This window comes from Taudactylus pleione, unplaced genomic scaffold, assembly GCF_031769625.1.
Source record: "Taudactylus pleione unplaced genomic scaffold, aTauple2 ptg000360l, whole genome shotgun sequence".
NCBI lineage: Eukaryota > Metazoa > Chordata > Amphibia > Anura > Myobatrachidae > Taudactylus > Taudactylus pleione.
Genome location: NW_028284761.1, coordinates 5,345,255 through 5,633,612, shown reverse-complemented (window position 1 = coordinate 5,633,612; position 288,358 = coordinate 5,345,255). Strand labels below are relative to the sequence as shown.

General features: G+C 46.1%; 1 pseudogene; it reads left to right on the top strand.

The window, feature by feature from the left end:
- Nucleotides 1–77,548: 77,548 nt before the first annotated feature.
- Nucleotides 77,549–184,202, top strand: LOC148508551 (uncharacterized; annotated as a pseudogene).
- Nucleotides 184,203–288,358: the final 104,156 nt, after the last annotated feature.

Sequence of the window (288,358 nt, the reverse complement as noted above, 5' to 3'; positions counted from 1 at the left end):
TACCATCTTGTCTGTGTGCGATACAAGTGTCAACTCCTTGTGTAACACTGCTTATAGGTTCTGGTTTTGTTGTGGACCCAGGGTTGTAATAGGAGCAGACACTGGAGCAGTTTTAAAAGTAAACATGGAGTTTTTAATGAGTGGCTTAACAGACATGAATGTGGCAAAACAGAAAGTCTGGGTTTAGCACTAAAGTGCACTTAGGAACTGTAGTGATGCAATGGGAAAAAGTCCAGGTAGTGGTAACAGAAGGCAGTCCAGTATTCCAGATTTTGTGAGGCTGAAATGAATTGCAGGCTGAAGTGAAAATGTCCAGATGAAATGTAAGTGGAGGCAAGGTGCAGGGTAACAGCTGACACAGGTACTCAGGCAAGGGAGAGGCAATAGGAGAAGGCAGGGGATTCCAGCAGGGTATGGAGCAGGTCAGGTAAAGCAGGCTTAGGCAGAGATCCAACAGGCAGGTGGACAAGCTCAGGAACTCTCTCTCAGCATGTGCTGAGAAACACGTTGCACTGGCAATGAAAGGAAGCTCTGCACTCCCTTAAATACCCAGTGCCACACTGTGACAGGCTAGAGAGGGCATATGACACACCAGGATAGGGCAACTAGGTCACATGTCCGGAGGCAAGATGGCGGCGTCCATGCCAGAACGGAACAAAAGCACAACCAGATCTAACCAGACCAGAGTGACAGTATGTCTGCACAGGACTATGCGCAACCAATGCACCCCTCCAGACACCAGTGCCACCACCAGATGCCCCTCGTCATAGCATCCTCACAGGTATTACCCATCGTCCCCTATGCCGTGAAACCCTGGTCTTGACAAGTGCATCCTACTACCTTGCCTGTGTGCGATACAAGTGCCAACTCCTTGTGTAACAGTGCGTCCTACCACCTTGCCTGTGTGCGATACAAGTGCCAACTCCTTGTGTAACAGTGCATCCGACCACCTTGCCTGTATGCTACACAAGTGCCAACTCCTTGTGTAACAGTGCATTATACCACCTTGCCTGTGTGCGATACAAGTGCCAACTCCTTGTGTAACAGTGCGTCCTACCACCTTGCCTGTGTGCGATACAAGTGCCAACTCATTGTGTAACAGTGCATCCTACCACCTTGCCTGTATGCTATACAAGTGCCAACTCCTTGTGTAACAGTGCATCCTACCACCTTGCCTGTGTGCGATACAAGTGCCACCTCTTTGTGAAACAGTGCATCTGAACTTCTCGCCTGTGAGAGTTATACTACCACCTGCTGACGCAACAGTGCGTCATATACCATTCCTCCAGTGTAAAGCTGATAGTGCCACACCTTGGCCCAATAGTGCCTCAAGCACTTGCTTCCTTACCCATACGGGTACCAGTTGTCAGTACTTCTTGTAGAAGTATATCTCCAGGGCCACTGGTTATTTATCTCTATTCCCACAGTATCAGTCACCTGTCCAAATGGCCACAACCTGCCAGCTGGGTGTAGCTTAAACCCATATCCCGCTTGAAGGGGTCAGTGTTGAACACCTTACAGTTGGTTAGACTCCATGCGTTTGGACAGGTCTCGTCAACGTTTGATAATTGTGGATGGGAAGATCATATATCCAGGCCCCTCGCCTACGGCTCCTCTCTCATCCAAGGACCTCAGCTTCCATCCCCTCAGTAGGGGATTCCTCTAAGCAAAACGTGACACTGGGGCGCCTTTCCATAGGGAACGAATGGTATGCGACCCACGAGGGGGAGCAAACACCATCTGAAGATGGCAAATGCTCCGCAGTCAAGCTCCTTGACTGTATTTTCGGAGCTTGATGAATACTGATCCCAAACTAGTGTATAGGGACAGCGGGCCATTCCGCCAGAGGAAGGTAAGCAGGAGATATCTGTGATAATAGTGTATGGGGACAGCGGGCCATTCCAGGAGAGGAGGGTAAGCAGGAGATATCTGTGATACTAGTGTATGGGGACAGTGGGCCATTCCAGGAAAAGAAGGTAAGCAGGAGATATCTGTGATACTAGTGTATGGGGACAGCGGGCCATTCAGGGAGAGAAAGTTAAGTAGGAGATATCTGTGATACTAGTGTATGGGGATAGCAGGCCATTCTGCCAGAGGAAGGTAAGTAGGAGATACAGTATCTATGATACTAGTGTATGGGGACAGCAGGCCATTCCGCCAAAGGAAGGTAAGTAGGAGATATATGTGATACTAGTGTATGGGGACAGCGGGCCATTCAGAGAGAGAAAGTTAAGTAGGAGATATCTGTGATACTAGTGTATGGGGATAGCAGGCCATTCTGCCAGAGGAAGGTAAGTAGGAGATACAGTATCTATGATACTAGTGTATGGGGACAGCAGGCCATTCCGCCAAAGGAAGGTAAGTAGGAGATATATGTGATACTAGTGTATGGGGACAGCGGGCCATTCGGGGATAGAAAGGTAAGTAGGAGATATCTCTGATACTAGTGTATGGGGACAGCAGGCTATTCCGCCAAAGGAAGGTAAGTAGGAGATATCTGTGATACTAGTGTATGGGGACAGTGGGCTATTCCAGGAGATAAAGGTAAGTAGGAGATATATGTGATACTAGTATATGGGGACAGCGGGCCATTCCGGGAGAGAAAGGTAAGTAGGAGATATCTGTGATACTAGTGTATGGGGACAGTGGGCCATTGCGGGAGAGAAAGGTAAGTAGGAGATATGTGTGATATTAGTGTATGGGGACAGCGGGGAAATCCGGGATAGAAAGGTAAGTAGGAGATATCTGTGATACTAGTGTAAGGAGACAGCAGGCCATTCCGGGAGAGAAAGGTAAGTAGGAGATATCTGTGATATTAGGGTATGGGGACAGTGGGCCATTCCGGGAGAGAAAGCTGAGCAGGAGATATCTGTGATTCTAGTGTATGGGGATAGTGGGCCATTCTGCCAGAGGAAGGTAAGCAGGAGATATCTGTGATACTAGAGTATGGGGACAGCGGGCCATTCCATGAGAGGAATGTAAGTAGGAGATATTTGTGATACTAGTGTATGGGACAGCGGGCCATTCCATGAGAGAAAGGTAAGCAGGAGATATCTGTGATAATAGTGTATGGGGACAGCGGGCCATTCCGGGAGAGGAAGGTAAACAGGAGATATCTGTGATACTAGTGTATGGGGACAGTGGGCCATTCCATGAGAGAAAGGTAAGCAGGAGATATCTGATACTTGTGTATGGGGACAGCAGGCCATTCTGGGAGAGGAAGGTAAGTAGGAGATATCTGTGATACTAGTGTATGGGGACAGCGGGCCATTCCAGGAGAGGAAGGTAAGTAGGAGATATCTATGATACTAGTGTATGGGGACAGCGGGCCATTCCGGGAGAGTAAGGTAAGCAGGAGATATCTGTGATACTATTGTATGGGGACAGCAGGCCATTCCGGGAGAGTAAGGTAAGCAGGGGATATCTGTGATACTAGTGTATGGGGACAGCGGGCCATTCCAGGAGAGGAAGGTAAGCAGGAGATATCTGTGATAATAGTGTATGGGGACAGCGGGCCATTCCGGGAGAGGAAGGTAAACAGGAGATATCTGTGATACTAGTGTATGGGGACAGTGGGCCATTCCATGAGAGAAAGGTAAGCAGGAGATATCTGATACTTGTGTATGGGGACAGCAGGCCATTCTGGGAGAGGAAGGTAAGTAGGAGATATCTGTGATACTAGTGTATGGGGACAGCGGGCCATTCCAGGAGAGGAAGGTAAGTAGGAGATATCTATGATACTAGTGTATGGGGACAGCGGGCCATTCCGGGAGAGTAAGGTAAGCAGGAGATATCTGTGATACTATTGTATGGGGACAGCAGGCCATTCCGGGAGAGTAAGGTAAGCAGGGGATATCTGTGATACTAGTGTATGGGGACAGCGGGCCATTCCAGGAGAGGAAGGTAAGTAGGAGATATCTGTGATACTAGTGTATGGGGACAGCGGGCCATTCCGGGAGAGAAAGGTAAGCAGGAGATATTTGTGATACTAGTGTATGAGGACAGCGGGCCATTCTTGGAGAGGAAGGTAAGTATGAGATATCTGTGATACTAGTGTATGGGGACAGCGGGCCATTCCGGGAGAGGAAGGTAAGTAGGAGATATCTGTTATACTACTGTAAGGGGGACAGCAGGCCATTCTGGGAGAGGAAGGTAAGTAGGAGATATCTGTGATACTAGTGTATGGGGACAGCGGGCCATTCCGGGAGAGGAAGGTAAGTAGGAGATATCTGTGATATCTCCTGCTTTACCTTTTTGATGAATTGGCCCAAAACTTAATGTATACAATTGCGGGAAAAAATATAAATTTTCACCTGCTTTTGTAGAGATTAAGTGATGTTGAATAGATGCCTAAATCACCATACTACCACTTGCTTGGAGACCTTCGAATGCAGGAAATTGTGTACTCTGACCCTAGTTAAAAGAGGATACCTAGTTAAATCATGTCAGCAGTTAGAATGTCGACAGAGGTTAATTCTGAGTAACACACAACGTCGTCCGGGCCATGTCTGCATTTGCTACAAGCCCTTCCATGGTGTACAGCCATTTGTGAATGTGCAAGGACTGAGACGCCCACTATGAGCCTCTTTAGACATTCAGCTACCGCTTGGTGAGTCTTTAGATGCAAACATCAGTCGAAATTTGCACTGGCTCCATGCTAGGTGCAGATTCTCCAATGTGAACGATGGTGCACCTGATTTCTCAATCACTACAGCGACATCCTATAACACACCAATAATATCTCCATCTACTTCCGTCCGCTTAGCCACTGATTTTGGAAGCATGAGCGATGTCTCTTAAATGCTTGGGCAAAGAAAAAAATCTCTCAACTGCATCCGACATCAGGATGGGGTCCAACGCAGATTCAACTACACAGCATGTTGACACCAGGACTGTAACTAGGGATATGCGAGCAGTGCCGGCCCACCGGGTCTTCCACAGTTTAATAATGTTGACATCATAACATTCGGCAATCTGGTGTGGAGCCTAATCAGTGTTGACATGGTGAATGCTGAGAAAGTATATGCGTACCTTTAAACTGCATTTTAAATTTGCTTAAATTATTAAAGCCAGTTTTTACCTTCATCATAATTTGTAATAAAATCCTCTCATTTTACTTTTACTCTTGTAAAATGGAAACTCCGACAACAATGGCATTATATTGCATAATTTGTATTATAGCATTATTTTGCATAGTTTGTATAATAGCATTATATTGCATAGTTTGTATTGTAGCATTATATTGCATAGTTTGTATTATAGCATTATTTTGCATAGTTTCTATAATAGCATTATATGGCATGGTTTGTATTATAGCACTATATTGCATAGTTTGTATAATAGTATTATATTGCATACTGTAGTTTGTATTATAGCATTATATTGCATAGTTTGTATTATAGTATTTTATTGCAGTTTGTATTATAACATTATAATGCATAGTTTGTATTATAACATTTTACTGCAGTTTGTATTATAGCATATCCGAGGGGGGGGGGGGGGGGTCCTAACCCTAACTTCTCCCCTAGTGGTGCAGTTTGTATTATAGCATTACAGTGAATTGCATAATTTCTATTATAGCATTATATTGCATAGTTTGTATTATAGCATTATATTGCATTGTTTGTATTATAGCATTATATTGCATCATTTGTATTATAGCATTATATTGCATCATTTGTATTATAGCATTATATTACATAATTTGTATTATAGAATTATATTGCATAATTTTTATTATAGCATTATATTGCATAGTTTATATTATAGCATTATATTGCATAGTTTGTATTATTGCATTATATTGCTTAGTTTGTATTATTGCATTATATAGCATAGTTTGTATTATAGCACTATATTGCATAGTTTGTATGATTGCATTATATTGCATAGTTTGTTTTGCTAGCTGTATTACAAAACAACATATAATATCAAAACAAAATCTATTAAAGCTAAATCGGAGCATATAGTGTTTTATATACTACTATCCCGGTTCCTTGTTTCATAGCTGTCCAACGCCATGGCTGCTATACACACACTCTGGCTTTATGCAGTGTCAGACAGGTGAATAAAGTGCCCACTGTGGGAATTCTCAGTCAATTTAATAACTCCTTTAGTGGAATAATAATAATAATAATAATAATAATAATAATAATAACAACAATAATGGCTCCATTTATTAGAATAGTGATAATATATATCCCCTTTAGAACAATAATAATCTGTGCTCCCATTTGTTGAATAATAATAATAATAGCTCAATTTCTTAGAATAGTAATAATATATATCCCCTTTAGATCAATAATAATCTATGATCCCATTTGTAGATTATTATTATTAATAATTATTGCTCAATTTATTATAATAATAATAATTTATATAGCTTTTAGAACAATAGTAATATGTGCTCCCATTTTTAAAATAATAATAATAATAATAATAATAATAATAATAATAATAATAATAATAATAATGCATGTGCTCTCTTTATAAGAAAAGTAATAATCGCATCTTTCAACAGTTTCTGAAACATTAGTCAGCTCAGTAATACACAGACTTTCTATTAATGCTGCAATTCACAAGTTAGTGATCTGCATGGCTTTACAGGAGTGATATTAATTCTTATCTAAGTCTGAGGTTAGCTATACTGAGACAGATTTATTTGCCACAGCTACTTTATCTGCAAACATCTTTGTAAATGTGTATCATTGCACCTCCTTACTATTTTCTGCTAATAATCGTGACCTTTACGTGTTGATTAGATTTTCTTTACCTTCTGGTTGTTTGTTTGATAGTGATTTAAAAAAAAAACAAAAAAAAAACCTTTAATGCACCATAATGATGTGTGGAAACTGAAGCTGTTAATCATTTTGCTATCAGAACTCTGAGCCAAAATTAAATTGAACTTTTATGTTGCCTTGGCATTGTCCTAAATAATGTCATTTTTTATTTACTCAATGAAAGCAAGTTCTATATGTTTTTTTTTATCAGGACAGACTCAACTTTTTTTATTTCTTAGCCTGACGAAATTAATTTAACCATCAAAAACACATATTGTACCACTTACATTATTTTGCAACTTCCAACATTTATTTGGGTTAAAAATATATGATACTCCATCCAAGTCTTAGGGCTAAATGCACTAGCATGCAATCTTCAGCCACTGCGTCGATTTATGTGAGTCTCCCTGTATTTTTAAAGCTGCCATCATTTTAAAGGCTAAACCAAGCTAGTTTAGCCTTTAAAATGATTGTCACTTTAAAAAATACGGGGACCGGTCTTCCATAAGAATGTACTGGAAAAATGGCATCTTCAGCCTCTGGGCCACAGGGTGGGCAGCACAGATCCCTCTTGACTATACTACCAACAACTAATTATAAATTACATGTTAATTTTATTTTATAGATACATTGCATTTAGTAATATTAATATATTTAATGTGTAGAAAACTATAAGTTAATTGAATTAAAAGACATTTTTATTTGAAAACTATTTATCTAGGTGCTGACTATCAAATATATGATCTAATTTACTAAGTGAATTGAACTTCCTCCTGTTTTCCAGGTTCGTGGTCACCTTGCCCAACTCATTAATCAGCCTAGTTAAACAAGATTGGACACTTGCAGGCACCAGGTATAGTTAGATGAAATATAGGCCATTGGTAATTAACTCAAATTGTAATATAAAATTACATTTAATTACAAAATTAAAATAAGAAGGGGCCCATTTATCAATGCGTTTTCATCATATGCAAAGAGTTTTAAAACTCGTTGCATTTGATAATGGAGGGCTGTCTGATGTCACAGGCGTTAAGGAGGGGACAGGCTCACTTAGCCGGAGGAGGACGCTCCTTAGCAGTGGCTCAAAGCGAGTGCTGCAGGGGGAAGTGCATTTTAAACTATAGCTACAACGCCATTATTATAGCATATTGGTATAACTAGACCCAAGTGGCGCTCTTAATCCTCTACTTGTTCTAATCGATGTGTCTGGACCTGTGGTTGGACTGCCGTAGTCTTCTTTGTTTGGTCACAGCGAGTAGAAGATCTTAGTTTCTTTCATTATGGTGGATGAGGAAGACGTGACTGTAAGATTATGTCAGAGATGTGTGATTGAATTTTGTGTTAAACTTGGAAAAAGCGGAAATGAAACTCATGAAATGTTATGGCAAGTTTACGCTAGAGAAACAATTAGCTGTTCTGCAGTATTTTGGTGGTGGAAGAACGTTAAAGAGGGTAATATGCAAGTGACTGGAGAAATGCTTTCTGGGAGACCATCCACCACAAAATGACAGAAGGGTAACTTTTCGCAGACTTTCAGCTTCACTTGGAATCTCATTCGAACGGGTTCAGCATATTGTGACAAAGGAACTGAAAATGCATCGCGTGTGTGCCAGGTGGAAAATCTTGCAGAAGAGCAGATGCGACGACGAGTTGAATCAAACAAGAACACCGTTTGAATGTCGGAGAGGATACCTGATTTCCTGACGTTGATTTTGACGTGTGACAAATCATGGATTCGTCATTATGATCCGGAATCCAAACACCACTCCTGTGTATGGAAACACACGAATTTGCCTCCATCCAAAAACATCTGTGTGATTCCTTTGGCGTGTAAAGTCATGCTTTCGCTATTCTCTGATGTGCATGGTATGATCCTATAGCCAGGAACGTAGAGAGTATGGCCGGGCCCGAGTAAAGGAGGGGGCGTGGCCTAATCGCGGGAGGTGTGGCCATGCCCCTTAAAAATTATATATAACTTTTGCAACGTCTGCGTGCCGGGGAGGGGGGCGCTGTAAGCCACGCAGCGCTAAGCAGGGGGGTGCGATCGGTGTGATCGCTCCCCCCAACAGCCATAGGAGACTGCCCAGGCTGCTGCAAGCTGTGTGCTGAGCTGCTGTGAGGGAGGGGGGGGTTGACGGCGGTCCTGGGCCCTTCTGGGCCCCTCTAGCAAGCTGGAGCCTGGGTAAACTGTACCCGCACCCCCCCCTCTAGGCACCCATGCCTATAGCACTGGGTTCCCCATGGGCAGACCATTAATGATGACTACTATGCAAATGTCCTGAAAACCCATTTACACTGAGCCATGAGTAAGGAAAGACCACATTCGCTGGAGACACAGTGGTTTTTGCTCCAAGACTATGCCTGTCCACATGTCGCTGCTGTTGCATTGGCAGCACTTATTGAAATTAATGGGACAGCACTGGAACACCCTCCATATATCCCGGACTTAGCACCCTGTGGTTTCTGGGCATTCCAAACCTAGATAAAACAACTAAACAGAAAAGTTCTCAACAGATGATTAAGTGAAAAATGCCACAGCTGCAACACTAAAAGTGATTTCACAAAACAGTCTACTGCACGTCTTTGAATCATTGTTGGAACGCTGCAAAAAATGTATTGAATGTGAAGATACGCTACTTTGAAGAAGAAAAATGTTCAGATCCTGTGGAGTCATCTGATTCTGAATAAAAATCAGTCTCATTACTTTACAATCAGCCCTCATAACTAAAATAACAGTAAGCAGAAATGTAACTGGAATAACAGTAAGCAGAAATGTAACTGTAATAGCAGTAAGCAGAAATGTAACTGTAATAGCAGTAAGCAGAAATGAAACTGAAACAACAATGGGTGGAAATGTAACTGAAATAACAGTAGGCGGAAATGCAGCTCGAATAAAACTAAGCGGAAAGTAACTGAAATAACAGTAAGCAGAAATGTAACTAGAATAACAGTAAGTGGAAATGTAACAGAAATAACAGTAAGTGGAAATGTAACTGAAATAACAGTAAGCAGAAATGTAACTAGAATAACAGTAAGTGGAAATGTAACTGAAATAATAGTAAGCAGAAATGTAACTAGAATAACAGTAAGTGGAAATGTAACGGAAATAACAGTAAGTGGAAATGTAACGGAAATAACAGTAAGCAGAAATGTAACTAGAATAACAGTAAGTGGAAATGTAACTGAAATAACAGTAAGCAGAAATGTAACTAGAATAACAGTAAGTGGAAATGTAACGGAAATAACAGTAAGTGGAAATGCAACGGAAATAACAGTAAGCAGAAATGTAACTAGAATAACAGTAAGTGGAAATGTAACTGAAATAACAGTAAGCAGAAATGTAACTAGAATAACAGTAAGTGGAAATGTAACGGAAATAACAGTAAGCAGAAATGTAACGGAAATAACAGTAAGCAGAAATGGAACTGAAATAACAGTAAGCGGAAATGTAACTAGAATAACAGTAAGCTGAAAAGTAACTGAAATAACAGTAAGCAGAAATGTAACTAGAATAACAGTAAGCGGAAATGTAACTGAAATAACAGTAAGCAGAAATGTAACTGAAATAACAGTAAGCAGAAATGTAACTAGAATAACAATAAGCGGAAATGTAACTGAAATAACAGTAAGCAGAAATGTAACTAGAATAACAGTAAGCGGAAATGTAACTGAAAAAACAGTAAGCAGAAATGTAAATACAATAACAGTAAGTGGAAATGTAACGGAAATAACAGTAAGCAGAAATGTAACTAGAACAACAGTAAGTGGAAATGTAACTGAAATAACAGTAAGCAGAAATGTAAGGGAAATAACAGTAAGCGGAAAAGTAGCTGTAATAACAGTAAGCAGAAATGGAACTGAAATAACAGTAAGCAGAAATGGAACTGAAATAACAGTAAGCAGAAATGGAACTGAAATAACAGTAAGCAGAAATGGAACTGAAATAACAGTAAGCAGAAATGTAACTGAAATAACAGTAAGCTGAAAAGTAAATGAAATAACAGTAAGCAGAAATGTAACTGAAATAACAGTAAGCAGAAATGTAACTGAAATAACAGTAAGCAGAAAAGTAACTAGAATAACAGTAAGCAGAAATGGAACTGAAATAACAGTAAGCAGAAATGTAACTGAAATAACAGTAAGCAGAAAAGTAACTAGAATAACAGTAAGCAGAAATGTAACTAGAATAACAGTAAGCAGAAATGTAACTAGAATAACAGTAAGCAGAAATGTAACTAGAATAACAGTAAGCAGAAATGTAACTGAAATAACAGTAAGCAGAAATGTAACTAGAATAACAGTAAGCAGAAATGTAACTGAAATAACAGTAAGCAGAAATGTAACTGAAATAACAGTAAGCAGAAATGTAACTAGAATAACAGTAAGCAGAAATGTAACTGAAATAACAGTAAGCAGAAATGTAACTAGAATAACAGTAAGCTGAAATGTAACTAGAATAACAGTAATCTGAAAAGTAACTGAAATAACAGTAAGCAGAAATGTAACTGAAATAACAGTAAGCAGAAATGTAACTAGAATAACAGTAAGCTGAAATGTAACTAGTATAACAGTAATCTGAAAAGTAACTGAAATAACAGTAAGCAGAAATGTAACTGAAATAACAGTAAGCAGAAATGTAAGTAGAATAACAGTAAGCTGAAATGTAACTGAAATAACAGTAAGCAGAAAAGTAGCTGTAATAACAGTAAGCGGAAATGTAACTGTAATAACAGTAATTGGAAATGTAACGGAAATAACAGTAAGCAGAAATGGAACTGAAATAACAGTAAGCGGAAATGTAACTGAAATAACAGTAAGCAGAAATGTAACTGAAATAACAGTAAGCGGAAATGTAACTAGAATAACAGTAAGCTGAAAAGTAACTGAAATAACAGTAAGCGGAAATGGAACTGAAATAACAGTAAGCAGAAATGTAACTGAAATAACAGTAAGCTGAAATGTAACTGAAATAACATTAAGCAGAAATGTAACTAGAATAACAGTAAGCTGAAATGTAACTGAAATAACAGTAAGCTGAAATGTAACTAGAATAACAGTAAGCTGAAATGTAACGGAAATAACAGTAAGCAGAAATGTAACTAGAATAACAGTAAGCTGAAATGTAACTGAAATAACAGTAAGTGGAAATGGAACTGAAGTAACAGTAAGCGGAAATGTAACTGAAATAACAGTAAGTGGAAATGGAACTGAAATAACAGTAAGCTGAAAAGTAACTGAAATAACAGTAAGCGGAAATGTAACTGAAATAACAGTAATCAGAAATGTAACTGAAATAACAGTAAGCAGAAATGTAACTGAGATAACAGTAAGCTGAAATGTAACTGAAATAACAGTAAGCTGAAATGTAACTGAAATAACAGTAAGCTGAAATGTAACTGAAATAACAGTAAGCAGAAATGTAACTAGAATAACAGTAAGCTGAAATGTAACTGAAATAACAGTAAGCTGAAATGTAACTGAAATAACAGTAAGCAGAAATGTAATTAGAATAACAGTAAGCTGAAAAGTAACTGAAATAACAGTAAGCAGAAATGTAACTGAAATAACAGTAAGCTGAAATGTAACTGAAATAACAGTAAGCAGAAATGTAACTAGAATAACAGTAAGCTGAAATGTAACTGAAACAACAGTAAGCAGAAATGTAACTAGAATAACAGTAAGCAGAAATGTAACGGAAATAACAGTAAGCAGAAATGTAACTAGAATAACAGTAAGCTGAAATGTAACTGAAATAACAGTAAGCAGAAATGTAACGGAAATAACAGTAAGCAGAAAAGTAGCTGTAATAACAGTAAGCGGAAATGTAACTGTAATAACAGTAATTGGAAATGTAACGGAAATAACAGTAAGCAGAAATGGAGCTGAAATGACAGTAAGTGGAAATGGAATTGAATAACAGTAAGTGGAAATGGAACTGAAGTAACAGTAAGCAGAAATGGAACTGAAATAACAGTAAGTGGAAATGGAACTGAAATAACAGTAAGCTGAAAAGTAACTGAAATAACAGTAAGCAGAAATGTAACTGAAATAACAGTAAGCAGAAATGTAACTAGAATAACAGTAAGCTGAAAAGTAACTGAAATAACAGTAAGCAGAAATGTAACTGAAATAACAGTAAGCTGAAAAGTAACTGAAATAACAGTAAGCAGAAATGTAACTGAAATAACAGTAAGCTGAAAAGTAACTGAAATAACAGTAAGCAGAAATGTAACTGAAATAACAGTAAGCAGAAAAGTAACTAGAATAACAGTAAGCGGAAATGTAACTGAAATAACAGTAAGCAGAAATGTAACTGAAATAACAGTAAGCTGAAAAGTAACTGAAATAACAGTAAGCAGAAATGTAACTGAAATAACAGTAAGCAGAAAAGTAACTAGAATAACAGTAAGCAGAAATGTAACTAGAATAACAGTAAGCTGAAATGTAACTGAAATAACAGTAAGCAGAAAAGTAGCTGTAATAACAGTAAGCGGAAATGTAACTGTAATAACAGTAATTGGAAATGTAACGGAAATAACAATAAGTGGAAATGGAACTGAAATAACAGTAAGCGGAAATGTAACTGAAATAACAGTAAGTGGAAATGGAACTGAAATAACAGTAAGCGGAAATGGAACTGAAGTAACAGTAAGCGGAAATGGAACTGAAATAACAGTAAGCAGAAATGGAACTGAAGTAACAGTAAGCAGAAATGTAACTGAAATAACAGTAAGCGGAAATGGAACTGAAGTAACAGTAAGCGGAAATGGAACTGAAATAACAGTAAGAGGAAATGGAACTGAATTAACAGTAAGCGGAAATGTAACTGAAATAACAATAAGCGGAAATGGAACTGAAGTAACAGTAAGCGGAAATGGAACTGAAGTAACAGTAAGCGGGAATGGTACTGAAGTAACAGTAGGCCTGATTCAGAGTAAGAATCTCTTTGAGAGCGCTAGCTCTGAATCAAGGCGAGAAAGGGCGAAAACAGTCAGCGATCCTCTGCGAGTATTCAACTCCCCAAAATACATGTACACTCACAAATTCAGTTAGCATAGGTATAATATGGAAAGCCATTACACTCCTTGCCCTCTAGGAGGCAGTAGCAAGTATAGACATCAGGAAGGCTCCACATCTCAGCACTGTCCTTACACATTTCAGTGTGTCTGTACAGCACTCTCAAGCTGCATACACACACAACGATTTTATTACTAACGAGTTTGTGAACGATTTTCTGTCAGATTATCTGTCAGATTTTTTAAAGTGTAATGAACGGTTTTTTGAACTACAAACGATTTTTGCATATTAACTTAATGAAAATCGTTGAGATGACCAGCCTGACTGAACTACAAACTACAAACTACAAACATGAAGGCGCATGAACGATAATCATTCATCGTTTGACTCTGAAAGTGAACGATTTTTTCAAACGATTATCGTTAAACGATATCGTTTAACGATAATCGTTCAAAAAATCGTTGTGTGTGTATGCAGCTTTACTGATGTCTCAAATGCACAGAAAGAATGCTGAGACCAATATAGCAACCTGCAATTGTTTACCATTAGTGTATTATAGAATAAAAACCCATTAAAGTTCATACTCCCAAACCTGCTATTCATGATCATACAGCATATAGCTGCAAAATGCACATTTAATAAATATTTCCATTCCTGTATTGATTGTGCCCACAGTCAAACAACAGAACCCGAAGCTGATTCATATGTACAAGGTTACTACTAAGTGACATAACATCAGCTGAGACATATTATTATCAGTGCCATTAGAGGCCAGTGTTGTTCCACAATCTTAAAGTCTTAATAAATTTCATTACAATAAATATCACAACAGGGGCTTGGAATCGGCTAGCAGGGTAGATTTCTGATGTGAGGAAGAAAGGCAATTAATGAAATCCAGAGGCAGGCAGCTAAATAAACTCCCAAATAATCTCATAATAGCCAAAAGAAATATAATAAATCACTCTTTGCTGATTGCTGTGTAAATGTGAATTGGTAACTGTATTAGCTTTGCAAAGATACATGTGATTATAATGTCACAAAGAGACAGAAATACCTTCATATGTAATGTTGCATTGTTTTCAGAATTCAGATGTAGCAGATGGACCTAATGGTGCGTGCACACGGTACGATTAAAATGTACGATATGAATGATAACGATATCAATCATATCGTTATCATTCATATCGTGCATTTTACGGTGCCTCCAACCCACCAATGACCTGCGATGCACGGGCACGTATATGGACGATTATGTTATCGCCCATCGCCCGTGCATGAGGCCAACCTGGTCGATATCGAACTCGTTGGCCATTGTTGGTGGGTTGGTGGTGTGCTGGATGATCGATATTGATCATCCAGAACACCCAGGAGATCAGCACAAGGGACCTTATTCAGAGGCGGCCGTACGGTCTACGACCGCACGGCCGCCTCGATGTTTGTCAAGTGCGCATGCGCACGAGGGAGCCAGCTCCTTCGTGCACATGCGTGAGACCCGCTACAACCGACAGCGCCGGTCATAGCGGGTCTCTTTCCAAAGGGGGCGAGCTGTCGATGTTGATTGACAGCTCGCCCCGTTTGGAAGGCGGGCTAGGGGGGTGGCAGCCCAAACGGAGGCGTTCCCATGGGAACGCCTACCGTTTGGGGGAGGCCCCACTGACATCACTAGTGATGTCAGTGGAGAGCTTCCGGCTCAGACAGAGCCAGAAGCTCTCCGGGGCTTTCGACAAGTGAGACCCTACCCTAGGGTCTCGTCGTAAGCCCCGATGGTCGCTATGGTCTCTGACCATCGCGACCATCACCCGAGCGGTCGTTAGAGCTGTGGGTGTAAACCCACAGCCTAACGACCGAAACAGAGGCGGGCAGTCAGGATGCAAGTGGCCGTCCAGTTTCTGAGCGACCGCTTGCATCCTCCGACCGCCTCTGAATGAGGGCCAAAGTGTGTATGCACCATAACTCATCATTCAGCACAAAGTGAAGCACTCATTGCGCCTTGTTCAGAGGTGGAGTAGTTTCGATTAGTTTGCAAATGGCCACTGGCTAGTCTATTGTGCATGAGTCTGAGCCACAGTGCGCAAGTGACGTGATGATCTTGTGTCGCAGTGTGGATTAGGATGCAGGAGGATTGATAGACTGCGACCGTTTGGTGGAGGTTAACGAGAGAGTGGTGACGAAAACGCAGATGTGTCACAACCCTTTTGGGGGGGTGTCACAGCCATCAACTGCGTGTTTGGATGCAGTGTCACTGGCTTACCATAGAGTCGCTCAGATGTCAGATGGCACAACCGATGTTCGTCTGATGCTGTGTCTTTTTTTCACCCAAACGGTGGATCTGAGAAGCCAGCGGTGGACGTTTCTAAATAAAAGATGGTGACTGCTATATCTGCATAACTGGGGACTGCAGCAGAAATGGCCATTGCATCCTCTGAATCAGGCTCATTTTCACACTGTTGTTAAAATTTCTACCAGTGCCTCAGAATATATTTTAAGGTCTGCTATATATATATATATATATATATATATATATATATATATATATTGTGACACAGTCAGATTAGGGGTTCCCTCTCCTGGGTAGAAGGACTCCTTTCTTACACACACCCACAGCAGCAGGGAAGCAGCACACCAGTCTGGATGCAAGTACAAGCTGATCGGCGCCAGTCTTTATTGTACAATGTCAGAAATAACATAAAGAAAACATAAACATAAATCCTAGCCCTGTCGGGGCACTAACTTCACAGGTAGTTCCCTCACTACCAGAACCTGGCAGGGCCTAATGCCCTCACCAGCAACAAAGGCACAGCACAACACTCACAGTTAGGTTTCCAAGTGTCTCTGAGCAAACTCCCTGCCTGCTCTCCCAGGTGAGGCAATCAGCCCTCAACACACTAGGCTTATATTGGCCACTCTCAGGTGGAAACCCTAACAAGCCTGTTACCAGGCTGCGAGAACCAAAACCTGGAGTGGCCATGGGTGGAGCCCTCCCTCTCCTCTCACCCACAACCCCCAGGTCCCAAACCAGCTTTTCAAAAAGCCGAGACTCAAGCCTGCTACACTGCAGATTTTCTCCTGGGGATTTAAAACACATGAGACAGGAATCTGGGATAAATGTCCCTGTCACAGACCACTTTACCAGTGATCCTATCACATATCCCCCCCCCTTTGTTTCGACCTATGGGGCGGAACAACTGAAGCCCCCAAACAATGAACGCGTGACAACACGTCTGCATTAAACAACAGGCCCCCTGGCCTGTGTTCCACTGAAAATTTTAAAGTTTGTAACGCCAAGAACCATCTCGTAATTCTCGCACTACTGTCCTTATTTTCGGACATCCACTTCAAAGGGCATGGTCAGTGATCAATTTGAACTTTCTTCCAACCAAGTAGTACCTGAGAGCCTCTAACGCCCACTTTATGGCCAATGCCTCCTTCTCCACTGTGGCACCGGGTAGGCATCGAATTTTGAAACACTGTTCAACTTTCAGAAGTCATTGCAGAAACGCACACTCCCGTCGGGCTTTGGAATCAACACAATGGGACTTGACCATTCACTATGTGATACTTCAATAACCCCTAACTCTAGCATATTTTGAATTTCTTTCGACACCGATGCTCTTGGTGCTTCTGGTAACCTATAGGGCTTTAGATTAACTTTAACCCCTGGGTCAGTGATGATGTCATGTGTAACGTCTGAGGTTTTCCCAGGTACATCAGAGAACAGCACCCTATTTCTGACCAGAAACTCCTTGACCTCTCGTTGTTGAATTGCCGACAGGGTTTTTGCCACTGTCACTTCGGGAACTAAGGGCCCTGGATTTACTGGAGGGGCTTGGACGGCCGACAGTACCATTCTATCTTTCCAGGGCTTTAACAGATTTATATGGTATATCTGTTCCGGCTTTCTTTTCCCCGTCTGGTAAACTTTGTAATTGACCTGTCCCACTCTTTCTAAGATTTCAAAGGGCCCTTGCCATTTAGCCAAAGTTTATTTTCCACAGTGGGAACCAACACTAACACTCTGTCCCCAGGAGCAAAGCTGCGTAACCGAGCATTGCGGTTGTATACCCTCTGCCGTGCCTGTTGAGCCGGTTCCAGGTGCTCTCTTACTATCGGCACCTCTATAATAGGCACTGGAACTAGTGGACCCTTAAAATGTGGCCTGGGACCATGATGCTGACACTCAGGGCAGGATGCGCAAAAGTCAGACACCTCTTTATGAAGCCCGGGCCAGAAAAACCTCTGCATTATTCGCACAGTGGTTTTCTCTACCCCTAGATGGCCTGCCGTTATATGACCATGGGCCAGATCCAACACTGTTCTTCTGTAGGCTTTGGGAACTATTAGTTGTTCCACAATATCTTCCCCCTTCTTAGTCACCTGATATAACAAATCCTGACACATTGCCATGTGGGGATAGGACAAAGGACTATCAGGGTCTACGGGTTTACCATCAACTACTTTTACATTCTCCCTGGCTTTTACCAAAGTAGGGTCATTCAACTGCTCCACGGCAAAGACCTCTCTTCTGACCTCTAAATCAGGCAGATGATCACCTGGCCCAACAACACTTCCCACCTCAATGGGAGGCACATCAGTTGGCGGGCCACCGTCACGCTCCGCATTCTTTAGTTCGCCAATCATAGTAGAAAAAGGGAATAACTCTGCCTCAGAAGAAACTTCCTCCTCCACTACATCGACAACCTTCTCAAATGGGTCGGGGTTGTTCACTTCTGGAACAAAACGGCTTTCCCACAACTTCCAGAAGTGAGCAAAGTCTCTCCCCAATATTGCATCGTACATCAGACCATGCACCAAACCCACAGAAACTATAGCAGAACCACATGGTGTCTCGATGTTCACCTCGGCAGTAACATAATATCGAGTATCCCCATGTAAGCAGGTCACACCAACAGTTTTCCCTGTACGCCTCAAGGGGTTCACCCAGGGCTGTCTTAACAGCAGTGCAGGCCCCTGGGCAAAGCAATGCACTGGGGCCCCCATTAAACAATCCTCTGCTGGGGATGAGATGCTATCGGTTTCACCCGCTGAAGGATGACACGAAGATACAGGCTCCCCCTCAGTGACTGGAGCCAGGTGCTGCACTGTAGCAGTAAGTGCAGCACTCGGCTCCCGTCACAGTGAGGAAGCCTGCACTGCCCGCACCTCCAGCATCTCCGGCATCCCCAAGCACACATTGATAATCTAGGGCCGGGGACCGGGTTCGGGCAACGAGGCCATGCCCCTTCCCTGAGGCCACACCCCTTCCCCGAGACCATGCCACTTTTTGGCGGTGAGCGCGGCTGCTCTGTGCACAAAGCATCTCTCCCCGCACCAGGTGTCACCACGGGGAGGAACGCCACTGATATAGAGCACCGGCCCCCCTCTCCCACCGCCGCTCACAGAACTCTCCTGCCCAGCCTGGACATACATATGCAAGAAGGCACAGCATGTTCGGCCAGAGCCAGCAGAGGGAGCCCTCCTGTGACATGGCATGAAGATTGGTGCGTGCGGGCAGTCTCCCAGAACACGGTGATGGGAAACCTTGCAGCTTCTCTCTCCCTGCAACTTTCACACCCTATGCTGTGTGTTACCCTGCAGCCGGTACCTACCTCTGCCTCCTCCCCATGCAGGACTATCAGCAGTGGCAGCTATGTGATGAGGGGTAGGGGTGCTATCGGCCATGGGCCCTTGGAATCCTGGGGCCCTTGGGCAACTGCCCATTTAGCCTATAGGTAGAGATGGCCCTGGGTTCACCAGCTCAGCTTTCATAAGTGTCACCAAGCTACCAGAGTCTAACAGTGCCTCTACTCGGTTGCCATCTACAGTGAGTACTCACATGTGCTTATCAGTCTCAGCCTGCCGGTCAGTCGTACAGGCTGTCTGTGCAATGAAAGACCCCCTGCGGTAGACATGAGCAGTATCACATTGCATAGGTTCAGTTGTAAGTGAACAATTAGCGGAAATATGGCCAAAGTCACCACACCGGAAACACTGAATCATATTAATGTCTAGTCGTTTACGGGGCAAGAACCTTCCTGGCCCGGCAGGCCTGTCTCCAGGTTCTACACCCTCAGTCTTAGGTACATTCCGCCGCCCAGCACCCTTCTCCCCTGGAACAGTCTTACCAGTGTCTGTGAGAGTTCGGCGGTGCGCCATCGGGGCTCGGTGGGGCATACTCATCAGCTCCTCAGCCGCCACGTACCTCTCCACCAGCTCGACCAACTGGTCCGTGGACTTAGGGTCTGCATGGCTCACCCACTTGCGCAGAGTCGCAGGTAACGATCGCAGGTACTGCTCCATCACGACCCTTTCCACGATCTGTGGTCCCGTCAGCGTCTCGGGCTGTAGCCATTTTGAGGACAGATGGACGAGGTCATGCATCTGTGAACGTGGAGGCTTGTCCATATGGAACTCCCAGCGGTGGACCCGTTGGGCACGAACAAAGGAGGTGACTCCCAAGCGAGTTAGGATCTCCTGTTTTAGTTTTTTATAGTCCTTGGCATCAGCCAGGCATAAGTCGAAATAGGCCTTTTGTGGCTCCCCAGACAAAAAAGGTGCCACCAGACTTGCCCACTGCTCCTTGGGCTAACTCTCCCTTTCGGCCGTTCTTTCAAATGCGGCGAGATAGGCCTCCACATCATTGCCCAAAGTCATCTTTTGGAGGAAGTGACTGGCTCGTACGGAGTGAGTGGGGGTGGGAGGACCAGCAGTAACCTCTCTGGGCCGGGCGACCAGGTGCTGTACCACCTCTCTTATGGCCTGGCTGTTTTCCGCTAAGGCCTGGCGGGTTTCCTCAATGGCGACCTGTTGAAGTCTGTTAGTCTCCTGCTGAGCTCTGGTAGATTCCTGCTGAAGTTTGTTTGTCTCCTGCTGAGCTGCTGTAGCTTGGAGCAAGGCCTTAATAATGTCCTCCATTTTGTCTTGGGGTGTAGGTTGGAAGCTGAACCTTGCCTCTCTGAGCATTGGCTGACGCCTCCTCTATGACTCCAAGGACACAGTGTTATTTCCACACTCACCAATTGGGTGTCTGTCCCTTTAATTTTTAAACGGAAAGTTTTCCTCTTGCTGCAACTTCAGTGTGTGTGGGTGCCCGCATTCTCCACCATATTGTGACACAGTCAGTTTAGGGGTTCCCTCTCCTGGGTAGAAGTACTCCTTTCTTACACACACCCACAGCAGCAGGGAAGCAGCACACCAGTCTGGATGCAAGTACAAGCTGTTCGGCACCAGTCTTTATTGTACAATGTCAGAAATAACATAAAGAAAACATAAACATAAATCCTAGCCCTGTCGGGGCACTAACTTCACAGGTAGTTCCCTCACTACCAGAACCTGGCAGGGCCTAATGCCCTCACCAGCAACAAAGGCATAGCACAACACTCACAGTTAGGTTTCCAAGTGTCTCTGAGCAAACTCCCTGCCTGCTCTCCCAGGTGAGACAATCAGCCCTCAACACACTAGGCTTATATTGGCCACTCTCAGGTGGAAACCCTAACAAGCCTGTTACCAGGCTGCGAGAACCAAAACCTGGAGTGGCCGTGGGTGGAGCCCTCCCTCTCCTCTCACCCACAACCCCCAGGTCCCAAACCGGCTTTTCAAAAAGCTGAGACTCAAGCCTGCTACACTGCAGACTTTCTCCTGGGGATTTAAAACACATGAGACAGGAATCTGGGATAAATGTCCCTGTCATAGACCACTTTACCAGTGATCTTATCACAATATATATACATATATATATATATATATATATATATATATATATGTGTATATGTATAAAGAGCACAGGACCGGCACTCATCACAAATGTTCATAACTTTTGCCGGGTGCCCCCACAATGTAGAGAAATACAGACTAGGAGGTGCGGCACTCGCGGACCAATATGGAAATATACAGAGGTGAGGCAAGCCGAATAACGTTTCAGTTCTTTATAACTGTCTTCAGAAAATGCACAACATACAAAAAACATACCTTAAATATTCCATCACCAATCACCGGGTGTCCAATCCGCGCCGCTAACAAGGCGTGGCTGGCGTCACCATTCCCGCTGAATCGAGGTGCTGAAGATGACGTCACACCGCTCGGCGCGCACCACGTGACTCCCCCGCCAAGCGTTCCTAAGCAACAGGATAACAACCTGCATATAGTCACAGCGTGTATACAATATGCGTGCTACATGGCATAATCATTCACAATAATGCTATACATACAAGACAGTGATCTTGGCTGACCAGTAAATTTGTTAAAAAATGTAATCCCATAACTAGATTGAAAAAAGGCATTATTTACAAATCGATAGGGACATAATTAATAAGAAAACAGGCTCTAGACCAATCAACTCATTCTACATCAGCAAACATTTGTTTGCATTAATTCCATATGCTTATTCTATTGACATTCTTAAAGCTCATCACTGTACCAAAAATGATCAGATCATATGACTACACTACCCTTTTTATAGAAAATGGAGTACGCATATTCACCAATTCGATCAAGTAAGACCGATACTCATTCACACAACAATGAACTGTCACCACTAATGTAGCCAAGGGAAACTTTAGTCTGACCTGTAATGATAGTAATACCCCGAAATTTAACTGAAACCAACAAGGGAGATATTATCATTTAAACCTCTAGGATGTAATACATCAAGTCTCAGAATCCACTCTGCCTCTTTCCTTAACAATAATTTCCCACGATCCCCTCCTCGCATAAGGGGTGGGACATGGTCAATCATCCAATATCTCAGTGAAGTTAAGGTGTGTTTAAACTCCTGAAAATGTCTCGCTACGGGCTGGTCACTTGCACCATTGGCAATGGCTTCTTTAATCGCAGACCGATGACCCGCCATCCGTTCCTTACATTTTCGCTGTGTTTTCCCTATATAAGAGAGACCACAGGGACAGATGATTTGATATATCACAAACATGCTGTTGCATGTAAGGTGATGTTTTATGGAAAATTTCTTACCAGTATGTGGATGGTAAAATATGCTGCCCTGAATAAGGAATTTGCAGGTAGTGCGTGAGTATCTAAAGCATCCATGATATATCTGGCCCTCTTCATTTCCTTGGTACCAAACAGCATGGATGCTTTAGATCAGGGGTCTTCAAACTTGGCCCTCCAGCTGCTGTGGAACTACACATCCCAGCATGCACTGCACATAGTTTTAGCATGCTGTTATATCAAAAAGGTGGCAGTGCATGCTGGGATGTGTAGTTCCACAGCAGCTGGAGGGCCAAGTTTGAAGACCCCTGCTTTAGATACTCACGCACTACCTGTAAATTCCTTATTCAGGGCAGCATATTTTACCATCCACATACTGGTAAGAAATTTTCCATACAACATCACCTTACATGCAACAGCATGTTTGTGATATATCAAATCATCTGTCCCTGTGGTCTCTCTTATATAGGGAAAACACAGCGAAAATTTAAGGAACGGATGGCGGGTCATCGGTCTGCGATTAAAGCAGCCATTGCCAATGGTACAAGGGACCAGCCCGTAGCGAGACATTTTCAGGAGTTTAAACACACCTTAACTTCACTGAGATATTGGATGATTGACCATGTCCCACCCCTTATGCGAGGAGGGGATCATGGGAAATTATTGTTAAAGAAAGAGGCAGAGTGGATTCTGAGACTTGATGTATTACATCCTAGAGGTTTAAATGATAATATCTCCCTTGTCGGCTTCAGTTAAATTTCGGGGTATTACTATCATTTAGGGGTGAGCGGGTTCGGATTTCTGAAATCCGAACCCCCCCGAGCCCCCCCGATCCGAGTCCGATCCGAGTCAGGCTCGACTTTTCCCGCCTGACTCGGATCTGAAATCGAGGCAAAACGTCATCATCCCGCCTTCCGAGTCTCGTGGGTTTTGGATCCTATATAAGGTACCCGCGTCGGCGCCATTTTCTCACTCGGCTGTGGACAGTGAAGAGGGAGGGTGGGAGTTAGGGCTGTGTAGTGTAGTGTAGTGTAGTGTAGTGTAGTGCTGCTGTTGTCCACTACTTCAAAGTCCATAGGGGCTGGCTGTGTTGTGCTTTGCTGCTGTTGTTAATAGGGGCTGTGTCCACTACTTCAAAGTCCATAGGGGCTGGCTGGACTGTGTTGTGCAGTCAGTTCTCCATAGGGGCTGTGTCCACTCCAAAGTCCTGTGCAGTGTCCCAGTCCTAAAGGGGTGCTGTAGTGTTGTCCAGGGGGTGATCTGTCCATCAGGGGTGCTCCCCCCAAGTGCTAAAAAAATAGTATATTTTCTGTGTTTGTGAATTGTGTGCGCAGTAGCCGCACGTGCATCAACAAAGTAGTGCCAAGCGTGCGCCTGTGTCATAAGTAAAGGGCCGGCTGGCTTGACCGTTAAAGGGTGCTGTAACCCCCAAAGTACACTCCAGTCCAAACAAAAAAAAAAATTATTTTCTGTGTTTGTGAATTGTGTGCGCAGTAGTCGCACGTGCATCAACAAAGTAGTGCCAAGCGTGCGCCTGTGTCATAAGTAAAGGGCCGGCTGGCTTGACCGTTAAGGGTGCTGTAACCCCCGAAAGTACACTCCAGTCCAAACCAAAAAAAAAATAATTTTCTGTGTTTGTGAATTGTGTGCGCAGTAGCCGCATGTGCATCAACAAAGTAGTGCCAAGCGTGCGCCTGTGTCATAAGTAAAGGGCCGGCTGGCTTGACCGTTAAGGGTGCTGTAACCCCCGAAAGTACACTCCAGTCCAAACCAAAAAAAAAAAAAATTTCTGTGTTTGTGAATTGTGTGCGCAGTAGCGGCACGTGCATCAACAAAGTAGTGCCAAGCGTGCGCCTGTGTCATAAGTAAAGGGTCGGCTGGCTTGACCGTTAAGGGTGCTGTAGCCCCCGAAAGTACACTCCAGTCCAAACCAAAAAAAAAATAATTTTCTGTGTTTGTGAATTGTGTGCGCAGTAGCCGCATGTGCATCAACAAAGTAGTGCCAAGCGTGCGCCTGTGTCATAAGTAAAAGGCCGGCTGGCTTGACCGTTAAGGGTGCTGTAACCCCCGAAAGTACACTCCAGTCCAAACCAAAAAAAAAATTATTTTCTGTGTTTGTGAATTGTGTGCGCAGTAGACGCACGTGCATCAACAAAGTAGTGCCAAGCGTGCGCCTGTGTCATAAGTAAAGGGTCAGCTGGCTTGACCGTTAAGGGTGCTGTAACCCCCGAAAGTACACTCCAGTCCAAACCAAAAAAAAAATTATTTTCTGTGTTTGTGAATTGTGTGCGCAGTAGTCGCACGTGCATCAACAAAGTAGTGCCAAGCGTGCGCCTGTGTCATAAGTAAAGGGCCGGCTGGCTTGACCGTTAAGGGTGCTGTAACCCCCGAAAGTACACTCCAGTCCAAACCCCCCAAAAAATTATTTTCTGTGTTTGTGAATTGTGTGCGCAGTAGACGCACGTGCATCAACAAAGTAGTGCCAAGCGTGCGCCTGTGTCATAAGTAAAGGGCCGGCTGGCTTGACCGTTAAGGGTGCTGTAACCCCCGAAAGTACACTCCAGTCCAAACAAAAAAAAAATTATTTTCTGTGTTTGTGAATTGTGTGCGCAGTAGCCGCACGTGCATCAACAAAGTAGTGCCAAGCGTGCTCCTGTGTCATAAGTAAAGGGCCGGCTGGCTTGACCGTTAAAGGGTTCTGTAACCCCCAAAGTACACTCCAAACCAAAAAAAATTATATTTTCTGTGTTTGTGACTTGTGTGCACTGTGGCTGCACGTGCATCAACAAAGGAGCAGCGCCAAGCGTGCGCCTGTGTCCCATAAGTAAAGAGCCGGCTGGCTCATTTATTAAAGGGTGGTGTAACCCACAAAGTGCACTACTCTCCAGCAAAAATAAAAAAATATTTTCTGTGTTTGTGTGCGCTTTAGCCGCACGTATATATCAATATAACATAAATGGAGGACCAAACTTTCTCCGATAAACATAAAATAGGGAAAGATCAAGAACCACTTCCTCCTAGTGCTGTTGCTGCTGCTGGGAGTTGTTCATCATCCCAGAGAGGAAGTAGGAACATCACTACTTTTACTAAACAATTGACCCTCCAACAGTCCCTAGCGATGAGGATGAAGTACGACAGCAGTCATCCTGAAGCAAAACGTATAACTGAGGCCTTGACTGCTATGTTGGTGTTAGACGTGCGTCTGGTATCCGCCATTAGTGCAGTGGGATTTAGATAATTGATGGAGGTAGTGTGTCCTCGGTTCCAAATCCCGTCTAGATTCCACCTGCATCCTCAAAGCAGCAGCGACAAGCGTGCGTCTGTCTGTTAAAGGGTGGTGACACCCTCAAAGTGTGCTACACAATCAATTAAAATATTGTTCTTTTTTTTTCTGTCTTTGTGAATTGTGTGGGCTGTAGCCGCACTTGCATCCTCAAAGCAGCAGCGACAAGCGTGCGTCTGTCTGTTAAAGGGTGTTGTAACTCTCAAAGTGCTCCAAAAAATAAAAACATTTTTTTAATGTGTTTGTGACTTGTGTGCGATGTAGCCGCACTTGCATCCTCAAAGCAGCAGCGACAAGCGTGCGTCTGTCTGTTAAAGGGTGGTGATACCCTCAAAGTGTGCTACACAAACAATAAAAATATTCTTCTTCTTTTTCTGTCTTTGTGAATTGTGTGGGCTGTAGCCGCACCTGCATCCTTAAAGCAGCAGCGACAAGCGTGCGTCTGTCTGTTAAAGGGTGGTGTAACTCTCAAAGTGCTCCAAAAAATAAAAAACTATTTTTTTAATGTGTTTGTGACTTGTGTGCGATGTAGCCACACTTGCATCCTCAAAGCAGCAGCGACAAGCGTGCGTCTGTCTGTTAAAGGGTGGTGACACCCTCAAAGTGCGCTCCACAAACAATAAAAATATTCTTTTTTTTTTTCTGTCTTTGTGAATTGTGTGGGCTGTAGCCGCACTTGCATCCTCAAAGCAGCAGCAACAAGCGTGCGTCTGTCTGTTAAAGGATTACATCGGTGACAGCATCCAAGTAGGCATGTCAGACAGTCCGTACCTGTACTGGCAGGAAAAAGAAGCAATTTGGAGGTCCCTGTACAAACTGGCTCTATTTTACCTGAGTTGCCCCTCTCCAGTCTGTACTCTGAAAGAGTGTTTAGTGCAGCCGGGAACCTTGTCAGCGAAAGGCGTAGGAGGTTGCTTCCACAGAATGTGGAGAAGATGATGTTCATAAAATGAATTATCAACTCTTCCAGGGAGACCAGCCTCCAGAACGTATAGAGGGACCTGTGGTTCCAGCAGGGACGAATTAATACTCTGTGAGGATGAGGATGTACACACTGAAGAGGGTGAGGAATCGGTGGATGAGGAGGATGAGGATGACATCTTGCCTCCGTAGAGCCAGTTTGTGCAGGGACAGATTCATTGCCAGCTTGTTTTGTGGGGGCCCAAACGAACCAATCATTTCAGCCACAGTTGTGTGGCAGACCCTGGTGCTGAAATGATTGGTTTGTTAAAGTGTGCATGTCCTGTTCATACAACATAAGGGTGGGTGGGAGGGCCCAAGGACAATTCCATCTTGCACCTCTTTTTTTTCTTTGCATTATGTACAGTTTGGGGCCTAGTTTTTCAAACTGCCATCCTGTCTGCCACTGCAGTTTCACGCCTAGATGGGTCACGTGTTTGTGCCGCCCACTCGTGTCGCTTAGCATAGTCATCCAGCTACCTCGGTGCAACCTTTTGGACATAAAAACACTATTGTGAGGTGTGAGGTGTTCAGAATAGACTGGAAATGAGTGGAAATTAAGGTTATTGAGGTTAATAATAGCATAGGAGCAGAAAAACCTACAAATTCTGTGATTTTAGCTGTTTTTATGCTTTTTTTCAAAAAAATACAGATCCAAAACACAAAACCCAGAACCCAAAACACGGAAGGGTGGTTTTGGCAAAACCAATCCAGATCCAAAACACGAAGAAAGATCCAGATCCAAAACACAAAACACGAAAAGTGGCCGGTGCACACCCCTACTATCATTACAGGTCAGACTAAAGTTTCCCTTGGCTATATTTGTGGTGACAGTTCATTGTTGTGTGAATGAGTATCGATCTTACTTGATCGAATTGGTGAATATGCGTACTCCATTTTCTATAAAAAGGGTAGTGTAGTCATATGATCTGATCATTTTTAGTACAGTGATGAGCTTTAAGAATGTCAATAGAATAAGCATATGGAATTAATGCAAACAACTGTTTACTGATGTAGAATGAGTTGATTGGTCTAGAGCCTGTTTTCTTATTAATTATGTCCCTATCGATTTGTAAATAATGCCTTTTTTCAATCTAGTTATGGGATTACATTTTTTAACAAATTTACTGGTCAGCCAAGATCACTGTCTTGTATGTATAGCATTATTGTGAATGATTATGCCATGTAGCACGCATATTGTATACACGCTGTGACTATATGCAGGTTGTTATCCTGTTGCTTAGGAACGCTTGGTGGGGGAGTCACGTGGTGTGCGCCGAGCGGTGTGACGTCATCTTCAGTGTCTCAATTCAGCAGGAATGGTGACACCAGCCACGCCGTGTTAGCGGTGCGGATTGGACACCTGGTGATTGGTGATGGGATATTTAAGGTATGTTTTTTGTATGTTGTGCATTTTCTGAAGACAGTTATAAAGAACTGAAACGTTATTCGGCTTGCCTCACCTCTGTATATTTCCATATTGGTCCGTGAGTGCTGCACCTCCTGATCTGTATGTATATATATATATACAGTATTTACATATATATGTATATACAGTATATATATATATATATATATATATATATATATATAACAGTAAAAGTGGTCAAATCGCTTTTGTTTGGAGCAAACCTGCGTCGGTATTCAATGAAGGTCTTTGTACACTAGAAAGCAATGTTCTGAGTGGAAGTCCCCATTAGGCATGTGAATTATATGCCTAGGAGTGTCACATTCTGAGGGTGGCAGTTAGATGCTCGTTTTATAACTGTCAGTCTGAAATTTCCCAGTAGCTACAAAAAATCCAGTATACCATATGCCATCTTCAGTGCAGTGTGGACAGGTATGACGTGCACAGACTGCACATGTCCCACACCCACTCCACTCAAAATGAGGCGCAGTCATACTGAACTTGCCAACTTCTTGGCAGTGGTCTCCAAGAAGGCAAGGGTGATGAGGGGGGGAGCGCTTGGCTTGCTGGAGGGACCTGGTGGGGGCCTGGTTGCGGTGGCACCCCCTCCCTCTTTCTTCACAGCAGCCCAGCACACGCTGCTGTGTGCTGGGATGGAGTGGGAGACTACTCATGGCTGTTGAGCAGCAGCTGCAGCAGTCTCCTATGCCTGTGGGGGAGAGCGATCACACTGATTGCACCCCTCCCTGGCTTTGAACCAGGATGAGGGGCTCACAGAGTCCTCCTCCTCAGCGTGCAGCTCCGCTTCGCAGTGCAGCAACATTTTTAAATCCTAAGGGGGCATGGCCACGCCAACACAATTAGGCCACGTCCCCTTACCTCAGCCTGGCATGGCTTTCTGCACCCCAGGAAGAATGTCCAGGGAAGGGGGCTGCCATGGAGCTGGGAAAGGGGTGTGGTTATGATTATGTCATTGTATCTCCACCCCACTGTACAATGCTGAGATTCCCGGCTTGGTAAAGTAGTGGGCAGGGCCTCGATGATGCAATTAAGGGCTAGTCAGGTCATCAAGTGGGTTGTCAGCAGGTGCCAGCAGAAGATTCAGGAGACTTGTCTTATCTTCACAGAGTCAGCGAGAGCCATCCAAGTTTCGGGAGTTGGTAGGTAAGTATGTATAGGTTAAGGTACAGTGGAAACATTTTGTAGCCACTGGAAACTGGATGGACAAATCAGCATGCACCCTGGTCTGAGGAAGAGTACATAAGCAGATAAGCCTGGCAGTTGCCTGTCCAGATGTCAGCGCCATCTCTTTGGGTGGATTCAGTAGGATATGTGACCTGTCCACAATGCAGATGGTGCATGGTACGGTACCGTCTAAATGTTTTGTAGCTACTGGGAAAATATGGACTGGCAGACTTTCACCAGGGATCAGCTTGTTTTATTACTGTCAGTGACAAACTGTGCTCATTTCTGGCCATGAAGAGGATTAAGGACCTGATTCAGAGCAGCTTGCAAGTGGCCCGATGGTCTGTGAACGCGCATGCGCACGCTTTGTTCTGTGCATGCGTGAACTACTCTATGCGATCGCAGATTGCTCGCTCGCCCAGCAAAGACAGCCCAGTGTAATGAGTGACAGGAGAGGCCATTTGTGGGTGGACACAGGGGTAGGACACTAATAACGGGGGAGTGGAGGTGCGAACGCAGGTTTGACTGAGTGTTTCAATGCCGTTTCTAAGGCATGCATAATTAACAGGCAGAGTCTTTGTACATGTCAAATGCCTTTTTTTACACTGAAGTCCTCGCAGTGCTTGCGGTAGGGTAAGGCAACCACAATCGCTGCGTTAGCTTCCGATGGTCCTCGATGTACCACTGTTTTAATTAGGGGTGTGCACCAGCCACTTTTCGTGTTTTGTGTTTTGGTTTTGGATCTGGATCTTTCTTCGTGTTTTGGATCTGGATTGGTTTTGCCAAAACCACCCTTCCGTGTTTTGGGTTCTGGGTTTTGTGTTTTGGATCTGTATTTTTTTAAAAAAAAGCATAAAAACAGCTAAAATCACAGAATTTGTAGGTTTTTCTGCTCCTATGCTATTATTAACCTCAATAACCTTAATTTCCACTCATTTCCAGTCTATTCTGAACACCTCACACCTCACAATAGTGTTTTTATGTCCAAAACGTTGCACCGAGGTAGCTGGATGACTATGCTAAGCGACACGAGTGGGCGGCACAAACACGTGACCCATCTAGGCGTGAAACTGCAGTGGCAGACAGGATGGCAGTTTGAAAAACTAGGCCCCAAACTGTACATAATGCAAAGAAAAAAAAGAGGTGCAAGATGGAATTGTCCTTGGGCCCTCCCACCCACCCTTATGTTGTATAAACAGGACATGCACACTTTAACAAACCAATCATTTCAGCGCCAGGGTCTGCCACACAACTGTGGCTGAAATGATTGGTTCGTTTGGGCCCCCACAAAACAAGCTGGCAATTAATGTGTCCCTGCACAAACTGGCTCTATGGAGGCAAGATGTCATCCTCATCCTCCTCATCCACCGATTCCTCACCCTCTTCAGTGTGTACATCCTCATCCTCACAAAGTATTAACTCGTCCCCACTTGAATCCACCACCACAGGTCCCTCTGTACCTTCTGGAGGCTGGTCTCCCTGGAAGAGCTGATAATTCATTTTGATGAACATCATCTTCTCCACATTCTGTGGAAGCAACCTCCTACGCCTTTCGCTGACAAGGTTCCCGGCTGCACTAAACACTCTTTCGGAGTACACACTGGAGGGGGGGCAACTCAGGTAAAATAGAGCCAGTTTGTACAGGGGCCTCCAAATTGCCTCTTTTTCCTGCCAGTACAGGTATGGACTGTCTGCCATGCCTACTTGGATGCTGTCACCGATGTAATCCTCCACCATTCTGTCAATGGTGACAGTATCATATGCAGTGACCGTAGACATGTCAGAAATTGTTGCCAGGTCCTTCAGTCCGGACCAGATGTCCAAACTTGGTCCTGCCTGCCCTGCATCACCGCCAGCGGGTTGCTTAGGATACCTAAGTTTTTTCCTGGCAGCCCCAGTTGCAGGAGAAAATGAAGAAGGAGCCGTTGACGTGTCACGTTCCGCTTCAGCTGACAGTGTGTTCACCAGCAGGTCTTTGCACCTCTGCAGGCTTGTGTCGGCCGGAAAGAGAGACACCACATAGGCTTTAAACCTAGGATCGAGCACGGTGGCCAAAACGTAGTGGTCTGATTTCAACAGATTGACCACCCTGGAATCCTGGCAAAGCGAATGAAGGGCTTCATCCACAAGTCCCACATGCCGAGCGGAATCGCTCCGTCTTAGCTCCTCCTTCACTTTCTCCAGCTGCTTCTGCAAAAGCCTGATGAGGGGAATGACCTGACTCAAGCTGGCAGTGTCTGAACTGACTTCACGTGTGGCAAGTTCGAAGGGCTGGAGAACCTTGCACAACACGGAAATCATTCTCCACTGCGCTTGAGTCAGGTGCATACCCCCCTCCTTTGCCTATGTCATAGGTGGATGTATAGGCTTGTATGGCCTTTTGCTGCTCCTCCATCCTCTGAAGCATATAGAGGGTTGAGTTCCACCGCGTCACAACCTCTTGCTTCAGGTGATGGCGGGGCAGGTTCAAGAGTGTTTGCTGGCGCTCCAGTCTTCGGCACGCAGTCGCTGAATGGCGAAAGTGGCCAGAAATTTTTCGGGCCACCCAAAGCGTCTCCTGCATGCCCCTGTCGCTTTTCAGAAAATTCTGCACCACCAAGTTTATTGTGTGAGCAAAACATGGGACGTGCTGGAATTTGCCCAGATGTAATGCCCGCACAATATTGGTGGCGTTGTCAGATATCACAAATCCCCAGGAGAGTCTAAGTGGGGTAAGCCACTGGGCGATGATTTCCCTCAGTTTCTCTAAAAGGTTGTCGGCGGTGTGCCTCTTACTGAAACCGGTGATACACAGCGTAGCCTGCCTTGTAACGAGCTGGCATTTCTGAGATGCTGCTACTGGTGATGCTGCTGCTGTTGCTGCGTAAGGTGATACATCTACCCAGTGGGCTGTCACAGTCATATAGTCCTTAGTCTGCCCTGTTCCACTTGTCCACATGTCCGTGGTTAAGTGGACATTGTGTACAACGGCATTTTTCAGGACACTGAGGACACTTTTTCTGACGTTTCTGTACAGTCTCGGTATCGCCTGCCTAGTGAAGTGGAATCTAGACGGGATTTGGAACCGGGGACACACTACCTCCATCAATTGTCTAAATCCCACTGCACTAATGGCGGATACCGGACGCACGTCTAACACCAACATAGCAGTCAAGGCCTCAGTTATACGCTTTGCTTCAGGATGACTGCTGTCGTACTTCATCCTCCTCGCTAAGGACTGTTGGAGGGTCAATTGTTTAGTAAAAGTAGTGGTGTTCCTACTTCCTCTCTGGGATGATGAACGACTCCCAGCAGCAGCAACAGCAGCAGCGGCAGCAGTAGGCGTAGCAATGCAGGATCCTCCAGAGGAATCCCGGATAGGAGAGTCAGTCATGCCAGTGACATGGCCTGCAGGACTACTTCCGATACTGACTAAGGAGGAAATTGACGAGGAGGGAGTTGACGGTGTGGTTTGCAGGCGCTTGGATACAACAGGACAACGGGATTTAGGTGTCCCTGGACTGCTTACGGTCTTAGCCAAAGTTTCTGAACTTGACAGTAACTTTTTATGAACGCGCTGCAGGTGCCGTATAAGGGAGGATGTTCCTAGGTGGTTGACGTCCCTACCCCTACTTATTTCACCTTTACATATGGTACATATGGCAAGACAGTTGTTGTCCGGATTTGGATAGAAATATTGCCAGACCAAAGAGGTGGAATGTTTGGTCTTCTGCCCAGGCATGACCGTGATGGGCTTTTTCATCCCACGGACAACAACTGTCTCCCCCGGAGCCTGATTTAAACAAACCACATCACCATCAGAATCCTCCTCGCCAACTTCCTCCTCAGCGCCAGCTACACCAGTATCCTCATCCTGTTGTACTTCAACAGTGACATCTTCAATTTGCATATCAGCAAGTGGACTGTGGGTGCTCCTTTCAGCACTTGCAGGGGGCGTGCAAATGGTGGAAAGAGCCACCTCTTCCCGTCCAGTGCTGGGAAGGTCAGGCATCGCAACCACCACCACACTTGGACTCTCCTTGGGGATTTGTGATATCTTCTTAGAAAGCACAGTTCTTCGCTGTGCTTTTGCCAGCTTAACTCTTTTGATTTTTTTAGTGGGAGGAGGGCTTCCATCGTCATGTGAAGCTGAACCACTAGTCATGAACATACTAGGGATCGACCTTAGCCGTTCCTTGCCACTCCGTGTCGTAAATGGCATATTGGCAAGTTTACGTTTCTCTTCAGCTGATTTAAATGTATTTTTCAAGGTCATTTTCCTGAACTTTGCCATTTGGGATTGTATGTGCCCTCTACTATGACATTGGGCATCGGCCTTGGCAGACGACGTTGATGGCATGTTATCGTCTATGTCATGACTAGTGGCAGCAGCTTCAGCACTAGGAGGAAGTGGTTCTTGATCTTTCTCTATTTTATTTTTATCGGAGAAAGTTTGGTCCTCCATTTATGTTATATCGATTTGATATATACGTGCGGCTAAACACAGAAAATAATTTTTTTTTGGTTTGGACTGGAGTGTACTTTGTGGGTTACAGCACCCTTTAACGGTCAAGCCAGCCGGCCCTTTACTTATGACACAGGCGCACTCTTGGCACTACTTTGTTGATGCACGTGCGGCTACTGCGCACACAATTCACAAACACAGAAAATAATTTTTTTTTTGGTTTGGACTGGAGTGTACTTTCGGGGGTTACAGCACCCTTAACGGTCAAGCCAGCCGGCCCTATACTTATGACACAGGCGAACGCTTGACACTACTTTGTTGATGCACGTGCGGCTACTGCGCACACAATTCACAAACACAGAAAATAATTTTTTTTTGGTTTGGACTGGAGTGTACTTTCAGGGGTTACAGCACCCTTTAACGGTCAAGCCAGCCGGCCCTTTACTTATGACACAGGCGCACGCTTGGCACTACTTTGTTGATGCACGTGCCGCTACTGCGCACACAATTCACAAACACAGAAAATAATTTTTTTTTGGTTTGGACTGGAGTGTACTTTCGGGGGTTACAGCACCCTTTAACGGTCAAGCCAGCCGGCCCTTTACTTATGACACAGGGGCACTCTTGGCACTACTTTGTTGATGCACGTGCGGCTACTGCGCACACAATTCACAAACACAGAAAATAATTTTTTTTTAGGTTTGGACTGGAGTGTACTTTCGGGGGTTACAGCACCCTTAACGGTCAAGCCAGCCGGCCCTTTACTTATGACACAGGCGCACGCTTGGCACTACTTTGTTGATGCACGTGCGGCTACTGCGCACACAATTCACAAACACAGAAAATAATTTTTTTTTGGTTTGGACTGGAGTGTACTTTCGGGGGTTACAGCACCCTTTAACGGTCAAGCCAGCCGGCCCTTTACTTATGACACAGGCGCACGCTTGGCACTACTTTGTTGATGCACGTGCGGCTACTGCGCACACAATTCACAAACACAGAAAATAATTTTTTTTTAGGTTTGGACTGGAGTGTACTTTCGGGGGTTACAGCACCCTTAACGGTCAAGCCAGCCGGCCCTTTACTTATGACACAGGCGCACGCTTGGCACTACTTTGTTGATGCACGTGCGGCTACTGCGCACACAATTCACAAACACAGAAAATAATTTTTTTTTTGGTTTGGACTGGAGTGTACTTTCGGGGGTTACAGCACCCTTAACGGTCAAGCCAGCCGGCCCTTTACTTATGACACAGGCGCACGCTTGGCACTACTTTGTTGATGCACGTGCGGCTACTGCGCACACAATTCACAAACACAGAAAATAATTTTTTTTTTGGTTTGGACTGGAGTGTACTTTCGGGGGTTACAGCACCCTTAACGGTCAAGCCAGCCGGCCCTTTACTTATGACACAGGCGCACGCTTGGCACTACTTTGTTGATGCACGTGCGGCTACTGCGCACACAATTCACAAACACAGAAAATATATTATTTTTTTAGCACTTGGGGGGAGCACCCCTGATGGACAGAGCACCCCCTGGACAACACTACAGCACCCCTTTAGGACTGGGACACTGCACAGGACTTTGGAGTGGACACAGCCCCTATGGAGAACTGACTGCACAACACAGTCCAGCCAGCCCCTATGGACTTTGAAGTAGTGGACACAGCCCCTATTAACAACAGCAGCACAGCACAACACAGCCAGCCCCTATGGACTTTGAAGTAGTGGACAACAGCAGCACTACACTACACTACACTACACAGCACTAACTCCCACCCTCCCTCTTCACTGTCCACAGCCGAGTGAGAAAATGGCGCCGACGCGGGTACCTTATATAGGATCCAAAACCCGCGAGACTCGGAAGGCGGGATGATGACGTTTTGCCTCGATGTCAGATCCGAGTCAGGCGGGAAAAGTCGAGCCTGACTCGGATCGGACTCGGATCGGGGGGGCTCGGGGGGGTTCGGATTTCAGAAATCCGAACCCGCTCACCCCTAGTTTTAATACACTTCCTGGGGATGACGTTCGTTAGTGGGCGTCTCAACATACGCTGATGGGTGTCTGCATACACAGAGCGATCGCTCGCACAGCCAAAGTGGGTGTGCTTATGCCTTTCCGAGCAAGCGCCTGCAATGGTGTCACTTTGCCAAATTTGCATATGCTGGATGCGAGCGATCTCATCTAGCGAGCGGCTCTGAATGAGGTCCTAAGTCTTGCCTTCAAGTGCCCATGGGAGAAAAACATTTTAAGTCTTTATCATTGCTTATCATTAAAGCTAAATTATTAAGCCATTTTGATTATGAGTTTTGAAAGCAAAGAGGGAGCCCTGTAAGATGTTTTACTTAGTAAATACAGTATGTATAAGAGTTACCGGTCTGCCCCCAACTACTGGCTCCTCCTCAGTGACTGAAGTAGAGCACTACACAATAACATCATGGTGCAGTGCCCGATTCCTGGTTACTGAGAAGGAGCCATCATTTTGGTGTCACCCCTTTGGAGGGTGATGCCCAGTGCTACCCACACCCTCCTAGTGAAACCAATAACAATGTCATTGCTAATATAGTGTTTCCTTTTTATATATTATATATATTAAAATGTGTTGACACATAGTAAAATGGTTAAATGCTGCAATCTGTGTGTTGCAGTGACTGTGTGTTTTTTCACTAGCCACAATAACATCACATGTCTGTAGTGGATGACTTGTCACATGTCTGAGTCAGCGGACTATAGAGGTCAACCCAATTAGATTGCAGGTGCAAGATGTGTTTACTTTGCTCTATAAAATGGTCCGCATGTACCTAAGCCTGTCACTGTGACATTGGATCATTAAAGTGCTGTACGGCTAGAAAGATTACTACCTTATTGCATTAACTGCTGTTTATCTTCTATCACCTGCATCCTGTTATCTTCAATAAAACCTACTCTGGTTTAGAATCAATATGTTGACTAAGGCCTTCATTCAGACCGCACGGCCGCCTCGATGTTTGTCAAGTGCGCCTGCCAGCTCCTTCGTGCGCATGCGTGAGACCCACTATGACCAACAGCACCGGTCGTAGCGGGGCTCTTTCCAAAGGGGGCGAGCTGTTTAACATCGACAGCTCGCCCCCTTTGGAAAGAGACCCGCTACGACCAGTGCTGTCGTTCGGAAGGCGGGCCGGGGGGGTGGCAGCCCAAACGGAGGCGTTCCCGAGGGAATGCCTGCCGTTTGGGGGAGGCCCCACTGACATCACTAGGGGCTTAGGACAAGTGAGACCCTACCCTAGGGTCTCGTCATAAGCCCCGATCACCCTAGTGGTCGTTAGAGCTGTGGGTGTAAACCCACAGCCTAATGACCGAAACAGAGGCGGGCGGTCAGGATGGAAGCGGCCGCCCAGTTTCTGAGCGACCGCTTGCATCCCTTGACCGCCTCTGAATGAGGCCCTAACATCCTTGTTCACATCCGCTATGCACCTACCAACTTGTAGGCATCTGCCGATAAAATTAGGACTTATAACCTAAAAATGAAAACAATAAAACTTGGGGCAGCTTTTACTGTTGTGCCTAGGGGCAGTCTGACCCCTAAATCCAGCCATGGCAATGCACCTAAAGTATAAATATGTACATGCCCATAAACAGCACTGTAAGGCAGTGGCTACACTTGTGAATGTTGGGCCCAGGTGCAATAATATGCTTTGGTCCCATCCTTTGTCTTACCCCAAATCATAATATAATTGTAATGTAGTGCACCACTTTACCGAAAGGGAGAAGAAAGGCAGAGGGTGACAGTGGAAGACAGAGGCAGACAGGGGCAGACAAGTGGTGGCAGAGGGTGACAGTGGAAGACAGAGGCAGACAGGGGCAGACAAGTGGTGGCAGAGGGTGACAGAAAGATTCAGAGGGTGACAGGAAAGGCAGAGGGTGACATGAGGAGGCAGAGGGTGACAGGAGTAGTCAGAGGCTGACAGGTGCATAGGGTGACAGGGAAGGCAGTGAGTGACAGGGTAGGCAGAATGTGACAGATAGAGGCACAGGGTGACGGAAGATGCAGAGGATGACAGGGAGAGACAGAGGGTGACAGGGATAAGTAGTAAGTGACAATAGGAGCCATAATGTGACATGGAGAGACAGAAGGTAATGGTGAGGCAGAGAGTTATGGGGGAGGCAGAGGGTGACAGTGGATTCAGTCAACAGTAGGAGGCAGTGGATGACAGGAGGAGGCAGAGGGTAACAGGTGGAGGCAGAGGTTAACAAGGAGAGATAGTTGGTGATAGGAGGAGGCAGAGGGTGATGGGGAGGCAAATGGTTACAGGAAAGGCAGTTGGTGACATGAGGAGGCAGTTGGTGACAGGATTAGGCAGAGGGTTATAGGAAAGGCAGTTGGTGATAGGAGGAGACATAGGGTGGAATTCAATTGATTTCGCGGCCCGCATCTCCCGTCTAAAGTGACAGGAGATCGTGGGCCGCTATTCAATTGTGCCAGCGTTTCACGCTGATCGCACCCAAAGTGGTCGGGTTTAGCCGCGTAAAACGGCTAACCCCGACCAAAGTGCTGGGCACGATCGCGAAAAGTGATGTTTGGGCGCCCAAACATGTCACTTTTCGCACATTTCAGCTCTCATCCTCCAGGGGCTGCGAGCTGAAATGTAGCGCTTGGCAGCTGATCGCGCCCGACAGGAGCAAGAGAGAATAGCTCCGTCGGGCATGATAGGGGATGAAAAGAATTGAATTCCGCCCATAGAGTGACACGATGATACAGTTGATGACAGGTGGAAGCAGAGGGTGTTGGGTGAAGGCAGAAGGTGACTAAGGGAGGCAGAGGGTAACAGAGCAATGCAGTGGATGAATGGGGGAGGCAGAGGTGTTATGAGTAGGCAGAGAATGACAGGGGGAGAGATGCACAGTCCAGCCCTTACCATGGTGATCCTGCATGTGTACCTTGCACCCATTGAGGCAGCCCCACCAGACATGAAGCCACCATGGTCCCACAGTTTCCTCTGCCAGACACACAGCATGGATGCCTGAAGCACACACAGCATTCTGCTCTAGTACTATTCAATAGAGGCTTAGCATTGCACCATACAGTACGCATGTTTGTTATGTAGCTAAATGCATCAACAGCATTAAATTGTGCACATTGGAAAATAGAAGGCTATCAACATGGAAAACCATGATCAGATGACTGACGTCATCTGTGCACAAGTGGTCTGCTATGGCCACAGATATTTGCTGCTACAAACAGGGGTATTCAATATGAAACGTTTCATATCGGAGTTTTTTTCTGCGTTAAGGTGTGATGCGCGCTCCCGCTTATCCCCGTATTCAATATAAAGTTAACGAAAACGGGAAACTCCGATGTTGGATTTGCGTAAAGTTACGAATTTTTCCTTAAAATAATTGTAAGACCCCCCTAAAGTAGTAAAAACATGGGGGAACACTATGGGTACCCCCGTTTTAGCCTTTCATTGAAAGTCGGGGATTTAAATAGCCGCAGCAGGTGTTTTTTTCCGACATTGAAGAAGTGAAGCAGAAGAGCACTTAGGTTATTTTTTAAGTGGTCCTATCAAATTTGGGGTACATGAAAATGGGTACTAGCATATTTTGATGTCCCTAAAGTCAGTTTTTAAAAATTCTGCATTTGTGCACCTGCCACTATAATTCTATTCTAGAAAACACCTGCCGCATACTTGCAGAATAGCCCTGAACCTATTTCCCTATTGTTTAACAATTTTTCCCCATTTTTTTTTTTTTGCACCCCAAAATTTAAGAAAATTTTTTGGGGTGTCCCTATTTTTTTTTTGTAACTTTTTTTGACACAGTTCTATTTTACATGTCATTCTCAGGGGTGCAGGCTATTTTTTTTAAGCCTGCACCCCTAAACCCCAATTCTGCACTTTTTTTCGACACCTATTCAATGGTGAAAACTTATCACCGTTTTTTATCAAAGACTTGTCAAAACTGCGATAAGTCTTTGAAATTGAATAGGGTGTAAAAGTAAAACCTGCGATAATGACGTCATAATTGCGATATTAACGCAAAAACGATGTTATCGCACCCATATTGAATACCCATGAGTGAGTCAGTATTCAAAAACTGATCCTTCTGTATCAGCTACAGTATGTATTGAGTTAGTCTTTAGAAATAACAGTTCAAAGAAAAATAATCCCCTACAGACACAACAGCAGATGCTCCGTTCTCTCAATTTGGCAATGAATAGTGTTAGGAGGCATCTCAATGTCCATTCTATTGAAACTTCCTCCATGCTCCAGTGTCCATCCAGCATCCCAATGCATTTACCACACAGTAACAGCAGCTTCAATGTATCTGATCATGGCGATCTATGGGAACTGCCAGTCTGTACCCCATCATGCTTGTTTGTTGGACCATCATACTACAGGAAGCATTATGAATAAGTGGTAAGTAGGTACAGAGATTTCGGATTTCAGACCGGTCAATGGTATTTCTGATCATAATATTGAGGATGAATATTTAATGCATGGCACCAAATTGGAGCTGCTTTTACATTGCAAGTGGGTACATACTGTACCTCGGCCACATTCAAGATATAAAATCAGGAGCTGAACATATGTGAGAGCATTATATAACATACAGTACACATGTGTTACCATGTAACCAGCTCCTGATTTCTCTCACATGCTTGTACTAGTAGCACTTTTTTGTGATAGTATTCAGGGGTGCTGAGTAGTGAGTACCAACACCTTTTTTTACTCAGGCACATACTTACTGACTTGTGGGCAGGAGGGCCAGTAGAGGGGGCAGCCAGGTGGGCAGTATGGGGGCATGGTGCATACTACTGTGTCATCATGGCCAAGCCCCCGCTATGCGAAGTTGTGTTTTCCGGCTTGGTAATGTGAGGTGCGGAGCCACAACAACGGCATCAAGCTGCCCGAACTCTCCACTTTACTTGTGTGGAAAAGTGATCTCAGCATTGACCTGTCTCTCACTCTGGAACCATAATATGTTTTATACTTTGTCATTAAACACATTGGTAATGTACTCTAGCTGATCCTGGCTCACTTCATTCATCTATAATTGCAATAGCAGCAGCAACATATATTGTGTAATTATAAGCTGCAATATTTAGATAATTATTAGTATTTTGAGAAAATTAGATGCAGGGCCAACATAAAACACATATACAGTAGAATTGTATGAGAGACCTCAGAGTTAGTTCGTGAGTGCAAGAAATCTTCGTCGCCAGGTATAATTAAGAATTTTTTTTATTACCCATTGCTGTGAACATAAAAAGAAAATGTCTTTGTGCAGTATTTACAGGATCATAATAAAGTCATCAAAGAACTAAAATGTGTCCATTTGAAATATATCTTAATAAAAGGATGAACACAGTAAATGTAATTAAATATATAAAAAAAACCTTGCACAAATATACTGTAGACTAGAGAATATATTCCTTACTGATTCAGATGTGGATGCAAATGTCATCGCAGCTGCAATCTCTTACAGATGTGCAATTGCGAAAATAATGAGCTACTCGCCGTCCAGTGCTTAGAGAGGTCCACTGAAAGCTTCTCACATCCCATACCACACCGGAAACAAGGAACGTATATCAGACGGCCATCAATCTTCAGAGTAATACCGCTTTTAACTTACGTTATAAGTTCTGGTTCTTACCTGGAGGTTGGAACAGTGGGCATGATTCAGAGATGGACACTCTGAAAGAGCGCTCACTCTGAATCAGGGCGTTTTTTTTTTTTGGGAGCGGGCTCCTGGCTGCTCGCATAGCTGTGGGTTACCACCCACAGCTATAGCGAGCGGCCAGGTTGATGGTCACGATGGTAAAAGACCATTGCGACCATCGGGATTGCGACGAGACCCTTGTGATAGGGTCTCGTGGCCGCAAGCCCCAGAGAGCATCTGGCTCTAATAGAGCCGGGAGCTCTCCCACTGACATCAATGGTGATGTCAGTGGGGCCGCCCACAAACGGCAGGCGTTCGCTTGGGAATGCCTCCGTTTGTGAAGTTACCCCCCGGCCACGCCTACCAAACGGAGCGAGCTGTCAATCACCATCGACAGCTCACCACCTTTGGTGCGAGACCCGCAGCGACGGAGCACCTGTCGCAAGCCGGGTCTCGCGTATGCGCACGACGGAGCTCCATCATGCGCATGCACTGGGCAAACATTTGACCCGGTTGCGAGCGCTCAGTGAATCAGGCCCAGTGTTCCAATCCGGATCAGACCTGGAACTTCCCCGGCGCCAACGCAGGATATTCCCGAGTCAGCGGCGTTCACACCAAAGCCGGCACTTCTGGCGTTGAAGTGGACGCTTGAAGATGACGTTGTCTCCAAGCTCCACTGAAGCCGGCCAATCGGATCACACCATTTACACTGCAGGGTAGCACAGGAACGACCCATGGCCAACCCTGCAAAATACCCGAGTTGGTTCCCTGTATCCCTGGACCCAGGTGGATCCATTTACACCGACAAAAATCCTGGGTTGATGCGCATAAATCAGGGAATTTTAGCTCGGTGTGAAAGCGGTGTAAGTCTAAGCTGTTGCAGGCATAGTGGTTCTCCAAACACACAGAGGGCTCTCCTGCTGCGAGCAAGGACACCGTGTCTAATTTATACAATGTATAACGGTCAGGCACACCTGTGTTTTCTAAACTTCACCAAATGCTGACTACCTGCCATTAACTTTGCGAGTGGACCTCTGGTCGAGTGTAATTGCAATTCTGTCGCTGCAAGTGTGCAGTGCGACTTACATGCATGTGCAACAGTTAACAATCACTCAATCTGCCTAAATATCGTCAGTGCGCCCGTATAAGGACCAATGTTTGGGAAAGCTTAAACAAGTAATTAGACATAGAATGGTCAATTCAGAGACAGGTTTGATTTTGATTGTTTAGAAGGTGCCATAAAGGTCCACAAGTGAGGGATTGAACAATTGGCTAATGATAGTTGAAAGCATAAAATGTTTGATGATGGATCTAATCCAACTACTCTGGAAGTGTGAGGACACCTCGCCTAGTGGGCTGCTAATTAGACAGGCATCATATACTATAGAGCGAAGCAATCAGGATAAAATGTTCAGAGCTAAAAAAAAATGAACTGCAGGATTTGGAAGCTTGACAAAAACAAAAGCTGAAGGTCTTCGCGGATGGCAAAAAGTCTTCTTGCTGTGTTCTCACCTTACAAAAAATATATATACAGTATACAGTATAAGCTGGAATGAGAAAATGACATTCTTAGATGAAACAATATTAGACATTTAAAGATCATTTTTATAAAGAAATATTTATTTGACTCTGTTGCCAAGACTTTTTTTTAAATAATGTATATGTAAATACTGAAGTCGTTTATTAGCACTGACATGATTAAAGCTTTTCCTTTGCAGGAAAAGAAAAGACTTCACGTCGAGCATTTTAATTGTCATGCTAAGCAATAGGACTAGTATTTTAATTCTCCTGACATCTCTTGACACCTCAAAGTATTCTTTCAAAAACTGAGCTAATAATTTTCCACCAGTCAACAGATTCTGCCTTCCTGATACATTATCTCTATATTTATGGACGAGACGGAAATACACCCTCATGCCCAAGCTTGCTGCTTAGATGCCATTCCAAAACTGTACTTTACCCACATCCAACATGTAACCAAATCCTGTTACAAACAACTAAGACACATTCCCAGAATATGCAAATATATCACGCATGATACTTTAAATACCTTAATTGATGCACTTATTATATCACTGTCTATTGCAATACCCTTCTTACTAGTCTCCGCTAACCAGACTTTTTCTCCAACAATTCATTTTGAAGCAGCTGCTAGACTAATTTTCATTGCAAAATGTGCTACATTTCTCCGTTCCTATATAGATTGACTGTATTTTGCAGAATCCAATATAAAACACTTCTACTAATATAAAAGAGCAATTAATAACACCAAACCAATGTAATCTCTTTTCTTTGTCTCAAATTATCTCTCAACTTTTCGTTTCCACTCTGTTCAAGTTTTGTGCCTCTCACCCAAAATCATATCCTGCTCCCATTCCATCACTCGACTGTTTTTGGGATGCACCCACTCTCTGAAATTTCCTCCGTACAGTAAAACTTTCCCTTAGACCCAATTAATTTTCCTAATCCCCCTTATTTACCGCAATTGATTAATTTTCAGCAGAACTTATTTTTTTTTTCTACTTCCAATTATTATTATTGGACCCACTACAAACACTGCAGTGTGAATGGATAACATAGCCCCACTAAGCACTTTTTCTCATGCTATTTTGGGAACTTTCCATTTTTACATATTATTAATATTATTTTATGGAAGCTATGTATTTATGCTTCATACACCCAGAGGGTGTCTTCCCCAGAGCATTGTGCCTGCACCTACTGCTATCGGATTGGGATGACAACTGCAAACTAGAATGAGAGGCAAACAGCCTGAGGCCGGGGACTAGAAGACATCTTCAAAGCAGATCGAGCAGCAGATTATCAAGATTAACATCTTAAACCGTACATGTCAGCCCAGCAGTGTACTTTCCTCCACCTTTTCCAGACATGTGCTATATATATAAATATATATATATATATATATATATATATATGCACTCGCCATTCACAGATTTGGGGTGCAGACCTGCACGCCTTTCCCAGGCATGGGGTGCAAGTGGCATGTGACCACATTGCTTAATTAAATAAAAACAGAAAACTCAGCACTCACCATTGTTAAATCACTCACAGTAATATATAAATAAATAATGGGGTTTTGGTTCATGGATTGATCAATGCATTTGAGCCTGCAGCCTATATATTATTGTGAGTGATTTAACAATGGGTGAGTGCTGAGATTTCTATATATATATATATATATATATATATATATATATATATATATATATAGATATATATATTCTAACAAAATAGAAAACAAAGGAGCTCACAATGTCAAATTATATCAACTTTATATAATAAACGGTGTATACAATCACGTATATTCTAATTTAAAAAAATCTGCTTAAGTCAGTCTGTTTAGTCACAGTACAACGAACCTTGTCACTCTCACTACAAGATGATGGTATTTTCCGGAGGTACACTAGCTAGAAGCCGTACCGCGGGTGCTACTGGTTTCTCCTGGGACAAATCACCAACTGCTATAATAATATCAGGGACTGTTGCTTATCCACTCCATCACGCTAGTTCAGCGTGAGTTCCAAGCCTCGCACTGGTTGGCTACTCGGAATAAGCCGGTGTCCGGTATTGCCTTTTCAAAATCGTTTTGTTGCTATTGGACTTCGTCAGTGGGTATCATGCATGGCGCAATTTTCCACAGAAGCGGAAAAGATGGCCATGCTTGTTCAGGCTCCCTGTTTTTGCAGAGGTTTAAATGTCCCACCAAGCAGTGGGGACTGTGTGAATGGTACCTCTCATTGGGTGCTCCACTGTCAAGAAGCACCTGGTGACAACAACTTGACAGAAATGAGGCACTGTACTTTTTGAGGAGAGAAGAACAGTAAGACAGCCTGTTGTGCACCAGTCCTGTACACATCTATGGAACACTAAAGGGATACAAAAGGACTATCTGGAAACATACTACTACATGCTATAAACATAGTATTATCTGGTACGCAGTCCTTTTTCTATTGCCACAATACCTTTATAATAAGTGCTACACTATATTATCTCTTTCACTTATGGGCTTATGGGAGCTCCTCCGAGGTTATCCGGCCGATGAGATCCAGCTTCCTTTATTTTCAGTGGGAATCCTATACATTGGAATTCACATAAGCTTTAAAGTTCTTTTATTTGGTACGCACATTTGATTTGAGCACTGGTTGCCAATCTTGTAACAGTAATGCACAATCAGGCGCATGTTTTTTTAAACCTTTTTTCCAGAACTTTCCCATCTGTCTGCCATAGAGGATTCCAAAAACACTGTTGACGCCTCTCACTTGGAGACTTTTTGTTCTTTCGCTTCAGCTTCTTGCTGCACTTTTTTATACACCCACCCTTGTCATACAGTGTATAACATGTAACTGTCTGAGGGATAATTTTTGTTGTGCGCTGACCTTTACATATATATATATATATATATATATATATATATATTATATATATATATATATATATATATATATATATATATATGTATATATATATATATGTATATATTGTTTCATTATTTATGATTTCCCCCATTTATGCTAAACATGTTTCTACATCACAGTTTAGCCAATGCTCATTGAACTGGTACTAGTAGAAAAAACCCTGATCTTAAATTCAGCAAGCTACTACAGGTTAAGTCTCCCATATACAAATATTCTGAAATACAGATTTTTTTTGGCATGACTGAGATAATGAAACTTTTGATTTTTGATGGTTCAATGAACACAAACTTTGTTAAAGGCACAAATTTATTAATAATATTGTATAAAATTACCTTCAGGCTCTGTGTATAAGGTGCATATGGAACATAAATGAATTTCATGTACAGTATGTACATAAACTTTGTTTGAGCCACAAACTTATTGAAATATTGTATAAAATTACCTGCAGGCTGTTTGTATAAGGTGTATATAACACATAAATGCTTTATGTGTTTCTATTTGGGTCCCATTCCCAAGATATTTCATTATGGTATGCAATTATTCCAAAATACAGAATATCCCATTATCCAAAGTAACCCAAGCATTTTGGATATGGGAGACTCAACCTGTACAAGGAACCAAACTTTCCACTTGACTGTCATACTTCTATTACTATTGTATGCTATAATGGCATACAGTATATTATATTTGCATCACTTCTGTACACTGTGTGTATGTATGTATGTATAAATATATATATATATATATATATATATATATATATATGTAAACAAATTCAAACAAATGCCTTTATCGTGCGCTAGATTAATAATGCTGCACCTTAAGCAGAACCCCTGTTAGTAGGAACCGAAATAACATATAATAAACAAATAGCATTTAGAGGACACATATAAATAAAAAGTCCTTGATTATTACGCTGATTTAACACAGATGTATGACGATGTATGAATGTCCCAGTGAAGCTTCAATGCTGGAACTTGATATACAGTAATTCTCCTTTCACTGTTGATTATTGTGAGCCTTCAAAGGAGTTGATGAATAATTAAAAATCCCAAAGTATTCTAGAAAAGACCTTCTCACCAAGAGACTCGCAGCCAAATGGCCCACCATTACAATCGGTAGAAATATTTCTTTATGTTAAAATTTAATTTGGCATAAAATTAGTGCACCATTAAAAATTGCTAACATTATAAGTTTCCCATATAGGAAAATGGTTCAAGAAATTGGTACCCTACACATTTCGTCCTTACGGACTTCGTCATGGGTCTAGAGTTTCCAGCTTATTAGATGTAAATAGTCCAAATACAGAGTTAATGCAGTTTGATCCTTAAACTGGATAGTGAGCAAGGTAATGTCCTTAGACCAAGATGGAGCTGGTATTGTGATCAAAGTTCCCTCCAGTGGTAAGCTGTGAACTGTACCCAGGGTAGAGGTCTGCCCTGGGAACAGTTCACAGCTTACCACTGGAGTGGTAAGGAGGAAACGCGTAGGGTACACATTTCTTGAACCATCTTCCTATATGCTCTGCCATCAGACAGTCATTGGAGGGCAAGAACAACGAACAGCCCGTTGCTAGGCATTTTCATGATCATAAACATATCCTAGCTACCCTTCATTATAAAATGATTTATTTTATACCTGAAGATCCCTGGGGAGGCGATAGGGATCATGCTTTACTTTAAGCCAAAGCATGCTGGATCTATAGGCTCAATAAGGTCCAACCCCATGGCCTTAATGAGGATCTATCTCTGCTATGCTTCTTATAATTACCTGCAACATCTCATTTAGCCTACTAATGATCTTGTTCTTGTTTATGAACAGTTATTGTTTATTATGTGACATTTTCTTATATATTGCTACAATATGTTGTTTCTCCTTTCCAGCTGTTTTGCAACCGCTAGCTCCCATGTATTTTTAAAGTTTGTATTGTTAACTTGGCGATGGTTTTTTGTTTACTTGTCACTACAGCAACAGGTCCCGCCGCCTGCGTCACCTTCACTATGACGTGCGTGTTGCTGACATCAGCCGTGTTCTGGGTCCTTCGAGCACAGACATTGTGGTGTTATGAAGTGTACTGTATACAGGTAAGATACATTTTGTACTCTGTATTCCTGACAAAAGTGGAAAAACTGAAATGTTGAATTCACAGACTGGGCTCTGGTCCCATTATTTATGAATCCATGAGTGTCGCCATTCAGACTGTTTTATATATATAATTTTAAATACCTGTCCATTTGTGGTCACTTTTGTAATTTTTCAGGAGTATGCACGATAATGTGAGCAGCACACGCCTGATGTCGTAAGCCAACAAAACAGTTTGAATTGTAATGAGAAAACTGACAGCTTGGCCAAAACATCGAGGCTCTCAAGAGAGATACAGTACACAACGGGAAATATAGAGGAGAAATAGTGAGACAGATATTAAAGGATGAGACAGTTTAACTAACAAAAAGAAAAAGAAAAACACCAGTTGATAGCTATAGAAATAATTTAAAAAAGAGTGTAGGTGATGGATGGTGAAAGAGAGTTGAGGACAAAATAAAATAAAAAAAGCACAGCCCAAGCAGAAGAAAGATACTTAAAAAAAAAAAAAAACAGAATAATAGAAATATAGAAAGCAGGGGAAGTGAGGGAGCAAAAGGGGAAGAGAGAAAAGAGGGGACAGAGAAAAAAAGAAGAGAAAAGAGTAATATAGACAAAAAAGAAGAGAAAAAATTAAGGTATAGGAAATGGGGGAGAGAGAGAGTCTGCGGGAGAGAGAGAGCAAGGACACAGGAAGAGGGGGAGAGGCATATAATTGGGGAGCGGAGAGAAAAAGGATGATGGAGAGAAAAATAGGAGAAATGAAAGTGAAAGATACAGAGAAAAGAGGTGAAGGGGATGAGGGAGAAGGGGTGAGACAAACATAAAAAGTGGAGTGAGAGAGAAATGGGGGGGTGGTGGTGTAATAAGGCTGATAGAGAGTGAGAGATATGGGGATAAGTGAAGACAGAAAATAAAAAAAAATATGTAGGAGGTACACAAACACTGCAGGACTCCCCTCTATGGTTCCCCCAGTCCTTCCTCATCAAGCCAAGTGCTGGTTAATGCAAACTTGGGGGATACCATGCTCTTTGTTTACTTGATTTTTCCATTACCAGCCTAGGAATGTTTGTACGTTTAGGGGGGACCCCACACTATTTATTTTTTTATTTTTGCGATTTTTCATATTTTTAAAATATAGAAGCCTGCAAAGATGCCTAGTTGTTAAAAATGTGTATTGGGACTTCTAGTAGGCAGGTCACCCAGTGTGGCCACATTTTACATTGGCTACAAACCTTGACTAATAAACCTGCCTAGAATCTTGGTCTTTTTCATGAGAATTGGCCTTTGCTGTTGGTTACATCAAAGTTGGTTACATTAAAGTTAATGCCTTTTTAGGGATGTTGATATTTGTACCAGGTCTGGAAACCTCTTCTCTGCACTGGAGTTGAGCCTGCGTAGTCACAGCATTCATTACTGTCCTTGGCAATCTGGAGAGACACTGTGGGGTTGGAGAGACATACGGAGACTGGAGCTGTATTGATACTGATGAGCTGGAGAGACAGAATGCAACTATTGCTGTAGTGACATTGAGAAGCTGGAGAGACACTGGGGCCTGAAGAGGCCCCAAAAGGGCTGGATTTGGCAAGACAGAGGCGGCTGGAGAGACACTGGTGAGCTGTAGTAATAGAAGGGGGCTGGAGAGAAGGAAGGAGACTAGAGAGACAGAAGGAGGCTGGAGAGTCACTGGGTAGCTGGAGAGACAGAAGGAAGCTAGAACTAGAGAGATCTAAAGAGGCTGGAGCTGGGGAGACACTTTAGGGCTGGAGAGACACAAGGAGGCTGGAGCTGGATTGACACAGGGGCTTGAGAGACAGTAGGGGGCTGGAGCTGGGGATATAAAGAGGAGCTGTAGAGACACAAGGAAACGGCACAGTGAGGAGCTGTAGAGACAGAAGGGCCAGTGTTGGTTTTAAACATAGCGGAAAAAGATGCATAGCGGTCCCCTATATTTAAAACCAACACCGGACCCAACTGACTAGGGTGTAATGCCTCAGCCAGGAGACCCTATCACCGGGTCTCCAGGGCCAAAGCATTAACACCCCAAGCTGGTCAGCCCAAGCCAGGGATCTCAGGGGAGTTGGAGAGCCCCCAAGAAGGTAAGAAGTCTATGGGAAAGTGCTGTTTGGCTGAAAGCCATGACAGATGTCTCTCTCATCCAATCAGTGGTAAGCCCATTGATTTAAATGGGACTTTTGAAACTGGCTCCCGGGGTAGGCACTGAGACCCAAGCTGTGTCTCAGAGATCCTGGTGGGCTCGGTCCTCTGAGAACCAAGCTCGCTCATCTCTAATACTGTGTATATATTGTCAAAGCCGGATAATTGGCTGAGACAGAATCTGTTAAAAGCTAAAATCTGCACAACGCCATTTGCGAATGGCCGCAAGACGCCATTTTGCGACTGCTGCCCAGCGCCATTTTAGCGAATCTCACACATTATAAGTACATACGGAAATGCTATTATTTAGCAGCGTGTGATTCCCACGCAACAGAACAATGTTAAAAGTCCCCATTATATAAAAGCATACATTAATATAAACATACAATATGATCAACCCTGCAACACACGTACCACTGTATACTTCACAAACACATAGACGCACTATGCTAATTAGCGTATTTGCTTAATATCCCAATACTTACACTCTGCACACTTACATAAAAAGGTTCCCTAGCATTAAGGTTAATATTTAAGGTTTTATTCATTATCAGTAATGTTGTGAAATACATGTTATTTGATATCTAAGGTTTAGTGCATGATAAGCAGACCGTGTTTGGTGTCATTCTAAACCACTGTGTCTTTGCAGATTTCCGGTTCCATCGGTGAAGAAATCGCAAGATGTGTCTCCAAATTATGGATCATAGAGAGTTAGGCATTAAAATGTACTATGTAATGCAGCCACTTTAGATTTGTTATGCAGCAGGAAAATGGACACAAAGAGCTATTGGAGGCTGGACTGTGACCATACGAACTGACCTATGAACTGTACTGTAACAGAAGAACCAGGAAGAAGAACCAATGGAATCATGCCAACCTGTTCTATTGTATTGCCTATCTCTGTAAGAGTATATATGTAGGCTCTCTGAAACTAAATGTTAGTCATCCTTTCTTTGCTGTTGACGAAGGTTTTATCTTTGATGCCGGGATCTGGATCCAGAGCGACTGCGTATGTAATGACTGTACCTTGTGACTGTATAATTTGTTTGCACTAATTGTATTTAGATCACAGCGTGTAACCATCTGCTTTTATGTTGGATAATAACTTTTTGTGCTTTGGAACCACAATCAAAACCTGAAAGCAATTATTTCTTGCGCGACTCATAACGCTAAATAGCGACAATTTTAGAGTGTATAGATAGGTAGGAATCGATAATATATATATATATATATATATATATATATATGTATATATATATATATATATATATATATATATATACAGTCAGGTGCATAAATATTGGGACATTGACAGAATTTTCATATTTTGGCCTCTATTCACCACCACAATGGCTTTGAAATGAAACAAACAAGATGTGCTTTAACTGCAGACTTTCAGATTGAATTTGAGGGTAATTACATCCAAATCAGGTGAACGGTGTGGGAATTACAATGGTTTCTATATGTGCCTCCCACTTTTTAAGGGGCCAAAAGTAATGGGACAAACTAAACAATCCTAAATCTAACTTTCACTTTTTAATACTTTGTTGCAAATCATTTGCAGGCAATTACAGCCTGAAGTCTGGAATGCATAGACATCACCAGATGCTGAGTTTCATCTCTGGTGATGCTCTGCCAGGCCTCTACTGCAAATGTCTTCAGTTCCTGCTTGTTCTTGGGGCATTTTCCCTTCAGTTTTGTCTTCATGAAGTGAAATGCATGCTCAATCGGATTCAGGTCAGGGGATTGACTTGGCCATTGCATAAATTCCACTTTTTAGCCTTAAAAAACTCTTTGGTTGCTTTTGCAGTATGCTTCGGGTCATTGTCCATCTGCACTGTGAAGCGCCATCCAATGAACTCTGAAGCATTTGACTGAATATGAGCATATAATATTGCCTGAAACACTTCAGAATTCATTCTGCTGCTTTTGTCAGCAGTCACATCATCAATAAATACAAGAGGACCAGTTCCATTGGCAGCCATACATGCCCACGCCATGACACTACCACCACCATGCTTCACTGATGAGGTGGTATGTTTTGGATCATGAGCAGTTCCTTTCCTTCTCCATACTCTTCTCTTCTCATCACTCTGGTACAAGTTGATCTTTGTCTCATCTGTCCATAGATGTTGTTCCAGAACTGTAATGGCTTTTTTAGATGTTGTTTGGCAAACTCTAATCTGGTCTTCCTGTTTTTGAGGCTCACCAATGGTTTACATCTTGTGGTGAACCCTCTATATTCACTCTTGTGAAGTCTACTCTTGATTTTTGACTTTGACACATATAAACCTACCTCCTGGAGAGTGTTCTTGATTTGGCCAACTGTTGTTAAGGGGTTTTTCTTCACCAGGGAAATAATTCTCTGTCATCCACCACAGTTGTTTTCCGTGGTCTTCTGGGTCTTTTGGTGTTGCTGAGCTCTCCGGTGCGTTCTTTCTTTTTAAGAATGTTCCAAACAGTTGATTTGGCCACACCTAATGTTTTTGCTATCTCTCTGATGGGGTTGTTTTGATTTTTCAGCCTAATGATGGCTTGCTTCACTGACAGTGACAGCTCTTCGGATCTCATATTGAGAGTTGACAGCAACTGATTCCAAATGCAAATGTCACACCTAGAATCAATTCCAGACCTTTTACCTGTTTAATTGATAATGAAATAACAAGGGAATAGCCCACACCTATCCATGAAATAGCTTTTGAGTTGATAGTCCCATTACTTTTGGCCCCTTAAAAAGTGGGAGGCACATACAGAAACCGTTGTATTTCCGACACCGTTCACCGGATTTGGATGTAATTACCCTCAAATTAAATCTGAAAGTCTGTAGTTAAAGCTCATCTTATACAAGAATGCCCTTAGTTTGCACTTATTAAGAATTTGCAATGTAACTAAAATGGAGAAGGAACTTACTATAACAGCTGCACCTCTCATTACACCCCCTGTTAGCCTGGTGTCCAAAAATTATGTAGAAACTAAGACAGGAGAGCACTTCAGATTACTGTTTTCAGAAGCAGTCTACTTATAAAACTCATTAGGTAATAATGCATACACTTAAACAAGCAATAGCTTAGTACTCAGTCCTTAAAGTGAACAATATTCTTGATAGTGGATCAGATCCAGATGGTTGATAAACAGTTGTTTTGTTCTCTTCTTATAAAACACTTTTCTGGAACTATCCCCGTGACTTCTCAATAGAAAGATGAATATCAATAGAACAATTCTCCAAATGACCAATCCTTCCTCATGGTTGTACTGGAATATAACCTCATACCAAGAAATCGTCCTGACAAAATGGGCCCAAAGGCCATAATTAATACTTTCAAGTATTTATTATGCATAAAAATAGTTAATAACCTATGACTAAAAGCTAGCTTACATCAAATGTTATCCAATCTGATATTATGTTGAAACCGTAATTGTGTTTGTTTTTGCATCCCCCGCTACACTTTATGGTGAAAGCTCGCTACGAACATTCAACCAACAATGTGACCCAACGTGTTTCGTCCTTACAAGGACATCATCGGGGGTATATCTTAAGAAAGATGGATGGGTAACCAATGGTGCGAGGTACAAATCATAATTCACACTCATCAACATCACAATTGAATAGTGGAATAAAATTAACAACAAAGATATATAGGTATGCATACCACAATTTGTTGTATAATCAGATACAATTCTAGTTCATAACTGGACAAAAGTTTTTTTTCCCAGCAGCAACCTACAAAAAAAAAAATCCTATCAGTAAAACAGGGCTGACTCAGCCATGCAAGGTACTTATACCACATACCATATCTAGACTCAATACAGTATATCAATCAAAAAAATCCCCATGATATAATATATATATAATACATATATGGGATGCGGCAAGTGGGAATACCAGCGCTGGAATCCCAATGCCTATCAGAATCCAGGCACCCGCAACCTGACGAGGGATGGTTAAGGTTACGGTTAGGGGTTAGGCACTAGAGGGAGCAGGTCAGGCTTAGGGTGTGAAGATGGAGGTTAGATTTAAGCACTAGGGTTATGGTTAGTGGTAAGGGTAGGAGAAGGGTCAGGATACCTACCTACCGATAGGATCCTGAGCACCGCCATCCCATACCCAGCCCATATATAACTTAAAAACTGGCATATCAAGCCTGATAGTAGAAAGCATGTCCAAAGGATATCGAAAGCTGGTTCCTGGTTTGAAAACAGAGCTACAGCGCTGTCTACTAAGGCTTGTTTGCCCCCGATAGGCCTGTTTAGTACTGGCAATAGAATAAAGTCACAGACGGACCCGCAGCAAAAGATGCTAGGAAGGCCATGACTACCTCCAACTCAAAATTAGGCCCTATGAGGAGGGAGTATCCCGTCCCCTCCACAGACCCTGCCCTCTTAACTGACCCGCCCTCATTAGAGATGCTTCCAAAAATTTCCAGGGCTTTTTTTTTCATCCCAATATGGCCTTGCATAATAATGGTCTAAACCAACCCTTCATTGGTAACTACATCTTGCTTTTATTCACTTTATCATAGTAAGTGACAGCTCAGAAGTGGAGGGCTGGTGTTGAGTGTTGACAGTGCCTCAGCTTGGGGTATTAAAGATTCATGCTCCTATTTACTTAAAGAGTTCACATAGGCTTAATGGTAGTTCTATGGAGTTATATACTTGCATAGTGGATGGGATGTATTAACCACAAAAATGCATCAAATCTCAAAAAAACTGTCAGTTTTAGAGGTTTTCTGCAATCGATATACTGTATGCATTAAAGGGGTCCTTCAGCAGATATCAGAGACATTATCATAGCATGACATGGCACTGGTCGGCATCCGGGCAGCGGGCGGAAGTCACCAGGGCCTATTGCTGAAGACCCCGGCTTCGCTGTGCTGCCGGCTGCAGATCCTCCTCGCGGCTGCTGCTCCCATAGGGCTGCGCACCCTGCTCAGGAACTTTTTTACAGGCAGAGGGGTGCCAATAGTGATGTCACTATGTGCAGCAAATTTGAAGTGGCCCTAAATAAGAGGAAGCCTGGCCACTTCTTCTTTGCCAGACTGTAGACTCTTAAACCTTCATCCCGAGTTCTTGTTTGTGATTCTACTGCTCGTTCCTGACCTTGGTTTTGTTCCTGACCCAACTTCGTCTGCTCCCTGGAACTGCACTTGGTATTCTGGCTTGATCATTGGCTATCCTCTGTGACCTGCATCGTCTGCTCCCTGGTACCGTATTGTCGGCTTGGTTTTGACCCGGCATGTTGACTACTGTACGCCTTCATCATACTTTGCTCCATCCAGAGCACACCAGCACCTGTATTAGGGAACCTAGTCTGAGGGATGCAACCTTCGTGTCGGACGCAGCTAAGTCCAAACCTCTTTGCGGGGGTCTTTGGTGAATACCGTCAACAAGTTACACTTTGCGCCTCAGTAATAGGTCTTGCCAATCCCAATATACAGGTTAGCCTCCACTACCCATGACAGATATCCACACCAGCACTGCAGTCCCAATAGAATTCTATTGGGCTACGTTGCGCAATATGCACCAAGATATGGAAAGCAAAACTTTCCGGAGCTTGTGCCCGATAGGCAAAGCCATCTGTAGAAGGAATTGCCTATAAAAGCCTATGGGCATATTCACTTATCAGAATTGCTGTCCTATGCATTTATATTCCGAATTACTCATGCATTTAGCATTATTAAAGGCCGCTATGCATACGATCAGTGCCAGGATATATTGCATGCAATAAGAGGTGCAAGATTCATCCCACACTCAGTGAGGTGACAAGTCCACCAACCATTAACTTAATAAGCAGGGATGCACTGCTAGTGTGAAGGCCAGGCCAGAGCAGTCAATGTCAATCTTCTTATTGGTGGAATTTATTATGTATGTACATCATGGCGTTAGCAGAGTGAAATTCATGATGAGTCATAGACATTTGCAGCTATTATCCATAACACGAAATACAAATGGATGGAGAAGTCGGTCATTGTTATCAGTGCAGGGCCTTGTCCACTAATTGCTTAAATTGAATCAGGACCTGTCATTCTGTGCTAGTTGATTCATTTCTCTTCAATGCCCTTCTGCTCCACGGGAGGTTTTTGTCCTCCCTGAGCTCGCCTTAGGACACCTGCGTTACGGTTTGACAGGTGTACCGCCCCAGTCAAACTCCCCACCTGCCACTGTATGTGCCTCACTGTTTACAGAAGGACTTGATTACTGGTTTTGACCTTGATCTGTTCCCAATGATCTGCTTGCTAACCCTGTGTCACAACCAGGGGGCTGTGTGTGTCCGGGGGCAAGCAAGCCTTACCTGGTCGGATGCTGTGGCGTGGTTCCTCTGGCGGGGGAGGCGGGCATCTGAAGGTCAGCGCTTCATACCTCAGGGTCACGCAGGCACAGAGTCCTGAATAGAGGTGGCAGTTTGGGTCACTTTAGGCAGCGCTGCAGCGCGACATGGGCGCCACCAACTTGGATTTCATCAGGTGACTAATTTCAGCCAATCCAGCGAGAGCATTATCAAGAATCCTAGCAACCATTATGCACTTCCTTTGGTATTTAAGGACTGCTGAGCAGTCCTTTCTTTGCCAGTGCAACATTTATCCTAGTGCAAGCTGGGTACTAGTTCTCTGTGCTCCCTTGCTGTTACCTGTTCCTAGCTGTTATCCTCAGTCCTTGCTTGCTCCAGGCTCCAGTCACCCTCGCCAGAGCACTGTGAGACAGCAGTGCTACTCCAGGCTACTACCACTAGGGGGACTCCTGCTAACATCCGAACAGTCTGTGCTTCTCCCCAGTCATCCGGTTACCAGTCGCCTGTACCCTGCGTACCTATCCGGAATACTTCCATCTGGATCACCACCTGTCAGCAGGCCAACTCATGAATAATACCCCTGTGAAGCCTGCATCCTTCCACTACCAGCAATCTGCCCTGAAAACCTCTCCTAGTTCCACTCCGGGTCCAAGTCCTCTTCCATCCATGACACCCTGTTTGTGGCATGCTAACAGCCTTCTTCTGCTTCTCCCTCTGCTGGATAATCTGTGTGCTGGACTTTTGGACTTGTGAACTGGACCTGACTGTCTATCCCTTGCCTGAGTGCTGTAACTCTAGTTGCACATCAGATCCTTGCCCTCAGGATCCACTCATACAGGTGAGTAATTCATTATCATTATCGTTCACTCTAAACCAGAGGCTCCTAAACTGGTTCGTCAAGGCTCCCCAACAGTTCAGGTTTTAGAGAGATCTGCACAAGCCCTGACCTTACTCAGAAATTTCTAACACCATGCACGCTATGAGACCTCAGACTGCGTAGGGCATCGCAGTGGATAATTTATAAATGCCCTTGCAACGGCATTGAAACGCACTGGCACGCCTGCATTCGCCTGACCACTCCCTCATCACTACCCACAAACGGCACTTCCTGTCAGTCATCTGCAATGGGTCTGCGTAGTCACTGCGATCGCAGTCCCAATCATAATAGCTAATTTGCGCACGTGCACTGCGCTGCATTCGCATGCGCAGAAAGCAACAATAGGCCGATTGCGGGCAGACTCGCAATTGTGTATGGTAGTGAATCAGGCCCACAGTCCTGTGCAAGAATTTCCTGAGCTTCTTACACATACAGGAGCAGGGGCGTATCTATAATGGGTGCAGTGTGCACGGGGAACACAGGCCCCCGGGTCAAGGGGGGCCCCGCACCGCCCACCCATATTATTTTAAACTTTCCTGTCCGTGGTCCCGCCTTGGGTGTTAGCGCTGCTCAGAACACCGGAAAATGGCTGCCGTGGCCATTTTTCCGGAGTCTCGCGCATGCGCAGTAGACTCCAGGCACACTCTAGTGCTCAGAGTCTACCGCGCATGCACAGAATGCCGGAAAATGACCGCCGCCATTCTAGTGCCCAGAGTCAACTAATGCTCCCGTGGCTGGCCAGCTGTGTCAATCGGCTGCCAGCCACCAGGGAAAGAGGAGGGGCCCCCGCACGGGGAGTGCACACATGGCCCCCTCCTCTCTTAAAACACCCCTGTACAGGAGTCCTGTTGATAGCGCTTCCTTTTTTCTGGTCGCTAATTTTAACCACAAGTGTCCTTTGGCGCAAGTCATACCATTGTTTCTATGTGAAATCTAAGCATGCTCTCCCTTGTTGCTAGAGATGTGCGCTGATCCCCGTGTTTTGGTTTTGGATCTGGCTTCACCTTCGTGTTTTGGTTTTGCAAAACCATCCTCAAGTCTTTTGCTTTGGTTTTGGATCTGGATTTTTTGTTTTAAATGAAATTGCTAAAAACTTTTTTCAAAACAGCTAAAATAAGGTACTATTTACAATACAAAACCTGTAATTCGGATTTAATATTCGAACTGCAACTCGGATCTGTCCGGATCTCCACAGGAGATTAGGAGCGCAACACAGATCTGCACGGAATCACGAAATTTGGGTGGATCCAGATATCTGTAGAACCGAACCGCACATCTTTACTTGTAGCATAGGGCCTGATTCAGACCCACTCGTGAGCGCTGAGCGCTCGCAAGCGGGTCGAAGTTGGCCCAGTGCGCATGCGCACGATGGAGGCGGCCCCGTCGTGCGCATGCTTGAGACCCGGATAGCGACGGGCAAGCCGTCACTCCGGGTCTCGTACCAAAGGGGGCGTGCTGTCGATGTTGAGTGACAGCACGCCCCCTTTGGTGGGCGGGCCGGGGGCATGGCTGCACAGACGGAGGCATTCCCATGGGAACGTCTACCGTCTGGGGCCGGCCCCACTGATATCACAGTTTGGGTGGACTTCTTGCTCTATAAGAGCAAGAAGTCCACTGGGACTTGTGGCAACGAGACCCTACCACAAGGGTCTTGTCGCAAGTCCGATGGTCGCGATGGTCTTGACCATCGCTACCATCATCCTGGCCGCTCGCACTAGCTGTGGGTGGTCATCCACAGCTATGCGAGTGGCCTGAAGGCTGCTCTAAAAATACAATAGGCGGGCACTGATTCAGAGCGAGCGCTCTGAAAGAGCGTCCGCCTCTGAATCAGGCCCTTGTTGTTCTTTTGAATTTGTGCCATGATAGGGTACAGGGTAGCGTAATGAGGTGGTGCAGGTTTTCTGTGAGCATTCTCACCCAGTAGTGCACGCAGGGGGGGTTTCTGAGTACCCAGAAACCCCACCTGACCAAACCAATTTTTTTTTTCAGAGACAGAGACAACCTTGTCTCTGTCTCTGCACTATCAGTGGGCCACCCTTGGAGCTGCCCAGCCGCTGCCTGGTAAGCTGTCAGCGCTTCTGAATCAGGTGGCTTTCATACTCCCTGATGCGGAAGCGCTGACAGCTAAACCTGCAGTTGCCGGGCAGCGCGCAGTGCCTGGACGGAGGCCAGTGCCAGGGCCTGGACGGAGGCCATCAGGGACTGACTGGAGGCCCAGACAGAGAGGGGGCCCACTCGCTCCGACGCTGCCGCTGCCGATCCCCGCGCCCGCTATGAAAGCACAAGCATCAGGTAAGTGTGGGGTTTGGGCTGGCTGTCTTGGGGTAGGCTGGCTATCGGGCTTGGGCTGGCTGTGTTGGGCAGGGGATGGCTATCTGGGGATGGCTGAGGCATGCTGGCTGGGGTGGCAACTGTATCCGGTGCAGGGGCTGCCTGGCTGGGGATAGCTGGCTGGGCCTGGACCTGGGACAGGCAGGCTGGCTGGGGTGGCTATCTGGTGCAGGGGCTGTGTGACTGGGGCAGGGTACTGTCTGGCTTGGGCAGGGTACTGTCTGGCTGGAACAGGGGCTGTCTGGGGCTGATTGTTTGGGGCTGGGGCTGACCGGGATATATGGAACCCCCCCCCTAAAAATCCTGCGTTTGCCCCTGTCACCAACATCTAAATAATCTGCACTCATGAAATATTGGTTTCCCTTGGCAATCACACTTTCTGCGGCTTATAGTATCTCATGCATATACTGTAGGTGCACTCTGGCATCAGGCCATTTTTTTCTTCTTTACATGATAATACAAGTTCATAAAAAAAAATACTATAATTATTAGGGATGTGCGCTGACCCCCGTGTTTTGGTTTTGGTTTTGTATCTGTATCTCCTTCAAGGTTTTGGATCTGGATTTGGTTTTGCAAACCACCCTCGAGTATTTTGGTTTTGGTTTTGGATCTGGATTTTCTAAATAAAAAATAGATAAAAAGTTTTAAAAACAGCTAAAATCATGTAATTTATGCAACCCGAAACCGGAAATTCGGATTTAAAATCCAAATTCCCAATCACAAAATTATCAGAACCGCGACCAGGATTTACCCGGATTCACGAAATTCTTGTGGATTCGGATTTCTGGAGAACCGAACCGCACATCTCTAATATTTATGAAAACTTGTCACATAAGCATTTATTATGTGTTTTTTAGCTGATGCACCAGATGGAGATTTTACTGTATGCTTAATAATATTCTGTTCAAGACAAATAGTTTTTTCTTTTGGTGCATAATGGAATAAATTAAACTACAGGGGATTCCCACTACAGGGGATCAGGAATGATTGTACGATTACGATGTCGTAATCGTACTGTCTTTCCTAATCACCAAGGACCTCATTCAGAGTCGGTCGTTGCGTCCACTCGGTCGTACGCAACCGATGTTCGCTAAACTGCGCATGCGTATAATTCGCAATACGCATGCGCAAACTAGCTATTACGATCAGAAATTGCTCTCTCCTTGAACACAGCCAGGTCGTTAGTTTGAGTGACAGGATGAGGCGTTTGTGGGTGGTAACAGGGGAAGGTGCTTGTGAACGGGGGAGTGGCGATCCGAACGCAGGCGTGCCTGACTATGCAAATGGTGTTTTATGGGAGTGCATAATTAACTAAGTAGTGTCATGGCACATGTGACATGGGAGGTTTTTACACTGACTAGATCGTAGTGCTTAAGAGAGGGTATGGTCAACCTTAAGCTCTACGAGCAGCTCCGATGGTTCCCGATGGTCTCGATTAATCCGTATATGCCCGCAGATGACGTGTAATGCGAACGAGAAGGGGGCGTATTTTTAGTCTTACGGCTGCATCCTCCCCTCGCTTGTCCAGCTAACGATCCCATCTTAACAACGCAACTTGCGAGTGCTTCATTTGCATATTCAGCCCCTTTTACCTTACGACCGTGCGGCCACAACGGCCGACTCTGAATGAAGTCCCAAGTGTGTACGCTTCTTAACAGTGCATGTTTCCCAGATCTCCTAGTTGGTACACAGGTGTATGTATTACTGACTGACACATGTTAAAAGATCCACAGGTGGTGCTAATTATTTCATTTGCGATACTAAGAAGAACATGCAGCAAATTCTATTTTATTACTATTTCTATTGTGGTCACGGTGTGGGCTGGGGAGGGGGCTTTCCAGGCAACCTGACCCCCCCTTGCATTTGCCTTTGCAATACATGAAGACAAACTATATTACATAAATAAAGTAAAGCAAAGGTTAATACTATACCATTTTATGTAAATATGAGACCAGAAAACAAGAGCAGAATTTTCAATCGTTAACCTTAAAGAGTTAGAGAAGAAAGATTGTTTTAAAAACAAAGATAAGAACATTGGAGCTCATTCAGACTAGTGATGAGCGGTTCGGATTCTGAGGAATCCGAACCGCTCCGAACAGGTGGAATCCGAGTCCACCCGAACGCAAGTTCGGGTGTTCCCGCCTGACTCGGATTCCACCTCGAGGCCGAACGTCACCCGTCCGGCGTCGGATTCTCGCGAGAGCCGAGTGACGTTCGGCCTCAATAAAAAGGCGCGGCGCCCGGCAGTCGGCGCCATTTCTCGCGTGACGCGTAGTTAGGTAGTTAGCTAGTGCGCTGTCTGTTCTAGTGTTAGATAGATTAGAGTAGGCAGTGCTCTGTGACTTTACTGGGCTTAAGCCCTTGTGTATGCTCCGTTACTGGGCATAATAAGCCCACTGTGTGTATGTGTACTCTACTACTCACTGTATTATACAAGCTCCGTGACAACTGACAGGGCATAGCCCACTGAGTGTATTATACAAGCTCCGTGACAGGGCATAGCCCACTGAGTATTATACAAGCTCCTTGACAGGGCATAGCCCACTGTGTCTATTATACAAGCTCTGTGACAGGGCATAGCCCACTGTGTCTATTATACAAGCTCCGTGACAGGGCATAAGCCCACTGAGTGTATTATACAAGCTCCGTGACAGGGCATAAGCCCACTGAGTATTATACAAGCTCCGTGACAGGGCATAGCCCACTGAGTGTATTATACAAGCTCCGTGACAGGGCATAGCTCACTGAGTATTATACAAGCTCCTTGACAGGGCATAGCCCACTGTGTCTATTATACAAGCTCTGTGACAGGGCATAGCCCACTGTGTCTATTATACAAGCTCCGTGACAGGGCATAGCCCACTGAGTGTATTATACAAGCTCCGTGACAGGGCATATGCCCACTGAGTATTATACAAGCTCCGTGACAGGGCATAGCCCACTGAGTGTATTATACAAGCTCCGTGACAGGGCATAGCCCACTGTGTCTATTATACAAGCTCCGTGACAGGGCATAAACCCACTGAGTATTATACAAGCTCCGTGACAGGGCATAGCCTACTGTGTATATTATACAAGCTCCGTGACAGGGCATAGCCCACTGAGTGTATTATACAAGCTCCGTGACAGGGCATAAGCCCACTGAGAATTATACAAGCTCCGTGACAGGGCATAAGCCCACTGAGTATTATACAAGCTCTGTGACAGGGCATAGCCCACTGTGTCTATTATACAAGCTCTGTGACAGGGCATAGCCCACTGAGTGTATTATACAAGCTCCGTGACAGGGCATAAGCCCACTGAGTATTATACAAGCTCCGTGACAGGGCATAAGCCCACTGTGTCTATTATACAAGCTCTGTGACAGGGCATAAGCCCACTGTGTCTATTATACAAGCTCCGTGACAGGGCATAGCCCACTGAGTCTATTATACAAGCTCCGTGACAGGGCATAAGCCCACTGAGTATTATACAAGCTTCGTGACAGGGCATAGCCCACTGAGTGTATTATACAAGCTCCGTGACAGGGCATAGCCCACTGTGTCTATTATACAAGCTCCGTGACAGGGCATAAGCCCACTGAGTATTATACAAGCTCCGTGACAGGGCATAGCCCACTGAGTGTATTATACAAGCTCCGTGACAGGGCATAGCCCACTGTGTCTATTATACAAGCTCCGTGACAGGGCATAAGCCCACTGAGTATTATACAAGCTCCGTGACAGGGCATAGCCCACTGTGTCTATTATACAAGCTCCGTGACAGGGCATAGCCCACTGTGTCTATTATACAAGCTCCGTGACAGGGCATAAGCCCACTGAGTATTATACAAGCTCCTTGACAGGGCATAAGCCCACTGTGTCTATTATACAAGCTCTGTGACAGGGCATAAGCCCACTGTGTCTATTATACAAGCTCCGTGACAGGGCATAGCCCACTGAGTCTATTATACAAGCTCCATGACAGGGCATAGCCCACTTAGTGTATTATACAAGCTCCGTGACAGGGCATAAGCCCACTGAGTATTATACAAGCTTCGTGACAGGGCATAGCCCACTGAGTGTATTATACAAGCTCCGTGACAGGGCATAGCCCACTGTGTCTATTATACAAGCTCCGTGACAGGGCATAAGCCCACTGAGTATTATACAAGCTCCGTGACAGGGCATAGCCCACTGAGTGTATTATACAAGCTCCGTGACAGGGCATAGCCCACTGTGTCTATTATACAAGCTCCGTGAAAGGGCATAGCCCACTGTGTGTATACAAGCTCTGTGACTCCAGTTCATAGTGATAAAGTAATATGGATCACGAGAATGAACTGAGAGGAGAGCAGAAACAACATGTAAATGCTAGCATTGCAGCGGCTGGAAGTCCATCACTTTTATCTAAAGCTGATGCTCAAGGGCGTAGAGGCTTTAAAACCTTAGGGAACCTGAAATCAAAAAATTTAGATTTTACAGGGGTAAAGACAAAAAAAAAACCTCTAAAGACTACTACTTTTGCAGAGAAACAGAAAATTGGCAACATACCATTCACCACACGTAGCGGCAAGGAAAGACTCAGGCTTTGCCCTTTATTTCTGAGTGGTGGTTCTGCAGCTGTCAGTGAGGCATCTTGTGCCTCTCGTGATGATAAAAGACCTTTTCAATCAGACTATAGAAGTGTGAAAAAATTTAAAACCAATAAGGCAGTCGAACAAACTGTGTTTTTTGAAACACAAAATGTCAGAAATCCCTGAGGAGAGTCTAAGTGGGTCCACAAGTGGCATTTCTATGTGTAAGCCTGACCTTTCAGGGAAGCCGCCCTCCACAGTTTCTTTTCCATCTGTAGTTGTGGGGATGAGCAGTATTGCCGAGGACATAGAAATTGAGGATGCCACCGTGGAATTGCAAGAGGATGAGAGGAATATATGTGCAGCTGATGCTGGCACTAATGAGGATGTTGAGGATGAGGATATTATTTGTATAAGTCAGGCACCAGTGGAAGCAGCTCTTGGCCAAGATAAGAAGGCCATTGCCATGCCTGGGCATAGAGCCAAGAAATCCACATCTTTTGTGTGGAATTACTTTTACCCAAACCCTGACAACGTTTGTCAAGCCATTTGTAGCCTCTGTGAGACCACAGTTAGTAGAGGTAGGGACGTTAAACATCTAGGAACCTCTACGCTATTACGTCATCTGCAGCGAGCTCATGACAGGTGTTTGATAACAGAAACTACTGAAAAAAAAATAACAACAAGCAGTCCAGCATTAGCTAGATGCCTTCTCTCTACTAAATCCCAGCACCTGCAATCTCCGCCGACAACACCTTCCTCCTCAATATCCTCAGGAATGATCAGTGGTAGTACAACATCCAATTTATTAGTGCTAAGTCACGGTGACTCCTCCAATTTCCAGGACACCTCAGAAGAAACTGAATCTTTGAGCGCTAGGCCTGCTGCTGCTGCTGCTGGTGGATCTTCATCCCAGAAGTGGACAAAGAAGACTACTAGTAGTATACCAAAAAAACAATTGACTGTTAAAGAATCTCTTGCAAGGGGAAGCAAGTATGACAGCTCTCACCCTGTCGCACAGCGGATCACTGACGCCATGACAGCTATGCTAATATTAGATCTGCGTCCAATATCCTCAATTAATGCAGTGGGATTTACACAGCTAGTTGAGGTCATGTGTCCCCGGTACCAAATTCCATCTCGGTTTCATTTTACCCGAAAAGCCATTCCTCGGCTGTACCAGGACGTTAAACAGAACCTAATTATTGGTCTGCAAAATGCTATTGTACCCACTGTCCACTTAACCACAGATATGTGGACAAGCGGTAGTGGACAAACTAAAGATTACATGACTGTGACAGCCCACTGGGTGGGTAAATCGCCTTCAGCAGCAGCAGTATCTAACAAACAACACCAGCTCATTCAGAGGCAGGCAACTCTGTGCATCACCGGATTCAATAAGAGGCATACCGCTGACAACCTCTTAGAAAAACTAAGAGATGTCATAGAAACATGGCTTACCCCACTTGGACTCTCCTCAGGATTTGTGATTTCTGACAATGCTACAAATATAGTGAAAGCATTACAGCTGGGTGAATTCCAACACATCCCCTGTTTTGCTCACACAATAAACTTAGTGGTGCAGGGTTTTTTAAAAAACGACAGGGGCGTTCAGGAGATGCTGTCTGTGGCCCGAAAAATTTCGGGACATTTTCGGCATTCAGCAACAGCGTGCAGGAGATTGCAGCACCTGCAAGAGCAGTTTAATTTGCCCTGCCATCAACTGAAGCAAGAAGTGGTAACGAGGTGGAACTCAACCCTGTATATGCTTCAGCGGATGGAGGAGCAGCAAAAAGCCATCCATAGCTATACGACAAGCCATGACATTGGGAGAGGAGGGGGAATGTACCTTACCCCAGCACAGTGGAGAGTACTTTCTGTCTTGTGCAAGGTGCTCAAACCATTTGAAGTTGCCACTTGTGAAGTGAGTGCTGACACTGCTAGCTTGAGTAAGGTGATTCCCCTGATTTCGCTTTTGGAAAAGCAGCTGGAGAAATTGAAGGATGATATTAAACAAAGTGATTCCGCAAAGTATGCTGGACTGATAGATCAAGTCCTTTGTTCGCTTCGCCAGGATCCACGGGTGGCCAAGATCTTGAAATCTGATCATTATATTTTAGCAACCATTCTTGATCCTAGGTTCAAGTCATATGCTGTGTCTTTCTTTACAACTGACCCAGATCTTAAAAGAACCAAAGCGCTCCTGGTGAGCAAGTTGGCAGCTGAAGTGACACATGGCACTACGATGACATCTCCTCCTTCGGTTTCTGCAGCAGCAGCCAGAAAAAAATGCACCTTTTCCAAAAGACCCAGTGGTGATGCAGATAAGTCAAGTCAACATTTTGACATCTGGTCGGGTCTAAAAGATTTGCCCAACACCAGTGACACCTCTACCGCAACTCCATCTAATACGATTACCATCCAAAGAATGGTGGAGGATTATTTTCAGGACACCATACACGTAGACATGTCACAGAGTCCCTTCGAATATTGGAAGAAAAAAAAGGCAATTTGGAGACCCTTGTATAAACTGGCTTTGCATTATTTAAGCTGCCCACCCTCCAGTGTGTACTCGGAGAGAGTTTTCAGTACAGCCGGGAACCTTGTGAGTGAACGACGAAGGAGGCTACTTCCACAAAATGTAGAAAAAATGATGTTCATTAAAGTGAACTGGAAATTTCACGAGGAAAACCTTTCCCACCAATCACGTCACAGTACAGATACTTCTGTAATGGTAGATTCCAGCGGGGATGAACTGATATTGTGTGAGGAATCGGATGATGTACACACTGATGAGGGTGAGGATGGCAATGATGGTGACATCATGCCACTGTAGACCTGTTGCCTTTAGTAGATTGGAAGATTTTTTTGTGGGGGCCCAAACAAACCAAGCACTTCAGCCACAAAGTGGCAGTACCTGTCGCTGAAATGCTTTGTTTGTTATAGTGTGCATGTCCTTTTTAAGATCCAACATAAAGGGTGGGTGGGAGGGCCCAAGGACAATTCCATCTAGCACTACCTTTCATTTCTGCCACTGCTGTGTGGCATAGTTTCATAGATGTGCTTTAAACTGTGGTGTCTGTGCCACTGCGCCGCTGCTCTGACGCTTGGTCACCAGTCAGCTCACTGCAACCTTTGGCCAATAATGGTGAAACCAATAATTTAAGCTGTGAGGTGGTCTAAATTGACTGTAAATGACTGGAAATTAATGTTATTGAGGTAAATAACACTCTAGGAAGAAAAAAAAGCCCAATTTATGTAATTTTAGCTTTTTTTGCCAATTTTGGCAAAAAATCCAAATCCAAATCCAAATCCAAATCCAAAGCCAGTCACCGCAGTTTGGCAAATCCAAATCCAAATCCAAAACCGGATGACGAATTAGAACCAAATCCAAATCCAAATCCGGCAAAAATGGTCCGGCGCACATCCCTAATTCAGACCCGCTCGCAAGATGTGATCGCTCGCTGGCAAAAAGAGGCCGGATATTTAAATTAAGCGCTCGCATTGCGTTGCTTATGAACACCCACTATGTTTTAGCGAGCTACGGCAAAGTGCGCTCGCAAGTGTCTAAAGATGCCCCCTTGCCACTTGCAACACACGTCATCTCTGGGAAATAAAGGATTAATCGGGACCACCGTGAGCCATCGGAGCTGCTCGCAGCCCTTGGAGTTGCCTAAACCTGCTGCAAGCACAGCGATCAGTGCACTGCTGGCTGAAATACATGTAGGTGACGTGTACAATGACGCCACTTTGCTAATTATACACGCCCTTTAAACAGCGTTTTGGCGGCCTGACACGCCTGCGTTCGCACATCCACTCCCGCATTCACAAGCACCTTCCCCTGTTCAGGGCCGCTATCGGGGGGGACTGCCGGGCCTGTAGTCCCGGGCCGGAGAGAGAGGGGGCCCGGATGTCGAAATTAATGTATTGGTCATTATTATATGGGAAGCCAGGGAGAAGACCTAGTGCTGCAGAGGCAGCATTCCAAATAAGTTGTCAGCCGCAAGCCAATTAAAGCTCATGGAACGGCAGCCAATCAGGAGCGGCCGCTCCTGATTGGCTGCTTGCAGAACGACATCCAATCAGGAGCGACTGCTCCTGATTGGTTGTCCTGCGAGCAGCCAATCAGCAGCGGCCGCTGCTGATTGGCTTCTAGTCCGCGAGCTGTGATTGGCTCGTGGTCAGTGCCATATTTGAAGTGCCACCGACACCAACGCTTTTTAGCTGGCTGCCGGTGCATAACTGCACTGCTGTGGCCCTGCAACCCGGGCCCCTGCTCTCTACGGACCAGCTGAAGTCAATGAATAGGTAAGTACATAAGTCCTCCTAATGCAGTAGCCTTTCACTGTGCGTCCGCCCCCCCAAGTCCAGACAGCTTCCCCTGCCAGAGTCTCCCTCTCCCCTACTCCTAACAGCTCTCCCTTCCCTGTGCCTCCCCCATACTTCAGCCTTTCCTACCCTGCCCCCCCCCAATAAGGTTCCGCATTCCCTGCCCTATGCTCTCCTTGGCCCTGTCTATTTTATTAGTACCGGGCCCCACAATTTCTGGTGGCTTCCCTACCCCTGTTACAGTACCTCCCACAAACGGCACTATCTATCACTCAAAGCAGCGACCTGATAGTGGCTTACGCGCAACCAAAATCAGAATGGCTTGCGCATGCGCACTGCAAATTATGCGCATGCGCAGATGGGCCAAAATCGCTCAGAGCGAGTGATCGCGCCTTAGCGAGCGGGTCTGAATCAGGTCCATTATGTACAGTGGTGTTTAAAGTTTCTTGTTTCTTTTTATATCACATTTTTTGTACTAGAAACATTTATTATTTTTTATTATTAATTTGTGCATACATTTTGAGTTGAGTTGTTTTTCTACTCAAAGACTTTGTACGGTTTTTATGCAAATGTATTTATGAAATAAGCTATTATTGCAAAATGACCATATGATGTTTTTAAATTTGAAAAACAAAGTCTGGAAACTAGTCTTGCATATAAATTAGAATCGGAGATGGAAGCTATTCTGCTTTGTAAAATACATTTTTAATTATGTCTTAGAAATAGGTTCGGAGGAACAGCAAAATGTTCTGTAGCTTGTTAAAGCGGTGGTTAGCTATCTCAGGGCCTGATTCAGAGATGTACGCAAACCCGCTGGTTTGCGTACATCTCTGATATTTTGGGATCTGTGCATGCGCAGAATGGGCCCCGCGATCTCGCTCGTAGATTCCCATGCTGCAATAAGATCTTAATGCTGTGGCATTTGGGAGGAAGAATGGGGGCACTGCTGGCTAGCAATCTTGGAAAGAGGGAGGAGACCAGGGTCTGTGTCGCTGGACGCAAATTTCCTGGTTTCGCAAGCTGCCAGGAACCATCCTGGCTGAGGAAGTCTCAGCTAACGCAGCCAGTCCAAAGGAGCAACCATCATGGCCGATGGTTGAGATGGTGATCCGAGGCTGCGTCTGCGGGCACTGCGCTTGGATCACAGATGCGGCAAGGAGGTGTTTGTTTCCTACAGACACCTCCTGCTGCATTTGCATTTGAGTTGGACAGTATTGCACAGCTACTTCCTTGTGGCTGTGCAATACCTTCCATCTCTGAATCAGGACCTCAGACACCAGAGTTGCTCAACCAAGGGCATAATGTTAAATAAACTGTAAAGCATGGGATGGGATACAAAGATAGTTGAATGGATAAGATCATGGCTGCAGGATAGGAAACAGAGAGTTGTAGTAAACGGAGCGCAGTCTCAAGAGGGAAATGTTACCAGTTGAGTACCTCAGGGATCTGTACTTGGAACAGTGCTTTTTAATATCTTTATTTGTGACTTTGCAAATGGTATTGAAGGGACACTATGCCTTTTTGCAGATGACACAAAGGTATGCAACAGGATAGACACACCAGGAGGGGTAAAACAAATGATAGATGATCTAGGTAGACTAGAGGAATGGTCAAGAACATGGCAACTACAGTTTAATGCCAAAAAATGCAAGATCATACACTTGGGTCTCAAAAAATCCAAAGGCTAAATATAGTATTAATGACACTATACTGGAAACTACTGAAGAGGAAAGGGATCTAGGAGTCACTATTTCAGGTGACTTAAAGGCAAGCAAACATTGTAACAAAGCAATGAGGAAGGTAAGTCAGATGCTTGGTTGCATAGGGAGAGGAATCAGTAACAGAAAGAAAGAAGTGATAATACCACTGTATAGGTCATTGGTACGTCCTCATCTCGAATACTGTGTTCAATTCTGGAGGCCATATCTCCAGAAGGATACTAATACATTACTAGTACAAAGAAGGGCAACTAAAATGGTGCAAGGTCCACATGACAAAATGTACTGGGCAAGACTAAAATATCTTAATATGTATAGTTTGGAACAGAGAAGGGATAGAGGGGACATGATAGAAACATTCAAATATATAAAGGGTTTTAACAAGGTAAAGGAGGGAGACATTCTTCAAAGAAAGAGAAGTATTAGAACAAGAGGACATGTTCTAAAACTGGAGGGTGGTAGGTTCAGGGGAAATTTGAGGAAAAATTACTTCACAGAAAGGGTAGTGGACAAGTGGAATAGCCTCCCATCAAAGGTGATAGAGGCTAAGACAGTAGAGTAATTTAAACATGCATGGGATAGACATAAGGATATCCTTCAGAAGAAGTAAGGATCATTAAGGGTTGAGGTAACAATATGTTTAAAAATGGGGCAGACTAGATGGGCCAAGTGGTTCTTATCTGCCGTCAAATTCTATGTTTCTATGTTTCATAACTACAGTAGTAGCAGGGGTGGTATCTTCTGGGCCACTTGTAGCAAATAAGTATTGTTGGTATAGGACTCTATGCTCTTCTGTTGTTTTAAAGAGCTTCCTGCAGTATAACTGCAGACACTGGCAGACATATGCAGACTCTATGCAGATACTTGGAGGGCAAACTGGCATTTTAGGGCTCCAACATTAACTTACACACTAAGGGGAATAAATTCTGTTGTCCTCTCCAAGCTGAAAGTGAAGTGCAAAGTGCCTGAGAGCAGAGCAAGAGAAGGTGGCCATTGGGTCATATAGTGATGGAGGTCGGGATATGTTACCTATAGGATATGGATACCTACTGACGCATTTGGTACGATTTACTGCCGGCAGCGGCAGCCCGACAGAGGAGGAAATCCCGATCATCCTAAAGGTAAGTATAAACTAACCTAATCTACACCCTAACCCTCCTTTAGGGTGCCTAACCCTAACCTCCCCCCCTGTGCCTAAACCTAACCCCCCGTTCCCCACAGCCTTAACCTAAGTCCTCCGGGGGGGTGCCTAACCCTAACCTCCCCCCGGAGGTTGCTAACCCTAACCACCCCTTCCCCTAGCCTGACCCTAACCTCCCAGGGGGGTGCCTAACTCTAAGTCCCCCCCTGGGAGCGCTAAACCTAACCCCCCCACACGGCTGTCCACATACGGCATTCCTTCGATCGGTAATTTGACAGGCGTCTAGATTTAGATGCCTGTCATTTAACCATTGCCGGGATTAAGTAGTCGGGAAGCCGGTGGTTGGCATTGCGTCCGCCGGCTTCCCGAACATATACCCTACTGACAGACATCTGTATCCTAACCTTGTTGGGATGCTGGTGTCAGGATTTTGATCACCAGGACCTGTACTGCACAACCCATCCCATTGAGGCCAGAAAGGTCCTCAAGCTTTGTTGTCACTACCAAGAATGCTTGAGGATACTTCATAGTTATCGCTATGGGACCACCAAAGTACTAGCTATGACACTATACTCAACCCAAAATAAAGCCACAAAATATTTCATTCAAATTCCCTGTCCACAGGCTGAGGAGACTGCTGCTGCTCTTCAGCAGCAAGCAGCCTCCCTTTGCAGCCCAGCACACAGCAGCGTGTGCTGGGCTGCTCAGCTGATAGGTAAGAGGGAGGGTCCCGCTCCCCTCCCTCTCTGCGTACCTGCAGATATTGGCTGAACAGAGCTTGGACAAGGAGTATTGCAGTATTTAGGAAGATAAGTTCTTCTAAACACCAGATGTTTTTGGTATGGAGCCCCCATGGTTGTCCTAGTTACAGGAATGATTATTAATTTAGTCACAAACAAAATGGCTGCCACCATTGTTTGGCTATGTAAGGTTTAATTTAAATTCACTCTGACAGCACCACGTTTGTTTATTTTTATTAATTGACAAAAAGCCTAAAGTAGTGCTTTCTACCTGTAGGGATTATCTAATAATGATTAGTGTGCCAGTATTAGTCTTTTAAGGTGTCCACACACAGGCCAGTGAAATACAAAATGGCTACCTATGATGTTTATAGATAAAATGCTTAATTTAAGTTCATCTTGACACTACCACATATTTATTTTATGGGCCTTTTAATAACAGATGCTACCTATCTCCAGAATTATTTAACTTTTTATATAACCCAACTTTCCTCACTTGTCACATACAACATAAAATATAGGGGGTATTTATCAAAGCTTGTAGAGAGATAATGTGGAGATATAAAGCACCAACCAATCAGCTCCTAACTGTCATATTTCAAACACAGCCTGTAAAATGACAGTTAAAAGCTGATTGGTGGGTACTTTATCTCTCTCTCCAAGCTTTGATAAATCGCGTGAATATTGTTATTTAGCCATTTAGCTCTGTGAACAGACAATTATTTACAACATACATCCATAAATCATATTTAACAATGGGTATTATAGTTTGTAACAAAATGCAAATGAGAAAATGTTCACTGACCATTGTAGCCAATCAGCTTTTATCTTGAATTAATTTAGTGCAAGTTACACAATTGAAGGAAAAGTTCTGAGGCATTGCTATGGGAACGACACATTTCTCGACTTTTTAAGTAAATAAGAAAATTATTAATCAATTTACATTTTTGCCTTCACAATCACCAAGAAGAAATGTATTTGAGCATGAAGATTTCGTTTAGCTCTTCTGTTGTTTTGTCCATTGTAGATGGATTTTTATCTCCAGCTCAGCAATGCTCCAATGGTCTCCTAGAATTATCTGCCTGATAAATAAAAATACACTAAGAAAAATGATTGGCTTCAGTATGTTTTGTTATTTTAGTTGTCAATGATGCCTTAAATTAAACATTAATGCACATTTTTACTAAGCTTGGAAATCTGCCATCGCTGCAAATGTTGGCTCTGTAAACCTAAGGCATATAAATTACATAAAAGGTGCCAGTATCTGCAATAGAGCTTATGGGAATCAGCTATAGAAATGGAAAAAAAAGGTTTTAGGTGACAATATTCAAATGTTTCTAGGTTGACTTAACGGCATGTTTGGAAGCCGATGGTCTAAATGCCGACCGCCGACTTCCAGACTTTCTAATCCCAGCATGGTACTAATGACAGGTGTAGAAAACTCGACGCCTGTCATTATCAATACGCCGGAAGACCGGCGGCCGGCATACCGAATGAAGGTAAGCCGGGCACGGGCAGCCACGGGGGTTAGGCACCTCCCCCCGGGAGGGTTAAGTTTAGGCTAGGGGAAGGGGGGGTTAGGGTTAGGCACCCCCGGGGGGAGGTTAGGGTTAGGCCCCCCCCAGGGGACTTAAGTTTAGGCGGCGGGGAAGGGGGGGTTAGGTTTAGGCACTTAGTGGGGGGATTAGGGTTAGGCACTTGGGGGGAAGCTAGGGTTAGGCACCCCTAAAAGAGGGTTAGGGTTATGGGGGGGAATTAGGTTAGCGGTACTTACCTTAGGGGCAATCAGGATTTTCACCCTTGCCTGGCTGCCACTGTCGGGATTTGAACTGCCGGCCATGCGTCTGGCAGTAATACCTACTACACCTACTACACCCGGCAGCCTGCAACTAACACTCTCTCCCGTTGTGGATGGGCATACTGATATGTTGACAGATGTGAATCATACATACAATAAGTACTGAAGTACACTGGCTGGCATTCTATTAGCATTATGGTTGGTATGCATCAAACATCGCATATATCCCACCACTGATCCCATGAATGCCAGCGTTTAGTAACGCCATATGAATGAAGACTTAAGCAAAGGACAGCTCTCCAAATAAGAGCCCTGGTGTGGGGACTTCCAAGTTTATGACATGGGAGCAGGGCCGGTCTAAGGTTTCTCGGCACCTTAGGCAAAACTACAGTCTACTGAGCCACCCCCCACCACCGCCACCAATACTCACTTTCCAACCCATCAGGTGAAATTGAGAAGGCTTCATCTTAGTTGCACAGCCGCCATCTGCATTTAGTACAACAATAATGTCTCTCTCAGACACAGCCTTAATATTGTGATGGGCGAACCCTGTGGCGCCCCCAGATCCTGGTGCCCCTAGGCAGCTGCCTAAAGCTGCCTAATGGTAGAGCCGGCCCTGCCTGGGAGTCCTTTGGAGTGTGCTCAGCCATCGATCAGTCCATGCACGAGCTGCTGGGGACCTTGGGAAGGATCCTATTGTATCTCTCTCAGGAAAAACTCTGATAAGAAGCTTATAGGCTTCTATTAGGCAACACGATATATACTGTAGATGGCGTTGCCTAATGGGAACAAGCTGTTGAGAACTTCACTTTCGCTTGGAGCATACGGTGATTGTGCTGCCTAAAACTGAGGACCTGTTTTTATTCTTATAGTATTATTAACACCAATAGCATTCATTTCCTGTGATTTCCAAATGACCTTATAGCACCTGAAATCATGAAGGAGGGACTTACAGTAAATGCAATTCAAAATATGTGAGATCTGTTTTTTATTGCAGATCTGAGTTATGAACTTGGGCGAGAAGACCTGAGTTGGGACTCCGTTGTACTCAGAACCCCAAAGTGATCTGAGATGGGACTCTGGGCCTGATTCAGAGCCGCTCGCTAGATTGGATCGCTCGCACAATGTGTATGAAATCGTGTAGGCAGTGCTCCTGCACACCAATGCATTAGCACGCCCAGTGTTTCTTCGAGAGCGATCACATAGTGTATGCATACACCCACCAGCCTGTCTTAACATGTCCACTTTTACATGTCATGTCCAGGAAGTGTATGCAACCATCGGTACATCGGATTCTATCGCAGCACTTGACAATACCCTGCCGCAAGCACTGCGAGCACTTCAGTGTAAAAACAAGCCAGGTGACGTGTACTATGATGCTGTCTTATAATTATGCACGCCTCTAAAACGCCATTGATATGCTTAGGCACGCCTGCGTTTGCACCTCCACTCCCCCGTTATTAATGGCCAGCCCCTGTTACCTCCTACAAACGGCTTCTCCTGTCACTCACTCTGCTGGGCTGTCTATGCGCAGCGAGCGAATGCATTGTGAACTTTTGCTAAGGTATGCGCACGTGCACAATGCATACACACTGCATACCGTCGGCAGCAGCGAGAGTATGCATCTTAGCGAGCGGGTCTGAATCAGGACCTCTGTTCAAACCTTACAGTTCGGTTGTGTTTGGTTTTCAGCAAAACTGCTCATCTATAGATAGAATCTATTTAAACCCCTTTAGAAAATCCTTAGATATCCACTGGCGGAGAGAAATCCCTTGACACAGCAGCCGTCTGTTAGAATATTATTTGCCCTTTCTGAAGCTGTGAAACATTATAATAGTAATAATGGTTGGGTTTTATTAATCGTGTTTTTTTTTTTTAAATTAATAAATCACTGGATGAATCTGACAAATACGTTGTGGTCTTAACAAGTCTTGTAAGCACCAAGCGACAAGGCATTTATTATTAAAGCTATATAATAAAGTGGACAGACTTGCCCATAAGCAAGGTTAACGGCTTTAAGGGAGGACGACTGTGATTGCTGTAGTGTAAATCTGTCAGATCAACAGAATGTGACTCAAGCAAATAATTTACTTTATGGTTTATCGCATGTCTATTTTACCTTCAGGGCAAAGAAACACTTATCCTCATGGAAAACTTTTTTTTTTTTAACAAAGAGAACAAGAGAATACAAACTGGTTTTCCCACTGCTATTGTGCAGATGTTTAAGATAAATAAAATATGGATTTCTTCTAAAAATGTTGGCTTGTTAATATAATTTATTCTGGCTTATTAATGACATTTAAAAATGAAATATTTTAGTCTCAAACTCTAACACACGCAGGGCCGAATTTTATTCGCCACAGTAAAATCTTGGTGTCATTTTGCTTACTGCTTGCATTTGTGTTCTTACTTAATTCACAATTCAATCGGCGAAGGCTTATTCCAGTGGCCGCGTAGTAATTCTGGCTGGTAATACCTGCGTTAGGGTGTGGGGAAAAAACAGGAAATCGGCCTGTACCCCAAAACAGTGATGACTAATATTAGATAACAGTATAGAAGTTTATTATACCCCTTTCACACCTAAACCCCAGGTCCAATTTGCGTTAATGAACACGGGGCCTGATTCAGAGCCGGACGGTCTTTCAGAGCGCTCGCTCTGAATCAGTGCCCGCCTATTGTTTTTTTAGAGCGGCCTCCTGGCCGCTCGCATAGCTCTGGGTGACCACCCACAGCTAGTGCGAGCGGCCAGGATGATGGTCGCGATGGTCAAGACCATCGCGACCATCGGACTTGCGACGAGACCCTTGTGGTAGGGTCTCGTTGCCGCAAGTCCCAGTGGACTTCTTGCTCTTACAGAGCAAGAAGTCCACCCACTGACATCACTTGTGATGTCAGTGGGGCCGGCCCCAGACGGTAGGCATTTCCATGGGAACGCCTCCGTCTGGGCAGCCACGCCCACCAAAGGGGGCGTGCTGTCACTCACCATCGACAGCACGCCCCCTTTGTTGCAAGACCCGGAGCGACGGCTTGCCCGTCGCTATCCGGGGTCTCGCGCATGCGCACGACGGAGCAGCCTCCGTCGTGCGCATGCGTACTTGCCCAACATCGACCCGCTTGCGAGCGCTCAGCGCTCGCGAGCAGGTCTGAATCAGGCCCATGGTTTCAAGCCATGTCACAGTTGCTCAAAACCCCTTTCACACCGCACATTGGGGACCCGGGTCGGGTTATTCCTGGGTTGTCCCCTTTCACACTGCACCAGTGTCAGACCTGCAAGCCTAATAGAATAATTAAAAGGGGACGTTACAGGCTCACACAATAAGTCATGAAAAGTTGGCACTTTCAATCCGCCAATGAGCTGCGTGTTAACATAACCCATGTAGAATAAACCGTGTCACCACTTTCTCACCATAGTGTATCCGAGTTGGCTCTGGGAACTACCCTGGGCATGATCAGGGTCGAGAACCTGGGATACACAACCTGGGTTGACACTTTCACACCAAGCCAGGACCCGGGTTGCCCCAGCAATATCCCAGGTCAGGGGCTCAGGGGTAAATTTACTAAGATGGGAGTTCCATTAAGAAGTGATGTTGCCATAGCAACCAATCAGAGTCAGGTATTATCTTCTAGAAGGTGCTAGATAAATGAGAAGTAGAATCTGATTGGTTGCTATGGGCAACATCAATTCTTAAATAGAACTCCCATTTCAGTAAATATACCCCTTAGTGTGAAAGGGGTAGTAGTGGCTGCAAGCAAATTATTTGGGGCTCTTAAAAGGTTATACTTTTTTTTCTAACAGCGAAAAAAATAGAAAACGCAAGTGTCTTACAGCAATTTAAAAAAGCTCTAAACAAATTGTGGTGCATTACAATGCCTGTAAGTAGATGTTTGTGTAATTTTAAGCCACTTCTAAAAATGTGTTAAGAAAACCTGTATCTCCCAACAGTAAGCCTAAAAACACCTGTCCCATCCATACATCACCCCCATACACCAGTCCCATCCATACATCACCCCCATATACCTGTACCATCCATACATCACCTCCATTAACCTGTACCATCCATACATCACCCCCATATACCTGTCCCATCCATACATCACCCCCATATACCTGTATCATTCATTCATCACCCCCATATACCTGTCCCATCCATACATCACCCCCATTAACCTGTATCATCCATACATTACCACCAAATACCAGTACCATCCATACATCACCCCCATATACCTGTACCATCCATACATCACCCCCATATACCTGTATCATCCATACATTACCCCCATATACCTGTACCATCCATACATCACCCCCATTAACCTGTACCATCCATACATTTCCACCATATACCTGTACCATCCATACATCACCCCCATATACCTGTACCATCCATACATTACCACCATATACCTGTACCATCCATACATTACCACCATATACCTGTACCATCCATGTATCACCCCCATACACCTGTACCATCCATACATCACCCCAATATACCTGTACCATCCATACATCACCCCCATATATCTGTACCATCCATACATTACCCCCATATACCTGTACCATCCATACAGCACCCTCATATACCTGTACCATCTATACATTGCACCCATATACCTGTACCATCCAATCATCACCACCAAATACCTGTACCATCCATACATCACCCACATATACCTGTACCATCCATTTATCACCCCAATATACCTGTACCATCCATACATCACCCCCATATACCTGTCCCATCCATACATCACCCCCATATACCTGTACCATCCATTCAACACCCCCATATACCTGTACCATCCATAAATCACCCCCATATACCTGTACCATCCATTCATCACCCCCATATACCTGACCTATCCATACATTAACCCAATATAATTGTACCATCCATACATCACCCCCATGAACCTGTCCCATCCATACATCACCCCCATAAACCTGTACCATCCATACATTACCACTATAAACATGTACCATCCATACATCACCCCCATATACCTGTACCATCCTCACATTACCCCCATATACCTGTACCATCCATACATCACCCACATATACCTGTACCATCCATACATCACCCCCATATACCTGTATCATCCATTCATCACCCCCATATACCTGTCCCATCCATACATAACCCCCATTAACCTGTACCATCCATACATTACCACCATACACCTGTACCATCCATACATCACCCCCATATACCTGTATCATCCATACATTACCCCCATATACCTGTACCATCCATACAGCACCCTCATATACCTGTACCATCTATACATTGCACCCATATACCTGTACCATCCAATCATCACCACCAAATACCTGTACCATCCATACATCACCCACATATACCTGTACCATCCATTTATCACCCCAATATACCTGTACCATCCATACATCACCCCCATATACCTGTCCCATCCATACATCACCCCCATATACCTGTACCATCCATTCAACACCCCCATATACCTGTACCATCCATACATCACCCCCATATACCTGTACCATCCATTCATCACCCCCATATACCTGACCTATCCATACATTAACCCAATATAATTGTACCATCCATACATCACCCCCATGAACCTGTCCCATCCATACATCACCCCCATAAACCTGTACCATCCATACATTACCACTATAAACATGTACCATCCATACATCACCCCCATATACCTGTACCATCCTCACATTACCCCCATATACCTGTACCATCCATACATCACCCACATATACCTGTACCATCCATACATCACCCCCATATACCTGTATCATCCATTCATCACCCCCATATACCTGTCCCATCCATACAGAACCCCCATTAACCTGTACCATCCATACATTACCACCATATACCTGTACCATCCATACATCACCCCCATATACCTGTATCATCCATACATTACCCCCATATACCTGTACCATCCATACAGCACCCTCATATACCTGTACCATCTATACATTGCACCCATATACCTGTACCATCCAATCATCACCACCAAATACCTGTACCATCCATACATCACCCACATATACCTGTACCATCCATTTATCACCCCAATATACCTGTACCATCCATACATCACCCCCATATACCTGTCCCATCCATACATCACCCCCATATACCTGTACCATCCATTCAACACCCCCATATACCTGTACCATCCATACATCACCCCCATATACCTGTACCATCCATTCATCACCCCCATATACCTGACCTATCCATACATTAACCCAATATAATTGTACCATCCATACATCACCCCCATGAACCTGTCCCATCCATACATCACCCCCATAAACCTGTACCATCCATACATTACCACTATAAACATGTACCATCCATACATCACCCCCATATACCTGTACCATCCTCACATTACCCCCATATACCTGTACCATCCATACATCACCCACATATACCTGTACCATCCATACATCACCCCCATATACCTGTATCATCCATTCATCACCCCCATATACCTGTCCCATCCATACAGAACCCCCATTAACCTGTACCATCCATACATTACCACCATATACCTGTACCATCCATACATCACCCCCATATACCTGTATCATCCATACATTACCCCCATATACCTGTCCCATCCATACATCACCCCCATATACCTGTATCATCCATACATTACCCCCATATACCTGTACCATCCATACCTCACCCCCATTAACCTGTACCATCCATACATTACCACCATATACCTGTACCATACATACATCACCCCCATATACCTGTACCATCCATACAGAACCCTCATATGCCTGCCCTATTCATACAGTACCCCTAAAAAACCTGCCCTATCCATAGAGCGCCCACATATACATGCCCTATCCTTACAGCACCCCCATATATTTGACCTGTCCATACAGCACCCCCATATACATGCCCTATCTATACAGCACCCCCATATACCTGTCCCATCCATACAGCACCCACATGTACCTGTCCTATCCATACAGCACTCCCATATACCTGTCCCATTTAGACAGCACCCACATATACCTGCCCTATCCATACAGCACCCCCATACACCTGTCCCATCCATACAGCACCAACGTGTACCTGTCCCATCCATATAGCACCCCGATATACCTGCCCTAACCATACAGCACCCCTATATACATGCCCTATCCATATAGCACCCCCATACACCTGTCCCATCCAGATAGCACCCACATGTGCATGCCCTATCCATACAGCACCCCAATATACCTGCCCCATCCATACAGCAACCCCATATACATGCCCTATCCATACAGCACCCCCATACACCTGTCCCATCCATACTGCACCCCATATACCTGTCCCATCCATACAGCACCCCCATATACCATCCATACATCACCCCCATATACCTGTCCCATCCATACATCACCCCCATATACCTGTCTCATCCATACATTACCGCCACATACCTGTACCATCCATACATCACCCCCATTAACCTGTACCATCCATACATTACCACCATATACCAGTACCATCCATACATCACCCCCATATACCTGTACCATCCATACATCACCCCTATAGACCTGTATCATCCATACATTACCCCCATATACCTGTACCATCCAAACATCACCCCCATTAACCTGTACCATCCATACTTTACCACCATATACCTGTACCATACATGCATCACCCCCATATACCTATACCATCCATACAGAACCCCCATAAGCCTGCCCTATTCATACAGCACCCCTGTATACCTGCCCTATCCATATAGCACCCACATATACTGGCCCTATCCTTACAGCACCTCCATATACCTGACCTATCCATACAGCACTCCCATATACATGCCCTATCCATACAGCACCCCCATATACATTCCCTATCTATACAGCACCCCCGTATACCTGTCCCATCCATACAGCACCCACATATACCTGTCCTATCCATACAGCACTCCCATATTCCTATCCCATCCAGACAGCACCCACATATACCTGCCCTATACATACAGCACCCCCATACACCTGTCCCATCCATACCTCACCCTCATACACCTGTCCCATCCATACAACACCCATGTGTACCTGTCCCATCCATATAGCACCCCCATATACCTGCCCTAGCCTTACAGCACCCCATATACATGCCCTATCCATACAGCACCCACATACACCTGTCTCATCCAGACAGCACCCACATGTGCCTGCCCTATCCATACAGCACCCCAATATACCTGTCCCATCCATACAGCACCCCCATATACCTGCCCAATCCATACAGCACCCCCATACACCTGTCCCATCCATACTGCACCCACGTGTACCTGTCCAATCCATACTGCACCCCCATATACCTGTCCCATCCATACATCACCTCCATACACCTGTCCCATCCATACAGCACCCCCATATACCAGCCCTATCCATTCAGCACCCCATATACCTGTCCGATCCATATATATATATATATATATATATATATTAGGGGTGTGCACCGGCCACTTTTCGTGTTTTGTGTTTTGGTTTTGGTTTTGGATCTAGATCTTTCTCCATGTTTTGGATCTGGATTGGTTTTGCCAAAACCACCCTTCCGTGTTTTGGGTTCTGGGTTTTGTGTTTTGGATCTGTATTATTTTGAAAAAAAGAATAAAAACAGCTAAAATCACAGAATGTGTTGGTTTTTCTGCTCCTATGCTATTATTAACCTCAATAGCCTTAATTTCCACTAATTTCCAGTCTATTCTGAACACCTCACACCTCACAATAGTGTTTTTATGTCCAAAAGGCTGCACCGAGGAAGCTGGATGACTATGCTAAGCGACACGAGTGGGCGGCACAAACACGTGACCCATCTAGGAGTAACACTGCAGTGACAGACAGGTTGGCAGTTTGAAAAACTAGGCCCCAAACTGTACATAATGCAAAGAAAAAAAAGAGGTGCAAGATGGAATTGTCCTTGGGCCCTCCCACCCACCCTTATGTTGTATAAACAGGACATGCACACTTTAACAAAGCAATCATTTCAGCGCCAGGGTCTGCCACACGACTGTGGCTGAAATGATTGGTTCGTTTGGGCTCCCACAAAACAAGCTGGCAAATAATCTGTCCCTGCACAAACTGGCTCTATGGAGGCAAGATGTCATCCTCATCCTCCTCATCCACTGATTCCTCACCCTCTTCAGTGTTGTGTACATCCTAATCCTCACAGAGTATTAACTCGTCCCCACTGGAATCCACCACCACAGGTCCCTCTGTACGTTCTGGAGGCTGGTCTCCCTGGAAGAGTTGATAATTCATTTTGATGAACATCATCTTCTCCACATTTTGTGGAAGCAACCTCCTACGCCTTTCGCTGACAAGGTTCCCGGCTGCACTAAACACTCTTTCGGAGTACACACTGGAGGGGGGGAAACTCAGGTAAAATAGAGCCAGTTTGTACAGGGGCCTCCAAATTGCCTCTTTTTCCAGCCAGTACAGGTATGCCTACTTGGATGCTGTCACCGATGTAATCCTCCACCATTCTGTCAATGGTGACAGTATCATATGTAGTGACAGTAGACATGTCAGAAATTGTTGCCAGGTCCTTCAGTCTGGACCAGATGTCCAAACTTGGTCCTGCCTACCCTGCATCACCGCCAGCGGGTTGCTTAGGATTCCTAAGTTTTTTCCTGGCAGCCACAGTTGCGGGAGAAAATGAAGAAGGAGCTGTTGACGTGTCACGTTCCGCTTCAGCTGACAGTGTGTTCACCAGCAGGTCTTTGCACCTCTGCAGGCTTGTGTCGGCCGGAAAGAGAGACACCACATAGGCTTTAAACCTAGGATCGAGCACGGTGGCCAAAATGTAGTGGTCTGATTTCAACAGATTGACCACCCTGGAATCCTGGCAAAGCAAATGAAGGGCTTCATCCACAAGTCCCACATGCCGAGCAGAATCGCTCCATCTTAGCTCCTCCTTCACTTTCTCCAGCTGCTTCTGCAAAAGCCTGAGGGGAATGACCTGACTCAAGCTGGCAGTGTCTGAACTGACTTCACGTGTGGCAAGTTCGAAGGGCTGGAGAACCTTGCACAACACTGAAATCATTCTCCACTGCGCTTGAGTCAGGTGCATACCCCCTCCTTTGCCTATATCATAGGTGGATGTATAGGCTTGTATGACCTTTTGCTGCTCCTCCATCCTCTGAAGCATATAGAGGGTTGAGTTCCACCGCGTCACAACCTCTTGCTTCAGGTGATGGCGGGGCAGGTTCAAGAGTGTTTGCTGGCGCTCCAGTCTTCGGCACGCAGTCACTGAATGGCGAAAGTGGCCAGAAATTTTTCGGGCCACCCAAAATGTCTCCTGCACGCCCCTGTCGCTTTTCAGAAAATACTGCACCACCAAGTTTATTGTGTGAGCAAAACATGGGACGTGCTGGAATTTGTCCAGATGTAATGCCCGCACAATATTGGTGGCGTTGTCAGATATCACAAATCCCCAGGAGAGTCTAAGTGGGGTAAGCCACTGGGCGATGATTTCCCTCAGTTTCTCTAAGAGGTTGTCGGCGGTGTGCCTCTTACTGAAACCGGTGATACACAGCGTAGCCTACCTTGGAACGAGCTGGCGTATCTGAGATGCTGCTACTGGTGACGCTGCTGCTGTTGCTGCGTAAGGTGATACATCTACCCAGTGGGCTGTCACAGTCATATAGTCCTTAGTCTGCCCTGTTCCACTTGTCCACATGTCCGTGGTTAAGTGGACATTGGGTACAACGGCATTTGTCAGGACACTGAGGACACTTTTTCAGACGTTTCTGTACAGTCTCGGTATCGCCTGCCTAGTGAAGTGGAATCTAGACTGGATTTGGAACCGGGGACACACTACCTCCATCAATTGTCTAAATCCCACTGCACTAATGGCGGATACCGGATGCACGTCTAACACCAACATAGCAGTCAAGGCCTCAGTTATACGTTTTGCTTCAGGATGACTGCTGTCGTACTTCATCCTCCTCGCTAAGGACTGTAGGAGGGTCAATTGTTTAGTAAAAGTAGTGGTGTTCCTACTTCCTCTCTGGGATGATGAACAACTCCCAGCAGCAGCAACAGCAGCAGCGGCAGCAGGAGGCGTAGCAATGCAGGATCCTCCGGAGGAATCCCAGATAGGAGAGTCAGTCATGCCAGTGACATGGCCTGCAGGACTACTTCCGATCCTGACTAAGGATACAACAGGACAACAGGATTTAGGTGTCCCTGGACTGCTTACGGTCTTAGCCAAAGTTTCTGAACTTGACAGTAACTTTTTATGAATGCGCTGCAGGTGCTGTATAAGGGAGGATGTTCCTAGGTGGATAACGTCCCTACCCCTACTTATTTCACCTTTACATATGGTACATATGGCAAGACAGTTGTTGTCCGGATGTGGATAGAAATATTGCCAGACCAAAGAGGTGGAATGTTTGGTCTTCTGCCCAGGCATGACTGTGATGGGCTTTTTCATCCCACGGACAACAACTGTCTCCCCCGGAGCCTGATTTAAACAAACCACATCACCATCAGAATCCTCCTCGCCAACTTCCTCCTAAGCGCCAGCTACACCAGTATTCTCATTCTGTTGTACTTCAACAGTGACATCTTCAATTTGCATATCAGCAAGTGGACTGTGGGTGCTCCTTTCCGCACTTGCAGGGGGCGTGCAAATGGTGGATAGAGCCACCTATTCCCATCCAGTGCTGGGAAGGTCAGGCATCGCAACCACCACCACACTTGGACTCTCCTTGGGGATTTGTGATATCTTCTTAGAACGCACAGTTCTTCGCTGTGCTTTTGCCAGCTTAACTCTTTTGATTTTTTTAGTGGGAGGAGGGCTTCCATCGTCATGTGAAGCTGAACCACTAGTCATGAACATAAGGAAAGACCTTAGCCATTCCTTGCCTCTCCGTGTCATAAATGGTATATTGGCAAGTTTACTTTTCTCTTCAGATGATTTAAATGTTTTTTTCAAGGTCATTTTCCTGAACTTTGTCATTTGGGATTGTATGTGCCCTCTACTATGACATTGGGCATCGGCCTTGGCAGACGACGTTGATGGCATGTTATCGTCTATGTCATGACTAGTGGCAGCAGCTTCAGCACTAGGAGGAAGTGTTTCTTGATCTTTCTCTATTTTATTTTTATCGGAGAAAGTTTGGTCCTCCATTTACGTTATATCGATTTGATATATACGTGCGGCTAAGGCGCACACAAACACAGAAAATATTTTTTTATTTTTGCTGGAGAGTAGTGCACTTTGTGGGTTACACCACCCTTTAAGAAATGAGCCAGCCGGCTCTTTAATTATGGGACACAGGCGCACGCTTGGCGCTGCTCCTTTGTTGATGCACGTGCGGCTACTGCGCACACAATTCACAAACACAGAAAATATTTTTTTATTTGGTTTGGAGTGTACTTTGGGGGTTACAGCACCCTTTAACGGTCAAGCCAGCCGGCCCTTTACTTATAACACAGGCGAACGCTTGGCACTACTTTGTTGATGCACGTGCGGCTACTGCGCACACAATTCACAAACACAGAAAATATTTTTTTATTTGGTTTGGACTGGAGTGTACTTTGGGGGTTACAGCACCCTTTAACGGTCAAGCCAGCCGGCCCTTTACTTATGACACAGGCGCACGCTTGGCACTACTTTGTTGATGCACGTGCGGCTACTGCGCACACAATTCACAAACACAGAAAATAATTTTTTTTTGGTTTGGACTGGAGTGTACTTTGGGGGTTACAGCACCCTTTAACAGTCAAGCCAGCCGGCTCTTTACTTATGACACAGGTGCACGCTTGGCACTACTTTGTTGATGCACGTGCGGCTACTGGGCACACAATTCACAAACACAGAAAGAATATTATTTTTTTAGCACTTGGGGGGAGCACCCCTGATGGACAGAGCACCCCCTGGACAACACTACAGCACCCCTTTAAGACTGGGACACTGCACAGGACTTTGGCGAACTGACTGCACAACACAGTCCAGCCAGCCCCTATGGACTTTGAAGTAGTGGACACAGCCCCTATTAACAACAGCAGCATAGCACAACACAGCCAGCCCCTATGGAGTTTGAAGTAGTGGACACAGCCCCTATGGGCAACAGCAGCACAGCGCAGCACAGCGCAGCACAGCACAGCACAACACTACTCTGCACTACACTACACTACACTACACAGCCCAGCCAGCCCTAACTCCCACCCTCCCTCTTCACTGTCCACAGCCGATGAGAAAATGCCACCGACGCGGGTACCTTATATAGGATTCAAAACCCGCGGGACCCGGAAGGCGGGATGACGACGTTTTGCCTCGATTTCAGATCCGAGTCAGGCGGTAAAAGTCGAGCCTGACTCGGATCTGCCTCGGATCTGGGGGGCTCGGGGGGTTCGTATTTCAGAAATCCGAACCCGCTCACCCCTAATATATATATATATGTGTGACACAGCATAAGAGAGGCGGCACTCACGGGTCTGGCAAATGAAAGAACAGTCTATCATCTTTGTCTGCCTTATTCAACGTTTCAGTCAACCATGACTTTTATCAAGAACACGGTTCACTGAAATGTTGAAAAGCAGACAAAGTTGTTAGACTGATTCTTTCATTTGCCAGACCCGTGAGTGCTACCTCTCTTATGCTGTGCCACATTTCTGGTTGTTCTGAAGAATACTTAGGAGGGCACTAAGGCAAGGGCAAGGATAGGATTTGATGCATCTTGGTGACTTTATTGAACTGAGTGCTGCCTTTTCTACATTTGTAGTTCGTGCTCATGGGTTGTACTTCTTACAGCTGGATTGCCACCCGATTGGACTCATATATATATTAGGGGTGTGCACCGGCCCCTTTTCGTGTTTTGTGTTTTGGTTTTGGATCTGGATCTTTCTTCGTGTTTTGGATCTGGATTGGTTTTGCCAAAACCACCCTTCCGTGTTTTGGGTTCTGGGTTTTGTGTTTTGGATCTGTATTTTTTTTAAAAAAAGCATAAAAACAGTTAAAATCACAGAATGTGTTGGTTTTTCTGCTCCTATGCTATTATTAACCTCAATAACCTTAATTTCCACTAATTTCCAGTCTATTCTGAACACCTCACACCTCACAATAGTGTTTTTATGTCCAAAAGGTTGCACCGAGGTAGCTGGATGACTATGCTAAGCGACACGAGTGGGATGCACAAACATGTGACCCATCTAGGAGTGACACTGCAGTGGCAGACAGGATGGCAGTTTGAAAAACTAGGCCCCAAACTGTAAATAATGCAAAGAAAAAAAAGAGGTGCAAGATGGAATTGTAATTGGGCCCTCCCAACTTTATGTTGTATAAACAGGACATGCACACTTTAACAAAGCAATCATTTCAGCGCCAGGGTCTGCCACACGACTGTGGCTGAAATGATTGGTTCGTTTGGGCCCCCACAAAACACAATTAATCTGTCCCTGCACAAACTGGCTCTACGGAGGCAAGATGTCGTCCTCATCCTCCTCATCCACCGATTCCTCACCCTCTTCAGTGTTGTGTACATCCTCATCCTCACAGAGTATTAACTCGTCCCCACTGGAATCCACCACCACAGGTCCCTCTGTACGTTCTGGAGGCTGGTCTCCCTGGAAGAGTTGATAATTCATTTTGATGAACATCATCTTCTCCACATTTTGTGGAAGCAACCTCCTACGCCTTTCGCTGACAAGGTTCCCGGCTGCACTAAACACTCTTTCGGAGTACACACTGGAGGGGGGGCAACTCAGGTAAAATAGAGCCAGTTTGTACAGGGGCCTCCAAATTGCCTCTTTTTCCTGCCAGTAAAGGTATGGACTGTCTGACATGCCTACTTGGATGCTGTCACTGATGTAATCCTCCACCATTCTGTCAATGGTGACAGTATTATATGTAGTGACAGTAGACATGTCAGAAATTGTTGCCAGGTCCTTCAGTCCGGACCAGATGTCCAAACTTGGTCCTGCCTGTCCTGCATCACCGCCAGCGGGTTGCTTAGAATACCTAAGTTTTTTCCTGGCAGCCCCAGTTGCGGGAGAAAATGAAGAAGGAGCTGTTGACGTGTCACGTTCCGCTTCAGCTGACAGTGTTTTCACCACCAGGTCTTTGCACCTCTGCAGGCTTGTGTCGGCCGGAAAGAGAGACACCACATAGGCTTTAAACCTAGGATTGAGCACGGTGGCCAAAATGTAGTGGTCTGATTTCAACAGATTGACCACACTGGAATCCTGGCAAAGTGAATGAAGGGCTTCATCCACAAGTCCACAAGTCCCACATGCCGAGCGGAATCGCTCTGTCTTAGCTCCTCCTTCACTTTCTCCAGCTGCTTCTGCAAAAGCCAGATGAGGGGAATGACCTGCCTCAAGCTGGCAGTGTCTGAACTGACTTCACGTGTGGCAAGTTCGAAGGGCTGGAGAACCTCCACTGCGCTTGAGTCAGGTGTATACCCCCTCCTTTGCCTATGTCAAAGGTGGATGTATAGGCTTGTATGACCTTTTGCTGCTCCTCCATCCTCTGAAGCATATAGAGGGTTGAGTTCCACTGCGTCACAACCTCTTGCTTAAGGTGATGGCAGGGCAGGTTCAAGAGTGTTTGCTGGCGCTCCAGTCTTCGGCACGCAGTCGCTGAATGGCGAAAGTGGCCAGAAATTTTTTGGGCCACCCAAAGTGTCTCCTGCACGCCCCTGTCGCTTTTCAGAAAATTCTGCACCACCAAGTTTATTGTGTGAGCAAAACATGGGACATGCTGGAATTTGCCCAGATGTAATGCCCGCACAATATTGGTGGCGTTGTCAGATATCACAAATCCCCAGCAGAGTCTAAGTGGTTTAAGCCACTGGGCGATGATTTCCCTCAGTTTCTCTAAGAGGTTGTGTGCCTCTTACTGAAACCGGTGATACACAGCGTCGCCTACCTTGGAACGAGCTGGCGTTTCAGAGATGCTGCTACTGGTGACGCTGCTGCTGTTGCTGCGTAAGGTGATACATCTACCCAGTGGGCTGTCACAGTCATATAGTCCTTAGTCTGCCCTGTTCCACTTGTCCACATGTCCGTGGTTAAGTGGACATTGGTTACAACGGCATTTTTCAGGACACTGAGGACACTTTTTCCGACGTTTCTGTACAGTCTCGGTATCGCCTGCCTAGTGAAGTGGAATCTAGACGGGATTTGGAACCGGGGACACACTACCTCCATCAATTGTCTAAATCCCACTGCACTAATGGCGGATACCAGATGCACGACTAACACCAACATAGCAGTCAAGGCCTCAGTTATACGTTTTGCTTCAGGATGACTGCTGTCGTACTTCATCCTCCTCGCTAAGGACAGTTGGATTGTCAATTGTTTAGTAAAAGTAGTGGTGTTCCTACTTCCTCTCTGGGATGATGAACGACTCCCAGCAGCAGCAACAGCAGCAGCGGCAGCAGGAGGTGTAGCAATGCAGGATCCTCCGGAGGAATCCCGGATAGGAGAGTCAGTCATGCCAGTGACATGGCCTGCAGTACTACTTCCGATCCTGACTAAGGAGGAAATTGACGAGGAGGGAGTTGACGGTGTGGTTTGCAGGCGCTTGGATACAACAGGACAACAGGATTTAGGTGTCCCTGGACTGCTTACGGTCTTAGCCAAAGTTTCTGAACTTGACAGTAACTTTTTATGAATGCGCTGCAGATGCTGTATAAGGGAGGATGTTCCTAGGTGGATAATGTCCCTACCCCTACTTATTTCACCTTTACATATGGTACATATGGCAAGACAGTTGTTGTCCGGATTTGGATAGATATATTGCCAGACCAAAGAGGTGGAATGTTTGGTCTTCTGCCCAGGCATGACCGTGATGGGCTTTTTCATCCCACGGACAACAACTGTCTCCCCCGGAGCCTGATTTAAACAAACCACATCACCATCAGAATCCTCCTCGCCAACTTCCTCCTCAGCGCCAGCTACACCAGTATCCTCATTCTGTTGTACTTCAACAGTGACATCTTCAATTTGCATATCAGCAAGTGGACTGTGGGTGCTCCTTTCAGCACTTGCAGGGGGCGTGCAAATGGTGGATAGAGCCACCTCTTCCCGTCCAGTGCTGGGAAGGTCAGGCATCGCAACCACCACCACACTTGGACTCTCCTTGGGGATTTGTGATATCTTCTTAGAACGCACAGTTCTTCGCTGTGCTTTTGCCAGCTTAACTCTTTTGATTTTTTTAGTGGGAGGAGGGCTTCCATCGTCATGTGAAGCTGAACCACTAGTCATGAACATAGGGAAAGACCTTAGCCATTCCTTGCCTCTCCGTGTCATAAATGGTATATTGGCAAGTTTACTTTTCTCTTCAGATGATTTAAATGTTTTTTTCAAGGTCATTTTCCTGAACTTTGCCATTTGGGATTGTATGTGCCCTCTACTATGACATTGGGCATCGGCCTTGGAAGACGACGTTGATGGCATGTTATCGTCTATGTCATGACTAGTGGCAGCAGCTTCAGCACTAGGAGGAAGTGGTTCTTGATCTTTCTCTATTTTATTTTTATCGGAGAAAGTTTGGTCCTCCATTTATGTTCTATCGATTTGATATATACGTGCGGCTAAGGCGCACACAAACACAGAAAATATTTTTTTATTTTTGCTGGAGAGTAGTGCACTTTGTGGGTTACACCACCCTTTAAGAAATGAGCCAGCCGGCTCTTTAATTATGGGACACAGGCGCACGCTTGGCGCTGCTCCTTTGTTGATGCACGTGTTGCTACTGCGCACACAATTCACAAACACAGAAAATATTTTTTTATTTGTTTTGGAGTGTACTTTGGGGGTTACAGCACCCTTTAACGGTCAAGCCAGCTGGCCCTTTACTTATGACACAGGCGCACGCTTGGCACTACTTTGTTGATGCACGTGCGGCTACTGCGCATACAATTCACAAACACAGAAAATATTTTTTTATTTGGTTTGGAGTGTACTTTGGGGGTTACAGCACCATTTAACGGTCAAGCCAGCCAGCCCTTTACTTATAACACAGGCGAACGCTTGGCACTACTTTGTTGATGCACGAGCGGTTACTGCGCACACAATTCACAAGCAGAAAAAATATTTTTTTTTTAGCACTTGGGGGGAGCACCCCTGACGGACAGAGCACCCCCTGGACATCACTACAGCACCCCTTTAGGACTGGGACACTGCACAGGACTTTGGAGTGGACACAGCCCCTATGGACAACTGACTGCACAACACAGTCCAGCCAGCCCCTATGGACTTTGAAGTAGTGGACACAGCCCCTATGGACAACAGCAGCACAGCGCAGCACAGCACAGCACAACACTACTCTGCACTACACTACACTACACAGCCCAGCCAGCCCTAACTCCCACCCTCCCTCTTCACTGTCCACAGCCGAGTGAGAAAATGGCGCCGACGCGGGTACCTTATATAGGATCCAAAACCTGCGAGACCCGGAAGGCGGGATGATGACGTTTTGCCTCGATTTCAGATCCGAGTCAGGCGGGAAAAGTCGAGCCTGACTCGGATCTGCCTCGGATCGGGGGGGGGCTCGGGGGGGTTCGGATTTCAGAAATCCGAACCCGCTCACCCCTAATATATATATATATATATATATACATATATATATATATTAGGGGTGAGCGGGTTCGGATTTCTGAAATCCGAACCCCCCCGAGCCCCCCCGATCCGAGTCCGATCCGAGTCAGGCTCGACTTTTCCCGCCTGACTCGGATCTGACATCGAGGCAAAACGTCATCATCCCGCCTTCCGAGTCTCGCGGGTTTTGGATCCTATATAAGGTACCCGCGTCGGCGCCATTTTCTCACTCGGCTGTGGACAGTGAAGAGGGAGGGTGGGAGTTAGTGCTGTGTAGTGTAGTGTAGTGTAGTGCTGCTGTTGTCCACTACTTCAAAGTCCATAGGGGCTGGCTGTGTTGTGCTGTGCTGCTGTTGTTAATAGGGGCTGTGTCCACTACTTCAAAGTCCATAGGGGCTGGCTGGACTGTGTTGTGCAGTCAGTTCTCCATAGGGGCTGTGTCCACTCCAAAGTCCTGTGCAGTGTCCCAGTCCTAAAGGGGTGCTGTAGTGTTGTCCAGGGGGTGCTCTGTCCATCAGGGGTGCTCCCCCCAAGTGCTAAAAAAATAATATATTTTCTGTGTTTGTGAATTGTGTGCGCAGTAGCCGCACGTGCATCAACAAAGTAGTGCCAAGCGTGCGCCTGTGTCATAAGTAAAGGGCCGGCTGGCTTGACCGTTAAAGGGTGCTGTAACCCCCGAAAGTACACTCCAGTCCAAACCAAAAAAAAATTATTTTCTGTGTTTGTGAATTGTGTGCGCAGTAGCCGCACGTGCATCAACAAAGTAGTGCCAAGCGTGCGCCTGTGTCATAAGTAAAGGGCCGGCTGGCTTGATCGTTAAGGGTGCTGTAACCCCCGAAAGTACACTCCAGTCCAAACCAAAAAAAAAATTATTTTCTGTGTTTGTGAATTGTGTGCGCAGTAGCCGCACGTGCATCAACAAAGTAGTGCCAAACGTGCGCCTGTGTCATAAGTAAAGGGCCGGCTGGCTTGACCGTTAAGGGTGCTGTAACCCCCGAAAGTACACTCCAGTCCAAACCAAAAAAAAAATTATTTTCTGTGTTTGTGAATTGTGTGCGCAGTAGCCGCACGTGCATCAACAAAGTAGTGCCAAACGTGCGCCTGTGTCATAAGTAAAGGGCCGGCTGGCTTGACCGTTAAGGGTGCTGTAACCCCCGAAAGTACACTCCAGTCCAAACCCCAAAAAAAATTATTTTCTGTGTTTGTGAATTGTGTGCGCAGTAGCCGCACGTGCATCAACAAAGTAGTGCCAAGCGTGCGCCTGTGTCATAAGTAAAGGGCCGGCTGGCTTGACCGTTAAGGGTGCTGTAACCCCCGAAAGTACACTCCAGTCCAAACCAAAAAAAAAATTATTTTCTGTGTTTGTGAATTGTGTGCGCAGTAGCCGCACGTGCATCAACAAAGTAGTGCCAAGCGTGCGCCTGTGTCATAAGTAAAGGGCCGGCTGGCTTGACCGTTAAGGGTGCTGTAACCCCCGAAAGTACACTCCAGTCCAAACCTAAAAAAAAATTATTTTCTGTGTTTGTGAATTGTGTGCGCAGTAGCCGCATGTGCATCAACAAAGTAGTGCCAAGCGTGCGCCTGTGTCATAAGTAAAGGGCCAGCTGGCTTGACCGTTAAAGGGTGCTGTAACCCCCGAAAGTACACTCCAGTCCAAACCAAAAAAAAATTATTTTCTGTGTTTGTGAATTGTGTGCGCAGTAGCCGCACGTGCATCAACAAAGTAGTGCCAAGCGTGCGCCTGTGTCATAAGTAAAGGGCCGGCTGGCTTGACCGTTAAGGGTGCTGTAACCCCTGAAAGTACACTCCAGTCCAAACCTAAAAAAAAATTATTTTCTGTGTTTGTGAATTGTGTGCGCAGTAGCCGCACGTGCATCAACAAAGTAGTGCCAAGCGTGCGCCTGTGTCATAAGTAAAGGGCCGGCTGGCTTGACCGTTAAGGGTGCTGTAACCCCCGAAAGTACACTCCAGTCCAAACCAAAAAAAAAATTATTTTCTGTGTTTGTGAATTGTGTGCGCAGTAGCCGCACGTGCATCAACAAAGTAGTGCCAAGCATGCGCCTGTGTCATAAGTAAAGGGCCGGCTGGCTTGACCGTTAAAGGGTGCTGTAACCCCCAAAGTACACTCCAGTCCAAACCAAAAAAAAAATTATTTTCTGTGTTTGTGAATTGTGTGCGCAGTAGCCGCACGTGCATCAACAAAGTAGTGCCAAGCGTGCGCCTGTGTCATAAGTAAAGGGATGGCTGGCTTGACCGTTAAAGGGTGCTGTAACCCCCAAAGTACACTCAAGTCCAAACCAAAAAAAATATTATTTTCTGTGTTTGTGAATTATGTGCGCAGTAGCCGCACGTGCATCAACAAAGAAGTGCCAAGCGTGCGCCTGTGTCATAAGTAAAGGGCCGGCTGGCTTGACCATCAAAGGGTGCTGTAACCCCCAAAGTACACCCCAGTCCAAACCAAAAAAATATATATTTTCTGTGTTTGTGAATTGTGTGCGCAGTAGCCGCACGTGCATCAACAAAGTAGTGCCAAGCGTGCGCCTGTGTCATAAGTAAAGGGACGGCTGGCTTGACCGTTAAAGGGTGCTGTAACCCCCAAAGTACACTCAAGTCCAAACCAAAAAAAATATTATTTTCTTTGTTTGTGAATTATGTGCGCAGTAGCCGCACGTGCATCAACAAAGTAGTGCCAAGCGTGCACCTGTGTCATAAGTAAAGGGCCGGCTGGCTTGACCATCAAAGGGTGCTGTAACCCCCAAAGTACACTCCAGTCCAAACCAAAAAAATATATATTTTCTGTGTTTGTGAATTGTGTGCGCAGTAGCCGCACGTGCATCAACAAAGTAGTGCCAAGCGTGCGCCTGTGTCATAAGTAAAGGGCCGGCTGGCTTGACCGTTAAAGGGTGCTGTAACCCCCAAAGTACACTCCAGTCCAAACCAAAAAAAATATTATTTTCTGTGTTTGTGAATTGTGTGCGCAGTAGCCGCACGTGCATCAACAAAGTAGTGCCAAGCGTGCGCCTGTGTCATAAGTAAAGGGCCGGCTGGCTTGACCGTTAAAGGGTGCTGTAACCCCCAAAGTGCACTCCAGTCCAAACCAAAAAAAAATATATTTTCTGTGTTTGTGAATTGTGTGCACAGTAGCCGCACGTGCATCAACAAAGTAGTGCCAAGCGTGCGCCTGTGTCATAAGTAAAGGGCCGGCTGGCTTGACCGTTAAAGGGTGCTGTAACCCCCAAAGTACACTAAAGTCCAAACCAAAAAAAAAATAACTTTCAGCATTTGTGAATTGTGTGCACTGTTGCTGCACATGCATCAACAAAGGAGCAGCGCCAAGCGTGCGTCTGTGTCCCATAAGTAAAGAGCCGGCTGGCTCATTTCTTAAAGGGTGGTGTAACCCACAAAGTGCACTACTCTCCAGCAAAAATAAAAAAATATTTTCTGTGTTTGTGTGCGCTTTAGCCACACGTATATATCAATATAACATAAATGGAGGACCAAACTTTCTCCGATAAAAATAAAATAGGGAAAGATCAAAAACCACTTCCTCCTTGTGCTGTTGCTGCTGCTGGGAGTTGTTCATCATCCCAGAGAGGAAGTAGGAACATCACTACTTTTACAAAACAATTGACCCTCCAACAGTCCCTAGCGATGAGGATGAAGTACGACAGCAGTCATCCTGAAGCAAAACGTATAACTGAGGCCTTGACTGCTATGTTGGTGTTAGACGTGCATCCGGTATCCGCCTTTATGGAGGTAGTGTGTCCCCGGTTCCAAATCCCGTCTAGATTGCACCTGCATCCTCAAAGCAGCAGCGACAAGTGTGCATCTGTCTGTTAAAGGGTGGTGACACCCTCAAAGTGTGCTACACAAACAATAAAAATATTCTTCTTTTTTTTCTGTCTTTGTGAATTGTGTGGGCTGTAGCTGCACTTGCATCCTCAAAGCAGCAGCGACAAGCGTGCGTCTGTCTGTTAAAGGGTGGTGACACCCTCAAAGTGTGCTACACAAACAATAAAAATATTCTTCTTCTTTTTTCTGTCTTTGTGAATTGTGTGGGCTGTAGCCGCACTTGCATCCTCAAAGCAGCAGCGACAAGCGTGCGTCTGTCTGTTAAAGGGTGGTGTAACTCTCAAAGTGCTCCAAAAAATAAAAAACTATTTTTTTAATGTGTTTGTGACTTGTGTGCGATGTAGCCGCACTTGCATCCTCAAAGCAGCAGCGACAAGCGTGCGTCTGTCTGTTAAAGGGTGGTGACACCCTCAAAGTGTGCTATACAAACAATAAAAATATTGTTCTTTTTTTTTCTGTCTTTGTGACTTGTGTGCGATGTAGCCGCACTTGCATCCTCAAAGCAGCAGCAACAAGCGTGCGTCTGTCTGTTAAAGGGTGGTGACACCCTCAAAGTGTGCTACACAAACAATAAAAATATTCTTCTTCTTTTTTCTATCTTTGTGAATTGTGTGGGCTGTAGCCCCACTTGCATCCTCAAAGCAGCAGCGTGTGGCAGACCCTGGCGCTGAAATGTTTGGTTTGTTAAAGTGTGCATGTCCTGTTTATACAACATAAGGGTGGGTGGGAGGGCCCAAGGACAATTCCATCTTGCACCTCTTTTTTTTCTTTGCATTATGTATAGTTTGGGGCCTAGTTTTTCAAACTGCCATCCTGTCTGCCACTGCAGTGCCACTCCTAGATGGACCACGTGTTTGTGCCGCTCACTCGTATCTCTTAGCATAGTCATCCAGCTACCTCGATGCAACCTTTTGGACATAAAAACACTATTGTGAGGTGTGAGGTGTTCAGAATAGACTGGAAATGAGTGGAAATTAAGGTTATTGAGGTTAATAATAGCATAGGAGCAGAAAAACCCACAAATTCTGTGATTTTAGCTGTTTTTATGCTTTTTTTCAAAAAAATACAGATCCAAAACACAAAACCCAGAACCCAAAACACGGAAGGGTGGTTTTGGCAAAACCAATCCAGATCCAAAACACGAAGAAAGATCCAGATCCAAAACCAAAACACAAAACACGAAAAGTGGCCGGTGCACACCCCTAATATATATATATATATATATATAGATGCAGAAAAACGGCAGCACTCCATGGTTAAATAATGATCACAGCACGCAGCTATTGATTGCCAATGTTTCAGATGTTTACTCCATCTTTTATTAAGGATAATAAAAGATGTAAAACATCTGAAACATTGGCAATCAATGCCGACTTTCTGCATCTGTGTTATGGGTCTGCTGAGGGCTTTTGGAAGTGCACCCTGGCTATATATCTATTATTTGGAGTGCCGGTCATCACATTGAACATATATATATATATATATATATATATATATATATTTTACCTTGTCCATGACACCTTATGTGTTTCTAGCTTTATTTATGTTGTTGTTTGTATTATATATTTAGCAATTGTTAGCTATTGTGCATACGCAAAAGTCACACTGTGCACATGCAGTAATTGAATTCCGATTACACTTGCGTAGATGATTCACATAGAGGATTCACTCGCAAAGTGAGTGACAGGTAGTCACTGTTCTGGGAAGGTAAAGGGGAGTGGTTAGAGAGACACAGGCATGTTGATAGCATTGAAATACTTTTCCGAGAGAGCGTAAATTAGCATCTGCATCCTTGCTCGCAGCAGCAGAGCCCTCTGTGTGTCTGGAGACCCGCTGTGTCTACGGCAGCTTACACTTACTCAGAAAGCAGATGGCCGCCTGATCTTTATTCAAAGATTTTGGTTTTGTGTGTGATTGCCGGTGGATGTGAGATGCTTTCAGTGGGCATCTCTATTCCCTCCGCGGCAAGTGAGTCATTAGCATATTTTCGCAATTGTGATCCATGAGCAATGGCATTTGTGTACGGATCTGAATCGGGCCCTAAGTACTTCATTTACGGCCCTAATTATTATGCTATTATATTCACTGCTACTTTTTTAGCACTGAAAGTTAGCACTGCCGAGTCTGACATCCAGCAGAAGAAGTCGGACAGGGGCTGAGGGATTTGAAAGGATCCCTCTTCCCAACCTGAGTCTCCTTCCCATAGTGAAGGAGCTGGGATAGTGTGAGCAAACGCCATCTGAAGATGGCGATTGCTCCCGCAGTCAAGCTCCAAAAGTATTGTATTTTCAGAGCTTGATGAATTTAGGTCCCCATACTAGTCAGTGGCGCCGACGGGGGGGGGGGGGGGAAGCTGGTTCTAATTACCCTGGCTTGCTCGGCTCTGGCACTGCCACCCTTTTCTTACCTTACAGCAGCCAAGCACATGCTACTGTGTTCTGGTCTGCGGTGGGAGAATTCTCGTGGCAGCTGAGCAGCAGCCGAGTAGTCTTCTATGCCTGTGGGGGGGAGTGATCACACTGATCATGCCCCCCTCATGGCTATGTACCGGGATGGGGGGGCTCACAGCGCCACCCTCCCCAGCATGGAGTGCCGCTATGTGGCGCTGCAAAAATCATTTATTTGTTTTATACTAAGGGACGTGGCCACGACTACCGTGATTAGGCCACGCCCCTTTCACCTAGCGCCGGTGTGGCTCTCAGCACCCCTGGTACCAATGTATAGGGACAGAGGGATAAATCGTGGCTGAAAAGTAAGCAGGAGATATCACTTTATAATGAATAGCTCTAATATTTAATTTCTACAAAAGTAGGTGAAAATTTAAATTTTCATCTGCTTTTGTAGATATGAAGTGATGATGAATACACCCCTTACCATATATTTATTCATGATGATAATTGATTATGTATCTTTGCTCTGGATGCATCTGTATACTCTAGAATTCAAGTTGTCCCCATCTTTGTCTATAAATACAGAGGTCTCATTAGTGTATTCTCTGAGGGGATTGTGAGCACTGCTATTCTGATAATAGGTGGTAACAGCTGGAGCCGCTATACTGCTCCTATGATGGCCGTAAAGCTCGTCACAGTGTGTTTAGAGCATAAAGCTCTATTATTTTTTACATACTTCAGAGTAAGATTATGTATAATGGGAAAAGGGAGAGGTATTTACAGTACACATACATATTATATTCTGCAGACATATCATAAATATATGTCATTAATGTTCACGGTACAGTATATACACCTGCTTAAAAACGCATTGTACACTGTGAATTAGAACATGATAAATGTGATGGATGTCTTGGACATAAATTCTCTGCATTAAAGTTAGATTCACATTTAAAGTTAATAAAAGGTCAACTTTTCTTTTCAGAATTGGGCTACATAATCCATGAGATAATAACGTTGTTCTTCTGTTCTGTGCATTTCTTTCATGTACTGGAAGATGAGGAGGACAGAAACCAGCACAGATTGTTAGCTTTGCTGGCTCACAGTGCAGGGGACATGTGTTCTATTCCAACAAGGGTTCAATCTGTACATAGGCCCTCATTCAGACCCGGACGCAAGTGACCGTTCGTACGTTTGGCGTACGTAAAAAAATATTTAAATTCCAGCACACGCTCGTATTTTCGCTCGCAGCCAAACATCCTCCCCAAACTCAAGCGACCCCTCCTTTAACTAACGAGCGTGCCAAATAGCGAGCGTACATCCCCGAAGTGGCTTGAAGGGAACGCACGCACTAGTACTACCCGGAAGTTGGACTGTCAGATTTCGATTAACTGCTCGTTTATTCTGCCTACCTCCCTCAATCGTAACATGCCAATCAATATATCAATTAGCTTAATTGTTTTTTTTTTTTTTTTTTACACAATGCAATAAACTTTATTCATGTCCGTGTTTGTGTTTACCCGCAGAATACGTACGGCTTAAACATTCGCTTTTAATTGTCAAAATACATGTTAGCCTCAATTAAATAATTGTTCTATTTGTTTTTCTACCCGCATATTTCCCGGAGTTCATTTCTTTATGTAAATTTACTTACGCATGTCACTGCATCAAGCCTATCATAAGTCTCCACAGATTTCTGGCCCTGTCGAACACATGACTCATACACTAACCAATAGAATTGCTCCTGTTAATTACCCAAATACATTAGCCAATCATAAAATTTGGGTGCACTTTATCTTAAATTATTTTTATGAAAAACACCATTGCCATCATGAGAGCCTCCGCATTCACCAGGCGCGAGCTGCTGGTGCTTACGGAGGTGATGGATCGGCGGATCACCAGCCAGCCTCCACCCATCACCAACCGCGAGAAGCGTTCCACATATGCGGAGGTACGGGCCCACCTGCGCTCCTTCGGCTCACGCCGCCATATCGGGCAGCTGGAGCGCAGGTGGTCGGACCTGCAACGGCAGACGCCCCACTTGCTGGCATGCTTTCGCATGCAGATCGCAGAAAGTAAGTTTTATGGATTTTGGTTTTCATGTTTGTCTTTGTGGCCCTAACTGCGTGTGCATGTTTTCCCTGTATTTCATATTTATTCATTCTCCTCATATCTGCATGGCCATGTTTTGACTGTATTTCATATTTATTCATTCTCCTCATATCTGCATGGCCATGCTTTCCCTGTATTTCATATTTATTCATTCTCCTCATATCTGCATGGCCATGTTTTCCCTGTATTTCATATTTATTCATTCTCCTCTTATCTGCATGGCCATGTTTTCCCTGTATTTCATATTTATTCATTCTCCTCATATCTGCATGGCCATGTTTTCCCTGTATTTCATATTTATTCATTCTCCTCATATCTGCATGGTCATGTTTTCCCTGTATTTCATATTTATTCATTCTCCTCATATCTGCATGGCCATGTTTTCCCTGTATTTCATATTTATTCATTCTCCTCATATCTGCATGGCCATGTTTTCCCTGTATTTCATATTTAGTCATTCTCCTCATATCTGCATGGCCATGTTTTCCCTGTATTTCATATTTATTCATTCTCCTCATATCTGGATGGTCATGTTTTCCCTGTATTTCATATTTATTCATTCTCCTCATATCTGCATTTTTGTTTTTTTTTGGGGTGGATTTGAAATTGTTTTGTGGCGCGGATTTGTGTTGAAACTAACCACAATTTGTTTCACATCTTTTAGGGGCCCAGCGAAGACTATGCCGTCAGCGTCCGGCCAGACGTCGCTCACGGCCACACTCCCCAACCCCCAGCCAACACTCCAACTCCAGTCATTCCCCTATTCCCCACTCCTCCCCAGCCTTCCTAGACCCTCAGCCTGAAATTTCGGGCCTCCTTCCCCTCAGTCCCAATTCCCCCTCTCCTCCAACCACCCCTCTTAGAATGACCCCCTCCCTGGAGTCGGTCATTTCCCCGCCCCGATCTTTGGGGAATGGAGCCACCGCCAAGGAGGACGATGGAGGGCCTTCCGTAGCTGGCGTAGGATCTTCCGGTATGTTTTTCTTTGCGGTTTTTTATCGACACAAACTGTTTGTATGTAATCATGTGTGGTTCTTTTTTGGGGGGTTTTTGGCTACACTTTTGGGGATTTTGGCGATTGCCTTTACCTGTTACTACTGTTTTCCACATACACATATCACACCTGTCGGAATTTGTACATAGGCCTTGTATTTTTGGCCTACCCCATTTTAGTTTGATGTGTTTTAATGTTGTTTTGTTTTGTTTTTTTTGGTCGAGTTTGGTTTTGGCTTTTTTTTTAATGTGGTTTCACTATTGTTGTATTAATCCCCACACTTTTCTCACCCACAGAGGAACAGAGGCGTCGGGCCGAATTATCCGCCTGTGTGGCCCAGATGCACTACAATATAATCGGGGTGCTGGTGGTCCTTGACCGTATGTCGGTCCTCCTTAGGGATTAGTTTTTTTTTTTTCCCATTATGTAAATAAATTGTTATTTTTGAAGTAACGTTCTGGCTCATTCGTTTTTTCTAAAGCACAGATTGTTTACCCTGACATAAGTAGACTGTTCCTGCAAGGATTTCCATTTTTTTACACTAAGAGTGTGTGTTGTATTTTTATGTCAAACAGCCACAAGAAACACCTAACAGTAACAATCTGATTTCCCTTTTTTGGTGTAGTCACAATTAGATATTTCTACATTTTACAGGTTCCTAGTTGGTGTGCAAGCTGCTTAGTCCAATCTTACGAAGCAAAATGATTGTACAGGCTTCCTTTTGGTGTTGGTTTGGACCCTGAAAAAAAATTACATTTTAGCTCAACTGGCGTCAGTACTGGATTACCCCTTAGTCAAATGTAACATGTGTGAACCTGGTTACACTTGCTGGTAACGTTCCAAAAAAGGTACAACATTTCACTCTCAAAACATTTATTATCAACATAACTGAAAAATCAAAGTGGTCACTCACAAACAAAACACACAGTGATAATCTCAAATACAACACATACCAAAAAAACCACATCACAAAACAAAAAATCAAGAACTGGTTGACGAAGGACTATGCCAACATGATTGCACAAATATGGCGTCGCAATAAGGGTTCCAGAATATATCCCCAAAATGTCCACATACAGGTTTTGTAATGGTAACAGGAAGTAGTCATCGTTGGAGTGCCAAAGATTATGTTAAAAAACAGAAGATGGAGAAAAAAATTAACACAAAATTAGATGTTCTCAAACAAACCCAACCACATTAGGTATCAACACTGTTTATTTTCCAATAATTACCTAAAAAATCTGGCCACCACATCATCGCGTATGGCCCCCCCACATACTGACCTCCGACCAACCTCGGGGGGGCCATCCTCAGGTAAGGCATCCTTTGGCTGCATTGGGACACCACTCCTTATGGCGATGTTGTGAAATATCCCACACAGGACCACAATTTTCGAAACCATATCCGGCAAATACATGAGCTCGCCACCAGAGCGGTGGAGGCATCTGAATCGGCCTTTTAAAAGGCCGATACAGCGCTCCACCACTTGCCTGGTGGCTGTAAGTGCGGAATTAAAATTACTTTGTGGCCCTGGTGTGGGAGCCAAATAAGGAGTGAGCAGCCAGGGCGTGCAAGGGTAGCCACTGTCTCCAGTGAAAAAGAAGTGACAACATCAGGATCACTGTGTATCAAGCTTAACATTGTTATGTACTAAAAGTCTCCACTTACCCAGAAGCCACGCATCACCAGTTTGTAGGTTGTTTAATTTGTGCCGATACAGCGCTCCACCACTTGCCTGGTGGCTGTAAGTGCGGAATTATACTCACTTTGTGGCCCTGGTGTGGGAGCCAAATAAGGAGAGAGCAGCCAGGGCGTGCAAGGGTAGCCACTGTCTCCTGTGAAAAAGAATAGTCAACATCAGGCTCACTCTGTATGAAGCTTAACATTGTTATGTACTAAAGGTCTCCACTTACCCAGAAACCACGCATCACCAGCTTGTAGGTTGGTTAATTTGTGCCATATCCCTGATTGCCGGATGACGAAGGAGTCATGTGCACTTCCTGGTAATTTTGCATTCAGGGACAGGATCTGGAGGGAGGCATCACACACCACCATTACATTGAGGGAGTGATAGTGTTTCCGGTTTCTAAATATTGCCTCCAGCCGTGCTGGAGGCTGAAGTGGTATGTGAGTACCATCCACAACCCCTATGATGTGTGGGAAGCCAGCTATTTGGTAAAAATTGGCCTTGGCCACACTAAGGGCACCCATATCCAAAGGCATTTGAATAAAATGATGGAGGTGCTTGAAAAGTGCCTCCATCACTGCCCTCAGGATCCGGGAAAAGGAGGATTGTGAGATGCCCGCCACTATTCCCACCGTTGTTTGGAACGATCCTGAGGCACAGAAATGTAACACCGCCATAAATTGCATAAGTGGTGGTATTGCTGTAGGACTGTCAATTTGCCGCTCAAGATCACTCTCTATTAATGAGAGAGTGTCTATGATGATTTTTGGAGGAAGACGGTATCATCTTAAAACCTCATCATCCGGCATTCCAAAAAGGGTGACACGTGTTCAAAATATTTGGGGCCTTGCACGCCTATGATGCCTACGCCTGGGACGAGATTGAGGTTGGTCGGCTTCCGGGAGCAGGGCCAGAACAATCCGACCCATGTCAACCTGAAATGGCAACATTGGAATGTCAGGCTTTTTACCCCACCCATTAAAAATAAATTTTACTTAACTTGAAAATACCATCCATTGATGCTTACATGCCAGGGTATTGTCATGATATGTTGAAACTGGAAATAATCACAACATAAATATACATCATTTTATGCTGGCCATGCCATTTTCAAAAATTTAAGCAAGAAAAAACATAAAAGGGGACACACACACATTTGGGCAAAGAGCAAAACGACGTTGCACACACTACGTCAAATTGAGGCCAAATGTAAGCAACCAATGCTCCCGAAAAAACACAAACAATTTTAAGGGATGAATAAACATTTCACAAAGCGCTAATTAGTTCGCAAATACAAGTCACAATAGTAAGTAGTAAAAATGCGCTAATTAGTTCGCAAATACAAGTCACAATAGTAAGTAGTAAAAATGCGCTAATTAGTTCGCAAATACAAGTCACAATAGTAAGTAGTAAAAATGCGCTAATTAGTTCGCAAATACAAGTCACAATAGTAAGTAGTAAAAATGCGCTAATTAGTTCGCAAATACAAATCACAATAGTAAGTAGTAAAAATGCGCTAATTAGTTCGCAAATACAAGTTACAACAACACCACGTAAATACAAAATAAAAATACACAGAGTTCGAATTTGCAGAAACAAACGTTACATGTGTAAGGCCAACCAAAGTTGCGTAAAGACAAACAAGAACATTTCCAAAACAGTTTAACAAATGAACTTACCAAGAGATAATATATAAGAATCCAGAACAAAATGTCTTTGGGGCAGAGCCAAAATAAAACCCAAGAGAGATGAAATGAAGGGAAAAACTTATTAGAAAAATCGACACCAGAATGAGAGACAAATTGACCCAAAGTTAGACTTCCCCAAACTTACCAAAACTGGAAACGACCAAAAAAATTAAAAGGGGAAAAAAACGAACGGAAATCAAAAAAAGAATAAATCCAAAAAAAAACTTCAAAAAACGCTAACTCCTACACCAGCCAACAATCAACTCCAACCAACGTAACCTCCAACATTCAATAAACGCCACCTCGATTCGAGACGCCCCAAGCCATAAATAGTGTTTCGTTTCCCGCACAAATTAAGGAGGGATCATAGGAACGCACAATCAATGATGCGGCCGCAAAATAAGGACGCAGGTATAAATACGTCACGAGACAAAAACACAATTCTGGTGTATTTCTTGTTTGAAGCTCACACATGGCTACAGACCAGGGAAACAATGGACACAGTCAGGCGGTAAGTATTTCATGCATTTTGACTCAATGATTAATTAGAAACATAATATTGTGCAAGTTGTGAAGTTGACAATTCTCCAAACTTACACAAATAGGTGAGGAGGATGACATGGAAGAGGCTGCTGTGCCCAGTATTCCGGGCAAAGCTGCCAAAAAGAAAAGGCAGCCACAATTCACAAGAAAGGAGATGGAGGTTTTGATTCAGAAATGTGTGGACATCCTGCCACAGGCAGACAGGAATATGAGTGCTAGCCAGGAGTGGAGAATGTGGGAAGAGGTAGCCGTGGATGTCAATAGGGTGGGTGATTATGTCCGTCTAGCCCGGGATGTCAAACGGCGGTAAGTAAACACTTGACCACCCTAAAACCAAAAACAAAATCAAATAAAAAGTAATGGTTCCAAATTCATCCCACAGATGGGCCGACTTCAAATATCGCCTGAAGCAAAAACTTGCGGACAGGGCTAGGCATGCAAGGGGGACAGGTGGGGGTCCCACCCCTGTGTCATTGGAGTTGACTGATTTAGAAGAGCTGGCACAGGGGTGTGTGCAGCCTGTGGAGGTGTTTGGTGTGTCCAACATGGATATGGACATGCCAGACTTTGCAGCTCCTCATGTTGTCCCAGGTAGATGTTGTGATGTCACCAACTCTGAAATGTTATTGTGCCAATATGTAGATTCTAATGTTAGTCTTTTCTCATTTTTCCAACAGAGACACAGGTGGATGAGTCTGCTCCAGAGGGGAGCCATGGCCGCAGAATTTCTGCTGGCTCTGCAGGGGAGAAACCAGCACATCCGGCTGAGGACCCTGCAGAAGCCAGTCCAGGGCAATCCCCCTCGCAGGCAGTGTCCCTCCTCACAGAACTCAATTTTAAATTGGATTTCCATACGGAGATTCTGCAGAGGATGGACGCCAGTCTGGTACGGGTGGCTGAGGCCCTGGAGCAAAAAGCTGCTGCCAACGTGACCATTGGTCAGGCCCTGGCGGAAAATACCAGGGCCAACATCCGCATCGCCACTGCCCTGGAGCAGCTCGTTCGCCAGCACATGGTGGAGCCGACCTCCCTTCCTGCCGGAACATCAGGATCCTCCACCTCTGGCACAACATCAGCCAATCCTCCAAATGTGCCTAGCCCTGTGCCTAGTCCAGAGGCAACAACATCTGCCTCTGGACAGGCCAGCCCGATGACATCCCGGACCCGGTCTGGCGCCCTCCCTCCCCCAGCCAAACGGGCGAAAAAACGGTGACACCATTGGCTACTTTTCCCACACTCCTTCTGTGCTTGCCTCATATTCCTTTCTGGCCAAAACTTCCCTCTCCTTTCTTGTGAATTGTTTTTAATTTTTGAATTTTCGTTTACCCAAAAATTATTGTTTGCACAATTATTAAATATTGTGGAATGAACACTGCCAAAAATGTTTGAGTTAAATATGTGTATTTATTTTTTGAGGGATACCAATAAATTTACCACAAATGTACGACTTTGTATTCTGACATTATTGTAAAAATGGGTTACATTTAATCCGGGCACACAAGCCAACAATGTTCAAACTAAAAAATTACACATTGAAAAAAAAGGGCTCGTTAAGGAACGATTAAAACATTACCTAAGGAGGAAAAATTACCTTGCAAACACAAAATGAGGGACCAAACCAAAACATGATGACATTATTGTTACAATAAAAGAACACATTGCGGCCAAAATACACCCCCACAAATGTACGCTAATTGATTGTGTAATCCAGACATTAGCAGCTATGATTTCCACCTGCGTTCGGTTTTGTGCTATCCAAAAAAAATGCTTTCCAAACACATACCAAGCCGGTTTTCAATCCAACACTAATTGAGTTTCTGACAAGCCGTGATTAATCGATGCTACATCGTGGAGTGCCGGGACGGAGGAGAAGGCCATCGCCACTGTGGTCGAGTTATCCAGCCCCTAAGCTGTGTGAGCATTTTGAAGGGAAAGAGGATCATCCAGTGATGTATGAGTTGGTACGAACACATTTGACGTTCGCATTTGGTAATGTATGTACGCCCAAAAAACGCCTCGCCACGCCTGCGTTTTTCAATCTCCTCCCCCGGCAACACCCCAAAACGCCCTGTTCTGTCAATCACATTTGACATGTCACTTCCTGTACGCTATTTGACAAACGAGACAAAAAAAACTCGCAATCTGACGTACGTACATGCGCAGTGTAACTCCGACGCATGCGCGGTTACTCAACATCGGAACGCAACGAGCATACTGCTGTTAACGAATGGCTCTGAATCAGGGCCATAGTTTGTATGTGCAAAAATTCACCCTGGTGTGTGTACATGTTATAGGGAATATAGATTGTAAGCTCCACTGGGGCAGGGACTGATGTGAGTGACTGAAATATTCTCTGCAAAGTGATATTTGTAATTATACCTATTTGGGGTGAGCGGGTTCGGATTTCTGAAATCCGAACCCCAACGAGCCCCCCCGATCCGAGGCCGATCCGAGTCAGGCTCGACTTTTCCCACCTGACTCGGATCTGAAATCGAGGCAAAACGTCTTCATCCCGCCTTCCGGGTCTCGCAGGTTTTGGATTCTATATAAGGTACCCGCCTCGGCGCCATTTTCTCACTCGGCTGTGGACAGTGAAGAGGATGGGTGGGAATTAGGGCTGGCTGGGCTGTGTAGTGTAGTGTAGTGCAGAGTAGTGTTTTGCTGTGCTGTGCTGCACTGTGCTGCTGTTTTCCATAGGGACTGTGTCCACTCCTCCAAAGTCCATAGGGGCTGGCTGTGTTGTGCTGTGCTGCTGTTGTCCATAGGGGCTGTGTCCAATCCTCCAAAGTCCATAGGGGCTGGCTGTGTTGTGCTGTGCTGCTGTTGTCCATAGGGGCTGTGTCCACTCCTCCAAAGTCCATAGGGGCTGGCTGTGTTGTGCTGTGCTGATGTTGTCCATAGGGGCTGTGTCCACTCCTCCAAAGTCCATAGGGGCTGGGTGGACTGTGTTGTGCAGTCAGTTGTCCATAGGGGCTGTGTCCACTCCAAAGTCCTGTGCAGTGTCCCAGTCCTAAAGGGGTGCTGTAGTGTTGTCCAGGGGGTGCTCTGTCCATCAGGGGTGCTCCCCCAAAGTGCACAACAAATAATATATATTTTTTTCCTGTGTTTGTGAATTGTGTGCGCAGTAGCCGCACGTGCATCAACAAAGTAGCACCAAGCGTGCGCCTGTGTCATAACTAAAGGGCCAGCTGGCTCATCTGTGAAAGGGTGCTGTAACCCCCAAAGTGCACTCCAAAAAATATAATTTTTTTTCTGTGTTTGTGAATTGTGTGCACTGTACGTGCATCCTCAAAGCAGCAGCGCCAAGTGTGCGTCTGTCTGTTAAAGGGTGGTGTAACCCCCAAACTGCGCTCCAACAAAAATAAAATAATCTTTTTTTCTGTGTTTGTGTGTGAAATGTATGCGCAGTGGCTGCACCTGCATCCTCAAAGCAGCAGCGCTAAGCGTGCGTCTGTATGTCAAAGGGTGGTGTAAATCCCAAAGTGCACTCCAAAAAAAAAAAACAATTCTTCTTTTTCTTCTGTCTTTGTGAATTGTGTGCACAGTAGCTGCACGTGCATCAACAAAGTAGCATCAAGCGTGTGCCCGTGTCATACGTAAAGGGCCGGCTGGCTTGACCGTTAAACGGTGCTGTAACCCGAAAAAGTGCACTCCAAACAAAATAAAAAATTTTTTTCTGTGTTTGTGAATTGTGTGCACTGTGGCTGAACGTGCATCAACAAAGGAGCAGCGCCAAGCGTGCGCCTGTGTCCCATAAGTCTGATAAAGGGTGGTGTAACCCCCAAAGTCCACTCCAACAAAAATAAAGCATTTTCTTCTGTGTTTGTGAATTGTCTGCACTGTACGTGCATCCTGAAAGCAGCAGCGCCAAGCGTGCGTCTGTCTGTTAAAGGGTGGTTAACCCCCAAAGTGCACTCCAACAAAAATAAAATATTTTCTTCTGTTTGTGAATTGTCTGCACTGTACGTGCATCCCCAAAGCAGCAGCGCCAAGCATGCGTCTGTCTGTTAAAGGGTGGTGTAACCCTCAAAGTGCGCTCCACAAAAAATAAAAAATTCTTCTTTTTTTTCTGTCTTTGTGAATTGTGTGCACTGTAGCTGCACGTGTATCAACAAAAGGAACAGCGCCAAGCATGCGCCTGTGTCCCGGCTGGCTCATTTCTTAAAGGGTGGTGTAGCCCACAAAGTGCACTAGTCTCCAACAATAATAAAAAATTATTTTCTGTGTTTGTGTGCGCCTTAGCCGCATGTATATATCAATATAACATAAAAGGAGGACCAAACTTTCTCCGATGAAAATAAAATAGGGAAATATCAAGAACCACTTCTTCCTAGTGCTGAAGCTGCTGCCACTAGTCATGACATAGACGATAACATGCCATCAACATCGTCTGCCAAGGCCGATGCCCAATGTCATAGTAGAGGGCATATACAATCCCAAATTACAAAGTTCAGGAAAATAACCTTAAAAAAACATTGAAATCATCTGAGGAGAAACGTAAATTTGCAAATATGTCATTTACGACACGGAGTGGCAAGTAACGGCTGAGGTCTTTCCCTATGTTCATGACTAGTGGTTCAGCTTCACATGGTGATGGAAGCCCTCATCCCGCTAAAAAAAATCAAACGAGATAAGCTGGCAAAAGCACAGCGAAGAACTGTGCGTTCTAAGAAGATATCACAAATCCCCAAGAGGGTCCAAGTGTGGTGGCGGTTGCGATGCCTGACCTTCCCAGCACAGGACGGGAAGAGGTGGCTCTTTCCACCATTTGCACGCCCTCTGCAAGTGCTGAAAGGAGCACCCACAGTCCACTTGCTGATATGCAAATTGAAGATGTCACTATTGAAGTACAACAGGATGTGGATACTGGTGTAGCTGGTGCTGAGGAGGAAGTTGGTGAGGAGGATTCTGATGGTGATGTGGTTTGTTTAAATCAGGCTCCGGGGGAGACAGTTGTTGTCCGTGGGATGAAAAAGCCCATCACAGTCATGCCTGGGCAGAAGACCAAACATTCCACCTCTTTGGTCTGGCAATATTTCTATCCAAATCCGGACAACAACTGTATTGCCATATGTACCATATATAAAGGTGAAATACTGTAAGTATGGGTAGGGACGTTAACCACCTAGGAACATCCTCCCTTATATGTCACCTGCAGCGCGTTCATAAAAGTTACTGTCAAGTTCAGAAACTTTGGCTAAGACCGTAAGCAGTCCAGGGACACCTAAATCCCTTTGTCCTGTTATATCTAAGCACCTGCAAACCACACAGTCAGCTCCCTCCTCGTCAATTTCCTCCTTAGTCAGGATCGGAAGTAGTCCTGCAGGCCATGTCACTGGCATGACTGACTCTCCTATCCAGGATTCCTCCGGAGGATCCTGCATTGCTACGCCTACTGCTGCCGCTGCTGCTGTTGATGCTGGAGTCGTTCATCATCCCAGAGAGGAAAGAGGAACACCACTACTTTTACTAAACAATTGACCCACCAACAGTCCTTAGCGAGGAGGATGAAGTACGACACTGTGATACTCAGTAGGACAAATACCCTACTCACATAAAGTGAGCTATATAAAACAGAGATGTCAAAACAGAGGATAAAAGTTGAAACAACAGTTTATTTATAATTGGAGTCAGGTGAATATACCTGGCTCTTAAATAGTTAGCAAGTTGTCATGGAGATAAGTGTACAAATATACATGTAAAAGTCTGGAGACTGAATTGAGGCCCAGTGGCCAGGATGAAATGAGGGACACTAGAGCGATAAAGGAAGGCTGACAGCAGCCGGGTACAGTACACAGAGAAGCAAATAGACAAAGCGTTTAGAGGACAAGCTGAGGTCGGTACATGAATAGTAGATAATAGAATACAGCAACCGGAACTAGATCACTGGCAGGAGCACCATAATCCGGCAAGAAAGACAGGAACAGGCAAAGCTTATATAGGAAGAGAAGGGGGTGGAGCTAGAAGATGCCTCAGCATCAGGAGAACAGTGACACTGAGCTAGAGCGCAGAGTAAAGGCAGGGAGCTGTCCAACAGCCAGGAAAACTCAACAGAGCAGCAGACACCAGAGGCAGAAGCTCGAAGTTCAAATGCTGACAACACATTTTCCTCACTACAGTATTTCAGACAACACATTGTATCTAAACAGCTATAAAGGAAACTTTAAACAATAACATGGAAATAAGATCACAGTATCGTATTGTATAAAATAAATGGCATGACATAAACATCAAAATCAAAAGTCTACTAGAATTTGATACGTGTTTCACATCCCCAGTTGTGAAGCAGTCGGGAAGCCAACGCACGGAATCCCAAACGTTGGCTTCCCAACTGTCTAATCCCGGAAAGGGTTAAATGACAGATGTCAAAATCCAGATGCCTGTCATTTTACCTACGCCGGGAGCCCGACGCCCAGAATCCTGATCGAAGATAAGCCAGGCGCCAGGTGTGGACAGCCACTGGGGGGGAGGGTTAGGTTAGGGGCTCCCGGGGGTGACTTAGGGTTAGGCAATCCCCCGGGAGGGCTAGGTTTAGGCTAGGGGAAGGGGGGGTTAGGGCTAGGCACTTAGAGGGGGGATTAGGGTTAGGCACTGGGGGGAAGGTTAGGGTTAGGCACCCCTAAGGGAGGGTTAGGGTTAGGGGGGGAAAGATTAGGCTTCCTTACCTTAATCGCCATTGAGGATTTTCACCCATGTCAGGCTGCCTCTGTCGGGATTTGAACCGACGGCCATACCGATCATACCGATCCCCCCCAGTCCCCCTCTTCAGGAAAGAGGTTAGTGAATAACAGAACTCTGTATTTTGCCTTTTTACCAAGATTAGTGACTGAGTTGCACACAGAGGTAAATGAAAGGCCAGTGTCAGTATTCAATGTACCCTGGCATTATAATATTTTGAGCAAAGATATATGTGGACGCAGGTAAAACAGCCATGTTACACCACTGCTCGTATTCCGCATGTTATATTGGCAAAGAATGTCTCACATGTAGCTAAGGGGTCTATTTACTAAGCCTTGGATGGAGATAAAGTGAACGGAGATAAAGTACCAGCCAATCAGCTCCTAACTGCCATGTCACAGGCTGTGTTTGAAAAATGACAGTTAATAGCTGGTTGGTTGGTACTTTATCTCTCTCCCCATTATCTCTCTCCAAGGCTTAGTAAGTAGATCCCTAAGATTCTGACTCTGAGGCAATATTTTAAAACATGTTTTATACGATGTCTCCATCCTGATCCATAAACCGGCAGCAACATTTACTGGGATCAAATGTGAATCTGCGCTGCAATGCGTCAAGAGCTACAGGAATAGAGAGACGATGTCCACATAAGTGACTATTAGGTCATTAGATAACGCAATAACGCTACATATTAGTATAAAATAACTGTTTATGCTGTATGTATCATTGTTTCCAGCACAAACAGTAGTCCCAGTACACAGAAGCCCACATGGGGGAAATATATACATTAGTTAATAGTTTTATATCAGTAATATTATCCAGTGTTTAGCATATTGATGTTTTGTTTGACACTTTAGTGATGCTCATGTTAAACAAAAGTTTTATAACATTCATTTATTGGATTGTAATCTATGCTACAGCTACTTTTAGTACTATTCATATACCAGCTAATGTAGAACATTTGGAGATAATTTTGGGCTGTAGTACAGTAGCATCCATCTGACCAGTCCGTTTAGCTCAGCCAGGAGTGATAATGCAAACAATGTTTACCAGTGCTGCACACAATTAACGGAAATCTTTATTTTTACACTTTCAACAATTTTGTTTCCTAGCAACCATCTCTAAATGAAGACGTCAATGAAACACATGCCTACTTTCAGCACAACATGGTATGGTCAGGTGTAAATACAGCAACACCCACTGGATTGGTTCCTAACTCTAATCATCCCCATTGTGTTACGCTTCAAAGAAAAAACACATTATACAGTAGCTAAGTGCAATGCAAAGTTTGTGATGATGTAGCCATACGGTGACAATTGTTTTCCGTGTTTGTTATACAGTAGTATTTTTAATTTTAAACCACTGTGGTGGATGGGCCAAGTATACTCCAACAGTAGTGTGTGACAATTATAATACCCCTTTGCGCTATATTTCGGAATGCAGAAATGCTAAGAGCCATGTCTATTGGGGGACAGCTTTTGTAGGAAGGCTCCTAACATACTGTAGACTGGAAAACGTTAGAGAATGAGGGATCAAGTTTTTTTTCTTGCAAAGTTGTTACTGTTTCAGGGATCCAAAATTGCCCAAAGTCCTATATTGCCAATATTGTACAGAATCAATTCACCCCTGGCTATATTTAATCATCTGTTCCAACAAGAGGCTAGAAAACAACATTTTTAATTGGATACAAATAAGCAGTCCCCCAGGCCCCTCATTCTCATCTTTATAATGGGATGCGGTTAAAATACAGACGGAGGGGATTCCGGCGGTCTGAATGCCGGCACTGGAATCCCGACTCCTGTCAAAATCCCGCCTCCGACATCCTGACCGCCGGAATCCCGAAGGCAAGTACCAGAGTTAGGGCGAGGGTTAGGGCTAGGCACTAGGGGGAGTGTTAGGGTTAGGCCACAAGGCAGGCGCATTTTAAGAGAGGAGGGGGCATGCGTGCAGCCTCCGTTTGAGCCCCCTCCTCTCTGATGGCAACTCAGCGGCACTGAGCGCTGTAGATTATGGCTTTATGCCAGAATCTATAGCGCATGCGCGATCTCTGGGAAAATGGTGCCCATGCCTATTTTCCCGGGGACAACTTTTCTGCACATGTGCAGATCACTTGGAAAATGTCCACCGCCATTTTCCTAGTGAGTTTTTTCTGCTCTACAGCGCCGGTCCGATGCTGCGGAGCAGCACTTCGGGAATCGGCGGAGAGGTAAGTATAATTACCTATGGGAGCAGGGTGTTCAGTGTGGGCCCTCCTGGACCCAGAGGCCCGTGTGCCCCACACACCCTGCACCCATTACAGATATGACCCTGCCCCAAGGGGGCAGTTTTATGTTTAAGGTGCTGGAAGGGGTAGGTTAGGTTTAGGTACTAGGGGGAGGGTTAAGGTTAGGCACTGGGGAGGGAGGGTTAGGATAGGGAGAGGGTTGGTATTCTAACCCTGTTGGGATGTCGGCATTGGCAGTCTGACCACCAGGATCCCGAATGCCAGCATCCCATACCCATCCCCTTTATAATCACCTAAATCCTTTGTGAAGGGTCCTCTTTGGTCTATGTAGCATCCACAAACTTGGCAAAAACACCAAACAGACATACAGGTATGATACATCACTGTCTGTTGCTAATGGCATTTCACTCCATTAACATGGGAGCAGCTGAGCTTATGTGCTCTGACCAATCAGAGCACTCCCATTCATTCCTATATCAATGACTGCAATTGCCCTGCCCTCAGCGATGGGCTCTCTATGGGAGAAGTACAGCAAAGTGTATGCATGTTGCATGGACCAGGTGTGATTGTGTAGGGACTGCAAAGACTTTGCCATTGGTTTTTAAAATGTTTCAGTAATGAATACACCTGTGCACCGGCTAGGAGATTAGGAATACTCTTAGGGGTCCCTAAAGACTGAGTTTGACCACCACCCTAAGGTACAAATATTTCAGTTGGGTCGGGTATGATTGGTGTTGTCATCAGTCAAACTTTCGACAAAGTCATGTTGACCAGAGAATGCCGATGCAGTGGCAAAGCATCATGTTTAAAGGTATAATGTCGACAAGGTTATAAAGCTATAAATAACATTACTACCATGTCGGCATTCGCTGGCAGACATAATGCTGTCAACAGCATAAATGGCAACTATGTAACTACTCCTTTCAGTTATGTGGTCGTCATCTTACTTTGACAGTGTAAAACAGATTGATGCCGCAGTGGATTTTGTAAAATCTATTGTGATTAATTGGAGCAATAGACATGAGAATATTTATGTATATATGCATTTATTATATCAGCTTTTTTGATGTGCTAAAAGTCATTTACAAAGTGCAAAGCAGCCAAGGCACCCAGCCAACTCCTCTTTGTTGGCATATACTGTCTACTGTACACCTCAATTTGCAGAAAGCACCTAGATTTCCACCAAGTACATGGATTTGATAAAAATGATGATGGTGTATGGAACAGAATTTCACACAGGCTGATGAGTTTGGTGGAGTCAGGACTTTCCTTGATCAGTATGAAGCAGATTCTCTGTGACCTCTAGTTCTGTGGAATTGTGCAAAAACAAAAATACATATTGTACCATGAGATTATTGAAACGAGACAAAGGAGGTGGAACGTGCTGGTGTTTAGAGGGTACTTCATGAACTATAGAACCTTCCTTAGAAGCAGATGGAAGCTTCAATGTTTTACAAGTTGTTTGTAATCTTTTTGTGGCAGGAATTTTTCTTTTATACGTTGTTAAGTCCAGAAACATTTTCTATAATTTTTTTGTCTACCGCATTGTCCCTCTAAAAACATCCAGAGGGCAGTTATTTTTTTTTGTCTATAAGTTTTTTTCCTTTGCTTGCTTCAGTTTCATGTGTATATATAAATTATTGTCTTATATGAATGGTGTTCAATTCGTTCCTGTTGCTTATTTTTAAAATGTTCTGAAAATTCACTAACTTTTTGATAAATACATGCTGCATTTGACGGGATGAGCAATAGATTTAAGCTGAAAATGTATTTTACCTTGTTGAAAAATTGTAAAGTTTTTAAAAATGTTTTCCAGCCCAGAAGCATTCAATTACAGTACATTGGATTATTCAACCATGATCAAGAAAAAGTCTATGCTAAGTGGTTATCATTTATCTTACAGCACAACCTTTTATTGTAATAGATGGCAAGGGAGCAAATTCCTGCACGGCCACACAATAGTCTATTTTTAAACAGGACATTTAAAGAGTCATCTCTAAATAAGCAACTATTTAGTAACAGTGGACTAAGTCACTTAGAATGACGAGGTCAGCATTCTCCATCTTCATCTGTCAAGTAGTATGAAGCTAACATAATTTAAATCTTTTAGTACATTCATAGAAGCAAAATATTTCCTTTTATTTCTGTCCTTATGGTTACCATGACAATCAAGCTATTATACAGTTGATAATTGCAGGAAATTGGGTAGCTAATATTCACCCTCACTATTATTAATTAGCTCGTTGGAAGCAGGCCGTTTATTTAACAGTAATGTGCATTTAACACAGCCATGTTCTCACATTCATTTGAAAGTAGCCTGCACATTTCTGCTAGGTGCTGTTGGAGGACCCTGCTACCTCTACTATCAAATTCCTGGTATGATTCTTCCCGCAGGACTCTACGTTGTCCCTACATAATGATTCTCACCACGTCTCATGGAGGCCAAGTCCTCACTATACATTTATCTATATAAATTTGTGTACAAAAGTTAGGCTTGTGGTGCTAATTGAATAAATGGATGAAACATAGAAAGGTTTATACATAGAAGGTGACTGACTAAAATGGAATCAGGGGTGCCCAATGGGGGGGGGGTACTCTTTACACGGGCATGGGCTTGTTGGAGGGGCCCGGGGCCACCCCTCCCCCCCTCCTTGCATAGTAGGCAATGGCACATTGGCCGGGAAAGAGAGGACCAACGACAGCAGCCACTCTCCCCAGCCTACTGTAGCATGTACTGCTATGTACTGGGCTGTGGGGGGTCCAGGGAGGCTGATGCTATTCTCCTCTGCATGATGTGCAGGTGGGGATTGTTCATACTGATCAATTCCATGTTCTGCCCTGGCTGAGAAGCCCCCACGCCTCCTGTGCAGCTCGTTGCGCTGTTTTGAGACACTGCACATAATCTTAGCAGCCTTGAATGGAATAAATATGATTTGTTTATTGGAGCTGAAGGAATTATAAAGGTGCCAAACAAATTTTGTAAATACTAGGGATGTGCACTGACCCCCCATGTTTTGGTTTTGGATCTGTATCTCCTTCAAGGTTTTGGATCTGGATTTGGTTTTACAAAACCACCCTTGCGTGTTTTGGTTTTGGATCTGTATTTTTTATAAAAAATCATAAAAACAGCTGAAATCACATACTTTGGGCCTGTTTTTGTTCCTACAGTATTATTAACCTCAATAACATTTATTTCCAGTAATTTCCAGTCAATTTTGACCACCTCACAGCTCACAATATTGATTTAATCCAGTTTAGAGCAAAAGGTTCCATCGAGCTAGCTGGCTGACTAAGTTAAGCGATAGCAGTGGGTGGTATTAAAATGTGGCACAGAGTGGCACTGCTGTGGCAGACAGGATGGCAGTTTAATAAACTATAACATTATAAATGTCATGCAGCAATACCCCAAACAGCACATGCGCAGAAAAGAGGTGCAAGATGGAATTGTCCTTGGGCCCTTCCACTCACCCTTATGTTGTATATAATAATCAGGACATGCACAGTTTAACAAACCAATCACTTCAGTGACAGGGACTGCCAATTGTGGCTGAAGCAATTGGTTTGTTTGACCCCCACAAAAAAAGCTACCAATGGGCAGCTGACATTGCTGGCAATGATCTCTCCATGCACAAACTGGCTTTACAAAGGCAAGATGTTGTGGCCATCATCATCCGATTCCTCACCCTCATCAATGTGTACATCATCTTCACACAATATTAATTAGTCCCTGCTGGAATCCACCATTACAACCTCAGGTAGCTTTTGATGAACTTAATCTTTTCCACATTTTGAGGAAGTAGCCTTCTACGTCGATCGCTGACCAGGTTTCTGGCTGTGCTGAAAACTCCTTCTGAGTACAGACTGGAAGGTGGGCAGCTCATGTAGAGCAAAGCCAGTTTGTGCAAGGGCCGCCAAATTGCCTTTTTTACCTGCCAGTAGTGAAATGGACTGTCTGACATGCCTATTTTTATCATTAAAACAGTCCTCAACCATTCTTTGAATGGTGACCATATCAGATGGAGTCATGGTAGAGGTCTCATTAATTGTAAGCAATTCTTTTAGACCCAACGAGATGTCAAAACTTGGTTGTGTTGACTCATCTACATCACCAGTGGGTCTTTTTTGGGGAAAGTTTAGGCAGCCACACTTGCTGGAGAAACTGAAGGAGGAGCCATTGATACATCATGTGCCACTTGAGCTGACAATTTCCTTACCAATAGTTGTTTTCATCTCTTCAGATCTGTGTCCGATGGGAAGAAAGACGCGATGTATGACTTAAACCTAGGATCCAGCATGGTCGCCAAAATTTATTTATCAGATTGTAAAATCCTGACAACCCTTGGATCCTGGCGAGGTGAATAAAGGACTTGATCTACAAGTCGGACATGCTTTGCGGAATTGCTTTGTTTCATCTTCTCCTTCAGTTTCTCAAGGTGCTTCTCCAACAGTCTAATCAGGGGAATTACCTGACTCAAGCTGGCAGTGTCTCAACGCACTTCACAGGTGACTACTTCAAAGGATTTCAGCACTTTGTACAACACAGAAAATGTATTTTCCACTGAGCTTGAATAGGGTACATTCCCCCTCCTCTTCCTATGTCATAGATCATTGTGTAGCTTTGGATGGCTTTTTTCTGTTACTCCATCCGCTGAAGCATATAAAGGGCAGAGATCCACCTTGTAATTACCTCTTGCTTCAGCTGGTGACAGGGCAAATTCAACATTTCTTGCAGGTGCTGCAATCTTCTATATGCAATGGCAAAAATGTCCAGAAATTTTGCGGGCCCCAGAAAGCATCTCCTTCATCTCCTAATGTGGAACATTAGGTCTACAATAAAAAGGTAGACAATGTTTGAGTAGACACTGGAAGTTAGAAACGCAATAGGTTGATAGGGTCTGAATGTCATCAGGGTCTGAAGTTTGACACAATAAAGGTTGACTGGTAAGAAGGTAGACAGGGACAGAAGGTTATCTGACCCTAACCGTACAGCAAGTGCCTAACCCTAACCCTAAAAAAACACAGAAAATGTGTTGACTATGTCGGTGTTGACCATGTGTGTTGGCCTAATGACCCTTCCAACCTTCTGTCCCTGTGAACCTTATTAGTCGACCTTTAGTATGTCAACCTTCAGACCCTGTAGACCTTCAGACCCTGTCAACCTATTGCCTGTCTAACTTCCATTGTCTACCCAAACATTGTCTACCTTTTAACTGTAGATCTTATGACCGGATACCTTCCTGCATGGAATGAGCTGCTGTCTCTTAGATGCTGCTGCTGCTTGTGTTAGTAGCACTGAAGACAATACACCCACCCAGTGGGCTGTTGCAGTCATGTAATCTTGCATTTGTCCTATTCCACTTGTCCACATATCTGTGGTTAAATGGACAGTGGGTACAAAGGAATTTTGGAGGACACAAATTAAGGTTTTTTCAACATCCCTGTACAGGCTGGAAATTACTTTTCTAGTGAAGTGGAACCTAGATGGAATTTGGTATCGGGGACATAGGACCTCAATTAACTGTCTAAAATCCGCTGCACTAATGGCACATCTAAAACCAGCAAATATGTTATGGCATCAGTGATACACTGTGCAACTGGGTGACTTGCTCCACCTTGCAAAGGATTGTTTAACAGTCAATTGTTTTTTTGAACTACTACTAGTAGTCTTCCTGGTCCCCTTCTGGGATGAAGATCCACCTCCAGCAGCAGGTGAAGCACTCAAGGATTCTTCTGAGGAATCCAGGATATGGGAGGACTAAGGTAGCCTTATCAAATTGGATGCATGACTAGTTCTGATCATGATTGAGGATATTGTTGATGAAGGTGTTGGTGGTGAAGATGCCAGGTGCTTGGATCTAGGGCGCTACAGTAGCTGATGCTGGACTGCTTGTTGTTACTTTTTTAGCCAAAGTTTCTGAATTTTGCAAACAAATTGGATGGAAGCGCTGTAGATGACGTAACAGGGAGAAGGTTCCTAGATGGTTAAGGTCGGTACCTCTACTTACTATGGCATGACAATGTGTACAGATGACTTGACAATTGTTGTCTAGATTTGGGTAGAAATGATTTCAAATATAAGAAGTGGATTTGATTATTTTATGCCCTGGCATGACAATGGGCTTTTCCTTATCATGGGCAACAATTGTTTCCACTGGGACCTGATTTACACAAACAACATCCTCATCAACAACATTCTCATTATCAACATCCCTATTAGCATCAGCTACACAAATATCCTCCTCATCCTGGTGCACTTCCACAGAAGCATCCTCAATTTCTATGTCAGAATGTTGACTTGTGCTGCTCATCCCCACATTTGCAGAGGACGCACAAATGGTGGAAGGAGGCTACTTTTCGAGTACAGTTTTGGAAAGGTAAGGCTCACACATGGCATCCGTGAACACACTTAGGGCTAAATTTACTAAAGTGAGAGTTTTAAGAAGTGAGTTTTAAAAGAGATGTTGCCCATATCAGCCAATCAGGTTCTAGCTATTATCTTCTAGAATGTGCTAGTTAAATGTTTAGTAGAATCTGATTGGTTGCTATGGGCAACATCTCTTTTAAAATTCACTTCTAAAAACTCTCACTTTAGTAAAATTTCCCCCTAGACTCTCCTCAGGGATTTGTAACCTTTCTGAGCGCACAGTTGGTTCCTGTGTCTTAACGATTTTCATTTTTTTAAAATTTGTACAGGGAGAAGGGCTTATATTATGAAAAAAGGCAGAACAATTAGTCATAAATAACGGCCAAGGCCTTAGCCTTTCTTTGCCACTTAGTGTGGTGAAAGGCATATTGCCAATTTTATGTCTTCTGCAGATTACTTTCTCTTTGATGTTTTTTTTTTACCAATGTACAAGAATGTTTATTTGATTTTAGATGCCTGCCATATGCCCTTGGGCATCGGCTTTAGTAGATGACATAGACGGACTAGTATTGTCATGACTGGTGGCACTGGCAGCAGCTCCAGCACTAGTATGTGGTTCCTGTTCTCCTCTCAACTGATCGTTCTCCATATCAACTAACATGAATGAAGTAGGGTACAGCAAACACATCAATTTGTTACAATTTTAAATATTACACTATGGTATCAATGACCTACAGTGCCACAATATTTATTATGAATTAAACACTGCCCTACCACTTACATTGTCACAATATTCTTTATGAATACACTGTGCTACCACTTATAGTGTCACAATACGTGTTGATTATTACACTTCGTTTCCACTTACAGTGTTTCAACATTTTTTATGAATAATACACTGCGTTTCCACTTACAGTGTCACAATATTTTTTATGAATACACTGTGCTACCACTTACAGTGTCACAATATGTGTTGATTATTATACTGTGCTTCCACTTACAGTGTCACAATATTTTTTATGAATACTTTGTGCTACCACTTACAGTGTCACAATATGTGTTGATTATTATACTGTGCTTCCACTTACAGTGTCACAATATTTTTTATGAATACTTTGTGCTACCACTTACAGTGTCACAATACGTGTGGAATATTACATTGCGTTTCCACTTACAGTGTCACAATATTTTTTATGAATACATTACACTGCGATATTACTGAGCAACAGTGTCTGAATACTTGTATGAATAATATTACACTGCGGTACTACTGACCGACAGCGTCACTCACAATACTTTACTATTTATACACTGCAGTATGATGAACCTACAGCATCACAATGTTTATTGCTCCTTATTCACATTACACCACACCATATTGCTCTTTGGGCCTGATTCAGAGCCGGACGCTCTGACCAGAGTGCTCGCTCTGAATCAGGGCCACCTCCATTAAAATGGAGCGTCCTCCTGGACGCATGTATAGCTGTGGGTCACCACCCACAGCATATACTAGCATGCAAAAAGATGGTCGCGATGGTCGTGACCATCGCGACCATCGGAACTGCGAGTGAAAGCCTGCGGTTGGGTTTCCCAACTGCAAGGCCAGGAGGGATTTTGGCTCTATCAGAGCCAAAATCACTCCCACTGACATCACTAGTGATGTCAGTGGGGCCGGCTTCAGACGGTAGGCATTCCCTTGGGAACGCCTCCGTCTGGCAGGCACGCCCCCGGCACGCCCACCAAAGGGGGCGTGCTGTCAGTCACCATCGACAGCACGCCCCCTTTGATGAGACACTCCGAGCGAAGGAAAGTCCTTCGCTCGCCAGGTCTCGTGCATGCGCACGACGGAGCTCCCTCCGTCATGCGCATGCGAAGTGGGGAACATCGAGCCACTTGCAAGCGTACTGCCGCTCGCGAGTGGGTCTGAATGACCCCCTTTATTCACAGTACACCACACCATATTGCTCCTTATTCATATTACACCACACCATATTGCTCTTTATTCACAGTACACCACACCATATTGCTCCTTATTCATATTACACCACACCGTAGTGCTCCTTATTCACATTACACCACACCGTATTGCTCCTTATTCACATTACACCACACCGTAGTGCTCCTTATTCACATTACACCATACCATTTTGCTCCTTATTCACATTACTCCACACCGTATTGCTCCTTATTCATATTACACCACACCATATTGCTCTTAATACATATTACAACACACAGTAGTGCACCTTGTACACATAATGCCACAATGTAATGTCCCTTACACATTATGCCACACAGTAATGTCCGTACACATTATAACCAACATTAGTAATGCCTATAAAAACATAATGCCACACAGTAATGCTGCATACACATTATGCCACACAGTAATGTCCCTTACACATTATGCCACACAGTAATGTCCCAACCTCCCCGAAACCCCTGCACTGTAGTCATACGGCCAATAAAACTATGACCTCATCACCTCAGCTGCTGTCGGCTGTATGAGCTGTTGCACGATAGGAGCTAAGCTGAGAGCTCCAATCATGGTAGGGCAGCCAGAGCAGAGCCACTAGCACCATCTGCCTGTACTGGTCTTGCTGCTGCCTGCTGTCAAGCTAAGCCAGCTCTAGGCTTGGAATGCATGCCCCTAGGCATTCCAAATGCCCTAGACACTTGCCTATGTCTAGGGCCAGCTCTGGTAGAGAATTCTATTAGTGGATAGTGTCATGGGAGAAGTCTTGCAGGTGGGATTGAGAGATGATTACCAGAGACACAGCACAGGTCAGCAATGATGCCTAGATGGGGAGAGCGGGCGCTAATTATCCAGGACAGGGCTGCTGCAGGGGCCCGGGTTCAGAGCTGCCCACCCTCCCTCTAAAAACTGACCAGCAGCGGCAGCAGACTCCTACTGTATGCCTGTGGGGGTGAGCGATCATGCTTATCACGCCCTCCGAGGCTTTGTGCCTGGCTGACGGGCTCACAGTGCCCCTCTCCCCAGCGCTATGTGGCGCTGCAAAAATATATATATTTTTAATTCCTAAGGGGCGTGGCATATCCGCGATTAGGCTATGCCCCCTTTCACCCGGGCCCGGCCGACTTCTCTACGCCCCTGCAGGTCAGAGGTAGATCTAAGGGGGTGATAGGGAGCATATTTGACATGAGATTTGAGATGCGTGAAGTGATGATGTGTTGATACAGCAGCATTAAGGTACTGTACATCAGGCCATAAGGGAGATGCACTAAGTTTTGGAGAGTAATAAAGTGGAGAGTGATAAAGTACCAACCAATCAGCTCCTAACTGTCAGTTTACAGGTTGTATTTGAAAAATGACAGGAGCTGATTGGTTGGTACTTTATCACTCTCCACTTTATCAATTTCCAAGGCTTATTGCATCCCCGCCAGGTAATAGAAAGAGTATTACTGTTTGTGAAGATTGTAATAAAAAGTAAATTTTATTTGGTATTAATTAACAGTTATTTATATAAGAGCCTGATTCACTACGGATCGCAATATAGCTTACGCACTCAGTTCAACTGCGATTGTATGCTAATCCATAGCGATCGCAATGCCGCCATAGCACTACATAAGGACGCGCACTTCACCTACATGCACATCCGTAATGGTTAGCAAGACTGAGAAAACATCTGTAAAATTGAGTAACATCAGGCCCATATGCACAGGTAAGGCAGGTCAGACCTCACTCAGGAATAGCTTCGTTCAGCGCATGCTATGAGGCTTCAGGCTGAGTATGGTATCGCACTGGATAATTTATGCATTCAGTGCCATCCCCCGTCACCACCCACAAACTGCACTTACTGTCAATTACTCTTCGATGGGTCTGTGTAGCTGCTGCAATCGCAGTCCCCTGTTCGCACCTGCGCATTATGATGCATACGCATGCACAGTACGCAACAATCATCCGATTGCGTGCAACTTAGAAACTGCGATCCTTGTTGAAGCAGGCACATAGTGCACGCATATGCCGCAGCTCATTTCAGAGAATATTCCTGTCATTCATGTCAGTTTATGACCCTAGTGTGGACACACACACACACACACTTGGGTTATGTTTTGAGTTTGTAAAAAAACAGCAGTATCTGGAGGAAATCCTCGCAAGCATGCGAGAACATATATACTCCACACAGGTATTGCCTTGGTCAGAAATCAATCTCATGACTTTAGTGCTGTGAGATAGTAATGCTAACCCCACTATCCCACTGTGCCACACAAGTACATTATTTATGGGTCTATGTACTAAGCTTTGGTTAGAGATAAAGTGCCAAGCTGATTGGTTGGTGATTTATATCTCACAATTTTAGCTCTCATCAAGCTTTGATACATAGGCCCCTAAATATCTAATAAGGTGTTAATAGTGAAAGTGCAAATGTGTCATTTTTCAAACACATCCTGTAAAGTGACAGTTAGGAGCTGAGTGGTTGGTACTTTATCTCTTTCCATAGCTTAGTACATAGACCCCTTAGTGATGTACTTTCTTGGTGTAGTATTTCCCATGATGCGTGTGACTAGGGGTGCCGCTTCCTGGTGGGCGGCACTTGGAAGTTTTTTTTTTTTTATTGTGAGTCCAAAGCAGGCTTGCCTACCCTCCCGATTTGGCCGGGAGCCCCACGATTATCGGGTGCCGCTCCCAGCCCCCTGGGAAGGCAGGCAAGCCTCCCGCAAGCTGCCATCCCTCCCTACCCCCAGCAGAGTTAACAGCAAAACCCCCACAGTGCTGAATCACATCATCGTGGCCCTGCCCCCCGCTTTACAATGCCGTTTACTCCGCCATTGTGAAGAGGGGGCGGAGCCGCAATCTCGCGGCCACGCCCCCGCAACAGCATTATGGTGCGGCCTCGCCCCCCGCTGTAAGCTGACATTCAGCCCCCTCCTGGAAGGAGGGAGCTGAATGTAGGCAAGTATGGTCCAAAGTTTATCACTGACTACAAAATATATCCACTCCACCATGCCATAAGCAATATGGAGTGGAGTATGAATGGGTAGGACATGCGTAGTCTGCCATGCTAGCTGTATACAGAATTAAAATAAATAAAAAATGTCATAAGTCATGTCAAATGCAACAAATCCGTGCAATACAAGAATATGCAACAACCTCCAGTACCTTGAATTGCTGGAGCTTAAAAAATTATTATTGTATTATTTTTCCCAAAATATCTATCTAAAGAAATGTTGTTATATTTTTAATTTACATTATGGGGCCTATGTATCAAAACTTGATGTGAGATAATATTGTGAGAGAAAAAGTATTAACCAATCAGCTCCTAACTGTCATTTTTCAAACACAGCTTATAAAATGTAAGGTAGAAGCTGATTGGTTGGTGATTTATATCTCACAATTTTAGCTCTCATCAAGCTTTGATACATAGGCCCCTAAATATTTCAAGGTGTTAATAGTGAAAGTGCAAACGTGTTTATTGGTTACAAATGGGGCATAACTTTTGTCAATGTTAAATACATCAATACATACATACGTAGACCATAGATATTTGCTGTTTCCATTCCAATGCATCCCCTCCCTCACTGCTTAGTAAGACATCACCCTCTCTCAACTGTGTACTACTACTACTTCCACATTATCCTCGCTCACCTCTGTAGTAACACATTTCCCTCCCTCACCTGTGTCATAAGTTGTAACACGTTCGACATTCCCCTCCTTCGCCTGTGTAGAAATACAATCCCTCCCTCAGACCTGTAGTAACTTATTACACACCTTCACCTCTGGAGTAACACATTACCCCTGCTCACTCCTGTAGTAAAACATTCCCCTTCCTTGCTCATGTTGTAACACAAATACCTCCCTCACCTGTGTAGTAACATATTCCCCTCCCATACCTGTGTAGTAACAAATTAACAAATTCCCTTCCCTCACCTCCATAGTAACAAATTCCAATCCCTCATCTGTGTAGTAACACATTCCCCTCCCTTGCCTTGTTGTAACACATTCCCCTCCCTCACTTCTGGAATAACACAGTCCCCTCCCATACCTGTGTAGTAACACATTCCCTTTCCTCACCTCCATAGTAACACATTCCCCTCCCTCATCTGTGTAGTAACAAATTCCCCTCCCATGCCCATGTTGTAGGACATTCCCCTCCCTCACGTGTGGAGTAACACTTTCCCCTCCCATACCTGTGGAGTAACACATTCCCTTCTCTCACCTCCATAGTAACACATTCCCCTCCCTCATCTGTGTAGTAATACATTCCCCTCCCTCATCTGTGTAGTAACACATCCCCTCCCATTTCTGTGTAGTAAGACAATCCCCTCCCTCACCTTTGAAGTAACACATTCCCTTCCCTCACTATTGAAATAGAGGAGCCACACCCACTGCCAGTGATGTTTGGCAGCACTTGGGATGACAGTTGGTGTTTGAATATTGAACTGTGTTACAGCCACGATGAGTCAGTCAGGCAGGACATTGCACAGGGGGAGGAAAATTTTAAGCTCTTTTTACCCCCTTAGGAGTCGAATTTAGAAAAATCCCTTCTTCATGGGCACCTACATCATGGGAGGAATATACCTCCTGATTTTCATGTTTCTAGGTCCAGAGGTTTGGGCTGGGCGTTAATGAGTCAGTCAACAAGTCATTCAGGACATTTTATTTTATATATATATATATATATATATATATATATATATATATATACAGTAAATACTGAAGTAAGAATCATGTTCTCAAAAAACTCATGGAGATGTACACATACATCATAAATACGCATTGTTAGCATTGGTGTATGCATATACTGTAGAATATGATGCCTGGGGACCTTTGTCAATTGCCACTATTTTGTCTTTAGAAATGTAGCATATGTTGCACCAGGGCCATAACTACGGGTGTGCGAGAAGTGCCGCAGCACACAACGCATCATTCTGTGGGCGGTACAGCCACTCGCCCACTGGAACTACACCCTGCAGCCAGAATGGCTGCTGCAGTGCAACTCGGAGCCTCCTTTGGAAGCTCCAGACGTGCACCCTGCAGCTCTAACAGTCCCCCCGGAGTTCCAGTTGATGCTCCAGGCAGCGCTGTTATTCCCGATGTTGCCGGCCCAAACCCCTCCACATGACATCCTGCGCTCAAGGGGCTTGTCCGCCACAGGGTGCAGAAAAGCCCTGTACCCCCACTGTGTTGCTCTGTGCATATGCTTCTTAGACCTTGCCATCATAGGTGAACGCCTGCATAGTGATAGTGTCATCTCTGAGCACACCAGATTAATCTGGAGCCCAATGAGATTAGGAAGTGATATTATTCCCCTGTGAGGTTAAATTGGCACCACCTCTCAGAGGTGGGGGTTGTCTTCATCTTAATCATACAGGTAGGTTTTGACAAGGAAGCAAAACAAAGGTAAAAACTCTTTTTGGGGGCACTCTTATTTATAATTTTTTTTTTAAATATTATTTTTATTAGGTATACATTAAAATAAAAAAATATAAAAATGTATGATTGTCTTTCTGGTGATAAAAAGGACACACAGAGAGGCCTTATAAGTATCCTCCTTACTATTCAAAAACAACATTTAAGCAAAAAAGTTTACATCATAATGGGGATAATTTTACAAAATCACTCTGTATATGGGCGAGAATATTTAATAACACCAGCGCTATAATGCAGGTGTTCTTATATGGTGATATTTAGGCACATATACATTTTTTATTGTTAATACACAGTATGTTACCACAGGTAACCAGGTTTTCTTCAGCAGAGACATAAAACAAGGACCTGAAAAAAGCCTGAGAGACTGAAAAAGGCTGGAAAAAGCCAATAAGATGCAAAATAATAGGACATCAGTATGCTCAATCCAAAAGCACAAATTTCTCAGACATCACATACACCGTAGAGATGTGCGGTTCGGTTCTCCAGAAATCCGAATTTTGTGAATCCAGGTAAATCCAAGTTGCGGGTGTAATCTCCTGAGGAGATCAGGGTAAATCTGGGTCACGGTTCTGATCTTTTTGCCGTTCGGAGTTCGGATTTTAAATCCGAAGTATGGGTTTTGGATTGCAGAAATTACATGATTTTAGCTGTTTTTAAAAACCAAAACCAAAACACCTGAGGGTGGTTTGCAAAACCAAATCCAGATCCAAAACCTTAAAGGAGAAACAGATCCAAAACCAAAACCAAAACACGGGGGTCGGCGCACATCACTAATCCACTGTCATCATTTGTATGTTTTGCAGATAGACAGTATTGTTGGTACACTTTGACGGACTATTGTCACCTGTTATGTGATGAGTTTGGTGCGGGATCTTCCCTTCTCTTCTCTTCATCTTAATCATCACAGTAAGTTTAATAACTGAACTTTATGCCCTTGCTCCTTCTTTCATCATCACTCATTTTGCTACTATGTATGTTACCATTTACATTATTACGGGGCGTATTTATTATCTGGGGCTGGGCGGCCCCCAGATAATGAAACATCCAACTCGCTGTGAGTAGCAGTGGGTGGAATCTAAAACACTGGAGCAATTCACCATTGCTCTGTTGCAGAGACTACTGCTCTGAAAATCAACTGACCCCACTTTCTCTATCACTGCTACTTCTGTAGCACTGAAAATGACCACTTCCAAGTCAGACTAGTGCACATGCATAAACCTGGGTTCACATATGTGCATAAAGAACCCGGCGTCCTGTGGAAGGAGCTGAACAGGGGTGGAGGATACCGCTCTGCAGTGCCAGACCTGCTGCCCATTAGCAAGGAGCAGGGGTCTGGGAACAAATGCCATCTGAAGATGGCAAAGGTTCAGCTTGATGAACATAGATACCCATACTTGTGTATGGGGATAGTGGGCCAGATTAAGACTGAAAAATAACCAGGAGAAATCCATGATATAGCCTACATTAACTTTATAATAAATGGCCCTGATTCCAACCTACTATTGCAGAAATGAAGGGATAATGAATACACCCCTATAATAAAACTCCTCCCTGCCACTGGACATTTTATTAGAGCTGTGTGGTTCAGTTCTCCAAAATTCTGAATCCACCCGATATTGTGAATTTTGACAGTTTCTGGTCACGATTCTGATATTATTATTATTATCACTTATTTATATGGTGCCACAAATGTTCCGCAGTGCCTTGCACAGTAGATAAAGAAGTTGTAGACAAGCGACTTACAGAACAATACAATACAGGACCAGGATTTGGATAATACATATTGCTACATTAGTGACCATAACACCCAGATAAGCAACAGAACATAAGATTCCAAGTGTTAGGTGCCCTAGTGGTGAGTAAGAAGCAGATGAAACTAAAGTAGGGAGAAGCACAAGAGGGTAGAGGGCCCTTCTCGTAAGAGCTTGAATTCTAAAAGAGAGGGGAAGACAAACAGGCATGACACAGATGGGGTAGATGGGGAGGAAGGAGCATGTAGTAGGGAGTTAGAATGATAGCTGGGAGGCTTTGATGAAGTAGTGGGTCTTGAGAGCCCGTTTGAAGGATTGCAAAGAGGTGGAGAGTCTGATGGGGAGAGGGAGAGAGTTCCAGAGGTGGGGAGCAGTGCGGGCAAAATCTTGGAGGCGGGAGTGGGAGGAAGTAATCTGGAATGAAAGGCGGCGTGCATTGGTTTGAACGAAGAGAGCGGAGAGGAGAGTGAAGGGAGATGAGATCAGATATGTATATGGGGTAGATTGGATGAGAGCTTTGTAAATGAGTGTGAGAACCTTAAATTGGGTTCTAAAAGGGAAGGGGAGCCAGTGGAGGGCTGTTAGGAGAGGGGAGGCAGATGTACAGCATTTGGAGAGGAAGATAAGCCAAGCAGCAGCATTAAGGATGGACTGGAGAGGAGAGAGATGGGATTTGGGGAGGCCAGATAGGAAGAGGTTACAGTAGTCCAATCTGGAGATGACCCAGTGAGTGTATGAGGGTTTTGCAGCATCATGGGTGAGATAGGGTCTGATCTTAGAAATATTTTTGAGATGGAAACGACAGGACTGTGAGAGGTACTGGATATGTGGTTTGAAGGAGAGGGATGAGTCCAGGATAGCTCCAAGACAGCACACCTTGGGACTAGATGAGATAGTTATTCCATCAATTGATAAAGAACTAGTGGGAGGTGAGGTTATGTGGGTGGGTGGGAAGATGATCAGCTCTGTCTTAGCCATATTAAGTTTGAGAAATCGCTGGGACATCCAGGAAGAGATAGCAGAGAGACAGTTGGAGATACGAGTCAGAAGAGAGGGGGAGATATCAGGGGAGGAAAGGGAGATTTGAGTATCATCAGCATAGAGATGATAATGGAGGTCAAAAGAGCTGTTGAGTTCACCTAGAGAGGAAGTATAGAGGGAGAATAGGAGAGGTCCAAGAACAGAACCTTGGGGAACACCTACTGTAAGAGGCTGTGGGGGGGGAGAGGAGTCATGAGAGGAAACAGAGAAAGATCGGTCAGAGGTAGGATGACAGCAAGAAGAGGGTAGTGTCACGTAAACCAAGGGAGTGAAGGATATTCAGCAGGAGAGGGTGATCCACAGTGTCAAAAACAGCAGAGAGATCAAGGAGAATGAGAAGAGGGTAGTGGCCCTATGATTTGGCAGCAAGGAGATCATTGATGAATTTCATGAGAGCAGTTTCAGTGGAGTGGAGAGAACGGAAGCCAGACTGAAAATAGTCAAGGAGGGAGTGGGAGGAAAGAAAAGTGGTAAGGCGTTTGTAGACAATCCGCTCAAGGAGTTTGGAGGCAAAAGGGAGGAGAGAGATGGGTCGGTAGTTAGAAAGAAGGTTAGGATCAAGGGTAGGTTTTTTAAGAATGGGGGAGACAAGGGCATGCTTGAATGCAGAAGGAACAGTGCCTGATGAGAGGGAAAGGTTAATAAGGTGGGCAAGATGTGAGCAGGCAGAAAGAGAGAGGAAGCGGAGGAGGCGGGAGGGGATAGGATCAAGGGGGGAGGTAAAAGGGGGGGAGGACCGGATGAGGGCCATGACTTCCTCTCCAGATATAGGGGAGAGGGATGTTAGGGTTGGTAAAGTTGATGGGGAGGGGTTATCTGGGAAAGGAGGAGGTTGGGAGCTGGGGGACTGGTTGGATATGATGCCCTGACATATGGAATAAATTTTAGATGTAAAGTAGGTAGCAAAGTCAAGGCCAGAGAGCAAGGAGGGGAGACGAGGAGAGGGTGGGCGAAGGAGGGAGTTAAAAGTGGTGAAGAGACATGATTAGAGGACTGAGAGGAGATGAGGATCTTGAAATATGACTGTTTAGAGAGGGAGAGAGCAGCACTATAGGATGAGAGCATAAATTTGAAATGGAGAAAATCTGCCTTAGAGCGTGATCTTCTCCACTGTCGCTCGGCGGTTCGTGAACACTTTTGCAGGTATCTGGTGCATTTGGAATGCCATGGTTGAGGAGTATATCTGCGAGTGTGAGTAGTGATTGCCGGAGCAACAGAGTCCAGAGCAGAAGTAAGGGAGGTGTTGTATAAGGAAGTGGCTTGGTCAGGGCATGGAGAGAGAGAGGATAGGGGAGAGAAGTGAGTCAAGCAGGGAAGAAAAGGAAACTGTGTCGATAGCGTAAATGTTACGCTTAGTGATGGTGGTTTTTGGAGGTAGAGTAGGGGAAGGAGAGAGGGACAGGTTAAAAGAGAGAAGGTGGAGAGAAGGTGATGGTCAGAAAGTGGGAAAGAGGAATTGGAGTGATCAGAAATATCACATCGGCGAGTGAAGACCAGTTCAAGCAAATGGCCACTCACATGGGAGGGTGAGGAGGTCCATTGGGAGAGACCAAGTGAAGATGTGAGGGTGAGGAGTTTGGAGGCAGAGGATTCTGTTGGGATAATAATTGGAATATTGAAGTCACCTAGGATAACGGAGGGAAGGTCTGAGGAGATAAAGTGAGGGAGCCAGGAAGCGAAGTTGTCAAGGAACTTGGAGGGAGGGCCAGGGGAACGGTAAATGACAGCTACTCGGAGGTGTACTGGGTGGAAGATGCGTAAAGCAGGGACTTCAAATGTAGATAATGTAAAGGATGGTTCAGAGGGAATGGGTTGGTATGAGTAACCAGGGGATAGAAGGACCCCAACACCACCACCATGGTGACCCCCATCCTGATATCCTGAGGAGATGCGGACAGATCCGAGTCTTGGTTCTGATCTTCCCACGGTTCGGAATTCAGATTTTAAATTCATTAACGGGTTTTGGATTGCAAATATTACATGATTTTAGCTGTTTTTAAATATTTATTTATCAATTAAAAAAAAAAAACCCAGATCCAAAACCAAAACCATAACACTTGAGGGTGGTTTTGCAAAACCAAAACACGAAGATAAAACCATATCCAAAACCAAAACACGGAGGTCAGTTCATATCTCTATTTTTTCTTTATTTAAGCTATGTGAGTTTTTGCCTACATAGAAATTAATTTTATGACACTAAAGGGGTTAAGGTACTGGCTGCACATAGAGCATTATTCATTACCTCTACCATGCAAAGAGACAAACATTTCCTGTACACAAAACATTTGTGCCAGAGTAATACTTTAAGATGCATAAGGAACAGACAAAATCTAATGCTCTATCTTGTCCTATAAAAATTGCTGAATAAATTGTGCTGTGATAAATGACTATAAGTGAAATAGAAAATGAATGCAGAATAGCTTTTGATTCAAGAAAATGATTAGTATTCCAGTATAGTCTTAAGCAGGCTACATGCACTGACATTTCATAATAATAATTATGTGATGCATTTCTTCAGTTTCAGAAATGGAAATTAAATAAAAAGTTTTCAATTACTATGGAGCCGAGCCAACAGTATGAGTGAAATCTTGAGATATGACTCCATCATTTATTTAGCTAAACTGTTTTTAAATTGGAGAATTACATACATTTGCTTTTCATAAAATGTTCACTTTGCTTTTATGAGTATAACAAATCACCCTATACGTCTGACATTTTTTTCCTGCTAAACAAATTTCTTGTTTTTCTTGTCTGAAATTATCAGAAAGACACAAAAAATGGATTCACTTCTTAATGATATGTAACACTGCAAATCAAATAATTACACTATAAGGGAGACTCCTCTCTAATTCAGTAGACAGACAGACACTAAAAGCTTGGCAACTTGGTTTTCAGAAATTTACAGAGTGGCTTGGTGTATTCATATATAGGGATAAGACCAATGATGTCACAGCAGCTCAAAGGACTGCAGTCTGAGCATTTTTACTGATCGAATTAAGACACTGCCCTGAAGAAGGGAGAAGGAATTGAGCTTCATGTAAGAATTGCACTGGAATTTCAAGTAACAGTGACCAATGAATTCTACCTTTATAGTTATTTAGTGTTTTTATTTTATATCATCTTCAGTCAAAGTTACATACAGTATATTTATCATCATACTTACTTCTGATGCTCGTCCAACAAAACAAACTGGTAAAACACTTGGAAATTACAAAAGGGTAGGGCTATGTTCCTCATGTTACGTTTCCTGATAAGATTTAGCAGATGTGATAAAAGTTCAGTAGTAGAGTACTAGTCTAGTCAGGGTTGGATTAAGGACCACAATGGCCTTGGGGTTGCAAATTATGAAGGGCATATTGTGAGAAGCTGGGGAGGAAGGGCCAGTGCTGTGTGAGTCTGGTCAGTGCCATGTTGCTGTGGCCAGTGCCACGTGGGCTTGTACACCTCCTACACTATCAGCTCCCTGGCCCTAATCAAATTACTGCCCTAAGCAAAATTATGTCTGGTACTCCCCCCCCCCATGTGCAGAGCCGACCCTAGCCAAATTACAGACCTAGGCAAGATTTGGTTGGCGCCCCCCCCCTGTGGGATCCTGTGGCCTTTGGGCATGGTCTCACTGTGCTGTGGCCCCTTCCCCACATTGTGCTGTGCTCCCAGCACCCCTCACCCAGCACAGATCACAGCACAAAACCCATCACCCAGCCCAACACCCGTCACCCAGCACAGCACAGTGTCAGCACCCCTCACCTGGCCCAGCACCCCTATCACAGCACCCCAGCCCTCACCCAGCCCAGCACCCCTCTCCCAGTGCAGCGCACCACTCTCCCAGTGCAGCACAGATCACAGCACCCATCACCCCTCTCCCAGGACATCACCCAGCACCCAACCCTCACCCAGCACTGCATCACTTTCTCCCAGCACAGCACGGTGGCACCTCTCACCTGACCTAGCACCCCTATCTCAGCACAACACCCCTCACCCAGCACCCCAGCACTTACCCAGCACAGCACCCCCCTCTCCCAGCACAGTATGGTGTCAGCACCCACTTTCATCCAGCACCCCTATTCCAGCAGCGTACCCCTCTCCCAGCAGTGAGCACCACAGCATGCCAATCCTCTCCCAGTTCCAGAATTACTTTACTTAAAAGCAGTCTGCAGAGACGCCTGACTCGAGGTACAGCAAGGTGGCCGACCCGCTTTTCCCGGCTCAGACTGCCAGGCTGCAGCTGTGTGTGATGATTGCTGGAGGCAGAGCCTGGAGCCGTGAAGGTGTGACTTTCTACTCCGAGCTTTGCAAAGGCCCATGGAAGGTGCTGCTGCAGATGTAGAAGACCTCCTTTGGCCATTTACTTCTGAATGAGCCTCTGCCCATGCTCAAAAGCTCATTCTGATCGCCGTAGCAGCCTCCACCCTCCATCCCACTGTGTGCCGCCCCAAAGCCAGCCCGGTGCTAACCACTCACCCCTTTTCCGGTGCCCCGCCCCCACAAACCGCAACTACCCACTCACTGTTTGCTGTTGCCGGGCCCCATCGGATCTGTCAACTGAGCATAAAACATGGACGCTGCGCTGTGGCAGTAGCAGCTGACAGATTCTCTGCCCAGCTGGCAGCAGGTCGCCCGGCTGTGCCTGCCCCAAACCTCTGCCGGCCCTAGGCGTGTTTGGATGACCCTAGGCATTTGCTTAGTTTGCCTATTCCTACAGTATGTCTACGTAAAGGGACTCTAATTTGGTCGACATAAAAAAGGTTAGACAGTACATAAGATCAACAGATACAAAAGGTATCTTTTCTAACGCTAATCTTCACCCTAACCCTCCCCTTGGTGCCTAACCCTAACCATCCCTACTAGTGCCTAACCCTAACCATCGGGGTAAGTGCCTAACCCTAACTGTCCCTCCTAGTGCATAACCCTAACCCTCTTGTAAGTGTCTAACCATTAAAATAAAAAACATGTGTTGACCATTTCTGTGTTGAACATTTTCATGTCAATAGAACCTGTTAACCTTTTGTACCTGTCGACCTTCAGTACTGTCAACCTTTTGTCATGTTGATCTTCTTCCATGTTGACCTACTAGTGTCAACCAAATCATTGTCAACCTTTTGTATGTAACCTCTACGTAAAAGTGGAACATAGCATCAATTACTGAGAAATGTAAAAATACAATTTTGATCCCTATGACATACAGTATGTCTGACCATGTAACCTGCTGGCCTTCTAGTCATCATCTGCTGTCATGGTGATGGTATATTTATGTGGAGCCCTGGAGCTGTTAATCTGGCCCTGGGTCTAGTCCGGACAAGCTCTAAGTTATATAATGTGCATGTTACGGGTTTACCACAACAAATATTGTGTTTTTTGTGGCTGAGATAAAAAGGTGAAGCTTTTTCAGTATTAAATCCCTTTGTGCAAGTTTTTTATAGCTTTCAGATCAGGGGTGGGCAATAAGCGGCCCTCCAGCTGTTGCTGAACTACAATTCCCAGCATGCCTTGCAACAGTTTTAGCATGTCCAAATAGCAAAACTGTTGCAAGGCATGCTTGGATGTGTAGTCCTTCAACAGCTTGGGGGATGCTTATTGCCCACCCCTATTTTAGATCCATTTTTTTATACATCCAGTGACTAATTACAGCATCCAGACATGTTATTTATTACTCATACATATACACCTAAGAATGGCATGACGTAGATTAATAGGTAATGATGCGCTCTACTTCACACGTGATCTACATTTATTTATCTTTTTAATTGTAACTGCAATACCACTTTAGCCTCACTTAAATAGAGTGTCAGAATTAAGTGATCATCCTCACCTTGAAACTCTGGGTCTCATTCAGACACGCTCGCAAGCGCAGCGGCCGCACTGCGTGTACGCAACCCCCGGAGCGAGAGTGAAATTCTCTCGCTCCGGGGCTCACTACAAAAGGGGCGGCTGTCCATGGTTCGACAGCTTGCACCATTTTGTAGGCGGGGTGGGGGGGGTGGTTGGCCAAACGGGGGTGTTCCCGAAGGAACGCCTGCCATTTGGGGGCGGCCCCACTGACATCACTCATGATGTCAGTGGTGAGCTTCCGGCTCTATTAGAGCCGAAAGCTCACTGGGGATTGCGGCAGAGGAGACCCTACCACAAGGGTCTCGTCACAAGCCTCGATGGTCGCGATGGCCTTGACCATCACGACCATAAACCGGACTGCTCGCTAAAGCTGTTGGTGGTCACCCACAGCTTAGCGAGCGGCCAGGAGGCCGGCTCATTACAGAGAAGCGGCCGCCCTCATTCAGAGCGAGCACTCGCATTTTGCAAGCTGCTCTGCATGAGATCCTCTATGCTAAAGTTACCATTAACATATTCAGGGCCGGCAACAGAAATCTTGTGGGCTGCTACACTCTTGTTCTTGGGGCCCCTCATCTCTCCCCGGTAGGTACAGGCCAGTCTGCCATGGACTTATCCCTCCTGTGTCTCTCCAGCCTCATCCTATCCTGTATCTCTCAGCTTTATCTCACCGTGTCTCTCCAGTCTTTATTCCTGGTATATTTGTCCTCTTGTACTCCACTGTCTCTGGGCCTAAACATGTTCTTGTCATACTGGGTTGTGGGGTGATAATATCTCTTCCACATTCCAAAAAATGTCTATTGGATAAAGTCCCCGGGTCAGTCAATTCCATAACGTGTTCAACTAGTTATAGCTAGTGATATTTTTTTTTAACAAAAGTTTTTAAATACATTTTTCAATTTTGCTAATGAATTATAATAGTGCATCCACCACTCTATAGCATAAGGGATGTCCCTGAGTAACCACCATTCAAATAAAGAACCTTTCCTCCTCTTCTGATGAACATCCGTTTTTCCATTAGCAACTAGGGGTGTGCATCGGCCACTTTTCGTGTTTTAGTTTTGCATCTGGATCTTTCTTCGTCTTTTGGATCTGGATTGGTTTTTCCAAAACCACCCTTCCAGGTTTTGTGTTTTGTGTTTTGGTTTTGGCTCTGTATTTTTCTTTAAAAAAAAAGCATAAAAACAGCTAAAATCACAGAATTTGTTTTTTTTTGTTCCTACGCTATTAATAACCTCAATAACATTCATTTCCACTAGTAATTTCCAGTCTATTCTGAACACCTCACAATATTGTTTTAGGCCAAAAGGTTGCACTGAGGTAGCTGGATGACTATGCTAAGTGACACAAGAGGGCGGCACAAACACGTGGCCCATCTAGGAGTGGCACTGCAGTGGCGAACAGGACAGCAGTTTGAAAAACTAGGCTCCAAAGAGTACATAATGCAAAGAAAAAAAAGAGGTGCAAAATGGAATTGTCCTTGGGCCCTCCCACCCACCCTTGTGTTGTATAAAATGGACATGCACACTTTAACAAACCTATCATTTCTGTGCCACGGTCTGCCACATAACTGTGGCTGAAATGATTGGTTCATTTGGGCCCCCACAAAACAAGCTGGCAATTAATCTATTCCTACACAAACTGGCTCTACAGAGTAGGGGTGTGCACCGGCCACTTTTCGTGTTTTGTGTTTTGGTTTTGGATCTGGATCTTTCTTCATGTTTTGGATCTGGATTGGTTTTGCCAAAACCACCCTTCCGTGTTTTGGGTTCTGGGTTTTGTGTTTTGGATCTGTATTTTTTAGAAAAAAAGCATAAAAACAGCTAAAATCACAGAATTTGTAGGTTTTTCTGCTCCTATGCTATTATTAACCTCAATAATCTTAATTTCCACTCATTTCCAGTCTATTCTGAACACCTCACACCTCACAATAGTGTTTTTATGTCCAAAAGGTTGCACCGAGGTAGCTGGATGACTATGCTAAGCGACACGAGTGGGCGGCACAAACACGTGACCCATCTAGGCGTGATACTGCGGTGGCAGACAGGATGGCAGTTTGAAAAACTAGGCCCCCAAACTGTACATAATGCAAAGAAAAAAAAGAGGTGCAAGATGGAATTGTCCTTGGGCCCTCCCACCCACCCTTATGTTGTATAAACAGGACATGCACACTTTAACAAACCAATCATTTCAGCGCCAGGGTCTGCCACACAACTGTGGCTGAAATGATTGGTTCGTTTGGGCCCCCACAAAACAAGCTGGCAATTAATGTGTCCCTGCACAAACTGGCTCTACGGAGGCAAGATGTCATCCTCATCCTCCTCATCCACCGATTCCTCACCCTCTTCAGTGTGTACATCCTCATCCTCACAAAGTATTAACTCGTCCCCACTTGAATCCACCACCACAGGTCCCTCTGTACGTTCTGGAGGCTGGTCTCCCTGTAAGAGCTGATAATTCATTTTGATGAACATCATCTTCTCCACATTCTGTGGAAGCAACCTCCTACGCCTTTCGCTGACAAGGTTCCCGGCTGCTCTAAACACTCTTTCGGAGTACACACTGGAGGGGGGGCAACTCAGGTAAAATAGAGCCAGTTTGTACAGGGGCCTCCAAATTGCCTCTTTTTCCTGCCAGTACAGGTATGGACTGTCTGACATGCCTACTTGGATGCTGTCACCGATGTAATCCTCCACCATTCTGTCAATGGTGACAGTATCATATACAGTGACAGTAGACATGTCAGAAATTGTTGCCAGGTCCTTCAGTCCGGACCAGATGTCCAAACTTGGTACTGCCTGCCCTGCATCACCGCCAGCGGGTTGCATAGGATACCTAAGTTTTTCCTGGCAGCCCCAGTTGCGGGAGAAAATGAAGAAGGAGCTGTTGACATGTCACGTTCCGCTTCAGCTGACAGTGTGTTCACCACCAGGTCTTTGCACCTCTGCAGGCTTGTGTCGGCCGGAAAGAGAGACACCACATAGGCTTTAAACCTAGGATCGAGCACGGTGGCCAAAATGTAGTGGTCTGATAGCAACAGATTGACCACCCTGGAATCCTGGCAAAGCGAATGAAGGGCTTCATCCACAAGTCCCACATGCCGAGCGGAATCGCTCCGTCTTAGCTCCTCCTTCACTTTCTCCAGCTGCTTCTGCAAAAGCCTGATGAGGGGAATGACCTGACTAAAGCTGGCAGTGTCTGAACTGACTTCACGTGTGGCAAGTTCGAAGGGCTGGAGAACCTTGCACAACACGGAAATCATTCTCCACTGCGCTTGAGTCAGGTGCATACCCCCTCCTTTGCCTATGTCATAGGTGGATGTATAGGCTTGTATGGCCTTTTGCTGCTCCTCCATCCTCTGAAGCATATAGAGGGTTGAGTTCCACCGCGTCACAACCTCTTGCTTCAGGTGATGGCGGGGCAGGTTCAAGAGTGTTTGCTGGCGCTCCAGTCTTCGGCACGCAGTCGCTGAATGGCAAAAGTGGCCAGAAATTTTTCGGGCCACCCAAAGCGTCTCCTGCATGCCCCTGTCGCTTTTCAGAAAATTCTGCACCACCAATTTTATTGTGTGAGCAAAACATGGGACGTGCTGGAATTTGCCCAGATATAATGCCCGCACAATATTGGTGGCGTTGTCAGATATCACAAATCCCCTGGAGAGTCTAAGTGGGGTAAGCCACTGGGCGATGATTTCCCTCAGTTTCTCTAAGAGGTTGTCGGCGGTGTGCCTCTTACTGAAACCGGTGATACACAGCGTAGCCTGCCTTGTAACGAGCTGGCGTTTCTGAGATGCTGCTACTGGTGACGCTGCTACTGTTGCTGCGTAAGGTGATACATCTACCCAGTGGGCTGTCACAGTCATATAGTGCATAGTCTGCCTTGTTCCACTTGTCCACATGTCCGTGGTTAAGTGGACATTGTGTACAACGGCATTTTTCAGGACACTGAGGACACTTTTTCTGATGTTTCTGTACAGTCTCGGTATCGCCTGCCTAGTGAAGTGGAATCTAGACGGGATTTGGAACCGGGGACACACTACCTCCATCAATTGTCTAAATCCCATTGCACTAATGGCGGATACCGGACGCATGTCTAACACCAACATAGCAGTCAAGGCCTCAGTTATACGTTTTGCTTCAGGATGACTGCTGTCGTACTTCATCCTCCTCGCTAAGGACTGTTGGAGGGTCAATTGTTTAGTAAAAGTAGTGGAGTTCCTACTTCCTGGGATGATGAACGACTCCCAGCAGCAGCAACAGCAGCAGCGGCAGCAGTAGGCGTAGCAATGCAGGATCCTCCGGAGGAATCCTGGATAGGAGAGTCAGTCATGCCAGTGACATGGCCTGCAGGACTACTTCCGATCCTGACTAAGGAGGAAATTGACGAGGAGGGAGTTGACGGTGTGGTTTGCAGGCGCTTGGATACAACAGGACAATGGGATTTAGGTGTCCCTGGACTGCTTACGGTCTTAGCCAAAGTTTCTGAACTTGACAGTAACCTTTTATGAACGCGCTGCAGGTGCCGTATAAGGGAGGATGTTCCTAGGTGGTTGACGTCCCTACCCCTACTTATTTCACCTTTACATATGGTACATATGGCAAGACAGTTGTTGTCCGGATTTGGATAGAAATATTGCCAGACCAAAGAGGTGGAATGTTTGGTCTTCTGCCCAGGCATGACCGTGATGGGCTTTTTCATCCCACGGACAACAACTGTCTCCCCCGGAGCCTGATTTAAACAAACCACATCACCATCAGAATCCTCCTCGCCAACTTCCTCCTCAGCGGCAGCTACACCAGTATCCTCATCCTGTTGTACTTCAACAGTGACATCTTCAATTTGCATATCAGCAAGTGGACTGTGGGTGCTCCTTTCAGCACTTGCAGGGGGCATGCAAATGGTGGAAAGAGCCACCTCTTCCCGTCCAGTGATGGGAAGGTCAGGCATCGCAACCACCACCACACTTGGACTCTCTTGGGGATTTGTGATATCTTCATAGAAAGCACAGTTCTTCGCTGTGCTTTTGCCAGCTTAACTCTTTTGATTTTTTTAGTGGGAGGAGGGCTTCCATCGTCATGTGAAGCTGAACCACTAGTCATGAACATACTAGGGATCGACCTTAGCCGTTCCTTGCCACTCCGTGTTGTAAATGGCATATTGGCAAGTTTACGTTTCTCTTCAGCTGATTTAAATGTTTTTTTCAAGGTCATTTTCCTGAACTTTGGCCCTCATTCAGAGCCGCACGTTAACAACAGTACGCTCGTTGCGTTCCGATGTTGACTAACCGCGCATGCGTCAGTGTTACACTGCGTATGTGCGTACGGCAGATTGCGTGCTTTTTTTCTCTCGTTCCTAAAATAGCGTACAGGAAGTGACATGTCAAATGTGATTGACAGAACAGGGCGTTTTTGGGTGTTGACGGGGGTGGAGATGAAAAAACGCAGGCGTGGCGAGGCGTTTTTGGGGCGTACATACATTAGCAGATGCGAACGTCAAATGTGTTCGGACCGTCTCATACGTCACTGGAACATCCGCTTTCCCTTCAAAATGCTCGCACAGCTTAGGGTCAGGATTACTCGACCACATTGGCGATGGCCTTCTCCTCCGTCCCGGGACTCAAGGATGGTGCTGCGATTAATCGCGGCTGGTCAGTAAAGTAATTAGTGTTGGATTGAAAACCGGCTTGGTATGTGTTTGGAAAGCAGTTTATTGGGATAGCACAAAAGCGTACGCAGGTGGAAATCAGAGCTGCTAATGTCATGATTACACAATCAATTAGCGTACATTTTTGGTGTTTTATTTTGGCCACAATTTGTTGGTTATGGCCTATTGTAACAATAATGTCATCATGTTTTAATTAGCTCCCCTTTTTTTTGGTTTACTGTGGAATTTGCATCGCTATGTGATTTTTTAAACGTTCCTTAAAGAGGCCTTTTTTTTTTTTTAAGAGGGTCAGTTTTTGCCTTTAGGGCCAGGATTAAATGTAACCCATTTGTACAATAATGTCACAATACAATGTCAGTTTTTTGTTTTAAATTTATTGTTTAAACACAAACAAATTGGCCTAATATTTTGTTGGCTTTTTTTTGTGGCAAAGATATTTGTTTAAAAAAAAAAAAAGCCATAACTGGTAACATAAACGTAAATACCAAATTTAAAAAAATTTCACAAGAAAGGAGAGGGAAGTTTTGACCAGAAAGGAATATGAGCCAAGCACAGAAGGAGTGTGGGAAAAGTCGCCATTGCTGTCACCGTTTTCTCGCCCGTTTGGCTGGGTGAGGGTGGGCGCCAGACCGGGTCCGGGATGCCATCGGGCTGGCCTGTCCAGAGGCAGATGTTGTGGCCTCTGGACTAGGCACAGGGCTAGGCACATTTGGAGGATTGGCTGATGTTGTGCCAGAGGTGGAGGATCCGGATGTTCCGGCAGGAAGGAGGTCGGCTCCACCATGTGCTGGCGAACAAGCTGCTCCAGGGCATCGGCGATGCGGATGTTGGCCCTGGTATTTTCCGCCAGGGCCTGAGCAATGGTCACGTTGGCCGCAGCATTTTGCTCCAGGGCCTCAGCCACCCGTATCAGACTGGCGTCCATCCTCTGCAGAATCTCCGTATGGAAATCCGATTTAAAATTGAGTTCTGTGAGGAGGCCCACTGCCTGCGAGGGGGCACGCCCTGGACTGGCTTCTGCAGGGTCCTCAGTCGGATGTACTGGTTCCTCCCCTGCAGAGCCAGCAGAAATTCTGCGGCCAAGGCTCCCCTCTGGAGCAGACTCATCCGCCTCTGTCTCTGTTAGGAAAAATGCAAAAAGACTCACATTAGAATCTACATATTGGCACAATAGCATTTCAGAGTTGGTGACATCACAAGACTTACCTTGGCCAACATGAGGAGCCGCAAAGTCTGGCATGTCCGTATCCATGTTGGACACGCCAAACACCTCCACAGCCTGCACACACCCCTGTGCCAGCTCTTCTATGTCTGTCAACTCCAATGACACAGGGGTGGGACCCCCACCTGTCCCCCTTGCATGCCTAGCCCTGTCGGCAAGTTTTTGCTTGAGACGATATTTGAAGTCTGCCCATCTGTGGAATGAAATTGGAACCATTATCCTTTTTTTTAAAATGGGGTTTGTTTATAGGATGGGAAAGTGTTTACTTACCGCCGTTTGACATCCCGGGCTAGACGGACATAATCACCCACCCTATTGACAGCAACGGCGACCTCCTCCCACATTCTCCACTTCTGGCTTTGGCTCATATTCCTGGCTGCCTGGGGCAGGATGTCAACGCACTTCTGGATCAAAACCTCCATCTCCTTGCTTGTGAAATGTGGCTGCCTTTTTTTTTTGCCAGCTTTGGCGGGTTGACTGGGGCCAGCAGTCTCTTCCATGTCATCCTCCTCACCTATTTGGGTAAATATGCAGATTTAGCCACTTCACAACTTGCACAATATTATGTTTTAAAAGAATCATTGAGACAAAATGCATGAAGGCCTTACCGCCGGATTTTTGGCCATTGTTTCCCTGGTCTGAAGCCATGTCTCTGCTTCCAGAATGAAATCAACCAGAAATTAAATGTGATTTCGTGACGTATTTATACATGCGTCCTTAGTTTGCGGCCGCATCATTGATTGTGCGTCCCTATGATTCATCCTTAATTTGTGCGGGAAAATAAACACTATTTATGGCTTGGTGTGTGTGGAGTCGAGGTTGCGTTGTTGGATTGTTGGCGGTTAAGTTGGTTGGATTTGGTTGTTTGCGGTTGGAGGATTTGGCGGTGTTTGTATTTTTTTTGTTTTGCTACAGTTGTTTTGGTTTTCCGTTCGCATTTTTTTGGTTTATTTTTTGCCATCGTTTCCTGATTTGGTAAGTTTTGTGCAGTCTAATTTGTGGCCAATTGATGTCTACTTCTTGTTTTTTGTTTTATATATTTTTTTTTACACTAATTTCATCTATTTTAGTTTGTTTTGGCTTTCGGACCCAAAGACCTTTTTGTTGGAAATCTTATATATTCGATTTTGGTAAGTCCATTATTTTTCTTGCATTTGCGAACAAATTAACGCATTTTTGACTGTTGGTGTAGTGACTTGCATTTGCGAACTAATTAACGCATTTTTGACTGTTGGTGTAGTGACTTGCATTTGCGAACTAATTAACGCATTTTTGACTGTTGGTGTAGTGACTTGCATTTGCGAACTAATTAACGCATTTTTCGAGGCTTATTCATCATGTAAACCAGTTTTGCTTTTCCCTTTTCCATTTTTGGGGTCCATTTGACCCCTATTTGACGTACGGTGTGCAATGTCGTTTTCATCGATGGCCAAATGTGTGTTTCGCCTATTTTATGTGTTGGATCCGTCATTCCCCAAAGAATGGGGAGGAGTTATGATGGACTCCGGGGAGGGGGTAATTGGAAGAGGGGTGGGTGGAGGAGAGGGGGAAGTGGGACGGAGGGGAAGGAGGCCCGATATTTCCGGGAGAGGGTCTGGGAAGGATGGGGAGGAGTGGGGAATAGGGGAAAGATTTGGGGTGGAGTGTTGGCTGGGGGTTGGGGATAGTGGCCGGGAACGCCGTCTGGACGGACGGTGACGGCGGAGTCTTGGCTGTCCCCCTAAATTATGTCAAAGAAATTGCGGTTAGTTTATGGACAAATCCGGGGACCAAAACTAAAAAAAAAAAAAAACCAAAAAAGAAGCCAAATAGGAGTAGAATGAATAAATCAGAAATAGAGGGAAAACATGCACACGCAGATATGAGTACAAATAAGAAATAGGACAGACAGGAAAACATGCACACGCAGATATGAGTACAAATAATAAATAGGACAGACAGGAAAACATGCACACGCAGATATGAGTACAAATAAGAAATAGGACAGACAGGAAAACATGCACACGCAGATATGAGTACAAATAATAAATAGGACAGACAGGAAAACATGCACACGCAGATATGAGTACAAATAAGAAATAGGACAGACAGGAAAACATGCACACGCAGATATGAGTACAAATAATAAATAGGACAGACAGGAAAACATGCACACGCAGATATGAGTACAAATAAGAAATAGGACAGACAGGAAAACATGCACACGCAGTTTGCCCCACAAACACAAACATTAAAACCACAATACATAACACTTACTTTCCAGGATCTGCATGCGAAAGCATGCCAGCAAGCGGGGCGTTCGCCGTTGCAGGTCGGACCACCTGCGCTCCAGCTGCCCGATGTTGCGGCGTGAGCCGAAGGACCGCAGGCGGGACCGTGCCTCCGCATACGCGGAGCGCTTCTGCCGGTTGGTCATGGGTTGAGGTTGGCTGGTGATCCGGCGATCCATGACCTCCGTAAGCACCAGCAGCTCGCGCCTGGTGAATGCGGAGGCTCTCATGATGGCAATGGTGTTTTTCTAAAAAATCATTTTTGATAAAGTGTGTAAAAAATTTCTGATTGGCTAATGTATTTTGGAAATTAACAGGAGCAATTTTATTGGTTAGTGTATGAGTCATGTGTTCGACAGGGCCAGAAATCTCTTGAGAGTTATGATAGGCTTGATGCAGTGACATGCGTAAGCAAATTTAAATAAAGAAATGAACCCAGGGAAATATGCGGGGATCCACAGCAATAGAACAATTGATTAATTGTGGTTCACATGTTTTTTGAACAATAAAAGCGAATGTTTCATCCGTACGTATTCTGCGGGTAAACACAAACACGGACAAGAGTAAAGTTTCTTGCATTGTGTTGAAAAAAAACAAACAATTAAGCTAATTGATACATTGATTGGCATGATACGATTGATGGAGGTAGGCAGAATAAAGGAGCAGGTAATCGACATCTGACAAGGCCACTTCCTGTTTATACTTGTGCGTGCGTTCCTTTCAAGCCATTTCGGGGATGTACGCTCGCTATTTCGTACGCTCGTTAGTTAGAGGAGGGGTCGTCAGAGTTTAGGGAGGAATTTTAGATGCGAACGAAAATACGAGCGAGCCATTGAATTTAAATATTTTTGTACGTACGCCTAACGTACGTGCGCCCGCTTGCGAGTGGGTCTGAATGAGGGCCTTTGTCATTTGGGATTGTATGTGCCCTCTATTATGACATTGGGCATCGGCCTTGGCAGACGACGTTGATGGCATGTTATCGTCTATGTCATGACTAGTGGCAGCAGCTTCAGCACTAGGAGGAAGTGGTTCTTGATCTTTCTCTATTTTATTTTTATCGGAGAAAGTTTGGTCCTCCATTTATGTTATATCGATTTGATATATACGTGCGGCTAAACACAGAAAATAATTTCTTTATTATTGCTGGAGAGTAGTGCACTTTGTGGGTTACACCAGCCTTTAAGAAATGAGCCAGCCAGCTCTTTACTTATGGGACAAAGGCGCACGCTTGGCGCTGCTCCTTTGTTGATGCACGTGCGGCTACTGCGCACACGATTCACAAACACAGAAAATAATTTTTATTTTTGTTTGGACTGGAGTGTACTTTGGGAGTAACAGCACCCTTTAATGGTCAAGCCAGCCGGCCCTTTACTTATGACACAGGCGCACGCTTGGCACTACTTTGTTGATGGACGTGCGGCTACTGCGCACACAATTCACAAACACACAAAAAATATTATTTTTTTGGTTTGAACTGGAGTGTACTTTGGGGGTTACAGCACCCTTTAATGGTCAAGCCAGCCGGCCTTTACTTATGACACAGGCTCACGCTTGGCACTACTTTGTTGATGCACGTGCGGCTACTGCGCACACAATTCACAAACACTGAAATTTTTTTTTTTTTGGTTTGGACTGGAGTGTACTTTGGGGGTTACAGCACCCTTTAAGGGTCAAGCCAGCCGGCCCTTTACTTATGACACAGGCGCACGCTTGGCACTACTTTGTTGATGCACGTGCGGCTACTGCGCACACAATTCACAAACACTGAAAATTATTTTTTTTTTGGTTTGGACTGGAGTGTACTTTCGGGGGTTACAGCAACCTTTAACGGTCAAGCCAGCCGGCCCTTTACTTATGACACAGGCGCACGCTTGGCACTACTTTGTTGATGCACGTGCGGCTACTGCGCACACAATTCACAAACACACAAAAAATATTATTTTTTTGGTTTGAACTGGATGTGCTTTGGGGGTTACAGCACCCTTTAACAGTCAAGCCAGCCGGCCCTTTACTTATGACACAGGCGCACGCTTGGCACTACTTTGTTGATGCACTTGCGGCTAAGGCGCACACAGTTCACAAACACACAAAAAATATTATTTTTTTGGTTTGGACTGGAGTGTACTTTGGGGGTTACAGCACCCTTTAATGGTCAAGCCAGCCGGCCCTTTACTTATGACACAGGTGCACGCTTAGCACTACTTTGTTGATGCACGTGCGGCTACTGCGCACACAATTCACAAACACAGAAAATTATTTTTTTTTTAGTTTGGACTGGAGTGTACTTTGGGGGTTACAGCACCCTTTAATGGTCAAGCCAGCCGGCCCTTTACTTATGACACAGGCGCACGCTTGGCACTACTTTGTTGATGCACGTGCAGCTACTGCGCACACAATTCACAAACACAGAAAATATATTATTTATTTAGCACTTGGGTGGAGCACCCCTGATGGACAGAGCACCCCCTGGACAACACTACAGCACCCCTTTAGGACTGGGACACTGCACAGGACTTTGGAGTGGACACAGCCCCTATGAAGAACTGACTGCACAACACAGTCCAGCCAGCCCCTATGGACTTTGAAGTAGTGGACACAGTCCCTATTAACAACAGCTGCACAGCACAACACAGCCAGCCCCTATGGATTTTGAAGTAGTGGACAACAGCAGCACTACACTACACTACACTACACAGCCCTAACTCCCACCCTCCCTCTTCACTGTCCACAGCCGAGTGAGAAAATGGCGCCGACGCGGGTACCTTATATAGGATCCAAAACCCGCGAGACTGGGAAGGCGGTATGATGACGTTTTGCTTCGATTTCAGATCCGAGTCAGGCGGGAAAAGTCGAGCCTGACACGGATCGGACTCGGATCGGGGGGGCTCGGGGGGGTTCAGATTTCAGAAATCCGAACCCGCTCACCCCTACTACAGAGGCAAGATGTTGTCCTCATCCTCATCCACCAATTCCTCACCCTCTTCAGTGTTGTGTACATCCTCAAACTCATAAAGTATTAATTCGTGTCCGCTGGAATACACCACCAGAGTTCCCTTTGTGCTTTCTGGAGGCTGTTCTTCCTGGAAGAATTGATATTTCATTTTGATGAACATCCGTTTCTCCACATTTTGTGGAAGCAACCTCCTACGCCTTTCGCTGACAAGGATCCCGGCTGCACTAAAAACTCTACACACTAGAAGGGGGGCAACCTAGGTAAAATAGTGCCCTTTTGTACAGGGGCCTGGAAAATTGCCTCTTTTTCATGCAAGTAGAGGTATGGACTGTCTGACATGCCTACTTGGATGCTGTCACCGATGTACTCCTCCACCATTCTTTCAATGGTGACAGCATCATATGCAGTGACATTAGACATGTCAGAAATTGATGGCAGGTCCTTTAGTTTGGACCAGATGTCCACACTTGGTCCTGCCTGCCCTGCATCACTGCCAGCGGGTTGGTTAGGATATCTAAGTTGTTTCCTGGCAGCCCCAGTTGCTGGAGAAAATGAAGAAGGAGCAGTTGCTGTGTCATGTTCTGCTTCAGCTGACAGTGTTTTCACCAGCAGGACTTTGCACCTCTGCAGGCTTGTATCCACCAGAAAGAAAGACACCATGTAGGCTTTAAACCTAGGATCGAGCACGGTGGCCAAAATGTAGTGGTCTGATTGCAACAGATAGACCACCCTCGATTCCTGGGAAAGCGAATGAAGGGCATCATCCACAAGTCCCACATGTCGAGCAGAATCGCTCTGCCTTAGCTACTCCTTCACTTTCTCCAGCTGCTTCTGCAAAAGCCTGATGAGGGGAATGACCTGACTCAAGCTGGCAGTGTCTTAACTGACTTCACGTGTAGCAAGTTCGAAGGGCTGGAGAACCTTGCACAACACGGAAATCATTCTCCACTGCGCTTGAGTCAGGTGCATACCCCCTCCTTTACCTATGTCATAGGGGGATGTAAAGGGTTGAATGGCCTTTTGCTGCTCCTCCATCCTCTGAAGCATATAGAGAGTTGAGTTCCACCACATCACAACCTCTTGCTTCAGGTGATGGCGGGGCAGGTTCAAGAGTGTTTGCTGGTGCTCCAGTCTTCGGCACGCAGTCGCTGAATGGTGAAAGTGGCCAGAAATTTTTCAGGCCACCCAAAGCATCTCCTGCACTCCCCTGTCACTTTTCAGAAAATTCTGCACCACCAAAATTATTGTGTGAGAATAACATGGGATGTGCTGGAACTTGCCCAGATGTAATGCCCGCACAATATTGGTGGTGTTGTCAGATATCACAAATCACCAGGAGAGTCTAAGTGGGGTAAGCCACTGGGTGATGGTTTCCATCAGTTTCTCTAAGAGGTTGTCTTAGAGAAACTGATGTGCCTCTTACTGAAACTGGTGATACACAGCGTAGCCTGCCTTGGAACGAGCTGGCATTTCTGAGATGCTACTAATGGTGATGCTGCTGTTGTTGCTGCGTAAGGTGATAAATTTACCCAGTGGGCTGTCACAGTCATATAGTCCTTAGTCTGCCCTGTTCCACTTGTCCACGTATCCATGGTTAAGTGAACATTGGGTACAACTGCATTTTTCAGGACACTGAAGACAATTTTTCTGATGTTTCTGTACAGTCTCGGTATCGCCTGCCTAGTGAAGTGGAATCCAGATGGGAGTTGGAACCGGGGACACACTACCTCCATCAATTGTCTAAATCCCACTGCACTAATGGCAGATACCGGACACACGTCTAACACCAACATAGCAGTCAGGGCCTCAGTTATACGTTTTGCTTCAGGATGACTGCTGTCGTACTTCATCCTCCTCGCTAAGGACTTTTGGAGGGTCAATTGTTTAGTAAAAGTAGTGGTGTTCCAACTTCCTCTCTGGGATGATGAACGACTGCCAGCAGCAACAGCAGCAGCGGCAGCAGTAGGCATAGCAATACAGGATCCTCCAGTGGTATCCCGGATAGGAGAGTCAGTCATGCCAGTGACATGGCCTGCAGGACTACTTCCGATCCTGACTAAGGTGGAAATTGACAAGGAGGGAGTTGACGGTGTGGTTTGAAGGCGCTTGGATACAACAGGACAAAGGGATTTAGCTCCTCCTTCACTTTCCCCAGCTGCTTCTGCAAAAGCCTGATGAGGGGAATGACCTGACTCAAGCTGGCAGTGTCTGAACTGACTTCACGTGTAGCAAGTTCGAAGGGCTGGAGAACCTTGCACAACATGGAAATCATTTTCTACTGTGCTTGAGTCAGGTGCATAACTCCTCCTTTGCCTATGTCATAGGTGGATGTATAGGCTTGAATGGCCTTTTGCTGCTCCTCCATCCTCTGAAGCATATAGAGGGTTGAGTTCCATCACATCACAACCTCTTGCTTCAGGTAATGGTGGGGCAGGTTCAAGAGTGTTTGCTGGCGCTCCAGTCTTCGGCACGCAGTCGCTGAATGGCAAAAGTGGCCAGAAATTTTTCAGGCCACCCAAAGCATCTCCTGCACTCCCCTGTCACTTTTCAGAAAATTCTGAAGTTTCTGAACTTGACAGTAACTTTTTATGAACGCGCTGCAGGTGAAGTATATGGGATGATGTTCCTAGGTGGTTAACGTCCGTACCCCTGCTTATTTCACCTTTACATTTGGTACATATGGTAAGACAGTTGTTGTCTGGATTTGGATAGAAATATTGCCAGTCCAAAGAGGTGGAATGTTTGGTCTTCTGCCTAGGCATGACCATGATGGGCTTTTTCATCCCACGGACAACAACTGTCTCCCCCGGAGCCTGATTTATACAAACCACATTACCTTCAGAATCATCCTCCTCTCAACTTCCTCCTCAGCACCAGCTATACCAGTATCCTCATCCTGTTGTACTTCAACAATTTGCATATCAGCAAGTGGACTGTGGGTGCTCCTTTCAGCACTTGCAGTGGGTGTGCAAATGGTGGAAAGAGCCACCTCTTCCCGTCCAGTGTTGGGAAGGTCAGGCATCGCAACCGCCACCACACTTGGACCCTCCTTGGGGATTTGTGATATCTTCGTAGAATGCACAGTTCTTCGCTCTGTTTTTGCCAGCTTAACTTGTTTGATTTTTTTAGCGGGAGGAGGGCTTCCATTGTCATGTGAAGCTGAACCACTAGTCATGAACATAGGGATAGACCTTAGCCGTTCCTTGCCACTCCGTGTCCTAAATGGCATATTGGCAAGTTTACGTTTCTCCACAGATGATTTAAATGGTTTTTTTTAAGGTCATTTTCCTGAACTTTGTTATTTGGGATTGTATATGCCCTTTACTATGACATTGGGCATCGGCCTTGGCAGACGACGTTGATGGCATGTTATCGTCTATGTCATGACTGGTGGCAGCAGCTTCAGCAGTAGGAGGAAGTGGTTCTTGATCTTTCCCTATTTTAGTTTTTTGGTAGAAAGTTTGGTCCTCCATTTATGTTATATTGATATATACGTGCGGCTAAGGCGCACACAAATACAGAAAATAATTTTTTATTTTTGTTGGAGACTAGAGCACTTTGTGGGTTACACCACCCTTTAAGAAATGGGCCAGCCGGCTCTTTACTTATGGGACACAGGCGCATTTGTTGATGCACGTGCAGCTACAGTGCACACAATTCACAAAGACAGAAAAAAAGATTTAAAATTTTTTTGTGGAGAGCACTTTGAGGGTTACACCACCTTTTAACAGACAGACGCACGCTTGGCGCTGCTGCTTTGAGGATGCACGTACAGTGCAGACAATTCACAAACACAGAAGAAAATGTTTTATTTTTGTTGGAGTGTACTTTGGGGGTTACACCACCCTTTAACAGATAGACACACGCTTGGTGCTGCTTCTTTGAGGATGCACGTATAGTGCACACAATTCACAAACACAGAAAAAAATTTTTTTTTTGGAGTGCACTTTGGGGGTTACAGCATGATGTACATGGACCCCCCGTGTTTTGGCTTGGTGCTATTTTAGTTGATGCACATGCGGCCACAGTGCACACAATTCACAAACACAGAAAAATATTTTTTATTTTGTTTGGAGTGCACTTTAGGGGTTACACCACCCTTTAACAGACGAGCCAGCCAGCCCTTTACTTATGACACAGGCGCACGCTTGGCGCTACTTTGTTGATGCACGTGTGGCCACAGTGCACACAATTCACAAACACAGAAAATATTTTTTTATTTTGTTTGGAGTGCACTTTAGGGGTTATCCCACCCTTTAACAGACGAACCAGCCGGCCCTTTACTTATGACACAGGCGCACGCTTGGCGCTACTTTGTTGATGCACGTGTGGCCACAGTGCACACAATTCACAAACACAGAAAATAATTTTTTATTTTGTTTGGAGTGCACTTTTGGGGTTACACCACCCTTTAACGGTCAAGCCAGCCGGTCCTTTAGTTATGACACAGGCGCACGCTTGACGCGACTTTGTTGATGCACGTGCGGCTACTGTGCACACAATTCACAAACACAAAAAAATATATATTTTTATTTTTTTTGGAGTGCACTTTGGGGGTTACAGCACCCTTTAATGGACAAGCCAGCCAGCCCTTTTCTTATGGGACACAGGCGCACGCTTGGCGCTGCTCCTTTGTTGATGCATGTGCAGCCACAGTGCACACAATTCACAACCACAGAAAATATTTTTTTATTTTGTTTGGAGTGCACTTTGGGGGTTACACCACCCTTTAACAGATGAGCCAGCTGGCCCTTTAGTTATGACACAGGCACACGCTTGGCGCTACTTTGTTGATGCATGTGCGGCTACTGCGCATTCAATTCTCAAACACACAAAAAAAGTTTTTGCAGTGCACTTTGGGGGAGCACCCCTGATGCACAGATCACCCCCTGGACAACACTACAGCACCCCCCTAGGACTACAGCCTTTATGGGACACTGCACAACACAGTCCAGCCAGCCCCTATAGACTTTGGAGTGGACACACGGCCTGACTCAGAGCCACTCGTAAGCGGCTGCTCGTTCGCTCTGAGCGATGTTCGCACAACTGCGCATGCGTATGGGTTGTAATGCGCATGCGCCAACCAGTCAGTGCGGTCGGAAATCGAGCGCTCGCAAAATAGCGAGTGCCTGCTAATTTGAGTGACAGAATGAGGCGTTTGTGGGTGGTAACAGGGGAAGGTACTTGAAAACTGGCAGTGGAGATCAGAAACGCAGGCATGCCAATCGGTCAAAACGGGCATTTTAAGAGTGTGCATAATAAAAAGCAGCGTCATGGGCCATGTCACTTGGTTGTCTCTTAGCCTGAACTGTTTGCATGATTGCGGTAGGAAAATCCTACCACAAGCACTGCGAGCAGTTCAGATGCCTTTTGATGTACTCGATTAATCTAATAAATAGCGGAGACTACGTCGGATGCGAGCGGCCAGGGGGCGTCTTTACAAAATAGAGAGCGCATGTTTCGTTCGCTCGCTCAGACATAGAGGCGTCAACAGACCGCAGAGAGCGACCACTCAATTTAAATAGCTGTCCCCTTTTTCTGAACAAGCGAGCGCAAATAGCGTCCGGCTCTGAATTAGGCCCACAGCCCCTATGACTGCAACTGACTGCACAACACAGCTCAGCCAGCCACTATGACAGCAGCACAACACAGCCCAGTCAGCCCCTATGGACAACAGCAGCACAACACAGCCCAGTCAGCCCCTGTGGACTGAGTGGTCACTTCCCCTATGGACAACAGTCTCCCTTTTCACTGTCCACAGCCGGAGTGAGAAATGGCACCGACGCGGGGACCTTTTATAGAATCCAAAACCCGCGAGATCCGGAAGGTGGGATGATGACGTTTTGTCTTGATTTCAGATCCGAGTCAGGCGGGAAACGTCAAGCCTGACTCGGATACGACTCGGGTCGGGGGGGCCCGGGGGGGTTCGGATTTCAGAAATCCGAACCTGCTCATCCCTAATTAGTACTATAATCAATCAATCTCATTGGGAATTTGGATGCTTGTTTTGTAATAGGGTTTTCCATTTCTTTGATTTGTTTTTTATTTTAGTTATGTTTACACTGTAATTAATCAATCAATGAATGTTTTACCTGGCTTCCTCTAAATACTAATGATGTACATGGACCCCCCGTGATTTGGTTTTGGCAAAACCACCCTCAAAATGTCCTGGATTTGGCAAAACCACCCTAAAGTGTTTTGGTTCGATTCCAGTTTTAATATTGGATTGCTTTAAAATTGATAAAAATAGCTCAAATCATGTAATTTGAACCTGTTTACATGCAATCCAAAACCAAGATTCCAAACTTATAGCAGACTCGAGCCGGGACTCAGTTCTACTTGGCACCCCAACAATGATCTGAACCGGGACTTGATTCAACTCGGAACCTCAAAGTTTGGGTTCTTTTTCGATAAAACCGAACCGCACATCTCTACTAAATACCCCACCACCTTTTATCTGTGCTGGTCTCGGGCCTCTGATCTACTGTAGCTCTTAATTAGTGAATACATTGTGTAGCATTGAACAGTTTAAATTAAACTGCCGCACTGTTTGCCACTGCAGTGCCACTATGTTTTCTAGATGTGCAATATTCTTTTATTAAACTGTCACGTGTTTGTGCTGCTTCTCTGTCGCTTAGTTTAGCCAGTCAGCTCGCTGCAGCCTTTTACCAATAAGGGTGAAAACTGAAAACAATATTGTGAGGTGGTCAAAATGAACTGGAAATAACTGGAAATCAATGTTATTGAGTAAATCGGCCCAAATTACATGATTTTAGCTATTTATATGTATATATTTAAAGAAATCCAGCTCCAAAGAAAAAAAAACAAGGGTGGTTTTGGCAAAACCAAATGAGAGTGGGTCTATACACATCTCTATTTATATATATCAGATCTATGTGCTCTGTATTTACTGTCATTTCGCAAACATAGCCCGTTAAAGTGACAGTTAGGAACTGATTAGTTGGTACTTTTTATCTCTTCATTATATCTCTCTCCAAGGCTTAATACATCTCCCCCCTATATCACGGAACAAATGGGTAATAGGGAGAGAGTCAGAATGCAAGAGAAGGATGGGAAGTACTGGGACATGACGTAGTTAAGTGACTGGCAAGGCCACAGGCAGAATGCCGGCTAGGGATGTATGAATACAGAAAGACGCGGGCCCAGATGAGGTCATTCCAGGGCACGCGTTTTCTTAGCCGCTAGGAGGGAGGGTTAGGCTATGGGGTTCCCAGGGGGACTTAGGGTTAGGCATCCCCAGGATGGTTAGGTTTAAGGAGCAGGGGTGGGTGGTTAGGTTTAGGCATGCCTGGGGGCTGGTTAGGGTTAGGCACTAGGGGGAGGTTAGAGGTAGGCACCCCTAAAGGAGGGCTAGGATAAGGGGGGAGGGGAGGGTTAGCTTTACTTACTCCGGCTGTCTGCATTTCATCTTTTCAGGCTCACGTTGTTGGGAATTGAACCGGCGACTAAACAGCCGCCAGCTTTCCAATCCTATTTCTGGGAAGGGATATAAGAGCTTCGGAAAATTTTAGTTGACATTGGGTGTCAACATTACGTATCAGTCAACATTGTGTTTGTGTTTATACAATGTGGGCAGTTTGTAAGTGTTAGCATTTTGCAAGTTGGCATTGTGATTGTCGATATCCTGAACATGTTGACATTTTGTCTGTTGTCATAACATATGTGCCGACGTTATGGTGTCTAAATATTGACTGTTGACAAAATATAGTTGGTGGGAGGACAAGATTGAGGAAAAGACAGACTAGTGGAAAATGTTTTAGGTAATTTAAAAACAACGAAATTGGACATTAGGAATCCATGGAAGTGGGGTCTTTACGAGTTGTGGCCGATCAATGCACTAAATGCAATGTTGCAAAAAAAAACCATCAGTACCCAGGGTCTCATGAGTGGCAGTGTAGATATTGCCTTATTCATTTCTTGGACAGTAATATTGGCTTCTAGTTTTGCAAACCGAGCTGTTGAGGAGATGAGCTTCCTGGAGAAGTTCACCTAAATGAGCAGGATCGGAGGGGGTGGCAGTGTGGGAAGCAATCGGGAAGCCGACTGCCTATATACCGGCAGCCGGCTTCCCGACTGTCTTATTCCGGCAAGGGTGAAATGCCGGGCGTCTAGATGTAGACGCCCGCATTTCCCCGACACCGGGAGACCGGCGCCCGGCATCATGATCGTAGTGATGCCGGGCGCCGTGAGCGGACAGCCGCGGGGGGGAGGATTAGGTTTAGGGCTCCCGGGGGAGACTTAGGGTTAGGCACCCCCATGGGAGGGTTAGGGTTATGCTAGGGGGAGGGAGGGTTTGGGTTAGGCACCCCCGGGGGGGACTTAGGGTTAGGCACCCCCTCGGGGGACTTAGGTTTAGGCAGCGGGGAAGGGGGTGGTTAGGGTTAGGCACTTAGAGGGGGGATTAGGCTTAGGCACTTGGGGGGGAAGTTAGGGTTAGGCACCCCTAAGGAGGGTTAGGGTTAGGGGGTTAGGTTAGTGGATACTTACTTATCCATGATCGGGATTTCCAGCGCTGTCGGGTTTCCACTGCGTCGCACTCTGCTCCTGTCGGGCTGCCGCTGATGGGAATCGAACCGGCGGTATATCATACCCATTCCGGCAGTGTATAGGTCATGATAATATTTGTGAAATGCATCGAGGAGGTCCATGGTGTTTGTCAAAGCAAAGAGCCATGTTGTTTTTTTATACACAATGCATTATTTACTTGCAATCTTTAGTAGTAGGTGAGAGATTTAGTCAGCATCCCGGCGTGCGGGATGGCGATGGGCAAAATCCCGACAGCGTCAGGATCCCAGCACTAGAATCCCAACCACCGGCATCCCAAAGGTAAGTATTGGGCATTAGAGGAAGGGTTAGGGTGTGGGGTTCTAGGGGGAGGGTGAGTCACTAAGGTGTGAGGGTTAGGTTTAGGGTGCGGGGACCTGGGGTAAGAGTTAGGCACTCAGGCGGGAGGTTAGGGTTAGGCACCAGGGATGGAGGGTTAAGGTTAGGCACCAGTAAGAGGGATGTTAGGCACTAAGGGGGGAGGTTAGGGTTAAGCACCAGGGAGGGGTAGGGGTAGGGGTTAATGTGCATACACACACAATGATTTATTGAATGATTATCGTTAACGATATCATTTATCGTTCAATCGTTGAAAAAATCGTTCACTTTCTGAGTTAAAACGATGAACGATTATCATTCATGCGCGTTCACATTTGTAGTTCAGTCAGACTGACCAACTCAACGATTTTCAGTGAGGGAATATGCAAAAATCATTTGTAGTTCAAAAAAATCGTTCATTACATTTAGTAAATCAGCGATTTTAGTAAACGATTTTCTTTCATTTTTCCCTTGAAAAAATGAATGAAAATCGTTTACTAAAATCGTTCATTTACTAAATCGTTGTGTGTGTATGCAGCTTAAGGGTTAGTCTTACCTTCTTTACTTAAGGGTGTTGGTATTCTGACCAGTGGCAATCTGACAGCCGGCATTTCATACCTGACCCGTAGGTAATAATGGTACAAAACATAGCTCTCATCTATTTTAACATGTAAGAAAAAATATGTATTGATGACAATATTTTTTTTCCAGAGCTATCTTATGTATTCATGCAACATTCATTACTTGAATGTACATTAATTTGCAGAAATATTGTTCCATACAAAAGTAGATGTATTAATTAGTTGCATAATACATAAAGTAATCAGTGTCTGTTCACAAAGTACAATTTCCTCCTCTGCAGCAAAGCTGCCATGTTGTTAGGAGGCTCTTCTCCAGCTGAGCAGACACAGAGGGACTGATAAATAAGGACAAGTAGATCTCGGCACTACACCTGGGGTGTGCGTCATACCAGGCGATTAATGACAGAATAAGGTGATGCACAGAAGAGAAACTTTGTTATTTATAACAGTTGACACAATGCAATAATCAGTTTCAGAAAGTACTAATTTAAAACTAAAATATCTATTTATTATACTTTGTACAAGTGCAGATTGTTATAAATATGTCACATATAACAATTAAAAAAGTAATGTAAGGCCTGATTCACAGCCGCAAGCAATGCCGATGTTCTCGCAGTTTAATTATTTGCAACTGCGCCTGAGCGGAAATTCCTAAAAACTCAGATGGTGCATGCGTTAAACAAAGTGAACGCACCGCGAAGGCGCTATTGCAATTGAGTTGCATGGTATTAGAAATGTTATGGAAAAGCGATGAGCGTTCCTGGGTGGTGACTGGGAGGTTGCTAGTAATGTGCGCAAAAATGAGCCTTTCAGTGGGCGTGTTAGCGAGTTGTCATGGGCTTTTCAGTGAAGGCTGCTGCGTACACAGACGCACAGCTGCAGGCATAGGAGGCCGTAGTCCGATGGGTACACTGCACCTGCAGGGCTGCTGCAAGTTTCGATGGTGTGATCGATAGTGACGTTTGACGTGATGCTGAAAGAGAGCTGCAAGTACAAGGTCAGTTTAACAATGAAAAATGCATTTTCATGTTAATTGGTAAACTAAATAAGAATTGTGTTTGGCAGGGGTTTCACCGTATGTACTGGTCAGAGGACTGGAGGGTGATTTTCAGACCACTGGCAATGTATGGGTCTGGCGGTTCAAAATGGTAAAACCGTATGTGATTTGGTCAAAACCACTAGAGAAAATGGTAGAATAGCTATCTGGCCAATCAGCACATAATGAGGTTGATTCAGAGTTGGACGTCTTTTTGCCGCATGCAAGGTGCGACATGCGCACATGAAAAACAAAGTTCCACTTCTTCCGTTATCGCTGTTGCGTCCGACTGAGTATCAGCCCCAAGAAGAGACACATGGAGGCCCATTTATGAATGATCACATTTTCGATGCGATCTGGGGGCCTGATTCAGCAGTGCACTCTAGTAATGTTTGGGAATTTGCGCAGATGTACACCGCAGACCACAGAGGCGTGTCGCCACCGTTGCCGGGGAGGGAAGAAGCCAGGATCTCCGTCGGCTGATGGAGATTTCCTGGCCTCTTCTTCTAAACTGTAGTGGCCGGCTGTGGGACCCCATAGGTCACCGCAGCCGGCCGATGTTACGCAGATTATCCGATGCTGCGTTGGACAACGCAGCTCAGATACAGTAAGTAAAGCACAGGAGGCATGATGCCTCCTGCTGCATTACCATATCTGCAAGGATTGCAATTGCAAAGCTGCCTGCGTGCATACATCATATCTATAGCCTGCATGCATACATCATATATCTGTAGCCTGCGTGCATAAATCATATATCTATAGCCTGCGTGCATACATCATATCTATAGCCTGCATGCATACATCATATATCTGTAGCCTGCGTGCAGAAATCATATATCTATAGCCTGCGTGCATACATCATATCTATAGCCTGCGTGCATACATCATATATCTGTAGCCTGCGTGCATAAATCATCTATCTATAGCCTGTGTGCATACATCATATATCTATAGCCTGCGTGCATACATCATATCTATAGCCTGCGTGCATACATCATATATCTGTAGCCTGCATGCATAAATCATATATCTATAGCCTGCGTGCATACATCATATATCTATAGCCTGCGTGCATACATCATATCTATAGCCTGCGTGTATACATCATGTATCTGTAGCCTGCGTGTATACATCATATATCTGTAGCCTGCATGCATACATCATATATCTATAGCCTGCATGCATACATCATATCTATAGCCTGCATACATCATATATCTGTAGCCTGCGTGTATACATCATATATCTGTAGCCTGCGTGCATAAATCATTTATCTATAACCTGCATCCATACATCATATCTATAGCCTGCGTGCATCAATCATATATATGTATAGCCTGTGTGTATACATCATATATCTGTAGCTTGCGTGCATAAATCATATATCTATAACCTGCAAGCATACATCATATATCTATAGCCTGCGTGCATACATCATATCTATAGCCTGCGTGCATACATCATATATCTGTAGCCTGCATGCATACATCATATATCTGTAGCCTGCGCGCATAAATCATATATCTATAGCCTGCGTGCATACATCATATATCTATAGCCTGCGTGCATACATCATATCTATAGCCTGCGTGTATACATCATGTATCTGTAGCCTGCGTGTATACATCATATATCTGTAGCCTGCATGCATACATCATATATCTATAACCTGCATCCATACATCATATCTATAGCCTGCGTGTATACATCATGTATCTGTAGCCTGCGTGTATACATCATATATCTGTAGCCTGCGTGCATAAATCATATATCTATAAACTGCATCCATACATCATATCTATAGCCTGCGTGCATACATCATATATCTGTAGCCTGCGTGTATACATCATATATCTGTAGCCTGCGTGCATAAATCATATATCTATAACCTGCATCCATACATCATATCTATAGCCTGCGTGCGTACATCATATATCTATAGCCTGCGTGTATACATCATATATCTGTAGCTTGCGTGCATAAATCATATATCTATAACCTGCAAGCATACATCATATATCTATAGCCTGCGTGTATACATCATATATCTATAGCCTATTACACCATATATATATCTATAGCCTGCGTGCATACATCATATATCCATAGCCTGCGTGCATACATCATATATCTGTAGCCTGCGTGCATAAATCATATATCTATAACCTGCATGCATACATCATATATCTATAGCCTGCCTGTATACATCATATATCTATAGCCTATTACATCATATATATCTATAGCCTGCGTGCATACATCATATATCTATAGCTTGTGTGCATACATCATATATCTATAGCCTATTACATCATATATATCTATAGCCTGCGTGCATACATCATATATCTATAGCTTGTGTGCATACATCATATTTCTATAGCCTGCGTGCAGCTTTGCAATAATGATCCTTGCAGAATCAGGCCCTGGGTGCGATGTTAGCTCCTATGATCGCATTGCAGGATGCGATCATAGCACCCAAATGTACTAAAGAGCACCAGCAGGGAAAGGAGCCCATCCCTGTGATGTTCTTGGAGTGAAGTAGCCATGTCAGTGGTCTCTTCACTCCTGTTCTGGGGATCATGCACATGTGTTGTCAACAAACCACACAAGTGTGGCAGCCATCACTGGGGGAGGTTCCTATGGAACACTCTCCCGGCTAGTATTGCCTAGTATAGCCAATCTTACGCCATCTTCAGCCTAGGGTTGAAGAGCACTAATGCTGTGGTACATGTGTATTTAAGAATGTATTGGAGGAGAATGAAAGACTCCCCCTCCTTCTTCCTTCTCCAACATTAAAGGCAAAAGCTCTGCCCTGAACAGCCTGGGTGAGGCTAAAAATATGGCAGATTGGCCCTACATCTTATTGCAATGCCAGTCTTATGAAACCAGATCCATCACTGAGGTCTGTAAGGGGTGGGGGAAGCTGGTTGCATTGTTAAAGGACCAGCTCCCATAGGAAATAATGATGTTCAGCACACAGTAGCCTGAATGAACACAGCAGCCTTGTAAACGAGGTTGTCTCATTCTCACATACATGGCAAAAATCTGCCAATATTGGGCACATTTTTTAAATCAGATTTTTATGAATTGATCCATTGATCTGTAATTTATTTAATGCAACTGTAAAATGATACTTTCATAAAATGTGCAAAACTTAGTTGCTTTTTCATTTTTTTTTAAATTTTTAACTGAATCAACACTCCATTTGAAAAAAGGAAGTTTAGGGAAGAAAATGTCTATCTTTTTCTTTTTTTTTTTTTAGAAAAGAGTTGTAAACTACCTATACTTACTACATAGTACCACTAAAAAGTTTTTTTCCATTGTAAGAAAATACTTTTTCATAACATGAGGTGTAAAATTGTACAGTAATTCCTTTATAAAGCTTTTTTTCAATACAAGTTTTCTCCACTTTTATAAAATACACCTATTAAGTTAAGTATATTAGAATTAAGAACTCTAGTCTTTCAAAATAACTCCTGAGAGTGCCCAAACTGTAGCCTAAAGGGGCCTATCCATTACACAATTTTTTGAATGAGAGTTCTTTTGTCGTTCGCACTCCCGTGAACGTCAAAAGAAGTATTTTGCCATTCTAACACGCTGGTCAATTTCTGCATACTGCTGATCGACTTTAGAAAAATCGTTCAGTGGATATGCAGTGAATGACCAACGGCGAATGGCAAACGACTTATTGCCGCGAACCAACTCCCTGGATACTCCCAGCAGCCGCCAGTCATCTTCTGTGCCCTGTAGTAGCAGCAAGCTGACGCCGGGGGATCACGCTGTATTTCAAGTTTTTAAGGTAAGTACTTGGGTGAGGGGGGACTATGGGGATGGGAACCAACTGACCACCAATGTATATGCACTGGGTGGGATCGGTGGCAGTGGTCAGCGGCCATGCGCGGGGGGATCCTCTGACCCACTGACTTACCAATGTATCTTTTTGTAACCCATCAAGGAAATGCATTCTTTAATGAATATTCAATCCATTCATTAAAAATATCCACTCCCTTGTCTCTTCAGCGACAATCCTTGCTCCTTGGTCTTTAAAGATATCGTTGACAAAGTCTTTCATGTTCGTGAAAGATTTTTTGGCAGGAAAAATCTTTGGTCTTTTGTTTTTGACAAAAAAAAATTCTAATTGATAGGCCTCTTTTAGAAACACCGATATAGACCGAAAGCTGCAAGATGGAACTCACAACTAATTCACTTAAAGGAAGATAAGGTCATAATTATAGAAAGTGTTTCTAATGCCCTAGAGCTTGGAAGTGTCTTCACAATGATGTGACTACTCAGTGACTGTTAACTATAATATATAAACTATTATGAAAGATAAGTAATCCTTTGGCGGAGAATAAATACAGATTGAAAGGTAACTCAATTTTTCATTTATACTTACCTCTGTGCATTCAATAACAATACATAAATGATATATTAATATTTCATCTCAGCAGAAGAAAGGGGAAAATACCTTTTCTGAAAGATGAAAAAAGACATTTTATCCACAATACTTATCCTCCAACTAGAAGTTATTGGTGTTCACAGCTGGAGTCCTCTGCAGACTGAAACTTAGTCAAGTCTGGAATGCAATCCTCAAATAGTTGAGGTACTTATGTGCTGAGCTTCTCAGCTTGATATAAGCAAACATAAAAGACACCAAAAAACAGTGGAGATGAACAACCTTTTTGCCAAGTTTCTACAAATTTCATTGGAAAAACAAGTGTTAGAATTTGAAATAAAATTAGTCCATACAATATTATTTTTGAAATAAAAAGCAATTAAGTAAACTCAGTTTTTTTTTAAATGCACTATTAATGTCTTTCTAACCCCTTATAAAAGATTTGAAACAACTGTTTTGGGGTCTTTAAACTATTTATAAAAGCTCTGTGAATGGATTTGCCATATTGACCCAAAATTGTGACCTAGTACAGAAGTTCATGTTAAATGCTGTGTTTACTGTAGCCATACTTTGTATGCATTTAGTAATACTGAACTTTTTGAAAACAGTCTAATGATAGCTGTTTAGAGAAATAATCCAATCTATATTGGAGCAATGATTCTTAATTTAATGTCTGTTGTGTTGTAACTTTAGGGTCAATCCAATTGTCGGCGAAGGATGTAAGTTGTTGTTGCCACAGTGTTAAAAAGCCGTCAATGGCATCTGAACTCGCACCCATCGTGGCCCGCTCCGAGATCAAATTTACACAATTTTGCTCAGAGCCCAATGGGTCTGCGAGTACTTTAGGGCGAGTTCAGGCTGCTGTAAAGTGCAGCTGTTGCCGCAATGACTCACATCTGTGAGATCTTTGGGGCTAATCGGATTGAGCTCTTTGGGACCAAACATATTTTAGCATATTCGCTGTTGTGCTCTTTTATTAATAATAATAATAATAATAATAATAATAATAATAATAATAATGTATTTTTTTTTGTATTTGACCAAGTTTATTATTCTTTAATACAGATATGGCTTTTTTGTATTTTTCTTGTGTTTTTAAACACATACAATTAAGAGTTGGGTTCCAATAAAGAAAAGAAAAAAGATAAAAAAGAACCTATTTGGTACCTTGGCAAAACCAGTTGTGGGGGGGTGGTCAGATATAAGAAAGAGATTAAAAGTTGGGAAGGGACGTGTCCTAATTTAACTCTGAAATTCAGAATAAAAAAAGCTGCACAGCATTTGTTCGCTATATGCAAAAGCCGATGGTATTTACCCTTCATACCAAAAACATAATACATTTGCACCACTTATATTGCAGCATGGTTATTTCCATGAGCTAAATTCTCCTTGTTTGCTCCAATTTTTTTTTGACCCAAACCCGGTATGCATGCTGAAAACCACAATGGACAGCTCTCTCGGTAAGAGCTGTCCTTTCAGAATGACCCAGAAGCCCCACTGGTGTCATTCTGCTCATGCCATGGGGGGGGAGTGCTGGGTGGGATCCAACTGGACACCTCTTACCACACTCGCAAGTAGAAGCCCATAGGCTTCTATAGGGTAACGCCATGTTACCCTATAACATCCAAGTGCTGGAATGCATCACACTCTGGGGCTTGGTGCATATGAGAATTTGCGGTCAAGTCCCTGAAAACTGTATTATCGGAGGTTTGACCACATTTCCTGTTTAGCTGCATCCCGCCCCATATCCATTACTCATTGTCCCTACTTCAACACCCCTACCATCATGCCTTTCCTTTGCTGCTACACTTTGTGAACCTGCCTCCAGGTCCTTCCATTCACCTCACCCAGTGGCGTCACAAGGAGGGTGCGGGTGGTGCGGGTCGCACCCGGGTGTCACCTGCCGAGAGGTGACACCAAGGTGCAGACTCTTTTCAGTGACGGTGTAAAGACATGAATGGAAATGATAGGGGATGAAAAAAGTAGAAATTTCCAGAGGCTGAGGTCAATGGCATCCCTCCACCAGGAGACACCACGGGGAGGAACGCCACTTACCTCACCTTCTGCCAATCTTCTGCTTTTTTTCATCTCCTACCACTTTAATTCACGACTTTACACCGTCACTCTCATCTCCCCTCCTGCTTCATGCTCTGGTTATTTTCTGTTTCCTATAAATGTTTTTCTTTGGAGAACCATTTAAGATTACTGACGAGTGATAACTAGTATATTACTTGTTATTAAATGGGGTCTTTGGTTCTCACCCTGCACTATCCATATCCCCAGTGTGCTCCCCCTCACAGTCAGAAACTCTAATTCTTCATGTATGCTCTTCCCAGGGAACCGGGTTATTGAATAGTACTGTGAATAACTGAACCTGAATATGAACGCTGATTGTCTCATTTGTATGCCTTTTTGTTAGGGATGTGCGCCGACCCCCATGTTTTGGTTTTGGATCTGTATCTCCTTCAAGGATCTGGATCTGGATTTGGTTTTGCAAACCACCCTCAAGTGTTTTGGTTTCGGATCAGGATTTTTTAAACAAAAAATAGATAAAAAGTTTTAAAAACAGCTAAAATCATGTAATTTATACAATCCTAAACACTAAATTCGGATTTAAAATCCGAATTCCGAACCACAAATAGATCAGAACCGTGACCCAGATTTACCCGGATCTCCTCAGGAGATTAGAACCGCGACTCGGATTTACCCGGATTCAAGAAATTCGGGTGGATTCGGATTTCAGGAGAACAGAACCGCACATCTCTAATTATTGTACATTTCTCTGTATGTTTCACTCCATATTAATAGAATAAAAAAATAACAAAAATATTAAAACTAAGAGGTCAACATAAAAAAGAATTATCTCCAAAGGATGAGTCTGAATATACCATACCATCTACTGATCAATTGGCTGTACATTACATGCTATATTTCATTTATCTTTTCTTGATATTATATCATGTTAAATTCATTTACAAAAGCTTCCCCAAGATTTCTATTACAGTATGTTGCAGATGAAGCAAAAAAAACCCCAAAAAACAATTATTGAAAACTATTAACACTAATTCTGATAATCCTGGTTAATCAGCGTGTATTATAGAAGATATTGCTAATTTGCCCATAGATTATAAAGCTATTACAATTCAACAAGGATAAGACAATGGAAAAGAGTGAGTGTCACTGAGTGTTTGATAGTGTTAGGTACAAAAATTAGAGATGTGCACTGACCCTCATGTTTTGGTGTTGGATCTGGATCTCCCATGGTTTTGGATCTGGATTGGTATTGCCAAAACCTCACCTCCGTGTTTTGTTTTTCGGTTTTGGTTATGGATCTGGATTTTGTCTTAAAAAATCATAAAAAACAGCTAAAATCACATCAAATGGGCCTTTTTTGTTCCTACAGTATTATTAACCTCAATAACATTTATTTTCATTCATTTTCAGTCAGTTTTGACCACCTCACAGCTCACAATATTGATTTTTTTTCATCTAGTTTAGGCCCAAAATTTGCACCTAGATAGCTGGCTGACTAAGCTAAGCTGCAGCAGTGGGCAGCACAAACACATTGCAGCTCAACTTCAAACCTGGCACATCAGGAAACACTTTTATTATTCAAGAGAGGACTGAGGGAGTTGGAGTATGTATGTAGTTGAAGGCAGGACAGGGACAGGAAGGGTTGATTGGTAGTAAATTTAATTAAATTTTTTGATTTAGAAAAAAATTATGAGGGAGATGGGGAGGAGGCATTTACAAATAAATGTTATCCATTCACATCAGTCCTTGCAACAGAAGAATCCTTGAGCATGGCTGCTGCAGCTGGGAGTTAATTTTCTCATACCAGAACTGACCAGGATCAGTGCTTTCCAAAAAAAATAAACAATTGACTTAAATAATCCTTTGCAAATCTTCTATTAAGGTATTTCCCTGTACAGGGACATAAAAAAACATAGTTAGTTAGTGGCCTCAAAGTACCACTTAACCTGTACAGATATGTGGCCAAGCGCAAGATCTATGATTTAAGGTAGGGGTAGCCAACCCCGGTCCTCAAGAGCTACCAACAGTGCATGTTTTCCAGGTCTCCTCACAGAATCACAACTATAATAATTAACTCCACCTGTGGATCTTTCTAAATGTTTTGGTGAGTAATGAATACACCTGTGCACCAGCTAGGTCTTCTGGAAAACGTGAGCTCTCGAGAACCAATGTTGGCTACCCCTGATTTAAGGCCTTACATTGTATCATTCTTGAGAATCCTGCACCTGCATCTGTGACTAGGAGTGGATTTTCATCCCAGAAGGGGACCGGGAAGAGTGCTTCCGAAAACAATTGAATGAAATAATGATTTGTATTATCTTTGGTAAAGGTATTTCCCAGCCTGTACAGGGACATTAAAAAAACAGAGTTAGTTTTAGTGGCCTTAGTTCAAACTGCCATTGTTCCGACTGTCCACTTAACCATATCAGATATGTGAACAAGCGGATCAGAGCATTAAATGCAACATTTCAGATTTAAGGTTTAAGTCTTACATTGTGTCTTTCTTGAGAATTCTTGAGCACCATACCTGCTTGCTGAGAGTGGGTTTTTTTCATCCCAGAATGGACCAGGAAGCATGCTTTCCAAAATGAGATAAACAATTAACTTAAATAATCCTTTGCAAACCTTCTGTAAAGAAATTTCCCAACCTGTAGAGGGACATTAAAAAAAACAGAGTTAGTTAGTGGCCTTCAGATTGCCATTGTTCACACTGTCCCCTTAACCATATTACTTAGATATGTGAACAAGTGGAACAGAGCATTAAATGCAACATTTCAGTTTAAGGTTTAAGTTTTACGTTGTGTCTGGAGACCATTTAGAAAGCAAAAAAAAAGCTCCACCACAAGTGGCAGATGACTAAACTCACACACACAGGTTTATCACCATGATGATCTGTCTGGATCATCATGGTGCCCCCAAGACCAAGATTGTGCAAATGCTGCCAAAAGAGAGACTGACACCACAGCTAAACATAAGAGTCACCTTCTGGATGTGAATTCTCTCATTTGCATGGGGAAAACCCACCCCTCAGATGAGATGGATCTCAGCCAGTGGACAACATTGAAATCACCATTAAAAAGTCACAATGGAAGACTACAGTGTGGAGAATCTTTCTTCATAGTCAGGAGAGGCCTCAGAGAACATGAAAAGAGATGCTCTAGGTGCTGAACTTCAAGGGATTTCTCCATCATGTTCTGTAGTGTGGAAAGGTTTAATTCACATGTTTTCTATAAAGCAGTTGAAAGTTACAGCCTTCAAAATGTCTGGCTATAACACCCACCATTGCCAGGAATTACCAAAGATTATTGCAAGCAAAGGATTCATCTGTCCGGAATCTGTCTGGGAATTCATGGATCGTATTTGGCCTGAATGCACTAATACATCCAGTGATTCTGTGTTCTGTAGCCGACTTTAATCCTACCTGAATCGCAAACTGAAATATGGAATAGTAATCACAGACGACACGGAGGCCTTTATTATTCCGCTGCCTGCATGCCAACCAATACCTCCCAGACTACACCCACTGGGGGGACCAGGTCTTGATAATGACCATCCCCATCTATTGCTAGGCCTTCTTCTTCCAAACCAGCCATCCTGAACTTCCTGTCCAAAAAGGGTGAACAGGGTACAGAAAGAGGAGCTAGATGTCCCCAATGACATTTTTTTTTATCTATAATAGATGATGTGGAGACATAAGATCTTCAGATGTTGGAACAGGGGCTCCCACCTATTTGGCTTCCCTCCAGAGAACAGAGCTCTGTTCCTCAGGAAGTGTCTATGCCTGAGCTGATAGGTAGGTAGTCTTTGTCTATTGGTAAACACCTTTCAGGAGATGGCAACCCAAAATAACACAACTATAATAATAATGTGTCCACTGATAACCAGCCTGGTCCCTTAACAGCAACATACCCCATATGGCCAACTCATAACATGACACCCAGTTTGCAGCCTCCTCTTCCTTATGACACTAATCCAGTCACCACGGTTGATCAATCAGCCATGTGTGATCCACCCAATTTTTGTCCTTCTACATTCTAACATCATAATAACACACTATAACACACTAGACTTATAATCTTTGCTTCTGTTTATGTTTTTGAATAGAACATGTTTAGAAATTAGGATGTCCACTCTATATAGGTTTGTAAATAAATGTAGGTTTTAGTTTTTAGAGCATATAACTGTTAGGATAACATTTCTGCTACGTTTCAGATAAAAAAAACAAATTTTTGTAACCCAATAACTTAAAAAAAAAAAGTTTTAATTGCAATATTCATGCAGCCCCTTGACAGACAGCAGCACAGCACCCCTGTGCAGCTATGCCGATGCCAGGTGTGGCTAACATGCACACAAAAACATTGTTTATTTTTTGGGCAGCAGTCCTTTGACAGACAGGAGCACAGCACCCCTGAGCAGCTACGCTGATGACAGTGACAGTCAGGTGTGGCTGACATGCACACAAAAATATTGATTATTTATTTTTTGGGCAGCAGCCCCTCGACAGACAGGAGCACAGCACCCCTTCGCAGCTACGCCGATGACAGTGACAGCCGATTACAGGTGTGGCTAACATGCCACACAAAAAAATGTGTTTATTTTATTTTTTTTAACACTGGGGTGAACCTCTGAAAAGAGGCAGCAGCCCCTTAACAGACAGCAGCACAGCACCCCTGCACTGATGACAAGTGTGGCTAACACTAATTTATTTTATTTTTTTCACACAGGGGGTGGGTGAAGAGCACCTCTGAAGGACAGAGCACCCCTTGGACAACACAGAACTACAGCCAGCCAGTCCCTATGGACAGGACAACGACAGCCAGCCAGCCCTATGGACACGACATCAGCCAGCCAACTTTTTTTGCCAAAAATGATTCATAGTCCAATAAGATGTGACTAGGATGCGCCAGGAGACTGTACTGATTAATGTTATATGCAACACTTGTATATCAACAGAGACATAAAGGGTAGCTCACACAGTCATATTGGAAGTCGTGTCTTCAGAGGTGGAGAAGGACTCACTGCTGCCCTGAGCCAGCCCGACACTCCAAACATGGGGCATCAGAGGAGGGAGTGGGACCGGCGACAGTAGAAAATGGAGAGCTCCCCAGAAGCTATGAGCTGCTATACACATTGCAGGGCACATACCAGGAGGAGCATACAAAGGATACTTTAGGCAGCGCTGAAGCAGCGCTACTGGCAGCAGTGTGCCATTCTGGGCAACCTGCTAGCCAAATACAGGGGCCGAGGGCAGCAATGGTGCCAGCCCCAGGACCTGCACCATGGATGATGGTACTGCTCTCATACCCCTACCTGCAGTGCTACTTGTCTTTAAATGGCATACATTGTCACGTCTTTGTACTGCCTGCAGTGGTACACTGCTATAGTCCCTAATATATAGGTTTTCCACAACTTTTTATTATACAATATCTAAAAGCTTTTTCTTTCCAATTTTCAAACCCAACAATCCGTATAAAATATATTTTTTCTACAGTAATGTGTCTTTTACTCATATCTGTAGGGTACTAAAATATATTACATTACAATTACAAATGTGCGCAAAGGCACTGGGGCCTATTCATGATAACTAAATAAAGGGAGTTAATTAGGTTTAGAACTCACATGGATTTCTACCTAATTACTGTAGGAATTCATCATTCCTCCTCCCCATAACTATCTATTCCGAAAAGCTGTCATTTTTGCGATGACAGCTTTTTAGAAAATAGATTCTTTTCCCTCTCTACTCTACCTTACCGCAGCTGTAATCAGTGCTGCGCATGTGCCGTTACGTTCATAAAAGTGGCGCATGCGCAGCACTGATTATAGCTGGAGTAATTCAGTGTCCGCCCCCCCAACATCCCTCCCCCTCTGCTCCCCTCTCCCACCTACCTGGCCGCTGGGACACAGTCTGCAGCCGCGGACCTCGACCTCCCGTCTGGGGATTTTTTTTTTTTGTTAAACTTTATTGTTTTTTTTCTTTACTTTACTGCATTTTGCGAACACAGGGGGTCATTCAGACCCACTCGCAAGCAGCAGTACGCTTGCAAGTGGGTCGATGTTCCCCACTGCGCATGCGCACGACGGAGGGAGCTCTGTCGTGTGCATGCGCGAGACCCGGACTGCGACAGCCAAGCTGTCGCTCCGGGTCTCGCACCAAAGGGGGCATGTTGTCGATGGTGACTGACAGCACACCCCCTTTGGTGGGCGTGCCTGCCAGACGGAGGCGTTCCCATGGGAACGCCTACTGTCTGAAGCCGGCCCCACTGACATTACTAGTGATGTCAGTGGGAGTGATTTTGGCTCTGATAGAGCCACAATCACTCCAGGGCTTGTGGCAGGGAGACCCTACCACAGGGTCTCCGTCGCAAGTCCGATGGTCGCGATGGTCAAGACCATCGCGACCATCTTTTTGGATGCTCGTATATGCTGTGGGTGGTGACCCACAGCTATACGAGCGTCCAGGAGGACGCTCCATTTTAATGGAGGAGGGTCCTGATTCAGAGCGAGCGCTCTGGTCAGAGCGTCTGGCTCTGAATCAGGCCCATAGTCTGTGTCAGAGCAGCAGCCGAAGCCAGAAGAGGAACCGGGAGCAACAGAGGGAGCCGGCGGAGGACCTGGTCTTGGTGAAAGCAGGTAAGTGTAACCCGTTGTACGCCATCTGAGAGTGGCGTATAGTAACACCATCAAATTCTGAAAATACATACTTTTCGGAATTTGATGAATAGCATAATTTCTACATCCCCATACTAATGTACTAATGTACTAAAGTATGGGGAGTGTGGAAATTAATTCACACAGACTTAACCAGGAGATATCAGTGATATGTGTTAAGTGTGTTCATGAATACTAAAATAACGGTAATCAAGGAAAATGTCCTTAAAACTGTTAATTTAGTGTTGATGAATAGGCCCCACTGTGTTTTGGTTTTGGTTCTAAATCGTGGTTCTCAGTCGTGATTTGCTTTTGGCAAAACCACCCTCAAGTGTTTTGATTTTGGATCTAGATTAAAAATTCAGCCCAAATCTCGCAATTTGGACTTTTTTTTGTTATTATTAACATCAATAACATTAATTTCCTGTGATTTCCAGTCAATTATGTTCACTTCACAATATAGTTTTCACCAATACAGGCCAAAGGCTGCAGCGAGCTGGCTGGTTAAAGTAAGTGACAGAGCAGCGGCACAAGCACACGGCAGTGTAAAAGAATATACAGTAGCTCATTTATTAAACATAGCGGCGCAGCACTGGAAGACAGGATAACAGTTAAATAAATTATATGATTACTCTTCTCCAAAACCGCTAGTCTAGATGCTGCTAGTGTCAGAAGAATAGTTATTTTTAAATTTTTTTATTTAACCATTTTGCTGCACCAGACTGAGCTAGCCGAGGAAGTAACACGATAGCAGGAAGACATACGGCATGGGATCCCCCTTCCATAACGTTAACCAGCCCCAAACAGGGCTGGAATCCCAGTCCTGGAATCCCTTAAAAAATGTTGACCCCCCCAAAAAAAATGGGGTCCCCCATCCTGACGAACAACCACTGGGTGCTGGGTGGGTTAATGGTCATAAAAAAGTTAATAATATTGTTCTTTATAGATGACCCATTTTGCACATCTGCGGAATTGGTCCAGCACAGACGCCCCGCTATCAGATATGTACGTAAACCATCAGGTTTACGTACATATCTGAATCAGACCAACTGTCATAGCCACCGTTCCCATGCTCTCAGCCAATCAGTGCTTCCCCTTTAATTTTTATGGAGGTCCTGTGAGCGACCCGGTCACACTGCGCCGTGGCTCTGCTGTCACTGTGCCCAGAGCCAGTCCATCAGGATATTTTGGTTTTGCCAAGTGTCGGGATAATAAATTGCAAAAGGGTTGTTATTTCTTTTTAGTAAATGTATACCATCATATACCGCGCAATTCAGTGGCAAGTTGCAACCGTACTAGTTCAGTTTTACCAAATATTTTCCCCCAAAGTGGGTAAATAGCAAATATTTAGTATTTACCAAAGAGAATTAAGACCAATTGTTTTTTAAATAACAGGAAACATTTAAGTTTTCAATTATTGCAAAAAATACAATATATCCTACAGCGTTAGTAAATCTCTATGCATTTGTCACAGCTGGGTCAATATCACTTGCTGCAGACATTTATAAGTCTCTACATCAGCATATTGTAATTGTAAGCAAAAGTTATTTGGGCGAAGGAGAGTGGATGGAGGGCGGCCGGAGGACGGGAAGAGAGGTCAACGGAGAAACGAGCGCAGATTTCACGCAGGAAAGACGGCCTTATCTATCACAGCACAGATGTTATAAATGCTGAGAAGGGACTCACTATACTGTAGCATAATCGTGTTAATAGGGTTTATAGCGTCTTTAAGTTTGAACCGTTTGAGAACTGCTGCGGATTGCTTTTTTTTTTTTTTTTTTTAAATATGATTTTTAAATTTCTTCTAAAAAAGAAAAAAAACATTTTTTTAATTTGTTATTAAAAATAGAGACGGCTTACAAACATATATGAGTACACACAGGTATAACAATCAAACAAAAATATAGATATAGAGTATAGCTATCACCTTGGCTTTATGCAGGTTTTCAAGCCCTACCTTTTTAGCCCTTTTATTTCATATTAATATCCTAGTGATGGTATTTTATTGCATGTACACTGTACACTGGGAAGCTGAATTTCCAATATGCAGAGCTTAGGTTGTTTGGTCAGCTCTATGATTACTCTTGTTAATGAACCAAGCAAATTGCCTACTCTGAAAACTGCCGAAGTGACGAATAAGAACTATCCCTTTATGTTTTTCTGCTGCTGTAATCTAAGCAGGAATCTTCTACAAGTTTGTTTATTTTTTTGTATTTGTTTATTTGCAGGTGATCACCACCAGGTGGCAGTATGATAACAATGGGAGCTATGAATGAGCAGGATCTCCTAAAGCCATAGGGCCTGATTCAGAGCCGTTCGCTATTTGCGGTCGTTCGTTCAAAAACAAGGGGTGGCTATTCAAATGATCCTTTCGCAAATTGCAGTCTGTTCACACCTCTAAGTCTGAACGAGCGTGCAAAACATACGCTCGTTTATTTGTTAAAAACGCCCCCTGGCCGCACGCACCATACGTCATGTCCGCTATTTATTAGATTAATCGAGTACATCGAACAGCGTATGAACTGCTCGCTATTCTTGTGGTTGGTTTTTGCTACCACAATTTTGCGAGCAGTTCTGGCTATAAAATAACCAAGTGACGTGGTCAATGACGCTGCTATATTAATTATGCACTCCCTTAAAACGCCCGTTTTGACCTTTAAGCACGCCTGCGTTCGAATTCCACTCCCCCGTTTACAAGCACCTTCCCCTGTTACCACCCACATACGCCTCATTCTGTCATTCAAATTAGCAGGCACTCGCTATATAGCGTACAAACGATTTTCGGCCGTACTGACTGGTTCGCGCATGCGTACTAAAAACCATACGCATGCGCAGATGTGCGAACATCGCTCAGAACGAGCGTACGGCCGCTAGCGAGCGTCTCTGAATGAGGGCCATAGAGCCTGATTCAGAGCCGTTTGCTATTTGCGGTCGTTCGTTCAAAAACAAGGGGTGGCTATTCAAATGATCCTTTCGCAAATTGCAGTCTGTTCACACCTCTAAGTCTGAACGAGCATGCAAAACATACGCTCGTTTATTTGTTAAAAACGCCCCCTGGCCGCACGCACCATACGTCATGTCCGCTATTTATTAGATTAATCGAGTACATCGAACAGCGTATGAACTGCTCGCTATTCTTGTGGTTGGTTTTTGCTACCACAATTTTGCGAGCAGTTCTGGCTATAAAATAACCAAGTGACGTGGTCAATGACGCTGCTATATTAATTATGCACTCCCTTAAAACGCCCGTTTTGACCTTTAAGCACGCCTGCGTTCGAATTCCACTCCCCCGTTTACAAGCACCTTCCCCTGTTACCACCCACATACGCCTCATTCTGTCATTCAAAATAGCAGGCACTCGCTATATAGCGTACAAACGATTTTCGGCCGCACTGACTGGTTCGCGCATGCGTACTAAAAACCGTACGCATGCGCAGATGTGCGAACATCGCTCAGACCGAGCGTACGGCCGCTAGCGAGCGGCTCTGAATGAGGGCCATACATCACTAGAAGCAGGACTCTGTATGTGCTGGGGAATGGTACCTTCATCATTTCCGGATGCTTGTTGCTGTCAGTTTTGTCATGCAAGTGATGCACAATGTTACTGTTTTATGCTACAGCAATTTGTGCTCTATGCAAACTATCTAAGAAGTGATTGTTTTCCAGATTTTATTAAGGAACAATATATAACCTTATTACTGTGTCACCTGACTGCTGATTTGTTATTATATCCATTTATAGAAAACATAATGGTTTATAACAGATACTGTATTATAAATTTGATTCATACTGTACATCACTGCTTTTAGTTGCAGCCATGCGCTGTGTGCCCATTGTCATTCACCAAAGCAATCTGATTGGCCAATGGCTTGTACTATCAAAGGGACTGTTTCACTACGGATCGCTATTCTGCTTATAGGCACGCAACGCAGTTGCTAATATCAGCGGGGATATGTAAATGTCTGCATACGCAGTGCGATTGCAGCCTGACATAAGGACGCCCACTTCCCCATACTCACATCCGTATACTTGGGCAACAAAGTGAAACAATTGGTAACATCGAGTAACATCGGACCCATACGCACAGGTAAGGCAGGTCAAACCTCACTAGGAGACAGCATGAGACGGCAGGGGTAAGTTATACATTTGCCTAGCCACCAAAAACCTGGTGTCTGATTCTGTCAGCGGCGGGCTGGGCCGGGGGCCAGGGTGCCATGTGCCCCCGGGCCGCAGCGTCATGCGGGCCGCGGGCCGCCTGTGTCACTGTGACACAGACTGCACCGCGTGTGTAGCGCTGACCGGACGGAGTTCGGTCAGCGCTACACAGCACAAACACACAGCCGCCGGAGCCGGCAGCTGTGTGTTTGCTGTATCAGCAGCCGCTGAGCGACTGTCAGACTCTCATCGGCTGCTGCTGCTCCCACTGCGGGAGCCATCTTCCGGCTCCCGCAGTGGGTAATGGGAGAGACGTCGTCATGACGACGTCACTCCCATAATGCAAAGCGGCCGGAGGAGCCGGTAGAAGCGTCGGGACCAGGAGCGGGAGTTTCAGGTAAGTGTTTTTTTTTTTTTTTATTAAGTCTCTCTCTACTGGGGCGGGGACTACTGGGGGCACTACCAGGGGTGGATTACTATGGGGGCACTACCAGGGGGGGATTACTACTGGGGAACTACCAGGGGGGTGGATTACTACTGGGGGCACTACAAGGGGGGGGACTACTACTACTGGGGGCACTACAAGGGGGGAGATCTACTACTGGGGGATCTACAAGGGGGGACTACTACTACTGGGGGCACTACAAGGGGGGGACTACTACTACTGGGGGCACTACAAGGGGAGGGGACTACTACTAGGGACACTGCATAGGGGGGAGGGGACTACTACTAGGGGCACTACATAGGGGAGGGGACTACCAATGGGGGCACTGCATCGAGGGACCACTGCTGGGGGCTCTATATAAAGGGCAATACTGGGGGTACTGCATAGGGGGGAGACTACAACTGGGGCCACTATTTAAGGGGCATTGCAAAAGGGTTACCACTATTGGGGGCACTGCATGGGGGGTGGACTGCTACTGGGGGCACTATATAAGGGGCACTACATAGGGGGTACCACTATTGGGGGCACTATATAATGGGCATATTACTGGGGGCACAAGGGGCACTGCACAGGGGGAACCACTACTGGGGGCACAATATAAGGGGCTTACTACTGGGGGCACAAGGGGCACTGCATAGGGGGGATCACTACTGGGGGCACTACTGGAGGCCTGCATAAGGGTGTTCTCTCCTGTGGCACACGGAGGCACTATGACAGGGGGCTGCCCCTAATCTTTATTTTTACCTTACATTAATCCCATATGGACCCGCCTCCTCCCTGAAACACTTGAGGGGGGGGCGGCGCCGTAGCACGCACGTTCTTCGGGCACCCTGGCTACACGCTACTCTTCTGCCTGGGCCGCCTGCATGCATTTGCCCCCCAGGCTAAAAGTTGCCAGCCAGCCCCTGGATTCTGTCACCAACAGAAATTAGGGGGGTGGAGAAATTTTACAGCGCCCAGGAATGGCGCTACAAGCTAGCAAACTGTAACTTAGGCTGTCGTTTAATGCCAGAAGGTTTAGTGAGAGCCTAAAACACTGAGAGGCATATTTTTTAAACTTATATATTAAACACATTTTGGTGTTGAAAACAGTTTCCCTGTTTCCGATGGCAATAGCAGCCCCTGTTAGCCATTGTAGCTTATAGGCTACATATGACATCATTTACCGGGAGTGGGATTCTCAGGACTCCGCCCCGGTAATAACCACAAGTGCATGCACGGATGACCAGTGCAGTGAGTCTCGCAGCATAAAGTAAATTGATCGCTGATGTGATCACTTTACTTTACACATTGCAGGGACAGGCTTCCATCGGAGCCTCTGACCGTGGATGTGATTTTCATACATCCGGGCGGTACAGAATTTCTTATTGCCACTAAAAGCGCAGATAATAAATAATAAATGAGTGACATAAATAATATTATACATTAGGTCTCCTTTTACCATTGCAATATACAATGAGCTTGGGCCACTTGCTTATGTTTGCCTCAAAGACAAAAATTTCCAGATAGCACCTGGGTACCACCTTGGAATGACCATGGACCATGCAGCGGTTACATGGCTCTCATCTATCCTGCACCCATTGGGTTGGCAGTCGGGACACCAGCCGTCAATAGACTGACAGCGGCATCCCGATGCTCAAAATCCCAACAGGGGCTATGTAAGTATTTTTACCCTCCCCTCTTCACCCCCTAAACCTATTCCTCCTTTCCTGTATCCTAACCCTAATCTTCCCCCCACCCGCACTCTAACCTGAAACCTCCCCATTAGTGCCTAAACTTAACCGTGGCTAATTACCTCACCCGGGGCTATCCAATTATCCCCGAAGCCGACGCTTATCAGGGATTTTGTTTCGCCTGCCTCAGGAAGGCGAAACCAAATCCCCGATAAGAAGGTGTTTTTCTCCCAATCGCTGCAGAGAAAATACATAGGTCCGCGACTTTTTGCGAATCCTATGTATTATCGTGAGATAAACAGAACATTTTCGGGTGTAGTAAACAAGGTTTAATTGGATAGCACGTTAAAAAAAAATTGGCGAAAAATACCAGAAAATCCGCAAAAAATCCAGTTTTCTACAACTGAATATTTTTCGTAGCTAATTGGATACCCCCATGTGGGGCCTATACAATTATAGTACAGTATGACTGGATGCATGTGATTTACAACATGGAGAAACAGCGTAATAGACTGAAAAGCTTCCCTCTGCCCCCAGTGATATCCTGCCACTAATTCCCTCCTTCAGAACCATTGTGCAATCAATGGCAGCGTTTACCCACGTGAAAATTATTATTCTAAATCAATGTTGCCATAAAAATTTGCATTAAGGGCCTTATTCAGGGGTGGATGCTGTGTCGATGTCGGACGCGAGCGCGGGTGATGTTTTCAGTCTGCGCAGGCGTCCTGATGGTAACCGCTCTGAGACATAGAATGAATTTAAATGCAGAGAGAGATTTTCAGTGGGCTTTTCTGTGTGATAACAGAAAGGTGACTAACCAGACGTGGGCATGTCGCAGGTTTGCTGCAGGCGGCCATGTTCTGCACCTTCATACGGCTGGTGCAGTCTCCAGTGATGTGGCTGATGGTGCATCTAAATATGCACAGCAATGGATTGGCACCACAAAAGTTGGGCGTATCAGTAGGAAGACCAGCGGCAGCGACATTAGCATAAAGACGCAGTTGCAGTCGCAACTCCGTCTACCTCGGAAACAGGCTCTGAGACAGATGTCGGGTTATAGTAACTTTATCATCGCATGCTGAAGACTATTGCACAATTTACCGTATGTCAAACAATAGAGCTTTTGAACTTGGGACCTGATTCAGATCGCTCGCTAGGAAGAGTTTGCACGCAGCCAGCCGATTGGTTGCATTCTGGGCATGCGTACGGATCGCAATGCACATGAGCGAACCAGTGTGAGCAAATGGGAGCATTCGCTCGCTGCGCATAGATAGCCCGGCTGAATGAGTGACAGGAGAAGCCGTTTGTGAGTGGTGACAGGGGCTGGTCACTATAAATGGGGGAGTGGAGGTGTCGCAGCGTCTCAATGCCGTTTCAGTGGCGTGCATAATTAAGAGGCACAGTCATAGCACACGTCACATGGTTGAAAATCACACTGAATCACTCGTAGTGCTTGCGGAAGTGTATGGTCAGCACAAATGCTGCGATCGCTTCCGATGGTACTCAATGTTACCGATGGTTGCATTCATTTCCTGGAAACATGCACAACTGGGCATCTTAGACAGGCTCGTGGGCGTCTGCATTCACAATGCGATCGCACGTTAAGACATAGTAGGCGTGCTAATGCCTTGCTGTGCGATCTCTTGCCTTGACGAATTTGCATACGCATCTAGCGAGCAAACGCATCTGAATTGAGCCCTTGGTCACATCTGGCCTCTGGGGTACCAGTAGCGACATCCTTGCTCTAGATGATAATGTTGCAGACCATTTCTCTGTGATTTATTTTTTGTTTGCTTCTTGTTAAAAATTTAACAAAAAAAAAAGAAAAGTACAGTACAAAAGCCCAAAAAGTCTAAGAATTTTTCAACAGTTTCTTTTGTTGTCTAGTCTACAAGCAAAATAAGGAGTTGCGGCTCCATCTATTTTGTTATGAATATATCCGTCTAGAGCACTACTCCAAACAACCACTGGCATTCCTTCTGTCAGTGCATCTCACTTTTGAAATAGACTATAAACGTAACCCATCATCCTCATTGCAAAGTATTTTCCAATTCATCATTAGAACATACTGGGTCACCTCAATGTCTACCCGCAGCTCCACCCCTACCCCACTCTCTGTCTTCTGCTGCGCCCCCACTCTGTCCAACCCTGCCCCCTCTTTGCCTACATTTCTGTTCTGCTCCAGCCCCGCTCTGTCCAGCCCCCCTCTCTGCTTTCTCTATCCTGCTCAAAATCTGTGCTGTCCCCCTCACCCTCCACCCACCCTGTCCCACCCCCCCTTTTTGTCTCAACTCCCCTGATCTCTCCCATCTCCACAATATTTACCAAATTCCCTGTGGCACTAGTCCTCCTCCGGCCCCCCTGTTTGGCTATGGACTGTCCTGTCTCCCTAGTAGTGTGAGCCGTTAGGACAAATGCCTTGGCTCCCAATGCGCATGTATATTGGAGACAGAACAGACAATGGAAAATTATTATATAAATATTATTATAGTATGCACTGTATATGTGTCACATGGATTGAATATATAATTAACTTTTATTCCAGAATAGTCATGAAATATGAAGTATTATACCAAAATAGTAATAAAATACAAAATGACTGAAACTACATTTATTTGTTTTTTGGAGTTTTTTGTTTTTTGCTTTTTCTCTGACTCAAACAAAAATCAATATTCTTTTCAATGAAGTGTAAAAATGTTTCGGTTTGGTATGTCAAGTACTTGTCATACAAAGCGTCCAGTGTGATTTGTCTTTTTGTTGCCTTAAATGTGAGAGAACAGTATTTGAGGGTAATAGCATTGAAGAGAACAGTGTTTTGACTGTTGAGTTAAGATTGTTTTAGCAATTTACAGTACAAGACACCAGGGGATCAAAATGTGAGGGATAAGGAATTTGTATTAGAGATTTCATAAGGTACTGCCAATGAAGATTGAGGACCTTGGGTATATTGCAATTGATTAATAAAATACAGTATTATTGATGTTACGGACCCACCTGATGAAGTTCACCTTTGACATATTGTAGTAAGTGGGTATACATTTTTGTCCAAACCTAAGAACCTTATTATTCATTATACTCCATGTTAGTTGTTAGAGTTTATTATAATTGTTTTGATTATCAGTAGTCTTAGGGCCTAATTCAGAGTCACTCACTATTTGCGAGCGCTCGCTCTGAATAAGGGTGGATTAAAAAAAAAAAAAATCCGCCTCCAAGCCACTCGCATAGCTGTTGGTGACAACCCACAGCTTTTGCGAGCGGCCTGGTGATGGTCGCGATTATTGTGACCATCGGGCTTGCGACAAGACCCTTGTGGTAGGGTCTTGGTTCCCGCAAGCCCGAGTGAAATTCTTGCTCTAATAGAGCAGGAAGTTCACTACTGATATCACGAATGATGTCAGTAGGGCCGCCAACAAACGGCAGGCGTTCCTTCGGGAACGCCTCCTTTTGTCCAGCCACCCCCCCTCCCCGCCTACAAAATGAGGCGAGCTGTCAATCAACATCGACAGCCGCCCCATTTTGTAGCGAGCATTGTGCGCACTGGCCGACCATCGACCCGCTTGCAAGCGCTATGCGGGTCTGAATCAGGCCCTTAGTGCTTAGAGTGCGCATGTGCATTTTCGTTTTTCTGCATGGCATACAAGTCCCAGCATCTCAGCACTTCATATTATGTTTAAAATTAAAGTGTGCAGCCCAGCTCCTCTTCCTTTTCCTCTGTATTTGTGTATGTAGTATACACTTGAAGGTTGGATTCCTTTTGCATGGACTTTAATGAATAGAGGTCCTTGCATTGTTGTCTATACATTGGAATGGGCACTATTATAGGGAAGTCCTGGATACATGTAAATAATGTGTCAGTATTAGGGATGTTAGAGACCCACCTAATGAAGTTCACCTTGACCTGGTGGATGGGAATACATTTTTAGCCAAACAAGTGCTAAGAACCAAATTTATACTTCATGTTAATTGTTAGAGTTTATTATAATTGTACTTAGTGCTTAAATTGCGCACCTGCATTTTCTTTTTACTGATTAATAAAATACCTCAGTGATAAGCAGGTATAATATCAGCAATGAGTGTCAATGGGATAGCAGGTAAAAACTGGTGATTAGTCTAAGGACCCCTACATAGTTAAGAGGCACTTTGCAACACTTACTGGACAAGTATGACTCATAATTAAGATACTCTTATTGGTGCAACAAAGGGATTCACAAGGCCAATTTGTCGCGCTTAGGAATGTTGTTTTACACAATATTGCATTGCTGTAAGGGAACGCGTATGGATTTTTATATCAAAATGGTGGAAAAATATGCAAAACTTGAGAGTTCTAATGACCAGGACACAAGTAAGTTTCTATGGGCTTGGTGGAGAGGTGAAGGTACTGTAAAGATTCACATGATCCTCCGAAACAAGATTTGCTGTAGTTTTTAGGGCTGCGGATATCAAACTACATTTGAAAGCATGTCTAACATTTTGGGAACCAACAGGGATGTCAGACCCAGAAATCAGTCTCAAACAGTTAGAAAATGTTACTTTATGATGCTAGTTCCAGTCTTACCAACCCAGACATATTGGTCTCACCTATCATGGTTCTGGTATTCTGTAGATCTGGCACGGGGCCCAGGGTATTAACTGAGGAGTGCAGGAAATGGGGAGGCTTCAAGATACCACGACTCATAGGTAATACAGATACTGGCAGACTAGAGACACTAGGAATCATGGACCGGAGCAATGCAAGGATACTAGAATTCCAACAGGAACCCAAGCCAATGGGCAGCCTCTCACCTGATGGGCCTAGGACCAATCCGGCCAGAGAACTACTCCAGTGACAAGAAGTCTGGACCTGGGGAACAAGCCAGGAATCTGAGCCTTATGTAACCAGGGAAAAACTAATGAAGCTATATCCCTGGTACAGCTCTGACGCAAGACCAAGACCATAATCCAGAAGGGGAACTCAGGATAGAGAGGCACTTCAAGCACCTCGATGCTAAAAGACTGTGACCTGATCATGCCCTCCAGACCCAGTTTCTGAGCGACCGCTTGCTTCCTCTGACCGCCTCTGAATGAGGCCCTCTATCTCCAATTTTTATGCTGGGAATATTTCTGCATTTTTTTGTCTGCTTGGATTTTGTACTGTTTAGATGTTTTGAGTAAAGCTTCTCTCACACAATGCCAAATATCTGAGAAATGTTGAATACTTTGTTCTGAAGCAGGAACTGCATTGGCAGGGAGTGGTGTGAATAACGGAATTCTGGGATGCAGACCAAAAACTGTAAAAGATGGAGTAGAGTTTGATGATTTGTTGTAAGGATAATTATGAGCAAATTCTGCCCAAGGGAGTAATTGAAGCCAGTCCTCTTGTGAAGATGATATGAACATTCTCAGAAAGGTCTCCAAATCCTGGATAATTCTCTCTTTGTCCATTGGACTGTGGGTGATAAGCAGAGGAAAAGATCAATTTTATTTGGAGAGCTTGACACAGAGAATGCCAAAACAAGGCAATGAATTGCACACCTTGTCCTACACGATATCTTCTGGGCACCCATGAATATGAAAGATCTCTTTGACAAACAATTGGGCTAAAACAGGAACAGAAGAAAGACCACGGAAAGGAACAAAATGTGCCATGTTAGAAAATCTGTCTACTATTACCAAAATAGTAGTGTATCCATCAGAACTAGGTAAGTCTGTAACAAAATCCATATATATATATATATATATATATATATATATGGGTCCACGGTTGATGAGGAATTGCCAATGGTAGTCCTTCATCTGCAGAACCCAGTCAAGAGCTTTTATGTTGGGCACAGATGGCATAGGCGGATATATAAGTTGCTGGACATCTTGACAAAGTGAGAGCCACCAATAACTTCTGGAAATGAAGCTATAAGTTTTACATACCCCAGCATGTCCTGCAAATTTAGTGCAATGAGGCCATTGAAGTTTGAATCGAAGATCTTCTGCAACAAAAGTTTTACCAAGAGGTGGAAAATCTGCTATGCTGAGAGGATTAATAAAGTTTTGTGGTGCAAGGGACACCATAGTCTCTTCTTCCATCATAGAACATAACAATGCATCAGCTTTACAATTCTTGGTACCAGGCGGAAAGTGAGTCGTAAATCAAAATGTGAAAAGAATAATGCCCATCTGACTTGCCTTGGAATCATGCATTGGGCAGTTTTCAAATACAATATGTTCTTGTGATCAGTGAGAACTGTAATAGGGCAGTGGGCACGAGTTGGGTATAAAATACCGGCGGTGACTAATTCTAACCCTCCCACCTTACCCTAAATCTAACCCTCCCAAGGGGGGTGCCTTAACCCTACCTCCCCCCAGTGGTGCCTAACCCTAACCCCCCCTTACCCTAGCCTAACCCTAACCCTCCCTGGGGGGGTGCCTAACCCTAAGTCCCCCTGGGGGTGCCTAAACCTAACCCTCCTAACCCCCGAATTTCTCTCTCTTGCAATTCAACTGATTTTGTCACAGTCGCTTAAGAACCTCATTCATGTGGGAATGATGACTTTCAATATCTGGAGAAAAAATTAGTATATCATCTAGATCAGTGGTTCTAAAACTCGGTCCTTGGGACCCCAAACAGCTCATGTTTTCCAGGTCTCCTCACAGAATCACAGGTGAAATAATTAGCTCCACCTGTGGATCTATTAAAATGTGTCAGTGAGTAATGATTACACCTGTACACCTGCTAGGTGACCTGGAAAATATGACCTGTGTGGGGTCCTGAGGGCCGAGTTTGAGAACAACTGATCTAGATACACAACAAGGGGTACATTTATTAAGATTCGAAAATAACAATTTGATTATGGTGTGGGGGCAACCCCTATATTTGTCTACATTTCATTCTTGGTGACGGAATAAAATATATAAAGCTTATCTATCAAGAGTATTATCTTTTGACATGCACATGATTTAATTTTAAAGTGTGAGTTGGATGCAAGGGGATTCCCCGAAAACACACAGAATTATTACTGGGACATTAATGTCTTAATTATCTACTTGTGAAATGTCTTAATTATCTACTTGTGAAAGTGTTTAAACTGGATTACACTATATTGTGTTTTGTTTCTCTTTTTTTTTATATGTATGAATTTTGATCCAAGGGAGAACCTGGAATAACATACATAAGGGGAGTATACTCTCATGTTTTTCATTATATCAAGCGCCTTTATGCCCATAATCAAATTGTTATTTTTAAGTTGTTGACCTCTCTTGGTGAAACCTTATATTTTGATGTATTTAGGCAGCATGATAATTGCACAATTAGGGGTTATCAACTATTGTTTTAAGTTATTAAGATTCGAGTCTGATAGAGTTTGTTTTTTTTTACTCAATTTGGATCACCAAAACTTGGGTGATTTTCCCATTTTTTAACTCGCAAATTTACTAGAGATGAGCTGGTTCGGTTCCCAGAGAACCGAACCCACTCGAATTTAGCATATCCGAGTCAGATCCAGGCAGGCTTGGAAGTTCCCGCCTTACTCGGTTCTCGAAACCGAGGCAAAACCATAGAGACAGAAATCTCGTGGTTCGCAAGGTTTCGTCTCTATGATTAATTTAGTATATAGGGACCACGCGACAGACGCCATGTCACTCCGGCTGTGGAGACTGAACAGGGAGGGTGGGTAGTGTAGGGCTGGGAGAGGTGTGGGTGCTATCTGCTGTGTCCTGGGCTGGTGCTGATCCATTCTGGTCTCTGGTGACAGTGCTGTCACTGTCACTGTGCTGTCTGGTGATCCATCTTGGCTGTCTGCTGTGTCCTGGGCTTGTGCTGTGTCCGTCTCTGGGCCCAAGCTCTGGACTCCAAAAAAAAAAAAAATCAAAGTGTCTTTTTATATTTTTCTGTGTGTGCATGCATTAACAGGCTTAACCGCAGTAGCGCACAAGAGCCAGGCAGTAGTGGGTTTTCACCTTAACCACAGTAGTGAACAAGATCCAGCCAGTAACATAAGTTGCAACCTTGTGCTGTCTGATTCCAGTTCTCCAAAAATAAAATACAATAAATGTGTCATATTTTTTTTCTTGTTTGTGTGGGTGGGTTTCGCCTTAACCGCAGTAGTGCACAAGATCCAGTCAGTAATGCACGTTGCAACCTTGTGCTGTCCGACTACAGTCGTTCTTAAAAAAAAAAACACTAAAAGTGTCATATTTTTTTCTTGTTTGTGTGGGTGGGTTTTTGCCTTAACCACAGTAGTGCACAAGAGCCAGCCAGCAACGCAAGTTGCAACCTTGTGCTGCCCGACTCCAGTCATGATCAATTGTTACTCTGGGGCCAAGTTCTTCTGGAGCTGACAAAAAATATAAATCCTCATTTGTCATTTTTCTAATATTTTTGTGTGTGCACATGTGTGAATTTTGTAACCGCACCTTGGCTACACTATTGGTGATTGTGACACTGCTTCTAGACTGCAGAAAAAATATGGAGGGCTGTCACATGACAGGAGAGCAAGGCCAAGAACCACATGTTGTAGCTGCCACCAGCAGTGGTCAACTTCCTCGACCTCTAGGAATGCCCATGCCCCCGGGCTTAAGTCACGCCATCGATATGGTAAAGCAGGTTTTACTAAAATTAAGAAAAAAAAATTGAAAGGATATTTGACTTTAGATAAACAAATAATTCACTACACGAAGTGGCAAGGAAAGGATAAGGCCTTGGCCTTCTTACTTTATGAAGAAGACTGCTGATTCTGATAGCCCTTCTGCTTGTAGTAGTAGTGGTGGTGGTCCAATTAAAAATGTGAAATTTGCTAAGACAGCTCCGGAAAAACCAACTCTGTGCCCTGAGACATCAAAATCACAAATCCCCGAGGAGAGTGCAAGTCTGTCCGCTTTTGCCATGTGCGAGCCTGACCTAAATATTAGTGTACTGGAGGATCCTCCAAGTTCCAACATTTGTGTGCCCTCTGTAAATGTGGGGAAGGGCAGTCAACATATTGCACATGTAGTCATTGAGGATGCTTTTGTGGAATTGCACATGGAGGAGGAGGATATTTTGGTGGATGAAGGTGCTAAGGATGATGATGATGTTGATGATGAAGATGTTGGTGTTGGTGATGAGGATGTTGATGCCAAGGATGTCCTTTGAGTAAGTAAGGCAACAGCTGTTGCCCATGGATTGAAAAAGACAAAGTCCATTCTTGTCATGCCGGGACAAAAGACAAAAATATCTACTTCTCACGTGTGGAATTGTTTCCACCCCGATCCGGACAACAGTTGTCAAGCCATATGTGTCCCTTGCCATTCAAGAGGGAGTAGAGGGAGGGACCTAAACCACCTAGGAACCTCCTCCTTGTTACATCACTTGGAGCGCATTAATCAAATATCAAAGTGTACATTGCCAAGTTCCAAAACTCAAAACGTAACAAGTCCAGTGTCACCTACCTGCTCCCTCTCTGTGAGATCCAAGCGCCTTCGATCTCCAACACCAATACCTGCATCATCAACATCCTCATTCATCATCGGGAGTAGTCCTGCTGCATCCAATGTTGGTATTCCAAGCATGATTGACTCCTCTCCTATCCACGATTCCTCAGAAGGATCCTTGATGACTACGCCTGTTGCTGCTGCTGCTGTTAGTGGATCTTCATCCCAGAAGGGGACCAGAAGAAAGACTACTTGTAGCGTATCCTCCAAAAAACAATTAACTGTTACACCATAGTTTGCAAGGGTAAACAAGTATGACAGCAATCACCCATTTGCACAGCAGATTACTGACGCCATAACAGCTATGCTTTTATTAGATGTGCGTCCAGTATCTGCCATTACTGCAGTGGGTTTTCAACAGTTAATTCAGGTCTGTGTCCTTGCTACCAGATCCCTTCTAGATTGCACTTGCTAGAAGAGCAATTCCAAATATGTACAAGGACTTATTAATGTCCTCAGAAATGCCATTGTACCCACTGTCCACTTGACCACTGATATGTGGACAAGTGGGACAGGGCAAACTAAGGATTACATGACTGTGACAACCCACTGGGTAGGTGTATTGCCTACAACAGCAACAGCAGCAGCAGCAAAATCTCCCAAAAGACAGCTGATATAGAGGCAGGCTACTCTTTGTATAACTGGTTTCACTAAGAGGCATATCGCTGAGAATCTTTTAGAAAAACTCAGGAAAATCATTGCTAAATGGCTTACCCCATTTGGACTCTACTCAGAATTTGTGATTTCGGACAATGCCACCAATATTGTGAGAGCATTACATCTGGGTGAATTCCAACACGTCCTATGTTTTGCTCACACAATTAATTTGGTGGTGCAACATTTTTTTAAAAATGACAGGGGCATGCAGGAGCTGCTCTCAGTGGCATGCAAAATATCTGGACATTTTAGACATTTGGCGACTGCTTGTCAAAGATTGCATGATCAGCAGGTACAGTTAAATTTGCCCTTCCATCAGCTGAAGCAAGAGGTAGTAACTCGGTGGAATTCTACCCTCTATATGCTTCAGCGAATGGAGGAACAGCAAAAGGCCATCCAGGCCTATACAGCGGACTATGACATAGGCTGTGGAGGGGGAATGCACCTTACTGAAGTGCAGTGGAGAATAATTTCCGTGTTGTGCAAGGTTCTCAAACCCTTTGAACTTGCCACACCTGAAGTTAGTTCAGACACTGCCAGCTTGAGTCAGGTCATTCCCCTCATCAGACTTTTGCAAAAACAGCTGGAGAAACTGAAGGAGGAGCTGAAACGGAGCGATTGTGCAAAGTATGCCGGACTGGTGGATCAAGCCCTTGATTCACTTCACCAGGATCGAAGAGTCGTCAATCTATTGAAATCTGAAACATATATTTTGGCAACCATTCTGGATCCTAGGTTTAAGTACTACCTTTTGAGTTTTTTTCCAAAAGACCAAAATCTAAAACTAGGCAAAGAGCTGTTGGTCAAAAAATTATCAGCTGCAGCCGCATGTGAAATGCCTTCATCTCCTCCTTCAGTTTCAACAGCTGCCAGGAAAAAAAAAATTTCCTTACAGAATGCCTGGTGGTCAAGCAGATCAGTCACCAAAAAATGACATCTGGTTGAGCCTGAGAGAACTGCCTAATAGTGACATGTCTTCTACCGTGACTATGTATGATATGGTCTTCGTTCACAGAATGGTGGAGGACTATTTCAGAGATAACATCCTAATAGACATGTCAGACAGTCCCTTTCAGTACTGGCAGGAAAAAGAGGCAATTTGGAGTCCCATACACAAACTGGCTTTGCATTACTTAAGTTGCTCACCCTCCAGTGTGTACTCCGAAAGAGTTTTCAGTGCAGCTGGCAACCTTGTCAGTGATCAGCGTAGGAGGTTACTTCCTCAAAATGTGGAAAAGATTATGTTCATAAAAATGAATTACAAATTCCACGAGGATGACCTCGACCAACAATTACATAGAAAAATGACAGAGGCGCCTATGGTGGAATCCAGCGGGGATGAATTAATATTGTGTGAAGAAGAGGATGTACACTGATGGGGATGACAAGGACAAGGATGATGACAACTTGTAATGTAAAGCCAGTTTGTGTATGGGATTATTTTCTTTCCCATGTCCAAAGCACTTTGGCAGCTTGTTTTATGGGAGTCCAAACAAACCAATCACTTCAGCCACAATTGGCAGTCCTTGTTGCTGAAATGATTGGTTTGTTAAACTGTCCTGTTTCATATACAACATAAGGGTGGGTGGTAGGGCCAAAGGACTATTCCATCTTGCACCTTTTTCCTTTCCATTATGTGCTGGTTGGGGCATTGCTGCCTCACATTTTAAATTAATGTTATGGTTGGTTTAGGAACCAATGATTTATTTTTAAATTAACTTATGATCAATTTAACAGCCAGGGGCTGCACCCAATACATTTTATTTAAGTTAATTTATTATCAATTTAACAGCCAAGGGCTGCACCCAATGAATTGTTTTTAAATTAATTTATGATAAATTTAACAGCCAAGGGCTGCACCCAATGAATTGTTTTTAAATTGATTTATGATCAATTTAACAGCCAGGGACAGCACCCAATGAATTGTTTTTAAATTAATTTATGATCAATTTAACAGCCAGGGGCTGTACCCAATGATTTGTTTTTAAATTAATTTCTGATCAATTTTACACCTGGCTGTCACTGTCATCAGCGTAGCTGTGCAGGGGTACTGTGCTCCTGTCTGTCGAGGGGCTGTTACCCCAAATAATAAATAAACAATTTTTTGTGTGCATGCCAGCCACACCTGTCATCAGCATAGATGTGCAGGGGTGCTGTGCTGCTGTCTGTCAAGGGGCTGCATGAATATTGCAATGAAAATTTTTTTATTTTAGTTATAGGGTTACAAAAAGTTTTTTTTTTAATCTTTAACATAGCAGAAATGTTATCCTAACAGCTTATAAAGTTATATGGTCTAAAAAACTAAAGCCTATTTTTGTAAAAAAAATAAAGCCTAATTCAGCCAAAAGAGAGACTGACACCACGGATAAACATAAGAGTCACCTTCTGGATTTGAATTGTCTCATTTGCTTGGGGAAAACCCAACTCTCAGATGAGATGGATCTCAGCCAGTGGACAACATTAAAATCACCATTAAAAAGTCACAATGGAAGACTACAGTGTGGAGAATCTTTCTTCACAGTCAGGAGAGGCCTCAGAGAACATGAAAAAAGATGCTCTAGGTGCTGAACTTCAAGGGATTTCTCCATCATGTTCTGCTGTGTGGAAAGGTTTCATTCACATGTTTTCTATAAAGCAGTTCAAAGTTACAGCCTTCAAAGTGTCTGGTAATTCCTGGCAAAGTTGGGTGTTATATATAGCCAAAGGTTATTACAAGCAAAGTATTAATCTGTCCGGAATCTGTCTGGGAATTCATGGATCGTATTTGGCCTGAATGCACTAAGACATCTCTGTCACTGTGTTCTGTAGCCGACTTTATTCCTACCTGAATCGCAAACTGAAATACGAAATAGTAAGCACAGACAACATGGAGGCCTTTGTTATTCTGCTGCCTGCATGCCATTGCCAACCAATACCTCCCAGACTACACCCACTGGGGGGACCAGGTCTTGATAATGACCATCCCCATCTGTTGCTAGGTCTTCTCCCAAACCATCCATCCTGGACTTCCTGTCCAAAAAGGGTAAGCAGGGTACAGAAAGAGGAGCTAGATGTCCCCAATGACATTTTTTTTCTTCTATCATAGAAGATGTGGAGAGATAAGAGCTTCAGATGTTGGACTTGGAACAGGGGCTCCCACCTATTTGGCTTCCGTCCAGAAACAGAGCTGATAGGTAGGTAGTCTCTGTCTGTTGGTAAACACCCTTCAGGATATGGCAACCCAGAATAACAACAACTATAATAATAATGTGTCCACTGATAACCAGCCTGATCCCTTAACAGCAACATACCCCATATGGCCAACTCATCATAACATGACACTCAGTTTGCAGCCTCCTCTTCCTTATGACACTAATCCAGTTGCCACGGTTGATCAATCAGCCATGTGTGGTCCACCCAATTTTTGGCCTTCTGCATTCTAAGTTTCTAACATTCACATATCTAAGAGACGTGGACAATAGGAACAATGGCATTTCGAAGGCCACTAACTGTTTTTTAAATGTCCCTGTACAGGTCGGAAAAAACCTTAGGTCTGAAATGTTGCATTTGCTGCTCAGTTCCGCTTGTTCACAATATATCTCATATTGTTAAGTGGACAGTGGGAACAACGGCAGTGTGAAGGCCACTAACTAACTATGTTTTTTTTATGTCCCTCTACAGGTTTGGAAATGCCAGTTTATAGAAGAGTTACAAAGCATTAAGTCATTTGTTTATTTATATTTGGAAAGCACACTTCCTGGTCCCCTTGTGAGCTGTGAGGTGGTCAAAATTGACTGGAAATAAGTGGAAATAAATGTTATTGAGGTTATTAATACTGTAGGAACAAAAAAGGCCAATTTAATGTGATTTTAGCTGTTTTTTTATATTTTAAGAAAAAATCCAGATCCAAAACCAAAACCAAAACACAAAAACAAAACACAGAGGTGAGATTTTAGCAAAACCAATCCAGATCCAAAACCAGGGGAGATCCAGATCCAAAAGCAAAACACGAGAGTCGGAGCACATCTCTAAAACTTATTAAGAAGTAGGTTTAGCTGAAAGTGAGTTTTTAAATGGTGAAGCAGATCAAGATTTCTCTCCCGAGTAGCAAGTTTACATGAGATTACTCACCCGAGATTGCAGTGTTTTCTCTCTGCAAAACTCTCCCGAGCAAGCAGCCTGCACATCATATCAGTGAGATATGTGAAGGCTGCTTGTGTGTTATACCTGTTAAAGGGGTTAAATATTTTTTAAAAATGAGGTAAGGTCCCTACCCCAAAAGCACAACCAGTCCGGGACTGCTCAGCCAGTCCTTGTTCCAAAAAATATGGGGAACAAAATGAGTAGGGTTCCACCATAATTTAGGAACCAGCACTTGGCTGCAGTGCCAATGCTGGTTTTAAATATAGGGGAAAAAGGTGTTGGGGTCCCCCTAAGTTTAAAACCAGCACCAGACCCAAACTGACCTGGGTGTAATGCCACAGCCAGGATTCCCTATTACTGAGTCTCGATGGCCAAAGCATTCGCACCCCAAGCTGGTCAGGCCAATCCAGGGATCTCAGGGGAGGTGGGGACCCGCACAAGAAGGGGTCCCCCTCTCCCAAAACTACATGCTTGGTCTTAAGCCTGGAGCTCTTCTCCACACCCCTGGGCTTTAGGTATGGGGGTAATAATGTGTTAAATAGTATTAAACTATTGTATTTTACAGTGCAACTACAGGTGCCAGCATGCCTGCCCTTTGGCACTTGTAAAACTACAAGTGCCAGCAGGCGGCCAGCACCCGCACCTCCACTGTAAAATAAAAAGTTAAAAAAAGATAGTAAACACACACCGTATACAGTAAAACCTTATTACACACCTACCTCACTCACTCATGCTTACCTGTTGCCAGCTGGTCTGTCCCCTTGTCCCATGTAAAATCCATTTGGATGTACCTGGAATAAAGATCTGATACTCAACTTCATTATTATTATTATTATTATTATTATTATTATTATTATTATTATCCTTTATTTATTTGGTGCCACAAGTGTTCCGCAGTGCCTTACAAAGTACATAACCAAATAATTTGACAACTGACTTAGAGTAAAAAATAGGACAAGGATAATATACATTGATACATAAGGGACCATAACACCTAGATATGCAACAGAGCGTAAGCAACCAAGTGTTAGGTGCCCTGGTGGGGGGTAAGAAGTAGGTGAAAGTAAAGTAAGGAGAAGCACAAGAGGGTAGAGGCCCTGCTCATAAGAGTTTACATTCTAAAGGGGAGGGGCAGGCAAACAGGTGTGACACAGATGGGGTAAATGGAGGAAGGAGCATGTTGCAGCAAGTTAGGATGGGAGCTGAAAGGCTTTGATGAAGTAGTGGGTCTTGAAGGCACATTTGAAGGATTGTAAAGAAGAGGAGAGTCTGTTAGGGAGAGGGAGAGAGTTCAAAAGGTCGGGAGCAGCACAGGCAAAATCTTGGAGGCGGGAGTGGGAGGAAGTAATCAGCAGCATTGAGGACAGACTGGAGAGGAGAGAGATGGGATTTGGGGAGGCCAGATAGGAGAAGGTTACAGTAGTCCAATCTGGATATGACCAGTGAGTGTATGAGGGTTTTGGAGGCATCCTGGGTGAGAAAGGGTCTAATCTTGGAAATATTTTTGAGATGGAAACGACAGGGCTGTGAGAGGCTCTGGATATGTGGTTTGTAGGAGAGGGAGGAGTCCAGGATAACTCCAAGACAGCGCACTTTGGGGCTAGAAGAGATAGTTGTGCCATCAATTGTTAAAAAAATAGTGGGAAGTGAGGTTATGTTGGAGGGTGGAAAAATGATCAGCTCAGTCTTAGACATATTAAGTTTAAAAAATCGCTGGGACATTCAGGAAGAAATAGCAGAGAGACAGTTGGAGATACGAGTGAGGAGAGAGGGGGAGAGGTCAGGGGAGGAAAGGTAGATCTGAGTATCATCAGCATAGAGATGATAATGGAGGTCAAAAGAGCTGTTGAGTTCACCTAGAGAGGACGTATAGAGGGTGAATAGTAGAGGTCCAAGAACGGAACCTTGGGGAACACCTACTATAAGAAGCTGTGGTGGGGAAGAGGAGTCATGAGAAGAGACAGAGAAGGACTGGTCTGAGAGGTAGGACGACAGCCAGGAGAGAGCAGTGCACGTAAACCAAGGGAGTGAAGGATTTGCAACAAGAGAGGGTGGTCAACAGTGTCGAAGGCAGCAGAGAGGTCAAGGAGAATAAGCAGAGAGTAGTGGCCCTTGGATTTGGCAGCAAGGAGGTCATTGCTGACTTTTGTGAGGGCAGTTTCAGTGGAGTGGAGAGAACAGAAGCCAGACTGAAAAGGATCTAGGAGGGAGTGGGAGGAAAGAAAGGTGGTAAGGCATTTGTTAACAACACGCTCAAGGAGCTTGGAGGCAAAAGGGAGGAGAGCGATGGGACGGTAGTTGGAGAGAGTGTTGGGATCAAGTGTAGGTTTTTTAAGAATGGGGGAGACTATAGCATGTTTGAATGCAGAAGGGACAGTGCCAGATGAGAGGGAGAGATTGAGGAGGTGGGCAAGATGGGAACAGGCACAAGGAGAGAGGTAGCAGAGGAGATGTGAAGGGATAGGGTCAAGGGGGAGGTAGAAAGGGAGGAGGACCAGATGAGAGCCATGACTTCCTCTCCAGATACAGGGGAGAAGGCTGTCAGAGTCGGTGAAATGGATGGAGATGGGTGATCAGGGAAAGAAGGAGGTGTAGAGCAGGGGGACTGGTGGGATGTGATGTCTTGACATATGGAATCGATTTTGGATGTAAAGTAGGTAGCAAAGTCAATGGCAGTGAGTGAGGAGGGGAGGAGGGGAAGGGGTGGACAGAGGAGGGAGTTGAAGGTGGTGAAGAGATGCTGGGGATTTGAGGACTGGGAGGAAATGAGGTTCTTGAAATAGGACTGTTTAGATAGGGAAAGGGCAACACTGTAGGATGAGAGCATAAATATGAAGTGGAGAAAATCGGCCTTAGAGCGTGATCTTCTCCACTGTCGCTCGGTGGTTCTTGAACACTTTTGCAGATATCTGGTGCATTTTGAATGCCAGGGTTGTAGTGTGGATCTGCGAGGGTGAGTAGTGATTGCCGGTGAAACAGAGTCAAGAGCAGAAGTAAGGGAGGCATTGTATAGGGAAGCAGCTTGTTCAGGGCAGGAGAGATATAGTATAGGGGAGAGAAGCGAGTCAAGCAGGGAAGATAAAGAAATGGCATTGATAGCCTCAATGTTACGCTTAGTGATGGTGGCCTTCGGAGGTAGAAGGGAGTAAAGCAGGGAAGATAAAGAAACGGCATTGATAGCCTCAATGTTACGCTTAGTGATGGTGGCCTTCGGAGGTAGAGGAGAAGAGGGAGAGAGAGATAGGTTAAAAGAGAGAAGGTGATGATCAGAGAGGGGGAATGGGGAGTTGGAATAATTAGAAATGTTACAGCGGTGAGTGAAAACTAAATCAAGTGAGTGCCCACTCACATGTGAGGGTGAGGAGGTCCATTGTGAGAGACCAAATAAAGATGTGAGGGTAAGTAGTTTGGAGGCAGAGGATTCTGTGGGGATATCAATTGGAATATTGAAGTCACCTAGGATAATGGAGGGGAGGTCAGAGGAGAGAAAGTGAGGGAGCCAGGAAGCAAAGTTGTCAAGGAACTTAGAGGGAGGGCCAGGGGGACGGTAAATGACAGCTACTCGCAGGTGTACTGGTTGGAAGAGGCATATAGCATGAACCTCAAATGTAGAGAATATAAGGTATGGTTCACAGGGTAGGAGTTGCTAGGAGTAACCTGGGGATAGAAGGCCCCCCACACCACCACCATGGTGACCACCGGGGCAAGGGGTGTGAGAGAAGGTGAGGCCCCCAGAAGAGAGAGCTGCAGGGGAAGTGGTGTCAGAGGGTGAAATCCAGGTTTCAGTAATGGCTAGGAAATGCAAGTTTTTGGAAATGAAAAGGTCATGGGTGGGAACCAGTTTATTACAGACTGATCTGGCATTCCAGAGGGCACAAGATAGAGGGACAGTGTTTATGGGAGAGATGTGAATGAGATTATCAGGGTTGCTGTGACGAGAAGGTGACATTAATTTGGGTGACCGAGATGAATGTAGTGGAGAGATTGTGCAGGCACCAGTGTTGGGAAGGGAACCTGGAGGTGGTGGGCAGAGGTGGGGTGGCATGGTGTGGAGAGGAGGCTTGGAGGAAGGATTACCGGTGGGGTAGTAGGACCCAGATGGGGTAGAAGAGAACAAATGTGGAGTAATGGGAGAGGAGAGGGAGGAAGGTAGATAGAGGAGGGGAGATAAAGGAAGGAGGAGGTGGAGGAGATAAGGGGGAAATGATAAGGGGCAAAGCAGTGGATCAGGTATACACTGAGTGGAGGAGGAATTGGATTAAAACATGGTCATGGTGTGGCTGGGTAGAGTTTGGGGAGGAAATCTAGATGTAGGAATAGAGTATATATGTAAGAGAAAGTGCAGGAGATTTGCAGAGAATGAAGTAAAAGTACAGTGTAAGAACTTGGTGTATTTGTGTATTGATAAAAGGTTATAATTGAGGGAAGGAAAAATGGAGATTTAGTGGGGAAGAAATGGATTATTAAAGTAAACTGTGTTAGAAGACAGATGACAAGCTTGGCAAATAATTAAGGTAGAGATAAAGTGAAATTGGCACAGATACAGTACATTATGCTGTAAAATATTTGTGAAATCAGAGAGCCAGCCCAAATATTAGCAAGTACAGTGTTAAGCTCTTAGAGTGAGCAAACAGAGTCCAGTGAGTAATGTCCAGCTTGAGCAGACAGCAGTTGCTTGTAGAGAAGAGATTGTGAATTTACATATCTTGTTTATAATTTGTACAGACTGTCAGGTTTTTAGGATGGGTTAAGGTTAGAGTGGTCTCCTTCTGTTTGACTTCAGTTTAACGCTGGTCTAACACCAAAATATGGTTACAGTGCACTTGTAAAATGATGCACTTATTAATATTAGGCACCAGCAGCCTGCGGCCTGCAGCCTCCCAATGAAAGTTAAATAGTGAATGCTGACATGTGTATGCAATGATTGCAATCAACCCACAAAACCCACCCACTAAAATGGGAAGTAATACAATTCCTAACACAAACAAACAGTGAATACTACAAAGCTAAGAGGAACTTGGTCTAGTTAACAATACACTGTGCAGATAGTATAGAAAGAGACATACTGCAGCAGTGATGGGATTAGGTAGATATACCTAGTAATCAGTAGATAACTGCAAACATTAGAATATACTTACAGTAATGTTTGGTTTTAGATATACCTAGTAATCAGTAGATAACTGCAAACATCAGAACATTCTCCGTTGGTCTCCGTAGCATCCAAGGGTCTTGGCCACATAACAAACTGAGTAACGGAACCCATACGACAAGTATTGGTATGTGTTGTCACACACACCAATACTTCATGAATGACAGCTGACGGGCCTCCTCTGGAAATCCCATGGCCTGCCAGCCAATCAGAGGCCACTTTACATGTAGCGGTCGATCATTAGCTGGGACCCACGTGTGACCAGAACTTTGCCGGATGGAGCCTGTTCTGGGCCTTCCTCTGGATGAATTTGGACAATATTACATACTAAAACTTAATAACTTGAAGATTTAAACCCAGGCAATGCTGGGTAATTAAGCTAGTGCATTTAATAAAGAAAAACTTTTTCCAGCTTTCATGGAGCACACAGCCTTTCTTTAAAGCAAGTAATGTTCTTCCTATTTGTGATCCATTCCCTTCTGTTTCATTTGTATTGCTATTTCATGACTGGCACTTTCAAGTGTATTAGAAAATTATTAATAGTCTATAAGTTTGTCTTTAATCACCATTAGATATATATAAAAACATGCTCATTCTCTATAGAGTATAATCATTATACATTTATTAAATGTGAATATTATATTAGATATAATAAAAACAATAAAAATATACAAAATATGTACATAAGGAGTACATGTTGATATCACTAGAATGATATAGTATACATTGGTATATTAACTTAGAGCAATGTTATTCAAATACCTTTTATGCATAGTATTGTAAGATTAAAATTAAACAACCAAGAGATTGTAAGTCGATTTTCCACGGGACTGCAAAAAATTGGTGGTATATTTGATGGAAAATTTGTAGACCACTGTAAACCTATTTTTATGTGAAGTTCAGAGAGAAATATCAGAGTATTCCCAAAGCTGTTATTTGTCAATCAGCTTATAAACAAGGGTAAATCAAATTACACCAAGCTATGCCCAACAATGAAAGTTGTCTATTAAGAAGCAGAATAACCTAAAGGCCACCATACATGGTGCGGCTTGCTTACGATCCAATCTCGTTTGCGATTTCCCTTGAATTCCCGAACTCTCCCGGTCTTACGATATTGTGCCCACACAGAACGATTGTACAAACGAGCAAACAATATAGATGGGTCATAAACGACAGCAGATAGAAAATTATATATCGCAGCAATATCAACAAAAATACTTGAATCCTACATAATAATAGCAATTCAGAGGTATTGGTTACATACATTTGCAAATATATGAATAAGCGCCGGGCCAATGTCAAGGCTCCTCTATACAGGCGTCCCTAACATTATGGGGATCATGTCCGAGGCGCAAGGAACCCCAAAAGATTCTAGCCAAGGACCTTCCCCAGGGCATCACACCAAAAAGGGAAAAAAGGTGATAGTGAAGTGTAAAGTATAGATGTGTAAAGATAAATCAATAGTGTTAATATAATGAGAAATAATTAAAATGACATAAATAATAGACAAACAAATATAAAGGTGATGAAAAAATATCTATGTGTATTAAGTGGTGATGCCCTGAAAAAGGCCCAGCCAGAGCCACTCCGGGGGCCCCACGCCCAGACGCTCACCCCAAATTAATTGTTGCTACCTAATAGTAGCACCCACTCTGGGTCATATAATTACAAATGAATGTATAGCATGATAACAGCACATGTATAAGCCGAGAGTATACTCACCTAGGAGGTACACCAGAAACCAGGCCATCCCTGCTGAGGAGAGGTTCATTGCTACCCTGAGATACCTTGCTACAAGAAGGTCATTTGAAGACCTGAAGTTTGGGACCCTCAGGCTTTGGGGCACATCAACCCAGACACCTGTAAAGCCATTGTGAATATTCTGAAGTACCACTACTTTAAGGTGAGTAAAAACACTAAGAAAATTATTTTTTATTTTTTTAAACAAAATGTAGAAACAAAACAGCCAACCTGGCTGTATATATGTAACATGGCTGTATATATGTGCCGTGGAACCTTTATGGCTGCATATTTGAACTGAAAAGCTACCAACATGGCTGCATTTTAATGTGTTATTAACCAACATGGCTTATAGTGGTAATATAAAAAGTGCGTTATCAACAAGTTTTATCTGTTCCAATAGCTATGCTGCTCTATGTTATACAGTGATTCAGGCGGTGGAATGAATAGGCCAAGAAACACATGGCACAAGTACAGATTGTGGCCCCGGCATAAAAATCTGGCCTTAAGCCATATGTTTAGTGACAACGTCCAATCTGCGTCCTCACCACCGTATACCATAGAGTAGCTATTGGGAGAGATAAAACTTGATGATACTGCAGACAACCACATAAATAAATCAGTTATTGATTAAATTATCCTTTTCAGGAATAAAAACATACACACATAAAACTGCATTATCAACAAGTTTTATCTGTCCCAATAGCTATGCTGCTCTATGGTATATGGTGGTTCAGATGGGGGATTGAATAGGCCAAGAAACACATGGCGCAAGTCGAAATTGTGGCCCTGGCATCCAACAATCTGTCCTTACGCCATGTGTTTATTGACCGTGTATAATCTGCGTCCTCACCACCATGTACCATAGAGTAGCTATTGGTAGAGATAAAATATTTTTAGGAGTAAATATAACCAATAAAAAACAATAAAAAAAAATCATTTAAAAAATGTAAAAATTTCGGTGGCTCCTGGTCCACCTCCAGCATGGCTATGTAGAGAGCCTCTGAGGATGTGGAAGGTTAAGTGGTTTGGGGAGTAGGGTAAGTGGGAGTGGGTGTAGGGTTGCTGATAGCTGGGTGGCAGGTTGGATTGTGATGTGGAGGGCACAATCCTCAGAACTGAGGCTTGTTGGTAATCCTTGTGATGCCGGCCAGTTTTTAGTTTTTTCCCCTTATGAGAGTGTCATTCTTGATCCGCTCAGCATTTATCTGCTGATCCGGATCCATAGCCATGTGCCAAGATTATCAAACAAGTTCGGGGGTTTTTGGAGGGCCTACTCAATTTGATGCAATAGTCCCGATGGCTGTGACTGGGTCTTGCATCAATAGCATCTTCTCTGTGAAGGAGGCTGACTGAATTCTGGCCGACATTTGGGGGCTATAGCTCAGGTCCTCGTCATGTGTTACAGACTGTTGGAGTAGAGAATAAAAAAGTGTAAATATCATGCGGAGAGCAATCTATGGGAAGCATATCCGCATAACCCCACCTGCCAATAGCGGATCCTTTTATTATAACTACAAGGGGTTTTTAGTATTATACTCATGGCGGTGGTGAATGCCAACTATGAGTTCATCTTTGTGGATATTGGGAAAAATGCCTGTGCTTCGGATGGTGGGTCCTTTAAAAACACCCGTTTCTATCAAAGACTTACCTCCAATAGCCTAAAATTGCCAACAACAGTGGAAACGAAGCATGGCCTTAACTTTGTATTTGTGGCTGATGAGGCATTTGCACTACATGAACACTTGATGACGCCGTATGCACAAAGGTGGCAGACTAAAGAGAAGAGGATATATAATTATCGCCAATCCAGGGCACGGTGGATTGTGGAGAATGCCTTTGGTAATTTAAGCAACTTCCGCATATTTCACCCAGCCATGAACTTGCGCGTGGAAAAAATTGACTGGGTCATCTTGGCATGCTGTGTCCTGCACAACTTTTTAAGGCACAAAACAACCACCCAACAAAGGACATCAGGCACAGCAATGCCAGACGACCCTGACCAGCCAGAGGAGACAGTTCTAATGTCATCTGTATCAACACCTGTAAATGTGGAGTCAACTGGGACTGCGCGGGCTAAAGAGGTTAGGGAGCTATACCTTACCTATTTTAATGGAGTGGGGGGCAGTGCAATGGCACGAGGACTGTCTCCATTGAACAGATTTGACTGTTGGACTTGTTGCAAACATTTGGCATGGTGTGTATGCACTGTGGGCCTGATTCAGAGCCGCTCACTAGATGCGATCGCTCGCATGATGTGTATGCAAATTGCGTAGGCAGTGCTATCGCACAGCAATGCATTAGCATGCCCAGTATTTCTTAGAGAGCGATCACATAGTGTATGCAGACACCCACCAGCCTGTTTTAAAATGCCCACTTGTGCACGTCATGTCCAGGAAGTGTATGCAACCATCGGTACATCGGATGCTATTGCAGCGCTTGAGGTTGACTATACCCTGCCGCAAGCCCTGCGAGCTCTTCAGTGTAAAAACCAGCCAGGTGACGTATACTATGATGCTGTCTTATAATTATGCGCACCTCTAACACGCCAGTGAGATGCTCAGGCACGCCTGCGTTCCCACCTCCACTCCCCCATTTTTAATGGCCAGCCCCTGTTATCACCTACAAACGGCTTCCCCTGTCACTCTCTCTGCTGGGCTGTCTATGTGCGGAGAGCGAATGCATTGTGAACTTTCGCTAAGGTATACACATGCGCAGAATGCATACACAATGTATACACACTGCAAACCATCGATAGCAGCGAGAGTATGCTTCTTAGCGAGCGGGTCTGAATCAGGCCCTGTGTCCACTTCCTGGTTGTCCTCTTCCTGCTCTCCACCATTAGAGTTTGTGAGGCTCTCTGTGGTTCCTGTTCATGAATAAATCGGATCTGGTCAAAGTACCATAATGTACTTGTGTAGACATCTTCTGCCCCTGCTCCTGAATACGGAAGTCAATTTGTTTCGTGTGCTCTTTTAGGTAGACTGTCCTCAGGTTTTGGATTCAGACCTTTACCCTCTTCGTATACGCCTCATCGTGATAGGGCAGGCTGTACGTCACAAGGCCGTCTATCGCTGCAGCTTTTTTTTGTTTGTTGCTCTAATCTTTTGTTTTTATTTTCCAAAGACATTCATGGCTTCTGTACAGCTCCAGAAAGCCAGTAAGGAATTACCTCTATCTCGCACTAGTCATCTCTGTAGGATAGGAAAACAGAAAAACAACTGCTTTAATACGCAAATTATTTTAATGTTTTTTTATACTGTTTATCCTGTTTGAATGTCTTACCAGTTAGAATAAAAAAAAAATGTTTGTTTATTAATTAAGTTTTTTTAGTTACAATAAAAATTACTATTTTGTGTTTTAAATTTGTCATTACCATTGAGTGGTCTTTTGGGTACAGTGGGGCATTGGGTACATTGGCGGAGCTGGGGTTGATAAACATTGGTGGTGCAGTGGAATACATGGAATACAGTCGCTATGTATGTATATACTCACTACAAAATAATAGGCAAAATTCCCCAGTCGATCCACGCTGCTACTGCTGCTCTCTCCATGTCGTCTAGCACAAAATGGAGGAGGGAGAATGTCAACAAATCTACCATCGTACATCGCATCCTTCATCATGCACAAACACGGTACAATGGGCCTGATTCAGAGCCAGACGCTATTTGCGCTCGCTCGTTCAGAAAAAGGGGTCGGATATTTAAATTGAGCGCTCGCTCTTTGCAGTCTGTTGACGCCTCTATGTCTGGACACGCGAACGAAACATGCGGTCGATATTTTTTTAAAAACGCCCACTGGCCGCTCGCATCCTACATCATCTCCGCTATTTATTAGATTAATCGAGTACATCGAAAGGCGTATGAACTGCTCGCAGTGCTTGTGGTAGCATTTTCCTACCGCAATTATGCGAGCAGTTCAGGCTAAAAGACAACCAAGTGACGTAGCCGATGACGCTGCTTTGTAAATTATGCACACCCTTAAAACGCCCGTTTTGACCGTTTGGCACGCCTGCGTTCGGATCACCACTCCCCGTTTTCAAGCACCTTCCACTGTAACCACCCACAAACGCATCATCCTGTCACTCAAATTAGCAGGCATTCGCTATTTTACGAGCACACAATTTCCGACCGCAATGACTGGTTCACGCATGCGTATTGCAACCCATACGCATGCGCAGTTGTGCGAACATCGCTCGGAGCGAACGAGCGGCCACTTACGAGTGGCTCTGAATCAGGCCCAATGTGTGGCAATCGTGTATGATAGGTCCAAATTTTCCTGCAGGTTCAATTGATCAGTGACGACTATGTATGACGGCGGAGGCATGTATCGCCATCGTAATCATCCCCACACACGGCACTTTTCACACCATCGGTCATTCCGATCAATCAAAAATTTCCAAATCGTGTAAAAAATTGCACCATGTGTGGGGGCATTAAGGGCCTAATTCAGCAAGGATCACAACTGTTAGGGCCCCCATACATGGTGCGATATGCACCCTGTGATGCGATGGCCGAGCCGATGGCCGACATATCGGACGGTCCCCACTCAAGGAGCAATAAAGCAGCGATATCGTTCCAATCCATCGGATCAGCTGCTATATCGCACCATGTATGGGAGCTTTAAAGCGTACGCAGACGGTCGATTGTTGCATACTGCGCATGCGTATGTGGATCGCAGGGAGCACGCAGACCCATCACAGAGTGATTGACAGGAAGTATCGTTTGGGGGTGGTCGGCAAAACGCAGGCATGCCAGTGCATTTAAACGCTGTTACAGGGGCGTGCATAACTTAAACACTGCTATGAGCTCTCACTGCGTGCAGGGAAGTTAGCAATGTAATGGTAGGGTCAGACCTGCCTTAAATGTGTGAGTGGCTCCGATGTACTTCGATGTTACCGATGTTTGGTGGATTGCAAGGTATTACGGAAGTGTGAGAGGGGGGAAGTGTGCGTCTGCATGTTGTCCATGCGAGTGTTTTGCGATTGCAAATATTAGCATACTTTCACAGCAGAATTGCGTGCACAATTGCAGCCACTGTCGCATCAGCTATCCTTGCTGAACCAGGCCCCTTGCTCACAGCTGACCAGGATAATTATCTACATGAGGTGGCTGATACATACTCTGATCTATGTCAACAGAAGACTTAGGAGCTCATTCAGACCCGCTCGCAAAATGCGAACGCTCACAGGCAAAAAAGGGGCCGGATATTTAAATTAAGCGCTCGCACTGTGTCTCGTAAGGACGCCCAGTGTGTGTTAGCGAGCTGTGGCAAAGTGCGCTCGCAAGTGTCTGAAGACGCCCCCTTACCACTCACAACACACTTCATCTCCAGGAAATGAAGGATTAATTGGGACCATCGTGACCCATCGCAGCTGCTCGCAGCCCTTGGGGTTGCCTTTCCCCGCTGCAAGCACTGCGATCAATGCGGGTTCAAATAAATGCAGGTGACGTGTACAATGACGCTACATTGCTAATTATGCATGCCCTTTAAATGACGTTTTGGCGGCCAGACACGCCTGCGTTTGCACAACAACTCCCCTGTTACCACCCACAAATGGCGCAATCTGTCACTCAAAGTAGCGGCCTGATAGTGGCTTACGAGCTACCAAAATCAGATCGCAACGAATGGCTTGATCACTGCGAATTATACGCGTGCGCAGATGGGCGAAAATCGCTCATGGCGAGCGATCACGCCTTAATGAGCAGGTCTGAATCAGGTCTTTAGATCCAAGAATTGGCCGGTTTTCATTTCATCTATGAGATACAAGTCCCTGGGTTGTTGTTCTATATGTTTTTATTTTATCACACTGTTGCAAAAGCTTTGCTGCTCCATTTGGATCAGAAAGGGATTTAACATAGATATGTACAGGGTCATGGACCTTGGGACCTAGGATATGTGCCTGATTACCACTCCCCCCTGTAACACAGACTGAAGTGAACAGGTCTGTCTGTGCAAGTAGAACCGCCGTCCCCGATGAATTATTGTAACCGAAGAGGCAAAAATAGAAACTCTTCGTTTCACGAGTAGTTGAACGATTATCCATCAACAAATGCAGACGGCCAAGCAGGGGGAATCATAGAGTGATGTAGATAGAACATGTCACCTGTATATAGCATTATGTGATGAGAGGACGGAGAAGCATCATTTCTTTAGTTATGCACCTCGTCCTCTAATTTAATAAAGGATTGTGATGAGATTATTTTATAGCTGTTCCCCAGCTACTGACAACATACCCAATGTATGCATTGTACCTCACTACTGTCGAAGCCTGATGAATGGCTGAGACCAAATAGTGTAAATTAATATCTGGCGACGCCATTTTGTGTCGCCTCTAAAGACGCCATTTTGCGTCCTCAGCACAATTCCATTGTGTACGATGCTATATTTGATTATTAGCGTTGTACGTCTGTTTTGCTACTGCATAATGTTGAAAGTCCAATCTAAACCTATACGTACATTAGATAATACATATAAAACATACAAGGCGCACAACGCATAGTTGCGCTGTACATCAAAGCAGATAAGCACAAAACACATAGACACACAATGCATACTAGCGAATTTACACAATATTCTCACACTCACACATGCAATCACTTATAAAAAGGTTCCCAAGCATTAAGGTTAATATTAGAGGTTTTATTAGCAAATACTTATGCTGTGAAATGTAACGTATATGATATTTAAGGTACATAAGCTAGTAGACATATCATGTTTGGTACCATTCTAAATCACTGTTTATTTGCAGATCTCCGGTTCTATCGGCAAAGAGACCGCATCATGCGTCCGCAAGTTATGAATTATAGGGAATTAGTGGTTAGGGTTAGAATGTATTTCTGTATGTAGTGTCTTTTGACAAGTTTAAAACAGTTCTTTGGCAGGAGAACCACACAAACAAAAATCTGAAGATCTGGGACATACCCCTAGTGACGCTGTATGAACTGACCTATGACCTGCATCATACCAGAATGTCCAGGAGCAAGACCCAATGGAAATCTGTCAGCTAGTCTCTTTGTTCTGTAAGGTATATAGCCTGAGTACTGATTATAGTGTACAGCCATTCTCCTTGGATGACCTCAGGCTTCTGGATAGATGACTGTATACTGGGACCAGTTCGCACGCGTATGTATCGGCTTGTACCTTTGTATTTACTTGCTTTTTGTGCTAATTGTATAGATCACAGCGTGTTATACTTTCCATTGAACAATATAACTTTTTGTGCTTTGGAACCACAATTGGATTGGAAAGCAATTATTTCTTATGCGACTTGTAGCGCTAAATAGCGACATTTAGGGTATATAGATTTAGAGGTATCAATACTTTGTATGATGCTTCTGTAAGTGAACATACAGTACTTTGCGACCTGTTATTTTAAGGTTATATATGTGACTATGGGCAGTATCCATTTAGCCCTGAAATCCTTCCCGTCGCCATTACTTATCTAAGAAAAGGGCAGTTTTTTTGCCAGGGCAATGGTCAGTACACATCCATGATAAGTTCACGGACCTATTTGTTTTTAGGAGAAATTATCGTATTTGTTCGCCTACAACAAATAGGATAGGGAGAAAACAAAATTGCCGAAAGACGTGAATTATCTGTAAAAAAAAAAAAAAATTTTTTGGGCCTCCACGAAAAATATTGGTGCTAATTGGATACCTCCCTATGTAGTTTAAAATGGTTTTAGTTATTAAGGGGTCTATTTACTTAGCAGTGTTAGGAGACAGAGTGAAAAGTGATAAAAAAGTAATAAGGTGCCAGCCAATCTGCTCCCAACTGTCATTTTTCAAACACAGCCTGTGAGATGGCAGTTAGGAGCTGATTGGTTGGCAACTTATCACTTTTCACTCTGTCTCCTAACACTGCTTAGTAAATAGATCCCTAAATCTAGCCAGTGTAAGCTGCCGTTTAATACGGACATATATACCCTTTCACTGTGCTTGTAATGTTGAGGTGAAGCAACTGCGCTGTGCTTTGTAACTTTATATGGCATACCTACAGTAGGTGCATTGGTGAAACTGTGCAAACTGTGATTGTTAATATGTTTCACACTTTTATCAGGGTCAGCCTAAATGCTCTTACTGTATATGGAAAGCTCTTATGTCTGTCCCCACCAGAGGGAGCTCTAATCTGCTGAAGGGTGTGTGACATTATATATGACTCTGAAGGGTTATCTAAGTGAGGGGCCTTTCAGAGTCACGTGAACCCACGACTGAGGGTACACACTGATGATATATAATTACTGTAATAAAGATACTATTGTATCTTCCCTGGTGTCATTACCTATGCGATCCTGAGTGATAAAAAACATCCCAGGTTACCTAGTAAGCCCCGGCTCTAATACACAGATGTTTTATAGTTTACAAAAATTCCTTTTAGATAAAAACATTTTTGAATGCTACAATCTGTGACTGATGATGTGAACATGGGTGCCAAGTGGGTGGTGGAGTGGTGACTACTTACCAGGGACTAGTCTGATTGAAGGGTACCCATGTCAGGTGCTGCCGCTGGCCACTGTATACCCATTAAAATCAATGAATAGTATGCCACTGATAGTAATGCTACTTAAACTGCTAACTATGGTTGTACCTATTAATATGTGTAGCAGGGAAAGTAGCACCCAGTGCGGTATGCAGTCGGCTAGCTGGCGGACCTAATCCCGACAGCCGGCTTCCCGAATGCTTAATCCCGGCGAGGGTTAAATGACAGGCATCTAAATCTTGATGCCTGTCATTTTACAAACACCGGGAGAATGGCGCCCGTCATCCCAATGGAAGGGACGCCGGGCGCAAAGCGCGGATAGCCGAGGGGGGGGAGGGTTAAGTTTAGGGTTCCAGGGGGGGTGTTAGGGTTAGACACCCCCCCAGGAGGTTAGGTTTAGGCTAGGGGAAGGGGGGGTTAGCGTTAGGCACCCCCGAGGGGTCTTAGATTTAAGCGGCAGGGAAGGGGGGTTAGGTTTAGGCACTGGGGGGAAGGTTAGAGTTAGGCACCCCTAAGGGAGGGTTAGTTTTAGGGGGTAGAATTAGGTTAGACAATATTTACCTTGGACGATCGGGATTTCCTCCTTTGCCGGGATGCCACTGTCGGGATTCCAACCGCCGGGCATGGGTCCGGTGGTAAATCATACTAATTCCCCCAGTACCATGCCAATCATAACAGCAACATCCAATAAAACAAACCAATACCCAGGGGGAGGTGTTTTCTCCTGGAACTGGCCCACTGTATCCCATCAGTAACTAGAGTGGCTTATTAGAAGCTTAGCAAAAAAAACATCACATCATAAGATGTAGACAGGACCATCTAGGAAGTGCTATTGCCATCTCTAACTCCTCCTCACTGGACCACAAGATAGGTACCCTGCAGCCCCTGGCCAAGTAACAGATATACTTGAGATACGGGCAATATGATAAAGGTGTATATGGGGAACATGAAAGGTCACAGACAAAATCCACTGAAAGTATTTAGTAGAACGTTCTTAGGCAAACATTACCAATTACCAGGTTCTAATGATTAAGACTCACCAAGAAACCTACATGACTAAGCAATTATCAACTTCTACATTTAGAACTATGCGACAATAGAATAAACTGCACTAAAAACATTCAATGTGATTTTCTAAAGGAACCCAACAGCCACCAAACTTTTTTGCTAATTACAGTATATGTACTGTATGTGCTTTCAAACCAGTACACAAAACATAAATATACTTAATATCCTCATCTATAAATTGTCCTTTTGGCTTCAGCAAAGAAAACATGGGAAACAAACCGCTTAAACACTTGTAAAATTTGGCTTGGATCCATCTCCAGCGAGTTTGGATTATTTCCAAATAAATGAATTGCAACAATAATAAACTAAATAGTCATTTATTTATTTTTTCCTTTAAGTTCAAGTTTTGTTAGATATATCATTAATAAAAATACATCAAAACAGCAATATGTTATATGCATTGTGTTACAGAATGGAAGCAAAAAATGTCAAAATACATTTACAGCCTTGTGACGAACAGCATTAATGCTGTAATAACACTTTCATTATTTTCATTTGTGAAACACATTAGTGGCATTGCATCCTTATTATGGTGTGTGTGACTAGGATCTGAGCACCTTGCTTCATTTAGGTTTCAAACAAGGGCCCTCATTCAGAGCCGTACGCTCGGAGCAGAGCGCACGCTCTGAATGAGGGCCGCCCTCCATGAAAATGGAGCGTCCTCCTGGATGCTCGTATAGCTGTGGGTCACCACCAACAGGCTATATGAGCGTGCAGTTTGATGGCCGCGATGGTCTTGACCATCGCGACCATCGAAACTGCGAGCCGGAGCCTGCGGTTGAGGTTTTCAACCGCAAGCTCCGGAGTGATTTTGGCTCTATCAGAGCCAAAATAATTCCCACTGACATCACTAGTGATGTCAGTGGGCCGGCTTCTGACGGGAGGCGTTCCCATGGGAACGCCCCCGTCAGGGAGGCACGCCCCTGGCACGCCTACCAAAGGGGGCATGCTGTCAATCAACATCGACAGCACGCCCCCTTTGATCAGACACAACGAGCGAAGGACTTTCCTTCACTCGTCGCGTCTGGCGCATGCGCACGACTGAGCTCCCTCCGTCGTGCGCATGCTCAGTGCACACCATCGACCCACTTGCGAGCGGACAGCCGCTTGCGAGTGGGTCTGAATCAGGCCCAAGGTTACAAGAGGAAAGAGAAAAATGTAGAATGTGGTGCACTAAGAAAGGTTATCATTAAAATATAAACTTTATTTCAACAACTTGATAATATTATAATTAAGATAATTAAAAAGTCAGAATATTGTGTTAAAGTTAGAAAAAAGTGATTTAATATTGACATAGAGTAAGCATGCACAATTATCTATATATATGGTGTCCTGATGTCTCTCAATTATTAAGGATTATCATTCATTATGAGATCATTTTGAGATTCTTATTTCCAATTGTGGAGTCCTGTGTATCTTAATCATATTCGTATTATATAGGCCCTATGTTTAAGACACATTTTAATTTCTCACAGGTGTCTTATTTATTTTAAATATAGATGTATCAGGGTGTCACCACTGGCGGATCCAGGGGGGGCAATTGAGGCGATACCCCCCCCCAAGCAGACAGAGCAGCACAGACCCCGCAGCTGAAGAACAGCGCTCCACGTTCCATTCCCTAGCATCCAGCCATGTCATGCTGCTGCAGGAATCAGGAGGTGGAGATCCAGGGCCAGGCACAAGAGGGCAACAGAGTAGTAGCAGGTGTCCCCTGGCTTTATCCTGTATAATTGAGTAGCGGCGGCCATTTTCTCAAGGACCAGCCCCCATCAAGAAGAAGTACCATGGTAGCATGCTCAGTTCCCGAGTCCTGCATACCAAATCAACCTCTCTGCTATACTGTAGATGAGGTCCAGGAGATGTGGGGTGCAACTGGTGAGACTGGAAGAGGGGACTGATGGGGTGGTTATGAGGTGGAGACAGGCAGAGTGCAGGCTGTGGAAGTGGGTACATCTACTGAAGGGGCTGAGTGCAGAAACTCATAGTCACAGGTCCATCTTTCCTCCTTGCAGCTCACATTATTGGCTGGCAAGGTATTAATTGGAGGGGGAGTAGTTGGGACTGGAAAGGGGAGGAGCCAGGACTGGAAAGGGGAGGAGTTGGTGCTAAACGGTAAACCATCCCCCTAAAAGAAGTGCCTAGATCCGCCACTGGGTGTCGCCACTCATTAAGTGACACTTGTCCTATAAGCTTATCCCAAATCAGAATCCTTTTGTTAATCAGCTGATTCTGTCATTATTCTTTCTTATCATGGGATTCACCAGAATCTTCGCTGGACAAGACTCAATATGTCTAGAACTAGGGAATCAGTATCCTCTCTCCATAGTGGTTGCAAACAATTCTGTTTTTGTACATCAAACCACTGTAAACTAAATGATGAGTATATTCGATCAATAGTTATTATGATCAAAGCAAGTGATTAGAACTGCCTCTCTAACATCAGCTATTCTCACATCCTGCTAATAGTGGATATCAGACACCACAACATACTACATACGAGGCTTTGGGTGTCTTCCAGTCTGGAGCACCTATATCTTGCTACCACTCTACACTTAGAGCGTCTGATTTCCTATTCAGCTGGAGCAAGCTCTAATACAGCCTGACGGAGATCCTGTTTGCGGAGGTCCAACGCGGCCCAACACTCATACGGGAAACCAGTGGTCACACTTGGAGTGACCACTTTGAATCGGCTCCCCCTATCCTCCATCTATAGCCCAGCACCGTACACCGAGACCAGCAGACGCTGGAATTGTTATTCAAACATCTCAGACCGGAGCATAAACATGAGGACAATACTGTAGTGAGTAGTGAAGGAATTTCTCCGACGTCTCTATCTAACTCTATCCTTCTAACAACTAAAGGATTATCATTCCAGATGAATCTGTGACTTTTACTATCCCACAATTGTGGAGGACTCATTATAACCATCTTTCCTTGCCTTAACATAAGGGACTGAGGGCCTGATTCAGATCCAGTCTCAAGCGCTGAGCGCTCGCAACTGGGTCGATGGTAGCCCAGAGCGCATGTGCACGACGGAGCCGGATCCGTCGTGCGCATGCGCGAGACCCGGATATCGACGGGCAATCCGTCACTCCGGGTCTCACACCAAAGGGGGCGTGCTGTCACTCAACAACGACAGCACGCCCCCTTTGGTGTGAGACCCGGAGCGACGGATTGCCCGGGCCGGGGGGGTGGCTGCCCAGATGGAGGTGTTCCCATGAGAACGCCTACCGTCTGGGGGAGGCCCCACTGACATCACAAGTGATGTCAGTGGGAGAGCTTTCGGCTCTTTTAGAGCCGAAAGCTCTCTGGAGCTTGCGGCCACGAGACCCTACCACAAGGGTCTTGACGCAAACCCGATGGTCGCGATGGTCAAGACATCATCATAGCCACTCGCTATAGCTGTGGGTGGTCACCCACAGCTATGCGAGCGGTCAGGAGGCCGTTCTTAAAAAAAAAAGACCGTCACTGATTCACAGCGAGCGCTCTGTCAGAGCGACCGGCTCTGAATCAGGGCCTGAATACATAGTTACCAACTGAGATTTCAACTTTATATTGTGTATCTCTTTAATCAGCAACATTGAGGCTAAATATTCAAGTTTATGATCTATGGTTTCAGCAAGAAAAATAGCCTATATGCTCTGTATATTGTACTGATTGGTATGTGATTATATTTTAATTTTACTCCCGGGAGCTTATAGTCTAGTTTATTTTGTGTTATTTTAATAAACATATTTATAAATCAAGTGCTGTTTATGCAGTGTTAATGATGCTCTAAGCGCCTTAGTAAATAATTCTTTGGTTTAGCTATTTTTGTATTGGAGACAGGCAATCTCCTATTTTTGCAAGGTGGCAGATGGAGCATCAGAGTTATATCCAATATAGGTTCTCAGTAGGCACCAGGGTTACTCTTTGTGATTACCAGAAACATACAGTACAGTCTGGGTGATCTGTGTACTGAATAATTTGCATATTCGTCCCCAGAAACAATAGTAAATGATCATGTCGACATGCTCATAAATGTCAACAGACACCATGTCGACATTCAGCAAAAAGAGCAAGTAGCTTTGCACCTAGAAAAAAAAACATGTTGAAATGCAAGGGGTGCAAGTACATTTATTATTTAGAATGCAGAGCAAATACTTGCTGCTTTTTGCATGTAGCCCACACATGCTGGGCAGCTTTATTTTTACACTGCAATTTAGATGTGAGTTTGGACACATCCCTCCCAAATCTAAGGGGTATATTTACTAAAGTGCAGGTTTTTAGAAGTGGAGATGTTGCCCATAACGGTATACAATCGGGAAGACGGCTGACATTATACCGACAGCCGGCTTCCCGACTGTCATATCCCGGTGAGGGTGAAACGACTTGCATCTAGATGTAGACGCCGCTCATTTTACCGACGCCGGGAGACTGGCGCCCGGCATCCAGATCGAAGGGATGCCGGGCGCCACGAGCGGACAGCCACGTGGGGGGGAGGGTTAGGTTTAGGGCTCCCGGGGGGGACTTAGGGGTAGGCACCCCCCGGGAGGTTAGGGTTAGGCTAGGGGGAGGGAGGGTTAGGGCTAGGCACCCCCAGAGGGAGGTTAGGGTTAGGCACCCCCCCGGGGGACTTAGGTTTAGACAGCAGGGAAGGGGGGGTTAGGTTTTGGCACTTAGAGGGGGGATTAGGGTTAGGCACTTGGGGGGAGGTTAGGGTTAGGCACCCCTAAGGGAGAGTTAGGGTTAGGGGGGTAGGTTAGGTTAGTTAGTACTTACCTGGGGATGATCAGGATTTCCAGCGCTGTCGGCTGCCGCTGCCGGGATCTCTTCCTCTGTCAGCCTGATGCTGCCGGGAATCGAACTGCCGGCCATGCGGCCGGTGGTAACCAATTCCCCCATAGCATACCCTCCAACATTTCACAGTAAAAATCTGGTACAGGGGCATGGCTACATACAAAAGGGGGCATGGTTACATATAAAGGGGCATGTCCACAAGTACTGTACATGGGGCTGGAGGCAGCTGGTGCTGGCTGGTTTAACAGTCTGACTTCTGTACACCGGCGCTGGCGTGATTACGTCAGCGTCAGTGCTGACAGCACTGCAGAGAACCATGGAGGATGGAGCGAAGCCGCCTGTCACTCAGCAGCGCTGCGGGAGTCCTGTGTTCTGGCAGCGCTGCTAAAGAATTTGGGAGTTTGTACCCACCCAGTACAAAACTGTACAGCCCTTGTTTGCCGGTACAGACCTTTAAAAAACGGTACTGTACCAGTTAAATCAGTATAGTTGAAGGGTATGCCATAGCAACTAATCAGATTCTAGCTATTGTCTTCAAGAAGGTGCTAGATAAATGCTAAATAGAAATTGATTGGTTGCTATAGGCAGACTTTTTAGTAAATATACCCCTAAAGCTCTTTGCACATTTTATATCCACCCCCATGCAGTGCAACATGGTTTTGCCAAGGTGCAAAGTTACCTACTAGTTTTGCTTTGCTCCCAACTTAAGGTCCCCAATTGGACCAATTCACAGATCTACAAACACCGGGGTCATTGATATCGAACATGTTGGATTTCACTGATTTACTGATCACAATCAAAATATGATCGTGATCAGCAAATCTGGGATTTTTAACATGTAGAAATTCATCAGTTCCCCCTACGAAATGGCACCATCAATGTCTGCCAGTTGGAAATGCCAGTTCGGATCCGAAACGGGGGATTGGCGAATTGTCAGGCAGATATTTGGGGCCCATTAGTGTCAGCCCCATTGTATTAATTTTTCCTAACTATTTACACACATAGATGCAGAAAATGAAGTGTAGAACAGACAGTAGCCCATTAGGTTATTACAATCCTAACAGCAGTAATATATTTCGTTTCCACCACAAGTCCATATCTAAAGCATTTAAAGTGGGAAGTTCATGGGGCATCATGTAGCCATCTGAACCTCTATACATTAACAGCACCCCAAAATAATGATGCGAGACTCATAGCAAAGAATATTGCGGTGTTGAATGTACAGGACCTCTATATGAAATGAAGTTCACACATTCAACTTTGATGTGACTTATTTTAGGTTCTGAAAACATTATAATAATCCATTATCATCATGTTGCCAATATCAACCTAACATCTCATTGCTTTCAATATTCTCACTTGGCTGTAATGATGAAAGCTAATATCTCATTGATTACATTGATGCAGCAAAATGTTGCTACAGCATTGACAGCAAAGCTATAAACTGTTTTGTCATTTGATCATGAACTGAGGTTTACCCCAATGTACGTCTTTCACCTCCCGTTATACCAATTATCGGTCACTTTTGACTCTTTTGGAAATTGAGCAATTATTTGCGTTATTATTTATTTTGCATACTCAACATACCGTAAATGCTCTCGATAAGCGCTGAGCGATTATCTGAGTGATACGTCTTTAACTTTCCAAGATAACTAGTTCCAGTTAGCTGCACATTGTCAAACAATATGTAGGAGTGCAACTGTCAAGGGCAAATCACTTTCGGCTCTGCTTGTTGCTTGATAAGAATTCTGTATAACTCAGGAGGAAGACTCTTTGAGAGACACTGTCCTTGGCTGGAAGTCATTCCATTCTTATTTGTAGACGACCACTACTATAAAGTATAGTGGACTGATTTATGAATAAAAGACAATTCAATTAATGGCCATTTGTGCCTTTGTTACTTATTATTTAACTAAGGGTCACAAAAGAAATGACTTGTTGAAATGATTTTCAGCATACAGTTAAATTACACGAGAAAATCATTTTTGTTTTCGTTGCATGTTAGTTTTTATTTATATATTTCATAACACATTATAACAACTATTATCTGCTATACTGAAATCTGACCTTTGCAAACCTGAGAGCAAAAAGTTTTTAGTGCCAAAATGTTTTATTTTAATGTTTTTCATTCAAATGTACAGTATACAGTTTAGCAAAAGAAAAACGTTTTTTTATTTTTCATAACCTACTATTATCTGGTGTACTTAAACGTGACCTTCGCAAATTTGGTACCTGAATCCAAATACTATTAGTGCCAAAATGTTTTATTTTAATTTTTTCATTCAAGTGTATACTGTTTACGAAAAATAAATGTCAGCTTGGGAAATGCTGTTTCATCACACGGAATCCAAAATTGAACGTCCACAGTTAGCATTTAACATCCCTTTTACTGCTAACATTTTGAGGATGACAATGTAAGATACATATTTTACTACTGGATTGAATTTATACATGTTTTAGTACTTGAGGGGGATAACAAACATATATTTTGTGACATTTTGTAAGCAGTCAGGTACAGCAGAGTCTGATCTATTAAATTCAAACAGACTTTCCTTACTGCTGACTAGGAGGTCCTTTAGTAAAGCGTTTGGACATTCATTAAGTAAAGGGGTGAAGGAGGGCTTAAAGGTGCCTGGAATAGGACCCTACTTATAGATGAGGAATAGCACTTAATTAGTGCTGTGGAGTATGGAAGGGAGGACAAAGAATCATTGGGTGTCTGGGGGCCCAAGAATGTCAGTGAGGAGCAATCAGACACCGAAAATACTGTTGTTATGACCCTTTGGCTTAGATGCAGTTTTTGTTAAAAGCAGTGTGACTGGTAGACTTTCCCGGAGCAGTGTGACTGGCAGACTTATCCAGAGCAGAGTGACTGGCAGACTTTCCCAGAGCTGTGTGACTGGCAAACTTTCCCAGAGCAGTGTGACTGGCAGATTTTCCTGGAGCAGTGTGACTAGCAGACTTTCATGGAGCAGTGTGACTGGAAGACTTTCCAAGAGCAGTGTGCTGGCAGACTTTCCCGGAGCAGTGTGACTGGAAGACATTCCTAGAGCAGTGTCACTGGCAGACTTTCCTAGAGCAGTGAGACTGGAAGACTTTCCTAGAGAAGTGTGACTGGCAGACTTTCCTAGAGCAATGTGACTGGCAAACTTTCCTGGAGCATTGTGAATGGCAGACTTTCCCAGAGCAGTGTGGTTGACAGACTTTCCTGGAGCAGTGTGACTGGCAAACTTTCCCGGAGCATTGTGAATGGCAGACTTTCCTAGAGCAGAGTGACTGGAAGTCTTTCCCGAAGCAGCATGACTGGCAGACTTTCCCAGAGCTGTGTGACTGGCAGACTTTCCTAGAGCAGAGTGACTGGCAGACTTTCCCGGAGCAGTGTCTGGCAGACTTTCCCAGAGCAGTGTTACTGGCAGAATTTCCTAGAGCAATGTGTCTGGCAGACTTTCCCGGAGCAGTGTTGCTGGCACACTTTCCTGGAGCAGTGTGACTGGCAAACTTTCCCGGAGCATTGTGAATGGCAGACTTTCCTAGAGCAGAGTGACTGGAAGACTTTCCCGGAGCAGTGTGACTGGCAGACTTTCCCAGAGCAGAGCGACTGGCACACTTTCCTGGAGCAGTGTGACTGGCAGACTTTCCCAGAGCAGTGTAACTGGCAGACTTTCCTAGAACAGAGTGTCTGGCAGACTTTCCCGGAGCACTGTGACTGTCAGACTTTCCCAGAGCAATGAGACTGCCAGACTTTCCCGGAGCAGTGTGACTGGCAGACTTTCCCTGAGCATTGTGACTGGCAGACTTTCCTAGAGCAGTGTGACTGGCAGACTTTCCTTGAGCAATGTGACTGGCAAACTTTCCTTACTGCTGACTAGGAGGTCCTTTAGTAAAGCGTTTGGACATTCATTAAGTAAATTGGTGATGGAGGGTTTAAAGGTGCCTGGAACAGGACCGTACTTATAGATGTGGAATACTGTAGCACTTAATTAGATCTGTGGAGTGCAGAAGGGAGGACAAAGATTCATTTGTTGTCTGGGAGCCCAAGAATGTCAGTGAGGAGCAAACACACCCAAAATACTGTTGTTATGACCATTTGGCTTAGATGCAGATTTTGTTAAAAGCAGTGTGACTGGCAAACTTTCCAGAGCAGTGTGACTGGATGACTTTCCTGGAGCAGTATGACTGGCAGACTTTCCCAGAGCAGAGTGACTGGCAGACTTTCCCAGTGCAGTGTGGCTGGCAAACTTTCCTGGAGCAGTGTGACTGGAAGACTTTTCTAGAGCAGTGTGATTGGCAGACTTTCCTAGAGCAATGTGTTTGGCAAACTTTCCCGGAGCAGTGTTGCTGGCACACTTTCCTGGAGCAGTGTGACTGGCAAACTTTCCCAGAGCATTGTGAATGGCAGACTTTCCTAGAGCAGAGTGACAGGAAGACTTTCCCGGAGCAGTGTAACTGGCAGACTTTCCCAGAGCAGTGTGACTGGCAGACTTTCTCAGAGCAGTGTGACTGGCAGACATTCCCGAAGCACTGTGAATGGCAGACTTTCCTGGAGCAATGAGAATGGCAGACTTTCCCAGAGCAGTGTGACTGGCAGACTTTCACTGAGCATTGTGACTGGCAGACTTTCCTAGAGCAGTGTGACTGGCAGACTTTCCTAGAGCAATGTGACAGGCAGACTTTCCCGGAGCAGTGTGGCTGGCAGACTTTCCTGGAGCAGTGTGACTGGCAAACTTTCCCGGAGCATTGTGAATGGCAGAGTTTCCGAGAGCAGTGTGACTGGCAGACTTTCCTGGAGCAGTGTGACTGGCAGACTTTCCAAGAGCAGAGTGACTGGCAAACTTTCCCGGAGCAGTGTGACTGGCAGACTTTTCTAGAGTAGTGAGACTGGCAGACTTTCCTAGAGCAGAGTGACTGGCAGACTTTCCCAGAGCAGTGTGACTGGCAGACTTTCCCAGAGCAACGTGTCTGGCAGACTTTACTAGAGCAGAGTGACTGGCAGACTTTCCAAGAGCAGTGTGACTGGCAGACTTTCCTAGAGCAGAGTGACTGGCAGACTTTCCCGGAGCAGTGTGACTGGCAGACTTTTCTAGAGTAGTGAGACTTGCAGACTTTCCTAGAGCAGAGTGACTGGCAGACTTTCCCAGAGCAGTGTGACTGGCAGACTTTCCCAGAGCAAAGTGTCTGGCAGACTTTACTAGAGCAGAGTGATAGCAGACATTCCAAGAGCAGTGTGACTGGCAGACTTTCCTAGAGCAGAGTGACTGGAAGACTTTCCCGGAGCAGTGTGACTGGTTAACTTTCCTAGAGCAGAGTGACTGGCAGACTTTCCCAGAGCAGTGTTACTGGCAGACTTTCTCTGAGCGGTGAGTCCGGCAGACTTTCCCAGAGCAGTTTGACCGGCTGACTTTCCCGGAGCAGTGTGACTGGCAGAATTTCCCAGAGCAGTGTGACTGGAAGACTTTTCTAGAGCAGTGTGACTGGCAGACTTTCCGGGAGCAGTGTGACTGGCAGACTATGCCGGAGCAGTGAGACTGGCAGACTATGGCAGAGCATTGAGACTGGCAGACTTTCCCAGAGCAGAGTGACTATGAGACTTTCCCGCTGCAGTGTGAATCACAAATGTTCCCAGAGCAATCAGACGGGCAGACTTTCCCAGAGCAATGAGACTGGCAGACTTTCCCAGAGCAGTGTGACTGGCAGACTTTCCCGGAGCACTGTGACTGGCCGACTTTCCCAGAGCAGTGAGACTGGCAGACTTTCCCTGAGCATTGTGACTGGCAGACTTTCCTAGACCAGTGTGACTGGCAGACTTTCCTTGAGCAATGAGACTTGCAAACTTTCCTTACTGCTGACTAGGAGGTCCTTTAGTAAAGCGTTTGGACATTCATTAAGTAAATTGGTGATGGAGGGTTTAAAGGTGCCTGGAACAGGACCGTACTTATAGATGTGCAATACTGTAGCAATTAATTAGATCTGTGGAGTGCGGAAGGGAGGACAAAGAATCATTGGTTGTCTGGGAGCCCAAGAATGTCAGTGAGGAGCAACCACACACCCAAAATACTGTTGTTATGACCATTTGGCTTAGATGCAGTTTTTGTTAAAAGCAGTGTGACTGGCAAACTTTCCCGAAGCAGTGTGACTGGATGACTTTCCTGGAGCAGTATGACTGGCAGACTTTCCCAGAGCAGAGTGACTGGCAGACTTTCCCAGTGCAGTGTGGCTGGCAAACTTTCCTGGAGCAGTGTGACATGAAGACTTTTCTAGAGCAGTGTGATTGGCAGACTTTCCTAGAGCAATGTGTCTGGCAAACTTTCCCGGAGCAGTGTTGCTGGCACACTTTCCTGGAGCAGTGTGACTGGCAAACTTTCCCACAGCATTGTGAATGGCAGACTTTCCTAGAGCAGAGTGACTGGAAGACTTTCCCGGAGCAGTGTGTCTGGCAAACTTTCCTAGAGCAGTGTGACTGGCAGACTTTCCCAGAGCAGGGTGACTGGCAGACTTTCTCAGAGCAGTGTTACTGGCAGACATTCCCGGAGCACTGTGAATGGCAGACTTTCCCAGAGCAATGAGACTGGCAGACTTTCCCAGAGCAGTGTGACTGGCAGACTTTCACTGAGCATTGTGACTGGCAGACTTTCTCAGAGCAGAGTGACTGGCAGACTTTCCTAGAGCAATGTGACTGGCAGACTTTCCCAGAGCAGTGTGGCTGGCTGACTTTCCAGGAGCAGTGTGACTGGCAAACTTTCCCAGAGCATTGTGAATTGCAGAGTTTCCTAGAGCATGGTGACTGGCAGACTTTCCCGGAGCAGCGTGACTGGCAGAATTTCCTAGAGCAGAGTGACTGGCAAACTTTCCCGGAGCAGTGAGACTGGCAGACTTTTCTAGAGTAGTGAGACTGGCAGACTTTCCTAGAGCAGAGTGACTGGCAGACTTTCCCGGAGCAGTGTGACTGGCAGACTTTCCCAGAGCAAAGTGTCTGGCAGACTTTACTAGAGCAGATTGACTGGCAGACTTTCCAAGAGCAGTGTGACTGGCAGACTTTCCTAGAGCAGAGTGACTGGCAGACTTTCCAGGAGCAGTGTGACTGGCAGACTTTTCTAGAGTAGAGAGACTGGCAGACTTTCCTAAAGCAGAGTGACTGGCAGACTTTCCCAGAGCAGTGTGACTGGCAGACTTTCCCAGAGCAAAGTGTCTGGCAGACTTTCCAAGAGCAGTGTGACTGGCAGACTTTCCTAGAGCAGAGTGACTGGCAAACTTTCACGGAGCAGTGTGACTGGTTAACTTTCCCAGAGCAGTGTTACTGGCAGACTTTCTCTGTGCAGTGAGTCCGGCAGACTTTCCCGGAGCAGTTTGACCGGCAGACTTTCCCAGAGCAGTGTGACTGGCAGAATTTCCCAGAGCAGTGAGACTGGAAGACTTTCCTAGAGCAGTGTGACTGGCAGACATTCCTAAAGCAGAGTGACTGACAGACTTTAATGGAGCAGTGTGACTGGCAGACTATGCCGGAGCAGTGAGACTGGCAGACTATGGCGGAGCATTGAGACTGGCAGACTTTCCCAGAGCAGAGTGACTATGAGACTTTCCCGCTGCAGTGTGAATCACAAAAGTTCCCAGAGCAATAAGACGGGCAGACTTTCCCAGAGCATTGAGACTGGCAGACTTTCCCAGAGCAGTGTGACTGGCAGACTTTCCCGGAGCACTGTGACTGGCAGATTTTCCCAGAACAATGAGACTGGCAGACTTTCCCAGAGCAGAGTGACTGGCAGACTTTCCCAGTGCAGTGTGGCTGGCAAACTTTCCTGGAGCAGTGTGACATGAAGACTTTTCTAGAGCAGTGTGATTGGCAGACTTTCCTAGAGCAATATGTCTGGCAAACTTTCCCGGAGCAGTGTTGCTGGCACACTTTCCTGGAGCAGTGTGACTGGCAAACTTTCCCACAGCATTGTGAATGGCAGACTTTCCTAGAGCAGAGTGACTGGAACTTTCCCGGAGCAGTGTGACTGGCAGACTTTCCTAGAGCAGAGTGTCTGGCAAACTTTCCTAGAGCAGTGTGACTGGCAGACTTTCCCAGAGCAGGGTGACTGGCAGACTTTCTCAGAGCAGTGTTACTGGCAGACATTCCCGGAGCACTGTGAATGGCAGACTTTCCCAGAGCAATGAGACTGGCAGACTTTCCCAGAGCAGTGTGACTGGCAGACTTTCACTGAGCATTGTGACTGGCAGACTTTCTCAGAGCAGAGTGACTGGCAGACTTTCCTAGAGCAATGTGACTGGCATACTTTCCCGGAGCAGTGTGGCTGGCTGACTTTCCAGGAGCAGTGTGACTGGCAAACTTTCCCAGAGCATTGTGAATTGCAGAGTTTCCTAGAGCATGGTGACTGGCAGACTTTCCCGGAGCAGCGTGACTGGCAGAATTTCCTAGAGCAGAGTGACTGGCAAACTTTCCCGGAGCAGTGAGACTGGCAGACTTTTCTAGAGTAGTGAGACTGGCAGACTTTCCTAGAGCAGAGTGACTGGCAGACTTTCCCGGAGCAGTGTGACTGGCAGACTTTCCCAGAGCAAAGTGTCTGGCAGACTTTACTAGAGCAGATTGACTGGCAGACTTTCCAAGAGCAGTGTGACTGGCAGACTTTCCTAGAGCAGAGTGACTGGCAGACTTTCCAGGAGCAGTGTGACTGGCAGACTTTTCTATAGTAGAGAGACTGGCAGACTTTCCTAAAGCAGAGTGACTGGCAGACTTTCCCAGAGCAGTGTGACTGGCAGACTTTCCCAGAGCAAAGTGTCTGGCAGACTTTCCAAGAGCAGTGTGACTGGCAGACTTTCCTAGAGCAGAGTGACTGGCAAACTTTCACGGAGCAGTGTGACTGGTTAACTTTCCCAGAGCAGTGTTACTGGCAGACTTTCTCTGCGCAGTGAGTCCGGCAGACTTCCCGGAGCAGTTTGACCGGCAGACTTTCCCAGAGCAGTGTGACTGGCAGAATTTCCCAGAACAGTGAGACTGGAAGACTTTCCTAGAGCAGTGTGACTGGCAGACATTCCTAAAGCAGAGTGACTGACAGACTTTAATGGAGCAGTGTGACTGGCAGACTATGCCGGAGCAGTGAGACTGGCAGACTATGGCGGAGCATTGAGACTGGCAGACTTTCCCAGAGCAGAGTGACTATGCGACTTTCCCGCTGCAGTGTGAATCACAAAAGTTCCCAGAGCAATTAGACGGGCAGACTTTCCCAGAGCATTGAGACTGGCAGACTTTCCCAGAGCAGTGTGACTGGCAGACTTTCCCGGAGCACTGTGACTGGCAGATTTTCCCAGAACAATGAGACTGGCAGACTTTCCCAGAGCAGTGTGACTCGCAGACTTTCCCTGAGCATTGTGACTGGCAGACTTTCCCTGAGCATTGTGACTGTCAGACTTTCCCAGAGCAGTGTGACTGTCAGACTTTCCTAGAGCAGTGTGACTGGCAGATTTCCCAGAGCAGTGTGACTGGCAGACTTTCCTAGAGCAGTGTCACTGGCAGACGTTCCTAGAGCATTGTGACTGGCAGACTTTCCTAGAGCAGTATGACTGGCAAACTTTCCTGGACCATTGTGAATGGCAGACTTTCCCAGAGCAGTGTGGCTGACAGACTTTCCTGGAGCAGTGTGACTGGCAAACTTTCCCGGAGAAATGTGAATGGCAGACTTTCCGAGAGCAGAGTGACTGGAAGACTTTCCTGAAGCAGCGTGACTGGCAGACTTTCCCAGAGCTGTGTGACTGGCAGACTTTCCTAGAGCAGAATGACTGGAAGACTTTCCCGGAGCAGTGTGACTGGCAGACTTTCCCAAAACAGTGTGACTGGCAGACTTTCCCAGAGCAGTGTGACTGGCAGACTTTCCTAGAGCAGTGAGACTGAAAGACTTTCCTAGAGCAGAGTGACTGGCAGACTTACCCGGTGCAGTGTTACTGGCAGACTTTTCCAGAGCAGTGTGACTGGCAGACTTTTCTAGAGTAGTGAGACTTGCAGACTTTCCTAGAGCAGAGTGACTGGTAGACTTTCCCAGAGCAGTGTGACTGGCAGAATTTCCCAGAGCAATGTTTCTGGCAGACTTTACTAGAGCATTGTGACTGGCAGACTTTCCTAGAGCAGAGTGACTGGCAGACATTCCCGGAGCAGTGTGACTGGTTAACTTTCCTAGAGCAGAGTGACTGGCAGACTTTTCCAGAGCAGTGTGACTGGCAGACTTTCCCTTAGCAGTGAGACCGGCAGACTTTCCCAGATCAGTCTGACTGGCAGACTTTCCCAGAGCAGTGTGACTGGCATACTTTCCCAGAGCAGTGTGACTGGCAGACTTTCCTAGAGCAGTGAGACTGAAAGACTTTCCTAGAGCAGAGTGACTGGCAGACTTACCCGGTGCAGTGTTACTGGCAGACTTTTCCAGAGCAGTGTGACTGGCAGACTTTCCTAGAGCAGTGTGACTGGCAGACTTTCCTAGAGCAGTGTGACTGGCAGACTTTCCCAGAGCAGTGTGACTGGCAGTCCTTCCTAGAACAGAGTGACTTGCAGACTTTCCCGGAGCAGTGTGACTGGCAGACTTTCCCGGAGCAGTGTGACTGGCAAACTTTCCCAAAGCAGTTTGACTGGCAGACTTTCCCAGAGCAGTGTGACTGGCAGACTTTCCTAGAGCAGTGAGACTGAAAGACTTTCCTAGAGCAGAGTGACTGGCAGTCTTACCCGGTGCAGTGTTACTGGCAGACTTTTCCAGAGCAGTGTGACCGGCAGACTTTCCTAGAGCAGTGTGACTGGCAGACTTTCCTAGAGCAGTGTGACTGTCAGACTTTCCCAGAGCAGTGTGACTGGCAGTCTTTCCTAGAACAGAGTGACTGGTAGACTTTCCCAGCGCAGTGTGACTGGCAGACTTTCCCAGAGCTGTGTGACTGGCAGACTTTCCTAGAGCAGAGTGACTGGCAGACTTTCCCAGAGCAGTGTGACTGGCAGACTTTCCCAAAGCAGTGTGACTGGCAGACTTACCTAGCGCAGTGAGACTGAAAGACTTTCCCAGAGCAGTGTGACTGGCAGACTTACCTAGCGCAGTGAGACTGAAAGACTTTCCTAGAGCAGAGAGACAGGCAGACTTACCCGGTGCAGTGTTACTGGCAGACTTTTCCAGAGCAGTGTTACTGGCAGACTTTCCTAGAGCAGTGTGACTGGCAGACTTTCCTAGAGCAGTGTGACTGGCAGACTTTCCTAGAGCAGTGTGACTGGCAGACTTTCCCAGAGCATTGTGACTGGCAGTCTTTCCTAGAACAGAGTGACTGGCCGACTTTCCCGGAGCAGTGTGACTGGCAGACTTTCCCAGATCAGTGTGATCAGCAGACTTTCAAGGAGCAGAGTGACTAGCAGACTTTCCTAGAGCAGAGTGATTGGCAGACTTTCCCGGAGCAGTGTGACTGGCAGACTTTCCTAGAGCAGAGTGACTGGCAGACTTTCCCAGAGCAGTGTGACTGGCAGACTTTCCCAGAGCAGTGAGACTGGCAGACATTTTTAGAGCAGTTTGACTGGCAGACTTTCCTAGAACAGAGTGACTGGCAGACTTTCCCGGAGAACTGTGACTGGCAGACTTTCCCAGAGCAATGAGACTGGCAGACTTTCCTAGAGCAGTCTGACTGGCAGACTTTCCTATAGCAATGTGACTGGCAAACTTTCCTTACTGCTGACTAGGAGGTCCTTTAGTAAAGCGTTTGGACATTCATTAAGTAAAGGGGTGAAGGAGGGTTTAAAGGTGCCTGGAACAGGACCGTACTTATAGATGAGGAATAGCACTTAATTAGTGCTGTGGAGTGCGGTAGGGATAACAAAGAATCATTGGTTGTCTGCGGGCCCTAGAATGTCAGTGAGGAGCAATCACACACCCAAAATACTGTTGTTATGACCATTTGGCTTAGATGCAGTTTTAGTTAAAAGCAGTGTGACTGGCAAACTTTCCCGAAGCAGTGTGACAGGAAGACTTTCCTGGAGCAGTATGACTGGCAGACTTTCCCAGAGCAGAGTGACTGGCAGACTTTCCCAGCGCAGTGTGGCTGGCAAACTTTCCTGGAGCAGTGTGACTGGAAGACTTTCCTACAGTAGAGTGACTGGCAGACTTTCCTAGAGCAGAGTGTCTGGCAAACTTTCCCAGAGAAATTTGACTGGCAGATTTTCCCAGAGCAGTGTGACTGGCAGACTTTCTCAGAGCAGTGTGACTGGCAGACTTTCCCAGAGCACTGTGAATGGCAGACTTTCCCAGAGCAATGAGACTGGCAGACTTTCCCAGAGCAGTGTGACTGGCAGACTTTCACTGAGCATTGTGACTGGCAGACTTTCCTAGAGCAGAGTGACTGGCAAACTTTCCAGGAGCAGTGTGACTGGCAGACTTTTCTAGAGTAGTGAGACTGGCAGACTTTCCTAGAGCAAAGTGACTGGCAGACTTTCCCGGAGCAGTGTGACAGGCAGACTTTCCCAGAGCAAAGTGTCTGCCAGAATTTACTAGAGCAGTGTGACTGGCAGACTTTCCTAGAGCAGAGTGACTGGCAAACTTTCACGGAGCAGTGTGACTGGTTAACTTTCCCAGAGCAGTGTTACTGGCAGACTTTCTCTGCGCAGTGAGTCCGGCAGACTTTCCCGGAGCAGTTTGACCGGCAGACTTTCCCAGAGCACTGTGACTGGCAGAATTTCCCAGAGCAGTGAGACTGGAAGACTTTCCTAGAGCAGTGTGACTGGCAGACATTCCTAAAGCAGAGTGACTGACAGACTTTCATGGAGCAGTGTGACTGGCAGACTATGCCGGAGCAGTGAGACTGGCAGACTATGGCGGAGCATTGAGACTGGCAGACTTTCCCAGAGCAGAGTGACTATGAGACTTTCCCGCTGCAGTGTGAATCACAAAAGTTCCCAGAGCAATCAGACGGGCAGACTTTCCCAGAGCATTGAGACTGGCAGACTTTCCCAGAGCAGTGTGACTGGCAGACTTTCCCGGAGCACTGTGACTGGCAGATTTTCCCAGAACAATGAGACTGGCAGACTTTCCCAGAGCAGTGTGACTCGCAGACTTTCCCTGAGCATTGTGATTGGCAGACTTTCCCTGAGCATTGTGACTGTCAGACTTTCCCAGAGCAGTGTGACTGTCAGACTTTCCTAGAGCAGTGTGACTGGCAGATTTCCCAGAGCAGTGTGACTGGCAGACTTTCCTAGAGCAGTGTCACTGGCAGATGTTCCTAGAGCATTGTTACTGGCAGACTTTCCTAGAGCAGTGTGACTGGCAAACTTTCCTGGACCATTGTGAATGGCAGACTTTCCCAGAGCAGTGTGGCTGACAGACTTTCCTGGAGCAGTGTGACTGGCAAACTTTCCCGGAGAAATGTGAATGGCAGACTTTCCGAGAGCAGAGTGACTGGAAGACTTTCCTGAAGCAGCGTGACTGGCAGACTTTCCCAGAGTTGTGTGACTGGCAGACTTTCCTAGAGCAGAATGACTGGAAGACTTTCCCGGAGCAGTGTGACTGGCAGACTTTCCCAAAGCAGTGTGACTGGCAGACTTTCCCAGAGCAGTGTGACTGGCAGACTTTCCTAGAGCAGTGAGACTGAAAGACTTTCCTATAGCAGAGTGACTGGCAGACTTACCCGGTGCAGTGTTACTGGCAGACTTTTCCAGAGCAGTGTGACTGGCAGACTTTTCTAGAGTAGTGAGACTGGCAGACTTTCCTAGAGCAGAGTGACTGGTAGACTTTCCCAGAGCAGTGTGACTGGCAGAATTTCCCAGAGCAATGTGTCTGGCAGACTTTACTAGAGCATTGTGACTGGCAGACTTTCCTAGAGCAGAGTGACTGGCAGACATTCCCGGAGCAGTGTGACTGGTTAACTTTCCTAGAGCAGAGTGACTGGCAGACTTTTCCAGAGCAGTGTGACTGGCAGACTTTCCCTTAGCAGTGAGACCGGCAGACTTTCCCAGATCAGTCTGACTGGCAGACTTTCCCAGAGCAGTGTGACTGGCATACTTTCCCAGAGCAGTGTGACTGGCAGACTTTCCTAGAGCAGTGAGACTGAAAGACTTTCCTAGAGCAGAGTGACTGGCAGACTTACCCGGTGCAGTGTTACTGGCAGACTTTTCCAGAGCAGTGTGACCGGCAGACTTTCCTAGAGCAGTGTGACTGGCAGACTTTCCCGGAGCAGTGTGACTGGCAAACTTTCCCAAAGCAGTTTGACTGGCAGACTTTCCCAGAGCAGTGTGACTGGCAGACTTTCCTAGAGCAGTGAGACTGAAAGACTTTCCTAGAGCAGAGTGACTGGCAGACTTACCCGGTGCAGTGTTACTGGCAGACTTTTCCAGAGCAGTGTGACCGGCAGACTTTCCTAGAGCAGTGTGACTGGCAGACTTTCCTAGAGCAGTGTGACTGTCAGACTTTCCCAGAGCAGTGTGACTGGCAGTCTTTCCTAGAACAGAGTGACTGGTAGACTTTCCCAGAGCAGTGTGACTGGCAGACTTTCCCAGAGCTGTGTGACTGGCAGACTTTCCTAGAGCAGAGTGACTGGCAGACTTTCCCGGAGCAGTGTGACTGGCAGACTTTCCCAAAGCAGTGTGACTGGCAGACTTTCCCAGAGCAGTGTGACTGGCAGACTTACCTAGCGCAGTGAGACTGAAAGACTTTCCTAGAGCAGAGAGACAGGCAGACTTACCCGGTGCAGTGTTACTGGCAGACTTTTCCAGAGCAGTGTAACTGGCAGACTTTCCTAGAGCAGTGTGACTGGCAGACTTTCCTAGAGCAGTGTGACTGGCAGACTGTCCTAGAGCAGTGTGACTGGCAGACTTTCCCAGAGCATTGTGACTGGCAGTCTTTCCTAGAACAGAGTGACTGGCCGACTTTCCCGGAGCAGTGTGACTGGCAGACTTTCCCAGATCAGTGTGATCAGCAGACTTTCAAGGAGCAGAGTGACTAGCAGACTTTCCTAGAGCAGAGAGATTGGCAGACTTTCCCGGAGCAGTGTGACTGGCAGACTTTCCTAGAGCAGAGTGACTGGCAGACTTTCCCAGAGCAGTGTGACTGGCAGACTTTCCCAGAGCAGTGAGACTGGCAGACATTTTTAGAGCAGTTTGACTGGCAGACTTTCCTAGAACAGAGTGACTGGCAGACTTTCCCGGAGAACTGTGACTGGCAGACTTTCCCAGAGCAATGAGACTGGCAGACTTTCCTAGAGCAGTCTGACTGGCAGACTTTCCTATAGCAATGTGACTGGCAAACTTTCCTTTCTGCTGACTAGGAGGTCCTTTAGTAAAGCGTTTGGACATTCATTAAGTAAAGGGGTGAAGGAGGGTTTAAAGGTGCCTGGAACAGGACCGTACTTATAGATGAGGAATAGCACTTAATTAGTGCTGTGGAGTGCGGTAGGGATAACAAAGAATCAATGGTTGTCTGCGGGCCCTAGAATGTCAGTGAGGAGCAATCACACACCCAAAATACTGTTGTTATGACCATTTGGCTTAGATGCAGTTTTAGTTAAAAGCAGTGTGACTGGCAAACTTTCCCGAAGCAGTGTGACAGGAAGACTTTCCTGGAGCAGTATGACTGGCAGACTTTCCCAGAGCAGAGTGACTGGCAGACTTTCCCAGCGCAGTGTGGCTGGCAAACTTTCCTGGAGCAGTGTGACTGGAAGACTTTCCTACAGTAGAGTGACTGGCAGACTTTCCTAGAGCAGAGTGTCTGGCAAACTTTCCCAGAGAAATTTGACTGGCAGATTTTCCCAGAAGAGTGTGACTGGCAGACTTTCTCAGAGCAGTGTGACTGGCAGACTTTCCCAGAGCACTGTGAATGGCAGACTTTCCCAGAGCAATGAGACTGGCAGACTTTCCCAGAGCAGTGTGACTGGCAGACTTTCACTGAGCATTGTGACTGGCAGACTTTCCTAGAGCAGAGTGACTGGCAAACTTTCCAGGAGCAGTGTGACTGGCAGACTTTTCTAGAGTAGTGAGACTGGCAGACTTTCCTAGAGCAAAGTGACTGGCAGACTTTCCCGGAGCAGTGTGACAGGCAAACTTTCCCAGAGCAAAGTGTCTGCCAGAATTTACTAGAGCAGTGTGACTGGCAGACTTTCCTAGAGCAGTGTGACTGGCAGACTTTCCAAGAGCAGTGTGACTGGCAAACTTTCCTAGAGCAGAGTGACTGGCAGACTTTCCCGGAGCAGTGTGACTGGTTAACTTTCCTAGAGCAGAGTGACTGGCAGACTTTCCCAGAGCAGTGTTACTGGCAGACTTTCCCTGAGCAGTGAGACCTGCAGACTTTCCCAGAGCAGTCTGACTGGCAGTCTTTCCCAGAGCAGTGTGACTGGAAGACTTTCCTAGAGCAGTGTGACTGGCAGACATTCCTAGAGCAGAGTGACTGACAGACTTTGCAGGAGCAGTGTGACTGGCAGACCATGGCGGAGCAGTGAGACTGGCAGACTATGCCGGAGAATTGAGACTGGCAGACTTTCCCGCTGCATTGTGACTCGCAAATGTTCCCAGAGCAATCAGACTGGCAGACTTTCCCAGAGCAATGAGACTGGCAGACGTTCCCAGAGCAGTGTGACTGGCAGACTTTACCGGAGCACTGTGGCTGGCAAACTTTCCCAGAGCAATGAGACTGGCAGACTTTCCCAGAGCATTGTGACTGGCAGACTTTCCCTGAGCATTGTGACTGTCAGACTTTCCCTGAGCATTGTGACTGTAAGACTTTCCCAGAGCAGTGTGACTGTCAGACTTTCCCAGAGCAGTGTGACTGGCAGATTTCCCAGAGCAGTGTGACTAGCAGACTTTCTAGAGCAGTGTGACTGGCAGACTTTCCTAGAGCAGTGTGACTGGTTGACTTTCCTAGAGCAATGTGACTGGCAAACTTTCCCGGACCATTGTGAATGGCAGACTTTCCCTGAGCAGTGTGGCTGACAGACTTTCCTGGAGCAGTGTGACTGGAAGACTTTCCCGAAGCAGCGTGACTGGCAGACTTTCCTAGAGCAGAGTGACTGGCAGACTTTCCCGGAGCAGTGTGACTGGCAGACTTTCCCAAAGCAGTGTGACTGGCAGACTTTCCCGGAGCAGTGTGACTGGCAGACTTTCCTAGAGCAGTGAGACTGAAAGACGTTCCTAGAGCAGTATGGCTGGCAGACATTCCTGGAGCAGTGTGACTGTCAAACTTTCCCGGAGCATTATGAATATCAGACTTTCCTAGAGCAGAGTGACTGGCAGACTTTCCCAGAGCAGTGTGACTGGCAGACTTTCCCAGAGCAGTGTGACTGGCAGACATTCTTAGAGCAGTGTGACTGGAAGACTTTCCTGGAGCAGTATGACTGGAAGACTTTCCCTGAGCAGAGTGACTGGCAGACTTTCCCAGTGCAGTGTGGCTGGCAAACTTTCCTGGAGCAGTGTGACTGGAAGACTTTACTAGAGCATTGTGATTGGCAGAATTTCCTAGAGCAATGTGTCTGGCAAACTTTCCCGGAGCAGTGTTGCTGGCACACTTTCCTGGTGCAGTGTTTCTGGCAAACTTTCCCGGAGCATTGTGACTGGCAGACTTTCCCAGAACAGTATGACTGGCAGACTTTCTCAGAGCAGTTTGACTGGCAGACATTCCCGGAGCACTGTGAATGGCAGACTTTCCCACTGTAATGAGACTGGCAGACATTCCCAGAGAAGTGTGACTAGCAGACTTTCACTGAGCATTGTGACTGGCAGACTTTCCTAGAGCAGTGTGACTGGCAGACTTTCCTAGAGCAATGTGACTGGCAGACTTTCCCGGAGCAGTGTGGCTGGCAGACTTTCCTGGGGCAGTGTGACTGGCAAACTTTCCATGAGCATTGTGAATGGCAGACTTTCCCGGAGCAGTATGACTGGCAGACTTTCCTAGAGCAGAGTGACTGGCAATCTTTCCCAGAGCAGTGTGACTGTCAGACTTTCCCAGAGCAGTGTGACTGTCAGACTTTCCCAGAGCAGTGTGACTGGCAGATTTCCCAGAGCAGTGTGACTAGCAGACTTTCTAGAGCAGTGTGACTGGCAGACTTTCCTTTAGCAGTGTGACTGGTAGACTTTCCTAGAGCAATGTGACAGGCAAACTTTCCCGGACCATTGTGAATGGCAGACTTTCCCAGAGCAGTGTGGCTGACAGACTTTCCTGGAGCAGTGTGACTGGCAATCTTTCCCAGAGCATTGTGAATGGCAGACTTTCCTAGAGCAGAGTGACTGTAAGACTTTCCCGAAGCAGCGTGACTGGCAGACTTTCCCAGAGCTGTGTGACTGGCAGACTTTCCTAGAGCAGAGTGACTGTCAGACTTTCCCGGAGCAGTGTGACTGGCAGACTTTCCCAAAGCAGTGTGACTGGCAGACTTTCCCGGAGCAGCGTGACTGGCAGACTTTCCTAGAGCAGTTAGACTGAAAGACATTCCTAGAGCAGTGTGGCTGGCAGACATTCCAGGAGCAGTGTGACTGTCAAACTTTCCCGGAGCATTGTGAATATCAGACTTTCCTAGAGCAGAGTGACTGGCTTACTTTCCAAGAGCAGTGTGACTGGCAAACTTTCCCAGAGCAGTGTGACTGGCAGACATTCTTAGAGCAGTGTGACTGGAAGACTTTCCTGGAGCAGTGTGACTGGAAGACTTTCCTAGAGCAGTGTGATTGGCAGAATTTCCTACAGCAATGTGTCTGGCAATCTTTCTCGGAGCAGTGTTGCTGGCACACTTTCCTGGAGCAGTGTGACTGGCAAACTTTCACGGAGCATTGTGAATGGCAGACTTTCCTAGAGCAGAGTGACTGGAAGACTTTCCCGGAGCAGTGTGACTGGCAGACTTTCCAAGAGCAGTGTGACTGGCAAACTTTCCTAGAGCAGTGTGACTGGCAGACTTTCCCGGAGCAGTGTGACTGGTTAACTTTCCTAGAGCAGAGTGACTGGCAGACTTTCCAAGAGCAGTGTTACTGGCAGACTTTCCCAGAGCAGTGTGATTGGCAGACTTTCCCAGAGCAGTGTGACCGGCAGAATTTCCCTGAGCATTGTGACTGGCAGAATTTACCAGAGCAATGTGTCTGGCAGACTTTACTAGAGCAGTGTGACTGGAAGACTTTCCTAGAGCAGTGTGACTGGCAGACTTTCCAAGAGCAGTGTGACTGGCAGACTTTTCTAGAACAGAGTGACTGGCAGACTTTACCGGAGCAATGTGCCTGGCAGACTTTCCTGGAGCAGTGTGACTGGCAAACTTTCCCGGAGCATTGTGAATATCAGACTTTCCTAGAGCAGAGTTGCTGGAAGACTTTCCTAGAGAAGTGTGACTGTCAGACTTTCCCAGATCAGTGTGACTGTCAGACTTTCCCAGAGCAGTGTGACTGGCAGATTTCCCAGAGCAGTGTGACTGGCAGACTTTCCTAGAGCAGTGTCACTGGCAGACTTTCCTAGAGCAGTGTGACTGGCAGACTTTCCTAGAGCAATGTGACTGGCAAACTTTCCTGGACCATTGTGAATGGCAGACTTTCCTAGAGCAGTGTGGCTGACAGACTTTCCTGGAGCAGTGTGACTGGCAAACTTTCCCGGAGTAATGTGAATGGCAGACTTTCCTAGAGCATAGTGACAGGAAGACTTTCCTGAAGCAGCGTGACTGGCAGACTTTCCCAGAGCTGTCTGACTGGCAGACTTTCCTAGAGCAGAGTGACTGGCAAACTTTCCCGGAGCAGTGTGACTGGCAGACTTTCCCAAAGCAGTGTGTCTGGCAGACTTTCCCAGAGCAGTGTGACTGGCAGACTTTCCTAGAGCAGTGAGACTGAAAGACTTTCCTAGAGCAGAGTGACTGGCAGACTTACCCGGTGCAGTGTTACTGGCAGACTTTTCCAGGGCAGTGTGACTGGCAGACTTTTCTAGAGTAGTGACACTGGCAGACTTTCCTAGAGCAGAGTGACTGGCAGACTTTCCCAAAACAGTGTGACTGGCAGAATTTCCCAGAGCAATGTGTCTGGCAGACTTTACTGGAGCAGTGTGACTGGCAGACTTTAATAGAGCCAAGTGACTGGCATACTTTCCCGGAGCAGTGTGACTGGTTAACTTTCCTAGAGCAGAGTGACTGGCAGACTTTTCCAGAGCAGTGTGACTGGCAGACTTTCCCTTAGCAGTGAGACCGGCAGACTTTCCCAGAGCAGTCTGACTGGCAGACTTTCCAAGAGCAGTGTGACTGGCAGACTTTCCCAGAGCAGTGTGACTGGCAGACTTTCCTAGAGCAGTGAGACTGAAAGACTTTCCAAGAGCAGAGTGACTGGCAGACTTACCCGGTGCAGTGTTACTGGCAGACTTTTCCAGAGCAGTGTGACTGGCAGACTTTCCTAGAGCAGTGTGACTGGCAGACTTTCCCAGAGCAGTGTGACTGGCAGACTTTCCCAGAGCAGTGTGACTGGCAGTCTTTCCCAGAACAGAGTGACTGGCAGACTTTCCCGGAGCAGTGTGACTGGCAGACTTTCCCGGAGCTGTGTGACTGGCAGATTTTCCTAGAGCAGAGTGACTGGCAGACTTTCCTGGAGCAGTGTGACAGGCAAACATTCCTGGAGCATTGTGAATGGCAGAGTTTCCTAGAGCAGGGTGACTGGCAGACTTTACCGGAGCAGTGTGACTGGCAGACTTTTCAAGAGAAGAGTGACTGGCAAACTTTCCCAGGCAGTGTGACTGGCAGACTTTTCTAGAGTAGTGAGACTGGCAGACTTTCCTAGAGCAGAGTGACTGGCAGACTTTCCCAGAGCAATGTGACTGGCAGAATTTCCCAGAGCAATGTGTCTGGCAGACTTTACTAGAGCAGTGTGACTGGCAGACTTTACTAGAGCATTGTGACTGGCAGACTTTCCTAGAGCAGTGTGACTGGCAGACTTTACTGGAGCACTGTGACTGGCAGATTTTCCCAGAGCAATGAGACTGGCAGACTTTCCCAGAGCAGTGTGACTCGCAGACATTCCCTGAGCATTGTGACTGGCAGACATTCCCTGAGCATTGTGACTGTAAGACTTTCCACGAGCAGTGTGACTGTCAGACTTTCCCAGAGCAGTGTGACTGGCAGATTTCCCAGAGCAGTGTGACTGGCAGACTTTCCTAGAGCAGTGTCACTGGCAGACTTTCCTAGTGCAGTGTGACTGGCAGACTTTCCTAGAGCAGTGTGACTGGCAAACTTTCCTGGACTATTGTGAATGGCAGACTTTCCCAGAGCAGTGTGGCTGACAGACTTTCCTGGAGCAGTGTGACTGGCAAACTTTCCCAGAGCAATGTGAATGGCAGACTTTCCTAGAGCAGAGTGACTGGAAGACTTTACTGAAGCAGCGTGACTGGCAGACTTTCCCAGAGCAGTGTGACTGGCAGACTTTCCTAGAGCAGAGTGACTGGCAGACTTTCCCGGAGCAGTGTGACTGGCAGACTTTCCCAAAGCAGTGTGACTGGCAGACTTTCCCAGAGCAGTGTGACTGGCAGACATTCCTAGAGCAGTGAGACTGAAAGACTTTCCTAGAGCAGAGTGACTGGCAGACTTACCCGGTGCAGTGTTACTGGCAGACTTTTCCAGAGCAGTGTGACTGGCAGACTTTTCTAGAGTAGTGAGACTGGCAGATTTCCCAGAGCAGTGTGACTGGCAGACTTTCCTAGAGCAGTGTCACTGGCAGACTTTCCTAGTGCAGTGTGACTGGCAGACTTTCCTAGAGCAGTGTGACTGGCAAACTTTCCTGGACCATTGTGAATGGCAGACTTTCCCAGAGCAGTGTGGCTGACAGACTTTCCTGGAGCAGTGTGACTGGCAAACTTTCCCGGAGCAATGTGAATGGCAGACTTTCCTAGAGCAGAGTGACTGGAAGACTTTCCTGAAGCAGCGTGACTGGCAGACTTTCCCAGAGCAGTGTGACTGGCAGACTTTCCTAGAGCAGAGTGACTGGCAGACTTTCCCGGAGCAGTGTGACTGGCAGACTTTCCCAAAGCAGTGTGACTGGCAGACTTTCCCAGAGCAGTGTGACTGGCAGACATTCCTAGAGCAGTGAGACTGAAAGACTTTCCTAGAGCAGAGTGACTGGCAGACTTACCCGGTGCAGTGTTACTGGCAGACTTTTCCAGAGCAGTGTGACTGGCAGACTTTTCTAGAGTAGTGAGACTGGCAGACTTTCCGAGAGCAGAGTGACTGGCAGACTTTCCCAGAGCAGTGTGACTGGCAGAATTTCCCAGAGCAATGTGTCTGGCAGACTTTACTAGAGCAGTGTGACTGGCAGACTTTCCTAGAGCAGAGTGACTGGCAGACTTTTCCAGAGCAGTGTGACTGGCAGACTTTCCCTTAGCAGTGAGACTTGCAGACTTTCCCAGAGCAGTCTGACTGGCAGACTTTCCCAGAGCAGTGTGACTGGCAGACTTTCCCAGAGCAGTGTGATTGGCAGACTTTCCTAGAGCAGTGAGACTGAAATACTTTCCTAGAGCAGAGTGACTGGCAGACTTACCCGGTGCAGTGTTACTGGCAGACTTTTCCAGAGCAGTGTGACTGGCAGACTTTCCTAGAGCAGTGTGACTGGCAGACTTTCCTAGAGCAGTGTGACTGGCAGACTTTCCCAGAGCAGTGTGACTGGCAGTCTTTCCTAGAACAGAGTGACTGGCAGACTTTCCCGGAGCAGTGTGACTGGCAGACTTTCCCAGAGCTGTGTGACTGGCAAACTTTCCTAGAGCAGAGTGACTGGCAGACTTTCCCGGAGCAGTGTGACTGGCAGACTTTCCCAAAGCAGAGTGACTGGCAGTCTTTCCCAGAGCAGTGTGACTGGCAGACTTTCCTAGAGCAGTGACACTGAAAGACTTTCCTAGAGCAGAGTGACAGGCAGACTTACCCAGTGCAGTGTTACTGGCAGACTTTTCCAGAGCAGTGTGACTGGCAGACTTTCCTAGAGCAGTGTGACTGGCAGACTTTCCTAGAGCAGTGTGACTGGCAGACTTTCCTAGAGCAGTGTGACTGGCTGACTTTCCTAGAACAGAGTGACTGGCCGACTTTCCCGGAGCAGTGTGACTGGCAGACTTTCCCAGATCAGTGTGATCAGCAGACTTTCCCGCGCAGAGTGACTAGCAGACTTTCCTAGAGCAGAGTGACTGGCAGACTTTCCCAGAGCAGTGTGACTGGCAGACTTTCCTAGAGCAGAGTGACTGGCAGACTTTCCCAGAGCAGTGTGACTGGCAGACTTTCCTAGAGCAGTGAGACTGAAAGACTTTCCTAGAGCAGAGTGACAGGCAGACTTACCCGGTGCAGTGTTACTGGCAGACTTTTCCAGAGCAGTGTGACTGGCAGACTTTCCTAGAGCAGTGTGACTGGCAGACTTTCCTAGAGCAGTGTGACTGGCTGACTTTCCCAGAGTATTGTGACTGGCAGTCTTTCCTAGAACAGAGTGACTGGCCGACTTTCCCGGAGCAGTGTGACTGGCACACTTTCCCAGATCAGTGTGATCAGCAGACTTTCCCGGAGCAGAGTGACTAGCAGACTTTCCTAGAGCAGAGTGACTGGCAGACTTTCCCAGAGCAGTGTGACTGGCAGACTTTCCTAGAGCAGAGTGACTGGCAGACTTTCCCAGAGCAGTGTGACTGGCAGACTTTCCTTACTGCTGACTAGGAGGTCCTTTAGTAAAGCGTTTGGACATTCATTAAGTAAAGGAGTGAAGGAGGGTTTAAAGGTGCCTGGAACAGGACAGTACTTATAGATGATGAATAGCAATTAATTAGTGCTGTGGAGTGCGGTAGGGATAACAAAGAATCATTGGTTGTTTGGGGGCCCTAGAATGTCAGTGAGGAGCAATCACACACCCAAAACACTGTTGTTATGAAAATTTGGCTTAGATGCAGTATTAGTTAAAAGCAGTGTGACTGGCAAACTTTCCCGAAGCAGTGTGACTGGAAGACTTTCCTGGAGCAGTAATACTGGCAGACTTTCCCAGAGCAGAGTGACTGGCAGACTTTCCCAGAGCAGTATGGCTGGCAAACTTTCATGGAGCAGTGTGACTGGAAGACTTTCCTACAGCAGAGTGACTGGCAGACTTTCCCGGAGCAATTTGACTGGCAGATTTTCCCAGAGCAGTGTGACTGGCAGACTTTCTCAGAGCAGTGTGACTGGCAGACTTTCCCAGAGCACTGTGAATGGCAGACTTTCCCAGAGCAATGAGACTGGCAGACTTTCCCAGAGCAGTGTGACTGGCAGACTTTCCTGGAGCAGTGTGACTGGCAGACATTCCCAAAGCAGTGTGACTGGCAGACTTTCCCAGAGCAGTGTGACTGGCAGACTTTCCTAGAGCAGTGTGGCTGGCAGACTTTCCAGTAGCAGTGTGACAGGCAAACATTCCCGGAGCATTGTGAATGGCAGAGTTTCCTAGAGCAGGGTGACTGGCAGACTTTACCGGAGCAGAGTGACTGGCAAACTTTCCCAGGCAGTGTGACTGGAAGACTTTTGTAGAGAAGTGAGACTGGCAGACTTTCCTAGAGCAGAGTGACTGGCAGACTTTCCCAGAGCAGTGTGACTGCAGAATTTCCCAGAGCAATGTGTCTGGCAGACTTTACTAGAGCAGTGTGACTGGCAGACTTTACTAGAGCAGTGTCACTGGCAGACTTTCCTAGAGCAGTGTGACTGGCATACTTTACCGGAGCACTGTGACTGGCAGATTTTCCCAGAGCAATGAGACTGGCAGACTTTCCCAGAGCAGTGTGACTCGCAGACTTTCCCTGAGCATTGTGACTGGCAGACTTTCCCTGAGCATTGTGACTGTAAGACTTTCCCAGAGCAGTGTGACTGTCAGACTTTCCCAGAGCAGTGTGACTGGCAGATTTCCCAGAGCAGTGTGACTGGCAGACTTTCCTAGAGCAGTGTCACTGGCAGACTTTCCTATAGCAGTGTGACTGGCAGACTTTCCTAGAGCAGTGTGACTGGCAAACTTTCCTGGACCATTGTGAATGGCAGACTTTCCCAGAGCAGTGTGGCTGACAGACTTTCCTGGAGCAATGTGAATGGCAGACTTTCCTAGAGCAGAGTGACTGGAAGACTTTCCTAGAGCAGAGTGACAGGCAGACTTACCCAGTGCAGTGTTACTGGCAGACTTTTCCAGAGCAGTGTGACTGGCAGACTTTCCTAGAGCAGTGTGACTGGCAGACTTTCCTAGAGCAGTGTGACTGGCAGACTTTCCTAGAGCAGTGTGACTGGCTGACTTTCCCAGAGCATTGTGACTGGCAGTCTTTCCTAGAACAGAGTGACTGGCCGACTTTCCCGGAGCAGTGTGACTGGCAGACTTTCCCAGATCAGTGTGATCAGCAGACTTTCCCGCGCAGAGTGACTAGCAGACTTTCCTAGAGCAGAGTGACTGGCAGACTTTCCCAGAGCAGTGTGACTGGCAGACTTTCCTAGAGCAGAGTGACTGGCAGACTTTCCCAGAGCAGTGTGACTGGCAGACTTTCCTAGAGCAGTGAGACTGAAAGACTTTCCTAGAGCAGAGTGACAGGCAGACTTACCCGGTGCAGTGTTACTGGCAGACTTTTCCAGAGCAGTGTGACTGGCAGACTTTCCTAGAGCAGTGTGACTGGCAGACTTTCCTAGAGCAGTGTGACTGGCTGACTTTCCCAGAGCATTGTGACTGGCAGTCTTTCCTAGAACAGAGTGACTGGCCGACTTTCCCGGAGCAGTGTGACTGGCACACTTTCCCAGATCAGTGTGATCAGCAGACTTTCCCGGAGCAGAGTGACTAGCAAACTTTCCTAGAGCAGAGTGACTGGCAGACTTTCCCAGAGCAGTGTGACTGGCAGACTTTCCTAGAGCAGAGTGACTGGCAGACTTTCCCAGAGCAGTGTGACTGGCAGACTTTCCTTACTGCTGACTAGGAGGTCCTTTAGTAAAGCGTTTGGACATTCATTAAGTAAAGGAGTGAAGGAGGGTTTAAAGGTGCCTGGAACAGGACAGTACTTATAGATGATGAATAGCAATTAATTAGTGCTGTGGAGTGCGGTAGGGATAACAAAGAATCATTGGTTGTTTGGGGGCCCTAGAATGTCAGTGAGGAGCAATCACACACCCAAAACACTGTTGTTATGAAAATTTGGCTTAGATGCAGTATTAGTTAAAAGCAGTGTGACTGGCAAACTTTCCCGAAGCAGTGTGACTGGAAGACTTTCCTGGAGCAGTAAAACTGGCAGACTTTCCCAGAGCAGAGTGACTGGCAGACTTTCCCAGAGCAGTATGGCTGGCAAACTTTCATGGAGCAGTGTGACTGGAAGACTTTCCTACAGCAGAGTGACTGGCAGACTTTCCCGGAGCAATTTGACTGGCAGATTTTCCCAGAGCAGTGTGACTGGCAGACTTTCTCAGAGCAGTGTGACTGGCAGACTTTCCCAGAGCACTGTGAATGGCAGACTTTCCCAGAGCAATGAGACTGGCAGACTTTCCCAGAGCAGTGTGACTGGCAGACTTTCCTGGAGCAGTGTGACTGGCAGACATTCCCAAAGCAGAGTGACTGGCAGACTTTCCCAGAGCAGTGTGACTGGCAGACTTTCCTAGAGCAGTGTGGCTGGCAGACTTTCCAGTAGCAGTGTGACAGGCAAACATTCCCGGAGCATTGTGAATGGCAGAGTTTCCTAGAGCAGGGTGACTGGCAGACTTTACCGGAGCAGAGTGACTGGCAAACTTTCCCAGGCAGTGTGACTGGAAGACTTTTGTAGAGAAGTGAGACTGGCAGACTTTCCTAGAGCAGAGTGACTGGCAGACTTTCCCAGAGCAGTGTGACTGCAGAATTTCCCAGAGCAATGTGTCTGGCAGACTTTACTAGAGCAGTGTGACTGGCAGACTTTACTAGAGCAGTGTCACTGGCAGACTTTCCTAGAGCAGTGTGACTGGCATACTTTACCGGAGCACTGTGACTGGCAGATTTTCCCAGAGCAATGAGACTGGCAGACTTTCCCAGAGCAGTGTGACTCGCAGACTTTCCCTGAGCATTGTGACTGGCAGACTTTCCCTGAGCATTGTGACTGTAAGACTTTCCCAGAGCAGTGTGACTGTCAGACTTTCCCAGAGCAGTGTGACTGGCAGATTTCCCAGAGCAGTGTGACTGGCAGACTTTCCTAGAGCAGTGTCACTGGCAGACTTTCCTATAGCAGTGTGACTGGCAGACTTTCCTAGAGCAGTGTGACTGGCAAACTTTCCTGGACCATTGTGAATGGCAGACTTTCCCAGAGCAGTGTGGCTGACAGACTTTCCTGGAGCAATGTGAATGGCAGACTTTCCTAGAGCAGAGTGACTGGAAGACTTTCCTGAAGCAGCGTGACTGGCAGACTTTCACAGAGCAGTGTGACTGGCAGACTTTCCTAGAGCAGAGGGACTGGCAGACTTTCCTGGAGCAGTGTGACTGGCAGACTTTCCCAAAGCAGTGTGACTGGCAGACTTTCCCAGAGCAGTGTGACTGGCAGACTTTCCTAGAGCAGTGAGACTGAAAGACTTTCCTAGAGCAGAGTGACTGGCAGACTTACCCGGTGCAGTGATACTGGCAGACTTTTCCAGAGCAGTGTGACTGGCAGACTTTGATAGAGTAGTGAGACTGGCAGACTTTCTGAGAGCAGAGTGACTGGCAGACTTTCCCAGAGCATTGTGATTGGCAGAATTTCCCAGAGCAATGTGTCTGGCAGACTTTACTAGAGCAGAGTGACTGGCAGACTTTCCTAGAGCAGAGTGACTGGCAGACTTTTCCAGAGCAGTGTGACTGGCAGACTTTCCCTTAGCAGTGAGACCGGCAGACTTTCCCAGAGCAGTCTGACTGGCAGACTTTCCCAGAGCAGTGTGACTGGAAGACTTTCCCAGAGCAGTGTGATTGGCAGACTTTCCTAGAGCAGTGAGACTGAAAGACTTTCCTAGAGCAGAGTGACTGGCAGACTTACCCGGTGCAGTGTTACTGGCAGACTTTTCCAGAGCAGTGTGACTGGCAGACTTTCCTAGAGCAGTGTGACTGGCAGACTTTCCTAGAGCAGAGTGACTGGCAGACTTTCCCAGAGCAGTGTGACTGGCAGTCTTTCCTAGAACAGAGTGGCTGGCAGACTTTCCCGGAGCAGTGTGACTGGCAGACTTTCCCAGAGCTGTGTGACTGGCAGACTTTCCTAGAGCAGAGTGACTGGCAGACTTTCCCAAAGCAGTGTGACTGGCAGACTTTCCCAGAGCAGTGTGACTGGCAGACTTTCCTAGAGCAGTGAGACTGAAAGACTTTCTTGAGCAGAGTGACAGGCAGACTTACCCGGTGCAGTGTTACTGGCAGACTTTTCCAGAGCAGTGTGACTGGCAGACTTTCATAGAGCAGTGTGACTGGCAGACTTTCCTAGAGCAGTGTGACTGGCTGACTTTCCCAGAGCATTGTGACTGGCAGTCTTTCCTAGAACAGAGTGACTGGCTGACTTTCCCGGAGCAGTGTGACTGGCAGACTTTCCCAGATTAGTGTGATCAGCAGACTTTCCCGGAGCAGAGTGACTAGCAGACTTTCCTAGAGCAGAGTGACTGGCAGACTTTCCCGGAGCAGTGTGACTAGCAGACTTTCCCAGAGCAGAGTGACTGGCAGACTTTCCCAGAGCAGTGTGACTGGCAGACTTTCCTTACTGCTGACTAGGAGGTCCTTTAGTAAAGCGTTTGGACATTCATTAAGTAAAGGGGTGAAGGAGGGTTTAAAGGTGCCTGGAACAGGACAGTACTTATAGATGAGGAATAGCACTTAATTAGTGCTGTGGAGTGCGGTAGGGATAACAAAGAATCATTGGTTGTCTGGGGGCCCTAGAATGTCAGTGAGGAGCAATCACACACCCAAAATACTGTTGTTATGAAAATTTGGCTTAGATGCAGTTTTAGTTAAAAGCAGTGTGACTGGCAAACTTTCCCGAAGCAGTGTGACTGGAAGACTTTCCTGGAGCAGTATGACTGGCAGACTTTCCCAGAGCAGAGTGACTGGAAGACTTTCCTACAGCAGAGTGACTGGCAGACTTTCCTAGAGCAGAGTGTCTGGCAAACTTTCCCGGAGCAATTTTTCTGGCAGATTTTCCCAGAGCAGTGTGACTGGCAGACTTTCTCAGAGCAGTGTGACTGGCAGACTTTCCCAGAGCACTGTGAATGGCAGACTTTCCCAGAGCAATGAGACTGGCAGACTTTCCTAGAGCAGTGTGACTGGCAGACTTTCACTGAGCATTGTGACTGGCAGACTTTCCTAGAGCAGAGTGACTGGCAAACTTTCCAGTAGCAGTGTGACTGGCAGACTTTTCTAGAGTAGTAAGACTGGCAGACTTTCCTAGAGCAAAGTGACAGGCAGACTTTCCCGGAGCAGTGTGACAGGCAGACTTTCCCAGAGCAATGTGTCTGGCAGACTTTACTAGAGCAGTGTGACTGGCAGACTTTACCAGAGCAGTGTGACTGGCAGACTTTCCTAGAGCAGTGTGACTGGCATACTTTACCGGAGCACTGTGACTGGCAGATTTTCCCAGAGCAATGAGACTGGCAGACTTTCCCAGAGCAGTGTGACTCGCAGACTTTCCCTGAGCATTGTGACTGGCAGACTTTCCCAGAGCAGTGTGACTGTCAGACTTTCCCAGAGCAGTGTGACTGGCAGATTTCCCAGAGCAGTGTGACTGGCAGACTTTCCTAGAGCAGTGTGACTGGCAGACTTTCCTGGAGCAGTGTGACTGGCAGACTTTCCCAAAGCAGTGTGACTGGCAGACTTTCCCAGAGCAGTGTGACTGGCAGACTTTCCTAGAGCAGTGTGGCTGGCAGACTTTCCAGTAGCAGTGTGACAGGCAAACATTCCCGGAGCATTGTGAATGGCAGAGTTTCCTAGAGCAGGGTGACTGGCAGACTTTACCGGAGCAGAGTGACTGGCAAACTTTCCCAGGCAGTGTGACTGGCAGACTTTTGCAGAGAAGTGAGACTGGCAGACTTTCCTAGAGCAGAGTGACTGGCAGACTTTCCCAGAGCAGTGTGACTGCAGAATTTCCCAGAGCAATGTGTCTGGCAGACTTTACTAGAGCAGTGTGACTGGCAGACTTTCCCTGAGCATTGTGACTGGCAGACTTTCCCTGAGCATTGTGACTGTAAGACTTTCCCAGAGCAGTGTGACTGTCAGACTTTCCCAGAGCAGTGTGACTGGCAGATTTCCCAGAGCAGTGTGACTGGCAGACTTTCCTAGAGCAGTATCACTGGCAGACTTTCCTAGAGCAGTGTGACTGGCAGACTTTCCTAGAGCAGTGTGACTGGCAAACTTTCCTGGACCATTGTGAATGGCAGACTTTCCCAGAGCAGTGTGGCTGACAGACTTTCCTGGAGCAGTGTGACTGGCAAACTTTCCCGGAGCAATGTGAATGGCAGACTTTCCTAGAGCAGAGTGACTGGAAGACTTTGCTGAAGCAGCGTGACTGGCAGACTTTCACAGAGCAGTGTGACTGGCAGACTTTCCTAGAGCAGAGGGACTGGCAGACTTTCCCGGAGCAGTGTGACTGGCAGACTTTCCCAAAGCAGTGTGACTGGCAGACTTTCCCAGAGCAGTGTGACTGGCAGACTTTCCTAGAGCAGTGAGACTGAAAGACTTTCCTAGAGCAGAGTGACTGGCAGACTTACCCGGTGCAGTGATACTGGCAGACTTTTCCAGAGCAGTGTGACTGGCAGACTTTGATAGAGTAGTGAGACTGGCAGACTTTCTGAGAGCAGAGTGACTGGCAGACTTTCCCAGAGCAGTGTGACTGGCAGAATTTCCCAGAGCAATGTGTCTGGCAGACTTTACTAGAGCAGAGTGACTGGCAGACTTTCCTAGAGCAGAGTGACTGGCAGACTTTTCCAGAGCAGTGTGACTGGCAGACTTTCCCTTAGCAGTGAGACCGGCAGACTTTCCCAGAGCAGTCTGACTGGCAGACTTTCCCAGAGCAGTGTGACTGGAAGACTTTCCCAGAGCAGTGTGATTGGCAGGCTTTCCTAGAGCAGTGAGACTGAAAGACTTTCCTAAAGCAGAGTGACTGGCAGACTTACCCGGTGCAGTGTTACTGGCAGACTTTTCCAGAGCAGTGTGACTGGCAGACTTTCCTAGAGCAGTGTGACTGGCAGACTTTCCTAGAGCAGAGTGACTGGCAGACTTTCCCAGAGCAGTGTGACTGGCAGTCTTTCCTAGAACAGAGTGGCTGGCAGACTTTCCCGGAGCAGTGTGACTGGCAGACTTTCCCAGAGCTGTGTGACTGGCAGACTTTCCTAGAGCAGAGTGACTGGCAGACTTTCCCGGAGCAGTGTGACTGGCAGACTTTCCCAAAGCAGTGTGACTGGCAGACTTTCCCAGAGCAGTGAGACTGGCAGACTTTCCTAGAGCAGAGTGACTGGCAGACTTTCCCAGAGCTGTGTGACTGGCAGACTTTCCTTACTGCTGACTAGGAGGTCCTTTAGTAAAGCATTTGGACATTCATTAAGTAAAGGAGTGAAGGAGGGTTTAAAGGTGCCTGGAACAGGACAGTACTTATAGATGAGGAATAGCACTTAATTAGTGCTGTGGAGTGCGGTAGGGATAACAAAGAATCATTGGTTGTTTGGGGGCCCTAGAATGTCAGTGAGGAGCAATCACACACCCAAAACACTGTTGTTATGAAAATTTGGCTTAGATGCAGTTTTAGTTAAAAGCAGTGTGACTGGCAAACTTTCCCGAAGCAGTGTGACTGGAAGACTTTCCTGGAGCAGTAATACTGGCAGACTTTCCCAGAGCAGAGTGACTGGCAGACTTTCCCAGAGCAGTATGGCTGGCAAACTTTCCTGGAGCAGTGTGACTGGAAGACTTTCCTACAGCAGAGTGACTGGCAGACTTTCCCGGAGCAATTTGACTGGCAGATTTTCCCAGAGCAGTGTGACTGGCAGACTTTCTCAGAGCAGTGTGACTGGCAGACTTTCCCAGAGCACTGTGAATGGCAGACTTTCCCAGAGCAATGAGACTGGCAGACTTTCCCAGAGCAGTGTGACTGGCAGACTTTCCTGGAGCAGTGTGACTGGCAGACTTTCCCAAAGCAGTGTGACTGGCAGACTTTCCCAGAGCAGTGTGACTGGCAGACTTTCCTAGAGCAGTGTGGCTGGCAGACTTTCCAGTAGCAGTGTGACAGGCAAACATTCCCGGAGCACTGTGAATGGCAGACTTTCCCAGAGCAATGAGACTGGCAGACTTTCCCAGAGCAGTGTGACTGGCAGACTTTCCTGGAGCAGTGTGACTGGCAGACTTTCCCAAAGCAGTGTGACTGGCAGACTTTCCCAGAGCAGTGTGACTGGCAGACTTTCCTAGAGCAGTGAGACTGAAAGACTTTCCTAGAGCAGAGTGACTGGCAGACTTACCCGGTGCAGTGATACTGGCAGACTTTTCCAGAGCAGTGTGACTGGCAGACTTTGATAGAGTAGTGAGACTGGCAGACTTTCTGAGAGCAGAGTGACTGGCAGACTTTCCCAGAGCAGTGTGACTGGCAGAATTTCCCAGAGCAATGTGTCTGGCAGACTTTACTAGAGCAGAGTGACTGGCAGACTTTCCTAGAGCAGAGTGACTGGCAGACTTTTCCAGAGCAGTGTGACTGGCAGACTTTCCCTTAGCAGTGAGACCGGCAGACTTTCCCAGAGCAGTCTGACTGGCAGACTTTCCCAGAGCAGTGTGACTGGAAGACTTTCCCAGAGCAGTGTGATTGGCAGACTTTCCTAGAGCAGTGAGACTGAAAGACTTTCCTAGAGCAGAGTGACTGGCAGACTTACCCGGTGCAGTGTTACTGGCAGACTTTTCCAGAGCAGTGTGACTGGCAGACTTTCCTAGAGCAGTGTGACTGGCAGACTTTCCTAGAGCAGAGTGACTGGCAGACTTTCCCAGAGCAGTGTGACTGGCAGTCTTTCCTAGAACAGAGTGGCTGGCAGACTTTCCCGGAGCAGTGTGACTGGCAGACTTTCCCAGAGGTGTGAGACTGGCAGACTTTCCTAGAGCAGAGTGACTGGCAGACTTTCCCAAAGCAGTGTGACTGGCAGACTTTCCCAGAGCAGTGTGACTGGCAGACTTTCCTAGAGCAGTGATACTGAAAGACTTTCCTAGAGCAGAGTGACAGGCAGACTTACCCGGTGCAGTGTTACTGGCAGACTTTTCCAGAGCAGTGTGACTGGCAGACTTTCCTAGAGCAGTGTAACTGGCAGACTTTCCTAGAGCAGTGTGACTGGCTGACTTTCCCAGAGCATTGTGACTGGCAGTCTTTCCTAGAACAGAGTGACTGGCTGACTTTCCCGGAGCAGTGTGACTGGCAGACTTTCCCAGATCAGTGTGATCAGCAGACTTTCCCGGAGCAGAGTGACTAGCAGACTTTCCTAGAGCAGAGTGACTGGCAGACTTTCCAGGAGCAGTGTGACTGGCAGACTTTCCTAGAGCAGAGTGACTGGCAGACTTTCCCAGAGCAGTGTGACTGGCAGACTTTCCTTACTGCTGACTAGGAGGTCCTTTAGTAAAGCGTTTGGACATTCATTAAGTAAAGGGGTGAAGGAGGGTTTAAAGGTGCCTGGAACAGGACAGTACTTATAGATGAGGAATAGCACTTAATTAGTGCTGTGGAGTGCGGTAGGGATAACAAAGAATCATTGGTTGTCTGGGGGCCCTAGAATGTCAGTGAGGAGCAATCACACACCCAAAATACTGTTGTTATGAAAATTTGGCTTAGATGCAGTTTTAGTTAAAAGCAGTGTGACTGGCAAACTTTCCCGAAGCAGTGTGACTGGAAGACTTTCCTGGAGCAGTATGACTGGCAGACTTTCCCAGAGCAGAGTGACTGGCAGACTTTCCCAGAGCAGTATGGCTGGCAAACTTTCCTGGAGCAGTGTGACTGGAAGACTTTCCTACAGCAGAGTGACTGGCAGACTTTCCTAGAGCAGAGTGTCTGGCAAACTTTCCCGGAGCAATTTTTCTGGCAGATTTTCCCAGAGCAGTGTGACTGGCAGACTTTCTCAGAGCAGTGTGACTGGCAGACTTTCCCAGAGCACTGTGAATGGCAGACTTTCCCAGAGCAATGAGACTGGCAGACTTTCCTAGAGCAGTGTGACTGGCAGACTTTCACTGAGCATTGTGACTGGCAGACTTTCCTAGAGCAGAGTGACTGGCAAACTTTCCAGTAGCAGTGTGACTGGCAGACTTTTCTAGAGTAGTAAGACTGGCAGACTTTCCTAGAGCAAAGTGACAGGCAGACTTTCCCGGAGCAGTGTGACAGGCAGACTTTCCCAGAGCAATGTGTCTGGCAGAATTTACTAGAGCAGTGTGACTGGCAGACTTTCCTAGAGCAGTGTGACTGGCAGACTTTCCAAGAGCAGTGTGACTGGCAAACTTTCCTAGAGCAGAGTGACTGACAGACTTTCCCGGAGCAGTGTGACAGGTTAACTTTCCTAGAGCAGAGTGACTGGCAGACTTTCCCAGAGCAGTGTTACTGGCAGACTTTCCCAGAGCAGTGTGATTGGCAGACTTTCCCAGAGCAGTGTGACTGGCAGAATTTCCCTGAGCATTGTGACTTGCAGAATTTTCCAGAGCAATGTGTCTGGCAGACTTTACTAGAGCAGTGTGACTGGAAGACTTTCCTAGAGCAGTTTGACTGGCAGACTTTCCAAGAGCAGTGTGACTGGCAGACTTTCCTAGAACAGAGTGACTGGCAGACTTTACCGGAGCAGTGTGACTGATTAACTTTCCTAGAGCAGAGTGACTGGCAGACTTTTCCAGAGCAGTGTGACTGGCAGACTTTCCCTGAGCAGTGAGACGTGCAGACTTTTCCAGAGCAGTCTGACTGGCAGTCTTTCCCAGAGCAGTGTGACTGGAAGACTTTCCTAGAGCAGTGTGACTGGCAGACATTCCTAGAGCAGAGTGACTGACAGACTTTGCGGGAGCAGTGTGACTGGGAGACCATGGCGGAGCAGTGAGACTGGCAGACTATGCCTGAGAATTGAGACTGGCAGACTTTCCCACTGCATTGTGACTCGCAAATGTTCCCAGAGCAATCAGACTGGCAGACTTTCCCAGAGCAATGAGACTGGCAGACTTTCCCAGAGCAGTGTGACTGGCAGACTTAACCGGAGCACTGTGACTGGCAAACTTTCCCAGAGCAATGAGACTGGCAGACTTTCCCAGAGCAGTGTGACTGGCAGACTTTCCCTGAGCATTGTGACTGTCAGACTTTCCCTGAGCATTGTGACTGTCAAACTTTCCCAGAGCAGTGTGACTGGCAGACTTTCCCAGAGCAGTGTGACTGGCAGATTTCCCAGAGCAGAGTGACTGGCAGACTTTCTAGAGCAGTGTGACTGGCAGACTTTCCTAGAGCAGTGTGACTGGTTGACTTTCCTAGAGCAATGTGACTGGCAAACTTTCCCGGACCATTGTGAATGGCAGACTTTCCCCGAGCAGTGTGGCTGACAGACTTTCCTGGAGCAGTGTGACTGGAAGACTTTCCCGAAGCAGCGTGACTGGCAGACTTTCCTAGAGCAGAGTGACTGGCAGACTTTCCCGGAGCAGTGTGACTGGCAGACTTTCCCAAGCAGTGTGACTGGCAGACTTTCCCAGAGCAGTGTGACTGGCAGACTTTCCTAGAGCAGTGAGACTGAAAGACGTTCCTAGAGCAGTATGGCTGGCAGACATTCCTGGAGCAGTGTGACTGTCAAACTTTCCCGGAGCATTATGTATATCAGACTTTCCTAGAGCAGAGTGACTGGCAGACTTTCCCAGAGCAGTGTGACTGGCAGACTTTCCCAGAGCAGTGTGACTGGCAGACATTCTTAGAGCAGTGTGACTGGAAGACTTTCCTGGAGCAGTATGACTGGCAGACTTTCCCTGAGCAGAGTGACTGGCAGACTTTCCCAGTGCAGTGTGGCTGGCAAACTTTCTAGGAGCACTGTGACTGGAAGACTTTCCTAGAGCATTGTGATTGGCAGAATTTCCTAGAGCAATGTGTCTGGCAAACTTTCCCGGAGCAGTGTTGCTGGCACACTTTCCTGGTGCAGTGTTTCTGGCAAACTTTCCCGGAGCATTGTGAATGGCACACTTTCCTAGAGCAGACTCACTGGAAAACTTTCCCGGAGCAGTGTGACTGGCAGACTTTCCCAGAGCAGTGTGACTGGCAGACTTTCTCAGAGCAGTGTGACTGGCAGACATTCCCGGAGCACTGTGAATGGCAGACTTTCCCACAGTAATGAGACTCGCAGACATTCCCAGAGCAGTGTGACTGGCAGACTTTCACTGAGCATTGTGACTGGCAGACTTTCCTAGAGCAGTGTGACTGGCAGACTTTCCTAGAGCAATGTGTCTGGCAGACTTTCCCGTAGCAGTGTGCCTGGCAGACTTTCCTGGGGCAGTGTGACTGGCAAACTTTCCCACAGCATTGTGAATGGCAGAGTTTCCTAGAGCAGGGTGACTGGCAGACTTTCCCGGAGCAGTGTGACTGGCAGACTTTCCAAGAGCAGAGTGACTGGCAATCTTTCCAGGAGCAGTGTGACTGTCAGACTTTCCCAGAGTAGTGTGACTGTCAGACTTTCCCAGAGCAGTGTGACTGGCAGATTTCCCAGAGCAGTGTGACTAGCAGACTTTCTAGAGCAGTGTGACTGGCATACTTTCCTAGAGCAGTGTGACTGGTAGACTTTCCTAGAGCAATGTGACAGGCAAACTTTCCCGGACCATTGTGAATGGCAGACTTTCCCAGAGCAGTGTGGCTGACAGACTTTCCTGGAGCAGTGTGACTGGCAATCTTTCCCGGAGCATTGTGAATGGCAGACTTTCCTAGAGCAGAGTGACTGTAAGACTTTCCCGAAGCAGCGTGACTGGCAGACTTTCCCAGAGCTGTGTGACTGGCAGACTTTCCTAGAGCAGAGTGACTGTCAGACTTTCCCGGAGCAGTGTGACTGGCAGACTTTCCCAAAGCAGTGTGACTGGCAGACTTTCCCGGAGCAGCGTGACTGGCAGACTTTCCTAGAGCAGTTAGACTGAAAGACATTCCTAGAGCAGTGTGGCTGGCAGACATTCCTGGAGCAGTGTGACTGTCAAACTTTCCCAGAGCATTGTGAATATCAGACTTTCCTAGAGCAGAGTGACTGGCAGACTTTCCCAGAGCAGTGTGACTGGCAGACATTCTTAGAGCAGTGTGACTGGAAGACTTTCCTGGAGCAGTATGACTGGCAGACTTTCCCTGAGCAGAGTGACTGGCAGACTTTCCCAGTGCAGTGTGGCAGGCAAACTTTCCTGGAGCAGTGTGACTGGAAGACTTTCCTAGAGCAGTGTGATTGGCAGAATTTCCTATAGCAATGTGTCTGGCAAACTTTCTCGGAGCATTGTTGCTGGCACACTTTCCTGGAGCAGTGTGACTGGAAGACTTTCCCGGAGCAGTGTGACTGGCAGACTTTCCAAGAGCAGTGTGACTGGCAAACTTTCCTAGAGCAGAGTGACTGGCAGACTTTCCCGGAGCAGTGTGACTGGTTACCTTTCCTAGAGCAGAGTGACTGGCAGACTTTCCCAGAGCAGTGTTACTGGCAGACTTTCCCAGAGCAGTGAGATTGGCAGACTTTCCCAGAGCAGTGTGACTGGCAGAATTTCCCTGAGCATTGTGACTGGCAGAATTTACCAGAGCAATGTGTCTGGCAGAATTTACTAGAGCAGTGTGACTGGAAGACTTTCCTAGAGCAGTGTGACTGGCAGACTTTCCAAGAGCAGTGTGACTGGCAGACTTTCCTAGAACAGAGTGACTGGCAGACTTTTCCAGAGCAGTGTGACTGGCAGACTTTCCCTGAGCAGTGAGACCTGCAGACTTTCCCAGAGCAGTCTGACTGGCAGTCTTTCCCAGAGCAGTGTGACTGGAAGACTTTCCTAGAGCAGTGTGACTGGCAGACATTCCTAGAGCAGAGTGACTGACAGACTTTGCGGGAGCAGTGTGACTGGCAGACCATGGCAGAGCAGTGAGACTGGCTGACTATGCCGGAGAATTGAGACTGGCAGACTTTCCCGCTGCATTGTGACTCGCAAATGTTCCCAGAGCTATCAGACTGGCAGACTTTCCCAGAGCAATGAGACTGGCAGACTTTCCCAGAGCAGTGTGACTGACAGACTCTACCGGAGCACTGTGACTGGCAAACTTTCCCAGAGCAATGAGACTGGCAGACTTTCCCAGAGCAGTGTGACTGGCAGACTTTCCCTGAGCATTGTGACTGTCAGACTTTCCCTGAGCATTGTGACTGTAAGACTTTCCGAGAGCAGTGTGACTTGCAGACTTTCAAGAGCAGTGTGACTGGCAGACTTTCCTAGAGCAGTGTGACTGGTAGGCTTTCCTAGAGCAATGTGACTGGAAAACTTTCCCGGACCATTGTGAATGGCAGACTTTCCCCGAGCAGTGTGGCTGACAGACTTTCTTGGAGCAGTGTGACTGGCAAACTTTCCCCGGAGCATTGTGAATGGCAGACTTTCCAAGAGCAGAGTGACTGGAAGACTTTCCCGAAGCAGCGTGACTGGCAGACTTTCCTAGAGCAGAGTGACTGGCAGACTTTCCTGGAGCAGTGTGACTGGCAATCTTTCCCGGAGCATTGTGAATGGCAGACTTTCCTAGAGCAGAGTGACTGTAAGACTTTCCCGAAGCAGCGTGACTGGCAGACTTTCCCAGAGCTGTGTGACTGGCAGACTTTCCTAGAGCAGAGTGACTGTCAGACTTTCCCGGAGCAGTGTGACTGGCAGACTTTCCCAAAGCAGTGTGACTGGCAGACTTTCCCGGAGCAGCGTGACTGGCAGACTTTCCTAGAGCAGTTAGACTGAAAGACATTCCTAGAGCAGTGCGGCTGGCAGACATTCCTGGAGCAGTGTGACTGTCAAACTTTCCCGGAGCATTGTGAATATCAGACTTTCCTAGATCAGAGTGACTGGCAGACTTTCCCAGAGCAGTGTGACTGGCAAACTTTCCTTACTGCTGACTAGGAGGTCCTTTAGTAAAGCGTTTGGACATTCATTAAGTAAAGGGGTGAAGGAGGGTTTAAAGGTGCCTGGAACAGGACAGTACTTATAGATGAGGAATAGCACTTAATTAGTGCTGTGGAGTGCGGTAGGGATAACAAAGAATCATTGGTTGTCTGGGGGCCCTAGAATGTCAGTGAGGAGCAATCACACACCCAAAATACTGTTGTTATGAAAATTTGGCTTAGATGCAATTTTAGTTAAAAGCAGTGTGACTGGCAAACTTTCCCGACGCAGTGTGACTGGACGACTTTCCTGGAGCAGTATGACTAGCAGACTTTCCCAGAGCAGAGTGACTGGCAGACTTTCCCAGAGCAGTATGGCTGGCAAACTTTCCTGGAGCAGTGTGACTGGAAGACTTTCCTACAGCAGAGTGACTGGCAGACTTTCCTAGAGCAGAGTGTCTGGCAAACTTTCCCGGCAATTTGACTGGCAGATTTTCCCAGAGCAGTGAGACTGGCAGACTTTCTCAGAGCTGTGTGACTGGCAGACTTTCCCAGAGCACTGTGAATGGCAGACTTTCCCAGAGCAATGAGACTGGCAGTCTTTCCCAGAGCAGTGTGACTGGCAGACTTTCACTGAGCATTGTGACTGGCAGACTTTCCTAGAGCAGAGTGACTGGCAAACTTTCCAGTAGCAGTGTAACTGGCAGACTTTTCTAGAGTAGTGAGACTGGCAGACTTTCCTAGAGCAAAGTGACTGGCAGACTTTCCCGGAGCAGTGTGACAAGCAGACTTTCCCAGAGCAATGTGTCTGGCAGAATTTACTAGAGCAGTGTGACTGGCAGACTTTCCTAGAGCAGTGTGACTGGCAGACTTTCCAAGAGCAGTGTGACTGGCAAACTTTCCTAGAGCAGAGTGACTGGCAGACTTTCCCGGAGCAGTGTGACTGGTTAACTTTCCTAGAGCAGAGTGACTGGCAGACTTTCCCAGAGCAGTGTTACTGGCAGACTTTCCCAGAGCAGTGTGATTGGCAGACTTTCCCAGAGCAGTGTGACTGGCAGAATTTCCCTGAGCATTGTGACTGGAAGAATTTACCAGAGCAATGTGTCTGGCAGACTTTACTAGAGCAGTGTGACTGGAAGACTTTCCTAGAGCAGTGTGACTGGCAGACTTTCCAAGAGCAGTGTGACTGGCAGACTTTCCTAGAACAGAGTGACTGGCAGACTTTACCGGAGCAGTGTGACTGATTAACTTTCCTAGAGCAGAGTGACTGGCAGACTTTTCCAGAGCAGTGTGACTGGCAGATTTTCCCTGAGCAGTGAGACCTGCAGACTTTCCCAGAGCAGTCTGACTGGCAGTCTTTCCCAGAGCAGTGTGATTGGAAGACTTTCCTAGAGCAGTGTTACTGGCAGACATTCCTAGAGCAGAGTGACTGACAGACTTTGCGGGAGCAGTGTGACTGGCAGACCATGGCGGAGCAGTGAGACTGGCAGACTATGCCGGAGAATTGAGACTGGCATACTTTCCCACTGCATTGTGACTCGCAAATGTTCCCAGAGCAATCAGACTGGCAGACTTTCCCAGAGCAATGAGACTGGCAGACTTTCCCAGAGCAGTGTGACTGGCAGACTTAACCGGAGCACTGTGACTGGCAAACTTTCCCAGAGCAATGAGACTGGCAGACTTTCCCAGAGCAGTGTGACTGGCAGACTTTCCCTGAGCATTGTGACTGTCAGACTTTCCCTGAGCATTGTGACTGTCAGACTTTCCCAGAGCAGTGTGACTGTCAGACTTTCCCAGAGCAGTGTGACTGGCAGATTTCCCAGAGCTGTGTGACTGGCAGACTTTCTAGAGCAGTGTGACTGGCAGACTTTCCTAGAGCAGTGTGACTGGTTGAATTTCCTAGAGCAATGTGACTGGCAAACTTTCCCAGACCATTGTGAATGGCAGACTTTCCCCGAGCAGTGTGGCTGACAGACTTTCCTGGAGCAGTATGACTGGAAGACTTTCCCGAAGCAGCGTGACTGGCAGACTTTCCTAGAGCAGTGAGACTGAAAGACGTTCCTAGAGCAGTATGGCTGGCAGACATTCCTGGAGCAGTGTGACTGTCTAACTTTCCCGGAGCATTATGAATATAAGACTTTCCTAGAGCAGAGTGACTGGCAGACTTTCCCAGAGCAGTGTGACTGGCAGACTTTCCCAGAGCAGTGTGACTGGCAGACATTCTTAGAGCAGTGTGACTGGAAGACTTTCCTGGAGCAGTATGACTGGCAGACTTTCCCTGAGCAGAGTGACTGGCAGACTTTCCCAGTGCAGTGTGGCTGGCAAACTTTCCAGGAGCAGTGTGACTGGAAGACTTTCCTAGAGCATTGTGATTGGCAGAATTTCCTAGAGCAATGTGTCTGGCAAACTTTCCCGGAGCAGTGTTGCTGGCACACTTTCCTGGTGCAGTGTTTCTGGCAAACTTTCCCGGAGCATTGTGAATGGCACACTTTCCTAGAGCAGACTCACTGGAAAACTTTCCCGGAGCAGTGTGACTGGCAGACTTTCCCAGAGCAGTGTGACTGGCAGACTTTCTCAGAGCAGTGTGACTGGCAGACATTCCCGGAGCACTGTAAATGGCAGACTTTCCCACAGTAATGAGACTGGCAGACATTCCCAGAGCAGTGTGACTGGCAGACTTTCACTGAGCATTGTGACTGGCAGACTTTCCTAGAGCAGTGTGACTGGCAGACTTTCCTAGAGCAATGTGACTGGCAGACTTTCCCGGAGCAGTGTGCCTGGCAGACTTTCCTGGGGCAGTGTGACTGGCAAACTTTCCCTGAGCATTGTGAATGGCAGAGTTTCCTAGAGCAGGGTGACTGGCAGACTTTCCCGGAGCAGTGTGACTGGCAGACTTTCCTAGAGCAGAGTTACTGGCAATCTTTCCCGGAGCAGTGTGACTGTCAGACTTTCCCAGAGCAGTGTGACTGTCAGACTTTCCCAGAGTAGTGTGACTGGCAGATTTCCCAGAGCAGTGTGACTAGCAGACTTTCTAGAGCAGTGTGACTGGCATACTTTCCTAGAGCAGTGTGACTGGTAGACTTTCATAGAGCAATGTGACAGGCAAACTTTCCCGGACCATTGTGAATGGCAGACTTTCCCAGAGCAGTGTGGCTGACAGACTTTCCTGGAGCAGTGTGACTGGCAATCTTTCCCGGAGCATTGTGAATGGCAGACTTTCCTAGAGCAGAGTGACTGTAAGACTTTCCCGAAGCAGCGTGACTGGCAGACTTTCCCAGAGCTGTGTGACTGGCAGACTTTCCTAGAGCAGTTAGACTGAAAGACATTCCTAGAGCAGTGCGGCTGGCAGACATTCCTGGAGCAGTGTGACTGTCAAACTTTCCCGGAGCATTGTGAATATCAGACTTTCTTAGATCAGAGTAATTGGCAGACTTTCCAAGAGCAGTGTGACTGGCAGACTTTCCCAGAGCAGTGTGACTGGCAGACATTTTTAGAGCAGTGTGACTGGAAGACTTTCCTGGAGCAGTATGACTGGCAGACTTTCCCTGAGCAGAGTGACTGGCAGACTTTCCCAGCGCAGTGTGGCTGGCAAACTTTCCAGGAGCAGTGTGACTGGAAGACTTTCCTAGAGCAGTGTGATTGGCAGAATTTCCTATAGCAATGTGTCTGGCAAACTTTCTCGGAGCATTGTTGCTGGCAGACTTTCCTGGAGCAGTGTGACTGGCAAACTTTCCCGGAGCTTTGTGAATGGCAGACTTTCCTAGAGCAGAGTGACTGGAAGACTTTCCCGGAGCAGTGTGACTGGCAGACTTTCCAAGAGCAGTGTGACTGGCAAACTTTCCTAGAGCAGAGTGACTGGCAGACTTTCCCGGAGCAGTGTGACTGGTTAACTTTCCTAGAGCAGAGTGACTGGCAGACTTTCCCAGAGCAGTGTTACTGGCAGACTTTCCCAGAGCAGTGAGATTGGCAGACTTTCCCAGAGCAGTGTGACTGGCAGAATTTCCCTGAGCATTGTGACTGGCAGAATTTACCAGAGCAATGAGTCTGGCAGACTTTACTAGAGCAGTGTGACTGGAAGACTTTCCTAGAGCAGTGTGACTGGCAGACTTTCCAAGAGCAGTGTGACTGGCAGACTTTCCTAGAACAGAGTGACTGGCAGACTTTACCGGAGCAGTGTGACTGATTAACTTTCCTAGAGCAGAGTGACTGGCAGACTTTTCCAGAGCAGTGTGACTGGCAGATTTTCCCTGAGCAGTGAGACCTACAGACTTTCCCAGAGCAGTCTGACTGGCAGTCTTTCCCAGAGCAGTGTGACTGGAAGACTTTCCTAGAGCAGTGTGACTGGCAGACATTCCTAGAGCAGAGTGACTGACAGACTTTGCGGGAGCAGTGTGACTGGCAGACCATGGCGGAGCAGTGAGCCTGGCAGACTATGCCGGAGAATTGAGACTGGCAGACTTTCCCAGAGCAGTGTGACTGGCAGACTCTACCGGAGCACTGTGACTGGCAAACTTTCCCAGAGCAATGAGACTGGCAGATTTTTCCCAGAGCAGTGTGACTGGCAAACTTTCCCTGAGCATTGTGACTGTCAGACTTTCCCTGAGCATTGTGACTGTCAGACTTTCCCAGAGCAGTGTGACTGGCAGACTTTCAAGAGCAGTGTGACTGGCAGACTTTCCTAGAGCAGTGTGACTGGTAAACTTTCCTAGAGCAATGTGACTGGCAAACTTTCCCGGACCATTGTGAATGGCAGACTTTCCCCGAGCAGTGTGGCTGACAGACTTTCCTGGAGCAGTGTGACTGGCAAACTTTCCCGGAGCATTGTGAATAGCAGACTTTCCAAGAGCAGAGTGACTGGAAGACTTTCCTGAAGCAGCGTGACTGGCAGACTTTCCTAGAGCAGAGTGACTGGCAGACATTCCTGGAGCAGTGTGACTGGCAGACTTTCCCAAAGCAGTGTGACTGGCAGACTTTCCCGAAGCAGTGTGACTGGCAGACTTTCCTAGAGCAGTGAGACTGAAAGACGTTCCTAGAGCAGTATGGCTGGCAGACATTCCAGGAGCAGTGTGACTGTCAAACTATCCCGGAGCATTATGAATATCAGACTTTCCTAGAGCAGAGTGACTGGCAGACTTTCCCAGAGCAGTGTGACTGGCAGACTTTCCCAGAGCAGTGTGACTGGCAGACATTCTTAGAGCAGTGTGACTGGAAGACTTTCCTGGAGCAGTATGACTGGCAGACTTTCCCTGAGCAGAGTGACTGGCAGACTTTCCCAGAGCAGTGTGGCTGGCAAACTTTCCTAGAGCAGTGTGACTGGAAGACTTTCCAAGAGCATTGTGATTGGCAGAATTTCCTAGAGCAATGTGTCTGGCAAACTTTCCCGGAGCAGTGTTGCTGGCACACTTTCCTGGAGCAGAGTTTCTGGCAAACTTTCCCGGAGCATTGTGAATGGCAGACTTTCCTAGAGCAGACTCACTGGAAAACTTTCCCAGAGCAGTGTGACAGGCAGACTTTCCCAGAGCAGTGTGACTGGCAGACTTTCTCTGAGCAGTCTGACTGACAGACATTCCTGGAGCACTGTGAATGGCAGACTTTCCCACAGCAATGAGACTGGCAGACATTCCCAGAGCAGTGTGACTGGCAGACTTTCACTGAGCATTGTGACTGGCAGACTTTCCTAGAGCAGTGTGACTGGCAGACTTTCCTAGAGCAATGTGACTGGCAGACTTTCCCGGAGCAGTGTGGCTGGCAGACTTTCCTGGGGCAGTGTGACTGGCAAACTTTCCCTGAGCATTGTGAATGGCAGAATTTCCTAGAGCAGGGTGACTGGCAGACTTTCCCGGAGCAGTGTGACTGGTAGACTTTCCTAGAGCAGAGTGACTGGCAATCTTTCCCGGAGCAGTGTGACTGGCAGACTTTCCCAGAGCAGTGTGACTGTCAGACTTTCCCAGAGCAGTGTGACTGTCAGACTTTCCCAGAGCAGTGTGACTGGCAGATTTCCCAGAGCAGTGTGACTGGCAGACTTTCTAGAGCAGTGTGACTGGCAGACTTTCCTAGAGCAGTGTGACTGGTAGACTTTCATAGAGCAATGTGACAGGCAAACTTTCCCGGACCATTGTGAATGGCAGACTTTCCCAGAGCAGTGTGGCTGATTCTTTCCTGGAGCAGTGTGACTGGCAATCTTTCCCGGAGCATTGTGAATGGCAGACTTTCCTAGAGCAGAGTGACTGTAAGACTTTCCCGAAGCAGTGTGACTGGCAGACTTTCCCAGAGCTGTGTGACTGGCAGACTTTCCTAGAGCAGAGTGACTGGCAGACTTTCCCGGAGCAGTGTGACTGGCAGACTTTCCCAAAGCAGTGTGACTGGCAGACTTTCCTAGAGCAGTTAGACTGAAAGAAATTCCTAGAGCAGTGTGGCTAGCAGACTTTCTTGGAGCAGTGTGACTGTCAATCTTTCCCGGAGCATTGTGAATATCAGACTTTCCTAGAGCAGAGTGACTGGCAGACTTTCCAAGAGCAGTGTGACTGGCAGACTTTCCCAGAGCAGTGTGACTGGCAGACATTCTTAGAGCAGTGTGACTGGAAGACTTTCCTGGAGCAGTATGACTGGCAGACTTTCCCTGAGCAGAGTGACTGGCAGACTTTCCCAGTGCAGTGTGGCTGGCAAACTTTCCAGGAGCAGTGTGACTGGAAGACTTTCCTAGAGCAGTACGATTGGCAGAATTTCCTAGAGCAATGTGTCTGGCAAACTTTCTCGGTGCAGTGTTGCTGGCACACTTTCCTGGAGCAGTGTGACTGGCAAACTTTCCCGTAGCATTGTGAATGGCAGACTTTCCTAGAGCAGAGTGACTGGAAGACTTTCCCGGAGCAGTGTGACTGGCAGACTTTCCTAGAGCAGAGTGTCTCTCAAACTTTCCCGGAGCAGTGTGACTGGCAGACTTTCCCAGAGCAGTGTGACTGGAAGACTTTCCAAGAGCATTGTGATTGGCAGAATTTCCTAGAGCAATGTGTCTGGCAAACTTTCCCGGAGCAGTGTTGCTGGCACACTTTCCTGGAGCAGAGTTTCTGGCAAACTTTCCAGGAGCATTGTGAATGGCAGACTTTCCTAGAGCAGACTCACTGGAAAACTTTCCCGGAGCAGTGTGACTGGCAGACTTTCCCAGAGCAGTGTGACTGGCAGACTTTCTCTGAGCAGTCTGAATGACAGACATTCCTGGAGCACTGTGAATGGCAGACTTTCCCACAGCAATGAGACTGGCAGACATTCCCAGAGCAGTGTGACTGGCAGACTTTCACTGAGCATTGTGACTGGCAGACTTTCCTAGAGCAGTGTGACTGGCAGACTTTCCTAGAGCAATGTGACTGGCAGACTTTCCCGGAGCAGTGTGGCTGGCAGACTTTCCTGGGGCAGTGTGAATGGCAAACTTTCCCTGAGCATTGTGAATGGCAGAATTTCCTAGAGCAGGGTGACTGGCAGACTTTCCCGGAGCAGTGTGACTGGTAGACTTTCCTAGAGCAGAGTGATTGCCAATCTTTCCCGGAGCAGTGTGACTGTCAGACTTTCCCAGAGCAGTGTTACTGTCAGACTTTCCCAGAGCAGTGTGACTGGCAATCTTTCCTGGAGCATTGTGAATAGCAGACTTTCCTAGAGCAGAGTGACTGTAAGACTTTCCCGAAGCAGCGTGACTGGCAGACTTTCCCAGAGCTGTGTGACTGGCAGACTTTCCTAGAGCAGAGTGACTGGCAGACTTTCCCGGAGCAGTGTGACTGGCAGACTTTCCCAAAGCAGTGTGACTGGCAGACTTTCCCGGAGCAGCGTGACTGGCAGACTTTCCTAGAGCAGTTAGACTGAAAGACATTCCTAGAGCAGTGTGGCTGGCAGACATTCCTGGAGCAGTGTGACTGTCAATCTTTCCCGGAGCATTGTGAATATCAGACTTTCCTAGAGCAGAGTGACTGGCAGACTTTCCAAGAGCAGTGTGACTGGCAGACATTCTTAGAGCAGTGTGACTGGAAGACTTTCCTGGAGCAGTATGACTGGCAGACTTTCCCTGAGCAGAGTGACTGGCAGACTTTCCCAGTGCAGTGTGGCTGGCAAACTTTCCAGGAGCAGTGTGACTGGAAGACTTTCCTAGAGCATTGTGATTGGCAGAATTTCCTAGAGCAATGTGTCTGGCAAACTTTCCCGGAGCAGTGTGGCTGGCAGACTTTCCTGGAGCAGTGTGACTGGCAAACTTTCCCGGAGCATTGTGAATGGCAGAGTTTCCTAGAGCAGGGTGACTGGCAGACTTTCCAAGAGCAGTGTGACTGGCAGACTTTCCTAGAGAAGAGTGACTGGCAAACTTTCCCAGAGCAGTGTGACTAGCAGACTTTTCTAGAGCAGTGAGACTGGCAGACTTTCCTAGAGCAATGTGACTGTCAGACATTCCCGGAGCAGTGTGGCTGGCAGACTTTCCTGGAGCAGTGTGACTGGAAAACTTTCCCTGAACATTGTGAATGGCAGAGTTTCCTAGAGCAGGGTGACTGGCAGACTTTCCTGGAGCAGTGTGACTGGCAGTTTTTCCAAGAGCAGAGTGACTGGCAATCTTTCCCGGAGCAGTGTGACTGGCAGACTTTTCTAGAGTAGTGAGACTGGCAGACTTTCCAAGAGCTGAGAGACTGGCAGACTTTCCCAGAGCAAAGTGTCTGGCAGACTTTACTAGAGCAGAGTGACTGGCAGACTTTCACTGAGCATTGTGACTGGTAGACTTTCCTAGAGCAGTGTGACTGGCAGACTTTCCTAGAGCAATGTGACTGGCAGACTTTCCCGAAGCAGTGTGGCAGGCAGACTTTCCTGGGGCAGTGTGACTGGCAAACTTTCCCTGAGCATTGTGAATGGCAGAATTTCCTAGAGCAGGGTGACTGGCAGACTTTCCCGGAGCAGTGTGACTGGTAGACTTTCCTAGATCAGAGTGACTGGCAGTCTTTCCCGGAGCAGTGTGACTGGCAGACTTTCCCAGAGCAGTGTGACTGTCAGACTTTCCCAGAGCAGTGTGACTGGCAGATTTCCCAGAGCAGTGTGACTGGCAGACTTTCTAGAGCAGTGTGACTGGCAGACTTTCCTAGAGCAGTGTGACTGGTAGACTTTCATAGAGCAATGTGACAGGCAAACTTTCCAGGACCATTGTGAATGGCAGACTTTCCCAGAGCAGTGTGGCTGATTCTTTCCTGGAGCAGTGTGACTGGCAATCTTTCCTGGAGCATTGTGAATGGCAGACTTTCCTAGAGCAGAGTGACTGTAAGACTTTCCCGAAGCAGCGTGACTGGCAGACTTTCCCAGAGCTGTGTGACTGGCAGACTTTCCTAGAGCAGAGTGACTGGCAGACTTTCCAGGAGCAGTGTGACTGGCAGACTTTCCCAAAGCAGTGTGACTGGCAGACTTTCCTGGAGCAGCGTGACTGGCAGACTTTCCTAGCAGTTAGACTGAAAGACATTCCTAGAGCAGTGTGGCTGGCAGACATTCCTGGAGCAGTGTGACTGTCAATCTTTCCCGGAGCATTGTGAATATCAGACTTTCCTAGAGCAGAGTGACTGGCAGACTTTCCAAGAGCAGTGTGACTGGCAGACATTCTTAGAGCAGTGTGACTGGAAGACTTTCCTGGAGCAGTATGACTGGCAGACTTTCCCTGAGCAGAGTGACTGGCAGACTTTCCCAGTGCAGTGTGGCTGGCAAACTTTCCAGGAGCAGTGTGACTGGAAGACTTTCCTAGAGCATTGTGATTGGCAGAATTTCCTAGAGCAATGTGTCTGGCAAACTTTCTCGGAGCAGTGTTGCTGGCACACTTTCTTGGAGCAGTGTGACTGGCAAACTTTCCCGTAGCATTGTGAATGGCAGACTTACCTAGAGCAGAGTGACTGGAAGACTTTCCCGGAGCAGTGTGACTGGCAGACTTTCCTAGAGCAGAGTGTCTCTCAAACTTTCCCGGAGCAGTGTGACTGGCAGACTTTCCCAGAGCAGTGTAACTGGCAGACTTTCTCAGAGCAGTGTGACTGGCAGACATTCCAGGAGCACTGTGAATGGCTGACTTTCCCAGAGCAATGAGACTGGCAGACATTCCCAGAGCAGTGTGACTGGCAGACTTTCACTGAGCATTGTGACTGGCAGACTTTCCTAGAGCAGTGTGACTGGCAGACTTTCCTAGAGCAATGTGACTGGCAGACTTTCCCGGAGCAGTGTGGCTGGCAGACTTTCCTGGAGCAGTGTGACTGGCAAACTTTCCATGAGCATTGTAAATGGCAGAGTTTCCTAGAGCAGGGTGACTGGCAGACTTTCCAAGAGCAGTGTGACAGGTAGACTTTCCTAGAGCAGAGTGACAGGCAGACTTTCCCGGAGCAGTGTGACTGGCAGACTTTTCTAGAGCAGTGAGACTGGCAGACTTTCCTAGAGCAGAGTGACTGGCAGACTTTCCCAGAGCAGTGTGACTGGCAGACTGTCCCAGAGAAAAGTGTCTGGCAGACTTTACTAGAGCAGAGTGATTGGCAGACTTTCCAAGAGCAGAGTGACTGGCAGACTTTCCCGCAGCAGTGTGTCTGGTTAACTTTCCTAGAGCAGAGTGACTGGCAGACTTTCCCAGAGCAGTGTTACTGGCAGACTTTCTCTGAGCAGTGAGTCAGGAAGACTTTCCCGGAGCAGTTTGACCGGCTGACTTCCCCAGAGCAGTGTGACTGGCAAAATTTCCCAGAGCAGTGTGACTGGAAGACTTTCCTAGAGCAGTGTGACTGGCAGACATTCCTAAAGCAGAGTGACTGACAGACTTTCTGGGAGCAGTGTGACTGGCAGACTATGCCGGAGAAGTGAGACTGGCAGACTATGGCGGAGCATTGAGACTGGCAGACTTTCCCAGAGCAGAGTGACTAGGAGACTTTCCCGCTGCAGTGAGAATCACAAATGTTCCCAGAGCAATCAGACGGGCAGACTTTCCCAGAGCAATGAGACTGGCAGACTTTCCCAGAGCAGTGTGACTAGCAGACTTTCCCGGAGCACTGTGACTGGCAGACTTTCCCAGAGCAATGAGACTGGCAGACTTTCCCAGAGCAGTGTGACTGGCAGACATTCCCTGATCATTGTGACTGGCAGACTTCCCCAGAGCAGTGTGGCTGGCAGACTTTCCTGGAGCAGTGTGACTGGCAAACTTTCCTGGACCAGTGTGACTGGAAGACTTTCCTAGAGCAGTGTGATTGGCAGAATTTCCATGAGCAATGTGCCAGGCAAACTTTCCCTGAGCAGTGTGGCTGGCAGACTTTCCTGGAGCAGTGTGACTGGCAAACTTTCCTGAGCATTGTGAATATCAGACTTTCCTAGAGCAGAGTTACTGGAAGACTTTCCTAGAGCAGTGTGACTGACAGACTTTCCTAGAGCAATGTGACTAGCAAACTTTCCCGGAGCAGTGTGGCTTGCAGACATTCCTGGAGCAGTGTGACTGGCAAACTTTCCCGGAGCATTGTGAATATCAGACTTTCCAAGAGCAGAGTGACTGGAAGACTTTCCCGGAGCAGTGTGACTGGCAGACTTTCCTAGAGCAGACTGTCTGGCAAACTTTCCCGGAGCAGTGTGACTGGCAGACTTTCCCAGAGCAGTGTGACTGGCAGACTTTACTAGAGCAGTGTGACTGGCAGACTTTCCTAGAGCAGTGTGACTGGCAGACTTTCCCAGAGCAGTGTGATTGGCAGACTTTCCCAGAGCAGTGAGACTGGCAGACCTTCCCTGAGCATTGTGACTGGCAGACTTTCCTAGAGCAGTGTGAGTGGCAGAATTTCCTAAAGCAGTGTGACTGGCAAACTTTCCCGGAGCAGTGTGGCTGGCAGACTTTCCTGGAGCAGTGTGACTGGCAAACTTTCCCGGAGCATTGTGAATGGCAGAGTTTCCTAGAGCAGGGTGACTGGCAGACTTTCCAAGAGCAGTGTGACTGGCAGACTTTCCTAGAGAAGAGTGACTGGCAAACTTTCCCAGAGCAGTGTGACTAGCAGACTTTTCTAGAGCAGTGAGACTGGCAGACTTTCCTAGAGCAATGTGACTGTCAGACATTCCCGGAGCAGTGTGGCTGGCAGACTTTCTAGGAGCAGTGTGACTGGAAAACTTTCCCTGAACATTGTGAATGGCAGAGTTTCCTAGAGCAGGGTGACTGGCAGACTTTCCTGGAGCAGTGTGACTGGCAGTTTTTCCAAGAGCAGAGTGACTGGCAATCTTTCCCGGAGCAGTGTGACTGGCAGACTTTTCTAGAGTAGTGAGACTGGCAGACTTTCCAAGAGCTGAGAGACTGGCAGACTTTCCCAGAGCAAAGTGTCTGGCAGACTTTACTAGAGCAGAGTGACTGGCAGACTTTCCAAGAGCAGTGTGACTGGCAGACTTTCCTAGAGCAGAGTGACTGGCAGACTTTCCCGGAGCAGTGTGTTTGGTTATCTTTCCTAGAGCAGAGTGACTGGCAGACTTTTCCAGAGCAGTGTTACTGGCAGACTTTCTCTGAGCAGTGAGTCAGGCAGACTTTCCCGCAGCAGTTTGACCGGCTGACTTTCCCTGAGCAGTGTGACTGGCAGATTTTCCCAGAGCAGTGTGACTGGAAGACTTTCCTAGAGCAGTGTGACTGGCAGACATTCCTAAAGCAGAGTGACAGACAGACTTTCCGGGAGCAGTGTGACTGGCAGACTATGCCGGAGCAGTGAGACTGGCAGACTATGGCGGAGCATTGAGACTGGCAGACTTTCCCAGAGCAGAGTGACTATGAGACTTTCCTGCTGCAGTGAGAATCACAAATGTTCCCAGAGCAATCAGACGGGCAGACTTTCCCAGAGCAATGAGACTGGCAGACTTTCCCAGAGCAGTGTGACTGGCAGACTTTCCCGGAGCACTGTGACTGGCAGACTTTCCCAGAGCAATGAGACTGGCAGACTTTCCCAGAGCAGTGTGACTGGCAGACATTCCCTGAGCATTGTGACTGGCAGACTTCCCCAGAGAAGTGTGGCTGGCAGACTTTCCTGGAGCAGTGTGACTGGCAAACTTTCCTGGACCAGTGTGACTGGAAGACTTTCCTAGAGCAGTGTGACTGGCAGAATTTCCTTGAGCAATGTGCCGGGCAAACTTTCCCTGAGCAGTGTGGCTGGCAGACTTTCATGGAGCAGTGTGACTGGCAAACTTTCCTGAGCATTGTGAATATCAGACTTTCCTAGAGCAGATTTACTGGAAGACTTTCCTAGAACAGTGTGACTGACAGACTTTCCTAGAGCAATGTGACTAGCAAACTTTCCCGGAGCAGTGTGGCTGGCAGACATTCCTGGAGCAGTGTGACTGTCAAACTTTCCCGAAGCATTGTGAATATCAGACTTTCCTAGAGCAGAGCGACTGGAAGACTTTCCAGGAGCATTGTGACTGGCAGACTTTCCTAGAGCAGACTGTCTGGCAAACTTTCCTGGAGCAGTGTGACTGGCAGACTTTCCCAGAGCATTGCGACTCGCAGACTTTCCTAAAGCAGTGTGAGTGGCAGACTTTCCTAAAGCAGTGTGACTGGCAAACTTTCCCGGAGCATTGTGGCTGGCAGACTTTCCTGTAGCAGTGTGACTGGCAAACTTTCCCTGAGCATTGTGAATGGCAGAGTTTCCTAGAGCAGGGTGACTGGCAGACTTTACCAGAGCAGTGTGACTGGCAGACTTTCCTAGAGAAGAGTGACTGGCAATTTTTCCCAGAGCAGTGTGACAGGCAGACTTTTCTAGAGTAGTGAGACTGGCAGACTTTACGAGAGCAGGGTGACTGGCAGACTTTCCCAGAGCAGTGTGACTGGCAGAATTTCCCAGAGCAATGTGTCTGGCAGACATTACTAGAGCAGTGTGACTGGCAGACTTTCCTAGAGCAGAGTGACTGGCAGACTTTCCCGGAGCAGTGTGACTGGTTAACTTTCCTAGAGCAGAGTGACTGGCAGACTTTTCCAGAGCAGTGTGACTGGCAGACTTTCCCTGAGCAGTGAGACCGGCAGACTTTCCCAGTGCAGTCTGACTGGCAGACTTTCCCAGAGCAGTGTGACTGGAAGACTTTCCTAGAGCAGTGTGACTGGCAGACATTCCTAGAGCAGAGTGACAGACAGACTTTCCAGGAGCAGTGTGACTGGCAGACCATGCTGAGCAGTGAGACTGGCAGACTATGCCGGAGAATTGAGACTGGCAGACTTTCCAGATGCAGTGTTACTCGCAAATGTTCCCAGAGCAATCAGACTGGAAGATTTTCCCAGAGCAATGAGACTGGCAGACTTTCCAAGAGCATTGTGACTGGCAGACTTTACCGGAGCACTGTGACTGGCAGACTTTCCAAGAGCAATGGGACTGGCAGACTTTCCCAGAGCTGTGTGACTGGCAGAATTTCCCTGAGCATTGCAACTGGCAGACTTTCCCTGAGCAGTGTGACTGTCAGACTTTCCTAGAGCAATGTGACTAGCAAACTTTCCCGGAGCAGTGTGGCTTGCAGACATTCCTGGAGCAGTGTGACTGGCAAACTTTCCCGGAGCATTGTGAATATCAGACTTTCCAAGAGCAGAGTGACTGGAAGACTTTCCCGGAGCAGTGTGACTGGCAGACTTTCCTAGAGCAGACTGTCTGGCAAACTTTCCCGGAGCAGTGTGACTGGCAGACTTTCCCAGAGCAGTGTGACTGGCAGACTTTACTAGAGCAGTGTGACTGGCAGACTTTCCTAGAGCAGTGTGACTGGCAGACTTTCCCAGAGCAGTGTGATTGGCAGACTTTCCCAGAGCAGTGAGACTGGCAGACCTTCCCTGAGCATTGTGACTGGCAGACTTTCCTAGAGCAGTGTGAGTGGCAGAATTTCCTAAAGCAGTGTGACTGGCAAACTTTCCCGGAGCAGTGTGGCTGGCAGACTTTCCTGGAGCAGTGTGACTGGCAAACTTTCCCGGAGCATTGTGAATGGCAGAGTTTCCTAGAGCAGGGTGACTGGCAGACTTTCCAAGAGCAGTGTGACTGGCAGACTTTCCTAGAGAAGAGTGACTGGCAAACTTTCCCAGAGCAGTGTGACTAGCAGACTTTTCTAGAGCAGTGAGACTGGCAGACTTTCCTAGAGCAATGTGACTGTCAGACATTCCCGGAGCAGTGTGGCTGGCAGACTTTCCTGGAGCAGTGTGACTGGAAAACTTTCCCTGAACATTGTGAATGGCAGAGTTTCCTAGAGCAGGGTGACTGGCAGACTTTCCTGGAGCAGTGTGACTGGCAGTTTTTCCAAGAGCAGAGTGACTGGCAATCTTTCCCGGAGCAGTGTGACTGGCAGACTTTTCTAGAGTAGTGAGACTGGCAGACTTTCCAAGAGCTGAGAGACTGGCAGACTTTCCCAGAGCAAAGTGTCTGGCAGACTTTACTAGAGCAGAGTGACTGGCAGACTTTCCAAGAGCAGTGTGACTGGCAGACTTTCCTAGAGCAGAGTGACTGGCAGACTTTCCCGGAGCAGTGTGTTTGGTTATCTTTCCTAGAGCAGAGTGACTGGCAGACTTTTCCAGAGCAGTGTTACTGGCAGACTTTCTCTGAGCAGTGAGTCAGGCAGACTTTCCCGCAGCAGTTTGACCGGCTGACTTTCCCTGAGCAGTGTGACTGGCAGAATTTCCCAGAGCAGTGTGACTGGAAGACTTTCCTAGAGCAGTGTGACTGGCAGACATTCCTAAAGCAGAGTGACAGACAGACTTTCCGGGAGCAGTGTGACTGGCAGACTATGCCGGAGCAGTGAGACTGGCAGACTATGGCGGAGCATTGAGACTGGCAGACTTTCCCAGAGCAGAGTGACTATGAGACTTTCCTGCTGCAGTGAGAATCACAAATGTTCCCAGAGCAATCAGACGGGCAGACTTTCCCAGAGCAATGAGACTGGCAGACTTTCCCAGAGCAGTGTGACTGGCAGACTTTCCCGGAGCACTGTGACTGGCAGACTTTCCCAGAGCAATGAGACTGGCAGACTTTCCCAGAGCAGTGTGACTGGCAGACATTCCCTGAGCATTGTGACTGGCAGACTTCCCCAGAGAAGTGTGGCTGGCAGACTTTCCTGGAGCAGTGTGACTGGCAAACTTTCCTGGACCAGTGTGACTGGAAGACTTTCCTAGAGCAGTGTGACTGGCAGAATTTCCTTGAGCAATGTGCCGGGCAAACTTTCCCTGAGCAGTGTGGCTGGCAGACTTTCATGGAGCAGTGTGACTGGCAAACTTTCCTGAGCATTGTGAATATCAGACTTTCCTAGAGCAGATTTACTGGAAGACTTTCCTAGAACAGTGTGACTGACAGACTTTCCTAGAGCAATGTGACTAGCAAACTTTCCCGGAGCAGTGTGGCTGGCAGACATTCCTGGAGCAGTGTGACTGTCAAACTTTCCCGAAGCATTGTGAATATCAGACTTTCCTAGAGCAGAGCGACTGGAAGACTTTCCAGGAGCATTGTGACTGGCAGACTTTCCTAGAGCAGACTGTCTGGCAAACTTTCCTGGAGCAGTGTGACTGGCAGACTTTCCCAGAGCATTGCGACTCGCAGACTTTCCTAAAGCAGTGTGAGTGGCAGACTTTCCTAAAGCAGTGTGACTGGCAAACTTTCCCGGAGCATTGTGGCTGGCAGACTTTCCTGTAGCAGTGTGACTGGCAAACTTTCCCTGAGCATTGTGAATGGCAGAGTTTCCTAGAGCAGGGTGACTGGCAGACTTTACCAGAGCAGTGTGACTGGCAGACTTTCCTAGAGAAGAGTGACTGGCAATTTTTCCCAGAGCAGTGTGACAGGCAGACTTTTCTAGAGTAGTGAGACTGGCAGACTTTACGAGAGCAGGGTGACTGGCAGACTTTCCCAGAGCAGTGTGACTGGCAGAATTTCCCAGAGCAATGTGTCTGGCAGACATTACTAGAGCAGTGTGACTGGCAGACTTTCCTAGAGCAGAGTGACTGGCAGACTTTCCCGGAGCAGTGTGACTGGTTAACTTTCCTAGAGCAGAGTGACTGGCAGACTTTTCCAGAGCAGTGTGACTGGCAGACTTTCCCTGAGCAGTGAGACCGGCAGACTTTCCCAGTGCAGTCTGACTGGCAGACTTTCCCAGAGCAGTGTGACTGGAAGACTTTCCTAGAGCAGTGTGACTGGCAGACATTCCTAGAGCAGAGTGACAGACAGACTTTCCAGGAGCAGTGTGACTGGCAGACCATGCTGAGCATTGAGACTGGCAGACTATGCCGGAGAATTGAGACTGGCAGACTTTCCAGATGCAGTGTTACTCGCAAATGTTCCCAGAGCAATCAGACTGGAAGACTTTCCCAGAGCAATGAGACTGGCAGACTTTCCAAGAGCATTGTGACTGGCAGACTTTACCGGAGCACTGTGACTGGCAGACTTTCCAAGAGCAATGGGACTGGCAGACTTTCCCAGAGCTGTGTGACTGGCAGACTTTCCCTGAGCATTGCAACTGGCAGACTTTCCCTGAGCAGTGTGACTGTCAGACTTTCCCAGAGCAGTGTGACTGGCAGATTTCCGAGAGCAGTGTGACTGGCAGACTTACCAAGAGCAGTGACTGGCAGACTTTCCTAGAGCAGTGTGACTGGCAGACTTTCCTAGAGCAATGTGACTGGCAAACTTTCCCGAAGCATTGTGAATGGCAGACTTTCCTAGAGCAGAGTGACTGGAAGACTTTCCCGAAGCAGCGTGACTGGCAGACTTTCCCAGAGCTGTGTGACTGGCAGACTTTCCTAGAGCAGAGTGACTGGCAGTCTTTCCCGGAGCAGTGTGACTGGCAGACTTTCCCAAAGCAGTGTGACTGGCAGACTTTCCCAGAGCAGTGTGACTGGCAGACATTCCTAGAGCAGTGAGACTGAAAGACTTTCCTAGAGCAGAGTGACTGGCAGACTTACCCGGTGCAGTGTTACTGGCAGACTTTTCCAGAGCAGTGTGACTGGCAGACTATCCTAGAGCAGTGTGACTGGCAGACTTTCCTAGAGCAGTGTGACTGGCAGACTTTCCCAGAGCAGTGTGACTGGCAGTCTTTCCTAGAACAGAGTGATTGGCAAACTTTCCCAGAGCAGTGTGACTGGCAGACTTTTCTTGAGTAGTGAGACTGGCAGACTTTCCTAGAGCAGAGTGACTGGCAGACTTTCCAAGAGCAGTGTGACTGGCAGAATTTCCCAGAGCAATGTGACTGGCAGACTTTCCTAGAGCAATGTGACTTGCAAACTTTCCCAGACCATTGTGAATGGCAGACTTTCCCAGAGCAGTGTGGCTGACAGACTTTCCCGAAGCAGCGTGACTGGCAGACTTTCCAAGAGCTGTGTGACTGGCAGACTTTCCTAGAGCAGAGTGACTGGCCGACTTTCCCAGAGCAGTGTGACTTGAAGACTTTCCTAGAGCAGTGTGACTAGCAGACATTCCTAAAGCAGATTGACTGACAGACTTTCCGGGAGCAGTGTGACTGGCAGACTATGCCGGAGCAGTGAGACTGGCAGACTATGGTGGAGCATTGAGACTGGCAGACTTTCCCAGAGCAGAGTGACTATGTGACTTTCCCGCTGCAGTGTGAATCACAAATGTTACCAGAGCAATCAGACGGGCAGACTTTCCCAGAGCAATGAGACTTGCAGACTTTCGCCGGGCAGTGTGACTGGCAGACTTTCCCAGAGCAGTGAGACTGGCAGACTTTCCTAGAGCAGTGAGACTGAAAGACTTTCCCGGCACAGTGTGACTGGTTAACTTTCCTAGAGCAGAGTGACAGGCAGACTTTCCCAGAGCAGTGTTACTGGCAGACTTTCTCTGAGCAGTGAGTCCGGCAGACTTTCCCGAAGCAGTTTGACCAGCTGACTTTCCCAGAGCAGTGTGACTGGCAGAATTTCCCAGAGCAGTGTGACTTGAAGACTTTCCTAGAGCAGTGTGACTGGCAGACATTCCTAAAGCAGATTGACTGACAGACTTTCCGGGAGCAGTGTGACTGGCAGACTATGCCGGAGCAGTGAGACTGGCAGACTATGGTGGAGCATTGAGACTGGCAGACTTTCCCAGAGCAGAGTGACTATGAGATTTTCCCGCTGCAGTGTGAATCACAAATGTTACCAGAGCAATCAGACGGGCAGACTTTCCCAGAGCAATGAGACTTGCAGACTTTCGCCGAGCAGTGTGACTGGCAGACTTTCCCGGAGCACTGTGACTTGCAGACTTTCCCAGAGCAATGAGACTGGCAGACTTTCTCAGAGCAGTGTGACTGGCAGACATTCCCTGAGCATTGTGACTGGCAGACTTCCCCAGAGCAGTGTGGCTGGCAGACTTTCCTAGAGCAGTGTGACTGGCAAACTTTCCTGGACCAGTGTGACTGGAAGATTTTCCTAGAGCAGTGTGACTGGCAGAATTTCCTTGTGCTATGTGCCTGGCAAACGTTCCCTGAGCAGTGTGGCTTGCAGACTTTCCTGGAGCATTGTGACTGGCAAACTTTCCCGGAGCATTGTGAATATCAGACTTTCCTAGAGCAATGTGACTAACTAACTTTCCCGGAGAAGTGCACTTGGCAGACTTTCCTTGAGCAGTGTGACTGTCAAACTTTCATGAAGCATTGTGAATATCAGACTTTCCTAGAGCAGAGTGACTGGAAGACTTTCCCGGAGCAGTGTGACTGTCAAACTTTCATGAAGCATTGTGAATATCAGACTTTCCTAGAGCAGACTGTCTGGCAAACTTTCCCGGAGCAGTGTGACGGGCAGACTTTCCCAGAGCAGTGTGACTGGCAGACTTTACTAGAGCAGTGTGACTGGCAGACTTTCCTAGAGCAGTGTGACTGGCAGACTTTCCCAGAGCAGTGTGATTGGCAGACTTTCCCAGAGCAGTGTGACTGGCAGACTTTCCCTGAGCATTGTGACTGGCAGACTTTCCTAGAGCAGTGTGAGTGGCAGACTTTCCTAGAGCAGTGTGACTGGCAAACTTTCCTGGAGCAGTGTGGCTGGCAGACCTTCCTGGAGCAGTGTGACTGGCAAATGTTCCCGGAGCATTGTGAATGGCAGAGTTTCCAAGAGCAGGGTGACTGGCAGACTTTTCTGGAGCAGTGTGACTGGCAGACTTTCCTAGAGCAGAGTGACTGGCAAACTTTCCCAGAGCAGTGTGACTGGCAGACTTTTCTAGAGTAGTGAGACTGGCAGACTTTCCTAGAGCAGAGTGACTGGCAGACTTTCCCAGAGCAGTGTGACTGGCAGAATTTCCCAGAGCAATGTGTCTGGCATACTTTACTAGAGCGGTGTGACTGGCAGACTTTCCTAGAGCAGAGTGACTGGCAGACTTTCCAAGAGCAGTGTGACTGGCAGACTTTCCTAGAGCAGAGTGACTGGCAGACTTTCCCGGAGCAGTGTGACTGGTAAACTTTCCTAGAGCAGAGTGACTGGCAGACTTTTCCGGAGCAGTGTGACCGGCAGACTTTCCCTGAGCAGTGAGACCGGCAAACTTTCCCGGAGCAGTGTGCAGTGTGACTGGCAGACTTTCCCAGAGCAGTGTGACTGGCAGACTTTCCTAGAGCAATGTGACTGGCAGACATTCCTAGAGCAGATTGACTGACAGACTTTCCGGGAGCAGTGTGACTGGCAGACCATGAGGAGCAGTGAGACTGGCAGACTATGCCGGAGCATTGAGACTGGCAGACTTTCGAGCTGCAGTGTGACTCGCAAATGTTCCCAGAGCAATGAGACTGGCAGATTTTCCCAGAACAATGAGACTGGCAGACTTTCCAAGAGCAGTGTGACTGGCAGACTTTACCGGAGCACTGTGACTGGCAGACTTTCCCAGAACAATGAGACTGGCAGACTTTCCCAGAGCAGTGTGTCTCGCAGACTTTCCCTGAGCATTGTAACTGGCAGACTTTCCATGAGCAGTGTGACTTTCAGACTTTCCCAGAGCAGCGTGACTGGCAGATTTCCCAGAGCAGTGTGACATGCAGACTTTCCAAGAGCAGTGTGACTGGCAGACTTTCCTAGAGCAGTGTGACTGGCAGACATTCCTAGAGCTATGTGACTGGCAAACTTTCCCGGACCATTGTGAATGGCAGATTTCCCAGAGCAGTGTGGCTGACAGACTTTCCTGGAGCAGTGTGACTTGCAAACTTTCCCGGAGCATTGTGAATGGCAGACTTTCCTAGAGCAGAGTGACTGGAAGACGTTCCCGATGCATCGTGACTGGCAGACTTTCCCAGAGCTGTGTGACTGGCAGACTTTCCTAGAGCAGAGTGCCTGGCAGACTTTCCCGGAGCAGTGTGACTGGCGGACTTTCCCAAAGCAGTGTGACTGGCAGTCTTTCCTAGAACAGAGTGACTGGCAAACTTTCCCAGAGCAGTGTGACTGGCAGACTTTTCTAGAGTAGTGAGACTGGCAGACTTTCGTAGAGCAGAGTGACTGGCAGACTTTCCAAGAGCAGTGTGACTGGCAGAATTTCCCAGAGCAATGTGGCTGGCAGACTTTCATAGAGCAATGTGACTGGCAAACTTTCCCGGAACATTGTGAATGGCAGACTTTCCCAGAGCAGTGTGTCTGACAAACTTTCCTGGAGCAGTGTGACTGGCAAACTTTCCCGGAGCATTGTGATGGCAGACTTTCCTAGAAGAGAGTGACTGGAAGACTTTCCTGAAGCAGCGTGACTGGCAGACTTTCCCGGAGCTGTGTGACTGGCAGACTTTCCTAGAGCAGAGTGACTGGCAGACTTTCCCTGAGCAGTGTGACTGGCAGACTTTCCCAAAGCAGTGTGACTGGCAGACTTTCCCAGAGCAGTGTGACTGGCAGACTTTCCTAGAGCAGGGAGACTGAAAGACTTTCCTAGAGCAGAGTGACTGGCAGACTTTCCCGGAGCAGTGTGACTGGTTAACTTTCCTAGAGCAGAGTGACTGGCAGACTTTCCCAGAGCAGTGTTACTGGCAGACTTTCTCTGAGCAGTGAGTCCGGCAGACATTCCGGAGCAGTTTGACCAGCTGACTTTCCCAGAGCAGTGTGACTGGCAGAATTTCCCAGAGCAGAGTGACTTGAAGACTTTCCTAGAGCAGCGTGACTGGCAGACTATGCCGGAGCAGTGAGACTGGCAGACTATGGTGGAGCATTGAGACTGGCAGACTTTCCCTGAGCAGAGTGACTATGAGACTTTCCCGCTGCAGTGTGAATCACAAATGTTACCAGAGCAATCAGACAGGCAGACTTTCCCAGAGCAATGAGACTTGCAGACTTTCGCCAAGCAGTGTGACTGGCAGACTTTCCCGGAGCACTGTGACTGGCAGACTTTCCCAGAGCAATGAAACTGGCAGACTTTCTCAGAGCAGTGTGACTGGCAGACATTCCCTGAGCATTGTGACTGGCAGACTTCCCCAGAGCAGTGTGGCTGGCAGACTTTCCTGGAGCAGTGTGACTGGCAGACTTTCCTGGACCAGTGTGGCTGGAAGATTTTCCTAGAGCAGTGTGACTGGCCGAATTTCCTTGAGCAATGTGCCTGGCAAACATTCCCTGAGCAGTGTGGCTGGCAGACTTTCCTGGAGCATTGTGACTGGCAAACTTTCCCGGAGCATTGTGAATATCAGACTTTCCAAGAACAGAGTAACTGGAATACTTTCCTAGAGCAGTGTGACTGGCAGACTTTCTTAGAGCAGTGTGACTAGCTAAATTTCCCGGAGCAGTGCGGCTGGCAGACTTTCCTTGAGCAGTGTGACTGTCAAACTTTCCCGAAGCATTGTGAATATCAGACTTTCCTAGAGCAGAGTGACTGGAAGACATTCCCGGAGCAGTGTGACTGGCAGACTTTCCTAGAGCAGACTGTCTGGCAAACTTCCCCGGAGCAGTGTGACTGGCAGACTTTCCCAGAGCAGTGTGACAGGCAGACTTTACTAGAGCAGTGTGACTGGCAGACTTTCCTAGAGCAGTGTGACTGGCAGACTTTCCCAGAGCAGTGTGATTGGCAGACTTTCCCAGAGCAGTGTGAATGGCAGACCTTCCCTGAGCATTGTGACTGGCAGACTTTCCTAGAGCAGTGTGAGTGGCAGACTTTCCTAGAGCAGTGTGACTGGCAAACTTTCCCGGAGCAGTGTGGCTGGCAGACTTTCCTGGAGCAGTGTGACTTGCAAACTTTCCCGGAGCATTGTGAATGGCAGTTTCCTAGAGCAGGGTGACTGGCAGACTTTACCGGAGCAGTGTGACTGGCAGACTTTCCTAGAGAAGAGTGACTGGCAAACTTTCCCAGAGCAGTGTGACTGGCAGACTTTTCTAGAGTAGTGAGACTGGCAGACTTTCCTAGAGCAGAGTGACTGGCAGACTTTCCCAGAGCAGTGTGACTAGCAGAATTTCCCAGAGCAATGTGTCTTGCAGACTTTACTAGAACGGTGTGACTGGCAGACTTTCCTAGAGCAGAGTGACTGGCAGACTTTCCAAGAGCAGTGTGACTGGCAGACTTTCCTAGAGCAGAGTGACTGGCAGACTTTCCCGGAGAAGTGTGACTGGTTAACTTTCCTAGAGCAGAGTGACTGGCAGACTTTTCCAGAGCAGTGTGACTGGCAGACTTTCCCTGAGCAGTGAGACCGGCAGACTTTCCCAGAGCAGTCTGACTGGCAGACTTTCCCAGAGCAGTGTGACTGGCAGACTTTCCTAGAGCTGTCTGACTGGCAGACATTCCTAGAGCAGATTGACTGACAGACTTTCCGGGAGCAGTGTGACTGGCAGACCATGCGGAGCAGTGAGACTGGAAGAATATGCCGGAGCATTGAGACTGGCGGACTTTCCAGCTGCAGTGTGACTCGCAAATGTTCCCAGAGCAATCAGACTGGCAGACTTTCCCAGAGCAATGAGACTGGCACACTTTCCAAGAGCAGTGTGACTGGCAGACTTTAACGGAGCACTGTGACTGGCAGACTTTCCCAGAGCAATGAGACTGGCAGACATTCCCAGAGCAGTGTGTCTCGCAGACTTTCCGTGAGCATTGTGACTGTCAGACTTTCCCAGAGCAGTGTGACTGTCAGACTTTCCCAGAGCAGCGTGACTGGCAGATTTCCCAGAGCAGTTTGACTCGCAGACTTTCCAAAAGCAGTGTGACTGGCAGACTTTCCTAGAGAAGAGTGACTGGCAAACTTTCCCGGAGCAGTGTGGCTGGCAGACTTTCCTGGAGCAGTGTGACTGGCAAACTTTCCCTGAGCATTGTGAATGGCAGAGTTTCCTAGAGCAGGGTGACTGGCAGACTTTACCGGAGCAGTGTGACTGGCAGACTTTCCTAGAGAATAGTGACTGGCAAACTTTCCCAGAGCAGTGACTGGCAGACTTTTCTAGAGTAGTGAGACTGGCAGACTTTCCTAGAGCAGAGTGACTGGCAGACATTCCCAGAGCAGTGTGACTGGCAGAATTTCCCAGAGCAATGTGTCTGGCAGACTTTACTAGAGCGGTGTGACTGGCAGACTTTCCTAGAGCAGAGTGACTGGCAGACTTTCCAAGAGCAGTGTGACTGGCAGACTTTCCTAGATCAGAGTGACTGGCAGACTTTCCCGGAGCAGTGTGACTGGTTAACTTTCCAAGAGCAGAGTGACTGGCAGACTTTTCCAGAGCACTGTGACTGGCAGACTTTCCCAGAGCAATGAGACTGGCAGACTTTCCCAGAGCAGTGTGTCTTGCAGACATTCCCTGAGCATTGTAACTGGCAGACTTTCCGTGAGCATTGTGACTGTCAGACTTTCCCAAAGCAGTGTGACTGTCAGACTTTCCCAGAGAAGCGTGACTGGCAGGTTTCCCAGAGCAGTGTGACTGGCAGACTTTCCAAGAGCAGTGTGACTGGCAGACTTTCTTAGAGCAGTGTGACTGGCAGACTTTCCTTGAGCAATGTGACTGGCAAACTTTCCTGGACCATTGTGAATGGCAGATTTCCCAGAGCAGTGTGGCTGACAGACTTTCCTGGAGCAGTGTGACTGGCAAACTTTCCCGGAGCATTGTAAATGGCAGACTTTCCTAGAGCAGAGTGACTGGAAGACGTTCCCGAAGCATCGTGATTGGCAGACTTTCCCAGAGCTGTGTGACTGGCAGGCTTTCCTAGAGCAGAGTGAATAGCAGACTATCCAGGAGCAGTGTGACTGGCAGACTTTCCCAAAGCAGTGTGACTGGCAGACTTTCCTAGAGCAGTGAGACTGAAAGACTTTGCTAGAGCAGAGTGACTGGCAGACTTTCCCGGTGCAGTGTTACTGGCAGACTTTTCCAGATCAGTGTGACAGGCAGACTATCCTAGAGCAGTGTGACTGGCAGACTTTCCTAGAGCAGTGTGACTGGCAGACTTTCCCAGAGCAGTGTGACTGGCAGTCTTTCCTAGAGCAGAGTGACTGGCAAACTTTCACAGAGCATTGTGACTGGCAGACTTTTCTAGAGTAGTGAGTCTGGCAGTCTTTCCTAGAAGAGCAGAGTGACTGGCAGACTTTCCAAGAGCAGTGTGACTGGCAGAATTTCCCAGAGCAATGTGACTGGCAGACTTTCCTAGAGCAATGTGACTGGCAAACTTTCCCGGACCATTGTGAATGGCAGACTTTCCCAGAGCAGTGTGGTTGACAGACTTTACTGGAGCAGTGTGGCTGGCAGACTTTCCTGGAACAGTGTGACTGTCAAACTTTCCCGGAGCATTGTGAGTATCAGACTTTCCTAGATCAGAGTGACTGGCAGACTTTCCAAGAGCAGTGTGACTGGCAGACTTTCCCAGAGCAGTGTGACTGGCAGACATTCTTAGGGCAGTGTGACTGGAAGACTTTCCTGGAGCAGTATGACTGGCAGACTTTCCCTGAGCAGAGTGACTGGCAGACTTTCCCAGTGCAGTGTGGCTGGCAAACTTTCCAGGAGCAGTGTGACTGGAAGACTTTCCTAGAGCAGTGTGATTGGCAGAATTTCCTATAGCAATGTGTCTGGCAAACTTTCTCGGAGCATTGTTGCTGGCAGACTTTCCTGGAGCAGTGTGACTGGCAAACTTTCCCGGAGCATTGTGAATGGCAGACTTTCCTAGAGCAGAGTGACTGGAAGACTTTCCCGGAGCAGTGTGACTGGCAGACTTTCCAAGAGCAGTGTGACTGGCAAACTTTCCTAGAGCAGAGTGACTGGCAGACTTTCCCGCAGCAGTGTGACTGGTTAACTTTCCTAGAGCAGAGTGACTGGCAGACTTTCCCAGAGCAGTGTTACTGGCAAACTTTCCCAGAGCAGTGAGATTGGCAGACTTTCCCAGAGCAGTGTGACTGGCAGAATTTCCCTGAGCATTGTGACTGGCAGAATTTACCAGAGCAATGTGTATGGCAGACTTTACTAGAGCAGTGTGACTGGAAGACTTTCCTAGAGCAGTGTGACTGGCAGACTTTCCAAGAGCAGTGTGACTGGCAGACTTTCCTAGAACAGAGTGACTGGCAGACTTTACCGGAGCAGTGTGACTGATTAACTTTCCTAGAGCAGAGTGACTGGCAGACTTTTCCAGAGCAATGTGACTGGCAGACTTTCCCTGAGCAGTGAGACCTACAGACTTTCCCAGAGCAGTCTGACTGGCAGTCTTTCCCAGAGCAGTGTGACTGGAAGACTTTCCTAGAGCAGAGTGACTGACAGACTTTGCGGGAGCAGTGTGACTGGCAGACCATGGCGGAGCAGTGAGCCTGGCAGACTATGCCGGAGAATTGAGACTGGCAGACTTTCCCGCTGCATTGTGACTCGCAAATGTTCCCAGAGCAATCAGACTGGCAGACTTTCCCAGAGCAGTGAGACTGGCAGACTTTCCCAGAGCAGTGTGACTGGCAGACTCTACCGGAGCACTGTGACTGGCAAACTTTCCCAGAGCAATGAGACTGGCAGACTTTCCCAGAGTAGTGTGACTGGCAAACTTTCCCTGAGCATTGTGACTGTCAGACTTTCCCTGAGCATTGTGACTGTCAGACTTTCCCAGAGCAGTGTGACTGGCAGACTTTCAAGAGCAGTGTGACTGGCAGACTTTCCTAGAGCAGTGTGACTGGTAGACTTTCCTAGAGCAATGTGACTGGCAAACTTTCCCGGACCATTGTGAATGGCAGACTTTCCAAGAGCAGAGTGACTGGAAGACTTTCCTGAAGCAGAGTGACTGGCAGACTTTCCTAGAGCAGAGTGACGGGCAGACTTTCCTGGAGCAGTGTGACGGGCAGACTTTCCCAAAGCAGTGTCTGGCAGACTTTCCCGAAGCAGTGTGACTGGCAGACTTTCCTAGAGCAGTGAGACTGAAAGACGTTCCTAGAGCAGTATGGCTGGCAGACTTTCCCAGAGCAGTGTGACTGGCAGACATTCTTAGAGCAGTGTGACTGGAAGACTTTCCTGGAGCAGTATGACTGGCAGACTTTCCCTGAGCAGAGTGACTGGCAGACTTTCCAAGAGCATTGTGATTGGCAGAATTTCCAAGAGCAATGTGTCTGGCAAACTTTCCCGGAGCAGTGTTGCTGGCACACTTTCCTGGAGCAGAGTTTCTGGCAAACTTTCCCGGAGCATTGTGAATGGCAGACTTTCCTAGAGCAGACTCACTGGAAAACTTTCCCGGAGCAGTGTGACTGGCAGACTTTCCCAGAGCAGTGTGACTGGCAGACTTTCTCTGAGCAGTCTGACTGACAGACATTCCTGGAGCACTGTGAATGGCAGACTTTCCCACAGCAATGAGACTGGCAGACATTCCCAGAGCAGTGTGACTGGCAGACTTTCACTGAGCATTGTGACTGGCAGACTTTCCTAGAGCAGTGTGACTGGCAGACTTTCCTAGAGCAATGTGACTGGCAGACTTTCCCGGAGCAGTGTGGCTGGCAGACTTTCCTGTGGCAGTGTGACTGGCAAACTTTCCCTGAGCATTGTGAATGGCAGAATTTCCTAGAGCAGGGTGACTGGCAGACTTTCCCGGAGCAGTGTGACTGGTAGACTTTCCTAGAGCAGAGTGACTGGCAATCTTTCCCGGAGCAGTGTAACTGTCAGACTTTCCCAGAGCAGTGTGACTGTCAGACTTTCCTAGAGCAGTGTGACTGGCAGATTTCCCAGAGCAGTGTGACTGGCAGACTTTCTAGAGCAGTGTGACTGGCAGACTTTCCTAGAGCAGTGTGACTGGTAGACTTTCCTAGAGCAATGTGACAGGCAAACTTTCCCGGACCATTGTGAATGGCAGACTTTCCCAGAGCAGTGTGGCTGATTCTTTCCTGGAGCAGTGTGACTGGCAATCTTTCCTGGAGCATTGTGAATGGCAGACTTTCCTAGAGCAGAGTTACTGTAAGACTTTCCCGAAGCAGCGTGACTGGCAGACTTTCCCAGAGCTGTGTGACTGGCAGACTTTCCTAGAGCAGAGTGACTGGCAGACTTTCCCGGAGCAGTGTGACTGGCAGACTTTCCCAAAGCAGTGTGACTGGCAGACTTTCCCGGAGCAGCGTGACTGGCAGACTTTCCTAGAGCAGTTAGACTGAAAGACATTCCTAGAGCAGTGTGGCTGGCAGACATTCCTGGAGCAGTGTGACTGTCAATCTTTCCCGGAGCATTGTGAATATCAGACTTTCCTAGAGCAGAGTGACTGGCAGACTTTCCAAGAGCTGTGTGACTGGCAGACTTTCCCAGAGCAGTGTGACTGGCAGACATTCTTAGAGCAGTGTGACTGGAAGACTTTCTTGGAGCAGTATGACTGGCAGACTTTCCCTGAGCAGAGTGACTGGCAGACTTTCCCAGTGCAGTGTGGCTGGCAAACTTTCCAGGAGCAGTGTGACTGGAAGACTTTCCTAGAGCAGTGTGATTGGCAGAATTTCCTAGAGCAATGTGTCTGGCAAACTTTCTCGGAGCAGTGTTGCTGGCACACTTTCCTGGAGCAGTGTGACTGGCAAACTTTCCCGTAGCATTGTGAATGGCAGACTTTCCTAGAGCAGAGTGACTGGAAGACTTTCCCGGAGCAGTGTGACTGGCAGACTTTCCTAGAGCAGAGTGTCTCTCAAACTTTCCCAGTGCAGTGTGACTGGCAGACTTTCCCAGAGCAGTGTGACTGGAAGACTTTCCAAGAGCATTGTGATTGGCAGAATTTCCTAGAGCAATGTGTCTGGCAAACTTTCCCGGAGCAGTGTTGCTGGCACACTTTCCTGGAGTAGAGTTTCTGGCAAACTTTCCCGGAGCATTGTGAATGGCAGACTTTCCTAGAGCAGACTCACTGGAAAACTTTCCCGAGCAGTGTGACTGGCAGACTTTCCCAGAGCAGTGTGACTGGCAGACTTTCTCTGAGCAGTCTGACTGACAGACATTCCTGGAGCACTGTGAATGGCAGACTTTCCCACAGCAATGAGACTGGCAGACATTCCCAGAGCAGTGTGACTGGCAGACTTTCACTGAGCATTGTGACTGGCAGACTTTCCTAGAGCAGTGTGACTGGCAGACTTTCCTAGAGCAATGTGACTGGCAGACTTTCCCGGAGCAGTGTGGCTGGCAGACTTTCCTGGGGCAGTGTGACTGGCAAACTTTCCCTGAGCATTGTGAATGGCAGAATTTCCTAGAGCAGGGTGACTGGCAGACTTTCCCGGAGCAGTGTGACTGGTAGACTTTCCTAGAGCAGAGTGACTGGCAATCTTTCCCGGAGCAGTGTGACTGGCAGACTTTCCCAGAGCAGTGTGACTGGCAGATTTCCCAGAGCAGTGTGACTGGCAGACTTTCTAGAGCAGTGTGACTGGCAGACTTTCCTAGAGCAGTGTGACTGGTAGACTTTCCTAGAGCAATGTGACAGGCAAACTTTCCCGGACCATTGTGAATGGCAGACTTTCCCAGAGCAGTGTGGCTGATTATTTCCTGGAGCAGTGTGACTGGCAATCTTTCCCGGAGCATTGTGAATGGCAGACTTTCCTAGAGCAGAGTGACTGTAAGACTTTCCCGAAGCAGCGTGACTGGCAGACTTTCCCAGAGCTGTGTGACTGGCAGACTTTCCTAGAGCAGAGTGACTGGCAGACTTTCCCGGAGCAGTGTGACTGGCAGACTTTCCCAAAGCAGTGTGACTGGCAGACTTTCCCGGAGCAGCGTGACTGGCAGACTTTCCTAGAGCAGTTAGACTGAAAGACATTCCTAGAGCACTGTGGCTGGCAGACATTCCTTGAGCAGTGTGACTGTCAATCTTTCCCGGAGCATTGTGAATATCAGACTTTCCTAGAGCAGAGTGACTGGCAGACTTTCCAAGAGCAGTGTGACTGGCAGACTTTCCCAGAGCAGTGTGACTGGCAGACATTCTTAGAGCAGTGTGACTGGAAGACTTTCCTGGAGCAGTATGACTGGCAGACTTTCCCTGAGAAGAGTGACTGGCAGACTTTCCCAGTGCAGTGTGGCTGGCAAACTTTCCAGGAGCAGTGTGACTGGAAGACTTTCCTAGAGCAGTGTGATTGGCAGAATTTCCTAGAGCAATGTGTCTGGCAAACTTTCTCGGAGCAGTGTTGCTGGCACACTTTCCTGGAGCAGTGTGACTGGCAAACTATCCCGTAGCATTGTGAATGGCAGACTTTCCTAGAGCAGAGTGACTGGAAGACTTTCCCGGAGCAGTGTGACTGGCAGACTTTCCTAGAGCAGAGTGTCTCTCAAACTTTCCCGGAGCAGTGTGACTGGCAGACTTTCCCAGAGCAGTGTGACTGGCAGACTTTCTCAGAGCAGTGTGACTGGCAGACATTCCCGGAGCACTGTGAATGGCTGACTTTCCCAGAGCAATGAGACTGGCAGACATTTCCAGAGCAGTGTGACTGGCAGACTTTCACTGAGCATTGTGACTGGCAGACTTTCCTAGAGCAGTGTGACTGGCAGACTTTCCTAGAGCAATGTGACTGGCAGACTTTCCCGGAGCAGTGTGGCTGGCAGACTTTCCTGGAGCAGTGTGACTGGCAGACATTCCATGAGCAGTGTAAATGGCAGAGTTTCCTAGAGCAGGGTGACTGGCAGACTTCCAAGAGCAGTGTGACAGGCAGACTTTCCTAGAGCAGAGTGACTGGCAGACTTTCCCGGAGCTGTGTGACTGGCAGACATTTCTAGAGCAGTGAGACTGGCAGACTTTCCTAGAGCAGAGTGACTGGCAGACATTCCCAGAGCAGTGTGACTGGCAGACTGTCCCAGAGAAAAGTGTCTGGCAGACTTTACTAGAGCAGAGTGATTGGCAGACTTTCCAAGAGCAGAGTGACTGGCAGACTTTCCCGCAGCAGTGTGTCTGGTTAACTTTCCTAGAGCAGAGTGACTGGCAGACTTTCCCAGAGCAGTGTTACTGGCAGACTTTCTCTGAGCAGTGAGTCAGGAAGACTTTCCCGAAGCAGTTTGACCGGCTGACTTTCCCAGAGCAGTGTGACTGGCAAAATTTCCCAGAGCAGTGTGACTGGAAGACTTTCCTAGAGCAGTGTGACTGGCAGACATTCCTAAAGCAGAGTGACTGACAGACTTTCCGGGAGCAGTGTGACTGGCAGACTATGCCGGAGAAGTGAGACTGGCAGACTATGGCGGAGCATTGAGACTGGCAGACTTTCCCAGAGCAGAGTGACTAGGAGACTTTCCCGCTGCAGTGAGAATCACAAATGTTCCCAGAGCAATCAGACGGGCAGACTTTCCCAGAGCAATGAGACTGGCAGACTTTCCCAGAGCAGTGTGACTGGCAGACTTTCCCGGAGCACTGTGACTGGCAGACTTTCCCAGAGCAATGAGACTGGCAGACTTTCCCAGAGCAGTGTGACTGGCAGACATTCCCTGAGCATTGTGACTGGCAGACTTCCCCAGAGCAGTGTGGCTGGCAGACTTTCCTGGAGCAGTGTGACTGGCAAAATTTCCTGGACCAGTGTGACTGGAAGACTTTCCTAGAGCAGTGTGACTGGCAGAATTTCCTTGAGCAATGTGCCAGGCAAACTTTCCCTGAGCAGTGTGGCTGGCAGACTTTCCGGGAGCAGTGTGACTGGCAAACTTTCCTGAGCATTGTGAATATCAGACTTTCCTAGAGCAGAGTTACTGGAAGACTTTCCTAGAGCAGTGTGACTGACAGACTTTCCTAGAGCAATGTGACTAGCAAACTTTCCCGGAGCAGTGTGGCTTGCAGACATTCCTGGAGCAGTGTGACTGGCAAACTTTCCCGGAGCATTGTGAATATCAGACTTTCCAAGAGCAGAGTGACTGGAAGACTTTCCCGGAGCAGTGTGACTGGCAGACTTCCCTAGAGCAGACTGTCTGGCAAACTTTCCCGGAGCAGTGTGACTGGCAGACTTTCCCAGAGCAGTGTGACTGGCAGACTTTACTAGAGCAGTGTGACTGGCAGACTTTCCTAGAGCAGTGTGACTGGCAGACTTTCCCAGAGCAGTGTGATTGGCAGACTTTCCCAGAGCAGTGTGACTGGCAGACTTTCCCTGAGCATTGTGACTGGCAGACTTTCCTAGAGCAGTGTGAGTGGCAGAATTTCCTAAAGCAGTGTGACTGGCAAACTTTCCCAGAGCAGTGTGGCTGGCAGACTTTCCTGGAGCAGTGTGACTGGCAAACTTTCCCGGAGCATTGTGAATGGCAGAGTTTCCTAGAGCAGGGTGACTGGCAGACTTTACCAGAGCAGTGTGACTGGCAGACTTTCCTAGAGAAGAGTGACTGGCAAACTTTCCCAGAGCAGTGTGACTAGCAGACTTTTCTAGAGTAGTGAGACTGGCAGACTTTCCTAGAGCAGAGTGACTGGCAGACTTTCCCAGAGCAGTGTGACTGGCAGAATTTCCCTTAGCAATGTGTCTGGCAGACTTTCCAAGAGCAGTGTGACAGGCAGACTTTCCTAGAGCAGAGTGACTGGCAGACTTTCCAAGAGCAGTGTGACTGGCAGACTTTCCTAGAGCAGAGTGACTGGCAGACTTTACCGGAGCAGTGTGACTCGCACACTTTCCCAGAGCATTGTAACTGGCAGACTTTCCCTGAGCATTGTGACTGTCAGACATTCCCAGAGCAGTGTGACTGTCAGACTTTCCCAGAGCAGTGTGACTGGCAGATTTCCCAGAGCAGTGTGACTGGCAGACTTTCCAAGAGCAGTATGACTGTCAGACTTTCCTAGAGCAGAGTGACTGGCAGACTTTCCAAGAGCAGTGTGACTGGCAGACTTTCCTAGAGCAGAGTGACTGGCAGACTTTGCTGGAGCAGTGTGACTGATTAACTTTCCTAGAGCAGAGTGACTGGCAGACTTTTCCAGAGTAGTGTGACTGGAAGACTTTCCCTGAGCAGTGAGACCTGCAGACTTTCCCAGAGCAGTCTGACTGGCAGACTTTCCCAGAGCAGTGAGACTGGAAGACTTTCCTAGAGCAGTGTGACTGGCACACATTCCTAGAGCAGAGTGACTGACAGACTTTCCGGGAGCAGTGTGACTGGCAGGCCATGGCGGAGCAGTGAGACTGGCAGACTATGCCGGAGAATTGAGACTGGCAGACTTTCCCGCTGCATTGTGTATCGCAAATGTTCCCAGAGCAATCAGACTGGCAGACTTTCCCAGAGCAGTGTGACTGGCAGACTTTCCCTGAGCATTGTCACTGTCAGACTTTCCCTGAGCATTGTGACTGTCAGACTTTCCCAGAGCAGTGTGACTGTCAGACTTTCCCAGAGCAGAGTGACTGGCAGATTTCCCAGAGCAGTGTGACTGGCAGACTTTCTAGAGCAGTGTGACTGGCAGACTTTCCTAGAGCAGTGTGACTGGTCGACTTTCTTAGAGCAATGTGACTGGCAAACTTTCCCGGACCATTGTGAATGGCAGACTTTCCCAGAGCAGTGTGGCTGGCAAACTTTCCCGGAGTATTGTGAATGGCAGACTTTCCTAGAGCAGAGTGACTGGAAGACTTTCCGGAAGCAGCATGACTGGCAGACTTTCCCAGAGCTGTGTGACTGGCAGAATTTCCTAGAGCAGAGTGACTGGCAGTCTTTCCCGGAGCAGTGTGACTGGCAGACTTTCCCAAAGCAGTGTGACTGGCAGACTTTCCCAGAGCAGTGTGACTGGCAGACTTTCCTAGAGCAGTGAGACTGAAAGACGTTCCTAGAGCAGTGTGGCTGGCAGACATTCCTGGAGCAGTGTGACTGTCAAACTTTCCCGGAGCATTGTGAATATCAGACTTTCCTAGAGCAGAGTGACTGGCAGACTTTCCCAGAGCAGTGTGACTGGCAGACTTTCCCAGAGCAGTTTGACAGGCAGACATTCTTAGAGCAGTGTGACTGGAAGACTTTCCTGGAGCAGTATGACTGGCAGACGTTCCCTGAGCAGAGTGACTGGCAGACTTTCCCAGTGCAGTGTGGCTGGCAAACTTTCCTGGAGCAGTGTGACTGGAAGACTTTCCTAGAGCAGTGTGATTGGCAGAATTTCCTAAAGCAATGTGTCTGGCAAACTTTCCCGGAGCAGTGTTGCTGGCACACTTTCCTGGAGCAGTATGACTGGCAAACTTTCCCGGAGCATTGTGAATGGCAGACTTTCCTAGAGCAGAGTGACTTGAAGACTTTCCCGGAGCAGTGTGACTGGCAGACTTTCCTAGAGCAGAGTGTCTCTCAAACTTTCCTGGAGCAGTGTGACTGGAAGACTTTCCCAGAGCAGTGTGACTGGCAGACATTCTCAGAGCAGTGTGACTGGCAGACATTCCCGGAGCACTGTGAATGGCAGACTTTCCCAGAGCAATGAGTCTGGCAGACATTCCCAGAGCAGTGTGACTGGCAGACTTTCACTGAGCATTGTGACTGGCAGACTTTCCTAGAGCAGTGTGACTGGCAGACTTTCCTAGAGCAATGTGACTGGCAGACTTTCCCGGAGCAGTGTGGCTGGAAGACTTTCCTGGAGCAGTGTGACTGGCAAAC